A 205,091-nucleotide genomic window follows, 5' to 3' on the forward strand; every position below is an offset into this window, starting at 1 on the left:
AGTTTAAAAGCATTATAGTTTACAGTCAGCAGCCGAAGTAGGTAAATGCTGTCAGATACGTTAAAGAAACGAATTATGGTGCTTGAAAAGCCACTACTACATTTATGCTACTTTTGGAAATCCAAATCTGGAGCCAAGGAACGCTGTGCCAGCCGGACTGCGTGCTCAGCAAACGCATCTCGAAAGAAAAACACGAAGTAGATTGCGGACGTTCCGACTAACTGCGGTGCAGTTAAACGCGGGCCTGCAGCAACGGCAATGGACGGACTCGTTTCTCCTTGCGTCGCCGGGCTTGTCTGAGCGCCGCCGCAGACAGCAGCTCACCCGCACGCCCTACGGCCACGACCCGCCGCGATGGCCGCCCCGCGCCGGGCGCACACCTGTGGCTCCCGCGGGGCCGCGCCCCCTCGGCACCGCACCGCACTGCAGCGCCCTGCGGCCTCCGGCGGCCCCTGGCACGGCGGTCCCGCGGCCTGCGGCACGTGGGCGCGGGGCTGCGGGAAGCGGCGCCGGCGGGGAGGGAGAGACGGAGGCGGCCGGGGCTGCGCGGCCCCGCGCGGAGAGGAGCGGAACGGAGCGGAACTGAGCGGAACGGCCCCACCCCGCGGCGGAGCGCGGCTCACGGCGCCGCGGAGCGGCCCCACCTGCGGGCTGCGGGCGAGACTCACCGCGTGCCGGTGCCCGGCGGCTCCCCGGGGCGGAGCGGGGATCCCTGGCGGCTTCCCGGTCCGGAGAGCGGCGGCCCGCGGTTCTCGCTGCGCGGACTCCTTCCGTTGGCAAAATCCTGACTCATGACATAGAAAGAGCACCCTGCCAGGCGCCCAGAAACATTTCTTCATCACGGTCACGCCACGAGCCAAACAAGAGGCCACATCGGGGGGGGCGGGGGGGGGGGGGGAAGCGGAGAAAAAAAAAATCCAGGTTTCTTTTTGTTTTCCTTCTTTTTTTCTTTTCTTTTTTTTTTCTTTCTTTTTTTTTTTCTTTCTTTCTTTTTTCTTTTTCTTTTTTTTTTTTTTTCCTGAGCTCCTTTTCCTTTAAAAAAGAATAAAGTGCAGGAGGGGAAAAAAAAAGTCCGGCACCGGGAAATGAGCGGAGCAGCCGCACCGCCCGCTGCCACAAAGGCTCCGCTCCGCTCCTTCCCGCACTGCTGCCACAAAGGCTGCGCCGCCCCGCACCGCCCTCCCGCATCGGGGCCGCGACCGTCTGAAAACCGCTTTTTTTTCTTAGAAACTACCTCCAAATATAGTAACGGGGAAGGGGCATTCCTAGAAATTCGAGAGACGTCAGGAAGGGCAGATTTGTGACATTCAGCTTCGCTTCCTGCAGAGGGCTCCCAGCGCAGGAGAAAAAAAATCAAGTGAGCGATAAAGCGCTTTTCGTGCTTCTTTGATCGGATAATGGTTCAAAAAGGAAGAACGGTAAAACACGTAACTCGCCTTTCTCCGATCAGATCTAGGAGTTTTATAGGGGCAGCGAGCTAATCAGTAACCCCCGTCCTCATTTTTACCCGCGTTCACGGACGTCTGTCGCCGTGCTGTTTCCCGTGTCCGCCCCGCGCACACAGCGCACGAAGCGGGGCGGACGGGGGCGGACGGGCACGGCAGCTCCGCGGAGCGCCGCTCTCCCAGCCGGCCGGTCCCGCCCGCCCAGCCGCGCCGCCGCCAATCCTTCCCGCCGTGGCCGCGCGCACGAGTCGCTCACGGGCCGTCCCCTGTCAGCTTTTGCCGAGGGGCGATCAGCGGCACCGCTCCGCTCCCGGCTGGGCTCCGCAGCAGTGCTTTACTCCCATCGGGGCGGCCAGCACAAAGCTGCGCCAACTCTTCATAGGAAGCAGAAGCGTAATTAATGCTCGCAAAGCGCAAACGTGCCGCTGCACGCTACTAATTCTGTAAAGATCTCAGTGCTTTCCTAACAAAGCGTTATTTAGCCAAGAATGGCAAACGTTGCTACGGAAAACGCAGTAGCTGGCTTTTGTGGAGAGTAATGGATTTCAATTCGTGTGACTCCCACAGGCTGATCTCCCGTAATTAAATTCCCCTCAGCCACGTGAAATCCTCGTCGTTTCTCCGTGTCACTGTGACGGGCAAAGCGCCCTCCGCCCCCGTTCCGAATGCAACAAGAACAACGGGCTCCGGCTTTGTTTCATATTTGATAAACTCGTTTAATCAAACCCGTTACGGACACGTGCGGTTCCGTGGGGAATCGGCACAGCCCGAGCGCTGCCGGGGCGGCTCCTCCGCTCGGATTCTCCGGTTTCGCTTTGAGAACCCCGAGGCCGCCCCGCGCTTCGTGTCCTCGGCTGGAGACGTTCGAGCCGGCAGACGGCAGCGCGGAGCGGCCCGGGCTGCGATCCCGCTCGCCGCGCGTGCTGAAACCGCCCCAAATTCCCGCCTCCCGTTCTCCGTCCTCCTTCCCCAGGGGAGCGCGGAGCGCCGCGGAGCATCCTTGTGTCCTCGTGGGAACCGGCGGTGCAACGGACGGAGTCGTTCGTACGGTCCGGTCGTTTTCCTGACAGTAGATCTGCTCAAAGAAAAAAAAGCCAAAGGCAAAATGAACGGTTACTGCCCTTCGGCAAGTCCGAACGCAGCTCGAGTACCGACGGCATCCTCAGCGCGGGGCTGACACCAAACCCCGCAGCGCAGCTCGTTCCCACGCACGGCCGCGCAGCCGCGATTCCAGACGGCGCTGCGAGGACGAAGGCGCGCGCGAGCCGCGCCGCCCTTACTGCCGCTCGGGGAGCGCCCCGACCCCCCGCAGCGCCCCGGGCTCAGCGGGCCCGACCACCCGCAGCGCTGCTGACGGGTTCGTCCCGTCTCGGAGGCTCCGCCGTCCCCTAAAAAGGGATCAGCACAGAAATCCCTTCCGGCGCGGACCCGCCGAGGCACGGACGGGGTTCGAACCCGTGATCTTCGGTTTACGAGACCGACGCCTTACCACTTGGCCACCGCGCCCGCATTAACGGTGCCCCCGACGCCTTTCTATCGCTGGCGCCGCTCCCGCTGCTCCGCGGCCCTGGCCGTGCGCGCGCGTCAGCACCTGCGGCCGTCGGGCGCGCGCGCGGCCGTTGCTCCCTCAGGCGGCGCCGTCCAGCCGCGCGTGCCGCCTATGCGCGGCCTGGCGTTCCTCCGCCGAGAGGCCGCCCTCGTGTGCTTAGAGCCGTGACTGCAGCGGTCTTCCCTGGGACAGAGGAACAGCTCAGGGAGAAGGAAGAGAAAGCGGGAAGAAAACGCGCGTCCTTCCAGAAACGGAGCGGGAGTGCAAACATTGCGGTAATTACACGTTAAATGCCGAACGGCGTTCGCGTTGTAAAAACACAGTTCCCGCCGCCCGGCGCTCGTTCTGCGTAAAGCCTCGGTGCTGCGAGAAAGGGGAGAGAACCGCGTTCCTCAACTGCGCTCTTTTCGCTCCGGGCGGGATGCTGGTGCTGGGTTCCGCCCTGAGGCGGCCGGTGCCGCTGAGGCGAAGAGCCAGGGCGGGTCGCTGAGGCGACAGGGGGGCACGGGGCGCTGATCCGATGTGGCCTCGCGCCGCTGTGCCGAGGGGCGGCCTGCCGGCCGCGTGAACAAAGGCTAGTTACCGAGAGACGCGTCAGCGCCTCCGGGATGGCTCTGAGTGCTGGTATTTCTGCAAACGGAGCGGTCTGAACGAGCTCTGCCTGCAGCGAGGTTTGTCTGAACCGAACGGAGCCGCGGTTGGCCGTCCCGGAGCTGCCTCGGGCTGTTTTTGCGGCCCCGGCGGGTGCCTGAGCAGCCCCAGCGCCGGCTGCAGTTTATCTGTCCGCCCGCTCTGCTGCTGCTCGCCCCACGTGGAGCCCCGCAGCCGCAGCGCGTCGGGCTGCGCCGAGAGAAGCGCGGTCCGTCTCGCTCGGCCCTTGCGCCGGCTGCTTCTGTGACAGGACCGGTGATCTTAGCTGAGGAAGGAGAGATGGTGTTTGGCTGTGGTCTGCCGTTTCTGGTCTCCTGGCTTATTAGAACATTTTCTTGTATGTGCTGTATTTGCCGGTTGCAATTTGTTGTCACGGTTCCTGAGCAGCTCCCATCTGTGTTTGATTTATTGGTGTTTCCTAACTTTGTGACAGAGTTGTGATCTCGTGGCAGGAGGAAGCCAAGAGGAATACTTGAATGATAGCTGGAATTCACGTATGTTACATCAGATACACTGCATTCTTGAAAATTTATTCAGATGGCATCAGAAATAGTATTAAACTGTAAAGCAACTTCTAATGCTGAAATTCTTCTGTAAATGTGCAGGGAAATGGGACCTTCAAGATGAAATCATAACAAGCTTCTGCGTAGATTAAGAAGAAATATTTGTTAGTTCCTGCTCTCTTTCCTTTAGATGGCTTCTTTAAAGATGGCCAGGATGGTAGAGCTTCCAAAACCTCGGGCATGGCCCGTGCTGTTGCTGCATTTTTACCTGGGATGAAAAGCTGGTCAGAAATCTGGTGAACAGAGGTGAAGCAGGAGTTGAGCCTGGACTGGTCCTCGATGTGGTTAACCTGGATCCCAAATGTTATTCTGGGACCCCTCCGTTGTGGGCAGCCTTTCAGCAGTGGCAGGATATACAGACAGGCATAGATTTCACCTCCTGTCTCATTCTAGAATGAGTGACAGCATTGCTGAGAGCACCTTGGCAATTATGAGGGGAGTTAGTGCAAAATGCAGGCCATGTATTTCTTACCCTTGACCAAGCCAGGTTGTAAGCAACCTAGCGAGATCTCTGTTTGTATGATTAGATAGTCCTTAGGAGCAGAGCACTGACATAGCATTCCTGCATTGGTGCTTCACCTCCTGGGTTCCCTGGGCACTTCATTCTCTTTGGCAGGGGACTGTGAAAAAGACATCCTAGAGATGTTGTCAGAATTACCTTAAAGGGGATTGCTGAGACGGACCCGCTCACGTCAGGGATTAATGGGGAGGACTTGTGCACACTTCTGATCTGTCAGACCAGAGATTTCTGATTCCTCACTCATGCCATATTATATGACTTCTATCTGACTCACTTTTTTTTTTTTTTTTTTTTTTTTTTTAGACTAAATTTTTCGTGTTCCAGTTTATAGCTATGAGGAATTAAGGTGAAATTACTTGGCAAAGGATGGGTTCTTGGCTACTTACTGCAGTCTGTTGTAGGTTACTTGGGCTGTCAGTGATATCTTTATGGTAGAGAATATTCTGATTAATTTTGGAAGGCTTCTCCTGGAAATGGTTTCTGGTCATGTTTGTGTGGTAACACGTATTTGGAAGGGTTTCTCTCAATACGCTGTTGCAGCATTTCTGAACATTTTGATATAGAATATTTTACGGTGGTCATTGCCCTTGTTTGAACTCTTTCTAAAAACCCTCATTCTTTATCCCAAGTCTTCATTATGTTGTGTGCTTTTCTGACAGAACCTGCTTTAAAACACTACCCAAATTACTAAAGGAAAGTCTTCAAGACTTTGGCACTGAAAAGATAATGGGACTTTGCCAAAAGGAGAAAATTGGCATTTTTTTTCCTTCCTAAGTGTCATTCTTATGAGTTGGAGCTGTTGCTGCCTTAGGAGAGGTCTTTGTTGTGTTTTAATGTGCAAGACTAGGCCTGCCTAAAAATCATCCCAGCTCTTGACAAGATACGTATTCATACAGTTACACAATTACACAAATTCTGTATTGGTGAAGATGCTGTGAGGCTGCTGGTGTGCTCCTCAGCCATCAGTTAGTGGTGCTGAGACTTTGTCCTAGCTTTATGAGAGAACATTCACTCTTCACTTTTAATTAACACAGGTTTCTTGGAGGGACTCAGAATTGATGTGGTGCTATGGCAGAATGGAACAGCAGTCCTTGTTCTGCAGAGGAGACTGGAGCCTCATCATCAGGTAGTTTATAGGTAAGCAGAGGAAAAAAAAGACCTCAAACCCTGTGGGTGATAGGTGTTCCTCTGGTTTGCTACCTTGATTCTCTTTTAAAAAGCTGTTACTGGGGCTGCAGAGTGTACTGCAGGGGTGGAGAAACAGGGACTTCTCTGCTATCGAGGAGAAGCCTGACTTGAGATGGTGCAAATGTTCTAAGAAATCCAACACTCCTTAGCAACAGTTGTGTAACAAGCAGTTAGCTAATAGGCAGGAGTAGATAGCATTTATAAAGATGCATGTCATGATAGCTGCTTTTAGAGCATGGTTAACATGTAGAGTTTTTATTGAAAGCCAGGGTTTATAGCTTGTGGACAAGTTCATTCAGCATCATCTCAAGCCTTATCCACCCTTGTCTTGGTGTTTACCCAATCATGTTAATGTGAACACAGTTGGAGGGTGTAGTTGGAGGGTGAGAGCAGAGAACCAGTTCTGAATTACCAAAAAAGGCTGCTGGTCACCACCCAGTTCAACAAACATTTGCTCACCTGTCCCAAGGCCTGGGGCTCACCAAACACTCCACAAGGAGGGATCTCCAGATAGAAACCTTTCCCTTGTGGCAGCCAGCCCTTTAATGAGGGCAGGGAGGGCTGGAACCGGGTTTTTGGAATTGCTGCCACCTGTGCTCCCAGGGCTGCGTCCTTCCCCAGGTGCTCAATTATTGCTTAGGGCAGTGACTCAGCAATTCCCATAGGGAGGAGTGCATGTTTATTTTTAAGTCTGTGTAAAATTATTAAAACACAGTATTGCAAGTTGGGACCCAATGAGAGATATATTACTGACACACTGTGACTATAAATGCTGTAATGTACAAATGCATAGTGAAAAAGTGCTGCACTGGTTTTCCACTGTTTGTGTTTGAAGCATGGTATCTGAAGGTAAGTTGATAGCACATATCACAGAATCACAGAATTGTAGGGGTTGGAAGGGACCTCCAGAGATCATCGAGTCCAACCCCCCTGGTTCCCTACAGTAGGTCGCACAGGTAGGCATCCTACAGACTTTTATAATGGATTAAATTCATACAGAAACAGTATTTTAGCAAATTTACAGGGCATACTGTTCAGTTTTATGGGTACTTAAATAATAATTTGATTTTGTAACACATTTCCAAATTCTGAGGTCATCAGCGTTGCACAGACTTTAATGAGGAAATGGTTGGTGATCAAGTATGGAGGTTGTCTCCATGTGAGAAAGTATCATAGTAAATGCTTAAATGAAGCAGCTTCATGACAGAAAGAATCTTGTGCACACTGAACAGCTCGTTGTTCTTTCTCCCAAAGAAGTGCGTGCAGGTGTTTGCTTCAAAACAAGCTGAGCAGAATACAAAATGCAAATATGAAACCCAGCAATCCAGCACATCTTGAAAACTTTCAAAGAACTTAGGAAAATCAAGAATGAATAGGATAGATTTGTCCAACTTGTTATTTAATGAACCAGGAGACAGATGAGTTTTGGGGTATGGTGAACGTTAGCAGCTGCACGTAATGAAAAAAAGATCTCATTGTGAAGTAAGGTCTGCAGGGTTCATGAGCCATATGCAAGGTAACTGTTTGCAATTGGTTTAATTCTTCTGAAGCTGCTGTTTCGATTCTACTGAAGAGCATCGCGTGTGCCTCGTGTGCCTGTTGCACAGATCAGAACTCCTGCAATACCTTTGGCTTCTCTTTTTATGACAGAAGTACCTTACTGAAAGCAAAGGAAAATGCTGCACCATGCTTTTGTTCTGGCTGATACTAAGGTAGTCCAGTGCCTCTATACATCAGAGTACCTATGTCAGGGTTCTCAATTTCTTGAGACAAGAATAAAAGCAAAGGAATTAAACTAACAAAACCCAGTAAGCCGAAACGTTGGGAGTTCAGGAGTTCTTCATTGTTAAACATGTTCTGTTCTCTCTGATTCTGAAGAAAAACCACCATTCTTTTGGAGTTTGTCTAAGCCCTTGTATCATTCTTGTTCCTTTTTGCAGGAAAGGTACTTGATAACGTTGCCCAAATATTTCTGATTCATACAATCCAGAATTTTAGCTTGTTATTAAATGCATTTCTCATTTTTAATAAGTAAAAGCAAACAATTTAACTGTTTTCCTTTTTTTTTTATTTGAGACACTTAGCAAAAATGCTGAAATATCAAACATTTCCTCAGTAGCTACAATATTGCCACTATGTACAAAATATCTGATAAATGTACTACACATATAAAAATACAATATGCCTTAATATATATACAGTACAATGTGCAAAACATATGGCATTCAAACGTATGGAATTGATTTTAGGACTGCAAACAACAAATACAAAGGCATCATGGTTTCTTATAGAAAGGCAAAACATAAACGGACGCCCTGATTGCCATAATTTGCATTTAGTAAAGTAGTGCTTAAATGAAGAGGGCCCTAGGAAGAGGTGTCCATCTTCTTCTTTTCATGAAATGAGATGCTAAGACATAGTAATGGCTATGAAAATAAGAAGAGCAACACCTACGAGGTTAGCGTCATTTCTACTGCAAGCAGTACTGTGGAAGAAATATCTGGAAAAAAGCCTGTGCTACTAATACAAATTTCTCAATCAACAAAACAAATCTGTCCTCTTAAACATCAAAATCTGCTTTGAAAATATCTACATCCTTAATTTTAAAAAAGTATGGGTAGTTCTGGGGATTTACTTTCCTATGCTTCAAAGTACAAAGTGCCTTCTTTGGCAATACAAATGGCAATGCTTTGGTTCCTTTTTACATTTTTATATTACTATAATTTATTGGAGGCTGTTTTTGAATATCTGAGCTATACTTTTTATAAAAATAGTGTGATTGTATAGTTGTTAACCATTCCCTGCTTTTTACTGAGATTTCACTCTCAGAGCTTGAATAGCTTTTTTTTTGGCTAGAATTCTACATATGTATTTATGCATTCTGAACCTAAAAGTCTATATATTCAGACACTACAGAATGACACAGGTGTCTCTTTTCTGCATGTTATTCATCACAATAGAAGGAATACTTGAGATTATTTCAGGTTCAGTTTTTAAAGGATGCTCTTTATTGGCCACATATATACTATGTGCAACTCAGTTCCATGTCTCTCTCAAAAGAAAACCTCTATTATGGCCTAGAAATCATCAGAAAGCAATTTAATAGGCCACGACAAAAAAAAATTTAACAAAATATTCAGTAGATATAAGTGGAAGAATATTTTTTTCCAGTTTTAATGTAATTTGCTTTAAACTTATAATACACTGAAGATGCCATCCAAACGACTGTATACATCAGTGAGCTTTACTGTGTTTTCTTTACATAATGTCCTTCCAGTTAATTATATTCTTTGACTGCATTTTCTCTGCCTTGAGAACAGTTCAGCAGCTTGTGCCTGGTTTCCAGCTATGGTGCCTATGCTTTTCAGGCATCAGAATGTTTAAGATTACGTAACAGAGAAGTTTAATATTGAAACATCTGCTTTGATTATTTGCTTCCTTGAAGATAACTCCTGCTAGTCAATTTAGAGATGCCTTGAAAAGAAATGTCTGTATTAAACTGTGATTGCTTCTAATGTTGCCTCAGCTTTTTAATGGGCTGGTTTTGCAAGGCTCTCATTGCTGGATTAGAAGCTACAATTCTGTAAAGAGCAGTTGAACAAATGGATGGTTTTTTTTAAAGATACAACTGCTAAGTTTATGACAATGACTTGCTAACTGTTTGTAACACTGAATAAAATTTGCCTGTAAACTTACTTGTCTTACATAATGCTGTATGGCACCACAAGTGCATTAACAAATACCGGTTACTACATGCAGGATGTGACTCCTCTTGATTAATACCAGCCCTGTAAAACACACCTGAGCTCCTTCCGTGTCTAGAATTGTGAACACCAACTTTTGAATTTCACACTGTTAAATGGTATTCCTAATTACTCTGTCAGAATTTAGTAACGTGGCTGCAGTAGGATGTTCTGTTAGCATATTGCAGCCACTGCCTGGCAAATCTACTGCCAGGGCTTTCCTCTGCAACTGTTCTAATGAGAAACATTCAGTTCTGGACAGTCAAACTGCGCAGTCATGACTAAATCTCTCAGATGTGTTGTATCTGTGTAAGAAAAATGACAATGCAAAACATGCACACGCACAAATCTAAGCAAAATCTATTTCTGCCATAACTGTGTATGTAACGGTGGCAAATATAAATCACATTTCAGTACAAGGGCTGTAGCAATCCATCATATATAAGGTTTAATACAGATAACCCTCAAATGTACAAAAAAAGTAATCACACATCCCCCACACCAGAATATCTGCACTTTGAAAACTAAAGTGATCCCTTAACTTTTTTTTTCTTTTTATGTTTTTCCCCAAATAGACTTTTAGAGCAGAAAGCCATACTGTACTGCAGACAACACATCTCAGCTGTTTGGTTTTATTTCTGCACATAGATTCCTATGGAGTAATTAACATTCTACACTGCCAATGAGGATAGTTTTGTAGCAAGATGACTTTGCCAGTTTAAGCATATTTACATGCATATCAAAAATGACAGTACAGTCGTTCTAGGTTAATTTATTCTCTAACAATTAATTCACTTGCCTCTTATTTAATCGGAAGGCAGGGTCAGAAGGGGTAATTGTAACCACGTGTTTGTGGTTCAGTGTGTGATGTAGCACACAGTACGCTGACGGTACTGTAGGACTACATAAATTCCATTCAGAGTTGTTCCTGTCAGACCAGGAGTCTTAATTCTTGTTCCAGTAACAGCTGAGGGCACTTTGTATCTCAGAGTATCAGCTCCCAAGATAATACGATGAAAAGGAATGCAAAAACTGAATGTTCTCAGTGTTATTTAAGAGTCGTAGAGCATCAACATTTAAGGCAGACAGTCCACACACGACGTTGTACTCGAGTACAGGAGGCACAGCAAGAAAGAATAAAGAATTGTCTTTCAGCTTCTGTTGTGAAAATGTTGATAGACAGTTCTTCTGTTCTCGATTTCAGATTAAGTAAACCCTGACCTGTAAAACTACTGAAAGTAGATAATGATCTAAAGTGCTGATAGCTGATATGATGCCAGTTTAAACCCCAAATCAATAATATAATCCAGTATTTCACCTGAAGCCAATGGAATTCTGCACTTGATATCTGGAAATGTGGAATTTACAGATAATTCTACAACATTTTATGACAAGAGTATTTGATTTGATATTGACATGATTATTTCTTTAACTTTTCAAACATGATTCAAGTTGCTAAGTGGTGAATGGGTACTTTTTGTTTTGCTACTTAAGCTTCACACCATTTTTAATTTAGTTCCAACAGATTTTGTTTTTGAAGGTTGGCGGAGGAAGGAATTCTGAAATAAGATCAGTTCTCAGACTAGAAAACATATCACCTTTTCACTGTTCAAGAAAGAAGGGACTGCTTTCTTTTGTTGTAATTTAGAAACACACTTATGTGGAAAAATTCCAATTTGGTTTATCAGCCTGCCTCCTCCATAACAACATTTAACAGCTATCATGGGAAACACTACTGTAGAATGTCCGAGTATCTTCCTTAACGCTGTAGCATTTTTTTGTTTGCTTTTCCTGACTTTACATAACAGGCTCTGAGAAACAACTCATGGCTTTAAAACTTTTCACGCACTGCATTGTGCAGCAAGAGTTTAATTCTGTTATCTGTCCTCACCACAGAACAGTATATCCTGATCGTTTGCCTTTTATAGTTTTCTGTGTGTACTGTTTAGAATTCTTACTGAGCCTGTTTAGATTCCCTGACGTCGTGTAGTGGCAGACGGAGTTGTTCAAGAGCTGACAGTATTGTTCAGGAAATGATCACTGTCCTGTCAGTATTGTCCCCTGCAACTCGATCCTACAAACACCTTTTGCTGGGGCACTGGCACTGCTCCTGCATAGATGTTTGCAGGATCATAGAGCATAACAGCTCATTTAAACTTTGCTGCTTCCTCAAAATGTTCTAAGATGCTGAGATACTGTGTTCACTGAACTAAAAATATCCTCAATGACAAATTAAGATACTATTTTCATTACTGTAATTACTTCAGAGCACTGTTCCCCTCTGTTCACAAAAATAATCATACAAAGTTTAAAAGAGTATACAAATAACTGTCTGATATACACATTAAAACCGAGCTATTAAATCCAGAGCATTTAATAGAAAATTCAGTGTTCTCAGTATTACTTGGCCTAGCTACAGTGGATTTCTTGCAGTTACGCTTAATATCCCTTTGGATGCAGTTAAATTCTTCCCTCATGATCAAAGAATGGGGAAGAGTTTTAAAAGCCACAAAACCAAAATATAAAAACAACTCAAACAAATTAAAAGTCTAGATTTATGAAATTTCACTGAACCAGCCAGTGTTTCTACTTGCCTTTGCCCTCACAATTCAATTTGAACCTGGCTCAGGCTATCCACAGGAACAATGAAGTGCAGTGATATCTCAACCTCCCTCAAACAACATTTGCTCGCTGTGTCAATACAGACAGTTCAAATCTCTCCTATGTTTTCTTCTCTAAGATGAGCCATGCTGTGTTGTTCATGTAAGCATTAAAAAATCAGAGACATAACTTCCTTCTTATATATTTGGGATGCATTTCCCTTGTCGTGCTTTGAAACACTAAGTACAATCATCCTTTCTTGACTTGTGAAATACAGCTTTCAGAGAGCCCTGATCTGCATTAATGGCATGAGCATGGAGTAATTCACTGTTGTAAACTAGGACATCAATAAGGAATTACCTTCAAGCATTTGTTCTTACAGACATTTCTATTGTAATTTATTTTAACTGCAATCAGAATAGTGTAATAGGATCTCTACAGTAAAAAGAGATTTCCAGGTCATTTTCTTATTGGCTACAGCTTAATCCCAGTGCAACTGTAGGTCCTGTGTATCTAGGAAGTCAGTGGAGAACACGCTGGGGGCAGCAGAGTTGAGAGGAGTGAGTCCAGATGAGGAGCTGGGCATTGTAATGTCCAGCCATTCCATATTGTCTAAATTTGTGTCAGGAAGGTCAAGAGATAGACAAGAACTATTAGTGGTAAACTGGGGGTCAGACGTTTCCATGGGTGAATGGGAGTGATCTAAAATGCTGGAGTGATTAAGCAGATCATTCTGGAGGTCTTCAATTAAAGAAAACGACTCTCTGTCCTCGTTACCGCTTGTCAATTGAGGAATTTCATTACCTGAAGGTAAAGTTCCATCCAGGAGGGCTTCAAGTTGGTTTTCCAGACTTATAGATAAGCTGGTTGTTGGTTCCAAGGACACAGGAGGAGGGGCCATTTGGATCTGTGGTGGTGGGCGGGATATCACTGTATTTACTGGCATTGTAGTGATGTTGGCTGTTACTGGTCTCATTTTAGAAATGGGAGATGGTTCTTCCTTTATTGGAAGGGAAATCTCTGCATTAACAACAGTAAAACAAAACAAACAACAAACACGAATTCAGAAAAGACAGTGACGTCTTCAGGCTTACAAGTACCTTTTTTGCCCACTCACTCTGAAGATGTGCCTACAATGAACTTCAATGGAGTAAGACATACATCAGACTAAGTGTGTCAGATACTCTGTGAACAACAAAAAATGTTAAATTCCAGAGTTCTGCTTTCAATAATACTTCAATAATTCTTTCTTTGATTACAATGTTGTTTTTATTACCAGCTTTAATTCTCACATCAGCTCCTTCTTGGCTTACCTCCACTTTTGATGAGAATATCAAAAAGATCATCCATCTGCTGGCTGTGTGCGCTGGAAATCTGTGATACATGAGAAAAGTGTTATTCTTTTTCACGCAGTGTTACGTTCCTAAGCTGACTGAGATCCTTGCTTCTCTGAATAGTAGCAAGGTACTAACCTATGATCAGGGTTAAAATTCTTCATGTGAAATTGTCTGTCTAGAAAATAAGAGTTTGGAGAGACATCTATAATCTGTCCCATTGGTTTGAGTCCAAAGTATTGGGAAAAAAATATGAAAAGAAAGATTTTATTGAAAAGTGGGGATAAGGAAAATAGCTATACTCCTGCAGCAGGAAAATACTTGGAAGAGCAGCTGGACTACAAGGCTGTACCCCCTGCTTTCTTCCAGAGACAACTTGTGAATAGTCACCACACAAGATGTGTGCATATATATATTTTTTTCCACTGGTTCTAGATTCATGTTTTTCTTTTTAAGATTGGAGAGATAAGTGTTAATTAACTCTTTGTTTACCTGTTTTAAACACTCATCTCCTGAATACCTGAACCTTAAGCAAAAGACAGACAAAGTCCCATAGACACTCTCAAGCTTAGGCAAAGTAGAGACTTGTTTGAAGGTCTCAGAACCAAAGCTGTGTTTTAAAACATTGGTTATACTCCAGAGAGTGAAAGCAGCTTGTCTTCAGGAAATGTGGGATCTGAAAAAGGGCCAGCGGGGAGATGTGCTGCTGGCTGGTAGTGATGTGGTCACTTATCAAGCTTAGTTCAATTACCAGGTTAATGGAATTTGAGAAGCCCAAACAATTTAGAGCTCTGGGTTTCTTTAACAATTGTTGGAAGAAAAAAAACAAGTAAAACCTATATACAGAACACCTGATATGTTCAATATATCTTCATTTTATTTTACCATTAGTTGGACATTGATGACACATTCTAACCACTGAGATGAGGGAAATACATGGAGAAGTCAGAGGAAGATGTGGGGGGATAAATAATACAACAAAGTTTCCATGTTTACACAAAACATCTTTTTCAAGAGTTAGGGAGGGATTCAACTGCCTGAAGGCAAGCACAGAATCACAGAATGGCCAGGATTGGAAGGGATCTCAAGGACCACGAATCTCCAACCCCCTGCCACATGCAGGGCCACCAACCTCCACATTTAATACCAGACCAGGCTGCCCAGGGCCCCATCCAACCTGGCCTTGAACACCTCCAGGGACGGGGCATCCACAGCACCTCACCACTCTCATAGTAAAGAACTTAAAGCACCTAAGCATCTAATTGCTGTTTAAGATTGCCACACCTGCTTCTCCAGGGGGAATGGCACTCTAGTATGTCTGATGTCATACGTGCCTTCATTGTGAGCATGTCTTAGACACGCCAAGAACATAAGAAATGCAGTTAGATACCCGTGCTTCTGAGTGCTTCCCTCCACAAAGACAGCACTCAATGCTAAGTCAGAGTTGTCTCTTTTGGAATGGTTCTAGAACAAATGAAGTTAGAAGCGTTCATTAGAATTCTTTACAACTTCCTTCCACTATGAAGAACATATGATAAATGAACAATACAGCCTGCTGGATTAATCACCAAGCTCACCAAACAGAGCCTCCTTTCAAAGAAACGTGTGCACAAGTATATATATGTTTGCCTATATGCACATAAATGCACGCATTTTCCTCAAGTTTCCTCACTTTGGAAAGAATCAACACACTTTCTTTCAGTCTGAAACAACTGCAGTTATTGTTAAGCAGTAACAGCAGCATTATCCCACCTGTATGTTTCACCAGCTGGTGAATCTAGTTATGTGTCTGTTAATTTAATCAAAAGGAACAAGAGGAGTCCTGCATTTAGGAAATATTAATGGAGTACATTAGAAAATCTTAACACCAAAGAAAAACTACTCTAAGCAATGACTTTTATAGTTCTAAAAAGTGTAGAATGTCTTTCAAGGACTGAACAAGTACAAATAACTACCTCACGGTGAGATGTCTGAATATTGCGGGTCTGTTTTATGGCCTCTTCATAACGGGGGGGGTCTTTTGTCTTGGATGCTGTGCTGTTGAAGAGCGACTGCTGAACAATATAAGACTGGGCTTGAGATGGGGAGCCAGGCTGTGTGAAATAACAAAATAATGACTAAACAACACATTTCAATTTCATTAAAATGTATCAAGGTCCACAGATTATCTTGTTCTGTCATACCAACCTATGCATTTACAACAGTACAATCAGAGGAATAAAATCAAGCTTTTCTCACACAGATACACACTAATGCACTTCTTTCTTGAGTAAATTGCAATATAGCCACCTGTTTTTTAAGAACAATAAAATAAAAGAGAACTTTATGGAGTACGGTTGGGCTATTCTTACCTTATTAGGAGGAACAGGTCCATTCTGCACAGAGGGAGTCTGATTATTACCACTGCGAATGTTAGAGTTTGATGTTTTGTTAATAAAAGATTGTGAAGGTGTTGTAACTGGTGCAGTCTGATAGGAAAACACTGTAGTTGATGTGGTAGGTGGAAAAACCTGTAAAGGTTTAAGATATCAGTCTTAATATTTCAGTGTTTAAATTACTCCAACTAGCTAAATGACATTAAAAAGTTTAAAGCGTTTTTTTTTTTAAGTACTTGCTTAAATTTCCTGTTAAGGGAATGTTACTTGTACCTGTTTTTCGCTCTGGTGGATTAATTTGCAAAGCTAAAGCTAATACACTTTGAAAGAAACTGTTTCTTTGACATGCTTTCATTCACTCCAGATAAATATGACATCTCCTTGCAACTTTCCAAGAAGCACAATACTGTATAATTGAATTTTTCTGAAATACATTCAAGAGTATGGAACAGTTTAATACAGTATGTGTAATTTCCCTACCGAGTGGGCAGTCAACAAAATGAACTAATTTCTGGCATTACCTAAACGCCTCTCGAACACTGACAGCATGGGGCATCGACCACCTCTCCCTCTTGGAAACCTGCCTCAGTGTCTGACCACCCTCACGCCTGGGCATTTTTCCTTCTCTCCAGTCTGACCCTCCCCAGGTGCCGCTCTGTGCCGTTCCCTCATGTTCTATCACTGGTTCACAGGGAGAGGAGAGCGGCGCTTCTCTCTGCACTTCCCCTCCTCTGGAAGTTGTGGAGACCAATGAGTTTCACCTGTCAGCCTCTGCTCACAGGACGTGCCCTCCAGCCCTTTTGTATGAGGCAATCTGTGTGCATAAGGCTGCTCTTTTTAATTCAGCATCACACAGATACCTTAATGACAAAAGTGAGAGAAAATCATAGGTAAGGGATAGAGATAAAGCTAGGATAAGGTTTGTGGAGTAGAGTTTTAACACCATAAGTGGTCTGCTGTGAGAGGGATTAATGCAGTTTGTTAGCCATACAGATCATCTGTGTGAAAACTGCTGTATTTTCCAGCTGTCTACAGCTAAACTGAACAGCTGTGGAGATGTTTCCTTGATAATGAATGAATTGAAGAACAAGGGCTATTTGTGAGATGGTATGCAAAGAGACACCTCTAGTGTGTAGCAGAAAGTAGATGCAATCATCAGCTGGTTTGCATATAAATCTGAGCTCCCTGAGAAAGTCTGGAAGGATTCAAGAGAAACTAGTTCTGGAAAACAACTATTAATGGAGATTATCATTATTAGGAAGGCTAACTTCATTAAAAAGCATTAATAAACAGCGTTACTGACAGTTCACTAGCTGTAATGGCTCAATATGCCTGCTGAAAGATAAGGCTCATGAATGCAAACAGAAGACAGGTAGAACTAATGCTGAATGCATGAAGGCTGTTCTGATCTATTGTACTGCATTAGCGTTTTACATTCTGATGTTAAAAAAAGAAATGTAATTGCACTGGCAGTTTTCTTATGTAAAAGATGGTAGTAGATGTGAGAAAAAACCAGCTGGGATAAGAGCAGGCTGCTCAGCTCCAGGGCAGCCACATGTAGAGTGAAGGTTATCTCCTGCCATAATTTCTGGAACCCCTTGACAGATAAGGAAGCAAACTGCAAACTTCTGGCATGAGTACATGCCTAAGGATGACTGGAAAATTTCTGTATGGGGACTATCCAATTAACAAGATTAGCCCCATAGCAAATCCCAGCAGTTTTGGCTTCAGTAGGATAACCTTAATGCCCATGAAGTTAAACAGCTTGAACAGGCAACTTGGAGAGTGATGATGCTCATTTGGTCATGTTCCCCTTTACACTGCTGAGCTGTCTAGAGAGGGATTGGCAGTTACCTAACTTACCAAAATTATCCTTTCATTTTGAAATTATTCCTAAATTATCTTTTCCGTGGGGCAAACTGGAAAACCTTGTTTTCCTAAGTCACTGGAACCTTAGAGAACACAGCACTGATAAAGAAGCAAAACCAATCTCTTAGCTCCTGGATGAGGCTCAAAGAAGAAAGCCCTTTCTTGTGAGTGTTAGTGCTGTTATCAGTCACTGAGTGAACATGACTGGGTTCTGCATCCAGTGCTGATGCACATCTGTTTTGGAATGAGAAATTTCAGAACTGACAGTTTTGTGTACAGAGGAAGAGGATCTCTGTGTCATTCCTCGCATTCCTCAGTAAGAGAATTATCCAAGGTGTGGTATGGTTTTGCCTCTTTGGAACTCCTGTTCCCAGTATTTTGAGTCTATAGCTTTCTTCATCAGTAAGGATGAATCAAAGGAAGTGGGGGCACTGAAAGGAACTCCCAGGAATGCATGAATATCTGTAGCCATACATAAAAGCTTTCTCTGAAGAAGAAATGCCTACAAGAATCTTTGATTATGAGATGGTGACAAACAGGAGAAATTGACTGGAATAGCTGGTATACCACTTGTGGCACGCATGAGAAAGAATGGAGTGTGTGTTATAAGAGTCATTAAGAAAAAAAAAACACTCTTTAGCCTTCCATGCTTATTTGCAGCTGAAAAATAGTCCTGCATGGACTAAAATGTTGGAAAGAGAATGAGTTACTAGCCCATTTATCCCATACAAAGATGTACAGAGATGTTAAGAACCTGTATATTATGACACATATGACAAAAGCTTGTGAAATTGCTGCCTAGAATTAGAATACATGATAGTACATCTCTTAATGCTCACTGCTATCCACAAACCTTTCTGATTTGTTGGGTCTGACCAAGTGCATGCTGCGTGATGGTGTTTTGTTTTGATTGTGGAGTATGCGTCTTAGCTGCTGTCTGGACCGGGCCAGAGGAAGGAATAGGAGCAGGTATTTGTGATGGGGTCTGTATTCCAGCTTGTGATTGAGCCTAAAAGATGAAGATAAAATATTTACATTATTCGTATCTCACAGTAAATTACACTATGTAAAAATCTGTTGCATAGGTTACACAGAATAGCTATAGCATGTATTCCAAGAGGTATCAATGTGAGCCATGAACAGGAAAGAATAATTTTATTCTCTCTGGTACTGGTAGGCTCCAGCTGTACAGTGCCGTTTATTTTGGCACCGCAGTTTAAGAATGGTGAACACAAACTAGAGAGGACCCAGTAGAGAGCAATGAAAATAGCAGAAGATAAAGAGAGCATGACCAGTAAGAGATGGAAAAAACTGGATTTTAGCAACCTTGAAGACCAAACTGATGTAGCAACATGATAAGATTTCTAGCATGTAAAAAAAAGCTGTTTTAAGAATATCACTGCAGTTTTTACACTAATAAGTTGCATCTAACCCCAGAAAAGATAGTTTGAGTTGGAAGTTAAGAAAACTTCCTGCAGTATCAATGAAGTGAAATACCAGAAAAAGCTGCTTGAGGTTTTCGCAGAATTCTATCAGGATTCCAGAACAATTTAGACAAAGATCTGTGTGCGTGGGTAGCTACCAGCATAGCTCTTACACTGCAGATTGTAGGCTCCAATCCCCTCACAACCGTCCTCATAAGGGCTACTAAATATGACTGCACACACACTAGCACCAAAGCCCAAACCCATAATATGCCACAACATCAAGCACACGCTGGAACTGAAACAGTGCTTTGCTGGCTTTGTAACCATGAGAGTGGTGGGTGATTTCATCCAGCTAGCAAGCAATAGCAGTGCCCTGGGAGGTGTATGTTTGATTCTACCACAGATCGAGACGATATTCAACCTGGTCAGATTTCTCTTGCAGCTCTACATTTATATCCTATTCTGCTTTATGCTGCATTAATTCAGTGATATGACCTTATTATCAGCCTGGAAATATTATTTGCATAAATATGGTTTCTTTTTATAACTCCTCTAGAGTGCTGCAATCTAGTGTTCATATTTTTAAATGTAATAAGCCACCAGAACACAATGAAGTTAGAATATGTATTTTTAAAGCAGGTATACCTTGAAATAAAATGCTGGGTTTTAGGCTGATGTGGGTTTTGTTTTTTTTTTTTTTTGTTTGTTTGTTTTGTTTTGTCTGGTTGGGTTTTTTTTGAGCTACAGGGGTGGAATTTGTTATTTCATACTACATACCTAAAACAACTGTGCACAGAAGGAATACATAGTAAAACAACTACTGTTCACAAGAAAGAGTCTGGGAAGTCAAAACTGTTTTCAAGATCACAAAGAAAACAACTCCTAGAAGATATAAGCAGGTTGGCTCTTAATGAGTTTCTGATCTTTTCTCTAAAGCAAAAACAAGCCTAATTTTTACCAGTTAATCTTATAAGCAATACATTTATTAATCTACATTAAGTTAAGCAAATATTGACATGTTTTTATGGTGAAAAATGGAAACATCCATACCTGTAGCTTTATATTTCCAACTGGTAGCTGCACCGAAGTGGCAGAATTCGGTCCCTGGATAGATAGTGGAAGGAGCAGCTGTGTTCCTTGTGTCGTCAGTAAAGCTTGAGGTTGGGCAACAACTGCAGTTTGTGGTTGCCTCTGTGGATTAACATAAAATTGAGAAATCGCACTCTGAGGGTCAGCTTTGGCCACAGGTATCTCCTGTTTGATGATAACTGCCTTTTGGGCAACTGGATTCTGTCCAGTGGTGTATACTGGTTGTCCTAAAGGATGACTAGCTACAGATACAGATTGACTTGTGCTTGAGCAGTCAGTAAGAGCATTTTCATCTTTGACAGCAGCACTGAATTGCTTCTGTTCCAAAGCAGCTGAGTTACCAGAAGTCTGAGACTGTTGCTGCTGTCCCCTTTTTTCAACCTCAAGTTGCATTTTCAGTACTTCCACAAGTTTCTGCTCTTGTTCCAGTTTCCTTTTGAGCTCTTCAATCTGTTTTTCTTTTTCTTGAAGCTTGCGGTCCTTTTCTGCTACATCAAATTCCATGCTTGAGATTTTTCCACTGCTCCGATTCTGATTATCATCACTTGTATTTGTTCTTAGTGGCGAAGTACTTAAGAACTGAGATGGTGACACCATGGTCATCATTTCTGTGAAAGTGTCTGCCATACCAGTATCATCTGTGCTTAGATTAGATTGTTCTGAAGGGGAGGGAGATATAGGCAAGGGAGAGCTAACGTTCTCAGTATTTATTGCTTTGCAGCCAGGTCCAGTAGCTGTTTTTTCCAGAGGAAAGCTGGATATGGTATTAGCCACTGTTTTATTTAGTGTTGCAACAGGAAATGCCACAGCCATTTCCCCTGTGTTACCTGTGGCTCCAGTAGAAGTAGTGACTGTAGCAGAGCTGCAAGTAGTGACTCCGTTGTTATTGAGATCTTGGTAGGGTTTCAGACGCTCAATAAGATCTGTTTTTGTTCCAGACACAGGTAATCCTCTCAACTTCAACTCCATTTTAAGCTCTGCTACCTGAGATAAAGTAAAGTATGATAGTAAGCAAAAAAAAAAAAACCCACCTTATTTATTATTTTTTTGAAATAAATAATTTTCTTTGAAGCAAAAAATAAATATATATTTTACCTCGTTACATTTCAGTAAGAAAAAATATTTTTCAACATATTCTCTGGTTATTTACTTCTCTGGGTTCTAAGAGCATGCAAGCATGCAGAATCCATGAGTACCTTTCCATTACCAGCAACTTACTTTCACTGGTTAAATGGCCAAAACCTTTGGAGTGTTCAGCTGCCACTGAATAATTGTGGAGTTACAATTAATTTTCATACTTACTAAAAATTTGAAACTGAAAGTACAGTTTCAATTGTGAGGTAAAATCTTCTGAAGAAAAGCTGTAGAATGTGGCAACAGTGCAAATAAAAGCTCTGACTACTGGCATGCTGAACTCGTTGTTATGTTACCAAGACAGACAGGTGTGTTTTATCAGAAATTTATCAGGTAATTTAGATGGTTCAATGGACACATCAAAAAACAGAAGGCTCTTTTTCTAATTATCAATTGAAAAATTACAGCTATGTGCCATTTGGATTTCCTTCACAAGTATAAAAAGTATAAGCAGTCAAAATCGATCTAACTTTTGCTAAAAAAAGTGTCCTCAGCTTCCAGTATGCTTACTGACAAAGTAGAGTGCAAATGTGGTGAGTGTAAATTAATTATGTGCTGCAGATTATCAGTTAAAAAAGAACAGTCATTGGCGTTTATGGTAATGTGCAAACCATCTAATCGTACTTCGGTACTTTGCTGGTGTAGAATTTTCAAGTGTAAGTCTTCACGATTAGTAAATGACAAGAAGTCATGGAAATCCATACACACTGCAAATTTCTAAGAACTGCAGCAATTTTAACTAACTGTCCTCCTGACAATTAGCCCTTCCTCTTGCCCCAATCCATTCCCCTCTGGTATCCCTGGCAGACTTAAGCAAGTGTAACATTTCAAGATTTTCAACAGCACTTTTCTTAATTCTTATCAGAACCAATGTAGATGATTCGGTGTTGAAAACATCACCAGCAGGTAGAGCTCATGTTATCACATCAGTGTGAATACATTATGCAGAAAAAGTAAGAGAAGAACTTTAATTGCTACAAAGCAAAACTTCAGATATTAACTGAAGTGTCTTAGTAAATTGACAGTTCGTAACTTAAAAGTTTCAAAAAGTTATTTCAAACGCTGTAGTTTGAATTGTGTCTTGTAGACTTATTTTGTATGAAATAGTTAGCTTTAACACATGCAAGTACATTACTGTCCTGAGAATCCTGTCTTCAGAAAGACATCTTTTCCTCTTTCAAGTTCAAAAAACACTCACCTATCAAAAACCCAACACCTTGGTAGAGAAACAAATCAGCTGCCCACTAGATGTCCCCACTCTCGTGCTCGAGTCTTGTTCCTGTGTCGCTGCTACTGACAAGTATCTTGACCCATAACCCATAAACCCCCATAAGCCTCTTCAGATTCATTTTCATTAGGTCCTTGATAGTATTAATTCCTGTTAATGTCCTTCTCAAGGAAGAATCATATGACATACATTCACATTAGACCAGAGTTTGTAGCTTTTATGAAATTTAGTGTTTGTTTTCAGATGATGCGCTGAACGCTGATGATGAAATCTCCTTAGCAGTGTTATTTCTGTGCAGACTTCAGACCTCTCTAAATAAGTAATTATTAGGGCACGTTTTAATTTCTATTCCTTAACCAAACTTCTTCAATGAAATACTAAAATTATCATGAAGAAATTGCTGTTCCAGTGTTAAAATCTGTCAGGGTGGAAATTCCACGTGAATACACCTCACAGTTTAAAAAAGGTACCAAACTGTGTACTTGTACAATGTGTGAAATTCTTTTCCTCTTCTAATCTTCAGGAAATAAATGTCACTGTTATAACACATGCTTGTGAGGACAAAACAAATATTTTAAGTCCAGAAGAGCCGTGTATAAAATCCTCACCTCTATACTAAACAGTTAAAAGAAAAATACGCTTTTTGTTGGTAAAGAATATTTAGACTCATCTTTGATAGTAACTGTTTGCATTTTAAGAACTCTCCTGATGTTTAGGAATGGAAAAATCTCTCTTTGTTACCTTCAAGTCATCCAAACTTGAAGGCAGAGGTCCTGGTTTCCGGCTAGGAACGTTACTGTTCTGTCTTGTTGCGTTTGCAGCTGATGTTGGTGTGTTGTTGTTCAAAGCACTTAGTGGTGTGTTCCCACTGTTATTCTGTTTGTCACTCAGTGGCCTTCAAGAGATGAGAAAAATGAGGACAATAATGTGAGTGCTAAATATACAACACATGTAATACACAATACATATATTCTATATTCTTTTCAGTCAAGAAGCCGTGATTCTATAAACTTAACGAAGAGTGATTTTTTAAAACTATATATGTGACATTAAAATAATTTTTAATAAAACAGCACAGAGAAGAAAACATACAGAGGATACTATACTGATATTTTATTTGTCATTAAGCTTACATAGTTATGCTTCACAGTTTTTATTATTGTCATCCCTTTGGGGTATTGTGGATGCAGAAATAGTTCATACCAATTAATCATTAACTGGGGCAGTTAATTACTGTCCTGTTTGATATCAGAAAAAAAACCCATAATGGTGAAATCTATGTATCAACCCTACACGCAAGTTCAATGTCCAGTGGGGACCAAAGGGATGATGACGTGCTTTGAGTCAGTGGTACTCCCATAAAGAAGAATCTCATATCATGATCTCAGAATAATTGTTAAAAAATGTTAAAATGCCACCATTTACACTAGGTACCATAAATTAGCTCTTTATTTCATTCAAGTGATTTAGGAAGAAACATTTCTGAAATGTCAGAAAACAGAACAGAAGAAGCGTGGGTAAGCAAGCAGAAACAGCTCTAGTCTAAATGTTAGGATACATGGTAATTATAAGTACAACCACAGATGGTATCCTTTTACTTTTCTAGTCTCATTTGTGGAGGAAAGAAAACTTGGTGAAAGCTCATTAAAAAACAACAACAACAACAAAACAAATGTTGAAAGCGACTTCAATTTAGGGTTGTGTGACTGTGGCACGTTACTCTGTAAGCACTTCTAGGAACAGAATGATGGTTTTAGATGGTGAGAATGAAACTCTGCAGTCAGCCGGCTCCTCTTTCTGCTGAACGCTGCAGGCAACCTTCATAAGGACTTATTTTTCTGACTGCCTCTATCTATAAAACAAAGTACACTTCTCACTGTTAGAAGTGCTGAAGAGTTCACTAAGCACTAGAGATGAGGGTATAAACATACCCATTTTACATAATTAAAAAGACTTTTTTTTTAACTTGAAAATGGCAGGAGTTGAACAGGTGTAAAAGAACAGAGCAGCAGAACAGCACACGTCTCTGTAAGGATGTCTGCGTGTTTCTCTTCTGCGCTGCCTACCTCAATTATATTTGAGTGCAAACGGTGACAAAACTTTCTTGCTTTCACGTACACATGCTTTGAGTTTCATATATGCCTCTGATTGGAAAAAATGCATCTGACAGGTAGAAGATTCTATTTCCATGTCAAACTGAAAGTAAACAGGACTTGTTACAAGCTTTTCAGACTTCAGAAGTATTTTGAGACCTGTCTCATCACTTTGTTGAGGTTAAATAATACCCACACTAACACATGTTGCCGTTTAAGTTTTCTCAGTTTCCATGTGTCTCTAACATCTGAAAAACATTTCTAAGGCACAAAGTCCGCAACTGATGCATACATGCTACTAAAATACACTTAGAAAACACAAAGCTTCACATACTTCAGTGGTGCAGGCAGAATTGTCTGGTAGTTGTAGTGTTGTTGCTGTTGGCTCAGGATCTGCAGCTGCAAAAACAGTTGCTGCTGTTGTAGCAGACGAGCATAGTTTGAGTCCATCTGTGGCTCGTTCTTCTCACCTTTCTGATCAGGTGGAATATATTGATGATACTTCAATTTTTTCACCCTTGGTTTAGGTTCCTTACATTTCTTACTCCGATGCTTATCATTTGGGTTCTTTGGGTGGCTTTGCTAATTACGGATGGAAAACATTGAAACAGCTATAAAAGACATTGCATTTATGAGCAGTTACGCAAGATACAAAGATAAAGTACACATCAGTGTATTGACTGCAAAGAGAGCTGCTGAATACAGTTGTCCCTGCAATCCCACTCAAAATGACTGGTCGTCATCCTTGAAAAAGTAACATACTATAACTATTTTATACTTGCGCACGAAAAGGGGCCATCAGAAATTATAGTTTGTGAATATTTTGTTAGTACATGGCACAAATGAAGCTAAAGGATTCCGCTCGCCATCACCTGTCATTATAAAGAGACATTCTTCTGAAGGAGCGAAGTTCAAAGTCACACTTCATACATGTGAAAGATAGTAACTTAAACACCATCTGTAAACACCTACAGGTCAGAAGTACTCACAGATCAAGATTAAAATCACAGACAGACCATCCTATCAAGTCCAGGATTACTCTAATGGAGCTTTCAGCACTGCTTTTATCCGCAATATCTGTACATATGGTAAAATGCTCTTCCTTTACAAGATCTTTGAAATTATTTTGAGTGAAAAGTTGAAGGCAGTTACCTAGTCATACAGAAAGCATCACAGCAGAAATCCTGTGTTGATCCATGCACAAGTACTACAGGTTTGGGGGAATATCTGAATTTGTCATTAAGGTTCTGTGAGGTAAGTTGGTACAAAATTTGCTAGATACAGCCAAATTTTATACTAGAAATTTACTATTAGAGGTCATCCTCTGAAAATTATTTTCATGTAGTTAGGTAGAAGTCTACATATATGAAATCACTACAGAGCTGAAACGTTTCAGATGTTTTCCAACACAAACCTTTCTCACACTGTACTGCAAAAGTCTTCCATGCTGCTGGACAAGGCAGTGTAGAAGACAACTGAGTGCACTCAGTTTTCTGATCTTCAAATATAAGGATACAGTAACTTCACTGCTTTATTCTCATACGATAAACGAGCTACAAAAATATTTGTGAAAAAGGAGGAATGCTGTTCACTAGTTTGGCTGTAGGTAGATTATGAATGCATTGCCTCCGTTCCTATTAAATTATTTCCCATATAAAGCTAGATTAGAAAATTAATTTCTTCAGTAGAGAAAAGAAAATCCATATTGCAAAAATCTAATATTATTTCTTTATGTATTTTTAAAAAATTCAGTAACAATGCACTGCATCACTCTGCTTCAGTACTTTATTCAAGTACACCATAAGAACCTCTTGAAATAATCAGCCAGCCCTTACAAGTGTTCACGTTGAGCTCAGTGTACCAAAGCCTTCAGTCAACAGCAAAGTATGTTCTGAACACTGTAAGCAGTTGTTGTTGGTTACAGATACTGCAACATTATTACTGTATTCCTGCACTGAATGTAGCCACAGAAAAACAAATCAGATTAAGAACTGACTTCAGATGCCACTGTTTCAGATACCTACCTTTACTAATGTTGGCCCAGGCTTTGCTGCAGTCACAGTACTTGTGGTCATGGTGGCTGTAGCAGTAGAACGTGTAACGTGTTCGATTGTGGGAGGAGTTTTAAGGAATTCAGGAACTGGAGAGGTTAAAGGTGGATACTAGTATTAAAAAAATATAAGGAAAAAAAAGAAACATTAAAAACAACCACAGCATCTGAATAATCAAAAATATGTGAAGCAGTTAAGACAGTTCACAAAACAGTTTTAGAAGAAATGACAGAAATAGGACTCTTCCATGTACACAAGTGTGCTATAAACACACATTTTGGCACACTTCAAATATAGCAATTAAGAAACTGATTTCTTACCTTGACTTGTCAGTTTGTATTTTAATTACTGCATCTAAATGTATCAAAAATCTGTTTTTACTCATACAGAAATTACTTGTAGTCTCAAGACAAAACAGTAATTGATTTTAATATCATCTTTTAATAGTATATAATATTTTTACAGCAATTCTTTACTTAATTAGTATTGTTGACATTTTTTGCAAGTAAAAAGAAAGATAAACATGAAGTATTTATGAAACATAAAAGAAGCCCTCAGAAAGGGCATTGTACACATAACGCTCACACTGGGTCTTGCTTTGCAGAAGTCTTTTCCCCTTCAACAAACGTGAAAAAAAAATAAACAGAAGGAAAGTATCATGAATTTTTTTTTCTGGTTCAAAGTTGCTACCCTGATAAATCCATTCTGATAAATCCATTTAAAAAAAAGAAAAAGTTGGAAGGACATTCAGAAGTGACCTGATCCACTCAAGTCAGGAGCATTTTACCAAAACGACTTCAAACATAAGAGAGCTGCTCCAAAAGTAATGCCTCCTATTGGCATTACAACGATGTTGGCCCACAGTGTTGTTGCTGTGTGACAGATGGCAGCAGAGGGGCACTGGGACAGAATGGCGCCTGACATGGAAGTGTGGGGGGAGCGAAGGGTGGAGCTGAATTCCTCCATGTGGAAAAAAGGGCCCCCACTGACATTCATCAGCACTTTTGAATACTGATGGAGGTCAAACAGTGGATGTCAGCACAGTGGTGCATTTCAGCAGTGAAAGACAAACCACTTTCCAGATGGCCATGTATAGTGTCACAGCACGAAATGAAGAGCTCTTGTTCATCGTGGCAAAAATGTGTAGCTAATGGTGGCGACTACACTGAAAAACTGTAGCTGTAGTCCTATCTAACTGTGCTATTGTGCTCTTCGTATTGTTTGTAATTTCCATGGAAATAAGTAGGAGGCATTACTTTTGGAGCAACCTACATTGTTCTTAACGCTGCAATTGCAAAATTCTTCAAGAACTGACAGCTATCACTGGAGAAGCTTTCTTCCTAGCAGTGTAATGAAAACAGAAATCTTGTCTTTAAGGCAAGGACTACAGGAAAACCTTCTCTCCAGTTCCTTCCTTGATACAGTTACCAAGCTTTCGTACATGAAGGTTTCTACAACCACAGTTACAGTTTTTAAGAATATTAAAAGTTCCTGAAGTTTTTTTATATGGAAATAAGTGGAGATTTTGTTAATTATATGATTTTACTGATTTTAAATAAAAGGAGAGAGAGGTTAAAGATAGCTAAGGAATGAACGGAATGCGCTGTTAGCAATCATTTTCAGGTTTACCACTGTTTGTTACTGATCTCTTGAAGCAACATTCATAATGTCACCTTAGAATCTGACCCTGCACAAATACTTGCAGCAGCTGACTGAAATTACAGAAAAACACCGTATTTAGAAAAAACAGCTATTTACTGAGTTGAGGCCTTCACAGTTTTCTGTGTGTGTGTGAGGTCAGAATCTTGCGCATGCAAAGAAAATCTTACCCCACAAATTACTGCCCTCAGAAAAGCCTTTCACGAAGGTCAAACATCCACCTAGGAAAACTAACCTATTTTTTTCATGAGCACACAGTATTAACGCAGCCACATAATTTGAAGAAATAATCTTCAATAGCATTTGCTAAGGAGTTGCAACCACTATGATGTTACTGAGTAGGTATAATTCAGTAGCCTGCACTCTCCTGAGTTTGTTCCCTTGCTGCTACAAGCACTGTGTGCATCATTTCATCTATAAATGTACCAAATGCCATAAAGACTTAGGATTTTTAAAAAATTATTATTTTCCTGCCACCATGATTCCTGCCAGAAATTTCCAGAACGTTTTCTAACATAATAAAATTTCAATGAGCTCAACTCTGTCATGTCCACTCTTTCTGTGCTGAAAGCTGTGAATAGGCTACCTAGCTTTCATAAGCTATTTAAGCTGCATCGTGTTTTTGATCCTTTTTTTCATTTTCAATTTTTTAGATAAATAATATTTTCCAAGATCTTGTTCAGCCAAACTCCTGGCAGTTTTTACTCTGTCAGGAACTTTTATTTTCTGAGAATATTTGCACCCCTTTCTTAAAGGCACACCGCGGGGATGTTTGATTTTACATTATTTCAAAATTTATGTCACTGAACCTCAGAGAATTCCACATACAGTGCAGTGGATTTGGAATTCATTGCTTCTGGGTGAAAAGAAATAGGTAGCACAGCCATCCCCAGGAAGCGAGCCACTTAGCGAGCCGTCATAGGAACAGTTGCACGAAGAGAACACAACAGTTTAAAATGGAAAAGTCAGTATCTTTCAGAAAACAATCTCTTAAATTCTGTTGCTTGAAACTCGTGGTGTTAAATAATCTCCTTGCCGTAGTGTATAACTTTTTCCTTACTTTAGTTATCTTGAACTACAAAGGACTTCAACCATATGAAATACAAAACTTTTTACAGACTTGCTGATTTTACTGCTGGTGCCAGATGAGGCAGCTAACCACGTATGTCATTTACCTGTTATGCTTTTAAATATTAGTTTAAAAATCTAAACGGATCTCAGCTTCCTCACTTGATTACTTCATAAAGTAATGTAAGAATTACTTCATATGAACAGAACTTTTACTTCCAGATACAGATGATATCATTTCTGAACCTTTTATTCTAAATGCAAAGAAGCATTTAGCAGGTCAACAAGCTGTAGTGAATATATTATGAAAATTGTTATTCAATTCTTACTCAAACAAAGTTCAGCTGTTTTTTGAAGATAGTTGTTCTGACGTTAACTGTTTAGCACCATCAGAATGGTGGTGGTAAAGCACTGCATCCTTACCAGATGCAAATACATCAGGTGATATCAAGTTTTGGGTCATCAGTGAACATGAGCTGAAGGTTCCCAAAGTTATGTTACTTTCTGTGAGGCCTGAAAATGTGCGGAGGAGGAAGCTTTGAAAAGAACACTGGCTGCCCTTCACTGTTTTCAAACTATTCTTTGTACTTTCTGTTACAATAAAATGCAAAATTTGTCAGAGGAAATTAGAAGAATGAAGGATCAATTTCCCAGACAGAGCCTGCAGAGACACGCTGGCTCATTTTCTTTATTTCTAAGGAACGATAAAGTAAGCATCAGTTTTATTGTGCAGAGGAGCAGCTTTGCATTTTAGGTCTGTACACAGAAGCGGCTGTAAGGCATTATCAAATCCATAAGCAGAGGACTGAAGTTCTTTTGAAGTGCCTTTCCAGTCAGCTTCAAGTGCTCAGTCGTTTTGTTGGCGCAATCATGTCTCTATCTTATGCTTCCTACTTGAAAAGCTTTTGGCATGTATTGCTCTGAGTATTTTTATTTAGCTCTCCATTTGGAATCTCTGTCTTAGGAATCTAATTTCATGTGGTTTGTTTTCAGTTTCTTCAGCACAAATTACATTCATTTGGTACGAAACTCAGTTAATGTCTTATTTTTATGTTAGTGAACAATGAAATAGAACAGATGTGCAGTACACTGTGTCTGGCATTGTTTTTTCAGCATAAACTTTGCAATACTTTTGGAATTACTGCATTAATAAGTAAATAAAAGACAGTATCAAGTTGTCCGTGGCCATTAACAGAATTGGAAACATCTTGGGAGACCAGGCAATATTAATCTCATATACAGCTGTTTAATTTTACATTACTTTATAAAGTAAGAACTCAATATTCAGTTCTGTCTTACCTTTTGGTTTGCCTTATTTTAAAAAGTGCAGTGTGGTTCCTGTATGCAGAGCCCTGACTTTGCTATAAATCCCCTGGCAGTTTCAATGCATAAATAAAAGCATTTTCCACAAGCACATTTAATAGAAGGGCAAGCATAAAAACGTGGCTCGTTTGTGGACTTTGCTGACTGTTTAACAGATCACTGTCAGAAAACATATAACAGCTTTGCTGCCTTTTCCTCCTCTGAAGCCTTTAATTTGTGTCTTTCTCTGCCAAACAAAAAAATTCATAGAAGAACAAGCAGAAATCCAGATAAAAGTAAACAACTTGCCCAGAATGAAGATAGACATGAAGTAATCAGTAACAGCCATAGCAAGCCGTGGATGTGGCCTTTTACACAACTCCCTGGGAAACAGCAGTTCTACTGGCTGTAATGAATTGTGGTGAATCTATGGCTGTGGGAATTTCATCACCACCAACAGCCAAGCAAGGACTCCAGTCTGTAACTCTTAACAGAAAGTGGAGCTCCAGCCAACTCTTTGCAACAGCAAAGATACTAAATTCATGCGAAACTATGCCCCATTTCTACAGTTCCAAAAACATACTGTGGAGATTTTGCTTCAATGTTTTAGAACTGTACCTGTGTAGAAGTAGTAGCATTTGGTGTTATTGGTGATGGTGAGTCACTTGTTTTTGGTTCACCAGGGGAAGCAGCTGAACCTTGGGATTCTTGGCTGGCTGGCTGATCTGGTGATAAAGCATCACTGCTGTCTTCATCAAATGAATAGTCATCCAAAGCTTGAGGGTAATTCTGTTGTCCAACTGCTAGAATGTTTATAAAGGAACAAGCAAAACAATTATTTTTAGTTACAGAAATTAAACTTAAACACTCACTGGTGGCAGAATTAGGTAGCTGCTAGAAACTGACCACTTTTCAGGTCAGTCTGAACATATTCTATGTTAAGTATTTTATTGCATTTTTGATATAGCGATAGCCATGTAGATGATATTATTAAGAAACATATTTTCAGATGGAGTATTATGGTCTATGTGTTTCTAGCTTGGCTTTGAACAAAGACTGGGTGACTATATTCGGTTAAATGATGACACAACTTAGCCATCAGAAGCTGAAAGAATAAGAACTAGTAAACTACGTTTTCTTCTGGTGAACTTTAATCTTAAGCCTCGATATACGCTGTAGTTCTTTTACTTGCCTATAATTGCCTCTTTAACACTGGAATCTACAGGCAGAATATTTTTTTCTACCAGCTCCATAGGGCCAGGCCTCTGCGCAATCTTCTCATTCAGATCATCTGCCAAGCGTGCTCTCTTCAGTTTCATCTGAGTGGCTTGCAACGAAGGCTCTGCAAAGGTCTCTAAAATATTTGTTGATTTAAATACTCTATTCAATCTTTCTCCAATTTCATGACAACTAGCATTGTCTCATCTAACCATTCTGTGTACATCAAAAGCATACAAGTATGATTTGGAAAACCTCAAACTAGTATTAAGATAACATGAAAAGATACTTTCCATCTCCACGCTTTGCTTTCTAAAAAGTAAAGTAAATACACATAACCTATTTTTTAAAAGCAATAATAATTTTGTAAACATTTTTATAATGTCCAAGAATAAAGCAAGGAATATAAAACAGCCAATTCCAATTAAAATCTAAAGATAGCATTTGCTGCTTTAATATTTACCTGTGTATGCTATGGTAAAGATTTAACTGATAACTGATTTTTCAAGTAGAAAATTTTCAAAATTGTATTTCAGAAAAATCTGGAGATATTTTGTCAATATGGAGACAGTTTATCATTATAGAGACTCCCCTCTGGTACTTTATCTATCCAGACCAAATGCATGTTTAGAAACTAAAGAACATTAAACTGACTTGGATTATGGTTATTTGGTAATTTCTGCAGCTGATAAGATTATGATGAATCACAGTAATACAGACTCATTCATAAACCAGGTTACTGTTACTGAGCAACAAGCAAAATAACACGGCAAGGTGGAAGTCAAGTTTATAATAGGTAGGGGCTTTTGGGGAGGAAAAATGTCCAGAACTGTCAATTGTTTTACGGTAATGAGTAGAAATTGAAGTAATACTTATATGTATGTACACCATGGCATAATTACCATTAGGGACTAAAAGCAATATGCACTTGCCAAAAAATGCACAGTTAGGAATACTTTCACTGCCACAGCTGTATGTATTAAAGACACTGTAGAAACAGAGAAACACGTAGACATTTAGAAATAATTCACATCAAAGCCCAATTCAGTTATACAGCTGAGTGCATAACAGAGCTCCTTCTGCTTAAAAGGCACGTACATACCTTCAAGGATGTGCATTCTGACCAGCTCAGACCGGTCCGGTCTGCTGCGAATCTTGTGCTTCAAAAAATTTTCAGTCTTTAAAGAAATGAAGAATTATCATTAACTGGTATTTATTTGAAAAAGCAGAAAGTAATTCACTGATGTCCAAAAATGAATATTTGCAGTTGCATTCAGAACAGCAGATCACTGTTACAGCAGGGCTACCAGAGAGGGTTCTGCTTTGCTTTGTTTTTGTTTTTCAGTCAAGCTGTATTAATGAATTTCTATCTTCCCAAAACAAATTTGGAATGCTTCTGGAGTTGATCCCTTTGTGCCACGCTAAATTACAGTAGTAAGATTAGATATTTGCTACAGAAATATATCACAAGAATAATTTAATCCAAGTATTTTTTCCTTGGACTATGTGGGTATGTGTTGCAATATGACCATAGTTAATCCCACATAGGTGCTTGATTTAGGAAGGATTAAGAAACTTCCTTAGATTTGGTGCCAACATAACAGATCTAACAGATCCTTTTAAGGTACAAGCCCATATTGTTACTGCAATGGTCAGATTTTTTTTCAAATAGAAAATTCAATATCGTATACAAGTGACTGTCCATTGTCAGATGTTAATGGCAAGTTTACACAAAGTGGTTTACCCTGGCTCGCTCCAGGCTCTTTATCTGCTCGTGGAATGCAGCGGGACTTTTCAAAGCTGTGAAGGGAAAAGTAAAAGTTAAGTAGATAAGAAGTGATTAACAAAAGAAATACCCTAGTCACCATCTGTGTCTGGTTGTTTAATACTGCGTTAAGGCAGAGTTTGCATCTGACCAGGCTTACATTTGACTCAGGCCAACTGTATACATTTCTATTTCTTTTAATTTCTACTTAACACAGAATACATGGAATATATGATTTTAACAGATATCACTGCATAACAGTTAACTTTTTCACTAAGTGGACTAAGAGACTGTTAACTAAAAGTGTTCCACAGCAGGAAATTTATGAGATAGGACATAAAATGCCAAAATACTTTCATTTATTCCGCTAATCTTCTCTGAAAGATCGCTCACTTCTCCGAGGGCGGTCAGGTCTGCAGTGGGCTGCCCAGGGAGGTGGTGGAGTCACCGTCCCTGCAGGTGTTCCAGACACATTTAGATGCTGTACTGAGGGACGTGCTTTACTGGGAGATACTGGTGGTAGGCTGGCAGTTGGACTGGATGATCTTGGAATTCTTTTCCAACCTTGTGATTCTATGATTCTGTTCTGTGATTCTACATTAGTATACAGCTGTACCTATGGCACCCTTGCTGTTACCAGATAGAGATGAATTGTCCTTTAATAAGTATTTATGCTGATTTTTCAAGAATTTTGTATAAGCTTCGTGTGCTCAGATTAGAAAATAGGATGATTCTACATTATGTATCAATTCAAAGCAATATTCAAGGAGACCATTAATATTAGAAAGCCTATTTGCTTAGCGTGTAAATCATGCAAGAGCAGCAGAATGTGCAGCTGTACTTCATAAAAAAAAAAAGACAGGTAAATCATAGGAATGGTACAGCTGGGAAAGACCTCCAGGGATCACCTAGCTCTTCTCTGTCACAAACACACAATCCACTTCAGCAGACACTGCTGATGACAGCCATGTGTACTGCCTTTCAATAACTTTCGGGGAGATGTTTCCAGGCAAGATATAGCCCTCTACAGGTTTGACTCTTCCTGGCTGTGATTTAAATCCACAGCTTCTTTGCAGTGCAGGAATCTACCACAGAGACGAAGAAAGCTCACTTATGAGTAATATTGTCCACAGAAGGCAAACTCTCACTCTTCTTGCTGCTTAGCAAAAAAGTTGGAGTGCACATCCTGGTATTGAATTGCTCTCAACACAGGGCTGTATATGCAAGAACATGAGGGAAAGGAGAAAGCTGGGGAGGCAGGGAGTTATCAGTTACAGCAAATGGTCTTTTTCTAAATGGGTAAGCGTATGTTATGGCACGTGGGGAGCAGCAAATAAATAAGCAATAAAACCCTCCAGCTGGGTGGAGGATTTCAGTGTCCTTTATGCGAACAGCAGTTCGTTCTGGTCAGTGAAACATGGCATCAATAGTCAGTCACTCATTGTGAGTCTTCTGTGCTGGGAGTGCAGGGCAGCTGGAAGTGCGGGCAGCCCATGAGCAGAAGCCCAAACCCTGGATTTCTTAGCGGTGAACACGAACAGTTCTAAAAGAATCTGGGCCAGTGAAAGATTTAGAAAGATGTCCTGACACTGAGAGTGTGAAGTATATAGTCTGCCCTAAAAAACAGGAGGGACTGAGAAGAAAGTTGGCAGGCTTATTTCCTGGTTACAGTGCAACACCAACATTATCTTAGGACAGAGTCTGGAGGACATTAACTGCAATGAGTCATAAATTTATAAATTTCTCCTTCTCTTGAAGCAGAATTAATAGCAACCAGAAGAACTACCATCAAGGATGAAAGAGAGCGGGAAGCCAGAAGTACTTATTTTCTAATGTATTCTACCACATACTGTGATTCAAGTCTCACCACAGTTCCTGATCTTAAACAGGGGCATACAGTTTGGTAGGTTTTTATGACTTAATTATTAACTGTAAGGTACAGCAGAGGCTGTTACTTGGGGAAAATCTAAGAAAGTGCTAAACTGAATTTTTAACTGGAGAACAAAGCCTGGTAATTCTCTAGATGAAACTGAAGGAAGACCAACAGGAAGGTCCCCACTTTTCTTCAGAGGCTGTCAATCTTTTGATCCTTTGTCAAGGATTATTTGGGGTGCAAAGCAATTGTAGATTTCTCTGTCCTGATCAGAGCAGAAGAAACTGGATGGGTATAAAATAGCTCTGTTCTACTGCTGAGTATAGCCCTGTACTCCTTTGTGATGGAATGCACAAGACAAGCACGTTCTACATTCAGAGCTAGACAGTCCTGATTAAAGCAGAGATCTTGCCACTCATTGCTAGAAATTATTACAGTCTCCTTTGATCTCCCAGGATGCTGGCCTCATGTACTTCTTTAAATAGGAAGAATTTTTCAGGATTCATCACTCCTTTGGTAAGCTCCACAATGAGTTAAACTTTATGAGCTGAATGAGCTTACTGTACTTTGTGTATGTTGGTGGACAGCTGCCCCTTGGTTACTGAGTGTGAAAACTATTTTTACCAGAACTGAAAACGGAAGAAAGAAGAGGCCAATCCAACTGGTACGTCTCTGAAATCCAATGCTCCTTATCATGGTGCACACTGACAGACTGAATTCTTCTTGTCACCCCAGTGAAAAAAGATAGCACTATTGCTATGCTAGTCACAAGAGAAGGTGCACGCCTGCTATACCATAAAGTACAGTTTTAAGAGCAAGCAAGACTTCTCACATTGAAGAGCTGGAGATAACTTCTCTGATGACAGATGAATATCCACTCCCTCTACTAGGAGCCTCTGTGGCAAGTGTACAGGCCTAGGAGTTCTTAAACCTTGTGAAACAGCCAGGCGAGAAGGAAAGAAACAATCATCACGTGAAACTGTCTGAACAATTTATCTCTGGACAGACCACAGGAGAAGTATTCAGGGGTAGAAAGGACAAGCCTCGGTACAGCTCTTCTGCCTGTACAGGAGAATGCCAGCAAGCTTCCACCATGAAGCAGGTGATTATGGAAACCAAGCTCTGCTTACGTCTCGTGTGAGACTTGAAAAACTTGCAAGTATGGCACTTGGTTGGCTGTCTATATAGTGTGCATCTATCCATCTGGTAATGTATGCACATTATACATACACTAAGGCAGTATAGAAATATGACTTACAGTAATATATATTCTGCAATACAAATTGGATGACAGGATATAATTCTCATTGGAGTGTACAAAAGTTCTCATCGTTAGCCACTAAACAGAGGAGAAGAGCTGCTAGTCAGCTAGAAATAATATCAAGTACAGACTTACTGTTAAAAGGAAGGGATTTTGCCATACATTTAACAGAGATGACATACCACAAAACAAAAACTTGAATGACTTTTTCACAATGTAGAACCTTTGTCAGGTTTAACTCAAAAAGAAACATATTCTCTTGCTAAAGAAATCAACACTATAGACCTAAGAAGGTAAAGATGCTTTAGGATGGCAATTCAAAGCCTGATGAGTATTCGGAAACTGTCAGCAAGAGATTAGCTTTGAGACACTGTGCTTTCAGGTTAGAATTTTTAAAGCTAGAATTCACCAGTGCACACTGAGCTATTTGTAACATATATATACTAATGTTTCACAAGAAAAATCACTTTGCACAGCGGAAAGTCTCCTACAGCTTGGTGCTATTATCTGGAGTCCAGTCTCAACCCCCACTGTCCACTAGTGTATTTTCCATGTTTTTTTGTGTACCTCTCATTCTGAGGCCAGTTAGAAGACATAATAGAAAACAATCAGCATAGTACTGGGAGCCCAAGTGTGATACAAACAAAATATATCAAAGGAAAGGGTTAGCTGGAGTTGATTTCTAGAACACTATATTTCTTTATTCAGGAGGATCCTCTTGTGATTCCTAAATTGATTTCAGGTGTCACAGTGCTGCTGAAACAACCATCATCTCTAACACATTGAAATCAAATTCATATAATCAATCAAATAAAGGGAAACAGACTCTGGCAATAAAGCGCATTTGCATAAAGCATGTCAATTACTTGCTTTCAAAATAAAATGCTGGGAGTTCAGACACTACAAACTGCAGTTAGATTCCAATTGTAGAACAGTTAGAGATAAAAATGATTTAGTAACTTCATGATTTACTAACTTCTTGCACAGCTTTCAAGGAAGGATGGCAGGTACTCAGAGTTGGGAGCTCAGCATTACAGAATCCTGGTAGCATAAAGAAATTTATGCATTTATAAATAAATTTATGATCTTGAGGACACTGCTGCCTTAGCAAGACACTTCGCACTACAGCTGATCAGCAGCATCTCAACACTTCAAAAGATGGCATCTAAAGGCATTCACTACCAGTATATAATCCGATCTGGAAGAGAAGAATACCAAACTCTTACACCAGCTTGGGTGCTTTGCCAGATATGACAAATGGATCAGGAACTTCTGGCAACTAGTAAAAAAAAACCAGCAGCCTTCTGAAAAATAAAATCAACCCCAGAATAAACAAAGCCTCCTCGTATATTCCTGGAAATGTATTCGTATGCAGTGATGGGAAGAAGCTAAGCACAAAAGCTTTTGATGCACAATGCCTAGCCAAAGTCATGTCCTGTAACATCACAGCCATCATCATGCAAGATTTAACACAGAAGACTTGCCTGTTGATGCCCTAGTTATAATTTCTGCGTGTCCTTTGGTTTGGTCTGGCAACACTTATCATCCTTAAAATACTGAAATACTTAAAATACTGCTGGCTTTGATATTGGTGTTCAGTCATTTATAAAATTTGATTTATTTGATAGAATCATAGAATGGCTTGGGTTGGAAAAGACCTCAAAGATCATCAAGTTCTAATCCTGCCGCCACAGGCAGGCTGCCAACAGTTAGGTCAAGCACCAGACCAGGTTGCCCAGGGCCCCATCCAACCTGGCCTTGAAGATCTCCAGGGACGGAGCTCTCACAGCCTCTCTGGGCAGCCTGTTCCAGCACCTCACCGCTCTCTCTGTAAAGAACTTCCATCTGACATCCCATCTAAATCTCTCCTTCTTTACTTTAAAACTGTTTCCCTTTGTCCTATCACTGTCTACTCATGTGAAAAGTTTGCAGTTTCATCACAGTGGCTATTGTAACTGTAACATTAGGTAAGCATGATGAATTTACTTCCCACTCATTTAGGTAACCGTAAGGATTCCACTGGTCCTTTCAAATGATAGTTATTTTTAATGATCTTAGAGAAATCCTGATCTTCATTATTTTATATATGAGTTCATACTTAATACATTACAGTAATAAAAATTACTAGAAGTAAAGCAAGTCTTACGTGGCATGATGCCCTGGTCCACCAGCTGTTCACGTGTCCGTCTTTGTTGTAGCCTCAGCTGAAGTACTGACAAAAGAACACAACCATTCAAATGTAAGCATAATATCCCCCTTAAAAGTTCAAGACAAACTTTCAAAGATACCAAGTATTCAACTTTAGAAATATTTTTGCTATATACATTTGGACCTGACTAACCTCTAGGACAGGCACCATTAAGGATCAACTGCTAGGAACATAATTTGCAGCAATCTAAATCCTTATTTGCAATGGATTTTGCTGTTAATTGGTCACATCTGATAAAAGGACTGCTTCAAACATGTATCATAAAAAACTCATACTTCCCCTCCAGAAAAAAAAATAGGTTTTTTAACAGTTAATTTTCCCTTATGCTTGTATCGTTTTATCATAGTGCTTCACTATTTCTTAGATGTGTATAGCTGTTAACCTAATGTGAAATTTCATCTTTTATTTGAGCGATGGTCAGGATGCTCACTCAAGAAAAAATACACTAAATTTGTAATACTTACATTCTCAAATTTTGCTTTAATAGTTTATTATGGATGTATGATTGTGACATGCTGTTTCCATTGTATTTCACAAGGAAGCAAAACAAAGTAACACATTGTCCAGACCATCAAAATGGATGTAATTTCTAAAAGTTAGGCAAAGGACAAACTTCATTGTTTTCAGAATGTAAAAGGAACCAGCTTATTTCCTGTTCTGCAGTACAGGAAGGATACTCCTCTGGCTTAAGCACTGCTACCGGGAATAGCGAGGCAAATGCTGACAACAAGGACATTATTTTCTTATGTGACTCAAACACCGCGAATTTAAATACAAACATTTCAGGGCTGTGCCACAGCAGTTCTATTCAGAGTTTACAATATTGTTACACAAGAATTTGTGTTGTTACACAGGAATTACAAAGAACAGACATGTGAGAACATGGAACAGCAGCAGACCTAGAGCTGCCTTCCCACATCCAGTCACTGACATGATTCTCAGACAAAGATTTTTCCATCTTCATATGAAAGGGAGCAAACTTCTGTTTGGCATTTGGCATTCTACTGCACTAACACAGATGCTTACTGCTACGTCACCTGGTTGGACTGGGCAGCCTAAACACGTCCTACCACCTCAGCATTTAATGGTTATTGCATTTTCATTTTTCATTGGCAAGTTTGTGGGGGAAAAAAAATCAGAAAGGCCTCACACTGCAGTTTGGCAACACAGGCAAGCTAAATAACTGCTTCAATACTTCTACTCTGTATTCCTCTGTATCTCTCCAAAGTATGCGTTGTTTGCCCGAGGTGTATGCCACTGCTGAGACTCCTCTGGAAAACAAACAAGCAAACAAACAAAAGCACAGCCCTACACCACCTAAGCATCAATGGTGCAAACACATATACCCCAGGATGTGTTATTTGTATTTGTGGTTGACAGAATTTCTGTCAATTCTTGAAATGAATGTTGCTTGGCCATGAGTGTGATTGGTGGAACTGATAAAGGAAATGGCAGAGGACAAAGCAAATCTATTCGGCAAAAAATAAATCTAAGTATGTAGGTATCTTACCTCTTGTTTTCCAAACAGTTTAAACGAATTCTTTAACAAAAATTAATTCCAAATTTAGATGATGGGAAACACTGCTATATAATTTATGAGTGTATTCTATCCATGATTTGTGGCTTCAGTCATGATCAGATTCTTGGCTTAAGCTTTGTGGGAATGAGTAAAAACTCATCTGTATCCTCAGCAGTGTACAAGTTTGAGAAGACAGTATGTAATGTACTGCAGCAGAAGGATGAGAAAAGCAGTAGGTGTGTAGCTGAACATAAAATGTATGTGCATACATGTGAAGTTTTAGCATATCTTAGCAAAAACGTGTAACAAATACTTATTGTGTCTCATAACACTTCATGTCTACCCATCATCAGTCAAACTACGCTGGACATCACAAAGCAAATTAGATACGGTGCTTCTGAAATTAAGCCATGTGTATCTCTACTGGAGCACAGAAAAAAAGAGATATAAATGACACAGAACATTCACTTACTAAGTAAATATCAAGAACTTACACGTTACATAGCCAGGGAAGGACAGCCTGTAGCATGACTAATAGGGAAGCATTGAAGGGAGAACACTGAAGAAAAGATAACACGAAGATGCAACCAGAAGGTAGTCATTGGTGATTCTGATTTGATGAAAGTGAGGAGGGTAAATAAAGTTGTAGGAAAAATTAAGAAGGAAAAAAAAGTTTGGCATCCAGTTTTTGCTGTTGCCGTTTAATGGTTGAGCACTTAAATGTGTGACTAAAGAAAATAGAGTGTCTAACAGAAGATGCTGCAAACTGAAAAGTAGTATGCTAGTTCTAAGAGATGAAAAGCTGAAATTGTTTTTGCTTTTGCAAAGCAAACAAACCAGGAAAAAAATGTAGTATTTATACATCACGGAAAGACAGAAAGGTTTAAGATGCCTTTAGTCACATGGAGACGGAAATAAAGAAGCTGAGATGTTTCTAAGGAGGAGATGGCAACCTGTGGTACATGAGTTGGATGGGTCCATCTGCACAAAAGTCAGCTCGCAGAGCCTGCGTGTCACGATACCGGCAGGAAGGACCTTTATTATGTCACTGCAGTCACAGAGACTTGGCCCTACAACTCAGCAGATATACATGATATACAGAATTGTATCATTACATTGAAGGTGGACCTGTAGTGGGTATGAAGGAAGGGAACTAAGAATTTATTTTACAAAAAGCTAGAAAGGAAATGGGGACTCACAGAAAGCTGCATCAATCAGAAAGATATGGAAGATGGGAGTCATGGAAACTAAATGAAAAGGTTTTAATAAGGGAGATGTGATGAAATCATATTCAAAGACAAGAATGAAATATATGAGACTGGAGCTCAAGTTGCAATTTTAGCAAAGAATTGCAAATTTATTTCAGGGAGAAACTATACAGTAGTTTTTAAGTTAATTTAAATCTAATTTAAATAAATCTAAAACTGACTTTACTGATTATATATAGAAGCAGAAACCCACTCAGGAAAAGATTTCTGCAGCAGTCAGTAACATATAAAGTAAATCTAATAAGACAGGAAGATGGATAAGAACAGAAGACAGATATTATAAATAATCTGAAATCTATCGAGGCATTATACTAATTGATTACACTGTATTATTTGTTCTCTGTCTATATATATCTCTCTTTTTTTCTTTTTTTTTTTTTTGTTCTTTTTTTTTTAATAACCGTCTCCAGACAAAATGATGAAACCCAGGGAAGGGAGAATTCAAGAGAAATAAGGTGCTTTGAAGCGAAGTTCCTCCGGGTGCACCTTACTCAACGTGGTGCTGAACAGACTGCTCTTTTCTGAGTGAATCTATGCAGCTTGTTGCCTGATTGCTTCTCACTCTTATGCTTTTAAAATCAGGTAGTTAACATACATAACATCCACACTCATAGAAGGTGGATCTCCAAATTTAAGGCCCAGAACTGACAAAGATTTAAATATGTTGATACACTGCAAACTTTACTAGTATTATTTCTTATATTTACAGATCTATGTACAAAAGAAGGGCTTTGTTAACACCACTGAGCAAATGCAGTTGCTAAAACACAAGCATTTTGCACTTCAAATTATCTGCCAGGAATGTCCCCTTCACACCGCTGCCACTCCAAAGAACTGTCTTCCAACTGCTTCTGAATAAAAACCATGCAGAGGCCAGTCAGACTCCTGTTCTGACCTGGTGGAGCCTGTATTCTTTTTTATTTTCAAGTCAGTGCATGATATTAAGTTTAACACTTCAGCACCAGGCTAAGAGATTCCACGATTTCCATGTTTTCCCCAATTACTTTCTGAATAAGTAAAAATAAAGTGTGCTATTAAATGACTTAGAGTACAGTTACTAGCAAAGTTGAGCAAGTGATTTTTAGCCTTGGCTTTGTTACAAATGTGTAATTTGTATCCTGTGTTCGCTTTGTTACAAATGTGTAATTTGTATCCTATGGAAGAGGTGTCTCAAAGTAGTACTCTATAATCCCAAGAACTGGAATGCAAGGAGGCCAAAAATAAATAGTTGCCTGGCAGGAACAATGCTATCTGCATGACTGGCAAGCTTTCACCACTGCTCCTTGTCTTGAAAAAAAACCAGAACACGTTCTGTGTGCAGTAATTCTAGCACTGGTTCCTCATCTAAAACCGTTTTATATCCTGTTATTTTCAATTCAAGTTGAAGTGCTGTCTTTTTAGAGAAGGTGCTATGAAAGTATTCAAATAGTTGACATTTAACAAGGATAGAAATGCAACAGACTGAATCACTGAGGTGTTCATTAATCAGCATACAGTTATTTCAACTGACAGCAAGAAGAATAATGTCCTGATTTAAAAAAAAAAAGTTCTTTATGTAATCAACCCACTACTTCCTCCAGTGGAAATGAGCTATTTGTGTTAAAACTGCAAGAAAAAATGGGATAATGCCATCTCCAACATTCCAGCATTCTGCCTTGGAAATTTCCAAGAGCGGTAGGAACTCCGGTGCGGGCTGCTAGGTTGGCTGCCATGGAAACAGACAGTGCTGGAAACACGGTTGTTTCCTTTAAATTAAAATCTATTACACAGAAAGCCTCTATTGAAAACAGCCTCCCTTGAAACAGCCTTTACACAGGCAGTCTCTGACATACTGGGCTTGATGCACAGAGCAGTAGATGTTAACAGCACGTTCTAGTTGCAGGGAGGCACTGCTGCAGAAGACAGTTCTATCTGCTGCACTGCAAAATACAGTCCTCCATCAGAAGTGATTTATGACTCATTACAGCACCAGGATTAATGCAGGTGTGTGAACAGCAGGGTGGCAGTAAAGTAGGAGAGTGTTTTAGCAGATGGCAGGTGGCCTTCACAAACAATCTATGGTGATAGCAAATACAGTAACTAGCTTTACTCATTTCTGTGTGTCCAAACTCAGGAATGCGATGACGCAGTGCTCTTTTCATTTACATGGCATGCCTAAGAAAGAAGGATGGTGAGGAAAGAGCTGTGAGAATATTAGCTGTCTGTGGTTTGTTGGAAGTGATTCTAACTTGTTCAGCAGGCTAAAGATAAAATGCATCAACAGTCGTACTGACCCCCAGCCTGAAGATGATGCGACCTGTTGAATAAGTTTAATTTTCAAATAGAAATAATTAATCAATCATTAAAGAAATCTGACACCACCTAGGCCAAAGTGTCATTTAAAAAACAAAAATCTATTTTTACAAAATATCCCTTGCCTTTTCTTGCAGATTTTTATGCATTTTTTTCTATTATTTTGTATGTGAATTTTCTGCTAAGAATATATCCAACACAATGTAGGAAAAGTAAAACTGTCTCTTACGCATACTCATTTTAGCAGATACTCAGTTGTACCACCATTCTGTCTTATAAATGGTGGCAGCAGAGAGTACTGAGGGCTGTTTCAAACCATCTTTTCCAAATTCTGGAGGGAAATCCTACAGCACTGTGATTTAAGCAGCAATATTGTACACATAGTTGTTTCTGGAAGCAACATTATCATACTGGAAGTAGGAAGAGAAAAGCTGGATCAGAAGGATAGTGAAGTGTGATCATTAAAAACAAAGAAAATGAAGCACAACAGTGTCAGTTGAGAAGCTTAAACGAGTAGGAAACAGAACAGTCTGTATCTTTTCCTATTGCTATGGAACACGTTGCTTAGAAACAAGTCAGAACATGCAGAGGCTCTAAAATTACTGGAAGGTCTGCTGGGATGAATATATATGTATATGTTAAAAGCAAAACGTGTATTTTTACAATTCCTTCAAAATCTTTCAAATTAAAAAAAACACAAACCACCAACACAGACTCCCATCTTGGGTATGAAATCTGAAAAAACAAAAGCATTTTGTAAAATTGCACATGGTAAGTATATGAACAGTAATTACATATTCTAAATCTGCAATAGCCCTCTCCTTAATAGTGTCTATTAATGTTTCTTTAAAACAGATTTGTATTTCCTCCATTATTACTATCAGCTCAGAAACACACTGTCAAGAGGCTAATGGGTTCAAACTCTCCATCAGCCACAGACTTGCTTTGTGATAAGTCTGGAGCGTAATACATTGACTGATGACAGACAATTTCCAGCCAAGCCCCCTTGGGAAGTTAATATCTCCGTTCTACACAGTCTTCCTACGCGCAGCAGAGGCAGCAAACAAAATGTGTACGCAGGCCAATCATCTGGGTCACAAGATTACACGTTAACCTAAAATGAGGAAGGTGGATATATATTTAAGATGGCTGGTGCAACCTGGGCTGGAAGCAATGGCATTCTGTCAATTCTGCTATGTAGACAATAACATAACTGTAGGGGCTTGCTCAGTGGACAACAACAAAGTCACTGCCTTAGAAAGACTGGAAGTGCATACATGCACTGTGGATGCTTTGTTAAAGGAAAAGAAACCTCCAGCACTGCAACAGAACAGACAGCGGCTTCAGTGTGGTTTCATAATCTGATCTTAGACTGCAGAATGCCAATGAAGAGGTAATGGTCTCTTCCTCTCTCCAACCACAGCTGCTCCACTTGCAGCAACACCAGCAAAGATGTAGCCTTCCAGGTCAGTACTCTGACCTGGGAAATCCAAGATTACTGAAATAGCCTTCAGTGACACAAACTCATTGATCCAGCTCAATCCAGAACAGCATAATCACTAATGCCAGCATGAGAAAGAAGATGGCAGCAAACAGCACAAGGCTGAACGAGATGACACCTATTTTTTGGCAGCAGTGTAAAGGCCTTAGGCCTTACTTTCTTTGAAAGCTTTGGAAAATCTTGGCGTGACTGGAGTTGCATAGCAAATTTTCTTACAGCTCCTGCATAGCCAATGTATCCCCTAATTGCATATAGATAACATATAACATATAATTACTACACTGTGACCTTGGTTTATCAAGGTATTCAAGCATGTGGCTATTACAATAGCACTACCATGCACTTATTCTCTGTTTAAGTGCTATACTGAACCAGAAAAATCTGTAGTGTGTTGGTTTAATTGTAAGACATGCAATTATCCCACTGTCATTAAAGAGAGCATTTATGGTAGGCAAAGTTAAGGACAGTAATAACCTCACAGGATCAGTGTACTGCATTTGAAGTGCTTCCTTTGAGTAACTATAACAAACAGTATACTATTTTTCAGCATTTCCTTATCAGTGTTTTAAGAAACATACCGATAAGCTGCCACTGATGAGGGGCACTATATATAAATACTTAAAATATACTTACATAAATATACACTATCTATAAAAACTTTTTTTTAAATAAACGCCAGCAGAATCCTCAAGAATTTATGCCACGTCAGGAGAGCAGTAAAAGTCCAGAGTTTGACCGGTACTCAACATGCAGGAAATGTGCTAAATAAACAGCTCTCGTGCAGTATTGATTTAACTGCATGGACGAAGGGAAGTAACCACTCCTGCCTAAATCTGGTAATTCATTAACCAGACAGCATGAAGATATTTCCAGCAAGCACCTGAGCAGTGCCTGTGCTTCTCTCATTCTGCCCTGTATGCTGTTTCTAGGACTTGCCAGTTTGCAGTTCCTCACAAGTCAATAAAATAAAAAAGCACAATGAACCCAGGAAATTAATTATGCTTTAAGGGGAGAGAGGGAGGAAAAACATTTTTCCTGGTCAGCTTTGTTTCCTTACAGTAACTGGCAGGCAACTGGTAACTCTGAAGCTCGGATTAATACATGAAAGATAGCACCATCCTCATTTCTTCCACCAATTTTATAATCCCTTCAAGAACTTCCCTGCACAGCTGTACATTCTTGAACAAGCTCAGTAATTTCTGTACTGGAACAACCCGGGGTACAAAGCAAAACTGCCCAAATTCACTGCTCGTTTACAAACGTAGCCAAAACATATTCCTAAAATACGCACTGTTGATCACATGGACTCTTTCTTACTAACTGTATGCACAAGATGCCCTTATTTCATCCAAGGCTTTTCACTTAATTTTCTAGATGTTCTAGTCTGTTCGCTTGCTATGAGATGACAGTGCTTCGGGAATTTCTGAAGAAGCTGCTTAGCTACCTTTGCACAGTGAGCCCCAGGGACAAACTGTTTTTGTTCTTTGCTCATACAAAGGCAATTTTGATAAAATGTGTAAAACTAAGAAATATTTTCACAGAACTGATAATAAGTAACTATAGGATACCACAGTATACATTTTACTGAATAGTCATTAGCCTATGCGAAGAAAATAAAATCCTTGTAACCTAACCTTCCTGTGCCTTTAATACTCATCTGTTAAAGTCAGCATTAGGATTTGTGTTTCCACCAAGCTCTTCTTCCCTGTAAAGAAGCAAGTTAAAAAAAGACTGCACCCAATAGAATTTATTCCTGAAATAAGCGAACTCTATCATTTTTAGATTTATCAAACTTACTGAAAACAGATTAGGAAGCAAAGGCTACGTCACCTTCTGAATTACACAGATTTCTACATACTTCATTGTGGATTGCTAAACAAATTTTAATTTTTTTTGGCTTTAACCGTTCACACATGGTGTTGAAAAGTATCTGAACACGAAAGGGAAAATCTGAAAAATACCTAAACTACATATTTATATCATAAACTGAAAAGGTGAAGATAGCAGGTCTTCACTGCATAACAGATTTACTATGTTTTCAGTAATTTGTTCTACACACATAACAAAGAAATGGCTTGTTTTGCTAAGCTTTAGAAAGAAGAAATGCTGGAAGAAGGAATCCTGTATTCCCTCAGGTTCGAGTGGGACTGTTTGAGTTCTCAAGGCAAACACTATGAGAAGGAAGCCACTATTTGCCTTCTCTCTTCAAGCACTGTCTTTCCATCAGGAGGAAAGGAAGCAAAAATGAGTATTTTTTTGTAGCCCAAACTTATTTCTTAGTAACACGGTGGCTTTTCTCCCTTGTTCAAAAAAACTGCCAGTTACTGAATTCTGTAAGAAACTTTATATCTTTTTGCTATTTCAAATGTTATTAAGATCCAAATTAAACACAAAAGCAAAGCCAGCATTTAAATTCTGAGAAAGGCTTCTCATGTGGGAAGGGGAAAGGAAGAAATAAATCATGTCATATGAACTAAGAAGAAATCTCTGTATCACCAGAGAACCCAATGATACATGGAGCAAAAGCCACGGCTGAGTGCTCTAAAAGGGAGGAAGGAGCTCTGTCTGCTACAAAATAGAACTTGTTTCTGATGGATTACGAAGTTTGAGTCTGAGTCTTGAACTGCAAAGCGCCTGGAAAGTTATCATGCACCAGCTCAGTGCGCTTGCAGGGCTGCCAGCTGACCTCAGGCGGTCTCTTCCCAGTCCCCCTTAATGCAGGCCAGCTACAAGAATATCTCCTGCTAGAAGGAATGAGACAGCTTCCATGCCTCAGCAGTGCTGTAGCCACAGCCCAGCAAATACTACTTGAAATTAATTCCGTATAGCAGCATTTGTTAGCTTTGAATAAAGCTCCAAATATCCTCAAGCTATTCGTATTTTACAGACCGATGCTTATGGGTTGTGTTAATTTAATGTACAGTGTAATAACAATCATTTAAGGAGATATGAATTAATTTCAAAAGCAGACATCTGGAAAGCAGGCTGTAATCTAATTCAAGAATGGGGAAAAGAAGGGTATTCTAGAAAAAGACAGTAGCTGAGGAAACCAGTGTTGGCAATACCAGTGGCAATGCACATACAGAACTAACAGTCTGTGGGTTTTTGTTATCAGTAGTGTCAAATTTCATGATATCCATTTCATTATATTCATTTCAGTGACATTTTGGAGGGTTTTGTGCAACATTTACAGAAAATCTCAGAGTTCTTCATGAATTCAGAACTACATATTACTCTGAAGAGAGCGATCGCTCATTTTTCTTCACGGTACAATTTCTGTCAAGCTATGATGATCATTATTTAACAACTAAATTCTGAATTCAGCTTTTAGAGGGAAAACAATACCTAATTTGTTGTGCAAAGATACTCCTCGACATACAGTATGACCCCAGAAATACTTGTGAAATGAGAATGCACGGTTCTTCTGAATTTTCTGTCCCCCAATCAGTAAGAGACTGACCTTCCTTGAGACTTCTCTGGCTGTTCACCTCAAGGCATTCCTTCTCCTTCAGTGGCTTAACATCTCCAGCAGGTAAAATCTCAGAAAAGCCCTGTTGCTGCTTCTTGCAGCTATCGATCATGGTGAGAATCCTTTAGACTGGCAACATCCAGCACAGGAAAAAAATATTAATTTGTCACCAAGCAGTGCACTGCTGTCCCGAACACTGCTTCAGTTTCTTTCTCCTAAGAACTGAGCAGTCACATCTCTTTGCAGCCAAAAGCAGCCATCATCCTTCACTGTCTGTGTTGACCTGTGAGACGCTCAGTCTGCTTTGGAGCCTGTAACTCACTCAAATGACAGCACAGAGCCCGTGAAGCCGAACTCTCAAATCCCGCCTCTTTTCCCAGAAAACCACTCCTCCCCCTTCTCCTTTAGCTGTGCTTGCTTCTTCTGCACAGTCGCGTTTCAGTATGCAGCTTGACGGTCAATCATCTGACAAAGAATGAGTCAAGCAGTTAAAAATAAATCCAGCAGTTGCTGAAGGAGCAGCATTTGCTGATATCTAAGACAAACTACCGCTGAGGACTCTCCCCTTTCCACCCCTTTCCCCCACAGCTCCTCACACTGCTGCAGGCAGCAGCAATACTTTGTCTTTGCCCAACTGGCACATTCATTACTTACTAATTTTCGTCAGGCAACAGAGCTGCCTGTTGGCAATTGAAAAAAATGTCGAGGAACATTCCCAGCCCCAGCCCTGCTCCAGAGGCTTTAACTAGCAGAAATAAGTGAGAAGAGCATTTCATGGCTTCCACGCGTTTCCTTGCTGTACAGGAGAGCTTCTACTCCTTGTTGTCATTATCTGAGAAATGAGCATTCTATTATTTTACTTTTTGCATTAATTACAATTCTTGTTATCCCCAGCAGTTTCAGGAGCGTTTCCTCCCACGGCTCCTGATCTGCCATTCTCTCCAGCACTTTACATTCATCTTAGGTGAGTCATCAGCTTCAGTGTCAATCAGGAAGGTTTTGGGGAAAGGGATCCCCCTCAAATGATCTGCCACACGCCATAAGGCAAAAGAAGATTATTGCATATATTTTGTACTTCGAAGAAATAAGCTATATGCAATTTTAAGTAGCTGCTGCACATCGAAGTTAACTCCAGAAGGTGCACATTCCCTTCCCTTTGGCCTGAATCCCCTGTCGTTATAGAAACTTTCCACATCCCTCCCTGGTATTTTAAATCCTTCACCCTGAAATTATAAAGGACATCTCCCCTCAGAAAAACTGTTTCGCTCTCTTGGCATCAGGTAGGAACAAGCCTACATGCAACAACAGACGCCTGCTGTAGAACTTTAGAACTATGCAATAGGGAAACATGGCTTTGCCCCTTAGGATCTCCCTGCACGCTGCCATCACTCCGTGCCACACCGCGGCTCATCGCCTCAACCCGCCATCCCGTGCTGAGGGCCGCCGGCCCCACCTGGCAGCCTCACCTCCGCCGGGCGCAGGAAGACACAACCTGCATTTATGGACACTTCTAAATTTCTGGGTTCTTCACACTGTCTTAGGATAACTTCATCTGTGCAGTGACTTCTTCAAACAGTAAAACGGTGCTCTGAGTACACAGACCAAAATATTCATGTAAACAATACCTGTTATACTTCTCTGAAAAAATGTGTTAACTTGAGCTGTAACTGAGGGTTTCTCTGTTTGTTTTTACAAAATTCCAACTTAGAACAGATTTTTATCCTGCTTTGTTAGGTAGAAACAAAGCAAGACTTTTTTTTTATACCAGTGCGTAAGTTCTTTGCTTTGCACACATACGACATTCATCAAACAGAGGTGAATTTAGGCTCATCTTAAATACAGCCTTAAGATTCTAACTGAGCTTTTTGTCTTCACATTCTTTTGGTCGTAAAACATCAAATGTTTCCTTCTATTTTCTCCAAAAAGTCAAATGAAAAAATTGGGAATTTTTGGAATACTGCTAATATCTTACCCTACTGTGGTAACAGCAACCAAAATCCAAATTAGGGTCACCACTTCCCTCAGTTGCTCTTGCCATAAAAAAAAAGACAAGCTTTTTCAAGGTCATTTCAAATTTGTAAGTCTGCATGTCCTACTTCTCTTTTCCCAGTGAATGCCAAACAGGAGACGACACACGCTGGCACTGTTCACAGCGTAAATGAAAGACATACTACCATTCTACCTTACCCATATATATACCTAAAGAAATAAAAATGTAAAGGTATATAAGCAAAAAATATGCATTCAACTGCATACATACATACATACATACATACACAAATATATCATTTTAAATGACAATATTCGGGCATTCACCAGGAGAATGCCACCTGTGATTTGCAAAGGGCTCACATAGTAACTACTGTACATCACCAGTTTTCTTTGTACGACACTACTTGTAGCAGCTGTACCACACACTAACATTTCAAGAATAACACAGGCAGCTAGGATTTAATTCTAGCAATTCATAATAATTACACACTGGAAGTTAAAATTAACATTAATTTCTAGCTATGCATGTAGTTATCCACACGGAATTCCAGGAAAAAAAGATGCCAGAGTCAGGCAGTTTGATCAGGAGATCTCTTTAAAAGTAAACATACTTTCCCTATCTTCTGTAATCAGTCAATTGCCAATCCCTGTATCAGAATTTCTTCATATATACCAGATGCCTTAAATTGAGTCCGTCAAAGGTCACGTCTCTCATCTTAATCTCTTCACAATAAGCAGATAATTAAAAAGAAAATCTATAAATCAAACTAAAATGACAGAACGTTTGTTTAGAAGTTTACCAAATGGAATGACCCTGCTGGAATTCTTTCATGTAGCCTGTGAAAATATATTCCATCTGAGGGGTCACAGTCCCTAGAGAGCTCTGAGTTTTGGCCTGTACGTCTTTTCACATGCTTTAACATTTGCAAATTGTTCCTTGTAGACACTGACTGATGCCCTGGGAATGTTAGGATTGTGGGAACTGGCACTACCAATGACAAAGACAGACTTACTGGGAAATCAGCACCTACTCATTTTGCTCTCTCCAAACAGACAACATTCAAATTTTATTAGGGTCACAGAGACATTTGTTTTTTCTATTGATGCCATTTCTGAAAACATACACACAAAAATAAACACAAACAGCTATGTTTTAATTACAACATTCTGTGTGTTCTTAGGAAGGATTATTTAGTAGAATATTCACACTGCATGTTCCACGGACTACTAAAACCTAAGGAAGAGCCCAGTCACAGAACAGCTGACATCTTGAGACCCTTTAGTTCAACGCCCGTGCTCCAGCACGGCCAGCCGGAGCAGGCAGCTCAGCACTGTGCCCAGCAGGGCTTTCGGCTCTTCCGCAGGATTCCACAACCTCTGTAGACAGCCAGTCTTCACTTCTACCTTACGCTACACTTCTGTGTACTTCTACAGAACACACTGCACACACCACCTATACGCTATACTAAACACATACACTTCTAGTGTGCACGTATACAACTTGTATATTACTCTATCTAGCTCTATCTTTTAGAATACACTTTATTTTCTGTTCCAGTTTTTTACTTCAATCCAAACTGTTTTCCATTTGCTGTTCTCAAGTCTTCCCACTACTCTCTTCCCTCTACTTTTGTCTCTACCAGCTGTCTCAAGAAAATTCTTAATTCTATGGACAGTAACCTACTCTGTACTGTTAGGAGAGAAAAAAAATAGAGATCTCAAAAAAGTGGGAAAAATTGATGTGGATGAACACACAGAGAATATGTGAAATTTCACTTGATTCCTTAGTATAAAATTTGCAGCTCAAAATCGGTTAAGTGCACAGAGGATTAAGAATTTGTTTAGAAGTCATTAAGCTATGTCAAGAACATGTGTTACCAGTGCTTCATAATGAAGGAGTGGAAGATAAGAGTAGGAAGTATAAGGTAAGTGTAAGATAAGAAGTACACACGTGACTCTTCTAGATGTCAAAAAAACCACAAACCCTTGGTGCATTAAGTTCATCTAAACCATATAATTAGGTTAAGTGTGATGTAGACTTCATTCAGTTCTGAGTACCGCCTGCATCCCCTCTAGCAGTATTCAACATCCACTATTTGGATTTTTTTTTTTGGAACTTCATAGTAATTACCGTGCCCCCAAGTCCTGTAGTGGTCCCACAGGAAGCTGTCATTCTCATCCAACCTTGAATACCTTAAAGCTTTGGTTCCTGAATATCATTGTTCTCATGCAGCATTGATTTATTTGGACTAACTTCTTCTAATATGGTTTTACATTCTTGTCTTCTTCTTAAAAACGTTAATTGTCCCAGAACTCTTTTTTCTCTCTGAGTCTTACTTGCTCTGAGAAGCAGATGTCAATTAGCAACATGGGGCAAAACTGAGGAGCAATGCAGAGGACAGAGCGTGTGCACACACATGATCCAATGTGATTTACAACCGAAATAAATTGCTGAAGCAGCCCTACAAAGTGGTAAAGGACAGTCAATGGTCTGTATGGGATCCATCCAATTGCACACACATTTTATTACAGGAGTGTAACCAAGCTCTCACCTGTGGATGCACAACAGTAACTTACTGTCCATCAAAACCTAGTAGCCTCAATCATTAGCCTCAATTCCAATTACATTGTATTGTATTGTGCTATCTCACATTCTGGTATCATATTTGGTAAATTAGTTTTCCCCCTTAGCTCATTGCCGCTGTTTTGTTTTTAGGTCCATCTCCCTGTCTTTTCCCTACCCTCCTTTCCCAGGGCACAGGTCCCTCCACCCTGGCATAGTCACAGAACCAGGTGAAATGGGCCAGAACTGCTGGCACTGTAAAATGCAGAAGCAAGGAACTTCTCCTCCTATGGATACCTTCAAACAACTAGGACTGCATGGCTTGTGACGGTGAGATCCTCCATCTCTAACAGTTAAAATGGCTTGCTTACCAGTGCTGGAAAATAACTAATTCAGCATGCAGAAAGCTTTGCTCTTGCAGTACTGTTTTTTTTTGACGGTATCTGCATGTGCACTCCATTCCCACCCTCTGGCTCTGAAATAGCAGGTTGGAAGGCAGCACATAGCATCATCCCCATCCACCCTCCTGCTGTCAGCAGCAGACAGCCTGTCCTTCCCTCTCTTTGCCACCTCCTGGCTCTCAGACACAGGCTTGTGAAAGTGCGGTACAGTGTGTGAGCAGCATATTGTTCTGACAAGTACTTCAGCTGTGCCATGATGCCTACTACTTTTGTCATTCTTCCTCCACGGCCATCCAGCTAAACAACACCTAGTCATCAACCTTCTTCCTCTAGCTCCCAAACAAGAGACTCATCTGTGTCACATTTTTCCTCCCCCAGCCACCATCCTGCCTAAGCATACAGCAGCTTGACACAGAGAAGCTTTCCAGATTCAAGTACAGGTGAAGTGTACACAAACAAGTATTCTTCGGGAGCTTTTAAGACTATGACAATCTGCTTCCCAATCCTTATTTGTGTGAGCAGTCCAATTGCTCACCTGACAGACCTGCACTATACACCAGTGGTTGCCGTTAGTCTACCAGAACTGTCTTTGAAAAGTAGAACCAATGAAAAGGTAGCTTTTGCTGCTTTTAGAAAGCTGAGCAACAGTTGGCCTCCAGAGAAAAGGCATGATAATTCATTGCAATTAGCTTACACAATCAATGCAGAGCATGTATTTGCTAATTATCCAGAAGCAGATGCAGACTAATGAGAAACTCAAAGACATTTTGTTAATAATTCAGTACTGTGCATGGCTGTCAGCTTGAAAACAGCTGGTCAAAAGAAAAAGGGAAACCTTAAAGTTGGGACAGTCCAGAAGACTACCATATGATGTCCCAGAAAGAGGATTCTTTGTTACAACACACAAATAGATACACTGAGAAGTTACTGCACACAAGTTCAGGTATTGTTCTGCAGTTTGTACTTCTAACCCCAAATAACAGAAGTGTTTGCTTTACAGATGACTCAGCTGAAGTATTTCAGCCCTACCATTAAACCTTATCTTGCAAATCAATTTGAAAATTCCTATTAATTTCCCTGCAATTATACTATGAAATGGTAACTGGTTGGTATTTCCGTTTCACACTTTCTTGACAGGATAAGATTGGAGAGAATATTTTGGATGAGAATGTTTTGTTGCTTTTCTCTTTCTCTCACTCCTCAAATAAATTGCCTTTTAGTCTTTATTCACAGAGTAAACTCCTGCACCTAGTAATTAGGTGGAGAAGCTTAAAATGCTGTTTCCCTCAAACTACTTGTCACTGATCCTCAGCTGGAAGTTACAATCTCTTCAACGGAGTTGCCAGAACATCTAAGTGTTCCTTTGTCAACTCAAAGAACACCAGTTTCAGCGCAGGTTAATTTGTGCCATGATACTTTGCACCAAAGAATACTGAGCAGCGCTCACCTGAACTGTTATGCCAGATCTGCTGTATGACTGAGATCTCTGGGGGCAAAGGAAGGGAAGCATAAAAAAAAAGGAGTTCAGTATAACATCTCCAGCTAATGCCATGTGCCTGCAAATTCGCTGCTCCTACCCTGCTGTGAATTAATTCCACGTAAAACCAAACCATGAGCCTTCCACACTTGTCCTGTTAACAACAAATTTGAAATGCAGTTTCTCTCCTGACTTATAAAAGCTGAACGCTATGCAGACAATACTAAAATAATTCAGTCTTCTACTGGACTGCATCCAAGCGTCTCATAGAAGTAAACAGAAAGTTTAAAGAATCACTACTGAAGCTCACAGGAAGTATAATGCTTCCTGCATGAAAATATTCGACAGAAATCCTTAAATATTCCATGTTTTTCAATGAAATGCCACTGTACTTTTGTATATGGAAGCCTTTTATACTTAGACTTCGTAAAATATTGACTTGTTAAAATACCCCAGAAGAAATCCAGTCTTGGTAAAAGTTAGAATACTAATTTTTTAAAGTTAGATACTGATTTTTAAAGCTTCTTAAATATCAATAAATTAAATTCAAATTTTACTTGTACTCTTTTTAACTTTGACTTTCACAACTTCTAGAAAAACGAGGCTCACATTTTCCCGTTAACCAAAATGACTAAATCCTGAAATTATGGGCGAGCAATAGCTTGGGTGCTCTGGAAGATCACAGTGCCCACAGCTCTTCTTGTTGCTTCAGGAAAATAACAGGAACGCAGAACGGCCACTGCTTCCAGGAACAACAGCCAGTCAGTGTAAAGTCAGAGGCAGTCAGCTCTTTCTTTCCCGTAACAGCAGGAAACATAACGGGATGCTCCTCTTCAGGACACTTGGGAGTTATTTAAGTACTACTGGAAGAGTATTCTCTGTGGCAGGACATTAAATTAACATGAGAAATAGCAAAAAAATAGCAAAGAGTAGAAAATGGTATTGGTGTCCATCAAATGCTTCTTTACCATGTCTGCGAGATTTTATTCCTCAAAACAGTTCTCCAATAATATGAACTCTCAATCTTTTCTGCAGTTCTATTTGCTATTCTTTTTTGTTTGGTTTTTTTTTTGCTGAAAACTCCCTTGGAAACAAAAAATGCCTTAGTCTTACAAAAGAACCTAAATGATGTGAGGCCGTGGCCCATTATGTGAGCTTCCTACAATTGAATTTCCTCATAGAGGACATGAAAACCTTTGTGGGAGGCCTGATACTTACAAAGTTGTTTTACTAAATAAGAGGAATTATGATAAATAATGAAGGGTAACTGTTCATAAACCAACTGGCGTAGAGAAATGGCACAGAGGAATGAAAGGCAATCTTGCAAATTATTAATTCCCCCCCTTTCCCTTATTTATGAAAATCTGCTATTCCAAGAAGCCAGAGCCCCTAAGCATTAGAATCTCTTGCTTCTGATATTTCCTTGGAAAATAAATAATTAACAGCTTCTATTTGAAGTTAATACAAAACTTGTCTACAAATTATTTTCCTACTTTATTAAAGTACAAGAGTATTTTCGAGTTACAGGAGGGATGCCTGAGAAAAGAAACAATCATCTGATACAGAAGATCTAAAAATGAAGTACTAAACAGCAAATGTGGATAAGTTTAGGATCAAAACTTATTTCGTTGCTTGTTTGACAATTTTTCTGTATTCATAAAAGCAGAACAATGATGGAACAATGACATTACATGAGCAGGATAAATACATGCTTTACATACTCAGCAAGATTACTTATAAAAAGAACTTCAGAAGTTGGCCATCTCGGAAGGGATTTTTGCTGTTTAATTTCATGAATATGAAGTCGGTAGCAGCCTTCAGATGTGTGAAGCCTGACTTTAGATTCAAAGTACATCCCTGAATCATACAGATTATCCATTTAATATCAAATATTAGATGACAAAAAGTTACGTATCTTTTTTCTACATTACAAAATTCTTAAGGATATAGAGACAAAGTACTAATAAATAAGTTGCAGTTCCCTTAGTTTAAAATAGTTTATTAATATACCAGAAAACACAGTATTTTCTATATCAGGACCTACATATATGGACAAAAATAAGGAAGCAATTGTAGAACACAAGCCCAAGTGTTCAAAGTGGTATTCATTCCATATCCAAAAAAGCTAAGCCTATGTCTCTCCCCTGCCACGTTTTCCCATCATTTTGTTTTTCTAGCTTGGAATTCAGTATGGTTCTGAGGGATGCAAGCAAAGCACCATGGGAGGCTTGGTGCCTCCTGTGTGAAATTACAGAGCCCTGCTGTGCTTGTGAAACAGAGTGCTGTGACATGGACACATCCCTAGCTACGTGAGATACACACAGCCTAGCAAGAGGACATCATATTTTCTGCTTTAAAGCAGAGATTCAGATCGCTGCCTTCTTATGTAATAATGCTTACACCGTTGCAACTGAATTCATTAATAGCTTACTGCTATCAATGCTCATTAAAGAAACCCTTCAAAATCAAATACGGCATTTACATACTTTCAATGTTCCCAATACTGACAGTTAATATTAAAAAAATCAAATCTTTATTATTTTAAGATACTAGCCTGGGAAAACAAACACCACAAACAAAAGGTTCCTGCCTTCTTTCCAATAAAGATGAGCCTACATTTGGATTGAGTCTTACATTTGGATTTGCAGTCTACATTTGGATTCAGATTTTTTCCCAATGCTTATTGTACCAGTGGAAGCACGTTTTTTCTCAGTTGCCATGCCAACATCAACAACGGAGAGATACTGGAAAGGCTTCTGAAACGTAAATCTTATTTTCTTTCATTGTTCTTCCATAAACTATGTGGTGAATTAAACTTTCTAGGATACTATGTGAAACTTCAACTCAGTATTATTTTTGCAGAAAAATCTGTTCTGAATTATTCCTTTTTTTAGTCTGATAATAATAAAACTCCTCTCAAGAACAGGTAATTAATACTTCTCTTGTACATTATCTATTGCTTACAAATTATTTATAAGTATACTGCCTCCATTCTATGTGCCTCAGCAAAGTATTCCAGTTGGAGTTTTAAGGTCAGGCTCTCATCCGCCACGATGGGTGAAATTGTTCCAGGCACATTTCATAACAAACAAACACTATGGGCACTTTAACTCCACAGAACGTGGTTTGGGAAAGGCAAGTGAGAACAGTCGATGTTATTTGAAGAGAGCAAGCAAAGATCATTATTCCCAGAGAAAACAACAGAGCAAAGGGAGAACAGCTCCTGTTGCACTCACCATTCTTGCGCTCATTGAGAGGAGGCAAGCACTGGCTGGGCTGCAGGGACAGCTCCTTAAACTCGTGTGCCACTGCTTCGCTGTGAGGGCTGGGGGCGAGACGTGGCAGGGATCCAGGGTCATCCTCAGCATCCGCTGTCCCCACGTGATCCATTGTGTTAAACCTCTGGAGAGAGGGAAAGCAAGCGATCTTTTAATCACACAAAAGCTGATAAAACTAATAAAGAAAGAACAAAGAACTATCATGTAGACGTGCCACTGCCAGCTTTGGTCGGTTCCTCGACACAGAGGATTCAGCTTTAAGATTATACTTACATCATCTAATGCTTTTCCACAACCAGCACAGATTTAAGAAAAATGCACTAAAGCAATGAATTTACAAGCAATTCAACAGTTCAGAGTTTCCCTGCTGGCTCTGACAGAAAAATTACGTTGTTAGTTCTTAACATGGATGTCCCCAAGCTCCCGTGACACAGGGTCACCAGTCAAATGTCCATTTTTATTTTCCAGAAGCTTCTATTAGGAAATACTGAATGAATGTATGGCAACGTACAAATAGCGTTTAATTTTTTTGAAGCAGTGCAAAACTTTTGTCAGCATTAATAATCAACTTTGGTATTGATCCAGGACTTGATACTGCCACAGAACCACACAAGGATTAGTTAATCTCTAACATGGAAAGTTTGTTGCCATGAAATTTTTCAAATTAATTCTGTTTCACACTAGCCACTCATTGGGAAGTCCTCTCTAGAATGGAGCAAACATCCCCATTCATTCTTTACTGTCTATCATTCACGTGGTACTTAGTTTGCAGTGAGGAATACAGAAGCATGGTACAAGCTCTTCAAAGCTCACAGAGCTTCTATCACTGAAACCTGAATAAAATCACTATGGACTTCAATACAGTTCACCCTCAGATTCCTGGAAACATGATCAATATGAAATAACAATTCATGGAGAACCATAAAACAAAATCAATGTCCCATTTCTTTATTTTTAATCATTTTTTCTTAGGAAACACTGCTGTCGCCCATATTTAAAGTTCAGACTTTTGGTATGCTGAATATAAATGCTTCCATGCTGCAGTATGTATTTAGTGACCATCAGCACACAACATGTGGTTCAGTGACCACAGTCAGAGCATCTCATGTGTTACCTGACATTTACAAAAAATTGAAGATGACAAAAATGTTCAGTGACCATCAAAGAATGGCCTACACTATAGAAAGGGATAAAAGAATCATGTTGTTGAAAGCACCAATTTAAAAGTAAGAAACGTAAGCCAGCGCTGCTTGATTGATATTTCAGTAGAACAATTATGATGGTTAAGTGCATATTTTTTGTTATTTTCCATAGTTACCAATTGGTGCTTTCACATTAAATTAAGACACATTAACTCAGTGTTACACAATTTTTTTCTTTGTTCTTAGCTTCTAGAAGCACAATTTACGTAGCTCTCATTTGTTTTACTGACATTACGCTCTGCTCAAACTCCCACTCACCCACACAAATTAAGTTCATTACTAACCATGCAATTCTTTTCAGAGCAGAATTTAAGTGAAAATTTAGTTGCCTATCTGCTTGTAATCACAGCATTTTATCCCCAGTTTACTGGCTGTGAGTTAAACCTTGGAATCACTTTTCAAAGAGGTCCAACCACATCAGCTGTGCTCACAAACTTAACTCCACATAAAAATTAACAGAAACACTCTCATGTATGAAAGGTTTCACATTTATTAAGCTGCATGTTAACTTTTGACTAAACTGTTTTCCACGAGAGGTAACAAAATACCTTGCTTTAATTTAGATCAATTTAAATTTTACCAGTCCTAAAACACTGAGGCAAATCAATTCATTGTCTATTTGTTCATCTCGGTTTCAGAACTGTGTGTAAATGTGGCTCAGCTGTCCAGCTTCAACCAAGAGAAAGGCAAGTACCAATTATAAATCACATTAAATGACATCACTCATAGCACTGCATAGCAACTCAAACCAGACCGATTTCTCACACAAAAAAACAGCTTGAATCTGACTAAACTGAACTCAGAGGGACCTCGTGGAGGTCATCCAGCCCAGCTCCCATTTCAGAGCAGCTACCTGCTGCTTAGCAACTCGTCTCACTAAGTTCTGAAAGTCAACAGAGACCCGGCATCCCCTCTCTTCAAAAACAACGTCCCATGCTGCTGCTACCTGTGACTGTTCTGTCCTGCTGCTCTGCTGTAACGCAGGGCAGTACTGCTCTCCATAGATCTGAAATCCCAGTTGTTATGATGCTTTCACACAGTCTCCAAATTGGCTAGGTTATCAGGAAGCCTCTAAAACAAAGTTCAGAGCTCTAACCCTAATCTGAAAGTTCCAATTCCCAGCAAAACAAATTATTTGTCTTAATTTTTTTTTGAGAAACCTTTGCAAGAATTGTACGCCATTTTAACCACTAAAAATAAATGTGTTCATAAATAAATAAATTTACAGTGACATCCACTTATTTGTTCGTAGAGCTTCACAGCAGTGGGACTCTGTGAAGAAAACTGGGAACAGGCTGCAGCATTCAAGGTAAGTGTACACTGAAGCACCACAGTGGATGCCAGAAAGTTATTCCTGCTGTTTCCTCAAGAAGCTGTCTGTGAAGGCTGACGGAACTGGGGAAGGTTGTTACACACAGCTACTGCATGCAGAAGGTCCTCTTTCAATCATCTGCTGAAAGGATGCTGGAAAACATTTTACCTATTGGCTGCTAGGCATCCAGCCATTTTCCCAAAGGATCATCTAATCCTAGATGTCTGATGTATCAATACAAAAAAATCCATGACCTACATCATCAAAACTGGGCTCAGATCTGTGCCTGCTGAATCAGTGAACAGAACATTGAAACTATAGCAAAAAGAAGACAAATTGCAGACTTGCAATAAGATACAAGCAATGCATCTAACACTTCATTCTTGTTCCACTAAAACCTTAGGCAAAATCAGCTGTTCAACTTTCTAAAAAGAAAAACATCTAAACGCAACCTTCACAAAATTAACAATTTGTCTTAGGCAGTAGGGCTTTCCTTACTGACTGACAAAGTAATTATGAAACTTAAAAGAACTAGGAAGAGATAGCTATGTAACCAATGCCTTTTGTACACTGATTTACCTATGAGGTGATAAACCACCACTGGTTTCCAAGCACGCTCATTTTAGCTGCTAGAGGAGATGCATACAACTTGTTTGGCATCAGCTGGAAGTTACGGCCAACAACACTTACTGCACTGTGAAACCAGATCAGTTATGCAGGACATCTCTCATCTACCTTCAGTTTTCAAAAGCCAAAATACATTCCAGCACTTGTAATACAATTGACTGGTGAGCACCAGTTGAAATACAAAAAATAGGAGAAAACGTTCGCTTACTTTGAAATCAAACACTGTACACTGAATACTTTATTCAGTCATCATGTGTAAATGTGAGAAACTGTGATCTGATTTAGAATTCTGTGTGCCATAGTACAATTGTAGTACTATTTAATTACAGTTAAAGAAAACACATTTGCTTCCCCTTTCTCATCCCTTTAAAACCTACTCAGTCCTAAAGAATTACAAAGAATTACTTCATATTTGCCATCTGCATTTACAGCTGCTGACCGTTACCTATGTGGCCCTTGATTTTAAGCAGGCCAAGGTACAGAAGCGTATCAATGACATGTAACTCAAACACAAATATGAAGAAATATGTATAGTAAAAATACTCCACTAAAACATCCATATTGTTAAATGGCAATCTTACTACTCTAAGTGAAAATATTCTACATAATTCTGTGTCATCTGAGAAAGCATAATTTTATACAGAGCTAATTTGACAAACAAGTCAATGGTTATTTCTTCAGAGGTTAGCACTCCTTCAAACAGACACACCTGAAGGTTAGGAAGATATATGAACTGGCATTCCCTTATGTATGAAGAACCTTCCTACTTACAAAGTTTTTTTAAATACAATACCATTTTATTTGGAGTAATTAAAATAAAACCACTCCTCTGCAACTGCTGAAAAGGATTTCAAGTTCAGAGGGTTTTTTTTACACGCAATCAGGCAAAACAGGTAAGAGTAATAAAATGAATCATAGAACAAAATTATTTTCCTACTTAACCTTCAGAGTAGATTATCAAAACATGAACCAACGCTGCAAGCAAGGCATCAGTTCATATTTGTCTGACAACTACTCAGAAGCAGTATGCCAGTACTGGGAAAGAACTAATGTGCAGTAAATGACTCTTATGTAAGTGTCCTCACAGATTGTAGGTGGTTGCTATCTTTCTTAACTGCTGAAGACAAATGCTTCTTTTTTTAAAAATCATTTTTATCTCTAAGAGATATTTCCTTAGGAAAACCTCAGAAAGGGGAAAACACATACCTCTCTGCCACTTGGGACACAGAGCTGGTATTCTATTCAGCATAACCAGTGAAATTGGTAGCATACTTAGGCAGTTAACCAGTTTGATACATACAAAATCTGCTGGACAAAAACCTCCAGAATCGCCTGTGTTCACACAGGCCAAGTCAACTGGCTGATCTTACCATAGTTTCACTATACTGTCATATGAAATTCTTGTCACACCGATTAGACATCAGGGATGCTACAGTACATAATTTATTACAGTATCATGCTGGCAAATCACATAGGTTTCAGTTTCTCAACTTGTAAAACTCAGGAAATTTGAATGATATAACTATCAGTTTGTAAAACACCAGAATCACCAATGGAAAGAATACTAGAATTGCAGATTTTATTTGTTTATTTATTTATTATGTAATGTGTCAGAAAACACTACAGAAGATGTTCTTAATATAGCTCAAGCACCACATCCAGCAGGTGAGCCGACCAGCCTATGCAAGTCCTGTGCACGAAGCTCTTGGATCTCCCTGTCAATGCCTCAAAAACCTGCAGTGGGGGCAATGATCTCTGGAACAGTAATAAGCTTTCAGAGGTCAGGTAGACTTTCAAACGTCACTTCAGTTTGATCAGTGAGCATTAATGATTTTTATCTGGGATAGTGTGCTGAAGTAGCAGCATGCAATGCTTTAGAGCCACTTGTGTCCATGATTTCCTACAGCAGGGAAACATAAATGGTGTTGAAGTTGACCGCCTAAACAAATCAAACCATAAATGTTCATTTTGGTATTATTAAGGCACTTGATAGCTTAAGTCCAGAGTCAAGGTTAAACAGTTAATAATACTAACACATCATAGAACTGCTAGATATTTTAGTGCTGTTTAGTCGTATCTTAGAAGCTTTTTAATAGGAGCTCCGACAGTTCAGAAATTAAATTTTACCAATAACTTCGTCCATGATCTTTAACACGTTCAGGCTTCTTCAATAGCCGCAGTGTTGCTCAGTTTTAAAAATGAGTATTGGTAGAACACCCAAGGCATTTCAGAAAAGGCACAACTTCTCCATGATTTCATTTGTTTCCTTTGCTACTTCAAGATGTTCACATTCATGACTAAGCTGCAGGTGCTATTCTGTTTATTTCAGTGACTGTAAACCAAGCCCTTGAACAGAACAAAGCAAGGAAAGCATTAGGATTCAGGTCAAAGAGGAAGGAACTGCAGGACTGTTTCCTGTAAAACATGCTACTTTCTACCTTCCTTCATGAGCATAACTGAACGTTACAGAATGATTTCTGTAAAATGAAATGTCTTGAAAAAGAAACACTTTGCTTCTCTTTATTTCTAGACACCATTAACAGGGTTAACAAAACATTGTACGTGGAGTGTCAAAGATGTAACCTTCTAAAAAATACAGTTAGCTATTACACGACAAAATTCAATTACTATTCATGTTCAGTAATAAATTAAATACTAATTAGGTATGAATTCAAAATAATGTAGCACAATTAAGGCTTACTAGCAACTTCAATTTAAGGTACCTTGCAAACATCAGGATGAGTATGTCTGAACTGCAGCTCAGCACACACAGGCAGATGGTACCCGGTGAAGTAGTCCCTGTTCATAACCTCAAGACAGCTTAGAAATTCTTTTTCACAGGGCTTTTATTGCCTGCTAACTTGTGCCAGCACAGCTACGTTCAGGTATGAACAACGCAAACAGTGCGCTCAATTAGCTCCCACAGCAACAGGCAACTTGTTCTTAATTTCTGAAACTAGAACTCGTACAGTTTAACCCATTAGTGGAACAAAAGAAAAATTCAGGAAGTGATAATGCATAAATTAAAAACTCACTGCTCTGAAAATCCTAAGCAGCAGCTATTAATCATACTTTCTTCATATGATTTATGCTAACATCTAAAATTCTCCTTTCTGTTCTCTCATTTAGCACTCTATAATCCCAGCAAAAAGCATGGCAGAAGATATATGTGTCCCAAATGACTGGTTTTGCTTTGCAAAGTTCATAGAAATGTTTAATCTTCTCTATGTTGCTTCTTTTAACTAGAAATAAAATAGAGACCTAGATTAACATTTCAACGTTCAACGTTTCATCTATTTTATAACAATTCTGTTTACGGTGCCCGATGTAACAACAGAAGTACCACCAAAGATCACTAAAGCAGGTGGTGGAAGTTTCAAGATGATGTTTATAGTGCCGCCGTCTTAATGAGACCAAACTGCCTGACGATCTACAACTGGACGATTTGGAAGACTTCCCTGTTGCTCTGGTTACCCACAGCTCCGTACACCACGTACCTGGATTCATCGCATGCAGGCTGTGTGGATATGAGTGCCAATCTTTCTCAACTGAAAGAGGCAGTGGCACAAAATTTCGGCACTTTCACTGAATTATTCTCTGCTGTGCTCGTCATTATCCTAGAGTCAAAATGAATTCTACAGTCAATATAGTTCTCACACTACTTACTCCAGTTAAGCCAAAGCTGCTATTGGAACTGGACAAATATGACTTTGATTGGCTTAGAAGTATTAATGAGGGCTTTACCAAGTCCACTGCAAACTTTAAAAAGCCACTTAAAGGAAAAGAGCACCCAGGTTTCATCATTTAGTTTCATGGCTTCAGAAAGAGAATCTCTTTCCACCTCAGTCTTCACTCACTTCTTCTCCAAGTTGCATCTGATACAGCAGAGTCAAAGAGCAAATTATGTCACCTGACCCAGAAGCTAACAGTACGGTGTTATATTTGGTAACAGTGAGCCAAACAGCGAGTGTTTGAATGGTAGTTGTACTGCTCACACCCCATGCAGTATGCAGTGACCTGCCTTTTTATACAGTAGTGACAAAAGGTCAGAATGTGAATGCAATGATACCATCCATAATAGATTTACACCCCAAAGCATCTTCCCAAGAACTGTTACACTTTTTTTCACAGATACAGTAACAATGCACAATAAGAGAACGCTTACATCCAAATGCTGAAGCTTAAGATATAAAATAAACAGCAGAACAAAAAGCTCTCACATATCCCCAACTTCCTGAACACTGGAAATTAAGCGTGAAGATATATATTGCAAACAGAACGTTTTGGCTTCAAAAATAAAACAATACTCTTTGCAAAGAAAATCTTTTTACTTGTCAGATCAAGAATGTTTCTAAGATGCTCACCAGCACCCCAGCTAACAAAGCAAGACCTCAGGAAGGGATTTCACTTATTGCTTTTTTATGAGTACACAACAAAGATAATAAGTAGATCCAACTTAACCCCCAGATCAACATCCATACTCTAAAATAACCAGAAGTATGTTATTAGTAGGGTGCCTGAAGACTCCGACGTTCTGAACAGTTCAATGCTGTAATCCACAGTCCATGCCCTCACAATTTCTCATGAACTCCAAGACTAACATGAACTGGAATTCCATTTTCCATACTGAAATTAGCTGAAGTCCAATAGTGCAGAAACTTTAGGTCAGGAAAGTTTATGTTGCCTGAAGCCACTTTCAAAGAAGTCTTATCTGTTAAACTATTGTATGTTTCAATATTTCATTCTCTACAAATCTGCTTGATAAAAAATAAATAGGAAAGATCAACTATAGAACTGTTTGCTGTAGAGTTCGGCATCGATTGCTAAACTTAACAGCTCTAGCATCCGTAAGACTGCTATTTTTTAGTATTATCTCTAACTGCAATTTCAAATGAAAAATGTCACTAAACCTTCTCCTTGTAAAACGATCACCATTCTCATGTCCGGGGATCCGGGGAACTACAGGCCTGTCAGCCTGACCTCGGTGCCAGGGAAGGTTATGGAGCAGATTGTCTTGAGGGAGATCATGCGGCATGTGCAGGGTGACCGGGGGATCAGGCCTAGCCAGCATGGGTTTATGAAGGGCAGGTCCTGTTTGACCAACCTGATCTCCTTCTATGATCTAGTGACCCATCTGGTGGATGAAGGAAAGGCTGTTGATGTGGTCTACCTAGACTTCAGCAAAGCCTTTGACACTGTCTCCCACAGCATTCTCCTGCAGAAGCTGGCAGCCAGAGGCTTGGATGGGTACACTCTTGGCTGGGTAAGGAGCTGGCTGGAGGGCCGGGCACAGAGAGTGGTGGTGAATGGAGTCAAATCCAGCTGGCGACCAGTCGTGAGTGGTGTTCCGCAGGGGTCGGTGCTGGGGCCTGTCCTCTTCAATATCTTTATTGATGACCTCGATGAGGGCATCGAGTGCACCCTCAGTAAATTCGCAGATGACACTAAATTGGCTGGAAGTGTGGATCTGCCTGGGGGTAGCAAGGCCCTACAGAGGGATCTGGACAGGCTGGAGAGCTGGGCTGGAGCCAATGGAATGAGTTTCAACAAGGCCAAATGCCGGGTCCTGCACTTCGGCCACAACAACCCCAGGCGACGCTACAGGCTTGGGGCGGTGTGGCTGGAGGACTGCGTAGAGGAAATGGACCTGGGGGTATTGATTGATGCTCGGCTGAACATGAGCCGACAGTGTGCCCAGGTGGCCAAGAAGGCCAATGGCATCCTGGCTTGCATCAGAAACAGTGTTGCAAGCAGGAGCAGAGAGGTGATTGTTCCCCTATATTCAGCACTCGTGAGGCCGCACCTCGAGTACTGTGTCCAGTTTTGGGCCCCTCACTGCAAGAAAGATATTGAGGCCCTGGAACGTGTTCAAAGAAGGGCAACGAAGCTGGTGAGGGGTCTGGAACACAGGCCATATGAGGAGAGGCTGAAGGAGCTGGGAATGTTCAGCCTGGAGAAGAGGAGGCTCAGGGGAGACCTTATTGCTCTCTATAACTTCCTGAAGGGAGGTTGTAGTGAGCTGGGGGTCGGCCTCTTCTCTCGTGTCATTAGGGATAGGACCAGGGGGAATGGTTTCAAGCTACGCCAGGGGAAATTCAGGCTGGACATGAGGAAGTATTACTTTTCAGAAAGGGTGGTCAGGCACTGGAATGGACTGCCCAGGGAGGTGGTGGAATCACCGAGCCTGGGGGTGTTCAAGGAAAGACTGGATGTTGCGTTGAGGGACATGGTTTAGTAGGAGCTATTGGGAATAGGTGAACGGTTGGACTGGGTGATCTTTTAGGTCTTTTCCAACCTTAGTGATTCTATGATTCTATGATTCTATGTCCCTCCATATTAAATGAAACAGAAGAGTCCTCCCCTTACTCACAACTGGCAGCATCCAAGAATAAGCTGATACAGGAAGAAATGTAACGGCCTTCAGAAATACTTAAAAACTGAAGACCTGCTCAACAGAAAGTCAATAAATACAGAGAAAAAAGCCTCTCGTATTCAAAGACTGCATCTAGGTGCAGTCCGAAAATGGAGAAAGCCTGACTGCAACAAATTATTTCATTCATTCAGTGAAGACTGATCATTTTCAGAGATCTTATGGAAAATATTTATAAACTTACAGTGAAAGTAACAACCTCAGGAATTAATGTAACTCATATGATGTGAGTAAATGATAGTCTGTAAACTGCTCTTCACAGTAAAGACAGCATTTCTAAATTACAAGGAGTATATTGCTAATAGATTTTAACATAGGAAGTGCAACACTGCCTTATTCTTAAGAAACTAAAGGGATAACCCTTAGTAAGAGCTGTTTAACACAGCTGGAACATCTACTTCAAATGTTAAAGTAATATAATACTCCAGCTATTGACCAGGTAGGTCTGACAGCAGTCACCAGACACAGGTCGCTTGTGTTAGAACCACCATCGGCAGCTGTGCTGACTGACAGTCACTGGTCGGTCAGATGATTTCCACCATCCTACTTCTGGTTTACTGTGACCTTGTCTGAACTGCTGGGACAGCCAGAAAAACCCTCACAGCACAGGCTGAAACATTTCTAAATATCATTTTCTAATATCCTTCTGCATAATGCAAAAAAAGCTCTTGAGCATTTCAAAAACACATCAGAACTAGCGTAACACACAGCTTACAAACTCCTAAGTCTGAAAACATTTCAAGCTGTAATTTCTCTCCCACATAGTAATTTGAATTTCATCTGTATATATTAGACATTTTGTTCTTCAACAGCACAATAAAAATGTAATTACTTCAGTATTCCTTCCGATCGCTCAGACATTTTTGTCATCTAACAGTCACTGAAGTTCATTCATCAGAGTGTTTCTAAACACTGGCTGAAGCAATTCACCAACACCAAAACACACCAAGTGCTTCATCATTGAAAAATCAGCAAAAAAAAAAGCTGAAAAATCTAATGCCTCTCCTTCCTCAAAGACATACTTTTGAATTCCATTAAAAGGTATTTTTGCAAAAACATACCAAAAAAATCCCAGACCCCACACTATACTGTATACTGTAAAAAAAGAATGTATGTATTGTACGGCGCTTTATCCATCCCCGTTTTCAGATTTCTAGTTGTGTGTTGCCCACATTTGCTTCTGCTCAGAACTTTCTCTGTGCAGAGAAAGATGCGCTGCTGACTGCTGTAGGTTGTTACCATCAACATTTCAACACCTTCCAGAGTCCACCTTCCTGTTTTTCCAGTTGTGCAAATGACTTCTTAAAACTAGGCCTGCTTTACAGGACCTGGTAAGAAAGCAGTCAAATGGTTAAGCTGGTGAAACTGAGAAAGGGTGGAACATCTGGCAGAGGAAGGAGGGAGTCGTTAACCACTCAACTCAGATCTGCCGCAGCCAGAACAGCTCAGCTTGTCGCACCACGCTGATCCGAGTGCAGGAGAAATCAGCAGTTACACTGCATTATTCACAAAAGCAGAGAAAGATGGCTGAAGCCATCTACAGATGTAGAGTGATTCTCTGAAGCTTGTTTCATAGTGGAAGATTTTTAATTCCTGCAGCCACGTGGGTGGTTTGCATTTTGCACGAACTGACTGCATTTGCTCACTTTCATAAACTGACAGCGTCTGCAGCTCACAGTGTAACTGCTGCTTCAACTGACACAGATGCAAAGAATTAATGTAAATAACCCATACACATCCAGAAACGACCAATACTGAACAGTAAGTAATGACTTCTCATTAATTATTTACCTGAAACAAGGTGACCGTTACCATTACAAATAGGTTATTAAAATCCTTTTGCTGAACAGAAACCCCTGATGAAATTGCAGCATGTGATATGTTAACCTACAAAACAGTTTTCAATCATTCCCATAACGTCACATAGTTGTGTGATGTTGTAACTATATTCAGTATTTACCTTAAATGTATCAGCTGAACTCCAGAAAAACTGGACTTTTTTGCAGAAGTAAAAGCAAGGTCCAAACCCACTTGTTGCCTGCTCAGCTTTGCTTTTGGACCAATTTATCAGTATTTCGTGGTAGCAAGCATTGTTATCACATTCATCACTTGTATCACACTGTGAGGGCATTCCTTTTGATAATCTGGTTTAAGTTATTTTTCTCATGGATGTGTTTTTAAGATTTTTTTTTTTTTTTAAGAAAGAGCCCTGAAAAACAAGCTATGGAAGTATTTCCTACCAAGTAACATGGTACCATAATGAACACCCAAATGCTCTGAAATAATTAAAGAGATTTATTGGTCAAAAATATAACACACAAGTGGTACAATTCAAGAGAAATGTAGTCATTATAAAGATTCTGTTAATTTCTGTACAGTAATTTTGGCATATTCAGAAAGCTCCATGTCCACAACACACTCACTCTGAGCCCCTCTTTCACTGTGTTATCACCGAAGAAAGATGAGCAAATAAAGCACAAATTCTGCTTTGCTTTCACACTTACAAAGTGACTTACGTGCACAAATCAAATACATGGAGAAAGGCTGCTAATTCACTACATACAAAAATACTGCTATCTGTACAACTTGCACAGTGCTTTAAAACAAAGTGAGATTACTGTGACACAGCACGTCCACACGGATTACATTTAAGTGTGAACGCTTTGTAAGACATAACTCACTATGAGTACTCATCAGTGACATTTATAGATCTCCTTGCTTATGCTAAGTCACAGCCATCACTTTCCTAAAGCTGTACTAACATCTGTTTCCAAATCCTGAAGACCATCAGCATGTGTTTAACTTTGTGCAATGAGTGTGATGTCATAAACAGACGCTTAAAGCTTTGCAGGATTAGGACCTCATCAAACAATACATTTTCATATTCTATGAAAGGGGAGCAAAATAAAGGATAGAGCCAGCAATGCCCGTGCCTCCCTGGCTGTGTGTCAGTGTCTCTCTGCGGATAGGAAATATTGAGAAAGTCATCACTTTGTGACATGTAAGAGCCTTTAAGAGCAAGAACTGGACTTCAGTGGAATATACCACCTGGAACTCTATTTTCACAAATTTCTCTGCTTTTGAATTTTTCTTGAGCTCTTTTTCATTTACAGTAAGATTGTCTGGCAGACTGACTTTAACGTCTCTAGAATTTTTAATCGAGTTTTCAGCAACTGTTTCCTAGCCTTCCAACAACAAAAATGCCACTGCCCACCTTTTTCATGATGACAGATCATGGCTGATTACGTTGCAAATTCCCTTTTGGATAAAGGAAGAAAAAACGAGCCTGCCTTTTTTTTTTCCACGTTTGGTTCATTTGTGTTTCACTGTTCGGTGTGAAGATCAAAAACGAGCTCAACTCTGACTCCTCTCTCTCCGTTGCCTTTGGCATCATGCCCAGATTTAAAACCAGTTTTCAAACATTTAATTGGCGGCTTTAGCCAAGTACCCAAATGTGAGATCTTAAAATATGGAGTAAACTATCAGAGAGATTCAGCTCATCACACAAGTGCACAACTGTTAAATTAACATCTGGATTTAATAACAATAATCTGAACACAGTTTAACATATTCTGCAATGTGAGTTTGTTTCAGAGATTCAGGATACGGAAGATTTTTGTGGTGGTGGCTCAGACAGCCTCACTGTAACTTTACAGCAGCTGTCAATATCACAAAAGAAAAATTTGAAAAACTTTTGCTCCAAAGTGACTATGAAGGAATAGTCCTAAGATGATAAAAACCGCTCAGGAATCAATGTCAGGAAGTCAAGCTCACTATGCTTGATGCAGCACAGAAAAATCTCATGTACAGATGCAAAGATGAAACGTTTATTTTGTGATGAAAAGATGAAATGTTGATTTGCAAACAAGCTTAATTCTAGTTGTTCAGGCATGTTGCTAAAAGAGTAACAGACATATTCCCTGTAAGAATCAAGGGTTGCAGACAGACTACACCTAGCACTGTATTTACCATGACAGAAACAAAGGAAAATGTCTTGCCCCCAGCTTCATGCTGGAAAAGCAAGAAGTCCTGGCAACTTATCTGAGTTCTTGCCTCCATGGGCCTAAAGCACTCAGCATTAAGTTCACCACTTCAATTATACATGAGAACAATTCCCATTGCTTTCAGAAGAATAGTGTACCAGGCTGTTCTGTGTTACCTAAGCCTATATTTTGGTTATCATGAAACATGATTCCCCTGTACTCGGCCCTGGTGAGGCCTCATCTCAAGTGCTGTGTTCAGTTTTGGGCACATCAATGCCGAAAGGACATGGAAGTGCTGGAGCAGGTCCAGAGAGGGGCAACGAGGCTGTGAAGGGCTTGGAGAATGTGGCCTATGAGGAGAGACTGAAGGAGCTGGGGCTGTTTGGTCTGGGGAAAAGGAGGCTGAAGGGAGACCTGATTGCTCTCTTCCAATACCTGAAAGGTGATTGCAGCAGAGCGGGGCTGGTCTCTTCTCACTGGTGACAGGACAAGGGGAAATGGCCTCAAGTTGTGCCAGGGGAGGTTTAGGTTGGATATCAGGAAAAACTTATTTACAGAAAGGTTATTAAGCGCTGCAATGGGCTGCCCAGCAAGGCTTTAGTCACCATCCCTGGATGTGTGTAAAATCCATTTGGATGCGGTGCTCAGGGCCGTGATTTAGCAGAGGGCTGTTAGAGGTAGGGGAGTACGGTTACACTGAGGTTGGACTCCATGGCCTTGGCGGTCTTTTTCAACCTGAGCAATTCTGTGATTAATATGCCTAGAAAGCATTATTATTAATCAGCACAGAACAAAGTGCAGTGCAACTACAAAAAAGAGAGGACTGTTTATATTTACCCTTAGTATGGAGCAGAATTGCAAATTACTACACCGTGATTAGAAAGAGACAATTTAATACAAGGTCTGCTCTGAAAGTAATGCCTCCTATCTTGTGATGTCAGCCCTGACGTCAGCGGCAGCTGTTGGTGGGATGGCAGAGGCTGAACCTGCCCACCAACATTCCGTGACAGGTTGTTGCTGTGTGACAGATGGCAGCAGAGGGGCACTGGGACAGAATGGCGCCTGACATGGAAGTGTTGGGGGAGCGAAGGGTGGAGCTGAATTCCTCCATGTGGAAAAAAGGGCCCTCAACAACTTTCATCAGCACTTGTGAACATTAATGGAAACCAAACAGTGGCTGTTAGTACAGTGAGGCAGTAGGTGGTGCATTTCAGCAGTGGCAATAGTGATGTGAAAGACTAGTCATGTTTCAGATGGGCACACGGGTTTTTACGAGCACGGCATGCAGGGTCTTGTTTATCACTGGCAAAAAAAGCGTAACTACTACTGGTGACTATGTTGAAAATTTGTGTTTTGTAGCTGAGAATTTGCTCTCTCAAGTCATGTTGTGCCCTTCGTGTCTGCTGTAGTTTTCACTGAAATAATTAGGAGGTATTACTTTTGGAGTGACCTCCGTATTTCCACTGGTGTAGTTCTACAATATTCAAATGGACCATGACTACATTTTCATTCAGTATCTTCCTATTTACTAAGATCATCAATTATTCATTTCTAATGCTACACTTGCCTCTTCTGATAGAACAGTTAAATAAGATTAAGTGACTTGAAATTACACAACAAAAACTGAAATAGTATTTTAATTTGATTTTATTATTTCATTTATTCATTTACTAATTATTTTAGAGCTAAGTGCTTATCAAATGAGATTACTCTCCCTGAAAACTAGGATTTGTTAGCAGTCCAAGCTTCCAGTAACTCCAGTTTCCCAACTGTGCCTCACTTGCCACCCTCGCCAGACAATTGACAGGCTGTCCTATATGGCCAGTCCAGAGTGAATATTTCTGACTGTCCAGACAGCTGCTGCCAATCAGAGTTCTGTCTGACGAGGACTTCTCTACTAAACATCAAACTTAGGAGTATGGTTACAAAATCAGCTGAGATATTTCTCTCAGAAGCCAGTTAACTTGTCCAAAAAATTTAAAAAAAAGTACAGGCAAGGCAGGAGATAGCACCATCCAATTCAAAACCCTCTAGAAGCCAGCCAAGTCACATCTCGGGTTCTCTTCCATCAAATGAAGCAATAGGCTTTCACAAGTGATTAGGTGAAGCATAGAGAAATCATACACTGAATATTTCCAAGCCCATTATTGGTAGCTTTCACTGCATTTTATGACCAGGGGAGAAATGTGATTCCATGAAGTATTTTGATACCATTTGCACACTAGGAAAGTCAAACGTACCCCATCATTCATTGTGGTTACACAAACGGCAAGTTAGCATAAAGGCAGACCACCACACTCCTAGAGCCATAATTAAAAATTCTTAGTAAACTCTGGAAATTATCTTTGCTTTTTAAGTCAGACTGCACTAAATTATTCTCACTACATTCCACTGTCTGGCTGGGATATTCCAGTGGTAGATTCCAGTTTGGCTTAGGCTGCAAGCAGATCTGTTGGAATACATCAATGCTCCAGATTCATACTATTTTCTGCACACATCCAGAAGATTTTGTACTTGTTGCTCTTCTTGCAGGCTCTTAAGTGGTTCTTAGCCATAAAATTTGTCTGGCTTTTTCAGCAGAGATGAAATAACGCTCTGTTTTATCTTAGAAAGGCCTCAGAAATGATCAAGGAGGCGTGAATCATGGCCTGAACCTCTGATTGATCACCTGAGGCGAGCACTGAGTCAGCCCTGGGAGCACAGGTGCAGGCAATTCACCATGCTGCTGGAAGGGGTGGAGCCTGGCTGCACCTCTCCTAGACCCAATTAAAAGCTGACTACCAGTGGGGAAGGGTCTCTTTTTGGAGATCCCTCCTTTGGAGTTTCACAGCAAGCCCAGGACACAGGTAGGCTTTCTATCTATTCTCTTTTTGTTATTATAACCTGCTGAGCCAAGCTCTCTGGCATATTCCATAACTATAACATCTGCACATTCATTGATTGTACACCTTATTTTACTAAGCTGTTCAGTTTTCTTAACACTGAAGTACAATCCTACCACAAGGTTCTCTGTTACTCCCTGTGAGAAGGCAGCTTCCCATCTTCATCTATAACAGGATCTATTTAATCACAACGTGCTGGTATGGCAGCAGTCTGGAAGTGCCGTGCTGTAATGTGCTCTGCTGGTAAAGTAACCTGAGTCACTGCCAAGTAGCTGTTCAATATAAACAAAATGCTGCTAACATTTAGAAACAGTCTTCCAAAATCTGCAAAGGCTTGTAAACATGACAATCCTCAAAAAAAGAGAATACATGACTTAACCGTATCCCCAAGTTCCTTTTTTTTGCATGAGAAAAAACATTTTTATACAAAAAAAACACACATTTTTATATGAAAAACCATCAACTTCACCAGGATTATAAAATAATCCTACATGTGGTATATATAAAATATATAATAATGACTAATATATAATACATGGCTCATTAAGGAAAAAAAAACAAACAACCACATAAGTTTCATACCACAGTTTCATTAATTAAAAAACCTGTATTAAAGAAACTGCAGTAGTTTTAAGATGCAGCACTTACCTTGGATCCTTCTCTTACAGTATCCTCTTGTAGTGTCTGCTTTCAGCACATTTCTGGTAAATGGAAAAGATAAGAAAAACAAAGATCACAAAAGATGTCACAAGGATTGTCTTAAAAGTTACATATATCATCTCGCTCAAATTTAAAACATAATAATCCGAGTTTTTCTTTCTCAGCTCTTACACTTTTATGTTAAAGTTCCTGTGTTAAAAATCATTAAGGCAAACTACTTTCACTGTGTTCTGATTTCACTCTTCAGCATGTTTCACATCATGGTTCAAATTCTAACACACCAGTTAATTGTTTTTCCAGTTACCTCTGGCAAAGGAGGTCAAGATGCAACACCCACCCCTTCCAACCCAACCGCAATACACGAAACAAGTTCTAGCTCCTTCAAGTCCTATCTGCAGGATCCTTTACAGCTGGAATGTCTTTACGCTTCAAAGTTCAACTGCTTGTTATATTTATTCACTGTAACTTCATGTACTGACAGAAGCATATCTTATTTACCTACAGATACCAATACAAATGAACCTCTCTAAAGAAAAAGGAAACCGGTAACAGTCATGTTTTGGCTTTACGCTATGAGAATTGAAACATTTCTTCAATTATCATTTATTAGCACATTACAGAATGCACATACACATATATGCATATACACACGTAATGACGGCAAAAACCTACTGTGTACCATATTTAGGAAAGCTCAGAAATCACAGTTATCCTGAAGGCTGATGTATGGGAGCTGTTGAGTCACGGCCTGAACCACTGATTGATCACCTGGGAAAGGACCCGGTCAGCTCTGGGAGCACAGTTGGGAGCAATGCAGCTGTGCAGTTGGAAGGGGTGCAGCCTGGCTGCAGCTCTCTTAGACCTCATTTAAGGGTGACTGGGCTGGGATCTCTGCCCGGACGTCCCTCCTTGGTGTAGCTTTCCCCTGCAAACTTGAAATCTTATTTTAGGACTAGTCCCAATACAAGGGCTTCTGTACGAGTGCGGGAATAGACCGCAGGAGCGGACTGGCCACCGGATCGCTCAGCGCTCCGAGAACGAAAGCCTTTCATTTAACCCGCTTAATCGCTAAGGCCGGGCCCGCGGACGTCTTTCAGCCCGAAGGACGGCCCGCGCCCGGCTCCTCACCCGTCACTTCTCCGTCTTACACCGAATTAAAAATGCGCGAATCCGCAGCCGTCCCACACGGGCGGCCCGGGGCGCGGAGCACCGCCGCAGGGCACGCCGAGGGCCGGGAAGCCACCTGCGGGAGGGGCGGGGCGGGCGCCGAGCGGTGCAGAGGAGCCGAGCAGAGGGGACACCGCCCTCCAACGGCGGGAGGACGGCGCTCCGCTCGGGGCCCGTGGCCAGCGCCGGCCCGCGGGCCTCGGCCCTTTACGACGGCTCCGGCCAGGGAGAGCGGGCGGCCCGTCGGGCTGCGGCGCCACTCTTCGCGCTCTCCTCGGCGCCCGGACCGTGGCCTTCCCGCCAGCCGGCGCTTGAGGCGCGGAGAGGCCCGGCCGGGCCGCGGCGCCGCCCGCCCCCCGCTCGCTCCCTCGCGCGCCCTCCCGCCCTCGCTCACCCGCTCACCCGACGCCGCCGCGGACGCGCCGTCCTCTCGCGAGCTCCGAGACCGGCCCCGGCGGTCGGCCCTCGGGCGGGGGCGGGGAGCGCGCGCTGACGCCGCGCGGCCGCCTCGCGCGTGCGGGGGCGGGAAGGGCCGGCGTTCGGGGCCGCCGCTTCCGTGCGCCGCGCGCCCTCTCACGGAGCCCGGCCGAAGCTCCGCGCGCCGCCCCGCCCGTCTCCGGAGCTCCGCCCCGAGGCGGGAGGCCGCGGCGCTCCGTCGGGCGCCCGAGGTGAGGGCGGGCCCCGGGCCGCGGCTTTGGACCGCGCCGTGTGGGAGCCGGGCGGAGCCGCTGCCGTAGCGTTGAGAAGTCGGGACGTCCGAGCTGCGCGCGGGGCCGGGAGGGGAGCGGCGCCGCTCGGGGAAGGCGGTGGGAGCGCGGCCCGTGCGGGAGCGCAGGCGCTCCTTCGGTAGAGCGGGGCCTGCGGGGCTGTGCTCGGCAGCTCCAGATCCGCCCTGCGCTCTTTATCGCGGCGGCTGAGAGCTGAGCTGCCGGGCGGTGTGTGTGTGTGTGTGTGTGTGTGTGTGTGTGTGTGTGTGTGTGTGTGTGTGTGTGTGTGTGTTGTGTCTGTCTCTGTCTCTGTCTGTCTGTCTGCTCGCCGGGAGGCTGCGGCTGGCGGAGGCCTCGTGGTATCTAACCCGGTTTGGGCCCCGGCTCTGCTGAGGCTTTTGGTGCCTTCAAACAAAACCCGCACGTACATTAAAAAGTTGTAGGACTTCATACAACTTCAAACATTCTGGTATACTTCATTGCAGACGAATGCGCTGACGTTTCAAACGTGGCTTGTTTGAATTGGTGGGTTGGAAGGGGGGTGGTTTGTTTTGGCTTTTAAACTAGAACACGTAACTTACACGTTCCTCTGAATTACAGTTACTTAATTGTATTTTAATTATTACTTAATCAGATTTTAACCAATTTCAGAAACAAACTTACACCAGCGATGACCTGGGAGCAACAGTGCACTATTAAAGATGTCGGTGAAACCTGTGGTTCACTCCAGGTTCACTTCTGTCAGCCTCTGAGTGAAACAGTTCAGATGTGAGTCTGCTGTTAGAACTGGCAATGCAGGCAATATATATTTTTTGTTCTCCTCAAAACAAGCACAAGCAATCCATTTGCTATGGAGAGATGAAGTTGACAAAGTTCAGTCTGCATTGCAAAATCAAAGGAAAAAAAAAAGATTATCTGTGATTTCAGGCGATAGCAGCATTTATCCATATTTCTGTCTTGTGTATAAAAATAGAGGTTACGTAATTGGTTCAAAAATGCTTTACCTCATCCCGGATAATACACGTGATATATAGAAACAAGCAGGTACTTGTGCAAGATGTGCAAAGTCTTTCCATTGTTGCATGCAGCTTAGATTATTCTATTTATTTCAGCACATGCAAGCATTTAAAGCATCTGTAATTAATTATTAGAATGGTAAATATGTGGTTGATACTGTGCAGTTACTGACTTCTAATGGTAAGCAGTACTGTGCAGTGCTAAAAACATGAAGAAAGGAAGTATTAGAAAAAAAAAGATGTATTAAAAGGTTCACATTAAACACAACTGATGCTCATTTCTTGAAGGTGTTTGGACACTAGCCAGTGCATGGGAAGAAGGACACATTTAAAGAATCAAATAACTTCTTGAGCATGGTATCTCCCATACAATCTCAGTGGAAATTGTCCAACTCGTCACAATAGCTCTTGACTTTGAGCACCACCTTTCCTGTCTCGGGCACAAACATTTGTGGCACTTCCTTCTTGCTGCAGGAAAGTTCAGTCCCACAGCTTGGCATTTGCCTCTAAGAGTAACAGTGAATTCCACGTTTACTTGCAGCAGAAACCAGTGCGACAAACGCATGGAGTAGTTGGTCGTAGAACCATGCTGTCTACTCTGTTTTTCTGATGTGTTTGTTAACTACACCAAGGAATCGCACACATGTGGGAGGAATTGCACTCAGTAGAATCTCATTTGCAGTACTAGTGTAAATTTTAGCAAATAATTTTAAAGAAGTTGGTGTGTATATTCAGGAAATGCTTTTTGTTTTTCATTATCCCTATCTGCAGGCATTACAGTGCTCATTTGTAGTGTCCTTCTCTAGCAAGTATTTGAAACTTCTAACACAAATAACTGAAGTCCTTTGTTTAAATTGTAGCCAAACTTATGCAGCCCCAGAGACGAGCTTTCATTCACGAGTTTCCTCACCAACCACAATTAGCACCCTCTCGGATGAAGTGTGTTATACCTTTGCACCTCTTTACAGAGATGAGTTATACTTATCGTAAAAATTTTCTTTGTTTTTTTAATCACCGTCTTGAATCTGTTCAGACTTCTTTAGATACACTGTAGAACGTGTTGGAAATATGCCTTCATGGATATATTCATGCCCATGAGACACATTTCTGTGCATGGGATAAAAAAAAAAGTGCATTTCAGAGTACTTCTGTAAATCTGCCCTTACCCAGGAACACCAATGAACTACTTCTCTCTTTTCTTTTTCCTGCTCAGATTCCAACTAGTACACAGCGTATGAGTTTTTTGTCTCACAATTAAGGCTTACTGAATGATTAGCCTGTAAGAATTTTAATTATGTGTTATTAAGATCCATTTAGTGAGAAGAGCATTTTATAATGCTTCTTCATTGCTGCAGGTATTTTTGTCAGAAAGAAATTCCAGTTTTTCCAGCATATATATAGAGTATACATAGTCCACAGAGGAAGCCAAGTGAAGCCCGAGAGTTCATTGCAGGATATGGCTGCTGAAGTTGCTTGTAAGGAGATTTGATCATGTCCAAATGAGGGAAGCTTTCTATTAGCACTGCAGAGGTGCTTGCCTTATTTTCACTGCCAAAGGGATTTGTTCCCATTTCTTTGGGTAGGTCTCTAACTGGGACATATGTTAACAAATACCTCTTATCTCTGCACTTCAGTCATTTTAAGCACTTTGTATCCTCCAAAATTTGAGCTGATAGTAGATTCTGTATTTCCATAGGGAACTCCAGAATCTCTGTTCAGTCTTCTTGCCACTGACAACAAACAATGAAAAGCATCTGATGGTAATACTTATTGTCTCCTTTACTGATATCCAGCAAAGGGACTGGATAGAAGGAATATTGTTTGTCACCATGATGCCAGTTTAGCAGACCTTGCAAAAATGTTCTGTCCTTTCTTTAGAAATACAGGAAAAGCCCTGCTGAAACTACTGAATACATTGTTCCCCTTTTCAGAAAGCACCTTCTGCTCACATCACATGGTCCACAGGACTCCCAGCGTTACCTTACTGCAAAATTTGGTCATTTTTTGAGTATCAAAGATGACGGAGCTGATGGTAAATTCATACTTTAAAGTGACCGCTGCTGTTGTTTAATTGAGTTGCAAACGCAATGTGCTTAAGCTGCAGAAATAGGAGAGCTTAATGGGTAACAGTTTATGAAAGATTCTGAACTCCTTATTGATTGCTTCCCCAGCTCTTTGAGAATCAGAATTTGCTGAAATTTCTGTTAGTGCACCAAAGCATTTGGCGAGAGGATGTCTGCTATGTGGAAGTTTGGCGTTCAGTCTTGGAGCACTTGTGGCTGCTTATGGCTAATTAAATGAGAATTTCTTGCACAGAGTTGATTTAATTTTAATTTCTGCTAGGATGCCCAGAGCACCAAGTGCATGTCTGTTCACTGGGAAGACATCCTTGATACACACTGAAAGAATTAATACAATTAATTCACCACCACCAGAGGAAAAAACTTGGGATTTGTTTGTGCAAATTGCAAACTGATGATGAATTTACAAAACTAACTGTATGATATTCTCACCTTTTACATCACGTGAGTTCTGTCTTGTGTAAAGCTCTGTCCTGAGAAGCAAGAAGCACTTATTATGTTAAGTAGGAGATGAAGGTTCTCCTTAATTCCTTGCTGGAGACTGGGGAGTCCATGACCTGCTCGTCCCAGGTAGCAATGAAGACTTTTTCCCCAGGGGTTCAAATATCTCTTGGCCATCTTTTTTTGTTAAAGCATTTTTGTTTGCTATAATGAAAGCTTGGAAGAAGAACCGTTCAAAATGTAAAAATAGCAAAATGTGGGGAGGCTGCCATTCATTTTGTAAGTCAGAGCTTGTGACTAAAGTATGCTGCTTAGCAACAAATGGGGGAAATCTGAAGGTGGTCACGTCGTTTTGCGCTCCCTGAAAAGTAATTATTCATGTTCTTCCTCCTACCTTTTAAGCACCATCCTTTTCATGTCCCTTTTCTGCTTGGGATGAGAACTATGTGGCTGGTTGAGTTGTGCAACCTAGTTTTATCATCAGCAATACTTGTGCTGCTGCAGCTGTGATTCAGCTGGAGAGCTCCAGCTCAGATTTCAGCTCTCTCTCCCATAATGCTGCACACAATGTGTATTTGTCCTTATGGACCAAGGTTTAAATGTGTGTGGAGCTGTTGAAGGGAACCCAGAGGAGAGTCCTGAAGATGATCAGAGGGCTGGAGCACCTTTCCTATGAAGATAGGCTGAAGGAACTGGACTTACAGGAAGGGAATCAACTTTTTACATGGGTAGACAGCGATAGACAAGGGGGAATGGTTTTAAACCAAAAGAAGAGAGATTTAGATTGGATACTGGGGAATTTCTTCACACAGAAGGTGAGGTGCTGGAACAGGCTGCTCAGAGAGACTGGGGATGCTCTGTCCCTGGAGGTGTTCAAGGAAGGCCAGGCTGGATGGGGCCCTGGGCAGCCTGGTGTAGTGCCAGATCTGGTGGCTGCCTGCCTGTGGCAGGGGGATTGGAACATGGTGATCCCTGGGGTCCTGGAAACCCATTGGAAACCCATGCCATTCTGTGGTTCTGTATGTGGCCGTTCATGAAGCTCGTACCTCAGTCTCAGTGAGCACCACTTACCAACTCTTGCCTTAATTCCCCCTCTGTGACTTCTCACACCCTGATCACCTGGTTTGACTTCTCATGTCTTTTTGCAAGACTTCTAAGAGCACAAGGTAGCTTTTCTTTCTAGGTTTGATTTTCTATAGGAAATTACTTGTACTCCAGGTTGAAATTTTTTTAATAAATATTACTTCTTAACTATTCTTGGTTTGGGGAAGTTAGGAAGCTGGAAAGTTCCTGTTCATTTCCTTTGAAAAAATGTGATAATTGTCTTTCCTAACTGGGTGCACTCCCCCTAGTCTGGTTAGAATCCAAGATTCAGGTTTTGGATTAAAGCTTTTAACAATTTTTATCTTGAGCAAACAAACACCCCCACAACAAACATAAATTTGAAAGCAGTTAATATAGCTGGCACTAGAAATACAGAAAAGGTCTTTTTGAAGATTTATTTTGCTGTGGTTCGGGAACTGCCGAGACAACAGGGGCAAGTGAGATGCTTCCTTGGCTTTTGTAGCTAAGAATTGCAACTGTCACCACAAGTGGGAACAGATCCAGATAACTTAGACACAGAAACTACGATGTAACCTACCCTGTGCAAAATAACCTTTGGCAATAGAAGCTGCCTTTGTTACAAGGAGATTCTGGTTTTGTTGTTATTCTAGAAGAAACACCAAGCTAGCAAAGCCTGGGACAAAGTGTAAAAACAAGCACTTTGGTAACGTAACATACTCATCCACAAAGCATATAGAAGCTAAAGATTTCACATATTGACTTTTATTTTTAAATAAAAAAGCACAAAATTAAGAGTCAAGCAATGACAAGATACAGAAAATTCATTACTTTTGGTGAAAGAAAGCTAAAGAACACGACAAGGTCAGAAAATGCATCCAAAGGATTTTCTTCATTTTCCCATGGTTTCTTTCGGCTGCACGTAGGTGAAGTGTGACGCCTTGGCTTTGTTATTTCAACTCCAGGTGGTGTCACGACGTGAGACATCTCCCACCTTTCTTAACAGTTACTATTGCTTCAGAAGGACAAACTACTAACGTGCATTCAGAGATTATTATAACCTAGACTGTAATCAAACCTCGTAAAGATATCCAGACAAAAGAAGGAAAGCCACACAACAGTAACTGCAGTGTATATTAAAGAAAAACACTGAATAGAAAACACTAGAAAATAGTTACAAAAATTCTGCTAAAACAACATTGATTAAATAATATATACATATATTATTTGATTGCACTGCATGACTGACTTTGATCTAGCATATAATGCAGCAAAGGCATTACAACATCTTCACCTAACCTTTATTTTCACCTTACACAAACCTAAGGAAAAAAAATACTGACAAAGCTGACGTGGAATCCTGCGTGTCAGAACTGTCAAAACCAGCAAAAATCCCAGTTTGTTTCAGATCTTAGTGAAGTACATGTTTCCAAATGTTCAAATCCACTTTTTTGAGCCAAGTTCCTTAGGACACACATCTAGGACAATTATATTTGTCGTTCAGCTTTCTGGTATCCTAGCACCACTGTTCAGGCATTCTCTATGCAGAACATTTCTGGCCTTATTGCTCTGAATAACCAAATGCCTGACGGAAGGACTTTTATACCAAGTGAAAAAAGCAGCACGTCCAGCAATAGAAATCCTAATCTTAGCTACACACTAAAACCAAAAATGTTCTGATCTCAGTACAGGGAAATCAGAAGCAAGAGGTATGTAGGGTTAGAATAATTTATTTTTTAGATTAATGAATTCTAATTTTGTTATGGATCTTCTTATTGGTGAAATTTGCATCTGCAGAAAAAAATGATCATTTTCAAAATCTCACAGCTCAGACTGTAAATTAACAAGTTAGTAACTTATATTTCAAATGCACAGCAAACCATTAAATCTGAAATTGCACATATGGTCTTTACTGAGCCCGAACAGAAAACTAATAACTTCTTGTTTAATTATGAGAGCACATAAATCTGTCATTAAAATTTTAAAGTATACACATGCAAGTCTTTACAGGTAATAGTTTGTAAACAGCTAATGTGAATACATTAGCATGTAGTGAGAGATTGGTAATGATCAATCTTTTTGGCAATTGCAGTTTGCTGCACGGCTGTCACATCAAAGCCAAGTGGTTTTTAACAACGTAAGCATTCATGAACTATCAAAATAATCCTATTTCCTCTCTGCTTTATGCTGCACCAAATGCTAAGATATTTTCTAGGTAACACCAACTTTACTGAATTCACTGACAGACGTTCTACTTAAGACATAAAAATACAAGTGCAATAGGATATGGAAAGACAACAATATTGGAAGAACCGTTAATACTTTTGGAAAGCCTTACCTAGAAAGCCATCACATTATATGAGAGAAGACACCTCTGTCCTAAAAGAATAGTCCCAATGGTAAACCTATATTTTACTTTCAAGTAAATGAGGTGAAAGAGCTTTTAGCTTTAAGAAGACATACCTTTCAAAAGGAAACATCTCTATCAGTAAGACTTAGCATTTACCTCTAATGGGTTTGATGAAGAATTTAGTTCATTCAGTGTTATTATAAAATTTGTTAAAGTGCTATAGAAATAAAAATCATTTGCATTTCTGGATTAAAAATTTTCCTCATGAAACCTGCCTTCAGTAATAACTAGCTCAGATATTAAACCTGATGGAACAGCATTAGCAGGAAACAGCTGCTTATTTTAGAGGGCATTTCTTAAAACATTTCACGTACCTTGCCACAGGACCCTGCAAGAAAAGCTTATCTACAACATATGCTGGTCAGTCCCATTAGTCATCTTTTGTTTTTTTCCTTAGATATTGCCTCCTTGTAGGTCATGTGAATAAAGTCAAAGAGTTGTGTGGCATTGGCAGCATTGCCCAAAATTTCACAGAGTTTGTCCTTTGACAGTGTCACCAGCTCAGCAATGCTTTTCACATGGTTCATTAAGGCGTGGCAGTTTTTTGCATTAACACCTGGCATTTTTAATAGGAAGTCCTGAGGACCAGGGTTATACTTGTCTGACTCAGGAAGAGTTTCAGAATCTGCTGTGACCGCCATTGCAGTTTCTGCGTCAGGCTGTGGGCGGTTTTGTTTTAACTCTTCAAACAGTTCAGCAGTAGCGTGGGGTGAGGGGCACCACAGGATACGTAACTTGGGGAAATGGAGTGTGAGAAGGGTCAGTTTAGAAGTAACATCACTACTGGAAATCTCCTGGCGCAGGGACCCTTGTGGAATCAAGGAGAAAGGTTTGTTAGGATCAAATTCAATCAGAAGAATTGGCCGCTTATAGTAACGTGACATAGAAATGCACTGCGTGTACAGTCTTCCATTATTTAAGGAACCAATGAGATCGCTGATACTTTTCCGCTCGACACAGATATCAGGAGTTAAAATGTAATCTCCAACTTCCAAAGTAACAGGCTCAATGTCAATGCCACGACGATGAATCAGCGAAGGAAGCTCACTACGAAATTCCCGCATGTCCACTATTACAGTCTGTTGGGCAGATGTCTGTGCCTGTCCACCTGAAGAGCAAAACAAATAGTTAACCTGTACTCATGACCTCCAACTCTACCTTCTCTGAAGCGCATTCCATAATGGAAGCACTGTTTTTATTTCTCTCCACCTCACTACAGACAATGCTGGTCTCATAATCCACAGGCTGTCCAGAAATAGTCCAGATGTTATCTCATCTTGATGGGAAAACACTAATTAAGCTATAGTTTCTTTTCAAAGGAAAACGTAATTCATTGCTCTTTCACAGACAAGACTGAGAGATGGACTAGGGCAGGCAGACACTATTTGTTCCCCATCAGGACTGCAGAATCGGTGTTCCTCAGTCACCCACCCACATGTTTGGATGATGTTCAACCACAGAAGGCTACAGGTCTTTTTCACAGCTTAACTTTGGGAACTGCTCACCTGCTTTGCGTGTGTCAGTGGAAGCAGAGGCAGGCTTAACATCTCTTACTAGGTCTAGGTTTGTCTCATCTCTTCCTTCTCTTTCTTCAGGAACAACCATACTGGCCCTTTCTCTAAGGATTCATAAACCAAGAATCACTAAAAACTGCAGTTAAATGTCAATAGATTAATATACATTAATATTGTTCAGCAAGATGCAAAATTACGTAGAGCTGAATGCTAATTGAAAACCTGCAATCCAGATTCTAGACTTTTATTCTCAATTTTTAGCACTTCCAAGTGTCTTTTTATTTTTAGAACTTTTTAGAGCATATGAAACAAAAGAACTAATTAGTAGAACTAGAAGTATAAGCTGGTGAGAAGTCAACGTCAAAGAAAATTATTGTTTTGTTCCTGAATACTACTTAAGTTATGAAAACCTTAGAAATATCTTACAAGAGTGTTAGCTGCAGACAAAAAAACAGTTTCCAATATGAAATTCATAGACAATTAAGTAAAAATACCAGTTGTGTTGAGTAGCTTATTTAAAGTCTTCTCATGGTTAAAAACTTCACCATTTAAAATACAAGCACGTAAGGAAACGATGTGAAAAGTTAGTAATGTAGATATTAAACTAATTGTTACCGAATTAGTTTTTCAAAGGCCTCCTTCTCTTTTCTCAGGGCTGTGAGATAGCGCTGTTCTTCTGTTGAGCTTCCATAGATGAGGAAATAAACCCTACAGGTTTGGAGGGAAAAAAAGATGACATTTAAGATTAGTAACTGCCTGAAAAATGTATATCCCATTTTCCCTCATTTATCAACATCATCTGTTCTTACTGAAACTTTGGGGTTCAACCAGAGTGGATTGCCAGAAGCGTGCAATAGATTTTATTTTTCTTTTAAGATAAAAATTTGACCAACTACGTTCTTGACTAGCACCAAGTCAACTTGCCTCAGAGGCTTCCCGGGTCTGCTTGCCTTGTAGATTTCCAGCTGCCGAACAAAAGTTAGTTCTGCATCATACAGTACAACATATCTTGGCTCTACTTCATGCAGCACTCGAGTGAGAGCATAGGGATCACTGCAGCCCTGCAGCGGATGAATAATTGTGAGTGGGTTTTTGAAAATACCATAGTAAGAATCTGAGGGTAAGTTCACAGGGAAATCTTCAGGAATGGTCTCTTCAACACTGCCTTCTTGGCTTCCATTTAATTCCTTGTTGTCCTCGACATCCAACTCCTCTCTGTTTTCCTCCTCAGTTTTCCCTATCATTTGGACTATAGTTTGGTCATGCTGCTTTTTGTGTTTGTTTTGTTTTGAACAAGTAGGGAGTTTGGCTTTTTTGGCTTGAGGTCCCATGTCTGGTCTGGCATTTCCTTTGGACTTGACCACTTTTCTGTCCTTAATCCACACTTCTCCGGCTTTCTCATCCTTTCCAAGTGTTTTATTATACAGTCTCATTAAAAAGGCTTCTGCCCCATCGGTTATGTATTCCCTGAGCTGTGCACAAGCTCGGTCATCACTGGCACAAATAAGAACTTGCCCTGCAGTCAAGAAACAACATCATGTTTGCAATCTTGTAATGTTGTAATACACCGTAATTCCTTTTACCCAGCCACAAGACATCTTGAGCAAATAAAGTATTTTTAATGGTCCTAGAAGCATGCCTGCCAAATGCCTTTACACTTGGTGGTCACAGTTGCTGGTGACTTAGAGGAAGTCTGAATTACACCACATTTTGTACCAAACTAGATCAGAGAAGGTTAATGGAAGTTCAGCATTCCTTATTCTCACACCACCTAAATCAGTTCTTTTCTTTTAATCATTTGAAAGAAAGCAGAGGTACTATAAACTGAAGCAGACAACTTTTATGTAAAATAAATAAATAAACAAACAAATTCTTTTTTAATGCAGAATAAGACCACTTAATTGGGAATGCTCTAGTTTTCAGCCTCTGTCATCTTTGTCACGGATTCTAAAAAATACGTTTCACACAGTATTACTGACAGCTGTGGGCCCTAAATAACAATTCTCTGCTAGCTGACTCAGATAAACTCCTACAGCACTAGGTGAGAGAGCCAGTTCTTATCCACAGCCAGAACACTGTGGGTGGGAGAAAAGAGCACTTTTTTATCCTCACAATTTCCTAAAATAAAACTTGGTGAAATTTAAGGGGATTAAAAAAATCCTGTAACAGGAAAAGCAGAAAAGGAGTTAGAAACACACTGGGTAAGAGATAACAGCGAGACAACTATGGAATTGTTATGGAGATTAGGTGCCAGCCCAAGGTTACAGTGGTAGAGAAGTCATCTGGTTCCATCAAATGGAAGCACAAACACAAACCACTGGTGGCCACCTTCAGCTTTTGGTTTGATTCTGTTCTGGGAAAAGTCACATTTTAATGTGTAAAGTTTTTGTAGTAGCTTTACAACCAAATACTTCTACATAAACACTTTGTCTTAAGTTCACAAATTACTATATTTAAAACTATTAAAATAATTTAATATCCTCTCACCTGGACCACCGAGGTCTTCACTGTTCTTATTCTCATTTTCAATCTCATTCAATACCTCTCTCAAAGCTTCCCATTTTGGGTTACTTTCTAGAACCAATTCCCTTTTCAGTTCTGAAACAAAACACAATTGAACATAGCAGCTCTTACAAGACAAAATACTCTTCATAACTTTAAATTAATGGTTCAATGTCATAGCATGATAGCTGTTGGCAAGCACAATAATCAATAGCCTACATATGCAACTTGTTATACTGGTGGGGCTCAAGAACACTCATTAAAATTATTAACATTTAACATAGGGAAAAATGCTTTAATGAAACAAAAAGTTGAAGTGTTCACTTGTCCTTCAATTCTGAAATTCTTGAATATGTATCTATGTATTTTAAATTAAAATAATGGCAGCTTCTCATCCCTTCAAATGAAATGAAGAAGATCAAATTAAATACTTATGCAATTCAAGAACAATCCCATACAAGCTCTCCTAATGATTAGGCGAGTAAGGTGAGAAGAATCTTTCTGGCTTTTATTACATACTTTTTGAGCAAAGATTGTGCCTTGATGTCTTACGTCGCTGATTTAGCCTAGAGCTGTGTAAGACCCATGTATTGATAACCACAGCACAAGTAAGAATATGCAGACTGTTCAAAATCATGTGACACTCTCCAATTTAAAATTAGGAATGATGAGTACCATTTTCCTTCTTTACATCTCTGTTTTCAGAGACTTTGCCTTTCTGATTCAGTTTCTCATCTGCAGTGCGATAAACTCTGGCTCGAGCATTTACAAACATGGAAGTACTGGAGTCAAGAAACAGCCAACCTAAAGACAAAAGGAAATGACATATGAAATGTACATGCTTCAGACCTTTCCAAGAGCCCACATCTCTTATCTGGATTAGCTGCACAACCTGCACTACCTGCTCACTAACTACTAGCTGAACAAAAGGCTGAAATACAATACAAATCTCACACTTAAGTAACAGCAGTTGTGTGGGCAGATGAAAGCATTATGCGTCAATAAAAACCTACGTCCTTATGGCCAGTTATATAAAACCTAACTGGATACCTTCGTATGTTTGGGAATGTTGATTAGAAGAATCAGCAGCTCACTACTTCATGCATTAACTTGTATTCAGTGCTTACCTGAATTCTCACCAAAAGCTTTTTCACTTGCTTTCAGTGACTCCAGAAGATTAAGGAAAGTGACACAATCATACTGAGTTAGATACTGTAGCAAAGTACGCAGAATCTTCAAATCCTGGACCAAAGATTTTGTCTTAGCTCCGAGCTGATGCCAAAGAGGATCTAAATAGTGACGTATTGTCTAGAAATACAAATTGGAAAGTTCAAGACATCAAATATCTACTATACTAATCAAGGTAGGAATGCCTTTAAAAAAAAACCAAACACCTGTAATACAGATTTTTTTTTTACATAAAAAATTCAAAAATTCAAAAAACTTCGGCTGTTTAACAATTAGCAGTTATATATAATTTAATGTGCCCAGTACATATCTTCTTTCCCGTATTTAAAATTTGGTACTATAAATATTAATATATATGTATTCAAATATATATTAAAAATATAATATACATATTCTATTTTTATATTTAATATTCTATATACATATGCATAAATATATATTTCATTGGCCTCTGCCCGTAGTATTTAAGATTGTTTAGGTAAAGTAGAAGTCATTGTAATGTCATTTAATTTTTAACAGAAGATGAATACAATGCAGAAATGCCTTCAGATTTTCTCAAGTACACAACATTTCGTGTCAAAATGAGATTACAGTTAATAGGCAAATGTTGAAATGTATGATTTTACCCTACAGAAAGTATACATAAGTATGCAGACCTGCCAGTAACGCCATCACGCACACAGTTAATTCAAATATACGATGGTTAAAAATACAACAGCTGCATGCATGTGCGTGTTATCTGTTATAGATCATGCTTCATCTAATAAAGAAAATAGAAAATGCTGGTAGGAAATTCAAGAGAAAAATTGGGCACGGAAAGAAGGTGAGAATACGGCATACTCACCTCTATTATTATAGCATCAATCAGAATGTTTTTGATGTAGGAACTTACCAAATGAAGTAAGAACTATGAGGACAATTCACCAAAAATCCTACTGGCAAACTGTAACATCACCTGCTGCTAATTTCATTATTTTACAATGTTTTTGTTTGCACACCAAACTGTTTGAGGATTTAAAAGGAATCCCTTTACAAGACGTAGCAAAACAATCAAAATGATTACCTTGTCAAAAGCTTTACCAAGAGCATTTTCTAAAGATAGATCTTCTACTTCAAGAGCTGGATTGTAACGCTTCAGTTCTCTCAGACACGCATTCAAAATGTCCAGGATTGAGGTCTGGATAGCAAGCATACTAGGGGTCATTGACACGTGTATTTCCACCACTTCAGGTTTATGCTTCTCTAAAAATGAGTTCACTGCTATATGAAATCTACAAGGAAAACAGCTTATTAATATTTACATAAATGCTTGACACCATAATTCAAAAAAATTCATACAAACAAAAGTTACCACTGACTTAAGTGTAAACAAGCTAAATGCAAATCATAACTCTACAGAGGCAAAGACTACAGTCTTGATGAATACTCTCATAAACCACCTGATGATTCCCCAACTACAACTTGTTTTCATCCTCATCATATTAGCCCACAGCACTGGTGACTGATCCCCAGAGAATTACTGCACTAGATTCCACATCATTACTGCAGGTAACAAATCCTAAAGTAAAAACAAAAGATGTCATAAAGAGGAAACTGTAATGGTCTCATAAACCCTTTGGACTCACATGGATCCGCTGGCAAACACTGTGATATCCTTAGCTTCAAATAATAAGCAGCAGGCCCTTGGCTATAGGGGCTGTGTTGTAACAGTGAAGCCATTGCTATGTGGGTGCTAGCTGATTTTAACAGAAGACTACAGAGAAGAACACTACTACCCTCAGGTCTCTCCATAGCTCAGAAGCCAAGGAAGAAAATTCAGAGTTTGTGATCAACATTTCCTACCCTGGCTATGTCCATTTCTATTTCTCTGTAATGCTAAAAGGAAAACTTAAAATTCTGAGTTTACAGTGCAGAGCATGAGAACATGGTGTGAAACACATTCTAGACTGGACAGAAGGAGCAGTTATGCATACCCCCTGCCCAAGGCACTGATGGCTGATCAGCTGAACCGACCAACTCCGTCTGCGCTACTGCTCCTGAAAGACTGAATGCATGCCACAGGCTTGGCAACTTAGTTTCTAACAGTTATCTAGAAATCTTCCTCATAGATTACATATGTATAGAGGAAGATTACAAAAAAAAACAACCAACAACTGATCAAACACAAACCAATAAAACACAGAGATAATCATGGAGCTTCTTCACGATTGGAAACAAATCCTCTTGTGCATGGCAGCATTGCAAGACAGTATTCCTGTTCCTTCATGGCTTCAAGACGACCTTCAACAAATTACACTTTTCTTAAACTATTATAAATATCACTATCTACTATGATTTCTACTGGCTAGAAGGATGGTTATACTGTAAGGTTCTGTTATAGATTTAACTTGAGTCTATTCTCAAAAATACCTCGAGAAATTTAACATCTTTAATATAACTTCTGCCAATAAATGAGTGAAATGAGCTTGTGAATACAAATACAGATTAGCAGTGTGACTACATAAAATTCATTCTGTTAGAAGTCCATGGTAGCAATCACGGTAATTTTAAGTTCAGTGTAGTAAAGAGGTACCTTACCTTGGCCACAGGTAAAGTTTCCTGACAAAAAGGTTTCTCATCACTCTTTCCACTTGGCAAAAACCAGTGTTAAATGCAACCGCATTATCTGTAAAAGCTTTAATGAAGCCTTCCTTGTTTTTTTGGCGATAAAGTCGCAGTATAAATGATTCCTGACAAGACTCAATGATTCTATGTGCTTTGTATACCAAGACACCTGGGAAAATAAATGGTGTTCAAGTTAAAAAATAGTAAAGAAAGACTGAATAAGTTATATATTTTCCTCAAGTTTGTCTTACTGTTCTGCTTCTGTTAAAGTACAATTTCAGTCTTCTAAAATGATGTCAAACAAACTTACAGGAGTTCATAAAATAGCTTGGGTTAGAAATGACCTCAAAGATCATCAAACTGCAGCCCCCTGGCCATGGGCAGTTCTGCCCCCCACCAGCTCAGGCTGCCCAGGGCCCATCCCGCCTGGCCTCAAACACCTCCAGGGCTGGGGATCCATAGCTTCTTTGGGCAGCCTGTGCCAGCAGCTCACCGCCCTCTGACTGAAAATTTCCCGCTGACATGTAACCAAAATCTCTCCTCTTTCAGTTTAAAGCTGTTCCCCTTTGTCCTATCGCTGCTCGCCCGCATAAAAAAGTCAGTCCCTCTCTTGAAACCTAGCAACTCCTCGTTTTCAGTACCACAGAGCCTCCCAGTTACAGAGCTGGGTTAATGATGATCCTTAGCAAAAAAATCCTGTGCTCAAGTAGCAGGACTCAGTAGCTTCCACAGTGCTTCATTCTTCAAACAAAACTTGGACTTGGGACTTCCAAAGGGAGGAAGACTGAATGCAAGATGTAACGCAGTATCACCACAGAGCAAGTTTGATATCTGAACTCTTTTATTACAGAAGTTCTGTAATCATAGACTTGTTGAATATGTTTCTTTGATTATCAAAAAACTTGAACTATTCTCAAAGAACTTTTGAAAACATTTTCTGTGCTATTTCCCATCCTTCTGATATTGCTATTCACAATTGTGGACAGAAAGGATTTCCAATTCAACGGCTACGCCAGCAACTTTATTCAGGGCTATGAGCATTGGGAAATAACTATCATATGCATTTTAGCACAGAGAAATGAAATGATAGTGAAACTGCCTTAAGCCTTTCAGGCAAACACTTTTGGGATTTATATTTCAGTCAGCCAAGACTTGTTAAACCCAAGACTTACAGCATGCTGTGTTTTTCCCACTCTCCCCCTGTGAGGAGAGGCCTACCTGATATTTCTTATCTGTTCACAGCTTCCATTGGAATAATAAACATCTTCCTAAAATGGAAGCTAAAGACATCAAACAGTAAAGCTCTCATTGCACGCCTCAGTAAGCTGACAGACTTAAAATGAGTCTAACTTTTATAACAACTTTCTTCATTCATTTTGACATGCCGCACCTCTTTGAAACACTTTACTGTATTTTTTTTCCTACGTTAATCGCCCAAGAAACAAATTCCTGCTGACTTTGCAGCGTCCGACATACAGGCGGTATGTTTCTGACAGAAGCACGTTTCAGCTAAAGCTGCTGTCACACTGACCTCTGGTGGCACTACGGGGAGTGCGACAACTCTAGGTCACAGAATGGCCAGGGTTGGAAGGGACCTCAAGGATCACGAATCTCCAACCCCCCTGCTAGATGCAGGGCCACCAACCTCCACATTTAATATTAGACCAGGCTGCCCAGAGCCTCATCCAACCTGGCCTTGAACACCTCCAGGGACAGGGCATCCACAGGTCATTTCAGGTCAGGAGGCTCTTGATTTTTTAAGTCTCTAATGTGTTTCTTCTTTTCATCCACACAGAACCCAAAGTAGGGTGTCTCAAAACTTTACTTTTTTTAACCTAGAAATAACAGAACAGAACGTGGTGTCCTCTGGCTGTAGCATGAAAACTGTTTAAAAAGTTTCACAGATTAGAACATCTCATACACTGACTAAATGAGAATTTCTGAAGCAAAAACTTACACACATATTAGCATTCAATACTCAGTCATATTCAGCCATTATTAAAATGTTAACATTCGATAACACTGAAATATTCCTGTATACCTGGCTCTTAATATTGTTTTACTAGCTCTGTGGGCTTTAAGAGGTCTTCCACCTTACACAAGAATATAAAGACAAGCAGGGAAAGAAAGGGAACAGAACATGGGAAAACAAGCATGCACAAGTTCTATACAACAACAGGAGGTCTCAAGGTATTTCTAAAAATCTTTAGAACATTGTTATTTAATAATAGAAAGCATGTAAGGTGTTACAAGAGGAACATTAGTTAGGTACTGTTATTTTACTTGATGGGAAAAGTTGTCATGAGGAATTCATTGAAGCAAAAAACTGCATGCTTATCAACCACACACACTAGCAATCAGTTTCAATCACAGGCTGTGTTCTGAGAGTATTCTAGATGCTATTTCACCAGGCGCAGACAATTTTTCTACTTGGGAAGCGATGCAGGCAGTGTGAATGCTTCTGTTTCTTACATCAATGGCAATTTAACCAGTGATTGTTTTCCAAGTGGTTACTGATATCAAAATCCATACGGATGCATTATCCACTATCTAAAAGGAATGTGAGTGTTTTGTGATTAAACAAAGCAAACAAGTGTGACCTCTTGCAAGGACCTGCTTTAGCAGGGGATTGGACTCCATGATCTCTTGAAATCTCCTCCAGCCCCTGTGATTCTGTGACGGCCATTAAAAGAAAAAAGGAAGGAGCTACATATTTATGCCTTTCACCTAAGCCTTCTTAAAGAAATAATTCTTTAACCTGAACACCATTAATAGGACTCTATACAGAGTTAAGCTTTATGTATTTTTCAACAGAACAGTCATCCGTTTATTTCAGTAAGCTCTCACCAGTGATGAGGTTTGCAGGAATTCTGTCGGTAAGGAAGTCGACCACGAGGATTCTGCTGGTTGCAAAGAGAACCCCCCCTTGCGTGTAGAACTCATAGCGGGCACTGCTGGGGATCTCGTTGGTGACGCGCCGAGGAAGGTGCACAACTCCATCCGACCGCAGCTGGTCAATGAAGTACTCCTACAGCAGGCACAGTGAGAACACAGAACTTCATTACAGATGTGAAGAGAATCTCAATTACACACGTTCCATTTATTTGGAAAAACGGCCCCAAACCAATTGAAAACACGGCAGCATGAGATGCTACCCACAGAGAGCTGTAATTCCGTTTCTTGTGGCTATAGCGGTTAAGCACCAGCCTTGTTCGGGTGACAGCCCCGCACATTCGCAGTAGCAGACACACGGGCCGTAAATGCGACCCGCGGCACGTCGGCGCTCTGGAACTTTTGGCAGCCAGTTCTCCCCTGCGTCGTTACAGTACTTACAGCACTTCTGAAGAGCACGGGCGATTTTAATACCGCCTTACAGGCGGTAAGAATAGGGAAGGGAACGCCGCTGCCAAAGGCAGCTACGGCAGGGCGGCCACGGCGCCGAACTTCACCTCGAAGTCCGCAGCCCCTGCCGGTTCCGGCCCGCCCCGCTCCCTGCGGAACGCACGGAGTCGCGCTTACCTCCTCGGCGGCGCTCGTATTCAGCACCAGCACCAGGCTGGCGGGCTCGCAGTAAAGGCGGAGGAAGCGCAGCAGCAAGCGATCGATGCCGAGCCCGCGGGCGCAGACCACGAGCCCGTCCTGATGGAACAGGTCCAGGAAGATCTGGCTCTCGTGCTCCAGCAGCGCCGCCATCGCCGCCCCGCAACCGTTGCGCCAGCGCCTGCGCGCGAGCCGAGCGCCCGCGCCCGGAGCTGCGAGGCGAGCGGCGCTCGGCGGCGCCCTCTGCCGGGCGGAGCGCGCGGTCCTCCCGCCTGGAGCGCGGCCCCCTCACGCGGAGCGGCGGTACCGGTGCCGGTGCCCCGCGTCCTGCCCTGCTCGGCCCAGGCAGGAGGACCCCGAGAGCCGCCGGTGTGGAAAATGAGGTGGGGCGGGGACTCAGCTGTCCTCAAACCGCCCCCGGGCGCTCCCAGTGAGGTGAGCCGAGCCCCTTGCTTTCTCTTACAATGAGGTCGGTGTACTGACTGCAGATGTGAGACCTGGGAGTCGTTCGAGTTTGTAATACGAATTATTTATGTTTAGTTACTACTTACTTACGTTCCTTAAACAACAAAGGCGGACTGAAGTCCGGCCTGCGTTCCCGCGCACGGAGCCGCACCTCAGCGCGTGCCTGGCCGCTCGGCATGGCTCGGGAAGGGTTCCGTAGTGCTGAGGGACTTCAGAGCCGCTTCCCGGTCGGCTGTAAATTAAGGGAGCTCCTCAGGAGCACCCCAGAATTCAGGTGGGTGAAGGACAGAGAAACTTGTCTCCGACCTTCGTTAAAGACACAGAACTTTCTGGGTCTCTGGCAGGAAGTACTGTGCAGGCTCAGCGGGGTGATGGCGGGCCGGCCCTGCCCGCCTCCCTGCCTGCCGAGCGGCACGTGCTCCGAACCTCTGCTCCGTGTAAAGGGCTGTTAACTCCCACTACGTTCCCCAGTACTTGGTTGTTTTCCTGCTGAACGCGAGCCGGCAGCGTGCCCAGGTGACCAACCAGGCCCAGGCCATCCCGGTGGTGGCACTCGGCGCCGTGCTCAGCCCTGCGCCCCGCACTGCCGTGAGCGGAGCGTCATCCAGACCTGGAGCGTCCCGAGAGGACGCTGCGAGACTCTGGAGGGGATCGTTAGATCTGTAGGAGGTGAGGCTACTTTCACTGCCTACAAGTGCCTGAAAGGAGGCTGTGCTGAGTCGGGTGGCCTCTGCTCGCAGGTAGCAGCGGTAGGACGAGCTGTGGCTGTAAGCTGTGCCGGGAGGCTTAGGTTGGCCGTTCGGATCCATTTCCTCTGGTGCTGAGGGATCCCTGCGGTCCCTTCCAGCCTTACTGGTTCTTCTGATAAAGTGTCCTTATCAGGTTTCTAGAGTCAGCCGTCTGGTGCAATCCCATAAATACTTGCCGTGTTTTGCTTTGGTGCTCTGCATGTAGGTAGTTGGCTTTTTTTTTCCTTAATGTGGGTAAGGAAAAACGGAGCGCCCAGCCGCTAACATGTTCCTCTGCTCCTTATGGGTTGGGTGAACATTGCTAATGACCATGCACTCTACTATGCGTTAGTTTAAAATCTGCCACTTGGTGGTTTTACTTTAATGTAGGAAAATTTCAAACTATTTTATAAATCATTTTCTTTGTAACATGCAGTACAAATACTCGGCAAAGCATAAAAATATCTAAAATGGGGATCAAGTGGTATAAATAAAAATATTGGGACTAATTTTTAGTTTTCTCAAACACTTTATTTCTGAATTTTTACGCAGATACCCGAGCAATTTTGAGTTTGTAAGCCGGATCACATTGTCAGTTACTGTGCCAAGTGCCATCCATTGGTTCTTGTTTTTAGCTGGCTGCTAATAAGCATTCAGAGCTCACTTAGAGACATAATAGTATCAGAAAAATAGTATTCTTACTTGGATGGCGTTTCATTCTTGTGGCTTCCATGACTCGAGTCAGGAGCTGGACCTGTTTCTTGTGGGTCTCTTCTGTCTTAGCATATTGATGATTTTACTGCCCAAACCAAACTTTTACACAATAACATGACAATTATCATGAACATTCACCACTGTTTTTTTAATGTTTTATGAAAGGGTGTTTCTTTGAGGAATTACAGTATTCTCTAGAGAAGTCCAGGTAATTTAGGATCCAGCCATATCCTTGACCTGCTACTGCCTACCTGTATTAGAAACAATGCTTTCTGGCAGTAAAAAATAAAATTATATATATAATAATGGAAGCATTTCATTAGCTGGGTTATTTCTGTCTGTCATCCATCTATCCATCTATATTTGCTTTAACTAAATACAGTGGGATGTATTTTCTTCTGCTAATGTATTTATTAACCAGTAGAGGGCTGTCATTTGTCAGGGTTATCTTAGAAGAGCAGAAATTAGACCTAAACTCTTACATTCCATTTCTATGTCTTTGTGTGTGCGTGTGTGTGTGAAACATTAAAGTTATATTAAGAAAAAAAAATCCTAAGTACACAAGAAAGAAGTTGTATAGGAACAGGATTACATATGGTAAGAATCAGGAGTGATGTATAATTTTCTAGTTGGGAAGAACAGGTTAGAAGAAACATACTGAGAGGAATACTTGCTAGTATAGCTCTATTTATCAATGAAGACATATTTATTTAAAAAAAACTAGAACTCGTTTATATACGTATGCAATGAACATTATGAGTAACTGTTGGAGGTTAATTCCACATCAAATGATAAAAGCATACAAAGTGTAGGCTACTTTCAAGCCAATGAATCACATGAGATTGGCGGAGTCTGTTACTCCCAAGAATGCCATTTACTTACACGTTTAAAAAATGCGTTAACTCACCTATTTTATTCATCAAGTTAATGATATGTGATAGGCAGATTAAGTGTATGGTGGTGCCAGAGAACAAATAACCAGAGGTAGGCTTATTGCTTGTTTTGGTTGTTATGAATATAATGAAAAACGAAGACAAACCGACATAAGATATGCTTTTTGGCAGCCAATTGTTTTTTAAAATTTTAATTTTGACAACTTATTAATAGTTACTAAAGAAGAGAAAGGCACAAGAAGCCGTAAGTAAGTCATTCATCTATTGTGCGTAGTGACAACGCTCTGGCCTGAGAACTAGCAACAGTTCTTGTGCAATATAGTAATAAACCTTTGTTACTTACAATGTCAAGAGTTGAGGGAGACTCCTTGTGAGAAGAAAATGAATATTTGGGTAAATTCTCCAACGTGTGATGATGTCTTCCATCCTGCCATTGTGTTTAAGAGAAGCTCAGTGTCTCCAGCTGTGAAAATGTGCCGTGGCTCAGTGCGCCTGGCTTATCCCTTGTGCAGCCTGACCAACAGCGTTAGCTTGGTGAGAAAACCTGCCCCAGCTGCGGGGTGTTGGAAGCCTCCGTTCTGCCATCCGCTTAATAAGACAGTGGCAGATTTCACAGAAATCACCCATGTATTCTTGCATTTCTCAATTTCCCACAGAGCTAACTTCATCATAAGTAAAATGGACTACATTTACTGATCTCAAATCCTGTGTGCATTTTCAGGTGTTTTCTCTAGTTAGGTTTACCAGTCAGTCCTTGAACTCACTCACTGGTGAACCTTGAGAGATTAATATTTGTGTCACATTATTAATGTTGGCATTTTTGTTCCTTTCCAAACTTTTACAAAAGCAGCAAGCTGTTGAAGCTTATAATTAAAATACAAGTTTGTTGAAGCAAAAGTGTCTGAATTAATGCATGGGTTTACTATCCAGTCTCGCAATTTATACATACAGACTTAAATACATAGAAATTTCCTTTTTGAGAAAAACAACAAAAATAGAAATTCAGATATGTATCTGTAAATATAAAACAACATTCAAAATTGAAAGAAGTCTTTCATGTCTGGGAGATTAGAAGTCATCTTAAAGGCACATTGGTTCGTGTTCTTGGAAAATTCAGTTCTCAGATGGGCACCTTCTGTGATTGATTGCAATAGATTTTTCTCCAGCAGTCTGCATATAGAACATTCTTTACAGATGAAAAAATATTTCTCCTATAAAGAAAAATCTAATTATTCTTTCCCAATGAAGCTATTCTGAAAGTTAATCGTGACATGATTTTGCTGAGTTAACAATGAGCTCTGATTAAAGATTTGATCTGGCTGTGGGCTGATGGATAGGAAACATTAGTAAGGGTAAGTTCAGTTCTCATCCTGGATTAGCTTTGCACAGACTGTGAGACCCCGGAATTACTGACTGCATCACCTCGATTCCCCTCCTGGCTGTGAGTGCCACATGAGAACAGCAGTTGTGTTTCTTCACTTTGTCTTAAGTGAACTCAGAATTGAACTTCAGCTGTTAATGATATCCACAGTTGCGAAGCTAAATTGAAGTGTAAAGATATATATAGTTTGAAATAAGTGCCCTGAACAATCTTGAGTTAGACTTTTCACATGTGTATCTTAGAGAAGTAGCATATGTGATGACTGTGTAGAATATTCCACTTCAATAGTTTATAGGTGTTAAAGTCATGAAATAAGTTGGGATTTCTTTATTGTAGCAATATATAACAGTGACAGATTAAGTGCATTAATGCATTGCATATATTCAACGCTGTCATGTATTTCTAAGGGACATGATTGTATGCACTCAGAAGTCTTAAGCTGTTCAGTTGGTAGCAGGACATCTACAAGTTAACTACTTTGGCCTGAACAAAAGAAGGAACTGATGATTCAGCTGTTCACCTTTAGAACACAGTGCTCTGCTGGAGCCCTGCCAGCAAAGCAGCCAGTCCTTGTATGGGTCTTCTCCAAGATGAACGACGTACTGTGTTGAGATTAGAAATCAGGAGTTTGGAATATGTTGTCGAATAGGTTAAAACAATGACAGGGCTTTCATTTTAACAGGTGAAATCTGGTGCTTGTGGCCATTCTGCTGTCGTTGACAGAAGAACTGAATGTTCAGTTCAAGGATGCGTATCTTCTTCCTGAGTTCTTTAGTGCAGTAGAACTACCAGGTCACATTCATTTAGATCACTTTTCTAGGAAAAGAGATTTTTTTTCCGAACAAAGGAAAAGACACATCTCTGCTTCCACTCCGCCAAGTGCAGCTGGCCTTGTAACTAATTTAAATGGCCATCTGCGTAGCTGTCCTACTGTAGTGAGGGAAAAAGGATGGTTAATTGCTTACAAGGAAGAAAAATGTAGTGTCCAATTGCAAGCATAAGGTATAAATGCTGTGCAGTACGATGCCACTGTTCCCTTTTTATTTTGGGCAGTTCAAAGTGAGAAATAGTGCTACCTCCTGTCAGTGTCATATTGCAAGGGAAAGAGTTTGGGGATTTCAGTACGGCCTCTTCTCTCTACTTCATTAATTATTGGCTTTTGTATCCTACTTTGAATGAAAGGTATTTCTGAGAAATATGTCTAGAAAACTAACTTTCTCTTGTAGTTCTTAGTGCTTGGGACATCTCCTGAGCATCAATAAACTTGGACGCGTTTCCTGGGATTGTCGTGCAGTACAGAATCAAAATTGGAATCCAGATCTGTGCTTTCATTTCAAATCAATATATCTTTCATGCTCCTTACTTCCAATAACTGTCCAAGAAGTTAGATATGTATCAAATTACCTCTCAGATTTCTTAGTTGCATAGTATTATGAATGTGTGATCTGTTTTATTTTCAATGATGTTTTATATTCAATTTGAAGTGGAGAAGTTTAGTGGGAGTGCTAAGTTGTGGCCTGAAAAAGTGATGGAGCACCTGGTGGGAGAGCAGGGCCAGCCCAGCTCAGGGCCCTCATTTAAGGGCTGGCAGTGGAGGTGAGGGGGTCTCCCTTGAAATTCCTGCATGTCTGAGGCCTTCTACAAGTAAGCAAGTTTTGTGCTTTATTTCTGTGCTCACGGCTGTTGCATTAGAGCAGATCCTCGCTTGCTGCAGACTAGAGCCTTGCTGCTCTGCTGTCATGGCTGTCCTTTCCATCATGTTACAAGAGGAGACTTTTTTTAGAGCCTGTGGAAAATCTCTAATTTCAAAGCAGCAGCAATCAATTTGCAGTTAGGACTGAAGCTGGCTCTTTATTTAGACTAGAATAATAATATAATGTCTTTCCTCAGCTCCAAGAGTCCTTTGAGTCACTTTCAAACTTCATGTGCTTGGTTTTATGCTGACGTATGCTTTCCTGGGCAGGTTGTAGGTTAGTCAGATAAAACGTTTTATGTAGCAGTGCTCAAAGATCTCATCAGACTTTTAATCTTCTTGAAAATGTAACACACCGCTTGTTTCACTGTTTTCTTGCTAAGAAAACAAGTACATTGCTGCACAGATGTAATCTTTGTATGTTAATGAAGAATTGTATTAAATCACAAATCTTATGGTATTTAAGACTTAAATCATGCCCAGACAGAAAAGTGAACAGTATTCTAAACATGTAAGTCCACAAAAGTAAAAGTGATATTGAAGAGGTGTGGATTAAAATAGTGTTTATGAAAGTACAGTTTAAAACAGAAACTGAAGCGTGACACAGGACAGGCAGAACTACAGAGCTGTGGTCACAGAGCCTGGGCACATCTCAGGTGGCCTCTTGAGGAAGAGAAGAACCCTGATTCTTTTTTTTTTTTTTAATTTTTTTGTTTTTTTCAGATCCAGACATACAGGATGGAGGATGAAATAGAAAACTGACCCCAGTACTGGTGCAAGAACAAACTAATGGTCTTTCTTTTTTTTTTAAACTGGAATGGAGGCATACATTTCTTGCTTTTTTTTTTTTTTTGCTTTTTTTTTTTTTTTTTTGAGGGAGAGAGGCTTCAGTACAGATAGCTGCAGCTGGGTTGGAGACAGGAATGCGTTCTGTGCAGGAAGATACCTGCTTCTGGAAATCTCCAGGCACGATTCGTGCTTTCAGGTTCTCTGTTGCTGCCTCCCACTCTTCAGCTCTCTGTTTTTGGGTGCTTCCCTCTGTCATCCCAGGAAATCGTGCTCTATTTGCAGCCTGCCTTTCTGGTGCATTTCCTGTGATTGCTTCAGCAATCTCATATGTAGAAGCCTTGCTGAATTCTGCAAGGTCAAGTCAACATCCATGCTATACTGATGTTACAATTCTTGTGTTTGATAATCAACCTTTTTTTTTTCCCACAGTAACTTTAAAACCAAACATTTGTAGACGAGCGTGTTTATTTGTAGCTTGCTTTGTATTTGGGCATTTTTTGCTCGGAAAGTGCAGGCAGTGGCTTGGCAGTGTGACAAATGTGGCTTTACATCTGACAATTGCTGTTAAAACATGTTATGACCATACGGCGCAATTATCCACAAGGTTAGCAGTCTGTCACTTCACATTCATGGGGGAAAAAGTGCATTAAAAGTAAAAAAAAAAACAAAAAAACAAAAACTATGGATGAATACAAAAGCAATGAGTTTATGTGAGCGTTTTTATTTGCCTTCCGGTCATCAGGATAACAGCAGTGTAACACTTGCACTGTGTGCTTTGCTCATGCCTGGCTGGGCTTCTGACTGCCAGCAGTGCTGATAGCAGGTGCTTCCTGACCTTGGTGCGTGGGGTGAGGTTTGGTTGCTGTGGTTTAGAAGGCTCTCATAAAGAAAAGGTAAAAATTTCAAAACAAAGTACTTAGCTGATAAAGTACCTACTATGGATACAAGTTAACTGGAGGTGTAATTTTGCTCCTCCTACAATGAGCTGATTTATTTAAAATCAAATGTCTGGTAAGCAAATTTATTTATACTCCCATGGGTCTGAAATAGAGCTATGGGTCTATAACAAGTGAGGATGTACAGTGTAGCCAATTAAAAAAAATAAATCCTAATTGCACGAATATGGATGGGCAGAATTGGTAGATAGTCACCTACTTATGGCTTTAAAAAAAAAAAGGAATTTATACAAACAACTTTGCAGCTCATTATTGTAAACCTTCAATAAATCCAGGTGTTTGTTGACTTCTGCTTTATGAGAGTGTGAGAGGACGTAACTGAAAAAAGAAAAGTGGATGGTGTTTGATATGCAGCGTACTTCTGCAATGATATTTGGGATGATGTTCATTATGAAAATCACATACCTTAAAGGGAAACACCAGTTCATCAGAAGTTTGGAACAGTGGATTTATGTGTATTGCTTTCACTGTTTTTATTTAAGAACTCAGTATCAAAAATATAACAGGGCAACTCAGAAATGTGTTGAGAGTGACAGGAGCAGTTGTGATCAGCAGGCAGACTGCTGCAAGGAAACATGAAGGAGATTCTGAACTACTTATGAATAGCTTTCTGTGGTAGAAATACAGTAAATTGAGAACACTTCAAATGAAGGAAATGAGACCTCAGAATGGGTCATCACACAACTGCCAAGGAGGCTCAACCACCATCTGCATGTGTTTATCGTTGTCTTATTGTTGCTTAGTAAACCATGTAAAAGTAACTGAGTCTTTGTTATGTGTGGGGTTGTTTGTTTTTAGCTTAAATTTAATTTTATTTATTTGAAGGACTTATTACTTGTTTTTTGATAAAACAGTAGCCGTGCCAGGGAGAGAGGGGAGAAGAGTAAGAAAGAGAAGATAGTAGCACTCAGTGCATTTTAGCTGTTTTGAATGTGGCGGTGTGTGCTGGCAGGGCCTCTGATTTTAAAATACTTTCAAAGAGATTTGGAAAATATGCTTCATCTACCTTTTAGCCTTTGAAACACTACTTCTTGAACCCACTTGCAAAAGTTCATAATCCTATAAAAGGGATGTATTATGAAGTTTTTGAAACCCTTGAAAGATGATTGCAGTACTTTAGGATCCAAAGAATCATATTAATATGTGTGCGTAATAAAACAAGAGCCTTTCTATTAAAACTGGTTACCTGCCATGGCTTCTGGGCATTTGGCTTTTGAATTCTCCCAGCCTTCAGTCTGATGTTTGATATCTCTTGCAGCCAAAGCTCCTGGTGAGGTTATGAGGGAATTCAGGATGGCAGTTTCAGTGCCTTATCCAAACACGTGTATTGGAAAAGGACCAGAGAAATGGTGACAGCAGATTCAGGTATGTTTTTACTATACATTGTCATGTGTTGTTTTTTTTTCTGGACTAGAATGACCTTCCTTATTAACATTTAATCATATATATTTGTTTCACACTAAAACAGGAAATACTGAATTATTTCTAATGCTGTTTTGAAATAATTTGAATTTTAATGGCATGCACTGAAATAATGAGCATGCATAGGGTCACAACTGATTAAAAATGCCAGAATCATAGCAGCAACTGCTGCATAATTGCTTTCTAAACACTGTATACAATACAGAGTTTTCCTACGAAGTATTTTTGTAAGAGTTGTAATAATTAGTTGTAATGTTGTTGATTTCCCCTGTAATATTGCTTTAATACTTTCTTAGTATTTATTCAAATTAACATAATAGTTAATCACTTACTTTTGAGGAATGAAATAATTGTAGCATTGTTGAACAAATTATCTTTTCTCTTGGCACTTTCTTGGAATCACTTGAAGTACTCTTGGGCTTTTCAACTGAATTCCACAATACAGTTTGTTTTAGAGCATGGGAATGCATTTTTCATATATATGGATTACTATTTCAACCTTGCTATTCCTGGTAAATGTTCTTTAGGGGCAGATGTAAAGTAGATTGATAGACTCCATCCGATTTCTCTTGAAAAGGTGTCCAGATCACAGAAAAGCCTGCCATGATTGACACTGTTTGGCAGCCCTGCTGGCAGATTCTGGAATGCAATTTGAAGACTGATTGGATAAAGAGGATGAAGTAATGTGTTCACCTAGGTTCAGAAGTAGCCCTTACCTGTCAGCAGTGACAGATGCTGGTGGGGTGGTGTATGAACCTTGGCAAATCCTTTCCTTTAGTTCCTTTTCTTCATTCTTTTTGCTGATTTTGGTTTCTGGTGTTTCAGAGTAATAATTCTTAGAGAAACAAAAACCTCTACAAAATTGAGTAAGAAGTCAAGTTGATACTCACGAAATTTCATGCAATAAGAAAATGTTAGTGGAAGAGATGGGGTATTTTTCCTGTCAGTCATACCTTGAGAGCGACTGTTTTGACTTCTACCAGACCGGAGGAATGCCAAAATGACTCAGTATGGATGGTGAGCTTGGTGCGGTGAGGTGCTGATGACCATCCTCAGTAGGGGCTTTGTGGGGAACAAATCAAGATGCCCTTCTGTTGTTTTTTTTTTTTTTTTTTCCACTGGAGGTCTTGGCAAGTTGCTAGAAATACAGAGCTCTGGTAATTTTTAGACGACTTCTTCACTACTGCATTTCTTTGCCTGTCTGTGTAGATTCAGACTACTTCGGATTGCTTTAGTCCAAAATGGCACTTCAGTCCAAGTTGGTTTTGGTTATCACGTGTTTGCATTTGAAACAGCTTTTTTTGTCCGTGCATATGTCAAAATGTGTGCTTTGTTTTGGGATACAAAGTGTGACTGAAAGACAATCCATTCTGTTCAAATGGAGCTTATTACAAACTTCTCAAGTGGATTGTGGACACTTTTCTTACAGATCTGGTATCTCTCATCATCAGCAAAAGCTCCCGTCGTTCCTTCTTCTCTCAAGACTTCTGGCTCTCACACTGGAAATTAATTTAAAATAAATTAAAGAAAGATGAAAATACTTGCAATCATTTATCCTTGTAATTAAAATATAAGACTTGAGGGAATGTTTGTGGTCATTTGTGACCACTTATGCATTTCAATTGTAAATTAATGGGAAATACGTTCCCAGAGTCATCTGCAGCTAGTCCCATGAGTCATACTACTCACTGTTTTTTCAGAGAGCATCAGTGAATGTGGGCTGGGATAATCTGATGGAGAAATACTGCGTTAGACTGCAACTTAGGAAAAATAAATTCTTCTCCAAATACAATGCATTTTTCCATATATCCTAATAAGCTGCAAAGGCTCTACCATGAGTTACATGCCACAGACCAAGGAACTTTTTCACAATGAATCTCAGTTTGTAGACCTCTGACAAATCTATTCTATTGTACCTTGCTTATGAATGTTACACAGGAAAAATGAAAAGAAGTAGAACGCTGTGTATAAACACTATATAAATGCCTCATGATTTTTCACTTCCACCTTGACCAACCCTTACGTAGCAATTATTTTCAGTCATAAGAACCAAGACAAGCTATGAACTTGCGTTTGAGACTTGCTGATATTAAGTAGAAAATTTCACAACATTTGGGTTCTGTCAGAACTGTTTCTCTGCTGTTTCTTAGAAATATAATAGTGGTGACCAGGTCGCTCTGCATATGGAACAGTGAACAAAATAGGAAAGCAAAGCCTGCTGAATAATTGTTCCAAATGTGATCTATGGAGGAAATGAGTATGTGCAGCAGAGTAAATATTTGAGTATTTTTTGTTTGATGCTTGCTTTTCTCTTAGTTTCCATGAAATACTCCCTCAATGACAAAAGAGTAGAGTGAGACAACTGAGGGTAAGTTAATCACCACTGTGAAGAGAAGCCCTTATTGTTCAGAAATCTTGAAATTCCTGGGTTTCTTTCTCAGTCTAAAACTCTTAGTTTGCATTAACTACATTATCTTAAATTGGGTGTTTTCCTTCTATAGTAAGTAGTACAATAACTGGCAGAGAAGTTGGATAAGAAGGATAACTATAAACTTGTCTTTTCTGAGGGCTTTAAAGCTCTCTCTCCCTGTAACACCAATCTTATCAAGGAAGGGTGAAGGAAGTAGGAAGACCTTTTGTGTTTCTAAGCACAGTCTGTAATATAATTCCATCTGTGGAGCACATATGGTGACATGGTTACTTTGGATTTACTGTCCCTTCCCAGAAGGACAATGGGAGGACAGCGGGGGGGTAGGATTGATGGCACAGCTGTCTCCAGAATCTTTAACCATGTCTGGAAAGACATTTTTCTTGATCTTGTTTGTCTAAGGTAAAAGTTATGACTTGGTTACCTTATTGGCATTGACATTTAAGTTCTGTGTTGATTTACATGAATTGAGACAGAATACAGGGAGGACATGCAGGAAATTAAGTAGCACCTGATTTTGTGAAGATGAGCTGTTAAAGTATGAACCTGTTTGGGAAAATCTTACAGGCAAATAGAATTAAATGTAAGACTATAAACAAAGACATTAGGCAGATTGCTCCTGTTCTTGATGGAGTTGTATAATTTACTCATTAAAGAAAAATATCTGCATTGGGAAAAAAAAAACATGTAGATAAAAATATCTAAAACTAAAACAATAATAAAGACAGAAGTGATCTGTAGGACTTGAACAAAGGGAATCCTGTTTTCCACAAGATGGAGCTGTGTGATTTCTGCTTTTGGAGGCAAGTCAGTTTGTTAGTAAAGGATTCTTTGATTCCTGTAACAAGGACAGAAGAATCACAGTGATCTATCATTGCTTTCTTACTCTGATGGTAATAAGCTGCTGCAATTAAGTCAGGATGGTTTTTTGGGAGCTAAAAATATTGAATTTAATACAAAAGCCTCTGGATCTAGGAGAGAAACTATCTTTAGAAAAAGAAATCCATTACGTTTCTCTATGAAGAGCACAATAATTTGCCTGGTGTGCTGTGTCCTGTCAGTTATCCTTTATTTACTCTGATGATGACTGCAATGCAGATTTCTTTGGAATGATTTCTTATCTTTTATGCTCTGTAACATCTGCACGAGGGAGGGATATGATTGCCTGAATGAAAATTCAAACCAAATATTCTCAGTAGCAGAGATGGACCTTCAGTTCTGGAGTGTTTATTAATCTGAGCAGATGTAAATGTAGTAATTCATCAACAGAATGGAACAGTGTCTTTGAGAGCAGTATCTGAAAAAGATCAAGGATCCATAGTAGAAAAATAACTGAAAGTGAGTGCCTGGAGTGACAGGGTTGAGAGCCAATTGTTTTCTTGGCTGAGATGGTTGCCCAAACAAAGGCCTGGAAAGACAAGAGTATTTCCAGAATGTGCCAAGAATCTCTTCTATAAAGGTTCAGTTACTGAGGTGCTAATAATTTGGGATATGTCCCTAACAACCCAGGTGCCAACTGTACAATTACTGATAGAACTGATGTAGACACAGCTAAAAAGCACATGGTTGTGCAAGGAGATTTAAGAGCATTGGAACGCTGGCCTTGAACTTGAATTAACTAGCAACTTGTTTGCAGCATCATTAAATCGTGCCCATCTGACATTCTCTGATCTTTTTTTTTTTTTTTTTTTTAATGCTTTGGATTATGGTGGGTTATTGTTTATAAACACTTTGCGAACTCTAAAAAAATGATCTGGTTACAGTTGATAAATGTAAGGCTGGTTCCCAATTCGATTCTGTACACTCGAGCTGCAGATCCTTTCTTTGTTTCCTTCTCATTGCTAAAACCCAGCTTCTGCACTGATTCCTGAATGTACCTCCAGCCCATTCCTCTGTTTCCTTGCTGGTGAGAAGCAGAAGACCTGTGGTTGATTCTGAGTGGATTGTGTGGCTGATACATACACAATGATCAGCTTGCTGGTATGTCAAGCATTACAGATAATTGCTGAGCTTACATAGCATTATTTTCCTCACTGAGAAGGCTCACATCAGTCTTTTTTTCCTACTCATCTGTCAGTTCTCATGGAAACTTGGAACTTGGTATCTTTGAGACCAGGTCCTTTTGTCAAATTTGATCAAAATTAGCCAATTCATTCAAAAGTTATGAAGGAGGGGATGAGAACTGACAGGCTGGCAGTATATCTGTGTGATTTGTTTCCTTGTGTAGCTGGCATGGGAAAAAGAGTTTTCTAGTTTTCCAAGTAGGCAATCAGAATTCAGAAACCTGCATTTAATTGAAGCTTTCAGAAATTCATGTGAGTAACTTAATGTGCAGAACTTACTGTGTTGCAAGTCAGTCTGGAGAGTCGTCATTTTGGGTTTATGCGCTTGCATTTGAGTTCATGGAGAAGGATGATCTGATATCTGATGACATTCACTACTGGAGAACCTCCTGAAGGTTAAAAAGCAGGTTGAAAAGCAGACTCTCTTTCAGACCGCTTATCCAGCCAGTTTTGGAAAAAATAAAATTGCAGCAATGGCAACAGCAGAATGTTGATTGTCCACAAACTTTTTTCCTGAGGCAAACATTTTAGGGCAAGAGGAGAGCTGAAGGAGATAGATGGTAGCAGATGACAGCGATGTTTTTACACCTTCTGAAGCTGTGATATGCTTTTTGATATAATGAACTGACACAGGTCATAGCTTTAAAATATAACTAAAGAAAGCAAATGCTTTTATAACGTTGTTAGGTGGGGTGGGAGATGGTGTGGGTACTGAATTGGCAGTCTGTGAGTGAAACTTTTTGCAGAGTTGGACATTACTGTATCTCATTGGGTTTGTCTGTTCTTTCATTATGCATCCCTGAAGGCAGGGAAAGCAAACTTCTTTTAAAGAAGTCAAATATTGCAGGTGCTAGGTAAGGTTGAAATCCCAAATGCATGCATTCTTAATTGATAGGAGATGAAATGAACCACTTGGTGTTTTGTTTTCCCTGCTTAACAGCTTCTAGTTTGTAAGAACAATCTTGTTTTTGAAGAAGTTGTAGGAAGGATTTTGGCTATGTGCAGAACTCCAGCTATACAGAGAACTAGCTTCATGTTCTCTCTAGAGAAAGATACGATTATGTATATTCTGTAACAAAATTGTATGAAAGGATGAAAACTCCTCCATCCACTGGTAGGAAATGTAAGAACCTGCTTGGCTTAGACATACATTTAAGATTTTGAGAAGAATTCACATCAGTAATGTGTGTTAAATTGCATCCCGTGAGGGAAAGCACAAAAAGAAAAGGGTGGGCAGTAATAGTCAAGCTTTACTTTTATGTCACCAAGAAACAACATTGTAACTGAAACACAAAAGCAAAGTGTGGAATGCATAATATGAAAAAGAGGCATGTAATAACAGGGAGAGCTTCTGAAGTAACTTAAAGCACCTTCATTTGTTTCTTTATTTGCAGGTAAGTGTAGTGCAGCCTACACACTTCAATCAAGCCAGCAGGAGACTTTAATAAGTGATAATAAAGTGTGAAAGGTTGCTATCTGAGAAGGAGGGAAAGATGCATGTGCTTATTGCTAGTAATTATGTATCCAGTAAGCAGACACCAAAATAGTTGCTCTAGGTTTTGTTGCACCCTGGCACCCAAACTTGGGAGCATCCATGAGCTTAACTGAAGCTGAGTTTGAATTTTTGATCTACTGAGCTTGAAGTTCATGGAGAAGAGATGTCAGAAATGGTGATTGGGCTAAGAAAAATATCCACACTACTGCTTTGCATCTGTCTTGCCAACTATCAGGCTGTATGATTAAAAGAAGGCAAACACTGTGTGTTGAAACGTAACAGTTTATTTAACTGGAATGAAGTAGCTATCTCATTTACCTATAAATACATTATGAAATGCATTTTTATCATGGGACTCAGGTGCACAATTTCTTTACTTTTGGGATTTGTTGTCTGGAAAATTAACTTTTTGATCAAGAAAACACCAACCTCTTTTTCTTTCAATGAAATCATCTCGAGACCGTTTCAGCAGCAGCAGAATTTTGGTCTGCCATTGGCTATCCAGCAGGGTGACTGCATGTGCTTGTGTGGGGTTATATTTCAGCTTCCCTGGTCTATTTCAGCATGTTAATACCTTGATTATTCCTGAAAAACAAGAGGAATGAAATCATGTGAAGTGCAGTTATTCTGTAGTAAATGCAAGCCAAAATAAGATGTAATCCCTGACAATTTAGGACTAGGCTAGTATGGAAAAGAACAACTTTTTTGTGCACCCAGATTCCACCTGAAATAAAAAGGTATCTGAGTACTTCCTGCTGCGCCCCTAGCAGGCTGCCCATGGATGCCTCTGGTCACTGTGAATGAAGAGAGAAATGCCTCAAATGCTTTTACTCCAAAAGTAGCATTACTTTAGAATAAATACTGTGACACAAAGGATCAGTGATTTTTTTGAAAGTCACCTCTAGCGGAACTTGTAGCAAGTTTTTGTGTGAAATGTGCATCTTGCTGTTTTATTCAATGTGGGTTCATATTTGGAGAAGCAGCATGCTTGATTTACAACATTCTGCTCAATGGGTATTGAGGTCTGATATCTTCTCTTATCACTTGTTGTTAAAAGAATTTCTGGGCGGTTAATAGTTAACTATTAGAGGGAAAAGGGAGAATAGAGCAAGAAATAAATTGGCACAGTTTTAATTGTTGTACCATGCTGGAGCCCTGGATTCTTCTCTTTTAGCAGGAGGAGTTTTGCTCAGGTCTACTTTTTCGCTTGTACTGACCCCCAAGGAATGGACTTTGCAGAGTAACGGATGAGAAGCCATCCTAAGATCTTCCCACTCAAGTATCCTCGTGTGTTTGCCACCTGAGAACTCCAGCGTTCCTGTTCTGCTGGTTCAGGCCCAGATAGCTTCACCCCTGCACTTCCTGCCCCGGCACGGTTTTCTAGAAGTTACTCTGCTCATATGCTTAATAGGAATTGTTCAGAAGCCATGTGGTATATAAAATCCATCTTCTTCCCCAAAACGTAGCTCTGAAATACATTTTACCATACAATGAATACTTGATCAACTTAGTTATTGAGCCCTAATGTGCCCCAAATGATGTGTAAATACAATTAAGTTGTAATGAGGTGTCAGCTGGAAATGGAATGCCCTGGCTGGGTACTAGGGCTCTGTCACTGGGAATCTACGTGGCATCGTGTTAATATTGCAGGCTCATGAATTTTTTAGTTGAGTAAATGCAAAAATCCTTCATGCTCTATCCTGTATATATCCGGTTGGCTGGAAGAATCTGCTGCAGGGCTAGGCAGCTTTCTGTTGTGATTCATAGATGTGCTTTCTCTCGTGTGTTCTTTTACGGAGTGAGTGTTGCTATGTTCTGCTTTCTTTGAAATAGAATGCTCTTGTCTGCTGTTCAGAGTGCTGGAACATAGATGTTTTGAAAGGCATAATTAATTGTCATCAAATAATATATGACTTCTTTGAGGGGGTGATCTCTTTCCAGCAGTTCCTGTTTGCCTCCTGTTCACTCAACATGAATTAATTGCATCTTCTCTCCTTCCTGTCTGTATTTTATCTTGGTTTTTATGGAAAGACAAGGGCTTAGCCTCAGAGATCCAATTGAAAAATAGAAGTGATAATGCTCTGCATAGAACAGAAGGAAGAGTATGAGAGTGAGTACTGAAAATTAAAAGTACTTTACTTGGATACATTTTTACCAAAAGAGATTCGGGTCCAGCAAAGGAGAAGAAAAAAAAAAAGATTTTTCAGTTGACAGAATTTCAAACTATCTTCTTTCATACCTTTTATCCTCTGGTTTTTGAAAGTCAATCTGTCAGTATCTTTGTTGGTTTTAGGTTCTTTGCCAACAGAAGCACATAACTGGTTACTTCTTACTATAATCGTTATTTTTGTCAGTCATAATAATGTCTCTTCTTTTTGAAAATATAGCATTTTCTTAAAAAAAAAAAAAAAAAGCAAAAAAAGAGGAAATGTTAGTTATACCACATGATACTGGTAGTAAATATTTATGATTAAATGTTATACAAAAGCTTAATAGTAGAGATGGAGCAATTAGGATCGGGTAGTAAACTGCCAAAACAATTGGGAAGCCTCACACTGGGAGCCTAAATCTACTCTTTTGATTCCCTGCTAATGCTGGGAATGATTGCATGCTGCCTTTTTCCCCTCATTAGCAGGACCAGTTCCAGGAATCTGAACTTCACTATTTGTAACAAAATTCAAGATGCTTTGGAATTCCTCTGAACATGACCTTTTCCCTCTCTGCTGGTGTCCCATATCTTGATATGCACTGAGCTATACCAGAAAACACTGAGAAAATTGAGAAACATGAATATGTTCACTGGGAGAAAAGTTCGCTTGCCAGCTTGTAGTAGGAGGGATGCATATTCAAGAAGGCAGATTGAAGCTAGCTACTGTTCTTCATAACCTCTATTGTAGTACCCTTTTCTGAATATAATTTCACAGAAAACCCAATTTGATCATCTGGTATGATCTGAAAAATTGTTGAATTTTTGTAATATTGTCTGCTTGGCTAAGAAATGTTGAAATAAGTTGTTGGTTGTACTCTAGGCAGTTGCTTTTTTTTTTTTTTTTTTTTTTTTTTTGTAAATTTAGTCATTCTAAGACTATTCCTCTTGCTTGCAACAATGCATGCACAAAACACTTTTTGTGAATCTTCATATTGCGTTTGCTCAGTTAACAATTTTAGAACAGTTTTATTAGGTGCCCGGGGCATTTAATCTCCGTGACTCTAGGCTAAAACTAGCAGGAGCTGCAGTAGACCAGGAAAATAAGTCAAACAAATCAAGGTCTTGATTGACATTAACATGACACTGAGTTAAATTTTTAGAGCTTAATGATTAAAATATTTAATATTGTTTTGAACTTTTGCTCAGAACCTTGAGGACTTTTCATTTCCTAGTAGCTCAGAAATAAGCACATTTTTTTAAGTTTGCATCAGTAAGACAAGGATTTGAAGTAGTAGAAATAGAAGCCATAAGAAGCAAGAGAAAGAAAGTACTGTAAAATATCAATTTACAAATACAAAAAAGGCCAGAAAGGCCAAGTTTCCCATTAAATGCTCTTGCAAACCATACTCCCTGCTAGCACTTCTCGCTTAGCTTTTACTGCATTTCTCTGGTGTGGTTAATTGCTCCATCTGTTAGACAGCAAGCACTTTGTCCTGTGCTCTTTTGTGACTCTGATCTGGCTGCTGCAGTTCACAACAGCCTCTGCACATCTTCAAATAGTTCAGAAGATAAATGATGAGTGAAGTCTTCGCTAATGAAAATGGAACTCCCACGTGGGAGTATTTGCTTTATCTATCTTTTAAAAGAAAAAAAATGGAGCTTGTTTGTTCATAACTTCTCATCAACTTTATGGGATCTGCATTTAATCAGAATAACATTGGAAATATCATTGGAAAAATGAGTGGAGTTTGGTTCCCCTTGCTGGGATGATTCCGCAGGGAGTGGTGCCATGTGGAGAACGCTCTAGAGCTCACTGTCTGGAAGAAAGTACTTTCTCTTCTGCTGTAGGCGATTCACAGCGCCTTCACATGAGTAACTCTGCTCTGATCTGTGATACGCGTTTTGATGGATCAGTCTTCTGTATTGTGTCCCCACATCCGTGCTGCAAGGGGAATTTGCACATATTTACATAATGTGAAAATATTATATAGTAAATAGTGCTCATTAGACAGTGTTAATTTTTAAAAAATGTTTGAAGCATGTAAATGTTTTTCTTTGATTTTGTTTTTTGCTTCAATATTCCAAACATTTGCAGGAAAAAAATTAAACCACTGAGGATTTGGATTTTCATTCAGATCCTTGCCATAGCTTTTGGTTTTAAAAACCTTCTTTCACCAACAGAAAATCCTCCTTCAAACCTGTGGCTGTTGGAAGTGTTTTATAGTACAATTTATGTAATTACTATGCGGTAACAGAATTTATTCACCTTATTTTATGTAACTGGTTATCTCTTGGTCTATGAAGAGGGCTAACTGAAGTTGGTGAGAAATGTGAGAGGAGTAGGTAGGATGGCTTGGCCAGACTGCTGTGTGCTGCTAACGGGAAGGCGGAAGAGACGGCGATCTCACCCTGACAGCGAGGTGGAGCAGAGCTGGTGAGAGGCTGTGAGCAGGAGAGCTGTGCAGCTCCTCGAGGAGCGCCTGAGTGGGCGCACGGACTGGGGCTGAGTGGGTAGAATTTCCTTTGCTCATTACAGAGCATTTCTCCTCCTCTCATTTCCTTGAGCCTGGGGATATTCAAGTCCAAATTTGAATAAAACTTATTTATCTGTCGTCCTCATGCTGAGGGCATTCTCTCTAATCATATTCAAACCACTTCTTCACATCATTTGTGTCCGTATAAGCGTTTGAAATTAGACTGTTGGGGGAAAAAAAAGTTACACAAAAGATACCTAGAAATAATTTTCAAGTGTATTTCCTTCTGATTCTGAAGAGCACATGTGTAAGTCAGCTTCTTTTTCTTTAAACCCTATTCTGAAGCTGCTCTCGTTCAAAAATATTTTTTCCTCTTTTTCCAGTTGGTGAAACTGTTTCTACCTCTTCCCTCAGTAAATCTTCAAGTTCTCATCCTAACACAACTTGAATTCTGGCACAACTCAGAAGTCATAGGTTTTGCAGTTCAGATGGGAGGACATTTGAGATCCTTTGTTCTCTGTGGTAACTGGGAGGTATTTAGAAGCTGACAAAGAAAGAATATGAGGGCTGCTCTGAAAATAATGCCTTCTATTTTGTGATGTCAGCGGCAGCTGTTGGTGGGATGGCAGCAGAGGCTGAACCTGCCCACCAACATTCTGTGACAGGTTGTTGCTGTGTGACAGATGGCAGCAGAGGGGCACTGGGACAGAATGGTGCCTGACATGGAAGTGTGGGGGGAGCAAAGGGTGGAACTGAATTCCTCCATGGAGAAAAAAGGGCCCCCAGTGACACTTATCAGTGCTTGTGAACGCTTATGGAGACTGAACAGTGGTGTCAGTGCAGTGAGGCTGTGAGTGGTGCATTTCAGCTGTGGTGACAGTGAGAGTGGAGCACTATCATGGTTTTATGATTTTTGTTATCGGAATTCCACATCACAAATGCATGACATCCACTTGTAACGGTGTTGTAACAACCTAATGGAGACTGCTGTAGGTCTTATTCATTAACAAAAAATGACAAAAATGTAAACTGTTAAACGCTTTATGACTTATTGTTTTGCTGGGAGCTTTTATGTATTATGTATTGAGCAGCAAATGCATACTATGGTTGCTTGCATTAAATGCTTATTGTCAAACTGAAGAATATTACCAACCAGGATCAATTATTTTGATTCCACACACTCCCAATTATGTTTTTTAGTCAAGAGAGGGGAGAATAGGAAACCTGAATCTTTATGATTTGCATCATGTTAATAAAAAAACCCACACATTTAAATTTTTCAAATAACGTTCCTGCATTCTTGCCTCCCTTCCCCATCTCTCTCCAAGTTTGGCAGAAGAGGCAATCTTTTTCAATTTGGTTTCTTTTGCTTATGCATAGTTTTGTCTTTTTACCTATAATATAGTTTTCAGAACTGATACCTCTTCCCTTTTCAACTGCTGGTGACCACAGCTGCTGCTGCTTTCAGCTGGTGACCACAGACCTTAATTATAACACAGCTGATCACTAGAAGTGTTCTTTCTTTTTACAATGTGTAACAACAGGATATGAATACCAAAGACTGCTTTTGTTATCTCCAATCATTCAATAGCACCAAAGCATAACAGTGCAGTAGTGAAGTATTAAATCAGAGAGCAGCACAAGAAACTGCAGGTTTTCTTTGGGTATGGGCACTGCTGAATCACGGCCTGAACCTCTGATTGATCACCTGAGGCGAGCACTGAGTCAGCCCTGGGAGCACAGGTGCAGGCAATTCACCATGCTGCTGGAAGGGGTGGAGCCTGGCTGCACCTCTCCTAGACCCAATTAAAAGCTGACTACCAGTGGGGAAGGGTCTCTTTTTGGAGATCCCTCCTTTGGAGTTTCACAGCAAGCCCAGGACACAGGTAGGCTTTCTATCTATTCTCTTTTTGTTATTATAACCTGCTGAGCCAAACTTTCTTGTTTATTTCATAATTCTAACATCTTCATATTCATTGATTATACACTTCGGTTTTTAGATCAGCGCTGAAGTCTTCTGCTCATTTCAGATCAACTTTTTAGTCTTCTGCATCTTGGTGTTAAGATCTTTTTTTCTCTTTTTTTTGCTGTGAATATTAAAAATGAAAAAGAATTCAGATCCAATACACCACAATAGGGCAAAGATTCCTTTTAGTTTTCTTTCTTCTCTGCTGTTTATATGTTTTCTTCTGTAAAATGAATTTCCAATGTATTGATCATCTAAAGATTTTTTTTTAATGTATTGTGTTTTCCTTTACTTTGCTGGAAGGTTCTGTCTGCTCACATGGCACATACAAATATTTTGCTGTCTGTACAACTACAGCTGAAACAGCTGTAATTACACAAAGTGCAATCATCACAGGCTGTCACAGCATACACAGTTGGGCTTTGTAGTTGTGTAGCCACGTTTTTGCAGCAATGCTTTGTGCTCAGTGCCATTTGAGAACAGTGAGGTACTATCATACAGTCATGGTGTTATCCCCCGAATGTGTTCGTGCCTGGGAGCACTTAAGCTTTATAATGCCTGGAAATGGACAAAATATAAAAACTAGGTGTTTACTTAGGGTGCGGAGTACTTCATGAGCATCAGAGCCCTTTTAGGTATTTCTGTTAGATCACTGAGAAGTGCTGGTTGTTTCTGGATAGCTTACTCAACATAATAGAAGAACTTGGTTTGGAGAAAGCATGATGAAAATGGCTGTCTTCCTTTCATTGTTTCCTGTCCTGCTTTGTTTCCAAAAGAAAATATCTTTAGTTCTAGTTATGCTCCTTCATCTATCTCAGTTATTTGCAGGAAGGAAACTTTAATATTTACTATTTGGTAAGATGAAATTTCTGTCAGCTTCTTTAAGGCTGATCTTTCTGAGTTTTGTTGTTTGCTTGACAGTTCTGTGGTTATGGACATTGTCTGCTGCTTCCATTTTTATACAGGTGACCTGAATCATTAATGGATGTAACTTGTTCTTTGATTTTTCTCCTCTAAATCTTGTCACTTGTTCTGTTTTGTTCCTGCTCATATCATGTCTCCAAATCAAAGTGGGCTACAAACGTTCTTGAAACAATGCTATGAAAGTACAGTTTAAAGTACGTTTCAGCATTTGGTGCTTTGCTGCTCCACTGCTGTTTTTGCTCCTTCATGTTTAATCTTTGCAGTTGTATATGGAGGGTGCTACTGAGTGTTCACTGCAGACAGAATAGCAAATGCTTCCTGTTTGTATGTGCTGGTCTGAGCTTGCACTGGGGCTGCAGTCCATGGTTGTGTAGGTGTACGTTTCAGTTGTGGCTTTCAGCAGAAATAAAGGAGTGCAGCTATTCTTTCTACAGCACTTAGGGTTTTTCTGTTAGATGCTTTACATCAGTGTATTGCGCTCATTTTATCTTGGCTTTGGACTGGTAACTGATTACAGAAAGGTGCTGTGGGTGACTTTATTAAAGACATTTCTTTTATCTGATAGCATTGTCTTTTGAGTGCTGAAACAATGCTTCCTCCTCTCGTGAGGACAGTGTTCAATAAAATGGAGCCTTCAATGAATGTTTAAATGAGAGCAGGCTTAATTTGTGCACTGCAATTTAGAATGTAGAATGTGTTCACCACTTCTCCATCATTCATGAGAGCTTTTCTATGGTCCTAAAAATTCTTAATGGAAGTATTTAATGAAATGTACATTTGTTGAGAAATGCAATGCCTTGGTTATACTTTAGGTGGCTGAATGCACACAAGTTGCTGGAATAGTAACTTCTGGTGTATGTGAAATAATACAGCAATAGCTGAAGGTAACAACTCTAGGTGATCAGTGTCAGTGTAAGTGGGTGATCTGTTTGTAGTATGCTTTTCTATTTTTAAAGATTTGTTTTACAAAAACAAAACAAAACAACTGTCAAAACCAATTAGCCACTACTTATGCATTAAATTCAAGTGTGCAGTCATGTAAACAAAACAATAAATGTTCATTATTAATTGGGAAAAATAAGAAATGGCTGCTTTCTGATCTCAGTACGTAATGTGGGCTATGAAGAGACTAAGACAGACTGCAGCTTTGATAAGAGGTGCCTGGGAGCCGCCTTTCTGCTCTGACTGCCCTGTGCTGTCAGCAGTGGTGGACTACAAAATAACCAAAGCACAGTAACAGTTCAACTACTGACCGTGCGGGTGATGTATGCGCTTGATGACTCTGCAGTGTTGTTCACCAAAAAAAACAGACCAAACAAGTTATAGTATAGCTCCTCAGTCTGCCTATGTTAGCAAAACGCCAAATGGCAGGAGGACAGCAGGTATGTTTTTTGTGAGGTAAGTAGTGTTAGCTCTTACTGATTTCTGGAAGTGCTGCATTCTGTAGCACTAGTAGTGGGTGTTTATTTTTCCCCACTGTGTTTTTCAGACATTAACAAAATAAGCAACTTTTCCTATTAGGTGCAGATTTTTAGTATCAAATTCACATTTCACACAAACGAGGTCAGTCTGTTTTGTTTTTTTTTTACTTTTCAATAAATGAGTCCTGAGCTCTGATGCTGAGGAAAATGGTACGTGCCCACCAGACTATTTATTTCCTCTCTGGGCTCATAATCTTCAAAATCACTGTCAATTGCTAATACTCAGATATAGAATTGAAAGAAAATGAGAATTATTTTTCTCACTTGCCTGGAAAATTCTTTAAGAACATGAAGTAGAATATTCTAAGTTAAAAATTTACTGTATTATAAGCAGTAAATCCATAGTTATATTCCTGGGACTCGATTTCCTGTGCGTAGTGGTGTTTCCAGGGTGATGAAAATGAAGAGAGCTACTTACACTGTGTAACTCGTGGACTAGTACAAGAAAATCCAGCTGAAGGCTAAATGCTATATGTTAACTAAAGCGTTATATTGGCACAGGTTTTTGTGAATTTGTGCATTTGTTTTACTTCAAGTTCTGTTGTTTGTTATAATTTAGATGTAGCTGAATATTTAAGAGCATCTGACATGCAGTCAGGAAAAGCAGATGACGGAAGGACTTAAAAATATTTAAGATTGTTTCCTTATGAGGAGAGACTTGTCTTCCACTTAGACATGGAAATGTGATCTGTATAGCTAACCTGTGTGATCTTGTATAATTTCTGGCTTCAGGAAGTTTAGCCTATAATACTGAGCTGTTGCAGGGTGTCTTCTTGGCTACTTGTAGACCGTACTGAAATCTTTGTTTGGGAAATGCTGGGAAACAAATCTGTATTATAATCAGTTTGGAACAGCAGTTTTCTGCTTCCTGCCTTCTCAAGGTACGTTCTGACAACAGTGCAGGTGCACTTCTGAAATAACGTAGGTGGCTGTTTACAAGTCAGCAAGCAACCTTCGCTCCCTGCAACTGTGTTCAGGGAGCAGAGTCACTGACAGATGCCCTAGAAATAAATAAGTAGGGAGAGTATGTGTTGCTATGGAAGCTATTTTATTGCTTGATGCACCCTGTATCATCCAATTTAGAAGAGCTCTGAAGCCAGTCAAATAGCTTATTTTTCTGTTTTTTCTTTTTCTATCCCTTCCCCTCCCCACCTCTTTTTTTTTTTTTTTTTAAATTTAAATTTGCCTTTGGGGGCAAATCCTACAAATCAGAGCATAGCCTAAGCAAGCTGAGATCTCCAGGAGCTACAAAGAGGTAATCTAAGCCTTGTTGTAGCAACTCAGTACCCGGCAGCTGCTCTGTTACTTTCCAAGGCTGCATTTAGTGTTCACTGTGTGCATGTTTTTTGAAGGCAAACTGCAGTTTTGTGGCAGTTGAGCTTCTAGGTCTGGTACAGACTTGAGGCAAAATCTACTTCTGAGAGTAATTTCTGAGGGTCATTTTCCCAAGTTTAAACGAACTGTTTCTTTTTTCCCACTCACTCTCTGTATAGTCTTTCTAGAAGTGCTGCTACGCAAAACTTTTTTCATATCTTGTTATGACTAGCATGTAGCTCCATTCTGAAAGCAAATGGCAATGTCTAAGTTGGAGCCATTTCTTCTCTCCACTGCCTCTAGGCTGGTGTAAGACAGGAAGGAGTTCTGTCTTTTAGGAAGTAGGTGGTATTTGTGTATCCTAGTCTTATTTTTGTTGCAGTGAAACTGCTGGGTTCCAGATACATGGGGGCAGAGAAAAGAAGAACTGGAGCTAAGGAGGAGTAAACAAGATCAGTGAGTTAACATCTTTATTTATTTTTCATTTATTAGGAGTTATGTAATCTTTACCATGTTCTTCTTTCTCCGTTTTCCTTTGTGCTTCTGCAGCAGTCCAGTTACTAACTTTGTTACAGCTTTGTTTTTGTGGTGGTGAGTGGTTGCTGGTTTCCTTGAGCAGCAGGTGTCTGAGTGCCCAGCTGAGGCTAGCAAGGGGTTCTACTGGAAACTTGGAACACCTCAAGCTGTTCTGTGTTAAGGATTTGGAAGAATGTCTACAGTGTCTAAACAATTCCTTGTGACATATAGGAGATCTTGCTGTCATGTATGTTGAGGAGACCTTATAATGAGATCCTTAGGGAAATGAATGAAATGCAACTCTGTCCTGCCCTTTCAAATAAAATGTGGCCTTGCTAGTTAATGAATTTTAAGAACATCAGGTACAGTTGCGTGAAACTCACCATTAGAGTTGGCAAAAAGGTTGACAGCTTTTGCTAAGAGAGCAGAAATGAAGGTGAGAACAGCAGTGATTAATCATTCCTTGATTAACCACTTGAAAGCGGTTTTTATTTAAACTCCTCCTCCTATTACATGTAGCTGCAAGCTTGTTAATGGCCTAAAACTTCTTGCTGCACTGCCCTTTAGTAGTTTAGGTAGATCACAAACGTTACTTCAATTAAATCTTAATAGCACTGAGTTAGTGACTTTTTAACGTATCTAGGAAAGGATTAATTCCTCTAGTGTGAGTGAAGTTTTGTGAGACTATGTAAAGATGATGAAAAATCTTCTTCACAGCAGTGATCTGAAGGCAGAGTGCAGCACAGTGTTCCCTTTCTCTGCCACAACTGACAAATTTAGCTGTGAGGGAGAACATCTGTATCTCACTTCTTGACAATGTGTGAAATACCATTTCAGTATCCTCTTGCACCAACTTGAATTACCTGGATGAATTGTTTGTTTTGCAACATAAGCAGAGCAGAGGGGGAACAATTCTAACTTCAGTTTCAGTTGTAGCTGGGCTAGGGCAGACTTAGTATTCTTTAGGAGGAATAACTTTGCACGTTAGATACTGAATTAAAACAATATGTAGTAATAAACATCCACTGTATATAAGGAATGGTGTTTTTGTGTCTAACTGTAGAGACAGTGGCAGGGCAAACACGTGACTCAGAGCTGTCTGTAATCCTCGCACCTGTTGTATGGCAGGCTAATGTTGAATATTCAGGATAGCAACAAAGATACCATACTGATATCCTGCATCAGCAAAACATTTTGCTATGCACATAGCTGAAAAATACAAGCAACGAGACAAGAAGGATTTCCGTGTTAAAAAGTTAAGGCCAGAGAAGAAAGCGATAACTGTGTGCCGTATAGCCTGTATATGTAGGCAATGTATATTTGTGCATGCATGTATACATAAACATTCTCCATTGTAAATGTGCGTCCTTGAAGCACCATATAAAACCTGGAAATTCTGATAATATCTTAAATTGTACCTGTGGGAATCAGGGTTTCTTGGTCTCCATCGCCTCAGTGCTTGTGGCTTCACCGCTCTTACTGCACCTATCTGTCACTCTGTAAGCATTTTGGCTGCTGAACTTCAAAGTTTCTCAGTAGCCAAAATCTCAAGCTAATTAAGAATTAGGTACATAGGTTTAATAGTCAACCCTTTGGTGGATATGACCAGGTGCTGCCAAATTCAGGATTTTGTAATGCATCTGTTCTCAGTTAGTAGGTGTTAGGCCCTAAGCGCAGGCCCTTCACCTATCCTGCAGGTTTGGCTGCCTCTACTCTCAAAGCCAGGTTTGATGTGGAATAACTGTGTGACATGGGATCAAACTGCTGTGAATGGAGCACTCTGGAACTTCTGAAAACCTCATTTTTCCTTGGGAGCTGCTTTTAACCTCTGTCTCGTTGTACTTTCCTGAGCTTTTTTTTTTTTTTTTTTTTGCCTCCCTTGGGTCACTTACTGCACTGGTCATGATATTGACCCACTGTCTTTATTTCCAGACTTGAATGCAATTGTATATGGGTGGGTGACTGTTGCTGGGGTGTGCCTTGCCCTGGCTGCTATTTCTGACCAGCTGTGCTCCTCTTGCTCGGGTACCGTGGGGTTGTGCCCTCTGTCAGCAAGGACACTGCCTGTGCCTACCTAGTCATGCTCAGCTCCAGGCTGCCTGCCCATCCTGTGCTCCAGGGTACTGAAGCAAAGACTTCATTTTCATTTGTGGTATTAAAAATGATTTGGAGGTGAACTGTTTCATATTTCCCAGGAGTGAGTTTTTACAATATTTAATATTTGTTTTTGGAACGTATTGGTCTTTATGGTTTTCCTTGACAACCTCTGATATGCCATACAAGGGCTGCACTTCCCCTTTCCCATCTTTGTTATATAAAAATGGCTCGTTTTTGAGGATAGCCTCTTATGGGCAGACTTTGAGAACAAAACTGCAACTATTCAGAGAAGCTTGGAGAGGTAGATAATTAAAAAAACAAAAAACAAACAAAAAAAAAAACAACAAAACAAAACCAAAAAAACCCAAAACTGTGTAGGTAGTCATTAGGAATCCTGTCCATCATGGCCTTATATATGTAAACTATCCTTAAAACATCTGCGTATGCACAGGTTATGCCAGACTCTCACTACTTTGTTGTGTGTACAACATGTATTTCAAATATCAGTTTTGATTTTGTTTTTCCTCCTATTTTAAAATGAAATCCTTGCTGTATTTCTCAATAGTATTTGTTCAATGAGTTCCCAATGTTGATGGCTCTAAATAGGATTCCTGTATGAGGACTAAGGGCTCAGATTCCAGCATCCACCAAGTGTCTCTGGATGTTGGTGGATCAGTACTATGACAATTTAGAAAATTCATCTGCATTTGTTATGAATGATGTTCTTCTGATTATGGGATTCCCCATAGCAATGGAATATGCTGCAGAAGAAATGCTTCTTTAATATGGGGTCGAATCACTATAGGTACTGAAGATAAGAAGAAAATCTCAAATTATAATAATTTGTCACTTTATTCTCTCCAATAGCAAGTGGTTTGTTTTTATATATAATTTGGTATTGCTGGTCAATTAAATGGAGATTTCTGACAGCAAAGTGGGGATTGAATTGCATTCTATTGCTTGACTTGAATATTTATCTTATTTTAAGCTGTAAGTAACAGTGTCCCATGCACCTTTTAAAATGGACACGACTACAATATGACAGGCTGTTTCTGAGAAGCTGAGCCAACCTTGTCTGAGCAGAATCTCCCTGGACTAAACTTCATTCAGTGTAAGTAGCAGATGCTGTATTGCGAAAGGAGATGAAGTGGGATGGAGAGCTACCAGGCGGGCCAGCAATGCTGTAGAGCGGCAGTGTGAGAAGTTTCATTTGAACGAAGTCCTGCACATGTGTCCTTACTGTGAAGGTTGAATGCCTTTTGAGGTGGAAGGGGTGTATGGATTCTGACGTGACACGACATCCTGAAGCAAAAATAATGCAGGCTTCTTTTGATAGCACTGTGTCTGCCTCATCTGAGTCTTTTTCCACTTCATAAAGAACATTAATCTCCTATGTAGTGTGGCAAGGCTCCAGTTGTTTGCTCAGGAGCACAGGCACTGTCTGCCCCTGTGAAATCATTTCCACATGAAGCATTACTCGAGTAGTTCCTCTGTAGTATTTATTCTTAATTCTCAAATGTGTTCTTACAGGAATGAAATAAAGAGGTACGGAAGAAAAAAGTCAAAGGACAGAGCTTGACCTAATTATATGAGGAAAAAATCTTTCACCGAGGGATTTTGTTCAAGGAGAAAGAGATGTGCAGAGCCTTTGCTGAAACTGTTCTAGGGGTTGTAAGCCTACTTCTGTCTGCGTGCCATTAGGTGGGTCATGAAATCTAGGAGTGAAATCTTGGCTCTTCTATAGCCCTAGTGATGATTTTTGAGAAGAGTCTCCATGTGCCCAATCCCTCTATCTTGCCTGTTTAAAGATTATTGGCACTCAAGTCTGAGGGCTCTTGGCTTCCAAGTAGCATTAACTTTTGGAAGTCATTGTGCAAACTGCTCTCAAAGCCCTGCTTAGAGAAAATGGCTTTGGTGATCTAGGTGTGATTTTTTTTCTTTTAAAAGAGCTGTGTTTTATTAAAGTAGAATTCCTGCCACCTGGAGCCAGGCCACTACTGTAGGTAATACCAGTTTCTTGTTGTCTTGCAACGCTTTTTTGTGGACATCTAATTAGGGAAGGTCTCTAAGTATAGTTAGAGAAACTGAGGGAAGAAAAGCATACCACAAGGGATTTATCTTTTCAAATAAATATGTTAGGTAATTTGAAGATGATTTGATATTCCTGTGACCGCATGGTATGATCAGGACCTGGTTACGGCAGTAGATTTTGATGTTCAGAAAAAAAGAATCATTATGTACACTATATGGAAAGTTATCATACTTAGGAAAGGTGGCTTTCATAAAATTTTTCTTCCTCAACTGAACTAAAATCACATCGAGGAAATGTGTTCCTCTACATTTTATTAATTGAGGATAAACATGGTGCTGGTATAAAATCAGCAGCGGAAAGTTATATATCCCAAACTAGCAATCTTTTCTCCCCCCTTCCATTTAGCCAAGCTGAATCTGTTCTTTAAAGTCTCTAAAGACTTCTTCAGTCCTTGAAAAACTTTGTTTTGTAGGAAGTCCACTGAAAAAGAGATTTACAAAGAAAAGTGCTGACACAGCCTTAGCAGTTGTGGCACAATTAGTTTAGCTGCAGGTTTGTTGTAATCCCAAAACAATAACAGAAAGAAAAAGCATGGAATAAGTGCATGTTAAAGGAAATACCAACACTGCTATGTGTGTTATGTTTAGTGTGTGTAGTGCTGTTTTCTTTGTTTAAACTTAAAGTTCTCTGAGATGCAGGATGTAGCTTGGTTCTGACCAAGGTTTGATCACATCTCTCATTCTCTACACAAATGCTTCCTTATGCAGAACATGCAGTGCTGAGTTTCTCTTCACTTCTCTTTTCAACATTCAGATGCTGTAAGAGTTTCTTCTCTATCTGAACTTGCCATGTGGGGGAAATTCTTCATAGTGTGTGGTGAGGTGCTGGAATGGCTGCCCAGAGAGTGTGGATGCTCTGTCCCTGGAGGTGCTCAAGGCCATGTTGGGTGGGTTCCTGGGCAGCCTGGTCTGGTACCAGACATGGAGGTCGGTGGCCCTGTGTGTGGCAGGGGGTTGGAACTTGATGTCCTTGGGGATTGGTTGCCTTGTCACCTGGTCCTCATTCCTGATGATACTGCATGCTGGAATTGCTGCATGCTGCTCTTTGTGAGAAGCATCCTGTTATATTCAGCCTGGCATGTTGCATTATTTTTGCTCTGCCTCATCATCAGTTTTAAATTGGAAAAAACCCTCAGTAAGGATGTAGTAATTGAACGATTTTATGATAACAAAGGATTTCAGTCTCTTTGGTTCCTTTATTGTATGTTAATAGTCTTAGCATTGTGTGTGTGTGAACTCTCTCTCCTTCCTATGAGAGGGCAGGGAAATGGTTACAGCAGTACCAGCAGAGGCAGAAGTACAACTGTTGTGCAAAATGCATTTTATGTCTTTAGCAAATGGGAATGGATGCTTTGCGGTGTGTGTGTGGAGAGCACTAGTTAAAAATTTCCCCAGTGAGTTTTTGAGTGTTTGGCAGGAACAAAAGAGCAGTTTCTACAACTGAATCTGTGCTTGTTGAGAATGAACTATGTTTGCATGGAGGCAAGAATCCAAGCTTGAGTATTTTTTTCCCCTTGATTATGATGCGTTTCTCCTGTGAGATTCCTTCACTTGTATTTTCTATGATCTGCCCCCATTCTCGCAGCCCATATGGAGGGAAAAACTGAGTCATAAACCAGAGTATTTTGGTGAAAGCTAAAACCAAGCTGTTGTAGTGTATTTTGCTAGAATGTCTTCCAAACACCTTGAGCACGATGCTGCCTCCCTCTCCCAGTGTGTCATTCCTTTTATTTAGTTTGGTTTAAAAGCATGGATAATTCTGACTATCTTCATTTAAACGACTGTTCCTGTCAAATGAGGCTGAGAATGAGCTTGCTTTTCATTTTTCCCTGAGTTGCAGAGTTGGTATGTGACTTCTGCAAAGGGTTTTTGCCTGGGTTTAAGCAGCCACTGTGAGTAAACACAGCAAGAATTCTCGAGACTTCCCATGAGGAATGGGTGAATTTGCGGAAGTCAGTTTTTTGCTGACGCTGTGATGTAGTAACTCAACCTTTAAATTGAAAGATGGATTAGCAGCTGTCCAGGAGTGTTTCTTGGACACTGAGAGGAAGTTGATGATAAATCTAACAGCATCTAATGGTAATGTTTTACTTCCCAGTTGGAGAAGTGGCATTGGCTTATCCAAAGCAAAACACAGAGGTCAGTAGTGGTGCATACTCCAGGCTATGAACGTTTGTGTAGTCGCACAGGGGCCCTGGTAACTGCTGAGGAGCTGGGAGCTGTAATGCCTTACTGAGTATGAATTGCCTTAGATTTTCTTGCTGTTTGAGCTGTACTGTCTGTAATTCACTTTCTTAATCCTGAAGCAGTGCTGTAGTGACAGAAAGTGACATTACCTCCTGTGCAAAGAGATCGTTCTTCCTGCATTATGTCACCACTATCAGGTCCATGGTGAGACAGCTCCTCCTGAACTAATCTGTAGCTTACAAAGCAGCAGCAGCAGCACACAAATGTTTCAAAAGCATCATTTGTATTGGCTGCCTCTCCTCACCTGAGGGGCACGATTCATCAGTCACTTTCCTGGAGCCTCAACCAAGCTTAGCCTGTCTGCCATCACTTGTTTATATTGCTGGTAGATTGTTTACAGGCAGGCTGAGTGTGTTTAAATTATGAAAGCCTAGTAGTTAAGCCAAACCTGCTGCTGCTGGTAACTCACCTACAACAGAGATGTGAAGGCTTTTATTAGACAGCTGGGTGGTGAAGGACTGTTGAGGGCTTTGTGCATGAGACCTTCGAGATCAGTTGTTCTGTTTTGCTGAGTGAAGTGCTGGGGTTGAGCTCAAGGCTTATGCGTGGTAATTTGGGAGGCTAAAGTATTTGGGCAAGTGATTACCTTTATTTAGCTTCAGTAGTAGTTGGGCGGCTAAACTCTGTGGTGGGGCTTCAGGATCTCACTGTTTCCTGTTTTTGCTTTTTATCTTTCTCTTTTAACGAGAAAAAGAAAAGCAGAAATCAGCAAGCTGCTTCAGATCCAGGACTATTACTGTTCTTCAGTTCTGCCTGTCTTGGAATGCCACGAGAAAGCTTTGAGCTGTATTGTTCATTTATTATTGTCCTAAGTGCAGACAATAGATTTCTTTGGTGATCAGTAAATATTGAAGAATCATGGAAAGAAATTATGCACTGACTACTTTAGTCCTTTAATTTAAACAGAAAGGATATTGAGAATAGCCTTTACATTTTTTTTTAATTAGACTGGGATACCTATATTGCTTGACACAAGGTCATAATTAGAAATACAGAAGGGCAAATAAAGGTGTGGAGCTTATTTGTTACTGAAAGAAAAATGACGTGATCACAATATCTTTCTGATTCGTGTTTGATGTGTCAAGGCCCATGGGAAGGGCAATGTGAAGTCGTAGTATTTAAGGTACTGATTTCCTAATCAGTAAGTGAGGTGCTATGGAACATTCTACACACAAGGCAGATATTTTATTTTGAGCAAACAACTTTTTGTGTATATGAAGTGTTTATGTATATGGGATGAAATGAGAGTGTGATTAGCTAGTAGTAAAAAGTACTCCGTATGCGAGTTGGGTAAGAACGCCTTCTCCTAGTAGTGAAATATCACTTTTTCTGGAATTTCTCCAGCACTTACTGCATGTTGGCTCGCAGAGCAGTTTTGGTGTACTAGTACTAGATTCAGTGTGAAAGAAATGAAACAAGAAATGCTGTTCCAGCTGCATAGCAGCTCTTCTTTGACACCTAATGGAGAGCCAAGAGTCCAAGCCAATGGCTAGCTGCTTGGGCAGCTCTGAATCACAGTTGTGATGGGGATATTCAGCCCAGGGCATGAGACTAAATTTAATTTCAAGTAAAACTTCTGAGCATTGCATAATAATATATAATAATACAAAAAAAATAGTAATAATAACAACATACAATGTATTGTGTATACTGTTTGTGTACTTAATGTATAATGATAAATAGATACATTAAATTCTTCACTAGCTGCTTTAACCTCCTGACTTTGCACTGTGGTGTGAAGTATGCATAGCCAGAGTGAACTAATGTTCTATCTATAAGCTGGGGCAGTGCCATGATGAGCTAAATCTCTGATTTACAGAGGACAAATGGAGATTCCTTGACTAGACCTAAGACTACAAAGTTCAAGAACAAACCAGTATCATTCTGAATACTGTTTTAAAAGTGTTATTGTTAAATTTGTTTTCTTTTTCTTAATCCTCTTAGCTTTTGTATCTTGATGTTTGCTTTGAAATGTTACAACTGAAGAGGCTTTAAATGTTTATCTGTGTTAGAAAGCACTAAAAACTTTTCCAGGATTCTTTATTGCTTAGAATCCAAGCAGTAAGGTCAGTCTCTGAATGTCACTGCTTTGTCCATTAGAAACCACTGTGTCCAAATTAGTCAGCTGTCACTCAGGTTATTCATATTGGCATATTTTCTTTGGTGGTGAAGCTCTTCAAGAATTTCAGTTTTTTAGAAATACAAACTGATTTGTGATGTTAGTGAGTAGAACCTTAGACTTCCTAATAGAAGAATAGATAACCTAGCAGGCATTTCCTTTCCTCTCTAGTGTACGGATGATTGCTCTGGCATATGGTCCTTGGAAATACAGGATACAGTGCTGGAGAGTAAATTGCCTGGACAAGTAGCTTATTCCAGATCACTCCTCTTAGGGTAAGATCAGCTCTAGGATAAATGTCCTTGCCTGAAGTCTTTTGGGGAGTTCTTTGAGGATTTTATCAACAGATTGTGATTCAAATAGTACTGTTCATTCTATCACATTAAAGCATTTTATTTGAAACTATTTCCCAGTCATCCCTTGTATTTAACTTCTCTGTGTTGGTAATGAATCTGAAACTAATGCAGTGTGAGGAGCCATGTAGCCTTGAGCTATTTTGCTGTAAGCTTGTTAAAGCAGGCTGGTGTAGTCCAGATCACAAGAGTAGAAATAGCTAAATTGTACTAAAAATCACATGTTTGGAGGAGTTTTTCCTCTAGAGTTGTCAGCAAGCCACGGCCTAGTAAAGTGCAAGTGTATGGGGAAGTGCTTGCTGAAATTGCTGTATTTCAGGTAGAAGCTGAAATTTGGGAAAAAAACAAACAAACAAACAAAAAACCCAACCCCACAAATACAGAAAGCCTTTTTTTTTTTTTTTTTTTTTTTTTTTTTTTTCTCCCTGCCAGTAATGCAGTGATTAGGACCAGAATCTTGGCCTAACCTCCAGAAACTCCTTGACGGATTATATTTTTTTCCCTAGGCTTGCTCCTGAAGTAAAATCATGTTATGTTGGATTGTTGTGCTTCATTAAACAGCTGCTTTGTTTTACCCTAGAGTTTTATCTCTGCACTGTGTGGAATGATCTCTGCTTACCAGCAATCTTCATAGAGCAATTTAACAAAAGTTAGTAAGTGCTGTCGAGTTTACAGTTAGAGAAACTACATGTGGGGTGCTGTTTGACCAGTTGTAGCACTTGCTATGGGATTATGTATTTTCCTTTGATATTTTCCCTTCTCTGATTTCTGCATATGGAGGAGATAATTCGCAAGCAGGAAGAGCTAATCTCTTAATGCAAATTAATGCCAAATACAGTTTCTGTTCTGTGCACCCTGCATTTAAAAAAAAAAAAAAAGGCACCTTTGTCATTTTTATAGTTGAACAGCTAATGGTTTAAGTAAAGATAAAATTCAGGATAGTGGTGAGATTAATTAGAAAGTAAAAGTAGTGACTATGTTGTGCTGCCTGTATGTTCTCCTTTGATTGCATGTGAAGTAGATTCCAAATTTACCAGTATTTCTCATACTCTAAAATTACACAGATCTACCCTCTTGAAAACAAATCTGGTGAAGGTCACCCGAAGTTTGTTCTTTCATTTTGAACAACCACATGGAATCATGGAATAACTCGAGGATGTTAGGATTTAAAATAACCTTAAGTTTGGGTAAGAAAAGTGTATTTCAGAACTTGAGGGTCTGGTTCAATTTTCAGTTATTTCCTCTTTAACACATCGTTACTTACGTGAGGATTTTAACATATAGCTATTTAAAACAAAGCTTGCATTTTGGCTGCACAAAGGAACTCAAAGAAACAGGTGGGAAGGCAGGTGTTTTCCTGCTATAAATTTCTCTGGTGATTGGTGATTCACTTGTACTTTTCTCCATGGCAGTAATGGCTATAAATATAATTCCAAGTTGTTGGAGGGCCACCTGCCTCCCTGGGCTGGTCTCACTCTTTTATGTAATGCTACTGCAAAAAATGGATGTCTGCACATTTCAGTTCACTTGCTATAAGCTTTATAACTTCAACAACAAATGCTCAGAGTTTAGGATCTATGTAGCGCTACACCAGCACCTAAGTGCCTCTTGTAGAAGTCAGTACTCTAAATTCAGATCAGGATGTGACCCTAATCCTGTGCTATGTGGTCCATCTCAGAAATTCACCAGATTTAATAGGAAAAGCGTAAGATAATATGAAGGTATGTGGTACAAGTGCTATTGTTTATAATTGATACGATACTTCAAAGTGTATTTTCTGTATAAAAGAAAGTAATTGTAGCTTCAATTGTAGTCAGATGAGGTGCTATTAAAGGTGATTTGCCAGCACTAATATAGAAGGATTTGGGCTTTCAGGCTTCTCCAGACCTTTCCCACTTAAACCGAAGCGTTGTGACAGTTAACGTGCAGCATTAGCAACTAGATGCCTCTCAGCAGCTCTGGCACAGACTCTGGAAAATGAGGGAAGATAAATTCAAAAACCAAAGCTAGAATGCAACCTGTTAAAGGCTGCTTGAATGCTGTGATGCATTTTCATTTTACAGTCAACAAAAGTGAATTTGGATATGCCAGAGTAGGGCTGGGTGAGACTGGGGAAGGTGTATATAGCCCGCTATGGATGGGAGGATGTGCAGCTCTGTTGCTGTGACCATGGAGGGGGGTGTTCCCCTTGCTCCTGGTAGCTCTATACTTGAGCAATTCTTGAATTAAGGGATAAGTTCTGAGAACTATGTTGGATCCTCCTTGCATGAACTGGTTTTCATGTGCCATTGTTATCATTTGAGGAGCAAAATGCAGGATTGCTCGCTTACTCCTGATGTTCACTAACTTGGCTTGCAAGTCAGCCCTTCATGCTGAGCTTCAATGTTGCTTTTACTGTTTCCAGGAAACTTCAGGACTTAGTAAATATCGTATAAGTACTTGCCACTGCCTTAAGGTGTACCTGTCTGCTTTGATGAAGTACAGCTTGTTGCAGGGGGCTGGGGTACATGTGATGTACGCTGCTAGCTATTTGCCTGTTCCCTCTGGTTTCAGACAACCTCCTTCTGCGCTGCATGTATGTGCTTGCATTTGGGTTATTACCTACTGAGGTGATGAATTGTCACTTGCCTAGTGTACAAATTGCTGAACTGTAGTCCACAGATGGGTAATCTAAGACAACGTGTTCCACTTGATGCAGATTTTCTTAAGCTGCGCGAATGTAATCTGATTTTACTTTGTCGCTTCTAATGTGAAGCTCTACAGTCAGAAGGCTGCAATGTGTTGTACTCCTTTGCTCTATGTTTAGCCTTAGGTTTGAGGACATGTGCCAGTATGAATGTAGGTACCACAATATCAGGATGTAGGTCTTATATGGATTAAAAACCAACCAGCCAAATAAACAAACCTCTCCAAAAGCAAACAAAAACCTTATCTTTCAAACTTATAGGAAAATATGTAAGAGGGAGGACTGCAGAGGGGAGATAAAAAGAAACATGTTCGTTTTCTTGTGTGTTAGGAATTACTTGGGTATTTCTCCAACTTTTTCTCAGGTGTATTTAAAATGCAGACTTGCCGTTCATAGGTTGGTGACTTGCTTTGTCCATGGCTATTGGCTACACTTGCATGATTTAGTTTGTGCTCTGTGAGTTTGTACTTCATGCTCACCTCTGTCACGTGGCAGGGTCCTGTATAATCCACTGAGTTACTGTTGCTCAGTTTTTAAGACTCTCAGGACTGAAAGTTATTTGAAGTTTGATTTTAGTTTAAACAAGGCCTAAACTCACTGCAGATAGAGGCAGTCTGAGATCAGCTTATTAATGGTTTGTTTTTCCTGAAGGAAAGGGATTGCATGTGCATTGTGTTGCTCTGGGATCAACTTGTTATTGCACAACATTCAAGGATAGAGAAATTTTTCCTTAAATATATGATAGTATTGCTGGAAATTATTAACTGAAACAATAAAATCATGCAATAAAGCAATTCTGGGTTATAATACACAACTTCTTTATTTTCTCTCTTTCTTGGCTTTATTGTCTTGTTTAAACGCCTTTGTCTGTCAGCTGGAGGCTGTTTACTTATTGTCACCAAGTCATTCCCTGTGTCCTTCCTCTCCCTCAGTCACAAGGCTGCTTGCTACTGGGGTACTTATCCCTTGTGCTCATTGTGCCTCGGTTTCCCTGGAGTTCAGTTTTGTGTATTGCACAGGTTTGCTTGGAAGCCAGTGAGAGAAGTTGGGATCAGTTGTTTTTTTTTTTTGTCGGTTGAATAACAATAAGTTTTGTAATGAGCAGCAACAGGAGTGCTAAGTTATGATTCAGAAAACATGCCTTTTTGTCAGAGAGGTGATAATGCTCCTTTAGTTCCAAAGTTGTGCAGAGGCCTGAATCGCTGATGTCTGCAAAGTGCTTTTAGATTCTCCTTTTAAAGAATTATACTGTTCTACTTGATAAGGCCAAAGTTTTGAAGAGTTACTTAATTAAAATTCTGCCGAGTGCCCTCCAACCAAGGACTCAACCAAGCCTAACATGGAGCACTACTGTTTAAATTGTTAAAATACTTCTCTTTCTTACACTTACAGAATCACAGTTCTGCTTTATGCTCCTTTCTCCAGGGGGCACTGCTACAATTTGAAGCAATAGCTACTTTAATGAGTTGTAACGAGAAATTAATGAGCAAAATAATATCTGTGATCTTCATGGTAGCAATGTCATTGCTCTTTTGTTCCTGTTCTCATCTTCTTCAGGATCTGACCTATAGTCAGTTTTCAAGCTTTTCTACAGTATGATTATTTTAGGCAAGGCCTCATCCTCCTTTTCAGCACAGAAAATCAGTAGTGCAAGGAGTTGCATGAGAGGAAAAAAAAAAAAAGAGCTTCTCTTCACTTAACTAGTTGCCCTTACTCTCCACCTGTGTTGATAGCAATGACATCCCTAACCAACTTCTTGCAGTCTTTTTTTCCTCAGTGGTGAGTTTATACAAATAAATGCCACCTCACACATATCCTAAGTTTTGTGAATGGGTTTGGAAATGCGTGGTCCTGATTGACTTCAAGTGTACTCCACAGGTCCAGTGCAGTTTTGAGAATCCCTTTCCAGGAGGATTCTGGTGGTGACAGCTTGTCCCACGTGCCCCAGTCTGTGGGGAGGAGGTGGGGTTTGGCCAGTGCCATTCCTCGTCTTTGTGTGGCACCTCCTTTCTCTGTGTTGGCTTGCACTAACGAGGAGGCGTTGACCTGTTTGTGGAGTAAGGGTGAGAAGGGTCTTTAACCAACCAGCAGAAAATGCAGAAGAGGGAAAACAGAAGCTGGGAAGAAGTCCGTTTCAATAATTCAAGATTCTCAGAGCTATTTATTCTCATTCCCCAAATGGTGTTTGTCTCAAGAACTCAGGGGAATCAGCTGACTTCACTTCTGCCTGAAGGTGCATTAAGAATGATATTCAAGAGCAGTAACTGCACTGGAAGCCAGGAAGTAATAAAGCAGAGCTTATTCTAAAATATATAGATTTTAAAATTTACAGGAGTTTGGAACTGTATCCTTCTATGAACTTCAAGGCTCCAGAGAATTCCAGTTTACTTCAGTAAAAAAAAAAAAAAAAAGTTGGTGCATTTTGATTACATGCTCCCTATTTCTGTACCCCAGGACAAAATATAATACCAAATTTGTTTTCATTTCATAGGCTACCTGAGGAGAAAGAGAATACAGTGAAACTTAAATATCACTTTTTGCTACAGTGCTCAAGTATTAATATCTTACTATCCACCAGGATGGTATGGTGCTACTAACATTGTAACTTGCCTGTAACACCAGGCAAATCTTCAAAAACAAGCTCAGGCAGATGAACTGTTTTTGTCAACATGTAGCAGAGAGGTGATGAAAAGCAGGGCCAAAGCTCTTGTAGCATAATGTGACTGCTTTTCAAGTGGATCTTCATGGGATTAAATTTAAAGGCAAGCCTTTGTACAGTGTTTTGGTCAGATGAGTAGAGACCCCAGAGGTTGGGTCAAACGTGGGGCCAGCTGCATGGTGGTGGCTGTGAGTAAAAGGTCAGGCAGAGTTTTGAGAACGCGTTGTGCTGTCATCCTCAAGGGAGAACACCTGAATAGATGAGGGTTTAGCAGCAGCCCAGGGATGGAGAAGCAGGGCGTACAGACTTTTCCAAACTAATGCTATATTGGAGGGTTCAGCGTGGCAGAAAGTGTTAGCAATCAAACTGATGATAAATCTGAATCTTAGAGTCCTGATACCTGCAAATTCTAAGTTTTAGGAACATTGCTCGTATTGAACTCTCCAAGGTTGATCTTTGCTGTTTATTTCAACCTTGTTGTTTTGTATGCTTCTGTCAGTCCTCCTCTGATAACTACAGAAAGCAATGTTATTTTGCTTTGTTATCATGTTATGAAAGGTGAAGCAGTGTATGAAGCCTGTGTGGAAACAGGGTTTATGTAACCTAATGCATAATAGATTATTTCCTGTATGAGGTGATTACAGGGAAAGGTCTTCAGCAGTTCAAGCTATTCTTGGTCAACTAGGTTGTCTAGAACCATTCCTCATTTTGGAGTAACCCAAAAGATTCCGGTCTACTTCTATGCAGAAGCAGGTATATGATAATGTGAGGCCATCTCTTTTCACTTTTCCTCATTCTGTCCTAATATGATTTTCCCCCGTATTACTCCCTGAAATGAAGGTTAACGGCCAGAGTTCACTGTTCAATAAAACTCTGCTTTGCCCAGGGAAGAAAGGGCTAGGGGAAAAGATAAACCTAGTCAAACCTTATTTTCTTGACTTTGTCTTAATTGTTTTTGCTAAATGTATGTTGCTTCTTCTTAAGGTTAGGTGAAATCTGTATAGATTCAATCTGAGAGTGACCTTGTCTTAGTAACCATGTCGAAAAGAAGTGCAGAGCTGATGTTTCCTCCTGAAGCATACAACAATTCAGAGCATGTTCAGATTGTCTTGCATGTTGCTTTGTGCACGGCCATTGTGAACTCCATTTCTGCTCTGAATGGGCCAATCTGGGTCCCTGGCACCAGGCAGTTCATGCAGGTATCCCAGCTCAATTTTCCAAAGCTGTACAACATCAGCATGTCTCTTTACTCAGGTCAGTCACCCTCTTGCTGTATGACTTGCCCAGGGTCATGCAAAAAACAAATGTAGTCCTCAAATTACAGTCTACTGACTTATACTATATTCTAAATGGTGTTGCTTGAAAGTAACAGCTCTTAGGACTTCCAGGCTTGAAATACTGCCTGGTTCTTTTCGCACACAAAATACAGTATAGTAAGGGGAATAGGTTTTAGGTGTTGTTTATTTTTCCAATAAATGCAAGAAAAAAACTAGTAAAGATTTCCTTACAAAGGGAAAAAGAGTTGTGCTGTCAAGAAAGAACTTACGTTTTTGAAAGTTTATATATATATATAACATGAATTTGGTGATGTACTGCAACACACGTTGTTTTTTTAACTTCAGCAGCAGCTTGAATCATAGAATCACAGAATCGTAGAATAGCCTGGGTCGGAAAAGACCACAGTGATCATCTAGTTCCAACCCCCAGCTATGCACAGGGTCACACAGAATTGCAGAATGGACATGGTTGAAGGGACCTCAAGGATCATGAAGATAGAAAACCCCTGCCACCATGCAGGGCCACCAACCTCCACATTTAATACCAGACCAGGCTGCCCAGGGCCCCATCCAACCTGGCCTTGAACACGTCCAGGGACGGGGCAAGGGTTGCCAACCACCAGACCAGGCTGCCCAGAGCATCCAGCCTGACCTTGAATGTCTCCAGGGATGGGGCATCCACAGCCACCTTGGGCAAAATCTATAGTAGTTGTCATTCTACTGTAATAACCTCCACGTTTTAAGCATAAGTGTGTTTCATCTATAGACAATTTCTGGAGTAATTTTATATTTTTGGTTTTGTATTGAAGCAAAATGAGTGCTGATTTCATAACTTGTTTCCGTACTGATGATGCACATATAATGTGAAGGTCGTGCTGGTTATCATTTGATTCATTAAAAACTTGAAGATGGAATTCTAGCCATGAGTTTTTGTAAAGTGACTGATTAGCTTCCCTGTGCTCAACTTGAAAGAAAATCTTTATACCAGAAGCACTGTTGCCGAGAAGTATGGAGAGGTTGCATTTGATAAATAGTCTTCGAGGAAGAACATGAAAGGAATCAATTACTAACCTGACTATAACTTAACATGAATTCATTATTAAGCACCTTTAGTCATCATTCATTAGCAACTGTTCATCTGCTTTTGTTTTATGTTCGTACACCACCTACTTTTCATTCTAATCACCTATGAAAAATTGCATTAAGTATTCAACATCCAGAGTCTCACTAACAATACCTCCAGGTTTCTGTTCTAATAGCATACAACAACTTGTATTTATTAGTTAGAAGCTAGTAAGTTTTAGACTGAGAAAGGAAAGGAATTGTTTGCAATTAAACAAGAAGGTGATTTTTCTTCTCGTATACTTACAAGCCAGTGTTCTCACAATCTGTCATACATTCTCTCAGGTTAACAGTAAGAATTTCACAGCTGATGGAAGGTGGCAAGTTTGTGTTTTCTCTGGTCAAACCAGACTGCAAAGGCTGCAACATTTGCTGCACTTTCCCATATCAATCTTTCTATTTATGTATTTGTTTATTTATTGAACAACCTTAGAAATGGTTCTTGCTTTTCTGACCTTTTTGTGTTCAGATTGTTGTCCAGAAAAAACTTTAAGGATAATGAGGGTAAAAAATACTTCATCATTCATCCTAAGGGACAGATAGTATTTGGTGATCTATGCTGAAAATCAAAGGCAAATAATGAATGAGACAGGCTGTCATTGAAGGTTATGCATCTTTAGTAGCCTTAATTATGTGCAGGATAGATTCTAAGTAGAAGACTTGATGATATAGATAATAGAATAGATGATATAGATAATGGAATAGATGGTATAGATGATAGTAGAAGGTTTGATGATATAGATAATATAGATCTTCTCTTTACTTAGATTTGAAACCACATAATTTTTCAGATTTCACATTGCTATTCATGTGTTAGTAACCACTAAGTGTAAGAATAGAATCTTCCTATTTATCACAGTGTCTCAAATGTATTTGAAAAATGATGGATATTACTTTTATATTAATCAGTGACTATAATATGACTATTGTAATTGATGAATTTGATTTACTAAAGCTACTGAGAGGTACTGGTGTGGGGGGGAAGTTTTTGTACTTTCAGAAACTTGTACAAAAACATTCAGCTTTTGTACTGAATGTTCCGTGCCAGTGTAGAGGGCGGGGGGACAAAGGTAAGCAGCTCAGTCTCAGGAGTGGCAGAACCCCAGCCTTTACAGCACGCCTGCTCTAAGGGAAGCTGGTGCTGGCGATGTGGTTGCTCACTCTCCAGTTGCAGACCGTAAACTTGGCTTTAAGTCTTTGCATGACTGCTCAGAGGATCCACCATAGCAACAAATCAAAGCTGAGCAAGTACAAGTACAGTTCCTTCTGAAGTGAAGTATAATCCCTCAGTGTCAGCTGATGGCAGCCTTAACTTGTGTAGGTAACACAGAGAGGATCATTAACTGACATCTTTTATGTGTCATCTTTCCAGTTTGGGGGGAGAATGCTTTGAGTAACCTTTTTTATGTATCTTCCTGTCATTTTGAGAAGTAGAGCTCTGAAAGCTTTGTGCATCACACGTACTTCTACAGATTTTTTAAATGGCTACAGCTGCAGAATGTTTCATATCGAGAACATTTGTCTTCTGTGCCTCGTTCTTTGTATGTGATGCTAGAAACGCCTGTTATTTTCTCTTCAAGTGACTGTGAAGCAAATATCTGTAATTTATTCATTTATTTTTGCACCAGCTTCATAAAAATAGTGGAAAGATTATTAATTTCCTAAGCAAAAAGTTAGCTCATGTTTAGGTAGTCTTGTCACTTTAGGGGCTGACCTACTGGAAAGGACCTCTGAGCACAAACCTAGATGTCCTGGTGGTCAACAGGTATGTCATGAGCTAGCAGAGCACCATGGTGCCACAGTTCAAAAAAGATAGGGAACTACTGGAGAGCGTCTGGAAGAGGGCCACAGAGGTAATGAAGGGGCTGGAGCATTTCATGAGGAAAGGCTGAGACCTGGGTTCTTCAGCCTGGAGAAGAGTAGAGTGAGATTCCAAATGGATGAGGCCAGGTTCTTGACACCTCTCGGGACAAGGGGAAACAGGCACAACCTGGAACGTGGGAAGTTCCACGTGAATGTGAGAAAGCACTTCTTTAATTTGCGAGTGACAGAGCACTAGAACAAGCTGTTCAGAGGTTGTGGAGTCTCCTTTGGAGATAGTCAAAGCCCACCTGGATGCTTTCCTGTGCAACATACTGTAGGAGGCCTGCTTTTAGTGCAGGAGGTTGGACTAAATGATCAGGAGATTCCTTCCCACCCCTCCAGTCCTGTAAATGATTTAGATATTGGTGTAAATTGGGTTATATTTGATGAACTCTAAGTTTGATATAATTGATATAATAAAATAAACTTTCTGTATACTTTGGCAGTTAAGAACAAGATCACAGAATGGCTGTGTGTGAAGGGAAATACTTGAAGGGAAATGTAGGATGTGTCATGGAAGGGTAGATTGGTAGGATGGTAGCTACAAGATGAGGAGGGTTGTGGAGCAGAGGATGGTGATGGCTGGGAGCCATGCTTTCTGCAGCAGGTTTGTGACTGAAGTAGATTTAGACAGCTAAAGCCTGCTTGTCCGTGCAGCACTCCTGCGTGGGAATGAGGAAATGCCTGAGCTGGCTGTAAGACAGTTGCAGTAGGGGGATTTGAACTTCATTTCACTGTTTTTGCTCCAGGGCTATCCTGATAGTGATTCCAAGTTTTCCAAGGCAGAAAATGGAGGAGATGAATATGCTAGGAAGAATATGAAGAAAAACTTGAAAGCGGTCGTTGCAGGGTAAGTCATTTGACTGAAGTCTGTGAGAGATGATTAACGTTTGCCCCCAGCAATAAGCAGAATACACAGTGGAACATAAGATCAATAGATGTTCCTGTTTACGCTTCCCTATAAAGCAAAAGTAGCTCTGTTGAAGACAGTTTCAGTCAGGCAGTGAACAGGAGACATTGTCCTGGCCAGGCACGTTATGTATGCTGAGCTGATAAAGGTTCCATTTCAAGATGACAGCTGACCAGGGCTGTAAAGGCTGCAGATTTTTGCTTGTTTGCCATCACAGTTTTAGCAGCTTAATAATATGGAAGTGGTGGGGGAACTTGAGGAGGAGAAAAAGAGAAAATGGCCATGAGGGGCCCTTTATAGAAGAGAGGAAGCGTTTTAGAGGGGGCTTGACAGTGATAACACCAGGTATGAAAAGAAATACCAACTTTCCCTTACATGAAGATTGGGTATTTCCCATTTGAGTGTTTGTAGAAGGTCCACTTACACTGGTGTGAAGTGCTTGCACCTTCAAGAGGAGCTTTCCTTTTTGTGATATGCTAATGGAAAGACTGACAGCTTTGTTATTTAAAGATGTAATGAGTTCTTCAGGTTCTTGAAATAGCAAGGGGCTAGCAGGGTATCTACTGATCAATCTGTATAGAAGTTTTCCCAGAAGGAAGTTTCTCAGTTGAACATTATTACTGGAACTCTTTGGATGCTGCCACTAGTGGACAGTTACAGTAAGGAGTTGCCAGGCAGGCTGGCGATGCTGTGCTTTGTTCTGAGGCAATATCATTAGTCAAACCTGGGGTGAGAGGCCATTCAAAAGAGTACTTAGGCTGAGAGCCTAATTTAATTTAATTGTGATTTTGTACAGTGTTCAAATTAAGTTTTGGTTTGGTGCATTATTGTTTCTTTAATGCTTTAAAACATTAAAGAAAAATCAGGAAAACATGACTTAAACGTGTGTGCTACATAAAGATGACAGAAATGCTATAATGGCTTCAAGTGTAACTTAGCATTTTGATAGGTAATATCTAGGACTGAGCTGAAGAGGTGATTTTAAAGTTTTGAAATAAATGCTGAAAGTAAGAAAACATGCTACTTGACTTTAATAAAATGGTTATGTAAGATGGGCTTGCAAGGAATGCTATAGAGGTGTTTCAGTTCAAGGGGCTCTCAAGAGGATGTTTGTTCTTTTACCTTCCATCTTGGGGGAAAGAAAGTACTCTTTCCTTTAACCTAATTGTTAGGGTAGAAAAAGGCCAGTCCTTTTTCTACCATGTCTCTAGCATAACTTCAGACTGAATCACTGCAAATTCTTGATAATATAATTAAATAGCATTATGTTAAAGTTATCCAACCAGTCCTTCAAATGTATAATCAACAGCAGTAAGTTGACAGGTTTATCAATCGCTTTAAAAGACAAATCCTAATTAAACAAGAAAGGGACTTAATCTTTACATTGCAACATAAATCATGTGTGCTGCTCGCTAACAGATGGGATCAATTTAATTTTCTACAGCTGTGAAACTGCTGCTGCTGTAAAGCAACCTGGAATTTCTTGCATTAAATAAAGAGTTTGGCTGGAAGCATATCTTGTATATTAGCTTCGGGAGACCAAGCAAAGCTGTTTATCTCTGACTTCATCTGGTGCAGTGTTTCCTTTTGTTCTGCAGCAGGGCTGGCACTCTTACTTTTGAGGAGAGGCTGTGAGGCAGAACGCTGGGGTGCCTGGGATACGGCCAAGCTGCTGCTGAGCTATGGAGATGACACACTGTACATGCTAAGAGGGTTGTCCACGGTTAGAAGTGTCACTGGAGATTTTTATGACACATTTTGTCTCACTACGCAGGGCATGTATACGTGTGTTCATTTCTATTTTATGTAGTGGATGATGTATTTATGCTGGGTATGAACTTAATGTGAATTGTGGCTCTAGTAAATCTTAATATAGCAGTTCAGTCTCTTTGGAATAGATAGGCACCCATAATGGCTGTAGCTTCTTACCTTATCCTTCCCTTTTTCACTCTTTCTGAGCTTTATTTTAGTTGTTTTCTTTGCCTTTATTTCTCATCGTGTAGCTGACACTAGAGCCCAGCATTACAGAGTAACGACTTCATTTATATAGGATTAAACTTTTAAAAGCAGGAGTCTTTTTTAAAGGAAGAGACTGTGGAGTTCCCAAACATGCAACTCATAAATCCTCATGTTCTTTGAGTTGTATTTGCAAAAAGTACTCAAATTGTGCTTGGTATTTGACTGATTCTGCAGAAGCAAGATGAGAACACAAAGCTGGGAGCCAAAATCTCTGAAGTACATGATTTCACCAAAGCTTGTAATGTTTCAGTGAAGAGTTGCCTATCTTCAGAGGGAAGGACTCTAAATGCTGGATTCTGATTCATTTTTAATGAGAACTTAGTGTTTTACATCCTCAAGAGTGTGTGGGGCATGTAATTTTTCAGTGCTAAACCTCATTTCTTTTAAACTGTAGGTGTAACTTACTGAATGCACTTTGAAAACATACGTGCATGCTATATTTTTAGAAAAGGATGGGAAAGAAGTCTGTTTTTTGGTGTTTGTGCATTGTTATTGGTATTTTAAATAATTGTCCAGACTAACAGTGTGATGTAGCTCTCAGTTCAGATATCTCAGGCAGCGTTTTCTTGAGGAATTAAGTAGCAATGGAGGCAAGGAAATAATAGGTTTTGAAGTCACCCAAACATTTATTGTGTAATGATTTTTGTCGTGGTGAAAGCTCCAGTTGCAGGGTCCGGGCAGAAAAATTAATTGCTGTCCAACAAAGAGAAACAATTCCCAAGTAGTTCAATTGCTGTTCTTCTTTGTGAGAAAATTGCTTGTAAATGTTTGTTTTCCATTTACAAAATATTTCACTGCAAATGTATTGTCGGCTTGCAGTCTTGGTGAAGGGAGAACAAAGTTCCTCCTGCAAGGAGTGAGAGTGACATGTGCTGCAGTAGTGAGCAGCAGTTAGCTAGTGAAATTCATGTATTTCCTACATCTTTAACTGCTGTTTTCTTGACAAATCTGGTCACTCCTTCGCTTCCCTTTTGGGTGGAACATAAAAACAGAGGGCACTGAAAAACCTGCAAAAAGTCACAAGACTGAGACTTCAGCATCCTGAACGTGACAGCTTTGGGCTCTGCTGGCTCAAAGCCCCAGCACCAGTGAGAAGCTGCTGCTGTCCTTACGATTTGTTTTTCTTTTCTCAAAGTTCTGAGTGTATTCTAGTGTACATAGTCATGGTTGCCTCTCACTATGTGGGGAATATGGCCTCGTGTGTGTGGTGAATCAGTTACTTGACAAAAGCAAGCTTTGTGATTAACTGAACGCAGTGTACCCAGGCAATATGCTTTTAAGTGGACTTCAGTGATGAAAACAATAAAATTATAAACAATTCATAGAAAAGTAAAAGAAAAAAAAAAGCAAGAATTGGTCAATATCATGGAATTTGCTTGCAAAATCAGACACAGGTAAGTTACTTTCTAGGGAATACCCTATGGTAGGAAATGTTATTTTCTAGTCTGAGTTTGTTCTCTTCACATTTCACTGGGGACATTGATGGGATTGTTTTGCTATCTTAAACATGGCAGAGGTTGCCACGTCACCACAGGACCTTGCTGTAAGATTTGTGTGGTACATCTGTGCTATCAGTGGGTCTCTATACTAACAGGCTTGTCATCAAGTGAACCTAGCACAGTGGTAGAATAAACGATAATAAAGATTCAAAACCATACTCAGGGTTTTTACCTGGCAGAATGCCATAGCTAAATTTCTCGTTATCCTGATGTGCAGTTCTGTGAAACCTAAGTTAAAAAAGTGTTAGTGAAAAGAAAAATGAGAGCCCAGGGGAGACCTTTATGACACTGAACTTCATTAGAGTGCTCTTTTATTTCCCAGAATCACTTTGAACTTGATTTTCCTGTGTGTGTGTGGTGCTATGACAGTGACTGGGGTGCTGGCAGTGAAGTAACTCCTGTACTTTCCTGAGTTGGTACATACAGAACACTACAGTGCAGAACTGTGCTCGTGGGTAAGTGCCAGCTGTAGAGCCCCAGTAGTCAGAAGGCGCGCGGAGATGCGCTAGATGAATGGCTAAGGTTCTCTGCTTGTCCGTATGGCTGCCTTTTGATTGTTCTGGGCTTTTCAAACAGTAAACTTTGAAAGCTTTTGCCTACCTACCTGCACCTCATAGCGTTTCAGATTAGCATGCAGATCAGATAAAAATTGTTCCTTTTACATTCTCTGAATATTTCCAAATGATTTTGGACATTTTGAGCAGTGAAGTAAAGGGACTACATGCTGAGTTGCATTAGAGGTAGTGCTAATACTTCAAGCACTGTTACTGGGGCATAATCACTTTTGATTCTTGTATGATTGATACCTGCCTGAGGAATGCTGAGACTCAGAATTATTTTGTTGGTTTTTTGGAGGCACACATTCCCTAGCAGTAACACATTCTGCACTTTGTAATGTCATCAGTGCCCTGTCCGTTACTGATAAAATGTTTTCACAACTATTATAAAAGGTTACATTTCTGCAGCTCTTAAATACTCAGTGAATATTTGACTGTCTTTTGCCACACTGTGAAATTTTCTCTAAATCCTGATGGTGATTCATTACACTGTTGCTGAGAGGTGACAATGACTTCTTAATGTACACTGAGTGAAAATTGGGTGTGAGAAATGGCACCGGTTCAGTTGGGTTCTGATGTCTTGAGGAAGAAGACAAAGTCTCACAATTTTTGTGTGTAACATCTCTGGGGCTGTCAGGAAGATGTAGGAATTGATCTTTAAAAATAGATCTCTGTCACCATATTTAGATATTTAAAAACAAACAGCACCCAATTCTGAGAGCAATTAAGTTGTATGTGAGAAGTTGTCAGGTTTTTTTTTTAGCTCTTCTTTTTTTAAGTTTCAGCACAGCTATTTTTACTTCATCTGACAAATTGAGTCTTTATTGCTACTTCCTTTGTATTACTGAATCTCTGCTCGTCTCTGAAGTGTATGTGAGAATATTTTATCTATTCATTGTATATTTTTTCCATAAAGAATAATTGCCATTTCCACAGCTGAGCATCACAAACATCAGAAGCATCCGTGAACTTTGCATTTTTTTCTGTAGAGCTTTTTCAGAAAGTCAAAAAGCTGGAAACGAAGAAGGAAATGAATGTTTTAGATTGTCCTTGAAAAGAAAGTCATGAATTGTGCCAAGACTGAATATTTTTGTCAGCACATTAAAAAATATATTCTGAAAGACAACCTTTAGATGTAACAAAGTATTCTAAGTATATTTATATTAATCTGTTTCATATACATGAGCACTTATTAAAAAGACAAAGTAATACTTACACTAAATCTTCAAACAAATCACTCTGGTAAAGTTGACTTTTTGTTTGCCATTATTGAGCACGCTTTGAAGAATGCATATTTGCTCTAAAATAATTTTAATAGTAATAGTGGTCATCAGCTATCAACAAATAGGAATTTGATAATTTTTTTGAAGAAAATATTGCTACACTTGCTAGAGTTGAAAACTTCTGCTGGAGATTCTGTGCATCTTTTCCTGCTGTTTGTCCTTCAGTGCTGGGACTATCAATGGACCTCTGTTCTGCACATTCTAATTTCTTCATTTTAAAGCCACCAACATCACCTCTGATGCTGTGGGCTGACATAACAAAGTAGGAGGCGTTAATTTGGAGTGGCTCTTGTATATCATGTTAGCAGAAAAGGGGGAAACGAGAGATGGACAGACTTGACTTAAAGATCTGCTTTTGGAACTGAGACAGATAACTTGTGTGACGTATTTCCTGCAGGAAGAAGTATGGGGGTATTGTTAGAAACATGTTTTGGTGTGGCTTAGCATGCAGTGGAATCATGTTGCATTTGGAGTAGGTTATTGCCTGTTGGTTATTTATGCTGATTTGACTTGGTGTAACTTAATTGTGTCTCAGCTTTTTGGGTAGAGCCGCTGAGTGACTTTCAAACATTGTTTGTGCTGCAATTTACTTATGGGCCATATAACTAGTACTGTCTGCTTCTTCCTTTCTGTCCTGTTATCTCCCCATTATCCAGATCAAAACTCTGCAACAAGTCCTGGCAGTATTGATGAAAGTCTGTCAGACAGGCTCAGTAACTGTTAATTACCGATTTTAAATGCCATACTTTTAGATGAAGACAGGAGACGCTGCTCTTTTTTTGGTCGGTAATTGTATTGGGTCATCAGTAATGATAATGAGATTTGAGGTTCATGGCAGAAAAGACCAAAGTATTTCAAGGATTAGAGCCTGTGCTGTGTTCTGACATCAGCTTTCATAAACGTGCATGTTTGACAGTTACAAGGCAGAGCAAAGCACCCAAATATGCCATAGACTTACTATAAAAAAAAAGTGGAATTTTTGATTCTTTAGCTATGCTGGCATCCTATAAATTATTTTCACTCCCTAAACAAGCTTTGGACACTTCAAAGCAGATTAGAGCTGTATCACTTCAGCTAGGCTCTGTTCTACCTTTGACAGTCTGCTTTCATATATGCTTCTTTTCTCGGAAGCTTGTTTTGGATACGTTGCATCACATCTTTATGAAGCTTGAAGACAATAAAAATGTGCTTGTGCATGCTCTGCCTTTCATCTAAATTATTTTTTTGTTTCAGTTAACTGGCTGTTCCTTTTTAAATTCCTTCTTACGGAGGAGAATATTGGGATGAGATCAGATGATTAACTTCCCATCACTTTCGTTCAAATCTGAAGACTTCTGGAAAGTAGTTGCTGCAAGTGCTTGAGATTGAGTATGCAAAGTTATAAGTTATTCTTAGAAGTCTTTTCAGAAGAATTTTCTGAATTTCTATTTATAAGCTGCACCAGTTTCTGAACTTCACAGAAGTGTATTATTGAATGTATAAGATGCTGTGTGACTTAAGTCACTGTGAGATCTGTGAATAATTTAGTTTTATTCACTCACCAATTCTTTCATTGATTTCCTTCCATCGTACTCATGTACAGCTTGTATGCAACATGACAATTAATGTTGCAGAATTCCATAGAGATGCAGTGTAATTTATGAAGGAAGCAAAAACACCCAGCACAAACACACCATGCTGTTTGTTGGCCTTACAGCACACGGCAGCATGGATCCCAGAGTGGAGTGTGTTGCAAACAGACTGTGTGCCAGCTTTGAGGGACTGAGGCTGTTTCTTTCCTGAAGCCACAAGCGTGTTGTATGTTGAAACAGGAGGTAATTATTCTGTGCTATTTAGTGCTAACGAGGCAGAAATAATGTTCAGCTTTGGGAGTCACACTGATGTCCAACAGTGTCAAAGATACTGACAAATTTCAGAGAGCAAAAAGTACAGAAATGATGACCTGTGAAGAAAAGTTAAATGAGGTGGGTTTATTAAAATTGAAGGAGAGGGGAGGAGAGAATAATGTGGCTCTTTGTAGCTTGATACCACGATCAGGCAAGCAGAAGTAGTCAGAATCGTAGTATCCTTTGAATTGAAAAGACCTTTAAAGGTCATCTGGTCCAACTTCCCTGCAGTGAACATGGACGTCTGCAGATGGATCAGTAAAAAGCAGGCTGCTGGTGCTGCTGCTGCAGACAGGAGACAGCACGGAAGCACCACAGTGCAGCTATGGGGTTAGGCACTGGTGCCGGATGCATGTTTCTTAACATCCCTTATTGCCTGGTTTTATGTTGCTCTGCAGCCAATGCAATGCTATCCCAAAGCTGCAAGGACCAGAAGTTACCTCTGGGTCCATGCTGGAGAAAAGCAGACTCGATCTCTCTAAAGAACAGTGCAAAGTGGCAGGTGTTTATCAAGAGATGGGCAGTGACACAGTACTCCACTGCCTATGTGTCTGTTCTTATTCTTCGTGTGGTGTGAGTGGATTGGAAGTAAAGTTTTCCAAAACCTGATAAAACTTTGGAAAAATGAAATTGAAACAATCCAAAGCCAAACAACAACAAAATTGATGAACTTGAAACCGATGTGATATTTAGAGTCAAGGTCTTATTATAATTATCTATATATTGTGTATTATTAGGGAAGTTTAATGAGTATAAGTAGTAGAGAACTTTGACAGGCTAACTACAGAGGTTATAAAATCTTCTTTTTAAAGAATAGATAGATAAATATCTGTCAGATTGTCAATATTCTGCTTTTCTTAATGCAGAACTTGTATAGGACAGTCTTTTACCATCTGTTCCAGGCCTCTGTTCGTGGTGTCACGAATGAAAAACACAACCTTTTTTTCAAACTGAAGTTTTCTTCCTTATTCTTCCAAAATCTTTCCCTCATTTTTTTTTAATCTTGTATGATCTGTTTGATTAGTTTTCTGCTCACATCTTTTTTTTTGTCTCAACCAAATAAATGTGGCAAAATGTTTAGAAAAAATTAATAAGCAGAGAAGTAAAAGACTGGAGACAGGAGGGAGAAATAATTGTCTAATTGCAATATTGTGTGTGCAGAATCCAAAGTGAATGCTCCTGCTGTGATAGAATGAAGTGCTGCAGGAAGAAGTAGTATTATGAAGAGGAAAGCCCTGAATAAAGTGGGGTAACAGAGCAGGTAAGGGGAAATTCAGAAAGACTGTGGGAGTTGAAAGAAAAATGAAAACAGGGGAGCTAAGAGAGAGGTTGACAAATGGGTACAGGAGCTCAAAGGGGACTGGACTGGAAGAGAATTTTTGGATCTGGGGAGGGGAAACAGTGAAATAACCTAGAACACTAGTTCAGAGAAGGTAGTAGAAATGGGAAAGCAAAATAGCATTGCCTGTGGAGAGCTCAGAGCACTGGTGCTGGGGAGAGTGGCTGAAGCATTGAAGGATGCTGGCAAGAAATCAAAGTCAGAGGAGGCAAAGAATTAGCACCTGAGAGCAGCAGAGTAGTGTCAGAAGCAGGGAAGTTCTACAAAAAGCTTTTCAGACCCTCCAGCTAGCTCCTATTTTAGAGAGATTCTTGCCATCTACAGCCTACTTTTCCAGGCTGTGGTTATTTATTTTTAAGTGTTAATCTGGCTTCTGTAACTTAACCTGAAAATCCTGATTTGATCTCTTGTTTATGAGGTATTACTCTTCATAATTTTAATGAACATTCTTATCCATTGCAAATAGGTAGGAGAAATCTTGTTTACTCTCTGTTCCCTGCAATGAAAAATTCAGAACTTTTTGCTGTGCTTTGCAGTGTTGTCTGTTTTACTATGTTTGTGTGAGACTTCCCTTTCTAGAAATTTAATGTTCATCTGGCTTATGTTTCTCTAAAAGAGTTAATATCATTCCAGTTTGTGCTCAAGTAGAAACTTTTATTGCTTTCCTGTTTTTTAAGTCATTAATTGAGTTCTGAGGGTGAACAATCTTGTACATTGTAGAAATAAAACTTTAAAAAGGAGATGCTGAGAATGAAGGCCAAATGGATAGCAGATATGAAAATACAAATATACTAGATGATGCATGTTTAAGAGAAGTAAGCGTAGGCAATTCTTGCAGAGGATCTCATTCCTCATGTAAATAATTTGCGGTTGGAATAAGAGCTTGATTGATGTTTATGTTTTGGAAATTTTAACGATTAGCTGGCAATCTCATCATTTATGTCATTGGATTCTGTTTTTGGAAAGTTGTTTGTGCACTGAAAAATCAGCTCCACATCTCCACATCTCTTCACTTCCATGGTAAGTTTAGGTTGGTTATCAGGAAACCCTTCTTTACAGAAAGGTCGTTAAGCACTGCAATGGGCTGCCCAGGGAGGTGGTTGAGTCACCGTCCCTGGATGTGTGTAAAATCCGTTTGGATGTGGTGCTCAGGGCTGTGATTTGGCAGAGGGCTCTTAGAGGCAGGGGAGTACGGTTACACTGAGGTTGGACTCGATGATCTTTAAGGTCTTTTATAACCTGAGCACTTCTGTGATTCTATGGCTGTGGGAGAGCAGGTGTTGGGATTAGAAAATAACTACAATAACTAAGGATGGACTAAAGCTTCAGCAGAAGCTTTAGTATTTCCATCTTAAGTGTATGAGATTCAGCTTGCAAATACTTCTGGTTCTTCTGCACTTGAGAAGATCAGCTCTGGGTTTTTTCAAGGATGCTGCATTAGTCTGCCCACAATTTTTACATCTCCAGTGATCAGTCCCTCCAGTCAACATATGGGACCTTGCAGTCCTTACACTTTAAAACTTTGTGTTTCTGTATTATTATGAAGGTTACAAAGGAAAACCAGCACCTTAGCCTTTAAAGAGATTTTTTTTTAAATCTGTGTTAACGTATTTGGCCAACGGAGGTATTCAGAAACAACTGGTTGTCATTCAGATAGCTTTACTTCATTTGGTAATTGAGGAGGAAAATACCATTTTTAGTTATTTTGGAAACAAAGGGACTTGAACGTACTCTTCACTCAGCTCTTTGTGGAGGTTGTTAGTTATTGAAGGGCTTGATCCTTTCATTCTGAACTTGTCCGTATGTTTCAGCTGCATTTCACTTTTCACTGTGCTAAAGCATTGACTGTGTAGGATTCTGTGCTAAGGTCCGTGAAGTGGGTGATCCGTGTGGGCTCTAGTATCTGTGTCTCATTGGGAGCACAGCATACATTATGTGGCCATTTTCTGTTTGGAAACAAAGACTGCTTCTGGTGACAGCTAAGGCTGCCTTGTGAAGCCTGGGACAACCGGCAGGCGTTTGTAGGTGTGTGGGATAGAGAGGGAGAAACTCGTTTGTGTCATTGCTGTTCTGCCCAATGAACAAGCAGGGCGGATGGGTAGGTTGCTAGGAATTGCCTAGTCTGTTTCTTGTTAAAAATCTACTGCACTAGTATTTTCACAGTATGCTGGGCAGAGAGCATGCAAAAACAGAGTAGAAAAGATGAAAAATGACTTAAATTTAGCTAAAAAAGGGTTGTAGACTTCTAGTATTGAATTGTGGTGGGGAACCTTCATGAGGAAAGACAAATTGTAGAGGAAAAAGTGCAAGCAACTGTTAGTATTTGATCAGTTGTGAATGTGCCTTTGTCTTCATTCGTAAGTTATGTAGTTTTCTACTGTTTGGCACTAATTTTGCCCCATGAAATTCTCTGCTCTGCAAAAAGGAATGCTGTCTGAACAGTGTAAACAATCAGCTGTAGAACTGAATAATCTGAGTTGAATTTCTTTGGCTTTTGATCACTTGCTAATAATTCTTCACTGTGCTTATAGTGCCAATATTTTAAATGAACTGGGAGTGGTATAGAACAATACATTTTTGAAAATATGTAACAAGTAAGATTAGAAAATATATAACAAGTAAAATTAGATGAAATAGTGTTATCATTCCTGTAGACATGATGAAGCATGTGAAAGAGAGAAATTCTCATTGGAAGGCAGGAGTAGTTATTCCAATTACTTTGCTCAGGGGTTGCAATTCAGTATTTGCAAGAAATGAAAAATCTATCAAAATGCTGAAGGTGAATCATTACAGGTTACACATGTTGAAGCTTCATTATTTGCCCTTGTATAACTTACTGGTATGGCTCTATAATGTTAGTAATAACTGTTTGTAAATAATAACTGTTTAGCATACAGAATGTTCTTTGCATTATTGGCTAACACCTCGAGGCATTTGTTCTTGGTCTTGGTAATGGTTCCCAGATTTGAGAAAAACAAGAAAATAAGTGAAAAATTGTGAGGTAGTGAGCAAACCAGGGGAGGAAAATAAAACAAAAGAAAGATTGAAACCATATCCATGGCTGTGCAAGATCCTGTGTCCATTCACTATTAACTCATTAGAAGTTAGTCCACAGGATAGAAACGTAGATATTCTCACACGTTTTAGTTGATGCTTTTCCTTTGTGTCATGTCTTAAATTCAGCAGCTTTTCAGGTTGTGCCCAAATGCCCTGCTAACCTCTGCATGCTGTGTAAAGTTTTAATGAAGGCACAAATTTCAGATCTTCCTCAGATTGTTATTTAGTCTCCTTGTTCATATTTTGATGCACATGTACGTAATTAATAATTTTGATATTTAAAGTATCACTGCAGGTCACGTTTCTCAGAATTATTATTTGAGATCCAACAGATACACAGCAGCTGTCACAATACTCAGATCGCTTTTACTCAGTTCACGCTTCAAGGTTATCTCAGTAACTACAGCTGGCAAACACTTGTACTGAAATCTGCTAAGACAGATGGGTGCCTGGGATCAGCTGAATTGACTGGTAACAGCCTTGCTCTACACCAGAGTGAAAACCTTGAAAACGAAAAGAAAGCAGGAAAGGCTGGCAGACAACTGAGCAACGCATCCTGCTCCCATCCTGACTTTCTTTTGAAGACCTACCAAATTAGTTTTTATATGATACACTCTAGACAGGCAAGTTTGTTCTTATTTCTGCATGGTGGATTTGAAAAGGCACATTTTGAAAGACGTATTGTAGCCTGGTTTATCAAGGATCTTGAAATTATTGGCTGATTTTAGCTGTTCTTGTAGCTGGCTAAAGATGTACTTTCAAATCGGCCTAGTATTTCCTGATGCTCTTAGTGTAGATCTCTGGTTTATACAAACACACCTGCTTATATGGTAATTGTGCTGCAGGGGGCACAGGCAGGACTTTTCTAAGCAGTTCTTTGGGTCAAGTGAGCTGCTTGCAATTGCTTCAACTTCAGGACCTGCCCAGCATGCTTATGCTATGCTGGCACTCACAGTGGTGACGTCGAGGAATGGTGTGGCTTTCTCCCCTGCCCCTTCTGTTGAGCAAGTAAGTGAAAACCTTCCTGCTGTCAACTTGGGTGGAAAACAAATTAGTTATTCTATTTGAATATGTAGCTTTCTCTTTGTCTGCTCTGAGCTCTCCGTCACATTCTGCCACTTTGTGATCCTCCTGTCATATTTACAAGCTTCCTTCACATTTATGAGAATGAAAGAGCTATTGGGAAATAAAAGGCAGATATGTTTGGGAGAATGCTGTATTTTGGAAGAAGAAAAATAGTATGATGTTATTAGGAAAACATTCTTTCCTTTTCCTATCAATATGAGGCAAATTCTGTAGGCTGCTGCCTGAAGAATAGAGGTATGGCTCTCCAGAGAACAGGGGGTGAAAATGTTGACTATTTGGCTTTGTTTTATTGGACACAAATAAGCACCGTGCATGGGTCTGGGCACAGCCATGAGTGGGTTGCAGCTGGACTGGGAGTAGTGACAGGCTGGGTCCTGCCCTGTTTGTGCTGTGCAGACAGGGTGCCAATGCAGCCAAGTAATAAACATACCAGATCTTCAGGGTTATTGCTGCTGCTCTGTGCATCAATTAAGGAGTGCGCTACTGAAAGCAACCAACCAAACAAAAAGCTCCAAACTTAATGTGATAATCCATGGCTGGGATCTAGAGTGAAAGCCGTTTATTGCACTAATAGTTGTTAATTTGTCTACCCAGTTCTGCTGAAGAACTTTCTGTTTGGAAAAAAAAAAAAAAAAAAAGAAACTGGCACAATGGTGTAATTATTGATGCATACAAGCTAATTAGTTGCACAGAGTTTTGATTCAGTGGCACTTCTGAAGAGCTTGTTGCCAGAATGTTTGTTAAAATCAGTATTGATGCAATTCTACTTGTTTGCAGCTTCAGGACTGTGTTTCCCAGCACACACAGATCCACAAAGTGTGATGCAGTGTGCATGCTTATCAAGTCCACAGCTTGCTCCTGTGCACTCTTTGCTTAAATGCACATGTGAGATTTTCAAGGAATTAGGTTGCTTTTGTTGGACTGTTACACTTTGTGGAGAAGTGGAGAAAAAAGTTTTGTTTTTTTTCTTCTCCACTCATCTTTCCATCAAGAAAATATTTCCTTAGCTGTAGCGTGGTAACTTTTCCTTTTTAGGGTGGTGTATGAATAAGTAGTAAGTATATGGTGTATGTTGCTTAATCCAAGGACTGGAGAATAGTGTTTAACTTTCACATGCAATTATTATGTGCTGGCTAGTGAAATTTACATATGAAACTGCTCCTGTGCTGTACCAGAGAGCTCCAGTGGTGGTACACAGTTGTCATCTCGTGCTAAACTCATCCCACATTGTGCTTCCCAAAATGCTCGCATACAGCAAGGGATGAAATGACTGTGATGTGTTTGGGAGCTCAAATGTGAGCTCACTGGCATGGCTGGCTCAACTGCTGCTGGCTTTTTCCAAAGCTTATATTTTTAGTGTAGAAGGAAATCAGGAGCATTGAGCTGCCAGGGATATTCCATGCCTTCCTCCTTGCTGTGTTATTGGGCACAGATTCTGATCCCAGGGGCTACTTTCTTGTGAATTTGTGTATTTCAGTCAGAAGTGGCGGTGTTTGTGCATTCTGAATGCCTCTTACTTCCCCTCAAAGCCCTGCAAGTGTTACGAGCCTCATTTGAACACTGATTATTAACTACTTAAAACCTGAAATACTTTTGAATGTAGAATAGATTTTATAACATTTGTAAAGAACAGTTAGTGGGGAAAAAAGGTAAAATTGTACGTGTCATTCTGTTTTCTACCGCACGCAATTTGCAGTTCAAAGTGAATATATTTAAATGAACTCCCCTGCAGCTACTGTTTACAGTAGCCTTCAAAGAATGATGAAAGCTTTTAAATAATGTAGAATATTACATGACTTATTTTTCAAAACACATGCACTGCTTATTCTGGAGTGAAATGTCTGTGCTTCAGATTAGATGGATTGCAAACAGCTGCTGCATTTACTGACTGTTACAGATGGAAGAGCAAATAAATGTAGGAGAAGATGTAGAAAATGATGGATTCTTAAGAGTGCCTTATGTCTGAAAAGCAGTAGCTTAAAGGCGAATCAGATTATCTCAGACATCATCTTCATAGACAAGAATATCTCTCTGAAAAGAGGGTAAAAAATAGAAATGAGAAGCAAAATACAGGCTCTCTGGTTTCTTATATATGTACTTACTGTAAGTTTTCTGGGAGAAGGGGTATGCTGCGGCTTGTTATCCTCACTTCCCATCTTCTACACTATTACCTGTTGGCAGCATCTCCAGCCTGTGTAGTTTTACCAAATAAGCCTTTAAGTGTTGAGATAACAAAGATATTAAGAAGTATTTAGCCATTTCTGTGTTCACATCTACATTTACTCTTTTTAGCCAGCAGTTTATTCTCCATATTTATTCTCCATACCTACTGCTGGTTATATGCATATATCTCGGCTAACTGCAGCATAAGTAGTGGGGACACTGACTAAGCTTCATGCTGAAGGTTGACCAGCCACATATTCCCACCTGTCTGGACAGGTTTTTCATTTTTACTAATCTTAAGGCTATTGAAATTACGTCATGTATACTATTAAAGACAGATTACAGTTGATTTAAAGCATGTCTATTCAGACCACAGCTGTTCCAGCCTTGTGAAAGTATGATAGAAGAACAGAAAAATACCATGATGCAAGCTTATGGAATAACTGGGAAAACTTTGTATTTCAGCTCAGCTGTTGGATGAGTTATGCCCTGAGCACAGGGCTGTACACTGCTTGTTTCCTTCTTGTGCACCAAAATGGCTTGTATTTTCTACCACACTTCTGTCTGTGATTTTGTATATGGTCAGTAGATATCACTGCTTAATGATATCTGGCATAAACTTATTTATCAGGTTCCCATTTGTTTTACTTCTCATGCTTTGTGAAGGAGAAGGAAAGGAAATGCTCTGATCTCTCTTCTGTAGGAGTAGCAGCTCCTCTTTTAAATTCCTTTTCTGAGTAACTTCAGTTTGCTGATTGCTGTGATAGTCAGTTATTACTTAGCAAGAGCTGTACATGCTTCTAAGCATCTTAAATAGAAACAAAATGAAATTTGAGTTTTGTAAACTCACTGTTTTGACACTTTTGCCTTTTTCCTAACTTGTTATCGGTTCTCTCTTCTAGTTATTAAAACAAATAGAGACTTACAGTTGTGGAAACTGTGCCGCTGTTTTACTGGGACAGAGGACAATGTGCTTATGAAGTTTTGTTGTGTGTGTGCTGAATGAAGCAGATCTTCATCACTTAATTTTATTTTTTTCTTCTGAGGCTCCTGAGAGACTCCTGAGGCTTAGTATTTAAGGGCTTTTCTTCATTAGAAATGAGCTCCTTTTGGCTTCCTTGGTCCTGCTAGCACTTCTTATGTTGAGTCTTTATCCTCCCTACTAAAAGATGAACTACTGCTACGTGTACTACTGGCAACACACAACTGGCAGATGGTAACTGGTGCTTGATAGTGTTCTGGCTTGCAGGTGCACAGCCCAGGCTGAGATCAGGTGAGTACCAAATGTAAATCACTGCCTCTCTTATGGATGGCTCGCTCCTCTGGCTTAGGAGAAGTTGTATTTGGCAAAGCAGTATGAGAAAGCTTGCTCCACCACTCTGTGCACGTTTAGTCTACTTGTTGAGCTGTAGGCAGAGCAGTTATGTTCTGGAATTTATCAATCTATGCATATATTTTTCAGCAAAAGCCTTCATTTTTTTTTATTTAAAAGCAAGTGTTCAGAAACAGCGACTGCTAATATTTCAATTCTGATTCCAGAGAATTAGCAGATAACATTTTCCTCTCTCAGAAGTCTTCTGATGAATATGCAGGAAAATCTCCATTCATCATAACACCCATATTACAGAAGCTGGAAATAACCTTCTGTGCTATTCTCGTAAAAGCTAGGTTGGAGTTTGGAAGTATCTCAGCATGGTAGAATAGCCAGTTTGTAATGCTGTTCTACAGTGTTTTAGTTGTTGCCTTATTCCCTGATGTCAGGAGTAGTGCAGAAGAGAGGGAAATATTGAAGAAATGATAAAAAGTAAAACCCTGGGTTTTGATAAAACTGATATGTGAAACAAAGGTGAAGGATTTTTTTTATAACTATGAATTATTTGTTTTCTGTTCCTTGAAGACTGATGCTTAAAATCAAAGCCCCAAGGTTTGTATATAAATGTATGCTAGACCTGCATAGATTTTTTTTTTACGCTTAATTCTTTTTCTTAGCACCAAAATTTGAATAGAGCATTTTGAACATTGAGTCTGAATTTGGTTCTTCGACAAAAATTGTTCACATACACTACAATTTAATGTTGTCATACTGTTGTGGTTTTATGATTTTTGTCATCAGTATTCCAGTCACATCATGTGGTGCACTGGGAGTCTCAGAAGAGAAGAAAAATGTACTACAGCTCCCAAAAAACTGCTGTTCTATTTGTTTTCCAGCCAGTAGGAAAGCTGAAACTGACTGAAGTCCCCAGCCTTGCTCTCTTTGTTCCCTGGTGGATCAGAGTGAGAGCCTCAGTTTTTAGAAACTCTCTCATTTTATTTATTTATTAGCTTCAATCTCAATTGCCTTGTACTTCTGCTATTATAATTAGTAAATTAGCTTTCCTCCTCAGGTCATTGTTGTGGGTTTTTTTTCTTTGTCCCTTCCCCTGCCACTGTTTTGGGCTGCTGGGCCTGCTGTCCCCCATCACAGACAGGTGCATCTAGAGATAACCATGGCACTTTCCTGTCTTCCATGGACTTGGATAAAATTTGTTTTCCCTTTTATGCCTTTCTGAAATGAGGATAGCAGTATTGCACAGCTTATAGAAATGTTCAGCAGAAACATACACTAAAGTTACTAAAATGTGTGGAAGCAATGTATTGCACCCTGAGCTGTAGATTTTGTCATGGTAAGACAAGGAACATGCCACAGTCCCTTTTCCAAGAAACATCAAAACAGGTTTAAATAAACTCAAATTGAGAAAATACACACGTTCATTCTCTTCTCTTGTAGTCATCTTTAAAAATAAAACCATTCTTAGACAAGATTCCAAAAGTAGTGATACTTATGGTATGTTCATTCATCTTATGTTATCATACAAACTCTTCAAATCTTGATAATCTTCACAAATAAAGCCAAGATTTTCCGTGTTTATGCACCTTTTGTATTTTCTATTAGATGAACGTTGCTATGTGAAAGGACTGTGCACTACTCAGAAGCTACAAGTCTCTGTTTCTTCCTGAGGGAGAAAAACACAACCTCTTTTCTGCTATATGGTGTGTAGTGGTCACAATTTAAGAATTGCAGTCTATCACTTCAAACTATTCTATTGGCTCTGCATGTGTGTAAGTAGTGGGAAAGGCAGGTCTTTGGGAATGAAAAATTGAGTCACACGAAACAGATGTTTTGACATGGCATCAAAGTAATACTCACAGGAAAGAAACCATTTTCTGTTTAATCTTGATAAAATATTTTTCTCCCAAAGGAGAAGTTACTGCTGAGAAAACTGGAATATGAGCCTATTTAATGTGATAATTATTGATTTGCATAGTTCTAGTATGATAAAGCTTTAAGCTAAAAAATTACACTGTATTTCACGTGTTTCCAAGTCTAACAGATTATTTTATAGATAATTATGCCAACAGTACAAAGGCTTTTATTAATGTAATTATTTCAGTCCCCTGATTTAACTGTTCCTTACACACATGTCTTAGGTACACGAAGCTTTCAGGTTATAAAGTGTATTTTTTGGCAGTGCTGTGAAATTTACTCTAAGAAAGGGTGACAGTCGGAATGATTTTTGTTGTGTGAGATGATTTTTTGGGGCTGGGTGATGAAGAAAGGAGTACAAGGAACCATGCTCTGAGCTGGAAGATGCAGAAATGTGATAGGACAAAATTAATGCTACCAAAATAATCAGAAGAGAATAAATAATATTTTCATTTCAAATAGCAGAACTTTGTAGAAGTGTTTCCTTTATTGGCTTTTGAATATTTCTGCATTTTGTATTTGGTAAAGATGATAATGACTGTCGCCACATAGGTCTGTGAAATCTGCGCCCTCTCTGTGAAGAAGAAACATTTGATAGTTTCTCTCAGAAGAGAGATTTCTGCCTAGGAATGGGAAGAACTACTTCTGTGTTCTTCCATGCAGGCCCATGATAATTTCTCTTCAAGTCATTTTTTAGCAAAAGTAGGAGAAAGTTTTTGGCAATTCTTCTGCAGGCAACTTCTTGACTGAATCAGGCTATCTTTATGCTTTCATATTTTAGAGAGTAGCTTTTCTATGCTGCTTATGCAAAAACAATTATTTTCAGGAAAAAAGTCATCACACCATGATTAGAATAGGAAACGTGTATGTGACTGTACTAGGTTTTATTTTGTAAAACAATGAAGAACCTCATGAAAAATACATGACAAAAAACCTGTCCTAAATACTTATGCCGTAAGTCTGTGTTGTCTTCTCTGATGTGAAGACACTACCCAGGGATGACTGAGACTTTTTCACCTGGAAAGAAAGGGTCTTCCTTTATTCAGTTCTGTCAAATAATAGAAATGAGCTCTCTTGAACATAAGTGGGTATTATGAATGGGCTTCTTGTCATGTTTTGAACTTCCTCTCAAACGTATATACATAGGTTTGCATTTGTAGCCACCCACATACTTTCCTTTACTTGAAGGTTCCTAAATTAAAGTCAGGCTAAGTGGACCTAGAGGAGATGCTCTTAATCTGTAACATCTCATTCTTGTCGTTCTCCACTATCTTTCTATCAAGGATGGGATCTCTTATGTTGTGGTTCTTAAACTGGTGAACAGAATTGATTGTGGTATCCTGTTGCTGGACCCTTGCTGAGAGTAGAGCAGGTAGGAGATGCCTGCAGGAGGAAGGAGCACTGTAGGGAAATGCAGAAGGCAGGAGAGCCTGTGGGGTGACCCAGTGTGCTGTGTGCCAGGCTGAAGAACTGTACAAAGGAAAGAGACTTTCTGTGATCTGAGGGCATCTCTGCTGCTGCTTTCTCTACAGTCAGTCTGTATGATGACTTGTCTTTAACACTTAGTCCTCTTCTGAAACTAATTGCTCACCATGACATCATCTTCATATAGGTTAAAGGAAGGATTTTAAAATGACAATCTCTCTGTACTTGTCAGCATTCTCTTGAAAGGCAGATTCTTCTGGGCACAATGTGGTGGTCCAGAAAGCAAATCCAGCAGTTCTCAGTGTACAAAATCCTGGAATATGCCTGTAGTGTCTCAGAGAAGCAGAGGGAAGGTCTCATTATGTGTTTAACTCTGCTTTGGAGTTATCTCTGCTACTTTAAGCTAATCCTGGTCCCAGAGCGGTCAGAAAAGAGAGGCTTGGTACTCAGCTAATGTTTTATACACTGAATGAAATGCATTTGCTGTGAAGAAGTCTTTCATGCCTCATCTACCAGTAAGTGTACTACACGGTACTTGTAAAGAATTGTCTCACATTTACTCAATCGAATGACCTTAACAATTGATCTAATTATCTAGGCAAGTTATTACTCTGACTTGCTCTGGATTAACTGCAACTCTGGAACTGATAATGTGCTCTTAATTCGTAATAACGTTTTAACCTTGTGGTTGCTGCAGTCAGTCAAGTAAGAAACTGGAAACCAGGAGAAATAACCTGTGGGAAACCAGGAGAAATAACCTGTGGGAAATGTAGGAACTCTTCTGTTCATTAGCGCTTTAAAGCTCCATTGAAATGCATACAGTGGCTGTAGAAATTTAATTTTATATTAAAATTAAATATATTAATATTAATTTAAATCACAATAATAAATATTAACAAATTATTAATAAATTATTAAATTAATTATTAATTTAATTACATGTGAGGAAGTAGGTGTTCAGTTCCACTCTTATCAAAGAATTCTCTCTTCTGAAGCTTCTATTATCCTGTCACACTGGACATACACTTAGGAAGTTGAGCAGACTGTGCTGTGTATATGGCATTATATGGGATATCTTCCTGTGAATTGCTGAGCAGCCAGACGAATCATGGACTTTCCTGAAATCTAATCTTGTTATAATCTTGCATGCCATTGCTGGTTAATTGCTCTATCTATAGTGATATATTGTGGAAATTTTCTGAAGTTCTCACCAATGTCCCAAAGAATGTTCTTGGATGCTGAACAGGATTGGTGTAGGTTTTTGTAAAGCACTGCCTAAGAGGTTTGACGCCAACATAACCTGTTCACAGCCAAACCCTTTCGGTCCCTGAATCTCCTCGTTAAGTGCTGCGTGCTGTACTGTCTGTGTTCTGATCATCATTGACTGGAGAGGAAGGGAAGCCGGCAAACAATTGAGTTCATCCCATTAGGAAGAGACTGGCCATTGCTGATCTAGGCTATGCTGCAATAAACCTACTATGGATCAGCTAGGGATGTTGGCAGCTTTTTTTTTTCTCACTCACATCAGGAGGAATAATTAAGGTGAATGTTATGGGAAAGAGAAAAGCAATTGCTTGTCATGACATGTCAGTTTACACTGCTCTTTCTTAATTCTTAAAGTTTTGGCTGGAGGGGCAATGTGCTTTTTTTTTTTTTTTCCCCTGACTTTCTTGCCTTTATATCTCTATGCTTCAGAATATCTCTTTTTAATGAAGAACATAAAAAGAATTGAAAGTAAAGGATCATCTTGATCCTTATTTCATAACTTTCCTTAATAGATTTTATTTTATGCCCTCAGTGTGCTTGTGGAAAAGAGCTTCAGCCTTTCAAGTGCAAAGATAAATTCATGTTTGTATTTCTTTTGCAGAGGCCCTTCGCTAGAGATTTGTCCTGGGGAGAATACTCATAGTGAAAGGAAGTTCTCTGAGCCAGTCTTGTCCATAGCTCAAGGAAAGTTAGTCTGCTATAAGAAAGTATCAGCCAAAATACATTAATTGTATGCTTCAGTCACGTGTTAAAGCCATTATTTGAGCAGAGTTTTGCATCCTGAGGATACTCCATTGTTGGCTGAAATGGGATCTGGCTGATTTTTGACAAAGTGACCAGGACTCATATGAGACTGCTATAAAATTTAATTATATATATCAGAGGAAAAGGAAAATATTTCAGTAGGAAACGGCTTCCAGACTTCAAGTGGAGTGGGCAATTGTTGGCCTTTGTACATTTGTAGAGATAATGAATATTAAAATAAGACTGAATTAATTAGTGGAATTTTCCACCTAATATGGTACTTCATTCATGCTACAAACTTCTGTCAGGCTTATGGTCTACCTGGAAGTCATTGTTTTATAGTAATTTTACAGATCAGACTTTGAAATCTTGAGGTATAAAGATTAGTAATGAGAGTCCTAGTGCTGCAGGACAATATGTTTTCTATGGTACGGTTCCATCCTTTAATAAATTCCTGCTTTGGGCTCCATTATTCTCGTAGGGGAATTCACTAAATCAAAGCATCGTTGAGATGTCTGAAAATGGCACTAGCGGTCTTGAATTTACCTGATATAGCTTTGAAGTACCGTGAAAGCAAGCACCATACATATCTTTTACTGTCAATATCTGCTGAAGCTGTAGACTTTCACAATAACTGCTTCTTGCTTTTTACAGCAATTAATAAGCTGATTATCAAGCGAAGAGAGAGGAAGGAAAAATGAGCACTCTTTTGTGGGACCAACAAAATGACAGCATTCTTAGTTTTGCATCAGATGTGATATATTTTGGATATAATGAAATTATATGAACAGATAACGAAATTATGAACAGATAAATGCTAATGAAATCATGCAAGTGAAATCATGAACAGATTGAAATAGGAACACATCTCCTTGGGGTTACTGTGGTCGTCCGTGTGTGTGGATCAGTACATTTCAATAATGGGCGAAAGGAGCTTTTTTCCCTACGATGAAAAAGAAATGTTGGCTTTTTTTTATCAGGACAATGTAAGGTAGATATCCAAATGAGAATACAGCTTTTCATTTTTTTCATGGGAAATTCTACAAGTGAAGGTAGTTCTGTGATGTCAAATGTTTTGAGACGAAGAATTACATGAATGCATTGTATGTTTGTTTGTTTCATTTCTTGTATTATCTGAGCTGGCATTGGTAAGAAATAATACAGGGAAGCACCTGGCTGGTTCTGTGCACTGGACACAGAAATAACCAACATTTTAAAATGTTCCCTAAGTTTACTAAACAGGTTTGAGTAGTGACTTACATTGAACTAGAGGATGGCCGTTAATCGACTGGAAAGGTACTAGAAAATGCGTATGATGGGTTCATTTAATATTTGCTTTATACTGGAATATTTAAAATACCAGTGGAAAAGCTGAAGATTTCAGAGTAGTTCTGACATTTCGTTTGATGCAAAAGAGGTAAATACTGGGAAAGAATGCTATGAGAGAATCAAAGAATAATAGAGCAAATTGCATAACCTTCATCTAGGTAAGCAGGCATGAGTGAAATGTGAGCAGTTAAGCACTACAATTAGACTGCCCAGGTCGACTGTGGGAATCCTGCAGGCATTCAGAGAATGAGCAACCAGAGCTAGCTTTGCAGTGAGCTTTGCTTTGGTTGGGAGTTAGCTGGATGACTTAGAGAGGAAGCGTTCAGCTGAAACCACACTGTGATTCCATGAAGGCAAAACCTGGTATTGCTGGAAGACTTGTGCACAGTTTGATTTTCAGTTCACTAGTGCCAAATACAGTCACACAAAGCCCCTAGCAGTCAGTCAGCAGTTTGCAGAACCCTCTCATGAAACACAGAGCGGTGCCCTGTGCACTGAGCTGACTGTACGAGCCAGGTTGGTTATAAGCCAGCGTATCAGCACTCTGAAGATCAGTCCCCATAAAGTGTCAATGTAATTATTTGGTTGTGACCCACTTGAGCACTCTTCCAGAAGAAATGCATTAAATACTCCTCATTAACTAGGATGTACATTGTGATCCAATTCACTTTTTTCTTAGAGAGTTAGGCTTGTAATTGGCTTGTTTCAGGAACTGCAGCATCCATTTAGTATAGGTAGAGGTTCATTAGTACTTTGCTAATTAGCATCAGAAGTTGTAAGGATCAAGAAAATATACTGCAAAGTAATGTATCTGAACTAGTTTTCTGACCTCGTTCCTGTTACTAGATAACGTTAGACTCTGAAAATGCTGGCACTGAAGAAGATAGCGTGTAACCGTAGCTGTTAATTGCCTGTGGAGGAGCAAGGTAGCACAGAGGTAGCAAACTTTGAATATTTTCAGTGTTATTCTTTAAAAAGGCAAATAATCTTACCAGGAAAGACAATCTGATGAGTCCCTGTGTTGCTGTTAAGTAAAAGGAATTGGTCAAAGGTTTTAAACAAGTTTCAGAGGGATTTTCTGGATCATCAGCAACCGTAGCTGACTAATGTCTCTCGTCATTCATTCCAGCCTTAGGGGCTATCTGTGTTCATGAACATATTTATTTTCAAATAAATTAATTACATATCATTGAGTAACTGAAATAGTTCCTCTACTAATGCTTCTGTTTAAGTGTCTTTACTGGCCAGCAAATCAGAAAGAAAACTAACACTAAAACCCAATATGCTTCCAGTATGTTATCTTAAGAGCTCCCTGGAGCCTTCCAGTGGGGGAAGCTGACCTGTTTGGCTGGGCAGGACGTGTGTTTCCTCCACACAGTAACCCAGCCACGTAAGTGATTGTACAAGATTAATGCTCTTGTGAAAAGTAACAGGAGAGAAGAGAGTTGAACAGAGCAGTATTGTTGTTTTGCTTGAATCCTCTCTCCACAAGTTGAAGGTGCTTACAATGATGTTGCTGGCTAGAGACAGTGACTCATTTTGCTCTTGTGCTGCCACATAACAGCTCTCTAAACAGAAGTAGCTTTTTCTTTTGATAGCTGGTTGAAAGATAACTCTCAGTTGATGCAAATCAGTGCAATGCTATTGTGATATGCACCATCTTTGAAGAAGCAGTAAGGTAAAGGACAGCCAATTATGCTGAATAATTGCTACTTTAAATTGAAAGCAAATGGAGGATAATGAGAAAGGAGGAATATCATTTGCCAATTGTTGCCTCTTTTGTTCCTTCTGCCACTCTATGATTTCTGTTTTCCTGAACATCTGGTATTCTGTTTAATGGCAGTTTGCTTTGCTTTTACCCTTGTCTCACACAGGGTCTTATATTTGAGTACGTAAGGAGAAGATAGCGCTGCTTAAAAACTAAATTGAATTTAAAGTAGTTTGAATATGTATTTTTAAAAACATAAGCAACTAAGTCATGCTTTGGAACCAGGTGTCCTGAAAGGATGTTTATTCCTGTGACCACCTTCTAATGGATGACGTGGCAAATATTTGCTATGACCTGAAATAGTGAGCATGATTTCTTAATAAATAAAACAATATAAAGGGCAATAAGCATGTGGAATAAACACGGTTTGTTGTTTAGAGTTTTTTTCAAAAACTTCTGCAGTTACTTGTCTATCTCCTCTTGTGCAAATATGCAATTGAGATAACAGTACTTGATTGCGATTGTCAAAGGTTGTCTTTTTTTTTTTCCCCAAAGAAAATCTTCTAGAGCTTTCTCTTCTTCTCTGGAGTTTTCTTCTGGTTTTATCACGATAACAGTGAATTAAGAAAGAATATTTCTTCACAATTTAAGCAGGTAATTACACTCTGACTTTTGTTCACGTGCACATTTTTACTATTGCCAAACTGGTTCCACAGATCTGAGTATCCAGCCGTATCTGTTTTTGGAATTGCAAAGATAACTTGCACTTTTAAGGAAAGGCTATATTACATTTATCTTTTGGAAATAATTGAAGCAGTGTAAGGGAGAAAAGGATGCTTATTTGATTAGAGTGTACAAGCACTACCAAACACCAACATCAGTAACTTGCATGCTAGCACTGTCATTTTGGGAAATAGCAAGAGAAAGCTTTCAGAGAAAAACTTTTTTGCAAAAGCTTGCCTTGTGGCCTCCAGACTTACTCTAACTCAAGCTCATAAACCAGACATGAATGCACTGGAATGAATTACTAGTCTTAAGGAAATGTGAAGGTCTTTCTTCTTCCTGCCCTTGTTATAAGCTTTAGCAATGCTTGGTAGATGTGTGTGTTTCAGCCCTGACTAGCTCTTAACTTTATGCTGCCTAGTGCCCTCATCAATCGAATAACATCCTGCCGCTCTTTCCCAGAACTGCAGCCACCAGTGATTAGGGTAATGTTTACAGTTTCGACAGCTTTTCTAAGACTGACAGGCATTTAGGATTGTTTCCGTTAGTACAGAAATGGCTTTCTCTCTTCTAGCAAATTATTGCTGTTTACTTCCTGGTAGTTCTCTCTCCTCCAGTGCACTTGTGAACCTCTTGAACTTTCTTTGTTCTGGATATGTGGGTGAGCAAAGCGTAAATAATTCTTAGGGGTGTGGGGAGGAGGTTTATCAAATATACTGTGCGCTCTCTATGCTTGTACATAGGTGGTTTGCATTTCGATTTAAAATATCAACAACAAATTAAGTCAGGTGCTACACTGTAAAAAGTTCACTGCTGTTCTCTTGTGAGAGATCTAATTAGGATGTCTTAGTTAGTAAAACAGTGGGTATTCACGTGTAGTGTGCTTTCAGCTTGCTTTCACAGCAGTAAGATTTCTTCTTTTTTTGCCAAAATTTGTCATGAAAAGCTAATATCACTCTATTTGTCTTAGAAGTACAGAAGTTACCCATCTTAATATTTGCACTGCCTCATCCTTGTAGTATGGGATTTTCATAACTACCACGTTAAGCTTTCTGCAGTAATATCTCTTGTGATGGGCAAATCAGTTCAGTTTCACATGCGCAGTTCCCAAGCAAACCAGCTCCTTTAAGGCTGGGTTTCCCCATATCTATGGCGAGTGGATGTTCCAAGAGCCACGGCGATGAATCACTTCCTCCCTATCTAGGCTGTGCTGATGAGAAGAAAGCTTGGCCATTATTTGAAGATAATCTATTTTTGTAGCAATGCCTGAATCAGAAGAAAATCAGACCGCCTGAAACAGTGGAATATTTTAAATGCTAAGTTAAATGTCTTGGTGTGGTCTCATCCCAGTGGTATTCTTAATTGAGGACTTGAAACTAAAGTTGAGAAGTTTTGAGGACATACTTTAACAGCCTCGGGAACTTCAATGAAATGCCAAGTAATGTTGAAATAATGAGACTGGCTGTGATTCTGACAGTAAAGTCAGAAGCAAAAAAAAAATAACGTGGATGGGAATTCTGGTTGGATAGTGAGATTGATTAGAAGGTATATCCTTGTTGATGGAAGCAGTACGTTGTGGGTGGAGTTGAAGATGAGGTGTCCATCTGGGCATTGGACTTCCTAGCTGTCAGCTTAGGCGAGCTGTGCATCTTACTCGGAGTGCTGAAGACTTCTTTTGAACAGCATTCTGTAATAGAAAACAATTACAAGATCTATTCAGTCTTGCTGATTCAATCTGTGACAGGCACTTTGCAGACAGGAAACAGGATGAGAAATCCTGATGGTTCTACTATTGCCTCTGATCTAGTCATAAGATGGGTTTTCTGAGCTGCTCCAAATCACACTGCATCCTTTAAAATCAGGCATGGAAGAGGGAGCACAGGGAAAAGCAGTGGGTTGAAAAAAAGGCAGTGGAAATTGCACTGAGAATAAGCCAGAGAGTTTCCAGCAGTATGCCTCAGTATACGATCTTTCTAGAAAAAAGTAGAGAAGTAAAAAGGAGCCTACAGATGGGTAGTTGACGTGAAAATGTGTTTTATTGCTTTCATGTGATTTAGTGTGATTTTTATATCGCTGAGTGTAAAGCAGAACTATCAAATTATTTATGTTTTAAAAGCATTTGCAAAAAAACAAAACAAAACAAAAAAAAAAAACCAAAAAAAACCCAACCCCCCCACACACAGCCCAAAACAATGGCATCAAACTTGTTAGAGCCACAGTGAAACAATGAGTAATGGTGATAAGTAGGAGATTGCTGCTTTTATTTCTAAAATTACGTGTGAAGAAGTCTTTCCACTAGGAGTAGGTGTTAAGATTGGAGGCAGCCTAGGCTGCAGTGACCATGCCCTGGTGATTGAGTTTGTGATCTCAAGGAATGCAAGCCTGGAGAAGAGTGGGGTCAGGACCCTGAACTTTGGGAGAGCAAACTGCAGAGCGTTCAAGGAATTATTGGATGGGATCTCCTGGGAAGCTGTCCTTAGAGACAAAGGAGCAGAGCAAAGCTGGCTGCTCTTTAAGGATGCCTTTCTGAGGGCACAGGAGCTCTCTGTCCCTCAGAATAAGAGAGGGCAGCAGAATAAGAGAATAAGCAGGGCAGCAGGAAACCGGCATGGCTTGGCAAGGACCTGCTGGGCAGACCGAGGGAGGGAGGAGAAAGGCACTGTGCCAGCGGTGGAAGCCAGGGTGTGTCAGCTGGGGGGAATCCAGGGATGCTGTTAGGACTGGCAGAGAGGGGAAACTGGGGAAGGCAAGGCACAATGGAAGTGAATTCGGTGAGGGGTGTTAAAACAAAAGGACTGTATAGGTGCATTGGCCAGAAGAGACAGGCCAAAGACAGAGTACCTCCTTCGGTAAATGAGAAAGGAGAACTGGCTGCTGCAGGTATGGAGGAGGCTGAAGTACTGAAAGAGTTCTTTGCCTCTGTCTTCACTGGCAGCCAAGATTCTTGTATTTCTCATGTCCCTGCAGCTTGCATCCCTCTAGCTGGGAACTGAGGGAGTAAATCCCCCCCTGCTATAGGGGCAGAGCAAGTCTGAGGCCATCTCATGAGACTGAATGTATACAAGTCTATGGGGCTGGATGGCATGTGTCCCAAGGTCCTAAAGGAGTTGGCTGAGGCGGTTGCTTAGGCAGACCTAGGCAGAAACATGAAGCAATTGCTTTTAATAGAGAACTTTTCCAGTTAGAAACATACAACCAATATCTGTTGAATATATATTGTTCTCTTCAATTCACAGAAGAACCTGAGGGTGAAACAATCTAGTGACACTATTTTTTCAGACAAATACTTCTTGAGTGACCATCTAAATATAATGATCCATACTGATTTCCTGGGTGGCATGACTTCTGAACGTAGCTCTTTGTAAATGCTGGCCAAAACATACCTAAAATACACCAGATGTATTATTTCATCTAGAGCTGGTGAATGTAGTTGTGACAATGTGGCATTGTTGACTGCAGAACAAATATAAATGTGTTTAGTTGGAGTGTTGTTCTGATGGTCTTAAAAACACTGAGTCACTCATGAGTTTTCTTGGCTTGGTATTTGCAATTTTAAAATGAAGTCAATGGATGTTGTGTTTTTCCTTTGTAAAGGAAGCAAACATGTTTTTTGTTAGTTATGAAGTGAATTCATTAGAAAGAAGACTGAAATGAAAATGGTCCAAAGGGTGATTGTGATTAAAAAAATAATCCAATGTACGTGTAGTGTACATTTTGTGGAATTCAGTAGAGAATAATTTCTATTTTGAATTACCTGATAGGGTTGTATATATGGAACACCGTTCCCTGTAAGACTTTGTCAAAACCATACTAAAACCAATAAGAAGAGTCCCTGAATGTGACGGGTGCCCTAGGAACTGCTGCCACCTTGTCATGCCATGGTGTGCAGAACAACAAATTACTGTTGGCCAACAGTGAGGAAGAGAGCAGCCTCTGCAGGTTATGAGGAGTGAGGTTTCTTTACTGCGATTTTGCAGGGTAACAAATGGTTCAGTGAAGGCCAGATAGTCTCTGAGCTCCAAATTGTGCAGCAGAACCCGAGCCTGTCGTGCATAAACTGTAGATGAAGCTCCTTACGGCGTTCTGGAGCAAGTTGGCTCATTTATCCACGTTGGCAGCTGTCACACCAACATGCATTTGGTGTGGGTTGCTTTTTCATTTTGAATTTAATATTTCATATTTCAGAAGTTGCTTATCAGTAGCATAAGGGAAAGAAAGTTGCTTTCTCGGTAAAATATGAACTGTGCTTAGCTAAAATGTACTTTCTGAGGAGCTTTCTGATTTCTTCTGCGAGGATAAAATAAGCTGGATGATTAATAGAAAGCTGTAGTACTTGGAATTTCTGAGGAGTTAGGCTGGTATGCAAAATACTTCATTTTGATGTAGCTTTAAGTTGTTTTCCACTGATCACCAGTGTAATTTACTCTGGAAACACAGTCACTTCGTTAAGCAGAAGAGATTGTATAAAACAAAGATGCAACAATAGTATTAAGGTGAAGTGTTGTCTCCATTCAGAAGAAACAAACCCCTGTCAGGGATGGCGCCATCTTAAGTAAAGCATGCTTGTATTCTTCTCTTGTTCTCCTGCTCATTATTTTTTGTCTGGAATACCCAGATGCAATAACTGTTCTGCATTGATTTATAGGTAGAAATATGTCCCTACATCATTTCAAATGATTCTGAACATTTAACTCATCAGAAATGTAATTCCTGTGTCTACTATGAAAGAGATAGCAGAGGTAGCTGTGCTTGAAGCGCTTTTTTTTTTTTTACTTTTTTGAAAGCCTTGATGAAATAAAGTCCCATGAGGACCGTTAGAGAGAACCTTTGCCATCCAAAATTGAAACTACAGAAATGTAACTTTTGTTACTAAAATGCTTAGTTCTTATCTCACCTCAGTTTTACACTTTTTAACCTCTAATGATGAAAAGAAACAAACCAGTTCATTCTGGTGAAGAAGTATTTCACCAGAAATTTAATGTATAAAGACAGGGACCCAAAATTACCATCTAGACATGGAAGAAATACTAACTGAAAGTGGCCAACTATCCATTTCTATTTTACTTTTGCCAGAGTCTTAAAGTGCTTAAATCTACTCAAGTTTACTTGTTTTTTCCTTCAGGCTTGCTCAGATCACTTAATATTTAATATTGTTAGCATCAATGGAAATTTAGGTACCAAGCAGAAAATACATCCCACTGGACTCTGCACCCGAATTTTTAACTGGTATTTAATAAATTTTATTTCTATTTATTTTTGATACCTTCTATTATTAATAGTGTTCTCAAAATAAGCTAATGAGATGTAATAGATTTGCATAGTTATGAAGCGTGATAAGTTATTCATGGAGATGGCACACAGAATGAAGAATTGGTGTTAATTTTGCTAGAAGTTAGCTGAGAGTACATGCTGCTCCTCAGTGTCTGTTTTAGGCTCTTTTTCCATCAGGTTTCAGTGGAAAAAAAAGGAGGGGAATATTCCACTTAACAAAAATTTCTTGAATGTAGTACTTTGTAAAGTAATTGTCAAATAATTTTGGCATATAAATAACTGATATTTAATTGTAAGATTGTTGAAACAAGACATAGTGAAATCCTGGTTAGAAGAACTGCTGGCAGATGTGTTCTGTATGTAGATGAGTAGTAAAGTAGTTGTAGGTGATCTGAAACTGGAATGGGTTCAGACCTGGAATTACAGGTGAGGTTGAAAAAGGGAATAAATGTTTGACAGCCATGTTTGGTTTATTTTTTTTGTAGCTCTTGATAATCAGCTGTTAACCATTACTAGAAGAGTTTCTTTGTTTTCTGTACAGTAGATAGAGACAGATACTTAAATTCTGTGGTATTTGGAACAGAAATCTGGATTTGGTTTTTAATGAGGCATGCTAGAGGTAGCCACTGGTGGCTGCTAATTTTCATTCTAATCTATCCCTGCGTACTTGGGCAACAGTCACATTTGTTCCTGAATTCACAAGCAGTAGAAAATATGGTATGGCTTTGCCTGAAATTCACATGAAACCATCTCTTCTACTCAGCGTCAACATCTACCTGAAAAGAGTTCTTTCAGCTAGAAAAGAAAATAATGTTTTGACCTCTATCTCCTTCCCCTTCAGTTGCCATCATCTGTGGATATCCAGCTATGGAGGCTTTCATAACTAAAATAGCTATAGAAACAGGAATAGCCTACAGAGAGACTTAAGCAAAGCTAGGAGTATTTGTACTTCTCCACATAACATATGTTGTGAATTCTTCTCTCGTTTATGCAGGTCAAAGTCTCAGGCTGTTTGAGGACCTTGTGCTGATTTAAATGGCTGTTTTGTTTAATAATATGGTGCCACTCCAGTTCATTTCTCTGCTTTTTCTAAAAAGATGAAAGCGATGGGAATTAAAATAAATTGTAAAGACTTCTGGGTTGTCACAACCGATTGCCTGTCCTTGTGCTGTTATAGCTCTGGACGTACACATCATCCTAGGTGCTTCAGTTGGAGATAAACATGTTTCTGATAACTGGCAGTTTACTCTTTGGCTACAGCGATCTCACTTTAACAATAGACTATAGACTACAAACACTGATATATTTCTACATTGTTTTTATTACACCAGAGGGAGGAAAAAGACTCTTCTTGTATTATTTGTTTTCTCTGGAACTTAGTTTTAATTCACAATATGGATGCTCTCATTTGGTACAGACACAGATAATTTCTCTGCAATCCGTTTTTTCACTCAAAGACTTATTTTATATGAAGGATATAACAAATCAGAGAGGAGTGTGGTGCGAGACATGTGAAGTGCATGTTTGCTTCTCATTGTTAGTTTACACAGTTTGCGTTACAAAAGAACCAAGCGCTTTCCAGTCAGCTGAGCACACAGCCACCAGTGAAACAGAAGCCACAGCCTTTTGTAAATACTGCTTGGAAGAAGCACAGCCTCATTCTTTGCCTCCAAGTTCCAAACTTGCTGGATGACACTAATTGCACTGATGACATGGACATACCTTCTCACTGGGAAGAATCCAACCATATGCATGCTGAGATCTTGACTCTTGGACATCTGGAGGCAATATTTCTTAGTACCAGAAGATAACTAGACTCAAGTTTGCTAAAGTAGGTAGCTAGGACCAGGTGATGCTTCATTTAGTAACTGTGCATTTCTGCATGTCTCCATGTGTTACTTCATAAATCAGTTAATTTTCAAAAATTAAGTTTTTTTTTTTTCTAATTGCTGTCATGGCCTTGATGAATTTGTGATTTTTTTTTTTTGGTAAAACTTCTAGTTCTTTTTGAAAAATCAGTGTATGAAGCTCTGAGAAATGGTAACTGCGTTCATTAGTTTTTAAAAGGCATAGTGAGAGTTCATTTAAGAAGGAACTTTATAATAGAGGCAGAAGCTCTATGCTGAAATGAAGCGAGTTAAATTTAGAAAGGCTTAGATTGTTTTTCTTTCTAAAAAGAGCATTTCAATTTTATTATTAATGCAGAGGGTCATCTTTGATCCCTTGTTATGCAGTAAAAGGTTTCCTGTTCCAAACGGAGTACAGAAGAGAACCACAGAGCAGTTTATTTGCATGGAACAGATCCAGTGTGCTTGGAAGGAGAAGTAGGATGTTACCTGATCTGAAATTTCAGGAGATATCTGACCGAGCTTGAAAGAGTGAATTGCAGGATGATATGGATTGCAGGAAATCTACCTATCTTCGTCTGGATTGATTTTTTGCTTATTTTCTGTTTGAGAACTATCTGGCCGATTTACTGAAACCTTCTATTTCAATTTTCTCTGTGTTCCTGAAGTCTTCCTGAAGACCAAATTAACAAAAGAATTCAAAGCAAGTCTTTGAATTAGATCATGGAATCAGAGAATTAACAGATCAGAAAAAGACCCTTAAGATCAAGTCCAAGCATGCTTGTAGGCAAGCAGCAGTCATGTAGTCCATCATGATGCTGACTTTGGTCAGATGAACTCAAACCAACTGTAGAACCAACCGTTTGCTTGGTCCAGGCTCTCTTCCTGTTCCATCCAGGGGGAGACAGTTTAGCAGCAGAAAAACCCTAAATAAAAAAAAATAAATTAGAATGGTTTTCAGAAAAACTGAATCTGCTGTGTTTTTAATTAAATTCCCTTTCTGTTTCCACATACTTTAATAATTTGAGGTTAAGAAAACAGGTATTTGAAATAAAAATCCAGATAATTAAAAAACATCCCAGATATTCTCAGGAATTCCCAGTAAATGATAGATACTAATTGTTTCTTTTTTAAATATGAATTTGATGAATGAACAAACAAACAATCAAAAGGAAGCTGTTGGTTTGTTTAATGGTTGGTTGGACCCAACTGCTGAAGATAATTTGTACAGACTGCTCTGTGAACTGTTAGCACTTGCTTAATCACATTAACTAAACACACCAGTGCTTCAGTGATCTTTGGTTATTGTGACAGAAAAGTTAGCATATAGCAAGCCTACATGTACCTTTGTGATCCACACAAAGAGGGTTCAGAATACCCAATTTGTCTAATACAGTCTTTCAGCTTTTATACATAACACCTTTTGACTGGCAAAAGGAGTGTTACGGATTTTGTTGAAGCAAAAAGTATTTTTGTGAGGTTTTCTCCTTAGGTCCTGATTTAATCATCTAAAGCTATTTAGAGTACATATCCTGTAATAACTGAATTTCCTGTATTAATTATGCGTTGTTACTTCTCAAGGTGAAAGGGGCATGCTGAAAATACTAATTCTGCAATTAAGCATCCTATCTGCAAAGTAAGACAGCACTGAGAAGTGTGAACATGGAAAAATGCTAGGTGAACAACTGGGATGCACAGGAGAGTAAATGCAGTCCTAACACCCCAACTTACTCTTTCAAACATGAATTGCCTCAGTGAAATTACTGAAGAGCAGAAAATGAAGGTGGCTCTTGACAGAAGTAGTGATATTCAGAAGTGCTTTAAGAAACCTAACTCTTGTTCTGTGGGAAAATGTATGGTGCGTAGGGTTGTTTCCATCTGTTACTCTACATCACGTTTGGTCACAGAATCCTGGAATGGCCTGGGTTGCACAGGAGCACAGCGCTCATCCAGCTCCAACCCCCTGCTGTGTGCAGGTTAGGGTTAGGGAATCTCCAGCCTGTCCAGGTCCTATATATGCAGAATGAAGATCCAACATCTGTTAAAGCAGCTAATTTATTTCAATGTGTTGAATTCATTTTGATTGTGAAATATTAAGAAAAGAGACTGAAAAGTGCTGGCATCCATTGCCATATATTCAACTCGCTCATAAGGAGATAATATCAAGTTTAAAATTCCTTGAAAAAGAAAAAAAAATACACAGGACAACTGCTGTTGGTTCTTGTTCTTTAAAACACCTTGCCAGTAAAGTCTTGTTTCAGATGACAAACTTGCAACTTAGGGCAGTGTTTGCCATGGAAGCACCTGTGAAATAAGTTATTCCAGCTGTGACTGAGAAAAAGCAGAAAGTTCACATGATTTTGACATAATCTAGCAGAACAGGATATCTTCATTATCGTCAGTTTGGATTATTTAAATTTATGCCTCGTCTGAATGAAGTACACTGTGCTGTTAAATAACTTTAAGTTGATGGGCAAAACTCCCACTGACTGAAGGTTCACTGCATTTGTATCATTACAGACAAGCAAGAAGGAGAGACTCTCTGTGCATTCTGATCCAGAATTGCTTCACCTTATGGCTTGGATAATGAGATATTGATTTTCACAGAGCAGGTCATGTCAGAGGAAAAATGAGAGACTCACTTGCAATTATAGAACTCATTTGCATTTGAAAATTGGGAAGGTTTTTTTTCTGCACAAGAGGTAGTATTCTTTAGCTAAGACTTTATCACAGTTGCCAGGGTTTGATACAGTGGGATATAAAACTGAAAATCAGAGGACTCTTCATAAAAATATGTCTTTATTTTCTTAGGTCTGAAATATTTGTAATAAAGTGCTACTTAAAGGACAGTTTTCAAACTGTTATGCAGGCATGATAGATGGAGCCTGTTAAATACTTAATGCCTCAGAGTTACCACCCTAAGTCACAGGAAATTTGCACTAAAACCTAGCAATGCTCTTTTGTTTCAACTGCTTTTAGCAGTCTTTTCAGATGCCCTTGAACTGCTGAAACAGCAGAAAACACAACCGTGTAGATACTCTTTCCTTTTTATGAGCACAACATTACTCATTCCAAAACTCAGTTTCTGCTCTGTGTAAAGTCAAATTCTCCTTCTCCAGGCTCTTTGGCAGCCTTTCACAGGCTGGAGGAAGGCAGGAGTAGGAGCCCTGCAAGGTGAGTGCAGGATGCTGCTGTGCTGGGCCTGGCCAGGGGAAGTATGGTGCTATGCTCTGGATTTCTGACTGGAGCAGTGTTGTTAACCCACTGATATTTTAGTTGATGCCGATCGTTGATTGCGCAGTGTCAGAGCTTTCTCTGTTTCTCTTTCTCCCCCTCACAGTAAGTGTGCTGGGAGGTGGTGAGACATGGAGAGGGTACGTGCACGGGACGGTTCATCTGAATTGGCGGAAAGAATGTTCAAAGTCTTGTAACATCATGCTTGTCAGTAAGTGTGGAGGCTTAGTCCTTCCAAGGGAGCCATTGCTTATAGCCTGCCTGGTATTGGCCTGCTGGTGGGAGGTGGTGAGTGACTGATTGTTTTGGCATAGCTTTTTTCCTACACTTCTTATGCTGTCTTTGTCTTGACCCATGGATTTTCTTGCTTTAGCACTCTGATTCCGTCCTCCATTCCACTGCAGAGAGATGAGCAAACCACGGAGTTTGTGCTTTGCTGCTGCAAGGCTCAGCACCCAGCAGCATTTCTACAAGGCCCTGGGAGGTATCACCTCTCTCCTCAGGATGGTTTTGACTTTTTGTTTTGTTTTGTTTTGTTTTGCTCCCCTTACAGCAGTACGTGACTAGTTAGCTATTTTCTGACTTCTTTTCATGTCTTCCCCCGATTTCTCCCTCCCAGTAGCCACCAGCCCTTGCTTCCCATTGCACTGCTTGCTGGTGTTGTGCTTGCCTAGTCTGCTGCAGGCACTGCAGCAGGGGGAGCATAGTGGTCTGCACATCAGGCACTCATCACCACGGCTGTTGTTAAAGTTTGTGTTCTGTCTGTTGAGAATTTGCATCAATTTTTGCATTTAATTTCAGGTTGATACCCTAATACATTGACTTAGAAAATTTAGCTTTTCCACAAAGAGACTGATTAGCAGTCTAATCTCCTGTCTTCCTTCCAGCCTCATTTGCAGAAAAAATTTTAAAAGGCCTTTGGTAGGTGACTAATTATTTGCTGAGGAAAAGTGTTTTATGACTAATAAATATGTCTTCAGTTCTCTCTGATGAGGAAATAAACAAAGAAATGGGTGCTTCAGGATTGCCTTTACAGCTTTTCCCTGAAGATATTGTGTTTCTTTTTACGGCCCGCTCAGGAATACTTGTTAGAGGGTAGGAATGCTAATTAAGGTCAATTAACGTGATCTTTACAGTTGAATGACTACGTAAAGAAGTGGATGTTAGAATATTTTGCTGTTTTACTTACGGACTGCTTTGCTGAAAGTGGGTAATGGAATTTCTGGGGAAATGCATCTCCTCATCAGTGCCTTGCTTTGTCTCCTCTCCTCCTGTTCTGTTCCCACTTAATAACATCCTTTTCTGTTTGAATGCTTATAAGTTACACTGCAACTTTCAGCATCTCCAGACCAATAACATGAATTAAAAATGTGACTATGAAAGCATTGTATTGAAGGAAAGTAATGAAATGAAGATGGAAAATGCCATAATAAATAATCTATTTTAATAAATGATAGTACACTGTAGAATTTCAATTACAGAAACACATACTTTGCACAAGTAATTACTAAAGAAATTACTGGAGAAGCACATTCATTCATTGAATTACAGGACATAAATTCTTCCTCTGATTGCATCTTCCGTTGTGAGGAGAGCAATCACAGCAAATGCCAAGCTCTAATAACACAGTCTTTTTAGGATTTAATTTTACTGTTAGATGGGGAAATGTGGGAAGACTAATCGTACATGGTCGCTCTGTGTGCACAAAGGGAGCGAATGAAACTAGTTAAGTACGAGGCAGGAGATGTGATAGCTGGCAGGCAGCCTCGCCGTGCTTCGTCCCATGCACAGCTTTCAGTAGGTAATTGAATACAGTGGATCTTTTAAGACATTTCAAAATGCTTTTTGTATGTATACGTAATTCTTGTGTGTATCTTGTGTGTATTTTATGTACACAGAGTAATTATACCTGTAGGAGGTGTGTGGAACTTAACTACAGTTTGCTAGGAATTTTGTTTAAGAAGTTTTTGAGTTTTGGTGAATAAAGGGAAGAGCTGTAGCTTAAAACCGATCTAAGAGTAATGTGAATTTTAGGATATGTAGTCATGGCTTGGCTCTTGGATCCAGTTCCTTTGAAGGAAAAAGTTTCTCTCTTGTTATTTGGAAAGTGCTGTTATCCCTGCTTGTGAGCGCTCATGTGCAGGGTGATGGGCCCTCAGGATGCCGGCCAGAGCTGTGCAGCACATGAACTCCAACGTGCAGGGTCTATTCCTGCAGTAACGAAACAGCAAAGCTAAAGGAGTCGTATTGCACTGTTAACTGTGGGTGAAATGCCAGTTCAGTTCAGAATTCTCTTAGATTTGATGGGGGTGAGAACTGTTGGCCTGTGAGACTGCACTGGCTGAGGTACCTAGCTGGGTACAGAAGGGATTTTGTGTTAACCAAGGGGGAGGAACACTGGATTCCACAAAACCCTGAAGAACTGCAAAGCTGATTTTTGTCTTCACAAGACACCAAAGCACAGCAGCAGGCAAACCCTATAGATACTGCTGAGATTGGGAATTATATGTGCTTGAGAGTATGAAGAGATGCTTTTTTTCCCAATAGATGTGAAACTACCAGACCTCTGTTTGGAGCCAAGAATTCTCCTTTGATAGGAATTCAAAATTTTGAATTATGCCATTGAGTTTTTTGTGAATTTTGAGCAAAAAGATTATTTCTCTGTGTAATCACTGATGAATCAAATTAGAAATGCTTAATTCATAGGAAAACTACAACAGTTACTCAGTAGCAAGTTAAAAGCAAAACAGAGTCGTGAAGCTAATTAATAGCACAGATAAATGTTTCTTATTTCCTAGCCTTCTAGTCATGGTTTTTCTTCCAGCTCCCGTCTTTTCGGTTTTGATCATGGATTTTTTTTTTTTTTTTTACCAGAAAGGGATTCCATTTCACTCAGTCTTGCAGAGTGTTTGCATGTTGGAGCCCTGCTTTCCTGCTTGTGGAATGCTGAAGAAAAGTAAAGTTGTAAAAGAAAAAAAAAAAAAAAAAAAGAAAAAAAATTCCAATAGCAGGCTACGTGGAAAACATCTGCAGTTTTAACACTGCGATATCACGTGCACAAAGTAAACACACACATAAAAAGGTGCTTGTTCACATTTTCCTTAGGCGATGAGTGAACTGGCATCCTGATTATGCTCCAGACAAACCTATTGGTTTAATGGGTGTGTTTGTCTGTGCCTTTGGTGAGAAAGGTCGTGTGATAAACTTTTAAAATAATTGACTCTGTCTTCTCAAATCTGTGTTCTGAAAACCAATTTCTTTGTACCCCAATGAAAGGGCCTTTCATTTCACTGCGCTCCCAGACATCTGTCTCTGCCTTGATGTCTGTATGGATTGAGTTATATTCTTACTGTGCTGTAGGTACAAGAGTATTCTTCTAGAGTACAAGACTACAACACTCGGATTTGTAAACACAAGAACATTATTCTAGAAGCTGCTTGTATTTTCATCCTAATGATGCCAGCTTAGCAGACATTCCTATTACAGTATTACTGCAGACATTTTTTTCATTGGTAAAAGAAGATCTGAGTCCTTTGATTTTTTTTCTACAACAATAATTGATAAAGGCTTCACTGGCCTCTGCACAACGAAAAACATCTGTGAGAATACAGATTATTCCTCTTGCTTAGTGTCGTTACAGATTTTTGATGAACCTTTTACAGATAAAATGAGACATTCTTTTGCCTGTTTTCCCTGTTATTTTCTCTTGATAATGATGCAATTATTTATCACCTTATCTTCCCAAAACAATAACTATGGTATGAGTAAAAATATAATTCACAATATATTAAGAGTATTATTTCAAAATAAGAGATAGAGGAACAAAGCTTGTTCTGTTACTGTCTGACTGACTTTTACTAAAGCCATTTCAGATTTCACAAGATGTTTGAATAAGAACATTGCACAAATATTTGTGCTTCCCAAATTACAGTTACGTAGGTATTTGCTTGAAGATATAATTTTTCCATAATAATGTCATGAGGTGCCATTGTAAATATCCACTAATAGATAACACAGGATGTTTAAGCACCTTAAAAGTGCAGACAAAGTGGAATCAAGTCTGCAAAGCCTGCATATAATTCTGTTCTAGATTACAATCTGACAGCAAGCTGTGGGATGTTGTGACACATCCAGAGGGCATAGATAGGATTGAGCAGTGGCTCAAGTGAATCTCATGAGGTTCAACAAATCCAAATGCAAGATCCTGCACCTGGGTTGATTGCTGCCACCCCCACTGCTGCCAATACAAGCTGGGGGATGAGAGGATAGAGTGCAGCACTGCTGTAACAGACCCAGGGATAATGGTGGATGGTAAGCTGGACATGAGCCAGTAATGTGCCCTTGCAGCCCAGAAAGCCAAAGTATCCTGAGCTGCATCAAAAGCAAAAGGGCAAGGAAAGTGATCCTAGCCCTCTATTCTGTGCAAGTGAGGCTTCACTTAGAGTGAAGATATGGAGTCCTTAGTACAAGAGAGACATAGAGCTGTTGGAGTGTGTCCAGAGAAGGGCCACAAAAATGATTCCAAGGATGGAACACCTCTCCTACAAGGACAGGCTGAGAGAGCTGAGACTGTTCAGCCTGGGGAAGAGAAGGCTGTGAAGTGACCTGAGAGAGGCCTTTCAGTTCTAACGGGGATCATCTTTGATGTCCCTTCCAACCCGAGCCATTCTATTATTCTGTTGTAGTGTCTGTACCTTCTTGTATGGCTGGTTTTGCTTTCTGTGGAATTACTGAATAATTCCTGCTTGTATCCATTCTTAATGGCCAGTATTCAAAGCACAAAATTGTCAGCCAGATTAATAAGATGCATAGATCTCGTGATATGTTACCATCTTCCATTTAAATAAGTTGCTTTTAGAACTTTGCCTAAGAAGAATAAGAAGCCAGGAGATTTTTGTGATGATATGATAACAGTAATTAAATTTTGCATTAATTGTGATCCAGTAGCAATGCTAAGTACTAATATAAAAATGTGTTATCAGTGAACATACTTTACTTTTGCCATCAGTAAATCTAGACATTCAGAAAATTATCCCATACCTGCTTTGACCAGAAACAGGTGATTTTCAGTCTGTGTCTATCAAACGTATCATTTACCTTGTGTCTGGAAAGACTTGTAACTTTTGCCTGTTTGGAACAGTTGGGAATGGTTTGTGACTCCAGGGTTGAAAAGTATATGGAAATGTTCTCAGTTGTGCTTACTGAAACTGTTATTAATGGGATAGAGTGGATATTAATGGATAGGGCGAAGTCAGCCTTACTCAGCATAAAGTTTCGGTGTTTCGTAGTGCATTATAATGGATCAGATGGAAAAGGGCTCAGGCCTTCTCACTCCGGAACACAAAGCACTTCAACCTTGAATAATATTATTTTTCTATCCGGATGTTGAATTTCATCATAAGTTCTTGTTGTGAGGCATTTAATCCACTTCCAATTTCCAGTGTAGGCTGATGTGGATGTTACAGAACTCTTTACACTTATGTGTGTACCTCCCTTGTTATCCACAAGAGAGGCTGGTCTCTGCAGCTGTGCAAGGCGGATGTTCAGAGGTGGTATAGAATGGACAATACTGAACCTAGTGAGGTTTTGATCTTGAGATAGTATCTGTCATCCTGTGTACTGGCTGCAGAGTTTAACAACCAAGCCTGGTAGGCAGATTTGACACCTGCTCTTGTGTTGAATCACTGCTACTCAGGAAGTAGCTTTGGTTCTTATTTTGTTGCCGCAAATATGAATAGAGTTCACTCATTTACAAACAGGCTGGTTGGGAGTAAATACTGTAAAGGACAAAGGGTTGTTCACATTTAATTTTTCTCATCCGATCCTTTCCCACCTCCTCTAGAATACAGGCTTCTTTTCTGTGATATCAGTTAAACCAGTTACGACGCTGTGAACACATAGCCTTAAATATACTACTTTGTAACCACAGATTGAAACGGGAAATTTCCTTGCTTTGAATACTGAGGAAAATGAGAGAGAACTACTTTTATTTAGCTGTTTGCTTGTCTGTTTTGCAGAAAGGAAATCTCTCTTCTTGGCAAAATTTCTAACTTCCAGAAGTATGCGTCCATTAGAGAACAGAGGGCGATTCTTGCCACGCACACTGGTATGTTGCACTGTTTTAGTTCCTGTTCAGCTATCTGGTGCTATAGAGGTAGTATCTATCAATTTATCATACTGAAGCCTGCAATAATAGAACAAGCCAGCAAACTGTTGGTGATGCCTTTTAGTTCTTAGAACAAATTTGAAGATAAAATCTTGAAAAAAACAATTTTTGTCAATGGCATGTTTTTAAAGCAGAAAGCTGAAATGTAAAAATAGTAACTGAAAACCAAACACATGTTTGCTCGCACACTCACTCATATGAAGTGTTGGATTTCGGAACGAGAGTTTCCAGTTATGATTCTGACCCTTCTACATTTGGTTACTCCCAGATCACATTGGCACCAACTATTAAAATGGACCTGAGCTTTAGGGAACAAAGTTAATTCCAAACCTTAATCTCTGTGGCAGAAATTGAATGTAAATGTGATTTGATTTACTCCACTAAAGCGTGGTACAGTCATTGACAAGATCTGGCTTGCTCCAAATATCTGCTTGAAAAGCTGTGCTGGGGAGTTTAATGCCTGCCCAGTTTCATGACAGCAACTGACCTCAGAACACTGACTCCATCCGCATTGTACAGTTAGGAGCTGGCAGGGGCGGCTGAGTGGGGAGGAGGAGAGTTGGAACAGTTAAGTATGTGAAATGTGTTTTGAAAGATCAGCTGTTTGGGCATCCTGTTCAGTTGGTTTCGTGTGCCAGGCATCCTCTTGAATTTTTTTTTTTTTATTTTTTTTTTTTTATTTTTTATTTTTTAGCTTTTAAGAGCATCTGGAAGGGTTGTAATAGTTTCAGATTTTTCCTGTATCTGTAAAAGTCCATTGTCACAATGCCAAAGGTTGCAGAGTCTGAAGGACATGGGAGACAAACAGAAAGCTAAATAACAATGAAACGTGGAAGATAAACTGTTGTATGGTCCTCTGAGGACGTTTTGTACAAAGGCAAAATCCAGGAAAATGAGCCTGGGGGTGAAGAGGCTGTGTATTTTACAGGACTGTTTTGGATGGCACCTCTGGTTTAATCTTAAATAAGCCTTTGCTTTCCATTCAGTCTGCATCCTCTACAAAGCCCTTTGTGTTGAGTACTGCCTTCTCTGTAGATTAGGTAAGTATGTTTTTCTGACTGCTTTGTGCCTGTGCTTTTATCCTACAAGACAGGGAACATCTACAGATTACTGATGGCATTACATTTTTAGAACTAAAGATCGAGCTCCTCCGTCTCAAAACAAGTCCTGCTTGAAACATCAGTGTTTCTGTTGTTGTTCTTTTTTCTGGCAGTCCATGCGATCATTAAACTCATCTCTCATTTGGAAACCCAGATAACTGGGTATGCTTTACTCATCTACATTTTTATAAAGTCCTTCAGTCTTTTGTTTATAGACTGTTTACAGGAATGAAATGCACTGTGGCATTATTTCTCTGTTTTATTCTAATTAATCAAGAGCAGAGTAAGAAACACACAAAATATGCATGTAACTGCAAGCTTGCAATTGCAGATGTTAACTGAAGAAATAAAGTACTAACTATCCTGCAACGAGACATGAAATCAAAACATGCCTAACAATTTTTAAGTATATCTTTTCTGTTAATTGTCAAGGTGAAAGTTTATTTTTGTTTGTTTGTTTTTTTAATTGAATTTCAGCTATGTTGTTTTCCCCATAAAATTAATATTCCCACCCTGGAGTACCCTTCTGTTATCAGACAGATCCATTGGCTTATATTTAGAAACTCTAAGACCACTAGAACAAAACCAGCTGGTTGTAGTGTGCTGTAGGGGAACTGACATGACCTGAACTGATGACTGAGCACCTGATAAAGGGGTATGGCTGGCCCAGGAAGCACAGGTGCAAACAGTTTACACTTGCCTCCCACCTGCCTGGAAGGAGTGGACCCTGGTTCTACCCCTCCTCTGGGGCTCATTTAAGGGCTAGCCTCCAAAAGGTCATCTGCTGGATGAAGGCTGCTTCCTTAGAAGGAGCGTTCTACAGCTGGAGACCCTCTTCACCAGTTAGGTGAGGTGACCTTTTTTCTCCTATGTGACTCTTGGTATTCCTAAGGATACTTTGCCTGGTACTGTGAGGAACTTTTCAGAAGCAGTTTTGCTGCTTGGTAGGGCAAACATACGCTATCTTTATTTTTAGCTTTTCATATTTGGGCATATAAATATATTCTGTTTGTATACATACACATACTTCTTGTAGAAAGTCTGTTCTATAGAAATTTATATTTAAATTCTATTGGTGGTGGCAGGGGTTGGGAGAATGAATGAAGAGAAATAAGTGTCAAAATAACCCCTAAGCTGTAAATGAAGGTTTTGAATGTGAGGTATGGCAAAAACACTTTTCTATGGGTTCAAATGCTTTTGTGGGAACAGCAGGTGGGCTCTAATGAAGTCCATGGATTGACAAATGATCAAGAAACTCACTGGTGAGGTTTGGTTTTTTTTTTGAACTTGATCGCTGAGATGGAAGATAATAATAGCTGATTTCAAGTTTCCTGATGGAGAGCTAGTCAAATTGGTCCTATAATGAAGTAAGTATTTGAAAGAAAATGATAATCAAAACCCTAAGCAGTTATAATTAGATCTGTTGAAGTGTTGTGCTAATTCAAAACATTTTTGACAAAAACATATCAGGTTTTCAGTACACTTGAATGCGTGTGTGTACATTCAAGTGAGGCTGTCACCTGAAGGGGCTTAGTGGTAGAGAACTGTGGAAGGAGTAGAAAGCTGGAGTTCTGGTTATCAAGGAAGAAAGGCTCTCGGCCAAACCTTCGTTAATCGTACAGCAGTATCTGCTGTTGCTTTGGGAATGGAAGTGGGGTTGGTAATAAGGGAAGAGAAGTTCTGAGGTGCTGGAAGCAGGGGTGAGAGCTGTGTGTGGGAGCCCAGGACTGAACATCATGTGGATGTTTTCTTCCTTTCTGTTTGAGTTAAGTGCCTGTGTAAGGTGAGAACTATTGTAAATAGACACAAAACTATTGCTGATGTCTAATCTGTGAAAACCTAAAGCCCTTTATAGAAATTGGAAGGATTAAACTAATTATTTGCTACTTTATGTGGAAAATTCCTCTGTAAAAGCAGAATAATTTCTAAACGAATTCTCTCTGTAGGAGGTTCTGCTTGGATAATGCCTATCTCACATTGCTGCCCATTGCAAGGGGTATGAGGAAGCAGATGGTACTGTGGTGTGATGTACCACACATTCAGAGTTTCAGATGATGTAGAAGTGACCTGTAGACAACAAGTTGCATTGCTGCAGTTTTGTTTAAGTAACGTGGTACTGTGTAGACCAATTGATGATCAGTAGAATAATCTAATTGAAATTAAAGGTATTTACAAAAAAAATAAGTGCAGGTAGACTTGTCTTCTGAAGTACATGCATGGAAGATTTTCCTCAAGGAAGATGATTTGTTTGAATGAGGAATGCATGCTTCTCATGAACTTAAATTCATTTTGGCATCAGCAATCTATTGAATGAGATTATGATGAGAAGCCATAAGGTAAAGCCCCCTGACTGGAGGGTAAAAGAAAAGAGAACAGTGTCTGACAAAAAAAAAAAAAAAAAAAAAAAAAAAGAATACTTTTAAAAGACATATGTGGTATACAGAGAAAGAAAAATGAACAGCCTTCCATAAGAATGGGAAATAATCCCCATTTATTTCAAGAACTAAATTTATTCTTCTTTGAATTGTATGGGATGGTCTGCCAAACAAATTATTTGGTAACAACACCCCATTATGAAAGCTCCATAACTCTTTGCAGAAGTAATAGCTTTTATCATTATCAGTGATTCAGGAAATTGGAATAAATATCTTTGTATATTAGCACATTATGTAGATGAATTTGGAAATGGCTCAAAGCTATTTACTATTTCATGCCCAAAATGACATTGTTCTGTCTGCTCAAGAAAAGAATTAAATTAATCTTTGGCTGAGAAGCAGGCAGCAAAAACAGCATTATTTTAGAGCTCAGAACAAACAAGCTGAAGTTGTGAGGCTGAATAAATAAATAAAGTCTGCCTGCATGTGTAACCTATAGCATATGTCTGTAGCAGATTAATGTACATACATGTAAGTCGGTGTAAATACATATCTAAAGTCGGAAGGTTCAGGACATCCCCAAGAAAAGGGATCTAGGCGTTCAGAAGAGTTATTTTACAGTAGGCTTTCTTAGCTGCTACCTGTTTATAGAAAGAAAATGTTTGCACTTTGTTTTGTAAAACATACTTTATTGCTTCTCTTATTCATGTTATCCATAAACTTGTATTTAAGTTTTTGTATTACAGTACCGACTTATGTCCAACTCCTATTCAGGTGTACATCAAGAGTCACTAAGTACCTTTTGCATCTCTAATAAAAGTTAAAATGAATCTTCTGGGGGAGGGCAACAGTCTGTCCTTAAGTACTGTGAAGCTGTGCTTTGAATGTTTTTCTAGGCTGCAGTATTATGTGTGCATGCCTCTGTGTTTGCTCAAGTGAGCAGCTGAGTGTTCTGTATTTCCCTGGTTTAAGAAAAAAATCTTTCACTGCTACTGCAGGATAATCTATATATACGTATATATTTTTTTTTTCTCCTCATTTCATGATGTGCAGTTCTTCAGAGTTATTTGAAAGACCAGCAGTCAAACCAAAATACACCTGTGATTCCTTTCAAGGTACTCATAAATTCTACCAGAGCTAATTTTGAGATGAAAAGTGAGATGAAAAACAAAGTGCAGAAGATAAGACAGCTTAGATATAAACAGGGTGAGACTGATTTTGGAATCCTCCAGTCAAGTGGATAAAGAGGCACTTCCCTTGATGTGCTGGTGGCTTATGAGTGAAGCTTAGTAATCACCAGGAATTTCCACATCCAGTGGGACCACTGTTTGTGTAGTGACAAAGATGATGCAAAATTGGGATAATTTATATTTGCTTTGCTTCTTAGAACGACTGAAGTCACTTTCCTGGATAGAAATGAGTGCTGAGTAAAAGCAGGAGCTGCAGAGGCAGAAGGCAATGCAACTGCCCTTTTTTACGGAGGACAGACAAGTTAAGCTATAGGTAGTTGTGATCCCCCAGCTGTGAGGACTGGGGAATGGGATCTCCAGCACTGGGATCGTTACTATGGCCAGTTCCATAAGGTTTTGCTATGAGAGCTTATGGTGTGATGCATCTCTGACGCATACCAACAGGTAAACTCTGTAGGTGCTTTTGTTACCTGCTGGAGGATGATTGGCAACTATGAGTTTGAAATTAATCATTTGGTCAGAACAGTTTGTTAAAGTGTGCAAAACCTGTTGCTGTTCTGTCTTATAAATCTCAGCAATGTTGAAGGTGTGTACAGATGTAGTTTCTTATGTAGTTGCTTATTAGCAATAACAACGTTTCAGGCTCACATATAAATCAGTGTGAGCACTAAGATTAGGCAGGGACAGCCAACTCCACACATGATGCTTTCACATACAAATACAAGTGTCTGAGAGTGAGGCCGTGTAGGAAGAAATGTAGAAGGGCGTGAGCCTCATAGAATCATAAAGTCATGAGTGTTTGTACTTCGCAGCACGTTGCTGCCAATGATACAGTAGTTTAATATTTGAAAAAATGCTCATGAACCACTCTTAAAGATTAAATCAGTGTTTTTTGGTTTTATTTGAAAAAGCATGTATTTTTCTCTGCTGGAGTTGAGTCACTAGAAAATCTGCCAGTTGTTTAATCAGCCAAGTAAGAGTGGGTGTAAGGGAGAATTCGTTAGAACCTTGGAAACCCCTCCCTGCCTTTTTTTGGGAGAGTAGAGAGAGAGGGGTTGGGTGAGAGAGGAAGTAAAGTAAGACCCACAACTTCGGAAATCAACTCGAGTTTCAGCCCTTTTGGTAAGGTGAAATTATTGTCTCACCACTCTGACCCACAGTACCTGTACTGTGAAAGTATGAAAGTACAGAAAGACCAGTGCATCTCTAGGTGAATGACAATGAAAAAAACAAACATTTTTTTACTTCGTTTTTCAGAAGCAACATCAGGTGGGATATAGATACCAACTTAATCTTGTTTCCTTAAGATTATCATCTCCAAAATGTTATTAGTCTCCTGACTTGCAAACACAAAGCCTTATGTTTGTTTTCTGTCATTAACTGACTTTCACACAGTAATGACCTAAATTCCAGCTAATGTAATTCCACATAAACAGTTAGAACCCCAAATGAAATATTATGCCCTTAATGTCTAAGTGAATTATACCGCTATTTAATCACCTAATTTAAAATTAATTATAAAATTCATAGAAATAATAATGCACAACAGCTGGTTTATTGCTGCTGGAAAATGGATACATAAAATTCCTTCAGCTTGATATGAAGTTCATAGGTAACCATTAGATGCTTGTTGAAGAACTGACAACACATGCGTTTACTATTCCAATAATAATGACATGGTACACTATTTTATATCACAGGAAATGTAGGTTTTAACCCCTTCCGGGGGACAAAAGTATAAGTTCAGACAGAACAAATCTGTAGATTTCATGTAACTTTGTAGGTAGGTTTGCACCTTTCAAATTTAACTCAATATTTTATGTGGAGACAAACGTTGCTGCCACCACAGTGGGAAAGAATGAAGGAGAGAATGCTTAGTGTCTTCATTTTCTGAGAAAAAATAGAAAAAGGAGATGGGAAAATAATTTAAATTCAAGAAAAGGAATAAATCTACAACTTTTCAAATGGGAAAGTTTCAGGATGATATTCAAGAGAATGTATAAATTATTAAGTATTTGTTTGGAGAACTCACAGACGTCCTTCAGGTTGTGTCGTACCTAGAATTCATTATAAAAGCTGCCAGTTGGTCAGTGTTTTACAGATACTTTGTACAGCTGGAGCAAGGATCACTTGAGGAGCTTTCACTGAAAGAGAAAGAAAAGGCATAGATTTGCAGAAGAATTACAAAAAAAAAAAAAGAGGAATAATATCCTTTCCTACTTAAAAAAAAAAAAATCTGGAGAGATAAAAAAAAAAGAGGGCAGAAAAAACAGTTGAAGTGTTCAAAAATTTTTTGTTTTCATGCAAAGTTAATGTTGAAAGTACCACCTTGAAATTTAGAAATTAGTCACTGATTTGTTTCAAGTGAGTGGAATGTATTGCAAAGCTACAAAGGAGAATTTTTTGTAGTGGCTGTTGAGTCTAAATGGATTAAATGGTAACTAGTTAGTTTCATTGATAATGAAATTAAATTAGTAGTAGAAATGTTGCAGTCACTTGCCAGAAGTCAGTCACTGTAGAACAATGGGAGCTGATCTCATAGGAGTTTCTGGTTTGAGGTCTAAATGCAACCCACAGGACTAGGAGTCTTCAGCAATAACAGTGCCACCATTTGTTGAGTGGCAGTGTATCTGTGCTTGTCAGTGGGTATCTTGTTCCTTAATTGGATACAGAATAGATAATGCCGCCTGAGAAGCAGGTCGCATTCCCAGCACACTGATGGGTTCCTGCTGCGTCCTGCTGACTTTGGTGCAACTCAGTGCATCCCCAGTTCCAGGGGTAATGACTGCATGGTGAAATGCACTCCTCTCCCTTGGCTGTCTCAGCAAGGCTGAGATATGCTGCAGCGCTAAGGAACTCAGTCGCTACCTGCATACTCAGTTTTCTTCCATGGGAAACCAGGATCTGAGAAGAGCGGTTGTATTGCAAGGTCTTAAAACAATTTGAATGTGGGATGGGAAGGAGATATGAAGCAGGAAGCCAGGACTTTGCAATTAGGAGGCAGGCTCTGTTAGGCCTCTGGTAAGGCTTGGATACTGCATTGTTTCATCCCACCTGGCAAGAACAGATTTCTATATGTTGGCATTCTTTCTTCCTCATTCTGTAGACAGATATGTCCACAACATAGACCTCTGTCATGTTAATGAGAATTTCTCTCATTTGCATTGTAGGAGACATTTCTTTTTAAGCTCAAGCATTTGATACTGGTTGTTTTTTGTTGCAGCAGTTGGTTTTAGTGATAGTAGCTCTCAGTATACGGGGCAAATCCTGAAGGTGATCTGTTGCAGAGTACGCAGTGCTTCATTCAGAAGTACATTAGAAGTTCTATGACAAAAGTTAAACTTCTGAAAGATTTGCAGTATGTTTTGGCAGTGTTATTGCAGAAGATATGTTTAAAACCCAATATATTTAAGGGTATCTGAAACTACAAACGCATTTTTTTATTACAGTTCAGAAGGCAGGGTAGGCTGACTATACTTTGCAGTGTTATTATAAAGAAGATATACACCCACCCTACAGCACCTAGATAATGCAATCTTTCTGTCAGTGTACCTTTCTGTTGCTTTTATTTTTGTGTTTTTGCAGTTATAACTGGAAAGGTACATGTTGGATTATGTTGCTGAGAGCAGAGTTAACTCATGCTCAACAGGCAAACATCAAGCCTGGAAATCATGAGAAATCCATTGAAATGCTGGAGGTGGATAGACCTTGTGATATTCACATGCCATTTGCCCAACCTTTTACAAGATTCAGTTTTATTCTGAAGGCCTGGTTTGAATGCTGGTACAGACTTAAAGGGAACATTAGGGCCTGATCTTTAAAAATTACACATTGCCCTGTTTAGTTCTGGCTTCAGCTCTTTTCCAGTCTCTCAAGTGCTGCATGACAGCAAGACATTAATTTGCAGGAACAAATTCTGTTCATGTCCCTTCAACCTTGATTATTGTAGCACCTTAGCATCTTCTGGCAATACATCAAACAGTACAGTTTATTACTTACGCTTACACCTCTTAATCTCTCCAGAGATGTTGTGTTTAGGATTTAAAGATAGTCAACTCTCCATAGTTTCCCTGGGACAAGAATATGGTTTTCCGTCTTAGATTACTGGTCTATGGTCTATGCTTTGTATTTTGATTAAACTTCAGGTGGAAGAATTGAGAAAGAGGATTCTCTTGCTCTAGATGAATGCTTCTCTGTTGAGAGTACAGTTGTGTTGCAGTGTAGGAAAACTTCCAGTTCAAATCCAGGCAGCCTTTGTGCTCTTGCTCTAATGGCATAAATTCTTTTGATTGCTTTGATTTATTGTCTGTCTTTTGTAACTTGTTGCCCTATTTAGAGCCTTATACGTGCTTGCTAATGTAGGTCAGAGTACAAAGGACGTAGGAGAGTGAGACAAGTGGTGACGTAAATCTGTCTGCTGAAACTTTTGCTCTTAAGCTCTTCAGAAGAAAAAAAAAAAAAGTCTCAATACTTTCCTGTGCATCGCCAGTTCTGACTGTGACTTGAAATTTACAAAGAGCTAGAAAGAAAACGAATGGTCACATCTCAGACCAGTGCACTCACTTAAGAACAATGTATGGTGGTAAAGATTAACTTAAATCATAACTTCCTGCTGAAGTCAAACATTCAAGACTTGGTTTTTCGAAAGAGGTTGTGTTTGGTGCTTTCAAAAATGGCAGAGATTGGAAATGATTTCTGCAACCAGCAGCTGTGTACTTCCAGCAATGCTTGAGGAAAACTGATTGCGTTTCAGGGGCTGCTGCTGAGATCTCAAGATGAGCTTATTCTAAAATAGACTCTAATTCCTGCCCCGTCTTTTCCCCATAAGTCTTCACTGAATAGTTTCTTTTGCACAACTTGAAGAAAAGAATCTGGTTGGTTCTGTTAAAGCCTTTGAGAAATTAAAATTTCTTTCATAAAACACCGATGAGAATGCCTGCAGAAGAAGGTTTCTAAAGACTGATGATATGTTTTTAGTAGTCACACAAATTATCAGTCTGTGCATTTGCAAATCTTGATAAACTGATATTTACATTTGAAATTGCAAGCTTTTAATATCAGTATTCCCATAAACCAGTGAGCCACAATTGGGGAAGTTCAGTTCATCACTGAATCAACTCGAGATGTCTCGGGACAGTGCAATAAAATGAAGTGCTTAAACTGGGATGAAAACATCTTTAAAAGATTGTAAAGAGAAGTATGTTTTGTGGTTTGCACAAAGTCCAAAAAAACTTTTGAAGAAAAGCCTAAATTCCTGAATATTATTTTTCATTTTATTCTGCCACTAGAGAGGAGGAGGTGTTTAACTTGTAGGCTGCAGAAGTCCTGTTTTTCTTTTCAGTTTAGTTGATGGATTTATCTTTACTGCTCTGAAATTCAGGTTTGAAACGGAATGTCTGTGCATCAAAAAAACCCTTTTTTTGTGATACAACAAAATGCATCCTTCTATTTTCATGACTTAAAGGTAAGAATAAATATGAATCCAGTCATTAGTTACTACAAATCTCTCCTTATTTGAAAATTGAAAGAAAAAAAAAAAAAAACAACAAACACAAACATATGAGTAATAATGTAATGGGTGCTTGATGCTTTTTTATGCCTAATGTTTACTTTCCAGGCTGCTGCATTTAAGCACCCGTGTGTTAACCCGTGTGTGTGTTATGGCTAAGGGACAGGTCACCATGCTGTTTGTTTGCTATTAAAATGCTCTGCCCTTTTAATGGTGAATTCTAAAATCAGGAAAAGTTTGAATTAGCTTCTGAATATCGCAGTCTCCAGATATTCCTGGAAACAAAACATAATGTATTGAGTTTCCAATGGAGCATGTTTCCTAGGGAGTACAGCAAAAAAGAAAAAAGGCCAACAGAGTCAGTCCAACTGTTTAAATAATTTCTAGCCTTTGTGGTACTCTGGGCCTGTGTTACATAGAAAAGCTGGTTGGGCAGATGATGTTACAATAGTCTGTCATTTGTTAAGTTCTTCTGTTAGTTAGAATCTGATTTCATGGTTAATTTGAGAAACTTCTGAGAAGCAGGATGATTTAGCAGCATTCTGAGAAGAGCTGTATATTATCTTTAGTAGCTGCTGTCCTGGACAAGTTTACTCAGTAAATAAGAAATAGTAAGAAATAGGATGGCTTTGTAAGGATTAATAGTTCTGTGTAGCTCAAAACCTGTTTTGGTGAATAAAATTAAGATGTGTTCTATGAACGTTGTTTGAAATACATAGCTTGAATTATATAGCTTTCTTAGGGAGGGGAAAATAAACACAAATGAAACAAAACCTGCAAGCAAACAGGCAAGAGAAGGGAGAGGAAAGAAAAATTCAAAAAAACAGACAAAATGATCATTACATTCAATTTTGTTATCTATTCCTTTCATTATTTGTAAATTATTTCTCTGTTCATAGTATATAAAAACATATAAATTATTTAGAAGATAATGTGCATGTTAGGATACTTCATTTGAAAGCAGCATTCCCTCCTTATTGTCATGTGTTTATCAGTTTTATTCCCTGCAGCCATCTAAGCCCACATTTAATAATGACAAGAAATGGCTCGTCTATGTTTTCTAGAGCACACAGCAGCTTTGTGCTGCGGGATTAGAGTGTTTTGTGAGCTGACAGCACAACTGCGCTGTGCCCATCAAGGATTCAGAGGGAAGTCATGCTTGAAAGGAGGAAACGTGTTTAGTGTGTTGAGAAATGATGCTGAGTACTCAGCTGCATTGATTGCCTGGCATTGTTCATCTCTGCATGGCTAGAATGAAAAATCACCCGTTTCTTCATCTCTGCTATTCTTGGGTAATGCAAGATAGGGGATGCAGATATGTGACTCCAAATGCTAGGAATGAAACCCAAAGCACCTATATTCATAACCAGACTGTTGTGCTCTTGAAATCAGTATTTATAGTGCTAATAACAAGCTCCCATCATGTTACGCCTAAGAGAGCCAGCACAGAGGCTGTTCTATTTTGCTCTATCGTTATAGGAATAGGCTGTGACGAAACATCTTTGTCGCCAGAAAAGTATTCAGGGATGTGATCAGTTTCTTCTCAGAGACACAATGTTTTAATAGCATTAGTTCTTCTGCAGTTACAGTACCTTATAATGTGATAGAGTGATGGGGGGGAAAGGGGGAGAAGATTTATTCTGCTGGGGTTTTGTCCTTTACTGAAAACTCTAATTTCCTAAATGCAAGTTGAAGAAAAAAATTTACTCATGTTACTAGTGTTTGGATATTGTGATGTAGGATAGGTGGCATGTTTCTTAACAAAGCAATCACTGAATCTGAGAGTGTTTGTATTGTAGACAATCCTTTAGTTATCAATGCAAACATTATGGAGGTCTACAACTATTGGTATAGGTGGGTGGTTGGACTGGATGATCTCATAGGTCTTTTCCAACCTTGGTGTTTCTGTGATTCTGTGAACTATAATTGTGTAGAAAGCACAATAGGGCAGGAAATCCTGGTTAAAGTCCACTCATACTAAATTGAGACATTAGAGGGTAGATTTTAGTAAAAGATGAAGTTCTGAAGACTTCAGAGTGTAGGAAGGCAAGCCAGGCATTGTGAGCTCTTGACTTGACTCTTAGTCAGATGTAAGCTTCCAGAGATTTTTTTTTCCTTTACAGAAAATAAAAGAAATTGGAATGTGAGATACTGTGTTTTGTCAGTGATAAATCAGGTGATTGTCTGTTATTATTTATGAGAAAACTGAGAAATAACTTTTTCAGACTGGATTTCATGAAAAAAGTGCTGAATAGAAAATTAATTGAGGTGCAGAACTAACGATCTGTGCACATCTCTGCAATAACTTTGAGGTCAGTACAAACGAGTAAACAATATATAATGATGGTTTGTAGTGAAGGATGCAGTATTGAAATAATGCATTTAGAATTCCCAATAAACTTTTCTTGTGATCTTGGCATAACAAGTACAGATGTGCTAATTAATTTGCTTGTAACTCAGATTTGAAGCTGACATCAATTTGGAGAAGTAATAGAATATTAAAAAGGATGATATTGAAGGCTGTGATAGAAATAGGATGAAAGTGCAAGAATACAGTGTGCAAGATCAGGAAAATGTGGATGCTCAGCAATTATAATCAAGAATAAAAAGCCTGCCACTGTGCAAAGGCTTCTTGATGATCAGAAAGGAACTATTATCTGCCATGTGATATGGAAGTTAAGATTATACGTGCAGTTTGAGGAGTCTTTACGTGGATGTTTACAGCAGAAATTGTTGACTTTTAAAAAGCCAATATTTGACCAAATCCAGAGTACTTTAAACCATTCAAATCATTTCAAGGAAAAACTCCAGGGTAATTGCAAATGGAAAGCCAATCTTCTAAGAAGCTATAAAATTATGGCTTGTGGTGCATTTCTGTCTCTAAATATTGTGATAAATTAAATACCAGTCAAAAGGTAGATCTGCATTAACAGTCAAATTGCAATACATTTGTTATGAACAAGTAGAAATTATCTGATAACTTCTAGCTGTAGCGAGTGCGTTGCTCTGCAATAAGCAGACAGGAAAAGTGAAGACATAATTTAATTCCTCCAGGAATGGAGCATCTGCAGCCTCTCTGGGCAGCCTGCTCCGGCACCTCACCACTCTCTCAGTGAAAGATTTCCCCCTGACACCCAACCTAATTTCCCTACCACTGGTTTTATCTCAGGGGGAAAAAGTGTGGAGAGAGAGAGAGGTGATGAATGCCGCCTGCTGAAGGACTGGTGTCCCTGAATTCAACGCGAGTTCTGCTTTCCCTTCTGTTGACATTAGAAGTCTGAAAAATGGAGCAGGAAGTGAACACGTTAGCATTTGGTAAGCAAGTATTACCTACCAAGATGTTCGTTACACTTATCAACCCTATCATTCAGGAAACGAATGTGACCTCAGCTGAAAAGTGCTATGTGTGCTAAATCCAGTAACTGGACTTAGCCACTCTGTCACAAAATGCCTTCACAAAACCACGACAGACCAGGAGCTTTACTCATTAACATCACATGTATTTTTGTGAAAATCTTTTCTTCTCTGTATGCAATCTGATAATTTACTAATTTCACTTACTGTTGAAAGAAACAAGTAAATCTATTACTCTTCCTACTGAGAAGCAAATCATGTATTCTTTAAAGAGGATGAAAGTGAAGTTCTTGATTGGTTGAAGTGAGTCTCAATCCAAATCTGACCTGTGCACCCTCTTTTAAAATTCAGTTTTGGTGCTTACCATGTAACATGTACAAGGAGAGCTGCTATGTGACTGAAAGAAAAGCAAACTCTACAGAATGAGATGCAGTCTTTAATTCCTCCACTCCATGTTCATCCCCCATAGTAAGTACCTATAGGCGAACACTGACATTTATATTGATGGTGCAGGTTACATTCATCACGCATTTAATTACGTGTGGGACAACTCATGTTTTAAATTGGATTATCTCTGCAGTATAACCTTTTCTTTTTTGTTTTAATGACCTTGCTGGATATTTGCTTTTTGCCGCTACTGGCCAACTAAAGGACACCATATTAGAGAGAAGGAAGAATAGTGGGACCGGGGCAAGCGTCTGCCATCAGTAGTAACATAATTAAATGGAGAAGAATTCTGTTACGTTCTTACCATGTATAAAATTTGACTGTTCATCTGATTTACCATGGCGTCAGCAAGTGAATGCAGAACAGCAAATATGTTTAGGAAATCTTAATCCAAAGGGATTTTTTTCTTGTTTCAAGCGCATGTATTTATTTTAGAAATTGCAGTAGTCTTTAAGGATGGAGTTGTGAATTTTATGTGGAAAATATCAGTGGGTATGTCCTAGTGTGATAAGGATTTTATTCATGATACTACTGAAAGCTTGAAATGCTCTCTTATATTTCCGTTTTCTCCTATGATCCCAATGTTAATCCACTAGGGAGATGAACACAGCGAAAGGAGCTCCCATGCGTGTGCAGCTGACTGTGCACATCTAAATTTTGAGCATGGACATCTGACCTGCCATGAGTTACAAAGAAATCCTAGTGATAAATCCTGTGCAGAACGGGCTTTGAATTTTGTGTTATTCATTAGCAATACCTCTTTGTATGTATACATACTTTCTTATTTGTAGCATGTGTATATTATATACAGTAACTTTTTAAGTGAGCAGAAGGACTCAGTACTACTTCATCATGCTTATCTTTTACTTGTAACTGGAGAGCTGCTTTGATGTATAAACGTTCCCGTATTCCAGGCATGAGCTGAATTTCCAACACCTTAGCTGGTGCAAAGAGCCCTGCTGGGTCCCTCTCACAGCTTTCCTGTAGGCAGAGGGAAGAGTTGCTCTGCCCTGGGGAGCTCCGTATGAGCTGTGTGTGTTTGTTTTGTTTTTTACTGTTGTGGCACAGTAGGCTTTAAAAGGCAACCCATAGCGCTGTGACACAACTGGAAGGAGATTATTAGTGTGTCTGACAGAAGGAAAGAAAATGATTTCTGCATCAAATTCTTGCATTGCTCTTCTGCCACTGCTGCCACTGAATAAGGCTGTGTTACAGCCTGTCAAGTGTGTTTAACTACAGCAAAATAGCAAGCGCACAGGACTTGAAATCTCTAGGGTTAGAAACCAGGCTGAACATTGTGGATTTTAATTGAGCTACTGCTTCCGGAAGTCCATGGCGTCTGTGAATTCAGGTTAACAGGCAGTGTGGTTCTCAGTGAGGAACTGTCATGCAGAAAGTTGCAAGAAAGAGATCAGAGAGTGGAAGATACAGTAGTGTTTGTGTGGGTTACAGACTGCAGTACTGCTACTGGACACCTTTGAATGTGGGAAGCTGAAATATGAACCCAAATATGCTGTGCGTAAACATTCAATACTTCCGTAGTTCTTTAGGAATACTACCCATGTGTAACAAGAATAAGTTTAATATTCACAAGCTTTTCTCATATTATTTACTACAAATTTGCTTCTAGAATGAGCACGTAAGTGGCCCAAACCTGGAGTTCTTTGGCCAGGTCTGGGCTCCTCAGTACAAGAGAGACATGACCATACTGGAGAGAATGCAACCAATGGTCATCAAGATGCAGAAGGTACTGGAGAACTTCTCATGTGGGGGAGGGTGGGAGAGGTGATGATGCTCATCCTGGAGAAGAGAAGGCTTTATGGGGTTCTCACTGGTGACCATGAACACCTGGAGGGTGGGTGCAAAGAGGATGGAGCCATGATCCTTTCAGCAGCGCCCAGTGCCAGGACCAAAAGCACTGATTGCAAACTGGAGCACAGGGGGTTCCCTCTGATCATCAGGCAGCACTTGAGTGTTGTGTGGGTGCCGGAGCCCTGGCACAGGCTGCCCAGAGACTGTGGGGTCTCCTCCTTGGAGATCTCCAAAGGCCTCCTGGGTGTAGGCCTGGGCACCCTGCTCTGGGTGGCCCCAATGGGGCAGAGCGTGGGCCAGAGGGATCCAGAGGTCCCTGCCAGCCTCAGGCACTCTGTGGCTGTAGCTCTTTGCCACAGAAAACATGTTTGTGCCTGGCTTGGACAAGCTAAACTACTTGGTGCTAAAGGAATAACGATGAAAATTATAGTAAGCTGCTTTATTAAATCCTGAGAAAATAATAGCTGGGCTGTGCTGGTGACTGTTTTACTTACAACACATTCAGTTTTCCTGATCTGTTGCATCCCTGCTGCATATCCTCCCTACTCAGCTGTACAGAAATATATTGTGTGTCACAGTGCAAGCAAGTCTTTGCCTCCACTGGAGAAGATAGCTAGTGATTCTATGCATTAGCATGCCAGGTAAAGAAAATCCAACAATCCCAGTGCTAGCCAAGGAAAAATAAATAACGTTCATGGTTCTGACAACATGGAGAAATAGGAAGCGTGAGAGGAAGTACTGCAGATTTTATAGAATGTGGATAACTGAAGTTTGCTAGACACAGTGGTGAATGTGAATCAAAATTACTGGCAATCTTAACCATCTGTTGAGAGGTGGGAGCTGGGTCTCTGCTAGTCCTCCTCGCTGTCTCACATTACTGCAACCTACTTGCAGCTGCCCGAGACAATTGCTCATGAACTGTCTGCGAATGTCAAATTACAGAACTACTGTATGTTTCAAATAATATATCATTGAAGTTAAGACTGTTTTTCTTGGTATTCAGTGAGAATTTATTGATGGAAATGAGAATGTCAGTAATATGAACCAAGGTGCTGTGATAGACTGACAGCTGGCTAACTGTGCAAATGGAAAGAAGGAACATTTATCAAACTTCCAGTTCTGAACCTTTTTGCTACATTTATAATCAGTTACATGTATTTTCTTGTGCTTTTTTTCTCAGCACCTGAAAAGATGATATTAGTCAAATATAATCAAAGACTGTTTCGGAGTACAGTTTGATTCATTTACTTTCCTTGTCTACTTTTTTTCTTTTCTAAGAAATTCCTCACCGTTTCTTAGATAACTTCTTCTGTAGGCCCTGACCTTTATCACTGGATGATGCAAAGGAAAAAGGGCTTGGAAAACTGAGCATGTACATTAAAGCGCACAACATATGAATGCTGAGGAAGCCCCAGAGCTTACACAGCAAAAAGGCTTCCTTGGGTACAAAAATGTGCAGCTAAACCTAATAGAATTAGGAGCTGGAGCATGAGTATTGACCGGTTGCAAATGATCACTAGTACTATTCATCCTGCCTGCACCAGAGCTGTGATCCCTACCATCTCTGCTGCAGTGAGAAAGTAATAACAAATGTGGAATGAAGCATAAAATACCCATTCCATTTATTGCTCTCCTGCTGTGTATGCCATGCAATGTTATAATAAGTTGTGATATAAATAAGGTGTTAATGAGGAAGAAACCATAGTATACTCTTATAAAGCCAAACACTTAACAAACTATTATTAAATTTACAGCAAGCTGATCAGAAAAAAAGTTTCACCTTTTTTGTGTCCATGTGAAACACAACAGCAGTACTGAGAGAAGATAACTAAGAGGAGAATGTCATACAAAACATTAATTTATCTCAGATCAAAGTATCTGTGCCGCTCTAATTAGCTCAAGTGTTCTAGCTTTTGAAAATGGAATTGCTTTTCCAGCTTGCAGTGTGATATTTCTTCTAATACTCTGGTGCCTAATCAGCATAGCAAAGAGAAAGGTGAACTGTTAACTGAAACTAAAGTAAAACTCATATGAAGAGCACAGTTCTCCCATTACCACCACACTGCCTAATCTTAGCTGATCCCATTTTCCAGCCTGATTTCTTTCTGTGGACCAGCAAATAAATATAAGTAAATAAGTATAAATAATGGTGTTCACTAAAAAGAAGTATTGAGAAATTATCTATTTAGAAAATATCTCTCCTGCACCTGAACTCGTCGTGAGCCAAGAAAGCAGTGCTTGGACTGTGGAACTGGAAGCCCCCACAGGGTGTCCCCTTTGCAGTTAGTATGTGTGAACTCCCAGTCTGGCCTCCTGATTTTCTTGGAAATTGTAGGAGAGTTCATTTCCTGTGAAAGTCAAGCGCTGTGTGTGGCTCATGCTTGACTGACAGCAGTAAATTTGTTGGACTTGAGCTCTGGATAAACCCAAAGGTGTACACATCTCAGCCTTAAGAAAATAGTGCTTGAGTTCAGAAAGCCAGCGCTTTGAAGGCTAGCAATTGGCCTAGAGAAATGTCATCTTCTGATTTAAACTCTTCTGAGGATCTAAAATAAAGCAACTCCATTCGATACGTAAAATGCTACGGTGTTGTGAGCCTTTCAAAACTGAACCAGCCTCTGGCAGCGCTGACAGGGCAAGCCTTCCTCCAGCCCACACTTGTCACCCTTTTGTTTAGCGTAATACGCAGGAAGGCAAACATAGCCTTTCCAGCACACTAAACAAACTGGGTGCAGGGAGTCAGGCAGGTGTCTGAAAGCTCTCAGACCTCCCAGCTCAAGGATAGACAGCCCTTAAAATGCTTTTGCAAGCTGTGTCCTTCTTTCCCCAAGGCAAAGAGAAGGCACTTTTTGGAAAGTTTTTATTGCTTTATTTCACTTATATTTCAGTTACATTCCTTGCTCTGATCAGATTGGCACAAAACTGTTATGTGGTGCCTTTTTTTGCTTTTTTCTTCATTCCAGTGGCATGAAACCTAATTTTCATTATCTGGAAGTTCATGCATGATAACTTGAAAATACTTTTAGAGATGACAAAAAATGGCAAAACGCTCTTTGATTAAAAATGCTGTGTTTGAAGGGATCAGGGTAGTAAGAACATAAAGGTCATACAGTTAGTGGTGCATTTGAAGGCCCTTGAAATCTAGCTTTTCCACTGTCATTCAGGCACAGTGCACTATGACAAGCTGTGCTTTTTTGGCTGTGACTGCGTGGTGGCTTTTATAGAAACACCATTGTAACTTCAGTTTGTAGCTGATGAGCCTCCTGCAGTGCTAGGAATAGGCAAATTTCATCATCAGTACCAGCTCTGACAACAAACAGAAGATAGCCACTTGTGAGGATTCTAGTACTATAGCTTTCACTCAATTGGCATTCATTAAAATGTTTTTTAGATAAGTAATTTAAATGTAGTCTTTAAAAAAATCTTGCACTGTCATTTGAATTTATGTAAATGTTCTTTTCTTTCTCAAATTACAGCCAACTTAAGGGTTTATAAGGGAAAAGTCCTGCTTAACTAATCTAATTTCCTTTTATGACAAGGTTACCTAAGTACTTGACCAAGAGAAGCCAATCAATATGATTTTTTTTTTTTTATTTCAGAAAACCTTTCAGTACTGTCTCTAAGAATTTCCAAAATGTACAGCATACAGATAGACAAGTACATAATATGAGGGATGAACAATGTGAGAAGAGGTAGGCAGTCAGACGGTAATGGTGTTCAAATTTAGGGCCAGTTTTCTTTAATGTTTTATAAGGCATCTAAATGCAGGAGTCCAACGCATACTGAGTTTGCAGACGCTAAATCAGGAGTAGCTGTTGACTCCTTCACTTGCAGAGCCATCCTGACAAGTTGGAGTGCTGGGTACTCATCAGCTGGATGACTGTCAGAAAAAATTTCTAGATGTATCCATCAGCTCCTTATCTGGAGCTTTTAAAATACACTTTCAGTGACATGACAGAACAACTGGGACGTGTTCGCTGTGCTGAATTACAGGTTACTAGCAGAGATCTTTTGTCAGCAGCTAGTCAAACTTCCACAACATACAGTATTGTAATCTCAGCGCAGATCTGGGCTTATTGCATCCTGATTCCCCTTGGTCCTTTTTTTTAAAAAAGGCAGAGAGACAAGCAAACAAGACTCTCAAATTCTCTTATTTACTTGCTGTTGCATGTCAGCCTCTTGAAGTCTCAATCATTTAATCTCACCTTTGCATCCAGGAACATCTTCTTCCTTTGGGTAATCAGAAATTTAGATTAATTACACTAATCAGCTACTCCAGGCTGACACAATTAGTCAGAACATGCAATATCTCTGGAAATCTGTACAGGATCTTTCCTACTTGATGACTTTAATTTTGTGATCCAGCGCAATAATTATGGAAAAAGAGAGTGCCCTCTCTTTTTCCATAATTTGGTTTTTTTTGGTTTGGTTTTAATTTGGGTTTTCTTGTTTTCTGTTATCTCACAACTTTAAAATATGCTTATAAACAGTCATTGAACATTTAACTAAAGCACATTTCTCTTAGATTCAACACAGGAGGATGCTGAGAAGCTCTTCCACAAGTTTGGCAATTGGAGTGATGGGTCTATGTGTGGCAGAATAGGTGTAGTTTGTAGAGCTTATAAAGGGAACTGAATCATTGAAAACACCAAGATCAGCGTGAAAAGTTGGTGAAAACTGGCATGTCTTAATGCATTATAAGAACGCAAGGAAATATTTCTGTTGGTTGCTTTCTCTTCCATTGGTGTCTCACCTAGAGATATTCTGACTTCACAAGGACCTGTAGGCTTATCTGGTCCTGTGTTTTGTTTTCAGTATGCTGTGGTTTGGTCTGTAGTAATGTAGAGGAAATCTTAAAATTAAATCCTTTCTTCTGTGACATTCAGCTAGCATAGTACTGCCATCATCTTCTTTGTCAGGAGCCTTTGAAATTGATTTTCAACTTGTATATCTGCCTGTCATCTGCTTCCTTCCATCCAAAGGATGTTAAAGGATTAGCGCCCTTTCTTCAAGCCTACAGACTACAAATGGCAGTTGCTGAATGACTCAGACTGATCTTCCAAGAGTGCAGTTACAGTCATTCCAACCAGAAATGCCAGTTCTTCCGTTCCCAAGCCGCTATGGGTCTTACGGTCCATTTACTGGTAAGTGACTTGTTTTTGCAGCAGCAATCAGAACAGCTGCAGCCAGACTGGAGAACAAGATATTGCAATGCTTTAGACATGAAATAATGAGATTCTTGACAGGAATTTGGCGTGTGGATAATTAAAGTGATTAATTTTTGATGTAGTGGTATTACAACTCGAAATAGGGAAGAGAGGTAGTAAAGGAAACCAATCACATTTTTCAGTATAGTCCCACTGATCTAGCTTTGAATTCCTTAAAAGGATTACACACTAGTTTAATTAAATCTTTTGCTCTCCCTAACATTGCTTAACAATTTTTAGTATCTCCCTAGATTTCTAACATTACAGAGTAGTGAGTTATGAGTCAGATTACTTTCTGTGTTGAGTTTTAAACTTGAGCCATGAGTCCCTGAAATCCTTTGTTGTTTAAGCAGAATACATTTAACTTTAGTCATCCATTTCATTAGTCTTTTGATGAATAAGGTCATTAAAATTAACACAATATTAAAATAGCTGGTCTCGGTAATTATAATGTTTAACCATGGTTTCTCCCAAGATTAAGCTCTCTGTTCATTTTATCTTCCAATCCAAGAACTTTAACAAAGCTTATTTATAGCAGCCTGAAGCATTGTAGCAGGGTATAGCTTAAGGCAGCCACCATATTCTCGTGTAAAAGCTCTGTGAGACCAGTTACATTGCATGTTTCTATGGTGAAGTAACGTTTGATGCTCTCTTCTTCACTCTTCATCTCATA

At 39.8% G+C, this 205,091-nt stretch overlaps 2 protein-coding genes, 2 long non-coding RNA genes and 1 other non-coding gene across 20 annotated transcripts; 2 read left to right on the forward strand and 3 right to left on the reverse strand.

Annotated features, from left to right (window-relative positions):
* Positions 1–2,879: 2,879 nt before the first annotated feature.
* TRNAT-CGU (transfer RNA threonine (anticodon CGU)) lies at positions 2,880–2,951 on the reverse strand. The gene has a single exon. It is a non-coding gene; the product is annotated as a tRNA-Thr (tRNA).
* LOC125700967 (uncharacterized) lies at positions 2,941–65,604 on the forward strand. Of its 6 annotated transcripts, XR_007380112.1 has the most exons (5): positions 2,941–3,269; positions 5,763–5,865; positions 53,973–54,149; positions 60,816–61,486; positions 65,246–65,604. It is a non-coding gene; the product is annotated as an uncharacterized LOC125700967 (long non-coding RNA). The 6 variants fall into 6 exon arrangements; XR_007380113.1 differs by lacking the exon at positions 53,973–54,149; XR_007380114.1 differs by lacking the exon at positions 53,973–54,149 and having other exon boundaries at positions 61,430–61,486.
* MRTFB (myocardin related transcription factor B) lies at positions 8,923–77,745 on the reverse strand. 10 transcript variants are annotated; one of them, XM_048962319.1, is made up of 19 exons: positions 77,633–77,745; positions 76,060–76,112; positions 65,614–65,733; positions 64,244–64,462; positions 58,934–59,099; positions 39,153–39,218; positions 33,852–33,907; positions 33,210–33,285; positions 32,082–32,243; positions 31,508–31,692; positions 26,834–26,971; positions 25,144–25,391; positions 23,458–23,611; positions 20,316–21,338; positions 18,692–18,847; positions 15,946–16,104; positions 15,550–15,687; positions 13,574–13,634; positions 8,923–13,280 (listed from the first exon to the last, which is right to left on the reverse strand). In XM_048962319.1, exons 5-19 carry the CDS (start codon positions 59,085–59,087, stop codon positions 12,742–12,744), a joined length of 3,315 nt encoding a protein of 1,104 aa, XP_048818276.1. In that variant the 5' UTR covers positions 59,088–59,099; positions 64,244–64,462; positions 65,614–65,733; positions 76,060–76,112; positions 77,633–77,745; the 3' UTR covers positions 8,923–12,741. The 10 variants fall into 10 exon arrangements, with proteins under 10 accessions (XP_048818276.1, XP_048818279.1, XP_048818281.1 ...); XM_048962322.1 differs by having other exon boundaries at positions 77,641–77,725; XM_048962324.1 differs by lacking the exon at positions 77,633–77,745 and adding an exon at positions 77,200–77,301.
* On the forward strand, positions 68,446–198,307 carry LOC125700970 (uncharacterized). Of its 2 annotated transcripts, none has more exons than XR_007380119.1 (4): positions 68,446–75,375; positions 183,276–183,364; positions 196,768–196,913; positions 197,304–198,307. It is a non-coding gene; the product is annotated as an uncharacterized LOC125700970 (long non-coding RNA). The 2 variants fall into 2 exon arrangements; XR_007380120.1 differs by lacking the exon at positions 68,446–75,375 and adding an exon at positions 117,691–117,839.
* ERCC4 (ERCC excision repair 4, endonuclease catalytic subunit) lies at positions 83,282–96,471 on the reverse strand. Its single transcript, XM_048962334.1, has 11 exons — positions 96,283–96,471; positions 95,611–95,791; positions 92,737–92,932; positions 91,223–91,430; positions 90,099–90,279; positions 89,647–89,775; positions 88,957–89,067; positions 87,394–87,985; positions 87,085–87,177; positions 86,461–86,573; positions 83,282–86,063 (listed from the first exon to the last, which is right to left on the reverse strand). The coding sequence occupies exons 1-11, from the start codon at positions 96,454–96,456 to the stop codon at positions 85,330–85,332; spliced, it is 2,712 nt and encodes a 903-aa protein (XP_048818291.1). The 5' UTR covers positions 96,457–96,471; the 3' UTR covers positions 83,282–85,329.
* Positions 198,308–205,091: the final 6,784 nt, after the last annotated feature.

Source organism: Lagopus muta, chromosome 15 (assembly GCF_023343835.1).
Source record: "Lagopus muta isolate bLagMut1 chromosome 15, bLagMut1 primary, whole genome shotgun sequence".
Classification (NCBI taxonomy): Eukaryota; Metazoa; Chordata; class Aves; order Galliformes; family Phasianidae; genus Lagopus; species Lagopus muta.

Coding starts and splice junctions, on each gene's coding strand:
- MRTFB (XM_048962318.1), bottom strand. CDS start 59,087: ATGGATCACGTGGGGACAGCGGATGCTGAGGATGACCCTGGATCCCTG. Junction 33,286..33,851: donor AGAGCCTGGAGCGAGCCAGG/GTAAACCACTTT, acceptor ATTTCTTTAAAG/ACTGAAAATTTTTTGAAGCA. Junction 13,281..13,573: donor TATTCTCATCAAAAGTGGAG/GTAAGCCAAGAA, acceptor TTGTTAATGCAG/AGATTTCCCTTCCAATAAAG.
- ERCC4 (XM_048962334.1), bottom strand. CDS start 96,456: ATGGCGGCGCTGCTGGAGCACGAGAGCCAGATCTTCCTGGACCTGTTC. Junction 92,933..95,610: donor TCCTGCAAACCTCATCACTG/GTGAGAGCTTAC, acceptor TTATTTTCCCAG/GTGTCTTGGTATACAAAGCA. Junction 87,986..88,956: donor TGAAGACCTCGGTGGTCCAG/GTGAGAGGATAT, acceptor TCTTGACTGCAG/GGCAAGTTCTTATTTGTGCC.